At 35.3% G+C, this 288,358-nt stretch overlaps 24 protein-coding genes and 2 long non-coding RNA genes across 40 annotated transcripts in view; 14 read left to right on the top strand and 12 right to left on the bottom strand.

Moving 5' to 3' along the window:
- LOC142543360 (zinc finger CCCH domain-containing protein 58-like) overlaps window positions 1-342 on the bottom strand; it is a 4,676-nt gene extending 4,334 nt beyond the window's left edge. The window contains exon 1 of the mRNA XM_075650579.1: window positions 28-342. Coding sequence (XP_075506694.1) covers window positions 28-85 — 58 coding nt within the window. The 5' untranslated portion in view covers window positions 86-342. The remainder of the gene's footprint in view (window positions 1-27) is intronic.
- Window positions 343-21,824: 21,482 nt separating this feature from the next.
- On the top strand, window positions 21,825-35,303 carry LOC142543359 (cysteine-tryptophan domain-containing zinc finger protein 3-like). Its single transcript, XM_075650578.1, has 11 exons — window positions 21,825-22,314; window positions 22,975-23,047; window positions 23,135-23,268; window positions 23,352-23,750; window positions 23,973-25,294; window positions 25,771-26,207; window positions 26,295-27,835; window positions 28,068-28,225; window positions 33,379-33,539; window positions 33,770-33,924; window positions 34,681-35,303. The coding sequence occupies exons 1-11, from the start codon at window positions 22,198-22,200 to the stop codon at window positions 34,897-34,899; spliced, it is 4,716 nt and encodes a 1,571-aa protein (XP_075506693.1). The 5' UTR covers window positions 21,825-22,197; the 3' UTR covers window positions 34,900-35,303.
- A 1,854-nt stretch (window positions 35,304-37,157) lies between these two features.
- On the top strand, window positions 37,158-39,145 carry LOC142541678 (protein LATERAL BRANCHING OXIDOREDUCTASE 1-like). Its single transcript, XM_075648152.1, has 4 exons — window positions 37,158-37,476; window positions 37,563-37,810; window positions 38,105-38,432; window positions 38,707-39,145. Exons 1-4 carry the CDS (start codon window positions 37,216-37,218, stop codon window positions 38,950-38,952), a joined length of 1,083 nt encoding a protein of 360 aa, XP_075504267.1. The 5' UTR covers window positions 37,158-37,215; the 3' UTR covers window positions 38,953-39,145.
- A 26,222-nt stretch (window positions 39,146-65,367) lies between these two features.
- Window positions 65,368-72,397, bottom strand: LOC142543358 (cullin-1). Its single transcript, XM_075650577.1, has 20 exons — window positions 72,165-72,397; window positions 71,293-71,487; window positions 71,095-71,194; window positions 70,189-70,374; window positions 69,848-69,895; window positions 69,563-69,766; window positions 69,295-69,372; window positions 69,058-69,147; window positions 68,888-68,968; window positions 68,706-68,768; window positions 67,772-67,807; window positions 67,612-67,698; window positions 67,366-67,515; window positions 67,223-67,278; window positions 67,014-67,134; window positions 66,761-66,922; window positions 66,529-66,672; window positions 66,215-66,433; window positions 65,864-66,031; window positions 65,368-65,774 (listed from the first exon to the last, which is right to left on the bottom strand). The coding sequence occupies exons 2-20, from the start codon at window positions 71,430-71,432 to the stop codon at window positions 65,673-65,675; spliced, it is 2,235 nt and encodes a 744-aa protein (XP_075506692.1). The 5' UTR covers window positions 71,433-71,487; window positions 72,165-72,397; the 3' UTR covers window positions 65,368-65,672.
- Window positions 72,398-75,332: 2,935 nt separating this feature from the next.
- On the bottom strand, window positions 75,333-75,740 carry LOC142542036 (nuclear transcription factor Y subunit B-5-like). The gene has a single exon (XM_075648485.1). The coding sequence runs from the start codon at window positions 75,738-75,740 to the stop codon at window positions 75,333-75,335; it is 408 nt and encodes a 135-aa protein (XP_075504600.1).
- A 12,442-nt stretch (window positions 75,741-88,182) lies between these two features.
- Window positions 88,183-91,509, bottom strand: LOC142543357 (mitochondrial thiamine diphosphate carrier 2-like). Of its 2 annotated transcripts, none has more exons than XM_075650575.1 (8): window positions 91,269-91,509; window positions 90,602-90,737; window positions 90,185-90,301; window positions 89,776-89,887; window positions 89,507-89,634; window positions 89,233-89,385; window positions 88,627-88,770; window positions 88,183-88,536 (listed from the first exon to the last, which is right to left on the bottom strand). In XM_075650575.1, exons 2-8 carry the CDS (start codon window positions 90,716-90,718, stop codon window positions 88,318-88,320), a joined length of 990 nt encoding a protein of 329 aa, XP_075506690.1. In that variant the 5' UTR covers window positions 90,719-90,737; window positions 91,269-91,509; the 3' UTR covers window positions 88,183-88,317. The 2 variants fall into 2 exon arrangements, with proteins under 2 accessions (XP_075506690.1, XP_075506691.1); XM_075650576.1 differs by having other exon boundaries at window positions 88,183-88,529.
- Window positions 91,510-95,943: 4,434 nt separating this feature from the next.
- LOC142542035 (uncharacterized) lies at window positions 95,944-98,216 on the top strand. Its single transcript, XM_075648483.1, has 2 exons — window positions 95,944-96,090; window positions 97,773-98,216. Exons 1-2 carry the CDS (start codon window positions 95,944-95,946, stop codon window positions 98,214-98,216), a joined length of 591 nt encoding a protein of 196 aa, XP_075504598.1.
- Window positions 98,217-100,088: 1,872 nt separating this feature from the next.
- On the top strand, window positions 100,089-101,365 carry LOC142543356 (protein SRC2-like). Its single transcript, XM_075650574.1, has one exon. It carries the CDS (start codon window positions 100,277-100,279, stop codon window positions 101,228-101,230), a length of 954 nt encoding a protein of 317 aa, XP_075506689.1. The 5' UTR covers window positions 100,089-100,276; the 3' UTR covers window positions 101,231-101,365.
- A 4,660-nt stretch (window positions 101,366-106,025) lies between these two features.
- Window positions 106,026-106,872, top strand: LOC142543355 (uncharacterized). The gene has a single exon (XM_075650573.1). The coding sequence runs from the start codon at window positions 106,096-106,098 to the stop codon at window positions 106,660-106,662; it is 567 nt and encodes a 188-aa protein (XP_075506688.1). The 5' UTR covers window positions 106,026-106,095; the 3' UTR covers window positions 106,663-106,872.
- A 5,583-nt stretch (window positions 106,873-112,455) lies between these two features.
- Window positions 112,456-113,175, top strand: LOC142541677 (flowering-promoting factor 1-like protein 3). The gene has a single exon (XM_075648151.1). It carries the CDS (start codon window positions 112,569-112,571, stop codon window positions 112,878-112,880), a length of 312 nt encoding a protein of 103 aa, XP_075504266.1. The 5' UTR covers window positions 112,456-112,568; the 3' UTR covers window positions 112,881-113,175.
- Window positions 113,176-116,236: 3,061 nt separating this feature from the next.
- On the bottom strand, window positions 116,237-118,431 carry LOC142541676 (vesicle-associated membrane protein 724-like). Of its 2 annotated transcripts, XM_075648150.1 has the most exons (6): window positions 118,309-118,431; window positions 117,867-118,058; window positions 117,113-117,254; window positions 116,921-117,041; window positions 116,737-116,799; window positions 116,237-116,638 (listed from the first exon to the last, which is right to left on the bottom strand). In XM_075648150.1, exons 2-6 carry the CDS (start codon window positions 118,054-118,056, stop codon window positions 116,489-116,491), a joined length of 666 nt encoding a protein of 221 aa, XP_075504265.1. In that variant the 5' UTR covers window positions 118,057-118,058; window positions 118,309-118,431; the 3' UTR covers window positions 116,237-116,488. The 2 variants fall into 2 exon arrangements, with proteins under 2 accessions (XP_075504265.1, XP_075504264.1); XM_075648149.1 differs by lacking the exon at window positions 118,309-118,431 and having other exon boundaries at window positions 117,867-118,230.
- Window positions 118,432-119,486: 1,055 nt separating this feature from the next.
- On the bottom strand, window positions 119,487-123,408 carry LOC142543354 (putative protein phosphatase 2C 40). Of its 3 annotated transcripts, XM_075650571.1 has the most exons (5): window positions 123,318-123,402; window positions 123,038-123,098; window positions 120,779-121,800; window positions 120,384-120,648; window positions 119,487-119,811 (listed from the first exon to the last, which is right to left on the bottom strand). In XM_075650571.1, exons 3-5 carry the CDS (start codon window positions 121,790-121,792, stop codon window positions 119,684-119,686), a joined length of 1,407 nt encoding a protein of 468 aa, XP_075506686.1. In that variant the 5' UTR covers window positions 121,793-121,800; window positions 123,038-123,098; window positions 123,318-123,402; the 3' UTR covers window positions 119,487-119,683. The 3 variants fall into 3 exon arrangements, with proteins under 3 accessions (XP_075506686.1, XP_075506684.1, XP_075506685.1); XM_075650569.1 differs by having other exon boundaries at window positions 123,097-123,408; XM_075650570.1 differs by having other exon boundaries at window positions 123,038-123,407.
- Window positions 123,409-151,269: 27,861 nt separating this feature from the next.
- LOC142541675 (heat shock factor-binding protein-like) lies at window positions 151,270-153,366 on the bottom strand. The gene is made up of 5 exons (XM_075648146.1): window positions 153,256-153,366; window positions 152,439-152,492; window positions 152,159-152,182; window positions 152,030-152,072; window positions 151,270-151,657 (listed from the first exon to the last, which is right to left on the bottom strand). Exons 1-5 carry the CDS (start codon window positions 153,256-153,258, stop codon window positions 151,521-151,523), a joined length of 261 nt encoding a protein of 86 aa, XP_075504261.1. The 5' UTR covers window positions 153,259-153,366; the 3' UTR covers window positions 151,270-151,520.
- An 11,409-nt stretch (window positions 153,367-164,775) lies between these two features.
- Window positions 164,776-166,630, top strand: LOC142543352 (xyloglucan 6-xylosyltransferase 1-like). Its single transcript, XM_075650568.1, has one exon. It carries the CDS (start codon window positions 165,061-165,063, stop codon window positions 166,423-166,425), a length of 1,365 nt encoding a protein of 454 aa, XP_075506683.1. The 5' UTR covers window positions 164,776-165,060; the 3' UTR covers window positions 166,426-166,630.
- Window positions 166,631-167,756: 1,126 nt separating this feature from the next.
- Window positions 167,757-174,498, top strand: LOC142543351 (putative histone-arginine methyltransferase 1.3). The gene is made up of 15 exons (XM_075650567.1): window positions 167,757-168,107; window positions 168,448-168,510; window positions 168,810-168,912; window positions 169,871-170,011; window positions 170,238-170,341; window positions 170,443-170,541; window positions 170,627-170,696; window positions 170,900-170,996; window positions 171,750-171,804; window positions 172,040-172,123; window positions 172,411-172,488; window positions 173,137-173,240; window positions 173,322-173,494; window positions 173,600-173,751; window positions 174,130-174,498. The coding sequence occupies exons 1-15, from the start codon at window positions 167,934-167,936 to the stop codon at window positions 174,178-174,180; spliced, it is 1,548 nt and encodes a 515-aa protein (XP_075506682.1). The 5' UTR covers window positions 167,757-167,933; the 3' UTR covers window positions 174,181-174,498.
- A 154-nt stretch (window positions 174,499-174,652) lies between these two features.
- On the bottom strand, window positions 174,653-178,588 carry LOC142543350 (uncharacterized). Its single transcript, XM_075650566.1, has one exon. It carries the CDS (start codon window positions 178,384-178,386, stop codon window positions 174,844-174,846), a length of 3,543 nt encoding a protein of 1,180 aa, XP_075506681.1. The 5' UTR covers window positions 178,387-178,588; the 3' UTR covers window positions 174,653-174,843.
- A 2,308-nt stretch (window positions 178,589-180,896) lies between these two features.
- On the top strand, window positions 180,897-183,895 carry LOC142543349 (GTP-binding protein At2g22870-like). Its single transcript, XM_075650565.1, has 4 exons — window positions 180,897-181,385; window positions 181,473-181,542; window positions 183,246-183,408; window positions 183,502-183,895. The coding sequence occupies exons 1-4, from the start codon at window positions 180,923-180,925 to the stop codon at window positions 183,712-183,714; spliced, it is 909 nt and encodes a 302-aa protein (XP_075506680.1). The 5' UTR covers window positions 180,897-180,922; the 3' UTR covers window positions 183,715-183,895.
- A 391-nt stretch (window positions 183,896-184,286) lies between these two features.
- On the bottom strand, window positions 184,287-185,826 carry LOC142541674 (uncharacterized). Its single transcript, XM_075648145.1, has 5 exons — window positions 185,487-185,826; window positions 185,303-185,409; window positions 185,056-185,203; window positions 184,768-184,962; window positions 184,287-184,676 (listed from the first exon to the last, which is right to left on the bottom strand). Exons 1-5 carry the CDS (start codon window positions 185,715-185,717, stop codon window positions 184,446-184,448), a joined length of 912 nt encoding a protein of 303 aa, XP_075504260.1. The 5' UTR covers window positions 185,718-185,826; the 3' UTR covers window positions 184,287-184,445.
- Window positions 185,827-193,164: 7,338 nt separating this feature from the next.
- LOC142543347 (uncharacterized) lies at window positions 193,165-198,202 on the bottom strand. Of its 4 annotated transcripts, none has more exons than XM_075650562.1 (5): window positions 197,801-198,202; window positions 197,231-197,535; window positions 197,086-197,132; window positions 193,896-196,876; window positions 193,165-193,562 (listed from the first exon to the last, which is right to left on the bottom strand). In XM_075650562.1, the coding sequence occupies exons 3-4, from the start codon at window positions 197,108-197,110 to the stop codon at window positions 194,145-194,147; spliced, it is 2,757 nt and encodes a 918-aa protein (XP_075506677.1). In that variant the 5' UTR covers window positions 197,111-197,132; window positions 197,231-197,535; window positions 197,801-198,202; the 3' UTR covers window positions 193,165-193,562; window positions 193,896-194,144. The 4 variants fall into 4 exon arrangements, with proteins under 4 accessions (XP_075506677.1, XP_075506676.1, XP_075506679.1 ...); XM_075650561.1 differs by having other exon boundaries at window positions 193,165-193,557; XM_075650564.1 differs by having other exon boundaries at window positions 193,165-193,519.
- A 6,555-nt stretch (window positions 198,203-204,757) lies between these two features.
- LOC142542034 (uncharacterized) lies at window positions 204,758-215,716 on the top strand. Its single transcript, XM_075648482.1, has 11 exons — window positions 204,758-204,948; window positions 205,170-205,221; window positions 205,872-205,943; window positions 210,983-211,259; window positions 211,339-211,859; window positions 212,673-212,800; window positions 212,886-213,044; window positions 213,117-213,237; window positions 213,316-213,710; window positions 214,866-214,980; window positions 215,497-215,716. Exons 1-4 carry the CDS (start codon window positions 204,758-204,760, stop codon window positions 211,253-211,255), a joined length of 588 nt encoding a protein of 195 aa, XP_075504597.1. The 3' UTR covers window positions 211,256-211,259; window positions 211,339-211,859; window positions 212,673-212,800; window positions 212,886-213,044; window positions 213,117-213,237; window positions 213,316-213,710; window positions 214,866-214,980; window positions 215,497-215,716.
- A 1,169-nt stretch (window positions 215,717-216,885) lies between these two features.
- Window positions 216,886-224,396, top strand: LOC142543346 (ubiquitin-like-specific protease ESD4). Its single transcript, XM_075650559.1, has 9 exons — window positions 216,886-217,988; window positions 218,104-218,183; window positions 218,263-218,356; window positions 218,457-218,555; window positions 219,427-219,519; window positions 219,635-219,754; window positions 221,631-221,734; window positions 222,697-222,769; window positions 223,893-224,396. Exons 1-9 carry the CDS (start codon window positions 217,143-217,145, stop codon window positions 223,953-223,955), a joined length of 1,572 nt encoding a protein of 523 aa, XP_075506674.1. The 5' UTR covers window positions 216,886-217,142; the 3' UTR covers window positions 223,956-224,396.
- Window positions 224,397-224,522: 126 nt separating this feature from the next.
- LOC142543345 (kinesin-like protein KIN-13A) lies at window positions 224,523-244,160 on the bottom strand. Of its 7 annotated transcripts, none has more exons than XM_075650553.1 (15): window positions 243,983-244,150; window positions 243,862-243,906; window positions 243,645-243,766; window positions 243,190-243,430; window positions 242,611-242,832; window positions 242,320-242,511; window positions 242,100-242,204; window positions 241,885-241,962; window positions 241,459-241,540; window positions 227,828-227,990; window positions 227,220-227,549; window positions 226,121-226,339; window positions 225,418-226,015; window positions 225,263-225,328; window positions 224,523-225,086 (listed from the first exon to the last, which is right to left on the bottom strand). In XM_075650553.1, the coding sequence occupies exons 4-15, from the start codon at window positions 243,397-243,399 to the stop codon at window positions 224,904-224,906; spliced, it is 2,448 nt and encodes an 815-aa protein (XP_075506668.1). In that variant the 5' UTR covers window positions 243,400-243,430; window positions 243,645-243,766; window positions 243,862-243,906; window positions 243,983-244,150; the 3' UTR covers window positions 224,523-224,903. The 7 variants fall into 7 exon arrangements, with proteins under 7 accessions (XP_075506668.1, XP_075506669.1, XP_075506670.1 ...); XM_075650554.1 differs by having other exon boundaries at window positions 243,700-243,766; XM_075650555.1 differs by having other exon boundaries at window positions 243,190-243,444; window positions 243,710-243,766; window positions 244,039-244,138.
- Window positions 244,161-249,803: 5,643 nt separating this feature from the next.
- Window positions 249,804-250,311, top strand: LOC142542033 (uncharacterized protein At2g29880-like). The gene is made up of 2 exons (XM_075648481.1): window positions 249,804-250,109; window positions 250,222-250,311. Exons 1-2 carry the CDS (start codon window positions 249,804-249,806, stop codon window positions 250,309-250,311), a joined length of 396 nt encoding a protein of 131 aa, XP_075504596.1.
- A 10,689-nt stretch (window positions 250,312-261,000) lies between these two features.
- LOC142541673 (uncharacterized) lies at window positions 261,001-281,147 on the top strand. Of its 2 annotated transcripts, XR_012819444.1 has the most exons (4): window positions 261,001-261,407; window positions 261,552-261,676; window positions 261,816-261,894; window positions 262,270-262,406. It is a non-coding gene; the product is annotated as an uncharacterized LOC142541673 (long non-coding RNA). The 2 variants fall into 2 exon arrangements; XR_012819445.1 differs by lacking the exons at window positions 261,816-261,894; window positions 262,270-262,406 and adding an exon at window positions 281,109-281,147 and having other exon boundaries at window positions 261,007-261,407.
- LOC142541671 (uncharacterized) lies at window positions 262,487-263,458 on the top strand. Its single transcript, XR_012819443.1, has 3 exons — window positions 262,487-262,648; window positions 262,721-262,841; window positions 262,921-263,458. It is a non-coding gene; the product is annotated as an uncharacterized LOC142541671 (long non-coding RNA).
- Window positions 281,148-287,267: 6,120 nt separating the features above from the next.
- LOC142542032 (uncharacterized) overlaps window positions 287,268-288,358 on the bottom strand; it is a 3,618-nt gene continuing 2,527 nt past the window's right edge. The window contains exons 3-4 of the mRNA XM_075648480.1: window positions 287,534-287,843; window positions 287,268-287,472 (exon numbers count right to left, since the gene is read on the bottom strand). Coding sequence (XP_075504595.1) covers window positions 287,268-287,472; window positions 287,534-287,843 — 515 coding nt within the window. The remainder of the gene's footprint in view (window positions 287,473-287,533; window positions 287,844-288,358) is intronic.

Genomic DNA, 288,358 nt, shown 5'->3' with positions numbered 1-288,358 from the left:
GCAAACTGAAACTCGAATGCAACAGACCTTCAAGCCCGGTTTCGCCGCCCGGTCCTACCCATTCCTCCACGGGTACCCCCTCCATGGCTTGGATCACACTGTACCTCGCAATATATATGCACTCGCAGACACACCTGGCTCTATGATATTTACACTACACTGTACTATTAACACATAAATATATTACACAAAACCTGTGTAAAAACAAAAAGATATTTGCAGAGATACTGTATGTGCATAGGTACAAAACACAGAGTTGTGTGTGTGAGAGAGAGGAGGGGAGTTCTTGATGGAGATAGCTTGGCAGTTTGAGAGAGAGGTTTGTTTATTACCAACACTCGTCAATCTCTTTGTATTCATTCACACTCAATTGCGCGTGTCAGTGTTTGATATTTGTGTTATTGTGATGGTCTCTGTGGCGAATTTCTTGTCTAGATGGTGCATACAAAATTATTATTTTTTATTGTTATTATCGGGTAAAGTTGATTTGTGTCTCACAAGATACTTATTCTTTCATATTTAATTTGGAATATAAATGTTACTTTGCGATTTTGATTTTTATCGGAGCAAATATCTTGTAAATATATATATAAATATTTATGAGACAAAAAAAAATTAGTATAAAAATATTATTTTTTATATATTGGTCAAATTTAATATTATTTTACAAATTTGATATGTGTGATTGTCTCGTAAGAATTTTCGTATTTCTATCATACAAATCGTTAAATTTTAGTTTTAATTTGGCATTATAATTATTTTTTGATAATTTTAATCTTTTATTCGACTCAGCGTTGATTTGATGTTGATACAACGTGAACATATGTAATATAACATCAATATTATACATACTATATAAAAAAAACAAAAACAAATATATAAAATTAAAATTAAAATTAAAATTAAAATTAAAATTTTGTTGATCTAAGAAGTAATAATATCAATATACATATAATGTAATTTTTTCATTTTAGAAATTAGAAAGTGGGCGGGTGAATATATTTTTAATTTTACATAAAAATATATATAAAGTTTTGCAGCGTGTGATTAGGCTAGCCCTTACGTAAATTGATTATTTTAATGAGTATGTCTTTTGAAAGATGATTTTATGAATTTTTATTCATGAGACGTGTCAACTATATTTATATTTATAACAAAAAGTAATACTTTTAATATAAAAAAAATATTTTTTATAACGACATAAATATAATATCCTTTCATAAAATTAACATGTGAGACCGTGTCACAAAAATTTTTGTGTATTTTAATAAATCATTTAAAGAGATTTTTAAAAATGATTATTTTAAATAAATGACTATAAATTTATGTGTTAGCTCTTGGTGCTGTCCCTAATGTAAACTGGTCTTAAAATATAAAACTAACGTATCTACTTATTTGAATTTTTTAAATGATATAATTAAATTTTAATTTTTGTTTACAAGTTTATCACTATAACTCTTATGAATTCGTCTTAAAATTATTTTTTAGATGTGATATATGTATATAATAAAATTCTTTAAATGACAGAAAATAAAAATATGAAAGGATAGTGCAAAAATAATTTTTTTTAATGTGTTATATGTAGGAGTGGGAAAAAATATCGAAATACCGAAAAATCGTACCGAAAAAAATACCAAAATTACCGAAAAATCGATATACCGAAAATTTCGGTTGAAATTTTCGGCATCGGTATCGGTACGGAATTATTATTTTTTTTGATATTTCGGTATATACCGAAAATAATTTTTTTTTTATTATTTTTTTAAAAATTTAAGTTCGATATACCGACATTTTTCCGGTATACCGACAAAATTTTCGGTGTCGTTACGATATCCGGTATGAACTTTTTCATATCGAAAATTCGGTATATCGAATGTACGGTATATCGAATTTCCGGTATCGGTATCCATATGGAAAAATTCCATACCGATATTTACTTTACGGTATGAAGTACCGTAGTTTGGTACGGTATACCGTACGGTACCCACCTCTAGTTATATGCATATAATAAAATTCTTTTAATGATAGAAAATAAAAATATGAAAGGATAGTGCAAAAATAATTTTTTTAATTTTTAATTTTCATGTAATTTTTAAAAAAAAATAAAAGACGAAATTTATTACGAGGTATATGTTAGAAGACTAGGCGATTAGTGAATATATGATGCGTAATATTAAAGTTTTGAACTCTGTTTTATTCCATTTTTTGTTTCGATCATTCATTTCAAGGATTTAAATTTTGAATTTCAATTATTGAATTTTTAATTTTATATTTGTTTGTAGGTAAATGAATTTTTATCAAAATAAATAAATATATAGTTGATAAAAATAATGTTTAAGGAGTATGTCCGACCACAGTCCCAAAACCGACGGTCTTGGTTCCAGTTCGTGTCAGTTTTGGGTATGGTTTAAACTAAGGCAAAAACTTGTGTGAGACGGTCTCACGATCTCGTATTTTGTGAGAGAGATCTCTTATTTGGATTATCCATAAAAAAAGTATTACTTTTTATGCTAAGAGTATTACTTTTTATTGTGAATATTGGTAGGGTTAACCCGTCTCACATATAAAGATTCGTGATAGCCCACATAGGTAAAATTTAATTTTCCTCTACTATGCATAGTCCGAGTAGGTAAAATTTAATTTTTCTCTCCCTAACTCTTCTCCTCTACTGCATAGCCCACATAGGTAAAATTTAATTTTCCTTTTCCCCAACTCTTCTTCTCTACTAAGCATAGCCTAGATAATAAAAGTTCAACCACCTCACCCCATGACTACCCTGCTAGACGATGCCTTAGCAGGAAAATAAAAATTTCACCTCCTCATCTATGACTCCTCTGCTAGGCGATGCTTTAGATTAAAAATAAAACTTCCGCTTCCTCGTCCTCTGACTCCTCTGCTTGGCGATGTCTTAGCAGGAAAATAATAAATTTCAATCTCCCCACTTCTTCTCCTCTACTAAGCATAGCCCAAGTAGGTAAAATTTAACTCATATTATCCTCATAATATAACAATATCCACGAGCTTAATATAAGAACTTGGCTTTATTAAATTTCAACCGATTACATAGAACAAATTAAAAAATGAAATACATCAACGATAAAGTCAAGAGTAATATTTCCTAAGACAGTGAGCATTCCAGGGTCTCTTTAAAGCCTTGCCTTGAGCATTCTCCAAGTATAAGCTCCAGAATTAAGCTTCTCGATTGCTCTGAAAAGAACCTCTCACTTTGGGTCCAATTTTCATCTCTGCTCTTCTTGTACCTTCCTTAGGACCAAGTCGCGCACTTCCTCCCTTCCTAATCATGCTAACCTCCACACGCGCTATTTTTCTCTCCTCCTTCACTACCCCTTCATAACACTGACAAGCGACTTTTTGGTTCTCACACAAGACTCCAACTCCTTTTCCTATGGGAAACTTAAGCTTCTGATGATAGGTGAAAGATATGGCTCTAAAATCTTTTAGGGCTGGCTGTCCCAAGATTCCATTATATGATGATGGAGTGTCTACAACCGTTAAGGTTATTATCTTGGTTACCCATCAAGAATCACTCCCCACGGATAAGGGAAGAACAATTTGACTCAACGGCTGAATGGCCTGTCCCGCGAACCCATATAGAGGGGTAGAGACCGACTCAAACTCAAATCCTTCCATTTTCATCTGAACCAACGTTCTCTTGAACAAAATATTTATAGAGCTTTCTTTATCAATAGAGATCATTGTCACATCATAATTGATAATGGTGGCTGTCACCACCAAATCATCATTATGTGGAGCCACAATGCCTCGAAGGTCTTCCGGCCCAAAACTGATGATGGGATCTTGTGGTACATCTGCATCCCTAGATATCTCAAAGTTCTCCAACATTCTTCCGTGTACTTACTGAGCTCGACCGGAGTCTCCATCGGTAGCACCTTCCGAGATCATATGAATCATTCCTCTCGTCGGAGAGTTGTTCTCGTTCATTCTCTTCCTTGGATCGGCAGGCTCTCGAGGGACATCTTGACCCTGCCACTCCTTTCTCGGCTCTACTACCATATGTTTTATCCAGGGAGGGCCTTGACCTCACCCAAGGGACGGACGAGACCTTGGTCGACTCCCGATGAGGATCTCTCTTGTCTATCGGGCGGAGGCAATCTAACATCATTTTCAACCCTTTGCGATTTTTCCCACCTCCCTGCTGTCTCCCTCACCTATATCACCTAATCTCAATTATTATTCAAAGAAACGTGGGATGAGAATTGTCCTTTACCTCTAGTTTTATCCTCTTCTCTCTCATATGTACCTCTCTTCCTACCTCCTCCATCCACTCCCTCAACCCTACTTCTCCCGGGTCGTTGCTCCATCCTCTTAAGCCGTTGTGCTTCCTACAGATTCACGTACATTTGTGCCCGAGCTAAAAGATCATCATAGCTCAACTGAGGTTTCTTGAATAGTGATTTGAATAATTCTCCTCCTCTCAATCCTTGGTTAAATACACTGATCATAATGTCAGGTGTAGCCGCTGGTATCTCCAGCCCTGCATTGTTGAAACGCTGGATAAACTCTCACAAAGTTTCTGTTTCATGTTGCTTCATCACGAACATGCTTAGGTAATTTTTCTGATACCTCTTGCCGGTAGAAAACCGGTGCAAGAAAATCGTGGAAAAATCCTCGAAAGACCGTATGAAGTTGGGCTGCAGTGCATTAAACCATTGATGAGCTGATCTCACCAATGTGCCCATGAACACTCTGCACATAACTCCATCTGAGTACTGATGTAACAAAGCTGCATTCTCAAATCTTCCCAAGTATTCTTATGGGTCAGTACGCACATTATACTCTCCTATGCTCGATTCTTGAAAACGTGGGGGAAACCCTTCTTTCAAAATGTCGATGGAAAAAAGGACTCTCTCTCTTGGATGCTGGAGCCCTGTTTCCCAATTGTTGTCTCAACATTCTTATCTCCTTCCACATCTCCTCCATCTCGGGATTCTCCCTACTTAGGAGGGGTTGCGTCTCTTCAACTCTGCTCTGATGACCATCAGCATTCTCCTCTCTCTCCTGGTGAAGACCTTCTCTTCGGCAAACATAGATTTCTGGTTCCTCTTCATGGTCTCGTCCACAGTCTTGGTAATGAATTGACCTAATTGTTCCAAGGTCAAGCTCCCCACATTCTCATTGGGACGAATTTGTTCAGCTCTCATCTCAGAATGAGGTTGTTCAAGTCTCGTCTCCTCGAGACGAGGTTGTTCGCGTTTCGTCTAAGGAGGTGACAATGTTGAGTTAGTTTTTCTGCTCCCTCTCCGACCTACCATCTCTACGTCGCAGCTGAAACTTCACGCAGACAGCGCCAAGTGATACTCACTGAAAAATCAGGGTTCGATTTCAGCAGGTGATAAAAGTCTGAATGAAGACCTCAAATTTACTCTAGGCCTAAAATCACGAAGAGACCGTTAGAAGAGGGCCGTGAGGGTGTCTCGGCGTAGCCTCTCCGACGCTTAAGTCAGAGACTGAGAATATAATGAGAGAGCAGCTAAGGGTACTGTTGAAAGTTAATATAGTTAATGAAGTTAACTCTCAAATCCGATATTTATAGGAAAATACATGGGTTCCATCATGGGCCTTCTACCTTAGCTAGAGATGGGCCGAGAGTCCAAAATCCGATTTGAGCCTGATCTTGATGGGCCCATTCGGTTCGGTCGACCCTACCCCTGCGGGCACTGCCTGCAGGGGTCGATCCAACGGCTCGGATTTTTTCGAGCCAATTTTTTTTTTTTTTTTACAGGGAGGTGGGCCCGGATCACTCATGTGGAGTGATCCGGGCCGTTCATTGCCCGTGCAGGTAGATTGAAACAAACCCACCTCCTATTCCAATGCGTGCGCAAGCTTTTCCATATGTAAACCAGTTAGTTTTTAGATTATTAATATTATGTCAATTTTTAAAAAGATTCATATGATTTAATCGTATTAAAATAAATAAAGAAGTACTTTTAATATATCATAAACTAACCCATTAACCACTATAACAAATTTAAATACCTTTACTCAAATTACATTAATCCCCAAAAAAATTGAAAATTTATATAGATAGTATGTATAGATTTTTTATATCTTATATATCAAAAAGTTGTGTGAGACGGTCTCACGGGTTATATTTTGCGAGACAGATCGCTTATTTGCATCATCCATGAAAAATATTATTTTTTATGCTAATGATATTACTTTTTATTGTTAATATCGGTAGGGTTGGCATGTCTCACAGATAAAAATTCGTGAGATCGTCTCACAAAAAACTTACTCATCTAATATTATATTATATATACTAGCGGTGAGATGTTATTACACTACTATTATGTTTGTTGGTGGTGAGCCTCGCGTGCCCCCACGCTATTTATTAAACTTTTTTTTCTAATATTATAAATCATAATTTTTTTTAATATCTATTTGTTAGTCAATTTTGAAAAATAGATTTTTTACCGCACCGGCTCTAGGGGAGGTAGCCCGGGTTGCTACCTAGGGGATCCCCATCGGAGGGGCCTCTATTATATATATATATATATATATATTTTTTTCTGTTAAAATTTTGAAATTGTGGTCTATTTTTGTACTTTTTCTCCTATTTTTCAGTGAATATTTTTTTCCCTTAAAAAAATATCTCTTCCTTCGTTATCGCGTCTTTTTTTATTGAATGTTCTTTTTTTTTTGTATGTTTTTTTAATTGATTTGGTTTTTGTCTCAAGATCCTATAATCTTATAATTTGTTTATTTGGCTAGTGGACTGTTTTTTACTCAATTCATGATTCATAGTTATTCATTGCATTTGTTAGTATTTAAATTATAATTTGTATTTATTTTGTGACAAAAATCAATTATTTATGCATTTTTAAATGTTAATGTGTATTATACATACATTCATTTATTAATTATGAGATTAAGTCTAGAGAGTTAATGCATTGATTTTTAGTTTATATATGTCATTTATATGATTTCATAAGTTACTTACATATTGGATATTTATAATAATTTTGTGCATTAATTATAAGCTCGTATTTAATATTATATAAGACCTTATCTTAAAATATAGCCTAGGACCTCCGATTTCCTTGAGACGACCATCATCTTTTACACAACATGACCCATGAAAATACTATTTTTTATGTCAAAAATATTATTTTTAATTTTAAATATAGATCAGATCAACTTATCACACGAATTCACATGGGACCTACTCATTAAAAATATTCTTAAAGACATTTTGCCGCGTTTGAAATTTTGATCAAAAAAATAAGAGTTGGTATCTTGTGAAACAGTCTCACGTATCTATATTTGTGATGCGGGTCGACTCGACCTATACTAAACATAAAAAAATGATTTTTTAAATAAAAAATAACATTTTTTATGAGTTGAGTCAAGTTGGAGATCTGTCTCACGAAATTAAGTTGTGTCAAAAAATACCTACTCAAAAATTAAAGTATATAAAAAGTAAAAATTGTTTTTTTTATTAAAAAAAACACTATATTCATTATCAACCATGTACGACATCATTTTGAACAAATACACTGGGATACATGGGAATGGAATTAATTAAAAATATCTATTGATATAATAAACCCAACAATTTTTCCCCTTTTATATATAATATAATAACAATTGACTTAAGTTTCATAATCTATTATAGAGAATGTGTGGCGTCCACAACATTTATGCACTTTTTAAACGGCAAACCTTGGTTTTGAGTGGGTGCACATTCATGCCTAATTGCCTATGCATTCTTGTCTCTTCCTTTTTTTTTACTTTATTATGCATTTCATGCTAAATCGCATCTCTTACTAATAAAAACCCTTTAAGTGGTCATCAATATCACTACATTCGAGTCATAAAAAAAATTTATTTTTTTTTAAAAAAATTTATTTTTTTTTAAAAAAATTTATTTTTTTTTAAAAAAATTTATTTTTTTTTAAAAAAATATCGTTTTTGGTTTTTCCTCGTGACAAGTTCAAATATTCTTTCGGAAATCGTGATATCGGGCAAAAAAAATAATAATTGATTTATAATCCTTACGGAAATTAAATCTAAACAAAATAATCGGAAAAAAATCGTCTCCATGTGTTCATCTTCTCTTTAATTTGTCCTTATTTTGTTAATTGAGAAAAAAATACACATGTTTTGGGGAAAAAAGATACATTTTTAACACAATTTTGAGTAGGTCTTTTGTGAGACTGTCTCACGGATCTTTATCTGTGAGACGGGTCATCCCTATCGATATTTACAATAAAAAGTAATATTTTTTCATAGATGACCCAAATAACACAAAATATGATTCGTGAGATCGTCTCATACAAATTTTTACATTTTTTAAATATAATATATGTGCGTGTTGTTTTAAAAAAATAGGGTGGCGACCTAATGGCGTTAAATGCATCCAAATGGAAAAGTATGACCCATAATACGATCGCATCTTCGTATTTTCTCCAAAAGCATGCATGTGTCGACGTCTTATAAATTTTGTGATCATTGCCAAGTATCCTCGGGTCCCATAGTCAATTTTAACATGAGTGTTTAAACGGATCGAACCGATTTGTAATTTTTTCAAATCTGACTCGAAAAATATTTGATTTGTATTTGATTTTATCGAATTCTAGTTGAACTTGAACATGTTCGAATTTTTTTCGAACCGAACTCGAGCTAAAATTATCTTGTTCGATAGTTCATGAGCTTTATTATTTTATTAATATAATAATACATTAAATAATAGATTTTGAGCCTTTCGAATACTTATTTTTTGAGTAATAATTCAAATAGTTCGCGAATATATTCGAATAATCAAATCAAACTTGAGCTTTAATTCGAATTCAATTTGAACAAAAAGTTTTAAAATTTTCGAACTTTGATTCGAACTCGAATAGAACTAATTCGGATTGAATTCGAACCTTCAAATTTTTCGTCATATTCGGTTCAATTTGGTTTATTTACACCCCCTATTTTCATCTATTATTATTATTATTATTATTATTGTTATTATAGTACTATGTCTAAAATACAAATTTGGGCATTATTATTATAAAATAAAGTAATTACATGCATATATGTGGGTAGGTGTGAGTGTGAAAATGAGAAGCAAGCTTTAGTTATAAATATTTAAACTCAAATGTCAATAATTCTTTTAAATATATAAACTGAATCACACCCTTTGACTTAGAAGCAAAACTTAAGTTTGATATATTTGACTATTCCTAACAACCTATTATTTTGTCTACATTTATGTAGAATCACAACTAATCGTGGATATATCATCTAACTCAAAGCTTGAGACGATATCACATATTAATTTTGTGAAACATATATTCTATTCGTGTCATCCGTGAAAAATTATCATTTTTCTGATAAAAATATTAATTTTTTATTGTAAATATGAGCAATGTTGACACATCTCATGAATAAAGATCCGTGAGACCGTCTAATGAGAGACCTATTCATTATCATATTTATTCATCGCTCGATGTGTTTTATCGGTTAATTCAATAAAATTGAAATGCAATGTGATTATCCTAACAAACTCGATTAATATAGTAATATAGATGCTCCCTTTGCATATGAGGTAAGATTATTCAAATAAATATACATATAATTTGTCACGTCCCGGGACGGGGGTTGGTTGACACCAGCGTTGCTATCAAATTTACATTCGAAAACAACAAGCCTCAGAAGTACAAAATTCAGAAACCAGGCTTTTATTCATAATATTCATTGTCTGATACAACTCAAAGAGCAAATGTTTTACAGCGGAAATGTAAAACAATACATAACAATATCTTAACAGAGGCAGCGGAAATAACATAAACTAGAATCAGAACTGAGAAATGGCAATCTTCTTCACCAGCCTCAAAACTGAATCTGCTCTTATTCTTCTAATATTTCTTCCTCGTTCTTATCTGAGATGAGTTTGGTGGGTGAGTGATATGGTTGTCACTCAAAAACGGGGGCGGGAATAACTCCCAGTTTTCAAAACCATTTTTAAACAGAAACAGTAATCCGAATGATATACAGAAATTCTTATTTCAGAACAGAAATCAGTATTCAGAAATCAGAAATCAATATTCCGTAATCAGTAATCAGAAATTATCAAGTAAGCACTGAGCAGTTTGTGAATTTCATGGCTAAACTGATATCAGTCCCCTATATGTTCTCTCCTCTAAGGGGTGAGGCCAGTAATCAGTAATCAGTAATGTTCAGAATATATATTCCTACAATTAATTCACTAAGTTTCAGTGCTTCAAAAATCATATATCAGAAATCGAACATACAGAAACTTTGATTTAAAACATAAATCATCAAACTGGATTCAAGATATTTATACATAAGCCCACTTACAGTAATTTGCTATAAGGTTTCGGTAGAAGTCTGGAATCTGCTTGTTTTTGCTACTGGTTTCTACTGCTCGAAAATAACACTCTCTTAGCTCGAAAATTCAAGTGATAATCTCAATATTTGTGTAACACCAATTCAGAGGTTTGAGGGTGTTATTTATAGGAAAAATTCTGACTGTTAGCCTCCCAATTAATGGTCATAATCTGTCATTAACAGCTTTTATTCTATGTTAAATGCTTCAGTTACAAGTCATGACCTGAATCAGTAACTGTCTGCTGGAATCTTGTTCTTCTACTGCTGGATTTTATCTGTTGTCTGCTGCTGGATTCTAATCTGCTGGAAAAATACCAGCTTCTGAATTATTAGCTTCTGCTGGAAATTTTGCATTGCTGCTGAAATGCTACCAGCTTCTGAAATATTAACTTTTGCTGGAATATTGCATTGCTGCTGAAATGCTGGAAATTCGGGTTCTCACATCCCTTCCTCCTTATGAGAAGTTTCGTCCTCGAAACTTGACTATACATGATCCTCAAAGAGATAAGGGTATTGTGCTATCATCTTTTCTTCCAACTTCCAAGTAGCTTCTTTTTCGGTGTGGTTGGACCATTGTACTTTGACATATGGAATAGTTCGTCGCCTCAGTACTTGGTCTTTGTTATCCACAATTCGAATCGGAATTTCTTCATACTTCAGTTCTTCATTTAGATTTCCCTCAACCAGAAGTGGTCCGACTTCCATAATATGACTTGGATCGGAAATATATATTCTCAGCTGCGAAACGTAGAATGCATTGTGAATTCTTGACATATCGGGTGGAAGTGCTAATCTATACGCAAGTGTTCCCACTTTCTCAAGAATTTCAAAGGGTCCGACGTATCTAAGATTCGATTTCCCAGCCTTATTGAATCGGATTACACCTTTCATGGGTGACACTTTCACATACGCTTTTTCACCAACTTCGAATTCCACGGGTCTTCTTTTCAGGTCAGCCCAGCTTTTCTGTCGATCTTGTGCAGTTTCTAGTCGCTCTTTGATCGTAGCAACTTTATCCACTGTTTTTTTGATCAGTTCGGGTCCAACTATGGCTTTTTCCCCTACCTCATCCCAATACAGTGGTGATCGATACTTTCGTCCATACAGAGCTTCGTATGGTGCCATTTCAATACTGCTGTGGTAACTATTATTGTAAGCAAACTCAATTAAGGGCAGATGTTCGCTCCAATTACCACTGAAATCTAGAGCACATGCTCTCAGCATATCTTCTAGAGTTTGTATTGTCCTCTCAGTTTGACCATCAGTCTGAGGGTGATACGCCGTACTAAGAGTAACTTTTGTTCTCATAGCTTGTTGAAAGCTCTTCCAAAATCGAGATGTAAACCTAGGACCTCTGTCGGATAGTATGCTAGCTGGGACTCCATGTAGTCGTACGATCTCATTCATGTACAATGTGGCTAGCTTGTCCAGATTATAGTTCATGCGGACAAGTAAGAAATGCAGCGGATTTCGTGAGTCTATCTACGATTACCCAGATGCCATCATGACCTTGTCTCGACTTGGGTAAACCAACTACAAAATCCATATAAATATGTTCCCATTTCTATTCCGGGATTTCTAATGGTTGAAGAAGTCCACCAGGTCTCTGGTGTTCTGCTTTGACTTGTTGGCACACGTGACACTTAGAAACAAACATTGTCACGTCCTTCTTCATTCCACTCCACCAGAAATTTTTCTTCAAATCTCTGTACATCTTGGTACTGCCAGGATGGACTGAAAATTTCGACTTATGTGCTTCAAACATTACTTCTTATCGAAGGTTGTCGATGTCTGGTACGCACAATCGTCCCTTCATCCACAAGATTCTCTTTTTATCCGTCTCGAAATCTAATGTTTTCCCTTCTTTAACTTGCTCTTTTAGTTTTACCAAAACGGAATCTTTATCTTGACTTATTTTGATTGTCTATCGAAGACATGATTGTGCTGAAAGTGATGTCAGGATCACTTTACTCGTATTCTTTCGACTTAAAGCATCTGCTACCTTGTTGGCTTTGCCTGGGTGGTAGCTTACCGTCAAGTCGTAATCCTTCATGAGTTCAATCCATCATCTTTGTCTCATATTTAGTTCTTTTTGAGTGAACAAATACTTGAGGCTTTGATGATCGGTGAATATCTCACATCTAGCACCATATAAATAGTGTCTCAAAATCTTCAGTGCAAATACCACTGCTGCAAGCTCGAGGTCATGTGTTGGGTAATTCTGTTCATACGGCTTCAACTGCCTCGACGTGTAAGCAATCACCCTTCCCTCTTGCATGAGTACACATCCTAAACCTCCTTGAGACGCGTCACTGTAGATGGTGAAGTCTTTGCCTTCCATAGGTAATACCAACACTGGCGTGGAGGTAAGCTTCTTCTTCAAAGTCTCGAAGCTTTTCTCACAATCTTCACTCCATTGAAATTTAGAGTTCTTCTGTGTGAGTTTGGTGAGAGGTATTGCTATTGAAGAGAATCCTTCAACAAATTTTCGGTAATAGCCTGCTAATCCCAAGAAACTTCGAATTTTTGTCACAGTCTTTGGTCTAGGCCAATCTGAGATTGCTTCAACTTTCTTAGGGTCCACAGATACTCCTGCTGCTGATTTTATGTGTCCCAAAAATGCGACGCTCTCTAGCCAGAATTCGCATTTCTTGAACTTGACGTACAGTTCTTTTTCTCTCAGCTTCTGGAGGGTGAGACGAAGATGTTCTTTGTGGTCTTCCTCACTTGACGAATATACTAGAATATCGTCGATGAATACCACAACAAACTTGTCAAGAAATGGTTTGAACACCCTGTTCATAAGGTCCATAAATAATGCTGGAGCGTTGGTTAACCCGAATGACATTACCATGAACTCATAGTATCCATATCTTGTTCTGAAAGGTGTCTTCGGAATATCGTCTGTCTTGACCTTCAGTTGGTGGTAGCCTGACCTTAAGTCGAGCTTGGAAAAGACTGAAGCTCCTTTGAGTTGGTCAAACATGTCATCTATCCTTGGAAACAGATTCTTGTTTTTTATTGTGATCTTATTCAGCTCTCTGTAATCAATACACATTCTCATGTTTTCGTCCTTCTTCTTTACAAATAGGACAGGAGCTCCCCACGGATATGCTCTTGGTCGGATTTGCTTCTTATCCAACAATTCTTGAAGTTGCTCTTTGAGTTCTTTCAACTCTGCCGGAGCCATTCGGTATGGTGATTTTGAGATTGGTGTAGAATTTGATACTAATTTAATCTCAAATTCCACTTCGCGGTCGGGAATTTCGCCAGGGAGTTCTTCAGGAAAGACATCCGAGAACTCTTGTACTACTGAAATCTCTTCTAGTGTAAGTGAGGTTTCTTTCTTTACCTCGCTTAGCATAGCTAGGTAAACTTCTTCTCCACTTTTCATGGCTTTCCAAGTCTGGCAAGCAGAAAGAAGAGTCTTTCGTTCTTTTGTCTTACCATGAAATAACAGTTTCTCTTGGTGTGGAGTTTGAATGGTTACCGTCTTTCCATGACAGTCTACTAAAGCATGATTCTTGGTTAACCAATCCATTTCGAGAATTACATCGAATTCCACCATGTTTAGTTGAATCAGGTTTGCCGTGAAATACTGATCTTCTATGAGAACACTAATATCCCGATATAGAGTGCGAGTTTCTAAAATTCGATTTGCAGGAGTTGCTACTCTATATGGTTCTTCTAAGTTATCAGGCTTAGCTCCTAACTTCTTGACAAATCTCTTAGACATGAATGAATGTGTAGCACCACAATCAATATAAGCAGGTATATTATTGATTAGAATGGTACCTGTTACGATATCATTCGAGTTGTCAGCCTCTTCTTGAGTGATAGCATAGACTCGAGCATTTGGCTTGTTCTCCTTAGGCTTGTTTGGAGTTGTTCCGCCTGCTGGACCATCCCTTGGATCTGGAGAAGGACATTGAGCAATGTGGTGGCCCATCTTTTCACAACGGAAACAAGCTCCAGAATTCTTACGGTATTCATCAGTGTGAGTTAATCCACAATTTTGGCATTTGACTCCTTCTTTGTTTGATGGAGAAGAAGTGGTTCCTTTAGCTGGACCACTGGTGAATTGATTGCTTGAAAACCTAGGCCTCTTGAATTGTTGGCCCGGTTTGTATTGGCTTGACTGAGGACGTTTGAGTTTGTTCTCACCTTCACGCCTCTTGATGTCATTCTCAGCCCTGATGGCGGCTCCCATCAATTCATCAAAACTATTGGGCTCGATAACGGCAAGGGCAGATTGAATGCGGCTGTTCAATCCCTTCTTGAAGCGATGCATCTTCAAGGCCTCGTTTCCCATGATGGTTGGGGAGTAGGTTCCCAATGAGTGGAACTTAGATGAATACTCCACCACTGTCATGTTTGGTTCTTGAACCAAGCTTTCAAATTCTGACAGCTTCTGCACTCGAACTGCTGTTGGGAAGTACTGCTTCATAAATGCTTCTTGGAACCTTTGCCAAGTGATAGGTCCCGTCCTTAACATAGCTGGTGAGACTCCTTCCCACCATTTGACTGTTTTATCCACAAGAAAAGGTGCAATCACATCTACCTTGATCTCTTGTGGAACCTCAAGTAGTCGAAGGTGATTCTCAACCTCTTTCATCCAATTTTGTCCGACCTCAGGATCGGAGATTCCATCGAAGTTTTGGACTCTTGCTCTTCGTAGAGCCTCATAGTGCTGCTTAGTCTCATTCTGAGCTGGAGGTGGTGGCGGTGGCTGATTAGCATTAGGGTTGACAAACCCTTGTAGTGTGGTTGCCACAATCGTGGCTATAGCCATCAAATCCGCCTGACTGAGGCCAACGGATGGTGGTGGTTGTGGTGGTTGTTGTGCATCTTCATCATTGCGGTTATTGTTGCGGTTATTGTAACGAGGGTTACGGTTGTTTCTCACAGGCCGTCCGTCCATTTCCTACAATTATGAAAGTTCTAAGGTTGATGGCAGAATAGAGACTAAACAGAGGAATCAAAATGATTGTGTAATTGCTCCAAAAATTAAATATGAAACCAATGGATAAAAATAAATTTTTATTGATTTCCCAAGAAAGTGCAATTACAACTAACCATCGAAAATGCTAATAGAAATATAATTGGAACAAGTGTTATTACAAAGAACTACTACTGATAGTCTAATCTATTACTTCTCCTAATCCCAAATCCATAGGATCCTCTTCGATTTCTTCATCTTCTTCGGGATCCTCTTTAGGTGTGTCTTCCTGGTTGGCTATTACTGCTTCTAGATGTTTAATATGACTATGCAAAACTGCATTCTGGTCGCTAAGAACTTCAAAAGTGTCATGCAGCTCTTGAATCTGAGCATCAGTCTGTTCACTATACTGATTATGCTGGTGTACGAGTTGGTGATTTTGATCCTTGAGCACTTGGATCTTCTCAACCAAGTTATCACGTAACTCGATTAACTCTGCAACAGTCTCTTGGGAGGTTTCGAACTCTTCTTGAGCTCTCCTATTCTTCTCTTCTCCCTCATGCAGATAATGAGCATAACGTTGAACATCACCTCTTAAGTGTTCTGCTCGACTCTCTAATTCATCTTTGTCCAGCTCTAGACAGTAGTTATGTTCTTTTAGTTTTTTTAGCTTCTTATCTAAGCTCTTAATGTAGCTACTCTGGTCAGCCATATCCTACATCCAAATCATGAGAGCGAAGGTTCAAATATGATCTCAAGAGTACATGTCGAACTATAGACAATTACTGGAATGAACAGAATCAGTACAACCTATAACATTCAATGGAAGAAAATAGCTCAAAATTTTTCGGTCTCAGAATCTCGTGAAAAAATTACTAAAAATCCTTCACATCAATGAAGTGTACCAAATTTGGTGCAAAAATACTGAGCTTTTGAAATAAAAATTCCTCAAAGTTTCAAAAATCTGAAAAATTTTATGGAAATGATGATATCACTATCTAAACGAAGGATGTTTGGGTTTGTCGGCGGTGCAAGAACGAATGTTTGGTTCTAGGTTAGGTTCTCCTCGTCAAGAGCTTTCCAACCGTATCTTTTAATAGTAAAAATTCTTCCTGGATCAAAAGTTATGGCCGTTTGAAGTTTGCGCGAAAAACACCTCAACTTCTATGCCATTTTGCAAGGCCAACTGCATGCGCTTGCTGGAATTCACTTCCTACTGAAATTCAGATGCTACTGCAGTCAAGTCTGCTGCTTTCCAGCATTGTTAGAACAAGTCTGCTGCATTCCGACCTACTGATTTCCATCTGCTGGTTCTGATTCTAGACTACTGGTTTTGATGCTACTGTTTTTCTGTTATCTGCTGGTTCCGATCTACTGATTTTGGTCTACTGATTTTTTTTTGTTTTTCTGCTTATTTCAGTAGTCTATTACAGTAGCTTATTTTCAGTAGTCTATTACAGTAGTTTATTTTCAGTAGTCTTTTTCTCAGTAACTTTCAGGACTTATTTTCAGAAGTTAATCAGAACTTATTATTTCTAGTTCCTCCTCCCCAGATTATGAAACCCGGTTTGCTCTGATACCACTTCAATGTCACGCCCCGGGACGGGGGTTGGTTGACACCGGCGTTGTTATCAAATTTACATTCGAAAACAAGCCTCAGAAGTACAAAATTCAGAAATCAGTCTTTTATTCATAATATTCATTGTCTGATACAACTCAAAGAGCAAATGTTTTACAGCGGAAATGTAAAACCATACATAACAGTATCTTAACAGAGGCAGCGGAAATAAAATAAACTAGAATCAGAACTGAGAAATGACAATTTTTTTCACCAGCCCCCAAAACTGAATCTGCTCTTCTTCTTCTAATATTTCTTCATCGTTCTTATCTGAGATGAGTTTGGTGGGTGAGTGATATGGTTGTCACTCAGTAAGCGGGGGCGAGAATAACTCCCAGTTTCAAAACCATTTTTAAACAGAAACAGTAATCCGAATGATATACATAAATTCTTATTTTCAGAACAGAAATCAGTATTCAGAAATCAGTAATCAGAAATCAGTATTCGGTAATCAGTAATAAGAAATTATCAAGTAAGCACTGAGCACGTTTGTGAATTTCATGGCTAAACTGATATCAGTCCACTATATGTTCTCTCCTCTAAAGGGTGATGCCAGTAATCAGTAATCAGTAATGTTCAGAATATATATTCCTACAATTAATTCACTAAGTTTCAGTGCTTCAAAAATCATATATCAGAAATCGAACATACAAAAACTTTGCTTTAAAACATAAATCATCAAACTGGATTCAAGATATTTATACATAAGCCCACTTACAGTAATTTGCTATAAGGTTTCGGTAGAAGTCTGGAACCTGCTTGTTCTTGCTACTGGTTTCTACTGCTCGAAAATAAGCACTCTCTTAGCTCGAAAATTCAAGTGATAATCTCAAAATTTGTGTAACACCAATTCAGAGGTTTGAGGGTGTTATTTATAGGAAACTTTCTGACTGTTAGCCTCCCAATTAATGGCCATAATCTGTCATTAACAGCCTTTATTCCATGTTAAATGCTTCAGTTACAAGTCATGAGCTGAATCAGTAACTGTCTGCTGGAATCTTGTTCTTCTACTGCTGTATTTTATATGTTGTCTGCTGCTGGATTCTAATCTGCTGGAAAAATATCAGCTTCTGAATTATTAGCTTCTGCTGGAAATTTTGCATTTCTGCTGAAATGCTACCAGCTTCTGAACTTCTGCTTGAATATTGCATTGCTGTTGAAATGCTGGAAATTCGGGTTCTCACATAATTAGCATCATTGTGTATTTTCTGACGGTAAATGATATAAATTTTATTGAAATTCTTAAAAAAATATGAGAAATATCGGATATTGATATGCATTTCGCATAATTTTGGAAAAAGGGTGGTGGATTTTTAAAAAATATGTGTGAAATCGGAAAATAGGTCTTCAAAAAATCAAAAAAGAAATTGGAAAATACGAAGTCATGAACTCCAATTTGGAGATGCCGAATCCAATTCAAACGTGTGAAAATTCGAAGCCCACGACACCTAATTTTTGTTCACTGGCACATGGCCCAAATGTTTAATACTCAGTTGTTTCATTCATTTAAGAATCATCATCATCATCATCATCATCATCACAATATTATTATTATTATCATCATCATCATCATCATCATCATCATCATCATCATCATCATCATCATCATGAAAATATATAGTTAACGAATATATATTTGAAAAATATGTAAATATTAATATATGTTTGCAAAGTATATAAGTATTACCATAAAAATATATTGAGTTATCAACTCATTTGAAAACATGTGCCGTGTTTTGGTAGGAAATATGTTACATAATCTAAAAAAAATATTTTTTGATTTTGTGGAATATTATATATGACAAATATCATATAAAAATCTAGAGTATATGGATTTATAGTTAAATTTACCTGATGACTTACTTAATAAATATAAGACAAAAACTTGTGTGAGACGGTTTTACGGGTCGTATTTTGTGAGACGGATCTCTTATTTGGGATCATCCATGAAAAATTATTACTTTTTATGCTAATAGTATTACTTTTTATTGTGAATATCGGTAGGATTGAGCCTCTCACAAATAAAGATTCTTGACACCGTCTCACAAGAGACCTATTAGCTTTAAATATAAATAGAAAATAAACTTGTTCCATAATTTAGTTTGAAGATGATTAGTATCTGAAATAAATAATTAGTATACAATGCTAATATATCATGTAACAACACTACCAATGACAATATAGAAAATAATGAATACAAACACTTAAAATGATGTTAGAAGTACTTCAGAATGGGCTAACGGAGCAGGTCGACCCGCAAACCATCCTACCATTTTGACATGTACGAAAATTGTCAGTTTTTCTATTTTATATGACAAGACGAACATAGTCCATTTTTGTGAAACCTCTTGTTTTATTGAAAGCCTATGTCATCTATTGGCCTAGTCAATTGAGACACTACAACTTCATTAATTGATTTGTCTTTGGTATTAACCTACGTACATCTACAACTCAGAAGCATCATGTCAAAGTCATAAGCCAACATGCAAGAATATATGCCCCGGGGCTATGCTATGCTGCACTCACCCGGTGCAGTTCGAACCGTCGATTGTCGTGGACCCCACTCGATCACCCATACATGCGATTGGGTATGGCATGGCCTATTTCGGCTCGGTACAATGACAAATCGCTAGGAAAATAATAAAAGCATGAAAGTTTAGATCCGCTCTGTGTCTTGGAATTTATTCTGATCACGTAGAGTCGTGATTGGTTTGACCTCCAACATTTAACATCTATTTAGTATAAATTGTGTTCTCATCCAGATTTGTCTGGAAGACTGTCATCTCCCTTTATTAGTTAGAAGAAGATTGGGCAACTGAGTTGTTTTAAAGAGCATACAAATATGTCAAGGAAAACAGAAAACCATAAGCACCTACAGAAGACTGAAAGTAACACATTCCCACCTTTCCAGATTCGCAACTCAAAAGCCAAGTGTGTCGACATGAATGCAGATTTACGATGCCATTCCGGGAAACCAAGTATACATGGAAAGGGTTCAAGTTCAAGATATAGGAAACCCGCTACAAATTGTCTAAAACACAGTAGGCAACCTTCAACTGGACTGTATCCACTTTTGCAAAAATTAACATCAATTACAGAAGAACTTAGCGTAGGGAAACAAAAAAGCAGGAGCGATGTCAAAATTTAAATGTCCATCACTCCCACCCAATAAACAAGCCACTGATATACACAATCCTCCGGCCATCATAAGGCCCTCAAATTTCAGCATAAACCGTTCCCGGAAACATTTAGCAATAATATTCTATTTCATCTATTATATGAATGAATCACAGCAAAATCACGATGCCCAATCAACCACACACCTCAAATTTTAGTAAGAAATGCAGATACGAGTTGAAAATTATATAAAATGTTAAAACCAAGAACAGCGTAGCTAAGAACCCCGGAGAAGGAAACAGCTGCCGAAAGCAAAGCAGATAGCATCAAAATGCGAGCTTCTCTAATAAACGGAGAAGAATCTACAATAATTTAGGATCAAAGTCAGAAAACCCTAGCCCTAAAATTGGGGATGAGATGCACCCGAGTGTTGCCACGTCGTCATACTCTTGACCAATCAAACTCTAGAAAAATATTTTCCTTATCCAAGGACCAAGCTTGTTTATTATTTTACCCACGTGTTTCACACGATCCAACCGCATCGCAAGTTATTTAATATCTAACTTTGCTTAACTATATGTTTTTTAAAAAAAACAATATCTTACGTTGTATTTCAAATACACTTGATAAAATCATTTTTTTTTTTAAAATTTGATCGCATCTATTTTTTTTTTAAAAAATTTGATCGCATCTAATTTGACTTAAAAGTGTAAATGAATTAAGCCGGCTCACAAGTTTTTTAAGTTGTCTCGAAAAATATAGACGAGCAACAACTCGTAAAATGCTTCAATATTTTAAATTAAGCTCCGATTCGAGCTGAATTAAAATCTGAAATTTCAAAAGCTCACCTCACAATCTATTTTATTTGCATACTAGTATATGTGGCACACTATGCGTGTCATATTAAAACATGAATTCGTTTGATATTTTGTGTATAAAATATATATTATTTTATTAGGATATGAAACTTATAGGTTAATGATTAGATAAGATTTATTGAAATAGTTTGAATTTTCAGATAAATTACAGATAAATTGGATAAAAAATCGGAAAAAGATAGAGATATATAATAATAATTATTAAACTCACACCAACAAAGTTAGCTAACAAACACTATGAACAATAAAACTACGGCAAAAACTTGTGTGAGACGGTCTTACATGTCATATTTTGTGAGACAGATCTCTTATTTGGGTCATCCATGAAAAATTGTTACTTTTTATTGTGAATATCGATAGGGTTGATTCGTCTCACAAATAAAGATTTGTGAGACCGTCTCACAAAAGACCTACTCTAAAACTGCAAATAAACTTTTATGTCGCATTGACCTACTAAAATAAAATAAAAAAATAGAGAATATAGAGAATGAGTTGAAAAAGATGTTGAATCAATATTGATAAAACTCCGACATCACCCATATTGACTACAAAATCAATGAAAATGGAATCAATTAACAATATAAAATTTATTGCCTAAACCAAATGCAACATAAAATACTATAGGAGCAAAATATTATAGAATCACAAATTAATTTTTATTTTTATTTGTAATATCCGTGTAATAATAATAATATTAATAATAATAAAAATAATAGTATCAATAACCTAAATTTGAAAATCTCAAATTTGTAAGTGATTAGGTATGGGCGATTAATTAAAATATTTTATCTAAAGCAATTAATAACGAGAATAAATTTAAAAAATGAAGGAAAAAAAGGAAACGTCTTCTCTCTCAAACTCAAATAGGTATCAGATATATACATATATTTCAACAAATCCCAAAAAAAAAAAAAAGGCATTGCACTCAGATTTCATACGATCGTCGCTTGCCCGGAGAGGAAAATTTAATCTGTGTTATTGCATTAACGTGTCGTATAATTGACAGTTTTTTATTCGCGTAAAATTCTGATATACACGGTTGTTTTATATATTTTAGAATTTAGATGATCAAGTAGGGTTTGGATTGGGATTCCGAATTTTGTGAATTAGGGGGATCAAGGGCGTGTCTGTTGGCGGGCTTTTGGAGTATTTTATTTGGCTGAAGCTTGATTTTTTAATCGAAGAGTGATACATTGGATTTCAGAATTGGGGATGAATTAGGGTCTTAAGCTTTTGGTGTGGGGATTGCGATTAGTTTTTCTGATATGGGGAGTTGGGCAAGTGGGCCTGGAATGATCCAAGCGCCAGAGCTTGAAGAAGGAGAGGCTTGCTACTACAAGGACGATAGAAGAACGGACCCTGACATTACTCTCTCTTACATTGTAAGAGTTCATTTTCTGCTGTTGACAATCAATACTGTTATTAAGATAGAAAAAGGAGTTATCTTTTTGTGAATTGGTGCATATGGATGATGACTAATCCTAGAATGACTGCTATTCTTTTTTAATTAAATGGGCTAGGGGTTGTCTCTGAAATGCTTAATTGAAGTTTAACTAGTGGGATTGAATAGTTGAATCACTTAACCTCCGAGGCTTGAAAATTTCTTTTATCTTTTTAGTTTTCTGAGTGGATTGAATGTGCTTCTGTTATTATGAAGTGTGAAGTTCTGAGGTCGTTTGAAGAAATCTAATGATAGCCTATTTTTACGAGGTGGAAGTTGAAAATCATGATTCTCATGATCTGTTGGCACTACGAAATATATATGATCATTTGAAATAAACCGTTGTTTTATCTAAGTTTTGACAGTGTCAACTAACCAATTTGCAGCAGCTTATCTCCTAGGTTTTCATTTCAATACAAACTCATTTTCCATTCGGTGTCTGCTAATACGTGTTTTGATGGTGATGATGAGCTACTTTATAGCTTTGTAGTACTGCCTTTTCTATCTTGGATTGATGCATATTCTTATGATCTTGATACCTTGCTCTCGTAATCATGCCCATTGACGACAATACTTACTGTTTGAAACTCTATTATTTTAGGGAGACAGGGTTCAAAGTTTACTTGGCCATTTTCAGAAAGATTTTGAGGGAGGGGTTTCGGCGGAAAATTTGGGTAGGTGTCATTTCTATGAGATTTTGTTTCCTTTGTTTCATATCGGAAAATATTGACCACACATCTGAACTTTTGTTGCATTCGTAGGGGCAAAATATGGTGGATATGGTTCATTTTTGCCCATGCACCAGCGTTCTCCTTTAGTACTGTCGCAACCAAAATCCCCCCGCAAGGTTCAAAATTCCCGCGGGCCTAGATTTCCTGATAATTGCCTTCAAGAGGTATGCAAAAAAATGGCAAATATTTCTTGTTTTTCTGGTTAGTATGTATTTACTCAGCTTTGTGGTTTGTGTAAACCTCTCAGGGTTTTTCCCCTAATTCTACCCAGCTAAGTGATGCGCCTGCCACTCTAAGGAATGTCTTTTCTTCTTCCCCCGGTATTTTTCCGTCCCAAAACTTTAAAGTTTCCACTAAGGATTCGTCAATCAAAGAAAACACATTTGATTCTTCTCATAAAGATGCTGAGGCTTTTACTGGAAAAGCTGAACTTCCTCCAAGTAAGTCAGACAATCCAACAGAGCAGAGAACACTGAAGGTTCGTCTTAAATTGGGTTCAGAGATGGTGGCACAATATAATGCTGAAATACACAGTCTCGGGCTTACATCTCCATCTTCGTCCACTGAATATTGTCCTGAGGAGAGTGCCGGAATAAAGCTTGAATATGGTGAGACTCCTTATGTATCTCCTGCAAATATTCTTCAGGTACTATTCATTTTCCTGACTGCAGTGACTGCAATTATTAATGCGACCTTTTTTTTATTTATATCGATTCTTGTTCTTCTACTTTGGCTATTTAGAGATTATTTAACAGGTATCATCATATACCTAAGGTTTTCTCTGATGGTTATCAAATGATTTCTAGTAATCTCATTCTAGTTGATATATTGTGTCATTCAGCATTAATTTCTGAATCTTTTCGAACAGATAATGACTTCGTTCCTAGTTTCTGGTGGTTCTCTTCTTTCACCTCTCTGTGAAGATTTTCTGAGCTTAGGCAGAGATGCAGAATCTTCTGCAAGAAGGGAGTACAAGATTAACTCTGGGAGTTCTGCCATCTCCCTTGGATTTGAGAACAAAGATATTATAAAGGGGAAAAGAGCAAAATCTTCTGATAACTTTGAAAATTTTGAGAAGTCTGAAAACGAGTGTATACCAGATCTGAATGATTCAAAGAAGAAGACTTCAGGAAATGAGACCCTGGGATGCAGACTTCAGCCTCTCAATGGCTTGAACTCAAGACCTTTATCTGATGCAGTCTGCAGCACTAATGAGCCTCTGAAAGAAGCTGTTAGGCCACCTGACGTTGTTAGGGGCTCTGAGATGGATGTCCCACCTGATAATGTTAGGGCCTTTGAGAAGGATGTCCCACTGAAGAAGAGGAAAGGAAGTAAAGATAGGTTGAATGGAAGATCAGTGTCAAGTGATTTAGTCGAGAATGCTTCATTAGGCTGTACAGCAACCCAAAGTTATAGTAAGTATGATCAGAAAGAATCCAGATGTAGTGATGGACTCAAGTTTGGTGAAGATCTAACAAGAGTTTCTCAGAATGATATTTCAGTTAATTATGGGCAGGATAGCAGGAACAGAGTGAAATCTTACTCTGATGTTTCTGATGGTGAAAGTGTTAAAGTAGCCATGAATAAGTTCAGCTTGAAAGTTGGTATGAAAGTTAAATCTGGTGAACACGATAATTTAGGGTTATCTCTTGATGTAAATAAGTTATCTGTTGATAAAAATCCAAAAGCCACTCAAAATAGTGTGAAGTTGGCATCAAAATCTGCTGATATTTTGAGGGATGGTGGTTGTGCAGCACCGAAAGTCAAGAACAGTGGAAAGAAAACGAATTTGGTGAATCCCAAGCAGAAAGATGTGCTAGATACCAGTATTGAACATATGGATAACCCTAAATGTTTACTGGAAAGGCCTTCTGGTGACAGGTCAAAGAACTCTAATCCTGATGCTGCGAAGGAAGAGACTGGGTGTACTGATAAATTTAAGGGGAAATCATGTAATAAAACATACGCAGACAAGAGTTCTTCTGAAACTCATGTGATTGAGCCTTCTGCTGAAGCCATACCTTTTAAGGAAGGAATGATCACTGGGACAGAGGGGACAGTGGTGGATCCTGTATTAATACAGGAAGATTGGGTTGGCTGTGATCGTTGTGAGAAATGGCGTCTTCTACCATATGGTACAAAGTCTAATCAACTGCCGGAGAAGTGGATTTGCAGCATGCTTAACTGGCTGTAAGCTTTGTTCTTGATTTGATAGCTCTTGATTGGATTTTATGTGTTTGCATTTTATTTTGTGTAGACAGATCATTTGCTTCAAAAGGAAAACATAATGTTCTTTAGATTGGACTCTGGTGCGCTAGCTCATATCTTATATAATTAAATGTATGCAACAGTTCATCATCTGGAAAAGCTACACATAAAATATTGTCAATAGAAAAGATTTAAGTAAACCAATTCAAATTTTAGACAGCGGTCAACTCCATTAAATAGTCAAACAGGATGTGAATTTTTGGGAGGAGGTATTATGTTTCTATCGCCACTTGTGTCCAGTGCTGTAGGTGCCTTGGATGAACTCTCTCCTTGTCAATGTTCAGCACATGCATATGACCGAAGTCTTTTTCTCATCACGTATCTGTTCCAACGTACTTTATTTTCTAAAATCAACTGTAATGAACCCTAACCTTGAGATAATTTGTATTAATCCTCAGTCCAGGAATGAACAGTTGTGACGTTGGTGAAGACGTTACTACAAATGCCGTCCGTGCTTCATTATCAGTTCCTATCCCCGAAAACCACTATAATGCTCAAGCACATGCTGACACATCCATGCCTGTAGTGGCTTCAGTTGGTGCTCATCATTTTACTCCCAACCACCAGAACTTTACTTCTGATAAAGTGGCTTATCAAGCTAAGAGGCGAAGTTTGAAAGAAAGTTCAAACACTGTTAGCATGAGCTATCTGGCCCCGCCTAATAGTGTTCAAAAGAAGTTCCAAGGCCATTCCATGAATAGCACGAAGTTGAAGGAGGTGAACCAGCCTTTTGCAGGACCAGAGGCAACTAAAGAATGCGAAGTACAACATCCAAAAATGTCAGCAATTGGCATAGGCAAATTGAACAAAAGAAAAGATGAGAATATGGGTGAAGGTATGTCATTTGTCCAAGCTGTCAAATTTTGTTTCTGTCTTAATTATGAATTTGTTTATTTGATTTTCGAATATTTATTTCTTGCAGATTTTGTAAACCTGAGAAAAAAAATCAAGAAAGAATCTTTTCAACATATTCAAGGGACGGTGAAAATGATTAAAAGTAAGGATGCTCTAAATGTGGACAAGTTCCAGGTTTCCACTAGAAACCTGGATTGGCTTGACCACAATTTGAATTCTGATTTACCCCATAAGGAATCTGTAAAGGAGGAGAAGAAATTAAGTTTACGAAAAGATTCAAGCTTTAGAGAAAAAGGTAGTCTTCATATTCATGTGAAGAAACAGAAAGACCAGATACAGGATTTACCAGATGGTCAGTTTTTTAACATAAATGCAAGTAGTAGAAAAGAAGTATCTATAAAGAAGAAAAAATTCATGGATTGTGACAACAGAGAGTATCGAGAAGTGGCACAGCAATCGATAAAAAAGGAGGAGAAGGATATTGATTTTCAGAGAGAACAAAAATCCAGAGTGTCTCAGATTGATGATGAGTTCAAAAGAAGCAAGGGTGGTGACTCATCAAAAAGAAAGGTTTCTAACGCTAGAGTTATTTTGTCAAGAGGTAATGAAAAATCAACTAACAGTGTTAAGGAAAAAGAACAGTCAAAGAATATTAAAGTGAAGTTACCACAGTCAAAGAATCTTAAGTTGAAGTTACCACTGACCAAGGAGGATATAGATGAGCTGAGAAAGGATTTGGGGTGTGTTTCGATGGCTGCCACTTCAAGCTGCTCCAAGATTTCTGACTCCCGTAAAAATGGAGTTGGTTTTATGGACCAGGTCAAAGGCTCACCGGAGGAGTCAGTTTCCTCATCTCCTGTGAGGACGCCCTATCTGAATCAGGCCTTACCAGTTACATCGGAGAGTGCAGGTAAAGTTGGTTCTAGAGTAAATGAATTTTCTGCAATGGGGAGTGGGAAGAAATCTTTGGGCGTGAATAGAAATTCTGACTTGGGGATAAAGCGGAAAGGGAAAACCACTGGCGTCCGTAACGTTGAATCCTTCAAAAACACCGCTGGTTTTCGAGAAAGTATTGCCGTGGAAATACCTTGTGGTGAACATATATCAAGTGGCAACCAACCTCGTGAATTTTTAGAGACTCCTTTGGTTGATAACAAAAGCGGTATCTTGGAACAATGTGGCCAATGTCCCCCCAGATTACTTGTTAATTGCATTCATAGAAAGGAGGAAATGAGCATGGACTTATCCAAAGCATTTTCACCTCAACAGAGCTCTGGAAAGAGGAAGAGAACACATGGTGAGAGGTTGGCAGAGAAGGTTTCTGATCCATCTACTGGTTCAGAAATTTTGGATTTAAAGGAAAAACTGAAAGAAGAGATAGATGTTGATGACAACTATCATGTGCAGTCTGAAGTGTTGAGTAATGTGAAACATTCATTCTCAGATGAGTCTAGCATAAAATCTGTTCATCACGGAAAATCTGCTGCTCTAGAAACAAGCTTTGTGAATGAAAATGTCTTCATTCTTCCTCTCTCTACTGCCTTAAAAGAAGCTCAAGATGCTTTGAAAAAAGCTGAACAACTTAAATCTCATGCCGATCTGATCAAGGTCTTTTTAGATTGCATCTTAATCTGAGGTTATTTGTTTATGGTCTTTCCAGATTGCTTGTTAATCTGTTTGCGTCTCCTTCTAAAAAAATTATTTTATTGGAATTGTCAATTATTTGATTCGTATAATGTACAATATCCTCGTGCTTTGCCATGCTTGTTTTTTGAGTTGTATGCTAATTCAGGATCTTCCTTGTTCACGTTTTTACTTTTTCTCTCAATAACTTTTGCAGAACTCTGGTTTTGGCTCTGAAAGTAACTATGAATACTTAAAAGCTGCTCTTAAGTTTCTTCATGGCGCTTCACTTTTAGAGGCCTGCAATGGTGAAAGCATAAAAGATTGGAAGACTAATCTTATGCAAGTCTATGGTACTGCTGCCAAACTTTGCGAGTAAGTATATGGTTAATCGTTAGTTACTTCCGCAATTTGATATTATTTGATCAAATTTTATTTTATTTTATTTTTTTAATTGCCCGTCGAACTTGTCAAATGTAAGGGGGGGACCGATTCTTTAAGTTTTGCCCTGAGAAGGAGATTATGAGACTAGGGGAGTTAATTATTAGCTATCTGATGATACTTTGAAGTTGAAGTACATATTAAACTATTTTATGAGTATAACAAGCTTGATGTGGAAGAAGATCGTCGTTGCATGTTTTAAGCATTGATTTTAGAATCGTTCAATATCTTTCATTGTCTCGAAGCTTCTTTCTTAAGGGCTATTTTCTAGCTTCATGTCGAATTATTAAAAGTTAGGAGAGATATATTAAGATTAGAATCCTAGATTTAGTTCTGATTTGATTTGATTCTGATTTATTTCCTAGTTTTAGGATATTTCTTGATTTCTTTCCTTGTCTCCGTTCCTTGTATTTATACTCTGTTTGACATTAATAAAATTTAAGAATTCAGTTTATCAAATTCTTCATGGTATCAGAGCGACCATGGTAAAACACGGTCTCACCACAGGAATCTCTTCGGAGGAAAAATCCGATATCCTTGAGTCGAATCCCAACCCTTCCAATAACTCTCTCCTTATCACTCCTCACCGCCTTACAAGTCTGAACTACTTGCAATGGTCCCAATCCGTAAGAATGTTCATCTGTGGACGCGGCAAAAAAGAGTACCTCACCGGAGAAATTGAAGCCCCAGCAAAGACTAATGCCGGCTATAAGAAGTGGAAGACGGAGAATCACTTAATCATGTCATGGCTCATCAATTCCATGAGTTTGGAAGTAGGTGAGAATTTCCTTCTCTACGAGACTGCTAAAGATGTTTGGGAGGCAGTCCATGAGACGTATTCAAGTTCCGATAACACCTCGGAAATGTCGGCTATTGAATCAGCCCTTCACGATCTCCTGCAGGGAGAACTCAGTGTCACCCAGTACTATAATGCCCTCACCAAACAATGGCAGCAACTTGATGTTTTTGAAACCCACGCTTGGAAGTGTCCGGAAGATGGTCAGCGCTATCGCAAGATTGTGGAGCAGAAGCACACCTTCAAGTTTCTACTTGGTCTCAACAAAGAACTAGATGATGTTCGAGGCAGAGTAATGAGTGCCAAGCCATTCTTGGGTCTTCGAGAAGCTTTTGCTGAGATTCGCCGCGAAGAAAGCCGCAAAAAGGTCATGATGGGCCCACCTTCTACCTCGGTTGATGGTTCTGCCCTCCTCGGGTCTTCACTCGGTGCTACTGGAGCAACTCAACAAGAGAGGCGTAAGTCACGGCCAACATGTGAGCACTGTTCCAAACCAGGGCACACGAAGAACACTTACTGGGTTCTCCATGGCAAACCTTCTGGTTGGAAATCCTCCCGTCCTGCGACGGCCAAGACCAACCGCAGCCTCTCAGTTAACCCTCAGGCGACCAGGCCAACGACAGTCCGTTCTCTCCGCAACAGATTGAAGCACTGCAACAAATCATGTCTGCAACCTTAGCGCAACATGCTACTGGATCTAAATCCACCAGCCTTCACGCTACCAAAGGTATAGACGTTCTTGCTTTAATTTCCGCTCAGCAGTTCTCGTGCTCTTGGATTGTCGACTCGGGTGCCTCCGACAATATGACCGGCAACCGGAATCTCTTTACAACATACCAACCCAATACCGACTCTCTCCATGTTCGGATTGCGGATGGTACCAAGACCCGGATTGCTGGTTTCGGATCCGTACAGATTTCCTCCGACCTTACTCTTAAATCTGTGCTGCATGTTCCTTCTTTGTATTGCAATTTATTGTCCATTAGTAAATTGACAACCGATGAACAGTGCTCGGCTAATTTTTCCAATAATGTGTGTTTTTTCCAGGAGTTGGGATCGATGAAGACGATTGGCAGTGCTAGGATGTGCTCAGGCCTCTATCTCCTCAATACAAGTCTATCCAGCCTCGAATCTCGCTCCCATTCCTGTTCAAATGCTAGTTTTGGTTTTCATAGAGTTTGGAAGTGATGTTATGCGCTTACACTTTCAGTTAGGTCATCCAAGTTTCTTTTATCTTGAAAAATTGTATCCGAATTTATTCGTTAATAAAAGGTCGAGGTTTTTTCATTGTGATATCTGTCAACTTGCAAAACACACTCGGGTCTCATATAATCCTATTCCATACAAACCTTCTCAACCATTTTCACTCATCCACAGTGACATTTGGGGTGCATCTCGGATACCCAATATAAATGGAGCCCGGTGGTTCGTCACCTTCATCGACGATCATACCCACCTTACATGGGTCTTTCTTATGAAGGACAAATCTGATCTCGCCCAAATATTTCCAGCCTTTAACACTATGATCCAAACACAATTCAATACCCGTATTCGGGTTCTCAAGTCTGATAATGCCCGTGACTACTTCAACACCACCTTAGGATCCTATTTCACCTAGCAGGGCATTGTCCAAATCAGCTCTTGCGTCGACACACCGCAAAAAAACGGGATTGCCGAAAGAAAAAACCGTCACCTTTTAGAGGTCGCATGTTCCCTTCTATTCTCCATGAATGTGCCGAAATACCTGTGGGGAGAGGCTGTTTTGACCGCTGCCTATCTTATAAATCGGCTCCCGTCCCGGGTCTTGCTGTATGTCACCCCTTTTCAAACCCTATCGTCCAGTTTCTCACATATTAATACATTATCGTCTCATCTCCCACCAAAAATATTTGGTTGCACCGCTTTCGTTCACATCTACCCTCATTTCCGTAGTAAGCTTGATCCTCGGGCTACCAAGTGTGTATTCATCGGGTACTCCTCTAACAAAAAAGGATACAAATGTTACTGCCCCGTCTCTCGAAAAACATTCACAATTATGGATGTTAACTTTTTCGAAGATACTCCATATTATCCCAAAACTGTCCTTCAGGGGGAGAAACAACCTACAATCGAAGTCCCGTTTAAGTCAACTACACCTACTGTCCCATCGAACCCAAACCCACCAGCTACACCAGCTACCGAAACCTATGTTAGTCCACCCACCTCGCCAAACCTCCAAGTCTATACGTGAGGTCAGTGGCGACGAGGTCAGGGGGAGTGTGAAGCTCGAGCACATCCTACACTTGCCGCTGAAGATACCACTACACCGATCCCAATTCCGGAGACAACTACACTAAGCACTCCTGCTTCAGTCCCTCAGAATCAGAATCTGGAAGACTTGCCTATAGCTCTACGGAAAGGTACTCGTACATGCACTAACCATCCGATTGATAGGTGGGTCTCCTACGGACGTCTCTCCCAGTCCTACAGAGCATATGTCACGAAGCTGGATAATATCTACATTCCGAATACCATCCAGGAAGCACTTCTGCATCCGGGCTGGGCTGAAGCAGTGAAATCCGAACTCACGTCTCTAGAAAGGAATGGTACGTGGTCGATTACCGAATTGCCACCTGGTAAAAGAGCCGTGAGTTGTAAATGGATTTTTACAGTGAAGTTTAACGCTGATGGGAGTGTTGAGAGATTGAAAGCTCGATTAGTGGCTCGTGGGTTGACTCAGTCATATGGGATCGATTATGAAGAGACATTTGCGCCGGTAGCGAAACTCAATACTGTCCGGTTCCTCCTCTCCTTAGCAGCGAATCTCGATTGGAAATTGCAGCAATTGGACATTAAGAATGCATTTCTTATTGGGGACCTAGAGGAAGAAGTGTATATGGAAGTCCCCGTCGGTTTAGTGGTTCCGAATGAACCAGGGAATCAAGTGTGCAGATTGCATAAGTCCATCTACGGTCTTAAACAATCGCCTAGAGTGTGGTTTGGAAAGTTTTCCACGGTGGTTAAAGACCAGGGGTTTGTCCAGTGCCAAACGGATCATACGCTCTTTGTTAAACATTCTCAAGATAATAGAATTGCCATCCTTATTGTGTATGTGGATGACATTATATTAACTGGAGATGATGAAGAGGAAATCAGTAGTATCAAGGCTACGTTGGCTCGGACGTTTGAGGTGAAGGATTTGGGACCTCTCCGCTACTTTCTAGGTATGGAAATTACCCGTTCAAAGAAGGGCATATCCGTTTCTCAGCGGAAACATGTACTCGATCTACTTAGAGACACTGGGATGCTCGGTTGTAAACCTGCAAGCACATCAATGGTATCGACTCGAGAGGCCGAAGGTGTACCCGAAGGAGATCCCGTCGAGAAACAACGGTATCAACGGTTGGTGGGACGATTGATCTACCTGTCGCACACACGACCGGACATTGGTTTCGCGGTTAGCTACGTAAGTCAGTTCATGCATAATCCGAAGCAATGCAACATGGATGCAGTCTACCGCATACTTCGGTATTTGAAGAAGTCTCCCGGAAAGGGGATTTTATTTCAGAAACATGATGATCGTAACATCATTATGTTTTCAGATGCTGATTGGGCAGGAAGTCCTATTGACCGAAGATCTACTACGGGTTTCTGTTCCTTCGTATAGGGAAATTTGGTGACTTGGAGGAGCAAGAAGCAACCCGTTGTGTCAAGAAGCAGTGCTAAAGCTGAGTTTCGCGCGTTGTCCTTAGCCACGTGTGAAGGGATATGGATTAGAAGAATGATGGCCGAATTGAAAATGCCGTACCATGAGTCTGTGATCCTCAAGTGCGATAATCAAGCTGCGATTAGCATTGCTAAAGACCCTATTCATCATGACCGTACTAAGCATGTCGAAATTGATCGTCACTTTATTGCCGAGAAGATTAAGAGTACTGAAGTATTACTGCGGTATACTCCAACTCGTGAACAACTTGCGGATATCTTGACCAAAGCTTTGATTGGTCCTAACTTTGATGAAATATGTAACAAGTTGGGAATGTATGACATTTACGTCCCAACTTGAGGGGGAGTGTCGAATTATTAAAAGTTAGGAGAGATATACGTAATATTTAGTTTACTTTTATTAAGATTAGAATCCTAGATTTAGTTCTGATTTGATTTGATTCTGATTTATTTACTAGTTTTAGGATATTTCCTGATTTCTTTCCTTGTCTCCGTTCCTTGTATTTATACTCTGTTTGACATTAATAAAATTTAAGAATTCAGTTTATCAAATTTCACTTCACAATAAACTTCATTCAATTTTCAGAACCTGTGCCTATGAATACGATAAAAGCTGTGAACTGGCTGCTGCTGCTTTGGCCTATAAATGTGTCGAAGTGGCTTATCTGAAGATAGTATGCTGCAAAAGCAGTGGTACACACCGAATTTGGCGCGATTTGCAATCAAGTCTGCAGATGCTTCCTCAAGGTATTGTGTTTCCAATTTCAAACGTAAATTTTTCATTATATTGGCACCAAGTTGTGTGTTCACATTCAGGAAACAAATCTTGTACGATAAAGCAATACTCGTACTCGCTGTTTTGATCTTAAGACCAATGAAATAGAATTACTTAATAACTAATTTTTCCCACTCTGTTCTGATTGATTTTTTTTTTTTGGGTGTTTTAATTGATTCCATATGACACTTGTGGACAGCAGGTGAATCTCCATCATCTTCAGTATCTGACATTGATAACTTCAACAATTTAGTGGTGGCTGAGCGGGCCGCTTCATCTAAGGGCAATGATTCTCATGCATTGAATCATGTTATGGTTCCCCGCAACCGCTCGAACCTTGCTCGGCTGCTTGACTTTGTAAGCCGATCGACCCTGGTTATGCTATTTGCATCTATTTTTTGTAGCAATTGTTTTCATTTGAATATGGCGACCGGTGATGATGTAGAACTATATTGGGGTACTTGGCTCAGTGGCTGAACTTTTTCATCACTAGATATATGGCTTCCTGAAGTCAATTAAATAGTTCACTCCACAGCACTGCTATGGTCGGAATATGCTAGTTTACCACCCTTCACATAATTGTTATATTATTATGTTTTGCATATCTTAAATAAACTAATAAATGTTGCTAATTTTGCTGGTGTAGCAGCAGGAGATACCCATACATTTCATTCGACTCTATATGGTATTGGTCATCTGGAAATTGGCAAACATTGCTTGCCATTTCTTGGGGTACTAGCAAACGTTTGCACGCAATTGTGTGCATATAAGTGAATTTAAATATAAATATTTATTTATATATTAAAAAATTTTGTGTGGAATATTATGAGAGGTTAAAATAACTTTTAAAGTTAATATTTGAAGTTTTATTTTATTCCATTGCATTTGTTGCATTAAAAAAATAACGATATTATGGAAATAGGTATTTTAGGAAAAAAATTTGGTGTATCATGAGACACCAAAGAGTGCTCTTGCTTTATATATAGCATAGATATTGTAAAATATTAGGGTCACGGATTGGTCATGGGGCTGATGTTGATAGTGTGCGTCATTCTCTGTCATCTTTCATTCAGTACATCTGGGCTGTAAAATTTAAATCTGGGTTCTTTGCAGACGAAAGATGTAAATTCTGCTATGGAAGCTGCCAAAAAGTCGCTAGATATGTATAAAGCGGCTTATGTTAAGTTTGAGGAGTCACAGAATAAAGAGGCCATTGCTTCTGTCAAGAGAGTCATTGACTTCAGCTTCCATGATGTCAAGGAGCTTATAAATTCTGTGTGGCTTGCATTTGATGCCATAAACCGCCAAGCTCCCTGTCGCACCAGAGAATAATAACTTTTAATGCCATCAACCTCCAAGCTCCCAGGTCACGCCAGAGAATGTTCAACTGTACAGACGTGCTTTATACCAGTGTAAATCCCGAGCAAGCGCCCTGATTTGAAAGAAAGCTCTTGTGAGCTTATTTCAGAGTCCAGTTTTGATATTTGAGGTTAACAGAATACATTGTATCTAGGAAGAGATTATCATAGAGAAGTTGGGCATATAACCGATCCATTCTAATGGAAGCTTTAACATTTTGTTCATGTATGCTGTCATCGTTTTCTTCTGTATATAGAAATCGACGTTTTACAAGAGTTAAGTCCCTTATAATTGTAAATCGAATTTTGATCTTCAATCTTGTTTTTACCATGTATGGAAATAGAGAACCGAATATCAAAGGCTCTCTGCATCTTACATTGTTGACTGTGAATGCTCTTTATTTTATACTCATAATTCTTTACAGTGGCAAATATAGTATGTAATCTGCAAAAATAATTTTATGTTTTTAAATTTTTATACTCCTGAGATAATCAAACAAATTTAAATAATTATTTGATATTTTAATTTAAAAATACTATAAATGTTTTAACTTCTTACTAAAATATAAATAAAAATAAATCTTTCGATGCACTCAGGGTCAAATTTTAATAAATTAAGTAATGTAAATTATATAAATTAAATTTGAAACTGGAAAATGATTTTCGGTTTCGGTTTTGATTTTGGTTTGATTGAGAAGATAGCTTTGGTTTTTCTTTTGGTTAAAAATTTATAATTTTCTTGTAATTGTTTTGTAGAAATAGAAAATTCTTCTTTGCTATGGACTTTTGCCATTTGTTTTTTTGGTAGAAAATACATTAAAAATTAAATGATTTTTAAATGAAAGAACCATTATTCATCGATCACCAAGGATGATGACAGAATCACTTGATTTGGTCTGTCGAAGTGGAAACATATATACTTGCAAGTGGAAAATTAGTGGCTCCATTCTAATTAGTACACACCACAAACAAACAAAGAATGTGTACTTTTAATATTATAAATAACACAGAACTCAACCAATACTCACCATTCAATATGTTATTTTTCAAATTATGCACCAACCTTAAGTGGCTTGTCATGGTGCATCAATAGAATTTCGAACTTTGTATATTTAATCATGTAATAACAAAAAACCAGACAATTAAGTGATTGATGTTAACATACAAAAATGTCGAAATCATCAGATATTTTATTTATTTTTAATATATTATGTATATTCTTGTTACATCATATATGGAATTCATTTTTCTGGATTTTTTTCCTTTTCATATTTTGATTCTGATAACATATAGAATGATAGATATTTATAATCTCCAGCAGGGTGACTCTTGTTTCAGAAATTTAAAGTCAAGTTCGAATATACGTCTGTGATCACTTGTTTAATCGAGATATCGAGTCGAGTATGAATTAATTAATTCCATGGTGATACCTTATGGATGAGCTCATTATCCTTGGCCCATCCTTAGCCCAAATGGAAGACGGACTCATCACGGGCCCATGTATTCTCCTATAAATATCAGGTTCAGGTGTATAACTCAGGCATTCAATAGATTATTTTTCAGCAGCATCCTTAGCTGCCCTCTTATATCCACAGTCTCTGACTTGAGCGTCGGAGGGGCTACGTAGGGACACCTTCCCGGTCCCCTTCTAACGGTCTTATTAATGATTTCAGGCTCAGGACTATTCAAAAATTGTGTCTAGACTAGTGACACTTGCAGGAATCGGATCCTAAATTTTTCATGAGTATTTGTGTAAGAAGAATCCTACTCGTTCCCAAATGACTGATTCGAGTTGCATACAAGTCCATATAGATTTGTTATGTCAACTAAGCAAGATGGCTTGAAATAAATTAGATATGCAAAGTCCTAACAAAATCGATGGTTAACGTTTGTCTTAGCTAATCAAATTGCTAAGAATATGATTGTCGGAATTATTGTTTGAAATTGTTCGCAACAAATTACATGCATGACTAAAATAATTAAAGTGCTCCAATTTGGACAAAAGGTGTCAATATATTATTACATGTTAGAATAATTCATATTTCATCACAAAAAAAGACAAATTTTTTTGAAAAACTAACACTGATTTCGTCATAAAATATTGGTTGTGGAAACCACAATGACCATCACAACTAGATTCTGTGTATCAATAGATTCTCGCAGCTTTAATACTTCCATCTATAAATAGACGTGTTGTCCAAAGTTCAGCAAACCTGCAAACTAGTAGAAGTTTAATAAACTCGATCTGTAATAAATATATCTTCGATCTTTATAATTCTTTGTATCATCAATGGCTCCAATGCAAATTTCTGATATCAAAGTAGGTCACATTGATGATGTTCAAGAGTTGAAAAAGGCAAAATCTCCTCATATTCCTGAAAGATTTATCCGGGATTCGACCGAAAGGCCGAAACTAGATAAAACCAGTCCTCCTTCGTGCAACAACATTCCTGTAATTGATTTCTCAAAGCTTTGTGGTGGAAACAAAGATGACTTCTGCAGTGAAATTTTTAAGATCAAGATTTCTTGTGAGGAGTGGGGTTTTTTCCAGGTATTGATCAATGGTTATGTCCATTTTTTTGCTACTTTTAATCATGTTATGTTGAAAAATATTTCATTTTTTGGGTTTTATGGCAGGTGATAAACCATGAAATTGATTTAGAATTGCTGGAAAAAATAGAAAAGGTGGCAATGGAATTCTTCATGATGCCTTTGGAAGAGAAGAAGAAGTATCCAATGAATCCGGGGTCTGTTCAAGGATATGGACAGGCTTTTGTTTTCTCAGAAAACCAGAAACTAGACTGGTGTAATATGTTTGCTCTTGGATTGGAGCCTCACTACCTACGAAACCCAAAATTATGGCCCACCAAACCATCTGATTTCAGGTATGAACAAGTAAAGTATTTTTTATTTATTTTTTTAAAAAACCCACTTTTGGAAATGTTTTCATAACTATTTCTCTCATTCATTTTGAACAATTACACAAACAATATGATTCGACAGAAACCTTAGTTAAAACCAACTTTTCATCTAGTTTGATTTTAATTAATTAAAGACCCGTGTAAACATATCTGTCACGTTCGACGTAGTTTCGAAAACACGTGACAAGCATTTCTTTGTATCTCTAAATAAATGAATAGACCGAAACACTCTGTTCTCAAACTTCAAGATTTTGACAGTGAAACTGTGGAGGTATACTCGAGAGAAATTAGAAAACTTTGTAAGAACTTGCTCAAGTACATAGCCGTTAGTCTCGAATGCAATGAAGACGTGTTCGAGGAGATGTTCGGCGTGGCTGTGCAAGCAGTGAGGATGAATTACTATCCAGCATGCCCCAGACCAGATCTTGTATTAGGACTAAGCCCACACTCTGATGGAAGTGCACTCACAGTTTTACAACAGGGAAAGGGCAGCTCAGTTGGCCTACAAATATTAAAAGACAATACATGGATCCCAGTTCAGCCTGTTCCAAATGCTTTGGTCATCAATATTGGTGACACTATTGAGGTATCAAGCATCTCACTTCTTGTTCAATACTATGTTTTTCAAGGACAGGCATAAAATTTTTCCAACCCCACCATAGACTACTTAGATTGGGAAAGTCGGTCATAATTTTAATCATTTTTCGCCCGCCAGATATTGATGATATGAAACCGGAAATTATCGACATGATTACATATATTGTTGGCATGACTAATGTCACATCAGTATTCCACCAAAAAACATGAATTAAATTACAAAAGAAACGGAGTTTATCTTTGATTTTGGATTCGAAAAACAGGTGCTAACGAATGGGAAATACAAAAGCGTGGAACATCGAGCTATCACTCACATGGAAAATGATAGACTCTCAATTGTTACATTCTATGCTCCTAGCTATGAAATAGAACTTGGGCCGATGCAAGAACTGATAGATGACACCAATCTTTGCAAGTACAGAAGGTACAACCATGGAGAGTACAGCAAACACTACGTCACCAACAAGCTTCAAGGCAAAAAAACATTGGAATTTGCCAAGATTAATTAGGCACGTGCTAAGTGTCATTTAATTACTTTATTTGTAGCCTAATTCTACCCCTAACTAGATGTTTGGTGATGTATCACGTCATATTATGACTTTCCTAGGACTTGTAAATATGATTTGTGTGAATTTAATGTTGTTGCTTAAGATTTGGTTGTTGGGCCCACGTGTGTTAATAAAATAAAATAATATTTGATGATGTCAAATTTATAATAATAATAACAACATGAATGACAATAATACAATTACATATGATCGATCTACATAATTGTTTTGTCTTATGGCATGTTGAAACTGTGCATTTGCCCTCGGTGGGCTCTAATTGTTTTCTCGGGTGAAATTCGAGATAAAATTTGAAAATTTGATACTAATATATGATATTGGAGTACAAAATATTATAGATATGACCCGAATATATGATTTTTGTGTATTCGAACATGTATAACAAGTGTTTGTATTAAAGAAACATATTTTATTAGATGATAATCGATACAAAATATTTAAAATATGATACTATATATGATATTCGAGTATAAAATATTTCAGATATGTTACTAATATATGATTTTGAGTATCCAAACATGTATAAAAAATATTGATATTAATGAACCGTGTCTTTTTCCGAATGAAAATCGTTACAAAACATAAAAAATATGATACTGATATATGATATTTTAGTATCAACTCTTTCAGATATGATACTAATACATGATATTTGAGAATGCAAACAAATGTAACAACTGTTGATATTAATATAGTTGTTCCAATTTTATAATCAAAATTTATATTTTGTGTCAGATCTAAAACATTTAGTACTCTAATTCAAAATAAAAACATTGAGTACTCAAATATATATATTATTTTCGGATTCTCAATGTTTTATATCGAATTTCATGCGAAAAATACATGTGGGCCTATGAAGTGTATAAACATTTTTTTGTGTGAATCAGATACTGTAAAATTTTTTAGTCTGACTGAGATTGAACAAAAATATAATTATACTGGTGTGGATTTAAAAGCAAGTCTCCCACAATAAAACCTAGCGCATAAAAAAAAAGATCAAAAACAAGTGAAACACCGTACCACAAAAAATCGAATCTCCAAAATAACCAAACCAAACGGAGTTTTCCAAACCAATTGCTCACTCATCGTTTAAGCAAAAACTTGTGTGAGACGGTCTCACGAGTCATATTTTTTTAGACAGATATCTTATTTGGGTCATCCATGAAAAAGTATTACTTTTTATGCTAAGAGTATTATTTTTTATTATGAATATCGGTATGATTGACCCGTCTCACGTATAAACATTCGTGAGACCGTTTCACAAGAGACCTCCTCCATGATTTATTATATTCGAACCGTGTAAATTAAGTATCCTATAAAATAAAGCAATAATGTTCTGATGGACAATATACGATACAGATTTACTCACAAGATTTTATATTAAATAATTAAAAAAAGGTCATCTTTCTCCTTATTTGAGTGATATTTGGCAATCAAGGGCTGAGGTGCAAGATCCCAACAGAAAATGCCACTTTTTACTGTTTGGTCTAAGAGATTCATTCCAGTTAATAATATAGTAATGATAATTATTGATTGGGATCCCTACTTTTTCTCAGTGGTGGGAGAGAATGTGAATCCACGATCATGTTTTGTCTGCAGCAACTTGCTATATAATTGTATCGTAAATTTGGTAGGGATATCATATTAAAGATTTGTTTAAATTTGATCTTCCAGAATCATATTACTTCAAATATATTCATTTGATCAACATGTTATCAATTTCATACTTCAGATAATGTACAAACTCAAAATTGGATCAAACTGTAGAGTTTGCTTTTCTAATTTTTGAAGTTGCTCTTGAATTTATTCATGATATTTTATGAATGAATGAATGCCAAGTAGTGCGCCACGCGGCATTAAGATATATATATATATATATATTATATAATAATGAAGGAGCACAAATGTGCAATAATTAGGGGCAGATGTCAGATTCCATTGTGGTTCTGTTTGGACTACGAACCACAACTGGAACTATATTTGGAAAATAGAATCCAGAAATCCAAAGCTGGTTTTCAGTTCCATGACTAAAATTGAACCTGATACCCTTATAAGGATCCGGATCATCATTAACCCGACTTATTACTTAGATAGCCCAGATCAGAGCCAATATGCCAGGCACTTTACCCAAGACCCGGGCATTTCTCCTCTTCCCAGGTGATCACCAGATAGCCCGAGCCCTTAGACTAGCACCCGAATATCTTACCATCCGGACCACCTCGAGAATTGCACCACACTCGAGTATGATTGATACAGGCCGTCTAATCTGTCAGAACCACTTGGGGTTGGAGTGTCCTAGAAATCATCAGAAGCTATAGTATGGGCAACCGACTTGCCATACTTAGTAGGTGACACTGGAATCGAGGTACCTACCTCATTTTCTACTATAAATAGCATGTATACTTCTCATTTAATGATTCTGAATTTTCGAACATTCAAGCACTCACATATATTCTCTCATATATTTGCTTGTGTTCATCTTCAACCTGCTGACTTAAGCATCGGAGTGGCTACGCCGAACACTCCTCCGGCGCACATTCACGACTTACTTTCTTGTTTGCAGGTGTTATTCCAAGCAATTACTTTCACTCAAATTCCTAAACACTAAAAATTACTGATTCGATCCTTTGGAGCTCCTTGCCCGGCTCATCCATTTCAGCGTGATCACATCATTGGCGTCGTCTGTGGGAAACTTGAGATTAAGGCGTTGATATGGCTCGAACAAGAAGAACTAACCAGGACAATTTCCGGGCTGCTGGAGATGGTGCACAGACTTCTGGACAAGGTGGTGTTCATACCACCGGACCCAATCTTATTACCATGTCCCCGGTGGAATTGGCCAGAATTGTATCCGAGGCAGTAAAGCAAGCCATGGCCAGGAAAGAAGCTTCTCATCAAGTTACCCCACCTAGAGGGAAACAGGAGAATGAGCAGAAGCGGCAGCAGGAGTTGAGGGAGGAGGAGGAGATGAGAAGAGAGGACGAAGAGTCTAGCACCGGGTCCAAATCTCCAACTGTTGCGGAAGAGTTGTTGGAACTAAGACAAAAAATGAAGGTCTTGAAAGGGCAGTTGGAAAGCCGGAGTACTTCCCGGGCAATCGCCAAAGGATGCCCATTTGCTAATATTATTGTCCAGAAGCCTCTTCCCGGGAACTTCAAATCTGCCAAAGTAAAGGATTACGATGGCAATGCAGATCCCGAGGAACACCTGGCCAGGTTTGAGAATATGGCCATGTTACACTGATCGAATCAAGTGTAAGGTGTTCTTAACAACGTTGGTCGATTTTGCTCAGAGATGGTTCGAGGGATTGGCTCCTCAAAGTATCCATTCCTTCAAAGACTTTCAGAAGGTGTTTTCACACTTATTTCAGCAGTAGCAAGAAATACAAGAAGACTGCTTTTAGTCTTTTTGAACTCAAACAGAGCCCGGAGGAGAGTCTAAGGGCTTACATCAGAAGATTTAATAGAGTGGCTCTGGATGTTCCTACTTGTGCCACTGAAACAAAGACTACTTACTGCATTCACCCAAGGTTTGAGGGAGGGTGAATTTTTCAAGTCGTTAACTAAGAAAGTGCCCAGGGATTTCGAGGATTTACTATCCCGGGCAGAAAAATACATCAATATGGAGGAAGCTCAAAAGTAGAAGAGGGAAACTGTAAGGAAGGAGAGAGGGGACCGGATGTCTAAGCCCGAGGAAAAAGGCCAAAGGAGGGGTAATCCATGGCACTTTTCTCACCATGTGCCTCTAAAGATTGCCCGGGAGAGGGAGGTCCAGGAGTGCAGTAGAGATCTGGCCCCTGATTATCAATTATCCCGACCTGAGAACAGAGGATTTTGCACTCTCCACAAAATATGTTATCACAACACTGAAGACTGCAAAACATTGAAGGGAGACTATGCCTTACCTTCCGTCCCCGGACAGAGTCAAGCCAACAAGAGACCGAGATTGCCGTCGTGGACATCTCGACAGCCAGGGTCCAGTTCCCGGGGAGGAGATGTGAGAAGTAATCCGAGGAGTGAGCCCGGGAGAAGGAGAGAGTCCGAGCCCGAGGGAAAGAAGAATTCATCCCCGGTTATGGGGTTAATCAAAATGATTTCTGGAGGATCCACTGATGGTGACTCTAATCGGGCGAGGAAATCCAGGAGTAGGAGGGATTGCATGGAGGTGGAGGGGATGAGAAGGAATGAAGCGGTGATTAGTTTTGGCCCGGAGGATTTGAAGGGAGTAAATCTGCCCCACAATGATGCCCTTGTCATCCAAGCCCGGGTGGCCAACTATGATGTCATGAGGGTCTTTATTGACTCGGGCAGTTCTGTGAATGTAATCTTCAAAGTGGCCCTGGTGCAGATGGACTTGCAGGGTTATCATTTGAAAGCTGTGGAGACTGCCCTTTTTGGCTTTGCTGGCCATGTGGTTTACCCGGAAGGGGAGATTGTCTTGCCACTAACTTTGGGCTCCCAGGATCTTAAAAAGACGGTGATGACCTCTTTCACTGTAGTGGACTCCCCATCATCATATAACATCATTCTGGGGAGACTACCATAAATGAGCTGAGGGCTGTGGCATCCACCTACCACCAAAAGATAAAATTTCCTGTGGCAGCCCGGGTAGGAGAAGTCCGGGAGGATGAGCCTTCTTCTCGGAAATGCTATGTGGAAGCAGCCTGGGCCGATCAAAGCAAAACCAGGAGGGAGGGAAAGAAAGCTAGGGTTGATGAAGTAAGAGGAGGAGTAGTGGAGAAGGGGGAAGTACATTTTGTGGCTGAAGAAGAGCAGGAGGTCGTAGAAGTTGGACCAGGCCAGCAAATCCGGGTGGCCAGGGACCTCAGTGCATCCACCCGGGTTAGCTTGATTAACTATTTAAAAACTAATATTCATGCTTTTGCCTGGTCCCAGCAGGAGTTGGCAGGGATCTCACCCCTGATATCGGAGCATCATTTGAACGTTCTCCCGGGATCTCACCAGGTGAAGCAGAAGAAAAGACACTTTGGTCCGAAAAAGGACAAAGTTATTGATGAACAAGTGAGAGATCTGCTGAAGGCAGGCCACATTCGGGAAATTCAATTTCCTACATGGCTCTCGAATGTGTTGTTGGCACCTAAGTCCACCGGAAAGTGGAGGATGTGCGTGGACTTCCGTGATCTCAACAAAGCTTGTCCCAAAGACCATTATCCCCTGCCCAGCATTGACCAACTGGTGGATTCCACCTCAGGCTTCGAGCTGCTGAGTTTCATGGATGCTTACCAAGGGTATCATCAAATCCCCTTGGCCAAGAATGATCAAGACAAAGCCAGCTTCATCACCTCGGGAGGTACATTTTGTTATGTTGTAATGCCTTTCGGGTTGAAGAATGCAGGGGACACCTACCAGCGTCTCATGAACAAAGTCTTTGAGAAGCAATTGGGCCGGAATGTGGAAGTATATGTGGATGATATTTTGGGCAAGTCTAAAGAGGTTGCAGGATTTCATTGCTGATTTGGAGTAAACTTTTGCCACTCTGATGCATTACGAGATCAAGCTTAACCCTGCCAAGTGTATTTTTGGCGTAAAGAGTGGCAAGTTCTTGGGGTTCATAGTGACAGACCGGGGGATTGAGGTGAATCAGGAGAAATTCAAATCTGTGTTATGCATGTCATCTCCCCGATCTGTCAAAGAAGTTCAGAAGCTGACCGAGAGGATTGCTTCCCTTTCTCGATTTATATCCCGATCAGCACACAGGAGTTATCCTTTATTTCAGGTCCTAAGGAAGGCACAACAATTCGGGTGGGATGAGAAGTGTGAACAGGCTTTCCAGGACTTGAAGATCCATCTTGTAAAGCTTCCTGTATTGGTGAAGCCAGAGCCCGGGGAGAAACTATTCGTTTATCTATCTTTTACAGAGTATGCTGTCAGCTCAGTTCTGATAAAAGAAGAAGACACTGATCAAAAGCTTGTCTATTATGTCACCCATGCTCTGAGAGGCCCCGAGCTTCGATACAGTGAAGTGGAAAAGATTGATTTGGCCTTGATCATGACCGCCCGGAAGCTGCGACCTTACTTTCTGTCGCATCAAATTATTGTTCTCACCAATAGTCCTCTTGGGAGGATTATGACTCACTCAGAAGTGTCCGGGCAGATGATCAAGTGGACAGTGGAATTGGGCGAGTATGACATTGAATATAAGCCCCGGGTTGCAATCAAAGCACAAGCCTTGTCAGATTTTTTATCTGAAATGGTTCAGCCCGATGAAGAGAAATTATGGAGAGTTTTTGTGGATGTGGCATCTAGCCTTGCTGGGTGTGGAGTAGGGATTGTGATAGTATCTCCTCCGGGAGAAAATATTAAATTGGCACTAAGGATTGATTCCTGGGTAACCAATAATGAGGCCGAGTATGAAGTTGTCCTTGCTGGTATCCGAGCAGTCCGGGAGGTTGGAGCATCCCGGATTATTCTGTACTCTGATTCACAGCTGATTACTCAGCAGATAAAGGGTGTTTATGAAGCTAAGGATGACAGGATGCTCAAATATTTACAGCTCATTCAAACCCAAGCGGAGATCTTTGTGGATTGGAGCATTGAACAAATACCCCGGGAGGAGAATAGAGAGGCAGATCCTCTCACGAAAATGGTTGCTTCTTTGTCAGAAGTCAGCACCCGTGAAGTGTTGCATGTTTCCCGGTTGGTCCTTTCCGCCGAGGAGGAAATATTACCAGTGCCCAAGGACTCCTGGATGACACCATTGATCAAATTCATTATAAATAATGAACTGCCCGAGGACAAAGCCCGATCTCAAAAGATTAAGTGACAAGCTCCCAGGTTTGTTCTCTTAAATAATGTATTGTACATGAGATCATTCTAGGGACCTCTATTAAAATGCTTATCTGAGGAAGATGTGGATTATGTCCTCCGGGAGATCCATGAAGGATGCTGTGCAGAGCATCTCATAGGAATATCTTTGGCCCGAAAGACAATGCTTGCTGGGTTCTGTGGCCAACTCTTAGCCAAGATTCGGCCAGAATAGTCCAGGCTTGTGAAGGGTGTCAACACCAATCCAATTTTCAACATAGCCAGGCCACTCTTATGAAGCCTATTTGGGCATCTTGTCCCTTTGATCAGTGGAGCATGGATATTGTGGGTCCCTTCCCAATTGTCCGGGCTCAGAAAAAATTCTTACTGGTGGCTGTAGATTATTTCTCTAAATTGGTAGAAGCTGAGCCATTGGCCAATATCACTGAGCAGGAAGTATTGAAGTTTCTGTGGAAGAATATAGTATGCCGGTTTGGGGTACCCAGAAGACTGATCTCAGATAATGGAAGACAGTTTCAGGGTAAAGAAGTTACATCCTGATGTCGAGAAATGAAGATCACTCAGTCTTTCACCTCTGTTGTCTATCCCCAAGCTAATAGCCAAACAGAAGTTGTGAATAAAATTATTGTACAAGCACTGAAAACCAGGCTACAAGGCAAAGGAAATGGCTAGGTGGAAGAATTACCCAGTGTTATATGGGCGTACAGAACAACTCCCTGAGCACCAACTTAAGAAACTCCCTTCAACTTGGTATACGGTTCTGAAGCAGTCCTCCCAGTTGAAATAGGGCAAACCTCTTCTCGGGTAGATTCTCACCCGGACAACAATGATCAAAGCCGGGCCATAGAATTGGACTTAATAGAAGAAAAAAGAGACCGAACATTCATTCGAATGGAAGCATATCGGAACCGGGTTATGAAGTCATATAACAGGAAGGTCCGGATCCGAGACTTCCAAGTAGGGGAGCTAGTCATGAAGAAAGTCAAACCTGCCGGGATATTGGGAAACTAGAAGCTCGGTGGGAAGGACCTTACAAAATAACCCGGAGGGTCAGCTCGGGATCTTTTTATCTAGAAGATGCCCAAGGACGTTCTCTCAAAAGGCCCTGAAATGTATTTAATTTAAAAAAATATTACGCTTGACATATGTAATTATTTTGTGGAAGAGATAATGAAAGATCTATTTTATCAAAGAGTTATGAATGTTTCTTATATCTTAGCCCGGGAGGTACTAAGCCCCGGTTATTTAAAGAAAGCCCAGAGCACTATACCTTGGCTCGGGGCACAACACCTCGACCATTCCCAAGTCCCGGGACATGCTCCCCGGCCCAAGGCTCCGTACCTTGGTTCTTAAAAAGCCCAGGACACTACACCCTGGCTCGGGGCACCACACCTCGACCATTCCCAAGTCTCGAGACATGCTCCCCGGCCCAAGGCTCCGTACCTTGATTCTTAAAAAGCCTAGGGCACTACACCCTGGCTCGGGGCACCACACCTCGACCATTCCCAAGTCCCGGGAAATGATCCCCGGCCCAAAGCTCCGTACCTTGATTCTTAAAAAGCCCAGGGCACTACACCCTGGCTCGGAGCACCACGCCTCGACCATTCCCAAGTCCTAGGACATGCTCCCCGGCCCAAGGCTCCATACCTTGGTTCTTAAAAAGCCCAGGGCACTATACCCTGGCTCGGGGCACCACACCTCGACCATTCTCAAGTCCCAGGACATGCTCCCCGGCCCAAGGCTCCGTACCTTGGTTCTTAAAAAGCCCAGGGCACTACATCCTGGCTCGGGGCACCACACCTCGACCAATCCAGATCCCGAGATATGCTCTTTTACCCATTTTCTACACTTGGGTTATATAAGGGTTTTATACCTGGTTCTATGGTTTTTACATCTCGATCATTTGCTCAATATTGGATTTTTTTAGGCATTACGGGGATCAAGAACCCAGGTATTTATTTGAAGTTACCGGTTAAATTTCAACATTTAGAAATTTTTATGATCGTTTACATACAAGCAGTGTTGTTAGCCGAGTTATTAAATAAAAGGTACAACAGTGGAAAGAAATACAATTTCATTAAAAAGCCCAAAGGCAGGAATTACAAGAAAAAGGTAAAAGAAAGTACCAGTCCTAATCTATATTTACATGCTCGGACTCTGGCTGTTCTTCTGGAGCCTCCTTCTTCTCCTCTTCCCCATCCTTGGGAAGGGATGTTATAGCACGTCCAAAGTCCGAGAAATCTTCTTTATCCTCGGGTAAAAGCCCGGCCTCTTCAAACTGCTCTCGGCACTTTTCAAAACCGGTCTGGAAGAGAGGATAGTCCTGGTATTCAACGGCCTTCTTGAATTCGGAAGATTGAAAGAAGGAGGCATGCCACTTGTCCTTATTGTATTCAGCCAGAGCCAGGGTGCTCTCGGCTTTCTCTGCCCGGAATTGCTGCACCTCCGCCTGCTCGGATAGAGAACGGTTTCTTGACTCCGAAATAGATAGGGCACCTCGCAAATTTTCCTCCTGAATGGAGCATTCAATGAGGTCATCTCTGGCTTTATCCAGGGCAGAGCGCAATCCGGCCATTTCCTCCTCGTGAGTGGCTCGAGCCCGGGACAGTTCCTCTTGAAGTTTTTCTTGAGTATCTTGGAATTGCCGAGCTCGGTTACCAAAAATGGTGGCAGCTGCAGCAACATCCTCGAAGGCCGAGATCATCAGTTGAGCAGCATGTTCAAAAGTAAGTCATTAAAAGATAAACAATAAACAGAGCAAGAAAGATTTAACGAAAAAACTTACCGCCAAGAGCTTGTTCGAGCCATCGAAAAGTTTGGCAGAAGCCCGGGAGTTCTTCAAACAAGCCTCCTCGTCAGGAGTCAGAAGCTGTTTGAAGATCTTAAGTCCCGTTGCCGAGGACCCCTCCTTAAAAATGTTGACCCGGGGAGGCTACTCGGTGAGTAGGGGCTGTTGGTTGGATTGTTGACCGGGTGGGTGGTTGACTGAGCTGCCTGAGAAGAACTTTGGCCCCCCTCCCGGTTATCCTCGACCAGGATCAGCTCCGGGCTTGTGACAGCCTTTCGCTTCTTTTGGGTGAGAGGGACATGGTCTTCAGAATCCTCCTGGTATTCATCCCGGGTCGCCTCTTCCTCCTGTTGAGCCTCGACCCAAGTCACTTCTGCTTGTTGGACCGCCTCCTCGGCCTGTTTCTTCTTCTCAGCCGCAGCCATCTGGGCTGCCAGCTTTTTCTCCTTGGCCGCCTTCTCCTCCGCCCATTTCTTCGCAAAAGCCTCTTGCATTTTGTCTACGTAAAGAAATAACAGATGAGTATGAGATTACCACTGCAAGCAGAATAAATACAAGACAAGGAATAAGAAGTTACCGGGTTGAGAGCCCAAGCCAGCTACTTCATCGATCACCCGATCTACCGGATCTTCAGCCTGGGCACTCAACCGATAGGTAACCAGGTTCTCTTGGGCAATGAGGGTGGAGGAGGAGTACTTTTGACCCTCCACCAAAGTTTGACTTTGGGTGTAAAACTCCTCAAATTTATAAGCCCGGGGAAGGGCAGGTTGTTTGGGAAGAGAAGTGATGAAGTCGGTTTGACAGGAAAGAGGGGCTAGGAGTTGAATGAAAAAATATCTTCCTTTCCATCCCTTCTGGGAAGAAGGGATGTCATCAAGAAACCGGGCATTAAGCCGGGCAGAAAGGGAAAAAGCACAGTCGCCTAATCTACAAACAAAATAGTTGTGAAGGATGAGGGAGTTAATCACAAGATTGTGCATTTTAAAAAGAACATAAACCGAAGCCATTATTTGGAAAGAATTAGGGTGGAATTGGTTGATAGGCACACCAAAGAGCTTGGCGACCTCGATGTAAAAAGAAGGGATAGGGAACCGGAGACCATTTCTAACCTGGTCCCGGAAGAAGGTTGTATAGCCAGGGGGAGGTTATTCAGCCCTATCAGAGGGGCCGGGTATGAGGATAGAGTAGGTGAAAGGAATAGCACCCAAAGTTCGAAGTTTCTCGTCTGCCCCCGAGCGCAAACTGCTGCTCATTAAGGTAAACCAAGGAACCCCCGGGGCCTCGGTAGAAGGAGGTCAGAAGCCCGGGCTTTGCCCTTACCCTTGTTGTTGGAAACTTAATTTTGGTGGTTTGACAAAATTAGAGATCAATCTGTTAAACTAACTGATCAACGAACACACGATTTGATAAACTGGAGTTATCAGCCGAACTGAATCTACCTTGTCAACTGACTGATCAGTTGGATACTGATCAGTTGATATACTCAGTTGTGTAGCTACTTATCAGCTGATCATTCAGCTGAACACGTCATCAGTTGAAAAGGACATTCAACCGACAATAGTACAAAGCAGACTGTAACTTGTGGTGGGACGCCGCATTTCAAAGAATACAGTGTATGAATATCAGAAGAATGTTGACGTGGCAATCAACGGATACAAAAGATTCAAATTGTATTTATTATTACCGTTGGAAGAAAGCCTATAAATAAGAAAGAATAGCAGATGAGACATAGAGCTGAAATATACGATTCATCCATTCTCTTAAACTTGCTGTTATTCTGCTAAATTTGTTACTCTCATTTGAGATTCAGAAAGCTCACATTTATTAGAAATATTCATAGCATTTGAGGCTACCTTTCGAGCTTATTAGCACAAACCTCTGTATTACTTATATCAGTCGTGCTAAAATCCAGTTGAAGAACTGTGAAAATTGTTGTTAACTAAGAGTTTCAGTCTTGGCAGTGTTAAGTCCAAACTGAAGTGGGTCTGTACAAATTTTGTATTGATCAAAGTCTTTTAGTGCATATCTCATCCTTGTGATAGAAGGGGTGACGTAGGAGTTATTCAAATCTCCGAACATCCATAAATCTTTGCATTATTATTTCAGTCATTTATTCTATCTTTCAGTCAGTTTATTTCTGCAACTATACCTAGTTAAACTGATTGTCATCGACTGACAAGATTCCTAAGTATCAGTTTATCACAAAACTGATACTTCATTCGAAGAAGGTTATAAAAATCGCGAGTGTTTATTCAACCCTCCCTTCTAAACACGTTTCTACCTATTAACCGATTCTATCAAGTGGTATCAGAGCGCAGTTGAATCTTGTCTTGGAATATTCTCACTTACCACTGTTCGATATGTCTTCATTCAACAAAATACCTATGTTTTTCAGAGAAGACTTTGATGATTGGAAAATAAGAATGCAAGCTCATTTAACTGCACAAGATGATGACATGTGGTATGTCATTACTGATGGTCCAATGAAGATATTAAAAACAAACACTACAGCTGCCATCACTGACGGGGCACCCCAACGAATAGAAAAGCCCAGAGATGAGTGGACAACTGAAGACAAAAGAAAAGCAAACTTGGATAATGTGGCCAAGGACATCTTATACAAAACGCTAGACAAAGTCACGTTCAGCAAAATCAAAATGTTCAAAACAGCCAAAGAAATATGGGAAAAACTTATTCAGCTATGTGAAGGAAATGAACAAACCAAGGAGAGCAAGATGTCTGTTGTTGTTCAAAAATTTGATAATATCAAGTTGAAAGCAGGAGAGTCTATGCATGAGTATGATGAAAGAGTCAGCTGCATCATCAACGAATTGAATGCACTTGGAAAAGTGTACTCAAATAAAGAAGTGGCACTAAAGGTAGTAAGAGGTCTTTCCAAAGAGTGGTATGTCAAGACCATGGCTATGCGTGAATCAAAAGATCTCAACAAAGTTGAACTATATGATCTATTTGTCGATCTAAAGGCATATGAATTTGAGCTACAAACCAGATAAGGGGAACCTTCTACACCAGCTGCCACAACGGCGTTAACTGCTGTCAGACAAGAACCAACTGGTTCAGCTGACAGATCCGCTGATCAACTTAGCAATGATGTCATGTCATTGTTTGTCAGAAAATTCGGAAGGTTCATGAGGAAGAATCAAGGAAGCTTCCAAAAGCAATACCAGAAGAACCAACCCAAAGAAGAATCATATGTTTGCTACAACTGTGGCAAATCAGGTCATTACATAGCAGACTGTACTAAGTCTAAAACAGACAGTCGAGGATCAATTGAAAAAGCAAAGAAGTCATATGAGCATAGGAGAAGGACTAAGGATGACAAGAGATCATCCAAAAGAAGCATGAAGTGCTCCTGACTGAAGAAAGCAAATCAAAGTGGGCTGAAACTGATAGTGATGAATCAGAATCAGAAAGCCCAAGCAGCTCAAGTGATGATGAAGAGGAAATCAAATGTTTGATGGCAGATGATGCTGAACTGGATTCAGCAAGTGAACATGTATTTGATTTTAGCTCAACTAACTTCACTCGTGAGGAACTCATCACCACGTTGCATGACATGGTAAATGAGTATCACAAACTGGCTCGATCATTTGAAAAGGTCAAAGCTGATCAAAATGATCCCAGTGATAACAAAGCTGAAACTGATAAGTCAGTTGAACTGTTAAATTTAAAAGGGGAGATTGCCAAGCAAAACACTGAACTGATCGAAAACCAAGCTTTGATATGTCAGTTGAAAACTGAGATTTCAAAAAATTCTGAACTGATTCAAACTTGGAATAAATCTTCAGTTACATTAACTGAAATGCAGAATGCTCAAAAATCAGTTGCTGATAAAACTGGTTTAGGTTTTAACAGTCATGTTGAAAACTCTGCAAGTGATACTCAGCCAAGGTTGAACAATAGCAAAGGAAAGTATATTACCTTTGTAAAGTCAGCCATGGGAAATTAGCATTCAGAACCAAGTAAACCAACTGTTCAATCGACTGAGAATAAGAACAAAGGCAAACGATATGGTATTGGATATAGCTCAGAGAGTTCAACTGATACAAGAAACTGGTCTACTAAACGATTCAATAACAAATATCAGTACTCAAGGAATGGCTATTACAACTACTACAACAGTAAGCCAGTTCAAAAACGGTATAAAAAAATAGTCAGTTGAAAAAGGAAATAACTCATACTGTCTCATCCCCACACCACACACATACTGCTAAAAAGTCAAGAAAAACCATTTGGAACACAGAAACCGGGAAGTCAGTTAGACTGATCCAAGTCTGGGTTCCTAAAGGACTAATCAGTTTAAGACCCAAATGAATATGGGTACCAAAGTTATATACTGTGTGTGATTGCAGGTAACAGGTACAACAAGATAATCAACCTGGTATCTAGACAGCGGTTGTTCACGACATATGACATGAGATGCTAACTTGCTATCTCAACTGATCAAGTATAATGGTCCAAACATCAGTTTTGGAGACAACTCCAAAGGTAAAACTGTGGGTAAGGGTAAGCTTATCCATGGTAACTTTACAATTAAAGATGTTTTGCTAGTAGAGAATTTGAAGTATAACTTGATAAGCATTAGTCAATTATGCGACCAAAATTTCTCAGTTCAGTTTGACAAACACACGTGCTCAGTTAGAAACTCAACTGATGAGATCATTCTAACTGGAAATCGATGTGGTAATACTTACAAAGTCAGTTGGACTGAACAACCTTATGCACCAGTCTGCTTCATTTCTTCCAAATCTTCCAAACACTGGTTATGGCATAAGAGATTGAACCACTTAAACTTTAAATCTATTACATATCTGAGTAATCATGATCTTGTAACTGGTTTGCCCAAAATGGATTTCTCTAAAGATAAAATTTGTTCAGCATGTCAGTTTGGTAAACAAGTAAGATCTTCTTTTAAAAACAAGGGTTGTAAATCTTTGTCCCGATGCTTAGAACTGTTACATATGGATCTATTTGATCATATACCATTCATGAGCTTAGGGGGAATGAAATACACCTTGGTGGTTGTAGATGACTTTTCAAGATTTACTTGGGTTATATTTTTCAAATCCAAATACCAAACTGCTGCACAACTGATCAAGCTCTTTAAAAGATTACTAAATGAAAAATCAGTTGGAATTGATGGTCTGATAGAGGAATTGAATTCATCAATCAAATTCTTTCAAATTTTTTAGAAAGCACTGGAATTAAGCATGAGCTCTCAGCAGCTAAAACTCCTCAGCAAAATGGTGTAGCTGAGAGAAGAAATCGGACCCTTAAAGAAGCTGCTAGAACAATGCTTGCTAATTCTGGTATTTCTCAAAGGTTTTGGGCTGAAGCAGTAAATACTGCATGTTATACTCAGAACAGATCAATGATTAATAAAAATCATGTGAAAACACCATATGAGATCTGGCATGGAAGAAAAAGTGTGGTATCTTATTTCAAGATATTTGGCTGCAGATGTTTTGTACTCGATAATGGTAAAAATCATTTAAAAGTTTTGATGCTAAATCTACATAGGGAATATTTCTTAGATATTCTTCAGTTAGCAAAGCATATAGAGTCTTCAATAAAAATTTGTTAAATGTTGAAGAATCTATCCATGTTGTTTTTGATGAAACTACACTAACTAATAAGCCAACTGATCCAGTTGAACTAGTTGATAGATTTACAGATATCAGTTTGGAGGATGAAAATGAATAAGAAAATCATATCAATCGAAACATCCTTCAAACACCTGAACCAGAAGTGTTAGATCAACCAATGGAATAGGAAGCTGCTCCTAATAATCAGTTGGTGGAGCAAACAGAAAATATTCAGCTACCAACTGATACAGCTCCAACTGAAAGTCTGAAACTGAAAACATTCAGTTACGAATAGAAGCAGTTGCTGATACAGAAGCAGCAAACACTGAAATCAGATGGAAGAAATCACATCCACCAGAATTGGTAATAGGTGATCCATCTGACCCAGTAAGAACAAGAAATCAAATGCTTAACTTATTTATTCATTCTGCTTTTGTCTCACAATTGGAACTAAAGAAAATTGACGAGGCCCTTGCTGATCCTAACTGGATAAACGCTATGCAAGAGGACCTAAATCAGTTTACACATAACAAAGTCTGGAACCTAGTTCCAAGACCAATTTCAAAAACTATTATAGGTACAAAATGGGTGTACAGGAACAAACTGAAAGAAGATGGTTCAGTTGTGCGCAAAAAAGCAAGGCTAGTAGCACAAGGATACATGCAAGAAGAAGGAATTAATTACGATGAAACATATGCACCAGTTGCAAGACTGGAAGCTATCAGAATATTTCTTGCTTATGCATCGTTCAAAAACTTTAAAGTCTACCAGATGGATGTAAAGAGTGCATTCCTGAATGGTCAGTTGCAAAAAGAAGTTTATATTGAACAACCTCCAGGTTTTATCACTCACTCTTTTCCTAATCATGTCTATTATTTGAACAAAGCTTTATATAGTCTTAAACAAGCTCCAAGGGCTTGGTATGAGACACTTTCAAAGTTCTTAACTGATCATGATTTTACCGTTGGATCAGTTGATAAGACATTGTTCAAATTTTCTAAGAATGATCATATTTTACTTGTTCAAATTTATGTTGATGACATCATATTTGAGTCAACTAACCCCAAATTATGCGAGAAATTTGCTAAGATGATGCAGGACACATTTGAAATGAGCATGATGGGTGAACTGACATTTTTCCTTGGACTGCAAGTAAAGGAACTGGAGATTGGTATTTTCATCAGTCAAACTAAATACACAAAAGAATTGCTCAAGAAATTTGGAATGGAATCATATTCAGCTGCAAGTACTCCCATGAGTTCATCAGTAAAACTGGACACTGATCAAGGGAGAATATCAGTAGAGGCAACAATCTACATAGGTTTAATAGGTTCATTATTGTACCTAACTGCCAGTCGTCCTGATATTGTATTTGCTGTATGTATGTGTGCTAGATTTCAATCAAACCCTAAGCAATCGCATTTTTCAGCTGCCAAACGTATTTTAAAGTATCTTAAAGGCACGCCAAATGTTGGGTTATGGTACTCTAAAGACTCATCTTTCAATTTAGTTGGATATTCAGATACAGATTATGCAGGATGTAAGCTAGATCTTAAAAGTACCAGTGGATCATGTCAGTTTCTAGGAGACAGACTGATCTCCTGGTTCAGCAAGAAGCAAACATCAATGGCCACTTCCACAACTAAAGTAGAATACCTTGCTGCTGGAAGCTGCTGTGGCCAACTGCTCTGGATCCAGCAACAACTGAAAGATTATGGAGTTATTGCCAAAAAATAACCCATATTTTGTGACAATACTAGCACGATTGCTATCACTTACAATCCAGTTCTTCACTCAAGGACCAAGCACATAGATGTCAGTCATCACTTCATCAGAGATCATGCCTTGAAGAAATCCATCAGACTGGATTATGTTTCAACTGAACAACAAGCAGCTGACATCTTCACCAAACCATTACCCAAGACTAAGTTTTCTTACTTTCGCAATATACTTGGTTTAACTGATTTAACTTGATTATATATCATGGCTTTTACTAGTTTTTTTTCGTAACTGAGTATGTTGTCATATGTTAATCGCTCAGTCAGTTATTTTCCGGTTATTATCATTTCAGTTGTAGTATTCTCAGTTGAATGATATTCATTTAACACCAGTTTGTATGATGAAAAGTAAAAGGCAACGATAAAATCAAATATTTCATTTATTATAATTGGAGCGTACATTTTTGATTTCCTTCTTAACAGCAGACAGCCACGAGGTCAACCAACCAGTTAAAACCCATGTGGTAGTCTTCAGGAAACTTTCTGAAATCGCAATGCGCTTCAGAGTCCACTTTTCCTTCTTCAGTATCAGCAGGTAGACACCTTCATCCGTGAAGATGTCCACCTCATCAGCAACGCGCAAACGTCGCCGATATTTCTTCATTTGTGCCACCCGTTCGGGGGTAGCAACTGCTCCTTCCTGCTGGAGGAGCTGAAGATCTTGAAGCTTCGGCCAAAATCAGAGAACTTTGTGGAAGACTTCATCTTCCATAGCAAGCTTTCTGGTCTCCAGTGGTGCATCCATAAACTCGTCAGCCATATCTGGAACCTTTGAACTGCTTGCACCTGCCATTTTGTTTCTTGAAATATTTAGTTGCCAATTTGTTAAGACTAACCATGTTACTTCTATTTATAACACAAGCTCAAAGCAACTGAAGAGACGTAATCAGTACATTCGACGTTTTATCTTCTGAAGCATAAGATTTATCTTATTACGTCATTATATTTTTCGTTTAAACTTTCATAATTTAAAACATACATTTATTAAGGGGGGATATCGATTTTAAGAGGTTAACCGAGAAGACAGTGGTTAGTGAATTTTCATCTGAAATGAATCAATTTCACAACTGATCGTTCAGTTGATAATTTAGCTAATCTTCTCATATAAGTTAACTAATTAATCGTGTTTTATTCCAAATCAAGTGACGTGACTGTCAGTTTTTGCATTAAATAATGAACAGTGTTTTAAAACGTGGACCCACTTGAACCATTTAAAATTGTACACACGTTTGCAGCACACGTACACACTATTTTTCAAATTTTCGTGGACTGAAACGTGTCCAGAATTTGTACAGTTACTTACATATGTATCTTTGCCCGCTTCAATTCAGTTACGTGAACTTTACTCTTCATAGCAAATTCTCATTCAGAGTTTTTATCTTGCAAAATTTCAGATTTTCCTACTCTCAGCAATGGCAAATCAAATTTCCGCACATATTCTAAATGCTATGGCTATCGACTTTGAATCTATTCTATCAGTAAATGATGCCGATGTCAAGAAAGTCTTTCCGAAGCTAGAAGCAGCCGGCTTAAAGATATTTCTGGGACAATCCTCTCAGGAAATTTATCCACAAGAGCTTCATGATTTCTACTCAACTGGTTATGTTACTGTTGATGGAAACGTCACTGATACTATTTCAACTGCCTACTGATGGGCTAATCCATTTCTCTGAGGTAAAAACTTCTGATATTGAAGAAATGCAGTCTCTTCTATCAGCTGATGGTCAGAAAATCAAAGTTTCCGATCAAAAGAAAGAGCTCAAGCCAGAAATTCAACTACTGGCAGATATTTCAGCAAAGGGGATACTAGCTAAAGCTGGTTCATTTGCTGCTCTTACTCTTGAAAAATTTCAAGTCATGACGGTGATCATGGCTGAGAAAAGGGTAAACTGGAGAAATATAATTTTCACCATTCTAAAAAATATGCTTCAGTCAACAAAACAGTCACGGGAATATGCCGTGCAAATCAGTTTTCTACTAAAAATGAAGGAGCTAGTGGGTGATACTGCTGAGAAATCATCCAAGTTCAAAGTGTTCAATGATAAGAATGTACTGGCACCAAAGGCCAAATTGAACTTGTCACCTGAACAGTTCATTAAGGTGAAAAAGAAAATTGGGATGGGAGGAGCTCCCAAATCGGTCAAGAAAGCAAGAAAGGAGGATCAAAAGAAGACAATCAAGTGCAAACTAATTGTCAGCGAAACTGATTCTGAGAGAACTCCCTCTCCCAAAATAATGAAGAAGCCTCGAACCTTAAAGACCAAGCCTGCTGCTGCAGTTGGAACCATCCCAACTGATCGACTGATGTAGTCAGGAGCTGAACAGCCCATTCAGGCTGTCCCACTGAAGGCCATTCCAACTGAACCCTCAACTGAGGATCAGTTGCCTCTCTCTACCATCTTGCCGAAGAAGAAACTCACTGAATCTGGTGACAAAAAGAAGCTTGCTGGATTTAAGGCTCCACCAATCGCTATCACTGGTTACACTCCTTTACCTCCTCCCAGACCAAAGGGAATAGTAATCAGAGAACAAATTGATGCAACAACGTCAGGGTTGAGCATTCCTCACATTCTAACTGATCCCAAAGGGAAAGGGAAGATGCAAGAACAACCCATACCAACCAATGCGGTTCAGACGGATATTGATCTCATCTGGCAAGAGATCAACGATTTTGCAGCAGAGAAACTCAAGACCTACAATGAGTAGATCAAATTCATAACTAAAGTTTTTGCTAAACAGCTTCAGTCGAGACTAAACTGAAGAAGTTTATTCAGCTAGAGGCTACAGTTCTGAGAGTAGTCAAAGCTTCAACAGTCATTCAGGGTCTAGAACACAAAACATATTTGTTTGATCAGCTGAGAGCCAAGAAGCTTCAGCAGATTGTTGCTGAGTTGCGTCAAAATTTTGATCCTTCAAGTCCGACTGCTGTCAATGACTCAGCGGTATACAATCAACTAAACTCGGATCTTATCTGCTTGCAGATGCAAATCAAGGATTGGGAAATGGGTTAAAAACTAATCATTCCAGCGAGTGAACAAGACTTATCATCTGATGAAGAGCCAGCTGGAAAGTCAGTTCAAGAACCACCCATAGACTCAGCTCTTGCAGCTTCTCCCAAAGCAACTGAACCTTTCTCATCAGCTGCTCCACCATCCTCATCTTCACTTCCTCAATCTTCAAATGCTGATCAACCGCCATATACTGAAGCTGAATTGTCTCTAGCAAACCTAGATGAGGTCATCAAATCAGGTCACCTCAGATATTCAGCTAGACACTTCAAGATTAGTTGAAGATATACTTACAACTGAAGGACCAGCTGGGGAGCTCAATTTTGATCAACTGGAACTGCCACTTCTGTCAGAAGTTGTGACTGAACAGGACAATTTTGAACCAAACTGTACAGACAGAACCAATTGTTAAACCAGCTGAAGAATCAGTTGTTGATCCAACTGGAGCAGCAGTTGTAGAACAAACTGAGAACCTTCTTCTACCTCTGCTCTTCCATCTGTTTCATCTCCTTCCCAGGACCATTTAACTGCAGATATTTCAGAGATAGCTGTGTTTATAACAGAACCAACTGACGATGCGATGATTGTATTTAATCAAGAACAAAGGAAACAGATCCCAGAAATTTATGGAGCCATGTCTCCTAGAATTTCAGACACTGATGCCTTGTTTGAAGAACTCCAAACCGTTCAGTCAAACCTACTCAGTATGATGAATGATATCTTTGCAATAAAATCTACTCAGCTTGCACATACATTAAAGCTTGATTCAAATTATGAATTTACAACCGACAGACTGAATCAGCTTAACATGAGTGTATCTGCTCTTTATATTCAAATTGAGGAAATCAAGAAAGACAGATTGTCAACTGAATCGTACTTCCAGACTCAAACCCTAGTTGGCAGGCGATTTGACTTTCTTGAAGAAAAGGTCACTAAAAGAATTGACCTGCTGCAGGACATTATGATAAATGTAGTATCAGATATTGCAGCAGATGTCCGCATACTCACAAGAAAAGTGGATGTACTTGACAAAAAGGGGGAAATTATTAAAGAAACAGAAGAAGACAAAGGAAAGAAAAAGAATGTGTGAAGATCAACTCACTTCAGTTGAATGGTTGAAGACTTGAAGATTTTGTATTCTTTATTCTTTGTACGAATCTGTACATAAGATTAGACACTTATTTCATTCTTTGTACGAATCTGTACATTGGAAAAGTTATTTTATCTACAATGAAATTAAATACTATTTCGAGATCAGTTGATCAGTTCATACTTTACAAAGTTTTTTCAATCACCAAAAAAGGGGAAATTGTTGTTAACTTAATTTCGGTGGTTTGACAAAATTAGATATCAATATGTTAAACTAACTGATCAACGAACACACGATTTGATAAACTGGAGTTATCAGCCGAACTGAATCTACCTTGTCAACTGACTGATCAGTTGGATACTGATCAGTTGATATACTCAGTTGTGTAGCTACTTATCAGTTGATCATTCAGCTGAACACGTCATCAGTTGAAAAGGACATTCAACCGACAATAGTACAAAGCAGCTTGTAACTTGTGGTGGGACGTCGCATTTCAGAGAACAGTGTATGAGTATCAGAAGAATTTTGACGTGGCAATCAACGGATACAAAAGATTCAAATTGTATTTATTATTACAGTTGGAAGAAAGCCTATAAATAAGAAAGAAGAGCAGATGAGACATAGAGCTGAAATATACGATTCATCCATTCTCTTAAGCTTGCTGTTATTCTGCTAAATTTCTTACTCTCATTTGAGATTCAAAAAGCTCACACTTATTAAAAATATTCGTAGCATTTGAGGCTACCTTTCGAGTTTATTAGCACAAACCTCTATATTACTTATATCAGTCGTGCTAAAATCCAGTTGAAGAACTGTGAAAATTGTTGTTAACTAAGAGTTTCAGTCTTGGCAGTGTTAAGTCCAAACTGAAGTGGGTCTGTACAAATTTTGTATTGATCAAAGTCTTTTAGTGCATATCCTATCCTTGTGATAGAAGGGGTGACGTAAGAGTTATTCAAATCTCCAAACATCCATAAATCTTTGCATTATTATTTCAGTCATTTATTCTATCTTTCAGTCAGTTTATTTCCACAACTATACCTAGTTAAACTGATTGTCATCGACTGACAAGATTCCTAAGTATCAGTTTATCACAAAACTGATACTTCATTCGAAGAAGGTTATAAAAATCGTGAGTGTTTATTCAACCCCCTTCTAAACACGTTTCTATCTATTAATCGATCCTATCACTTGTCTTTTTTCAGGACTCGGGAAGTGCCCGAAGAAGAAGGTTTGGAAGAGGAAAGCTTGGTTTGGTGGGCCGCTGGTTTTTTGGAGGTTTGGGTAGGGAGGCGACGGCGAGGGAAAGATGGGGAGGAATCAGAGCGCATCGCGGTTGACTCATCACCAGGAGAGCCTCGCGCATTCGCTCCAGAGGTCGAAGAAGTGGAATTAGACATAGTTCGAGGGAGAAAACTTACGAGTTGATTGGAGGAAAAGTTGATTTGAAGTTGCAGACGGTGGGAGATCACCGGAGGTAAGTGATTTTACACGGAGAAGCTTCGTAGAAAAATTTTGCAAAGTCTTCGCCGATGGTTTGAATTTGCAAGTAACTTTTTGAAAATAGGTGAACTACTATCTATAAGGGGGAGGGAGTTAATCTCCATCGTTGATCTAAACTTATCGGAGGGTCGAGATGAATCTTGGAAGTTGTGCGGGCAGATGAAAGGACGTGTACGGTTATCGAGGCATCAGACTTATCTACTCCTCGGAATACGAAACGATTTTTCGGCGGTATAAATGCTAAAGCATGTGTTATAATGACACCCTTTTGACTGCCCGAGAATACTAAACGACAAAATATTCGAAGCCCGGGAGACATGAGGGCCCCGGCATATTATCTTAAGCCCGGGTGGTATCAGACCCCGATAACTCATCCCACCTATGGGATATTTGAAGCCCCCGATGTTCTTACACGCTATTAATTATTTTTCTGTGAAAGAACAAGTATGATTGATCAAGACAGCGAGTAAGACTCTAGCCCGACTATTTTAGGGATGGGTGGTGATTCCCCCATAAAGATTCGGGTCATCATTAACTAGGCTTATTATTTTGATAGCCCATATCAAAGCCAATATGCCAGGCACTTTACCCAAGACCCGGGCATTTCTCCTCTTCCCGGGTGATCACCAGATAGCCCGGGCCCTTAGACCAGTACCCGGGTACCTTACCACCAGGGCCACCTCGAGAATTGTACCACACTTGAGTATGATTGATACAGGTCGTCTAATCTGTCAGAACCACTTGGGCTTGAAGTGTCCTAGAAGTCATCAAAAGCTATAGTATGGACAATCGACTTGTCATACTTAGTAGGTGGCACTGGAATCGAGGTACCTACCTCATTTTCTACTATAAATAGCATGTATACTTCTCATTTAATGATTCTGAATCTTTGAACTTTCAAGCACTCACATATATTCTCTCATATATTTGCTTGTGTTCATCTTCAACCTGCTGACTTAAGCATCGGAGTGGTTACGCCGGACACTCCTCCAGCGCCCATTCACGAGTTACTTTCTTGTTTGCAGGTGTTATTCCAAGCCATTACATTCACTCAAATTCCTAAACACTAAAAATTACTGCTTCGATCCGTTGAAGCTCTTTACCCGGCTCATCCATTTCAGCGTGATCACATCAGAAACGAACCGAACCGAACCGACGACTTCTATCAGTTGCGTTTCCTAAAGGCTCCATCACAATCAAAATTGAAAATAGATTCATGGAGAACACAAAGTAATGTTATGTTTCTAAAATCTTGAAATACATGGAGAAAATGTACTTTTACATACATCAAACTGCTTAGTTTATGATTTCATATATTTATTTAATAAAGAAATTAAATGTTGACAATATTTTGTGCCACAATTGTTCAAAAGTTATATACAATTAGTTTTAGTACCTCACAGTTTGCACCAATAATTTTGTTATTGTTACTTTAGAGCCAAAACTGTTGATCTATGGAGACATTGTGCTCATGCAAACTAGTTAGTGGACACTTTAACCAAGAAAAGGACACGTTTTTGCAAACCAAGGTAATTTCTGGAATGGTCATTACTAATTAGTTCCCACTACATGGCTTTAAGAATATATAGTTTCAATTACAATATGGTTCAATTCTTTTACTTCAAACAGTATTAGCTAGCTTCGTTTTTTTTTTTTTTTTTGAGAATTATCTCTTTCATATAATCAATTTTCAGACCATCTTGTCGTTGGTCTCACTTGCGGTAATTTGAGATAATAAAACCCGAAAATAAAGAATAAACTAGACACCGAGATTTACGTGGAAAACCCCTAAAAATTATTAGAGTAAAAACCACTGGCAAGATGAAAAGAATTCCACTATAATATTTTGTGGTGTACAACTCACTCACTATATTTCCAAAGAGAACACACTCTCTCTCAAACACCTCACAAATATTATAGAACTAAGCACTCAAATGCTATAAGATGAGAGAAAACTCGAAGAATGGATGATTTCAGAATGAATAGAAGAGCTCTATTTATAGAACACTTTGTCCGTGTGAAAATGCGTATTTTCTCCTCTATTTATAGCTCTATTTATATAACAATGAAGGAGCACAAATGTGCAATAATCAGGGGCAGATGTCAGATTCTCTTTTGGTTTTGTTTGGACTACGAACCACAACCGGAACTATATTTGGAAAACGGAATCCAAAAATCCAAAGCTGGTTTTCAGTTCCATAACTAAATCGAACCGAATCGAATCGAACCGAACCGAATCTACGACTTCTATCAGTTGTGTTTCCTAAAGGCTCCGTCACAATCAAAATTGATATTAGATTCATGGAGAACACAAAGTAATGTTATGTTTCTAAAATCTTGAAATACATGGAGAAAATTTACTTTTACATACATCAAACTGCTTAGTTTATGATTTTATATCGTTATTTAATAAAGAAATTAAATGTTGACAATATTCTGTGCCACAATTGTTCAAAAGTTACTAAACAATTAGTTTTAGTACCTCACAGTTGTACCAATAATTTTGTTATTGTTACTTTAGAACCATAACTGTTCATCTATGGAGACATTTTGCTCATGCAAACTGGTTAGTGGACACTTTAACCAAGAAAAGGACACGTTTTTGCAAACCAAGGTAATCTCTGGAATGGTCATTACTAATTAGTTCCCACTACATGGCTTTAATAATATATAGTTTCAATTACAATATGGTTCAATTCTTTTACTTCAAACTGTGTTAGCTGGCTTCGTTTTTGTTTTGTTTTTTTTTTTTTTTTTTTTGTTGAGAATTATCTCCTTCACATAACCAATTTTAAGACCATCTTGCCTCAATCACCAAGTTATCTAATATCTTCAATAAATAAATACGCCATTTATAATTGTATTTAAATATACGATGGAGATCCAATAAAATAATATACCAGAAGATGCCAAATTGGATAGAAACTTCGTTTTCTCAAAAAACAACTGTTTCCTACATCATGACAGTCTCGAAGACATTTTTGGTTACCGTCGACCTTGTTTGTCTATGCTATGTCTGGAGTTGCAATCTACATCGGCTGGACATCACAGGAAGCAGTCGTAGATCTAATGATAATCAACGATTTTAGACAGTACAACACATGTTTTCTAAGGGGCAATTTCCTTTCACTAGGTCATTCTATCAGAAGAAAACAAAAGACAAAATGTGCTCTTGACCCATTGAGTTGACAACCCACTAAGGAGTCGTGCTATTGAAGGAAAATGTTGTTTGCCATCTTCCATTACTATTGTTCTTCTGGGGAATTCACTAGAAACAGATGGCGCAAAATCGAGAAGTTCAAGCAATTCGATACAACTATGGGCGCCACTCGGGATATATGAGATGATTAACAAACCCGGGATATATGAGATGATTAACAAACCTTTGAAAGGAATTTATCTTTCAAGTTCCAGTGAGTCAATAGATATATGAGCACCACTAAACCATGACTCGGTTAAGGCGCATCATAAGAGGGACCCATGAATCAAATTTAACACTTCATTAGCTTACAAATCTCAAATACCTTCAAGATTACAAGAATCTTGAAGAGTTGAACCCAAGAAAAGGAAGGTAGTAAAACACCTTTTTTTAGGAAGTATAACCAGAAATGGAACGGGATATCAAATATTTTAGCTTAAAATTCGATTAAGAAGATGTAAGCTTGAGGAAGATTGAGCATTTAACACAGAAGTCATAAAACATCAACAATAATATTATATAGCACAAACCATCAATAGATGCTGTGTCCTAAGACAACACGAAAGCAGGAAGGAGCACTCAACTGCAAACTTGAGACTAATTTTACTAAACCATTACATTTACTCACGAAAAAAGCCAGTATGTATTCGCACAAGTGACATATACACTCAGAACTATCAATAACACATCTTTATCAATAAGGAACATTTCGAGGAGAAAGTCCTCACCTGATCTAGGGTAAAATGAAGAAGAATTCACAAGCCCCTGCATTCAATAAATCATCGCAAAAGTTGCCAGAATATTTGGCCTATTTCATAGTTCGAGCTTGACAGGCCTGAGGCATTCACGATTTTTGCATCCTCTTGCAGCAATAGAAATAAATATTTGAATACCAGCCGGCTAGAATCATGCCAAGTACTTGAACAAGTTAGGATTATCCTTGTCTCTTTCCAGATAGTCACGAGTGATTAAATCTTCAATTCTCTTCTTGATTGCTTTGACGTCAGGCTGCAGAGTGCAAAGTTAAAGATCTATATGTTATCTTATGTATAATAAATATCAAACAAAATAGAAAACATTCAAACAGTCAATGATACCTTGAACATACGGCCCAATTGCTCAACACACTCCATTACCAACTGTTGATATCCTAAGACTTTCCGACTCTTCATGATTCTCACGATTGAGGCATCAATTGCATACCGTCTGTCTTTGTCAACATCTTCAACTACCTTCTTCTTCTCATCCACTGGAGGGAGAGGTATCTGAGTTCACATGCAAGTTAGCAACAGATTCATGTACAAATAATACTTTGATTGATCTAACATCTTATTCTAACCCCTCCACGCCCCCACACCTTTTACAGTTGATAATTACTTTTTCCAGCCTTTTCTTCTCATTTGGTCAGTAATCTCTTTCCTAAACAGGAGTGAGTATAGGAAGCGTACCTTGATTCTTCTCATTTTGTCCGTGAATTTTGAGTTAAACTCAAAAAGGTCAGTGGGAGAAATAGTTTTGGTGTTTGGCTCCTTGTTCAGAATCTTATACTTAGCACATGAAAGTGAATGAAGGAGCCTAACAACATCATCATCTGATAGGTTTAACTGAGTCATGATTTCCTGATAACTCAATTTATCCGAAGCATTAAACAACAGCAAGGCAGCAGCCTGGAAAAAGGAATTGCAGGTCTAGTCACTATCATTATCAGTTACAGAAACAATGACTCGTGCATAAACAAGGTATGGCTGTGTTGCCAAGTTACCTGGTATGTCGTCACAATAAGCTCTATCGTTTTTGGTTCAAATTTGCCATTTATGTTACAAGTACCCAAAGAATATATCCACGTAAGTTTTCTATGCTTTGTTTTTGTCTGGTAGAACTCCCTAAACACTTCAACGCACTTGACCTAGCACAAAAGTCAATTTGATGATTAAAAGAAGTCAGCAACAAGACAAGTTTCAAGACAAACACGAAATCATTCAACACTATCTTACCATCTCAGCCGGAAGGTTAAGATCAAAGGACTTGTAACTTGGCCAAAAACCAGTCGTTAGGACTGTCACTGTTAGGTCTATCCCTGGACTGGCATTTGAATTGTTGCTAAGATATTCCTCAAAGCTGGCCTGATTTTCCCTAGCTAGGGTCAAATCCGTGACCTAGTTTAGTTCCAAAGGAGGGAAACTTATGCAATGTCCTGATAAATGAATTCTGATTCATAATATAAGACTAATTAATGTGCCAGCTCACCATCCCCTCCATTTTTGAGGTAAATTGCCCACCACATTGTTGTTTCAATTTTGTCAGGATACTTCTTTCATGCTCGTCATTAGCACTTTTATCAAATAACAGCCGCCGAGCAAGCTTTTTCCTGTTTGCAGCAGCATACGAAAAATAAAAGGTAAATCATTATAAAGCACAGTAAATACAACAAGCAACCGCCAAGCTGGGGAACTCACCGATAGAATTCAGCAAATAAATCCTTATCGCTGATATAAGCAAGTAATTTTACCACCTGCAGAATATTTAGAGCCTCGATCACAGCTTTCAACATACTTCAATAAAACAGTTAAACTTAAAGCATGATATAAATGATACGCACCTTCTCCAATGTATCTTCAATAGCTTCATCGCTCAATTTTTCACTCCCTCCCTTTTTAAGGATGTTGTCACAGAATGTGGCAAGGAGTTCTGCACTGGAACTTCCAGTAACACCCTTATTGCAGAAAACCTCGAAGGCCTCTTTAAGAGCCTAGAATGGATGGTCAAAAATGGGAAAAACAAATAACTGTCTGGGGCCCTTCAAAAGCATGATAAAATTAGTCACGAATCAGCTATAAATTCTAACCTTGTGGAAAAGAGTGTGATTCAGAAAACAGTCATTCACATATGCCATGAATTTATCGTGGAGCTCGATTACTTTTCTGACAAAAACCTGAGTTCCAAACATAGGTTACTTTCATTATTTCATCCAGGATGAAAAACCACGAGAATTCAGAAATATTTACCTGTTCCTGTAATCCAACGACATCTTTCTTTTCTGCCTGTACCAAAAGGTTAGACAAAATTTCACCTATCAACATAGTATTTGAAAGTATACAATGGCTTCTTCAACTATTATTGAAACATAGTATTTGAAAGTAAACCAACAGCATAGTTTAGGAGATACATGAATGAGTAACCAATCAGAAGGAACACCAAAAAATTCCACATGGTTTCCCGGTGTAAGAATACATGGATCATTCTAAACCAAATAATAGATGTTAGACATGTCCTCCAAGACTTTTCACGCATTTGTTCTCTAATGAAACTCATAACCTAATAAGCCTGAATATTCTACTGTCAGTTTTGAAATAAATGAGAATAAGAAACAGATCGAAAATTTTGTCATGAAGATTTGACACAAGAACTTGAGAAAAAACATGCTTCTATATTACTCAGCGAGAAATCATCCCACTTTGAACTATTCCTTAAGAATAAACACAGCTTTGTTATTTTCCATTTCTTTTGCAACAGATGCTGCTTCTCTTCCTGAACACTAGATCAAACCCATAATTATGCAGGCAATTACCAATATTGCTCAGAAATTAAAGACGATACCACTAAATGTATGACAATATGATTCTTACAGCCACTGGAGGACAGACACTATTACAATTCACTCCCAAGTCTGGAGCCATGATATTGAATAACATCACTTTTATATAACTCTCCACTTCCCATAATGTTAGTAGACACATAAAACAATAAATGAATGAGAACGATCCATTTGTTCAAGTAATTTTTCATATCCATCAAATATATTTTATTATGCCACAGTACAGAAGATTAAAAACTTCAAGCCTTTAGCAACACATAAACACCGTTCCGTAATAAAAAATTTACATTCTATAAATTATTTAAATAAAACAAGCACTCAGTTAAAAGGCCCAAAGAACAAACCTTCTTGTTGCTTGCAGCATCTTCTGCTTGTTTAACCAAAGCTGTGCCTTCAGCAGTAACATGCTGAGGTTGGGAAATATTATTCGTTAAACTAAAAATAACTCGGTAAATATATGGGTAGCATGGAATTACAGATTAAAATACTTTCCACGAGCAAAACTCAATATTTACTCACTCCTCACCTGCTTAAATATATTAGCAACAGGGTCTAAGCCTCGAGGTATTTTTGAGAAGAGTCTATACATCCTAGACAAATCCACCACCTAATGGATTAAAATGCTAGGATTAGCATAAAAGAATGGCAAAAAAATTATAACATTCAAAATAGTAAGGACAGTCATATTGCAAGTACCTTGTCATCCCTCAGTAACGCATGACAACCTGAGTGCTCCTTCTCCAGCAGTTGGGTGGCATACACAGACAATAGCTCATGTTGTACTTTCTACCAAGAGAATTAGGTTCAAATGTGTCAGAAAAGATCTTACTAAAATGAATCAGAAACACCACAAACATACCACCATGATTGGAATGAAACACATCATTCATACACCCACTTCGAAAAACTGATTAGCTAAGAGCAAGAACAAACCTCAAGCAACTTTGTCTCACTACTCGAATGAAGGTAATGAGAAACTCTATCCTTCTCTCGTTTCAGACACTCCTCCGCCTACATTTCAAACAACTATTAGCAACTAAATTTAAAAGCAATTTGGTTCGGGACACCTCGTTTCCCAATAATGTTAACGTTTTTCTTAGCAAATCCCAATTAGTTTGAGAACATTTTGATAATGAATGCAACGCGTTTATTCATTGAAGTCAAAAGGACTAGAGAATTCTGAATCAAAAGGAAATTTTACTTTCAACATATAGTCTGGACATGAATCATCTAAGATCCAATTGGAAGCCTTCCGAGAATAGTAAGCTGCAGTGGAATTCAGCATTGCTGCTTCAAAATCATTTTCATATTGATCCATCTGTCCCATTCCAATTTCTACAAAAATATCTAATACATTCTTTAATAAAGCACGATCAATTTGCTCTCCTTCCCGTTCTTGATCAATCTGGCAAAAAGAATAGCATATAAACCTCAAAATAACATGTAAATAGATAGTAATAACGTATTCAACAACACACAAACATACCAGAGATATAACAGCATCTCTTACTTTCCCATTTACCTCTTGGTACACCTGAAACCATAAGACCAGTTCCAGATAATCAAAAACTAAGAGAAAATGGTAAAACAAAAGGATGAAACAAAGCCCTGGGGAAATGAAAGAAAACTAGAACGTAGAAAAATCAGCTCAAAGTTTTTTTTCACTTAAAGCAAAAGAGTCATATAACAAAGGATGAAACAAAGCTGGGGGAAATGAATAGAAAACTAGAACATGTGAAAAAATCAGCTCAAAGTTTTTTCAAGAGTCACATTTACAGATAAGAAAATCAAGAGATGATAAAACAAGATATTGAAGCCAAAAGTTACCAGGTCACGGAAGCATGTCAGGCCCACTTCTTTAAGAGCCGGGAGTGACCTTCTTGCTATGAAGTACCGGTCAAGGTAGTAAAAGAATCGTGAAAGCCATCGCACCATAATTTTATGATTTAACCACCTATTCACAAGTTCCCTCAACATGAATTCGTCGTGCTTCTCTCTCAAAGAAGGCAATACCTAGATAGGCAAAAAAAAAGCCAATGCTAAAGGAAGGACACGGTCAAATAAATGCAAAATATATTCTAGAAGGATTTATCAAACCATGGTATCATGGATCATGGTTAATAGCGCTTGAAGTTCATTTTCAAGGTAAATGCCCTCAAAGCTTAAATTTTAGCACGTGTCAGAATAAAGAAAATCGACCTCGTACTCCCAGACGTGTTTCCGGTATGCTATACCACTAGCCAAAATGTCTATTTAGGTTAAATTCTAAAATGTGTCACGTAATGCCGAAGCAAACCTAAGTTTTCAGTGACTGCAGACGCAGCCCACGGGCTGAACAAAGACCACAAACCAATTCCTTGCTTCGCTCTTCCTGTGGAGCTAAAAAGTAAGATACAATAGGAGAAGGGAAAGTATTTTCCTTACTCTCACTATCAGCCAAGACACAATGTTTGGGACAATTCCACCCAGAAGGTCTGATCTGGATAGAGGCCTATAAGAGGTACTAACATTTAATTCCCTAGAACAATTCGTTTCCACTGTCTACATTAATTGAAATTGGAGATCATTCTGCAAATGCATAGATTCAAGCTTAATTCACAGAGGGAAAAGAAACCATCTGGAATGACTCAAGTAAATCACAATATTTCATAATCAGTACCCAAAACATGAATTAACACTTCCATCTAAATGCTTGTAATATAGTTCCTCATCACGATCTGAATTCATCCTTACCGTTGATGTGATATACTCTTCAAAAGACTCCCTGTACTTGTCATACAATTGCTGAGAATAGTCATGCGGAGGCTTCTGAGTACACATGTTATAAATTGTCCTGTTCAAGGTAATTAAAAAAGAATATTATGAACACTTGACAAGTTAGTAATAGCCTAAAAAATTAGAGTTTAATTATAGTAAGTATTGAAGTACAACGTGTAGAGCATCATGTAGTCCTCTGAGCTGAATTGCGGCTCGGGTAACCCTTCAAGAATATTTTTCAATTTAGTAATCCCTTTTTGCATAAAGTCCCATCCTTGTTCTAAATCAATGGTATTCCGCTGGTTCATAGTCATCTTCGACAATAACTCAAGATTAACACTAAGCCGACAAGTAGTTCTAGTCCAAAGCCTGCTAGGACATAAATGAAAAAAAAATCAACAGAAAGACACCAATCTGTGATCATAAAAATTCAGTACTTGGAAGAAGAATAAACAGAAACTTGCAAATGGTAAAACACGATGAAAATCGATCCTTATTTAAATGATTGAATCTGATCAGATAATAATAAAACAGCAACTAATTTCAGCAAAAATGCCTTTAATACAAAACCTAGGCATAATAACTGCACTTAGGAACAAATAAACCAAACAATCAGAGAACGGCTTGGCATTGCACTAAAATCGTGAAACAGAGAGTAGAATCATTGCTGCAAAACATGAAGAGACAAAACTAACAACATTATTTGTTAAAGTATCTCCAGAACCTCAACATGAAATCAACTCTACTTCCGATCACAATATATTACCATACTGGGATAATCATATAGTCAAACTGCGCTCAACAATGAGACTAATAATTTATTTATTTATTTTAAAAAAAGAATTTCGCAAGAAAGTGTGATAAAATAGAAATTTGACATAGGCTAAGAATATCATCGTCAACCACCCAACACAACCCTACCTCAACCAACAAATAATAATTTGAACAAATAAAACCCTAACAATCAGCAGAAACAAATAACCTCGTAAAATTCCATATAATCCCAATCCAACAATCAATTTCAAACAAAAGTGTTGATAAATTACCTCGAAATCACGATCAGCTACGAAACAAAAACCGGAAATTCGTCGCCGACGGAGCACACCGACAGCGAATTCAGGCGCAGCAGAAAGACTAGCACACTCAATAATCACACACAGCGCAACAATATCGCTGGTGTATGCATGCGCCTACCGGAGGAGAGAAATTTGGGTGAATTGTGAATCTTTTTTTCTTTCTTTTAATTTTTATTCACCCTTTTTTCCCTCTATTATCTGGGCGCCCTCCCTTTCATAAACATTATAATATTATTATTCAATTATTATTTTTCAATCTTATTAATTAAATAATAATATACTTGAGCTTCTTTGATCGGTTTTCTGTTCGTATTTTCTAAAATATTTGTATAAAACATATCTTTAGACTTTGATTATTTGTTCTATTTTCGGTAATTGTTTTGAATTAATTGGTCCAATTTGATTACATATGTTTTGCTAAGTATTTGATCCAGCTATTTTAAATTTTATATTATATTATATTATAATTTTCTCCAATATTTTTTTTAGTTTCTGGATTTTTTAAATGATAATAAAGTAATATGCTAGTTTGAATTTACAAGATTTTCTAATACTTTTAATTTAAATCATCAGCTCGAAACACAAATACGAGTTTATTCTTGCTACATGAATTATGTAGAAATACATCGATGTCAAATAAATAATATTTGAAGGAGTCAACGGCTTTTGACAAAAAAAATGTCAAACAAAAAAATCTAAGTTAGTGGATGAAAACCAAATATTTACAAATTACATGACTTAAACTCAAAACATATCAAATTACATCACTAGAATCACAATTTTATGTGATTTTCTCCCCCTCTCTTTATGTCTTACTGAGTAAAACTTGGTTTTTTTTTACCCTGAAAAACTGTGATCCCAAGTTTACTCATTTCATTAATACCCAAATAAACCTGTGCATTTAAAAATATTATAGAAATCACACCAAATAAATAAAATAAGTATGTGATAATTTATACGTAAATTGGAAGACGGTATTTATTTACATTTATTTTAATTTTATCAAGTATTGCTTAGTTTATAAATTCTAAAAATAAAGTCAAAACTTGTGTGAGACGGTCTTACGGGTCGTATTTTGTGAGACGGATCTTTTATTTGGGTCATCCATGAAAAATATTACTTTTTATGCTAAGAGTATTACTTTTTATTGTGAATATCAGTATGGTTGACCCGTTTCGCAGATAAGATTCGTGAGATCGTCTCACATACTCAAAATAAATGGAAAAAAAATTTATAAACTGTCACAATATATATGGGGTCGTGTCGTTGTCGAATTTATTGCGTAGAGATTTTATAATTGATTATATTCAATTTTGGGGATTCCGTTTTTAATTCTTCGTTCCCTGTGGAGGATATTTTGTTGAAGTGGGCCGCTGAGATGCTGCCACATTAAACTTCGAATACAGAAAATATGGGCCTGTAACGCCACAAGATATCTCATAATCCTACGCTAACGTAGAGATTTGATATGTTACATGTTCTGTACATTCATGTGAATATTGATGAAGTGACATCATTTATTGGATTTACAATTTTGATATGTTTCATTACGTTCAACATGTAAGTGTCACCTCATCGAAACTAACATAAGTGTATATTGTAAGTGTACAACATATTAAAATTGTATGATAATAATTGTCATAATTCAAATCGCTCCATAGAACAAGTGAATAATCCAAATATCATGTTTCGTTCTCTCGGAACACTTGTAAATTCCAAAAAATTCTCTTTTTGATAATCTTATTACCTTGCAATTCTTGAATTGGATCATTGACATGATATTCATATCAATTCTAAGATTGAAAGCTTGTTGGTTTTCATTTAAAGTTATTATATAAACCAACTCAAATATTCTCAATCGTATAACAATTGAAGGACTAAATCCCGACCGCTTTATCTATTAGAGACAACAACTACTCCCAACGATAAGTATCAATAAAAATGTACCGAAATGCTCGTATTTGACGGTGACAATAAATTCGTAAATAAAATTAAAAGGACAATAATTTATTGAAACCTTTCAATGTCATTTGCGATTTTGTAAAAGCTAGACTCTTTTTTTAAAAAATAAAAAATTACAAAAGATAAATTATAATTTATTAAAAAATGTGTTAATTTTTTAATTTAAAAAATTTGGATAGAACGAGTAGCTAGTGTCTGGAATGTTGTAATTTGTGAACCAAAGTCAACAAATAGACCATCCACTTTCAATTTCTCCCACACCTTTATCATTAATAATAATAATCAACTTTTGAAATATTGCAAAAATAATGGTGCACTTTGGTATATATAAATTAAGCACAAAAATTAATTTCATTTCTCATTTTTGTAAATTTTATATATATATATATAGACACACACTATCAAAATTCAAAGAGAAATATATGTATGAAAATGATAAACTTTATGTTTCATCTAAATTGTGTGTATTTGTAATTAAATTGATCTAATCAGTCAGAAGTTGCTAGTTAATGCAATAAAGTTGGTTTTTCGTACAAATAGTACCATTTTTTTACCAAAGTATTGACAGTGACGTCGGAAATTGTTAACATATCTAACTGAAATTGAGAAATCCAGAGAAAATCAAATTAAATGTGTGAAAAATACCAATGTATAATTGCAACAAGACCTATATACTGACATTCGATACAATGAAATTATAAATAAATCGACAAAAAATGCCAAGATAATTAAAAGGGCAGAATCCGCTCATCTCCAGCCTGATTGATTAATTTGTTGATTTACTGCATGTTTATGTGTAACAAACAAAGGAGTACGGTCTATCCTGAGACGATCTCACGAATCTTTATCTGTGAGACGGGTCAACCTATCGATATTCATAATAAAAAGTCATGCTCTTAGTATAAAAAGTAATATTTTTTCTTAATGACCCAAATAAGATATCTGTCTCACAAAATACGTGAGACCGTTTCACACAAGTTTTTCCCCAAAATAAAGATTTAAGAACCAAATCAGCGACCAACTTAATTTATATGAGAAGACAATATTAATAAAAATACTTTTTATAGGGGGAACAAAAAACTTTAAATGATAACCTTACACAAAATCAATAAAACCCCACAAATTAAAATTAATTTCACCTTCAAGAAAAGTATCTTTAATTTTTCAACTTGATCCCTACGAGGGTTTATTGCTCGTATACAAGAAAAAATTCTCCTCCATTTGATCTTCACTACCGCTAGCCTTGCTTTGATTAACTTTATCCCCTTCAATCTCTCTATATCTATTCAAATACCTCTTCAAAGGTCCTGCATAATCATCAAAACCTAGCGTCTCCAGAGCGCAGCAGACATCGTCGCCGTTCACCGTCTTTCGCCTCTCCGTTCGGCACTTTTCCGAGGCTTCACTCGTGACAAATCCAATGAACTCAGACACGCACTCTTGCATAGTTTCTTTAGCTTCTTTCGAGATCTTCGCATTCGGCGGGAGGATATTTTTCATGATTCTACCGACGTTGGCTATTGGAAGCAGTCGTTCTGGCTCTTTGAGGTCATTTGAAGGGCTTGCTTCGGAATTATCTACCATTCTCAGAGAGAAAAGGGGATTTGGTTCGGAGAAGTTTAGGTTGTTTTTTGAGGATGATGACATGAATATAGGCGTTGGTCAAACTATTGTTTATATTAATAATTTATGTTAATAATTCACACACACACACGCGTGTGTATATATATATATATATATATATATATAGATGTTGGTGTGTATGTATATGCCTGTGTGTGTACTTTGTCTGTGAAGACAAAAATGTCGTATCTCATCTATATATTGTAAAGTTGTCGTTTTAACGTTGATGCTATCAGGGCCTGTATGAATTAGTCAAAACTGCCCAAAATCTCTTTCACGAATCTGTCACTAAAAGGTTCGGTCGTTTTGTTAATAATGTTAATAATACAAGTATATTTTGTTTGACAATAAAATGAGTATGATCGTATGTCATCGTAAATTTATGTTTATCAGAATTAAGTATTATGTGAAATGTTACAACATTTCAGACACAATGTTATAGAATATATAAGTTTGTAACATAAATTGACTTTAAGTAAATAACATGAGACATAATAAAAATTGCACAAGTATAAATACTTGCGCAGTGCCTCAAACAAAAATAATCACTATAAAACCAACGAGTTTACACAAAAACTAACACTAGTGATTTTAATCAAAAACTAATTTTCTCAACACTTTGAGAAAATCAAATGCTTCCTAAAACAAAAAAAAAAAAAAAACCACATTAAAACAGTATATAAGGAAGCAAAACACGGTGTCAAAACTGGAGCAACAAAAACAAATCTTCAGCCAACTCCTTCACAGATTGTTGTCTGCAGATGTCTCAAACAATCACGGCAACATGTGGATTCAGCACTTCTTCGATCAGCAGCAACCTTGTAGATTGTTTTCTTTAAAATTTATGGCGTGCAAAGGTACAAGAGTATGTATGTGCTTCTGCATAAATCACCTTCTTTATTTATAGTCTTAAAGTTTATTAACAAAGAAACCTACATAGTATGGAAAGTAAGAGTTTTATTAGAAACAAACTCTATTTAAACAAAGATACGACCTCACAAAAAATCTTAACATAATTATCTCATTATCTAGAAAGACAAAACCATAATTAAATATTCAAGATCATATCAACAAGGAAAAATTAATATTGAGAAATAAATTTAATACGAAAATTATGTTTCTCTTCAATAATGATAGTATATATAATTCATTTCACTTCAAGAAAATGGATTATCTATTTACGAATATCATACTTCGGTCTCTTGTTAATGAAGAAAAACATGTTATTTATTAATTATTGCTTGGTTTTATGATTTCGATTCAACTAAAATTTGGTTTTGTAAATGGCAAATAATTAGATTAAAGTATCGTTTGGTGCAAATATATTAATTGATTAGAAATCTTCGTTTATATTGACTCAAGTTCTGTATAAGATTAGAGTTATAAATCATTGTGTTGTTTATATTTGATTATCATCTATTTATTATACATCATTTGTCATCCAATTCTTTCAACCAAACCGTATCTAGGACAAGATGATAAATATTCAATCTTGTACATTTTTTTGAATTAACCAAGCATTGCTAAGATCACTTCAAAAGCGGGCTGGGCGGACCATAAACACAATCAAATTGTAGTATAATTGAGAAAATCACATTAATATATATTATATTTACATTATTGTCTAATTTAAATTTAAAAATTTGAATTTTTGGTTATGTAAGTTTGTCTATTTTCTATTTAGTCATTTGAGTTCGTCAAATTTCAGTTCTAGTCTGTCATGTTCCTGTTTTTTACAATTTTAGTCATATTTCTCGATGTGACGCTGATACGACACCAATGTGACGTTATCATTATTTTCAATAAAAATGACTTAAAACTGTCAAAAATAAGAATGTACATGATTAAGAATGAAATTTCGTTACACGGATCAAAACCAAAATTGCAATGAATCTCGTTTGTATATTTGGCAAGAAACTTGTGAAGTAACTAAGTACAAATTCAAATTGCTATTTCGCAACAATAATCTTTTAATTAAGCACTGAAAAATGCAATCAATGGGAAGATCAACCTTTTAATTAAAATCCACATATAATATTATATAATAAATAATAAATTTTCTTGGTTAGGCATAAGATGCTATTTATCATTAAGGTGCGTCCGACAATGGAAGCTGACAGGGCAATAAGACATACTCCTCCAATACATAGTATACGTACTACATGCATATTAATGGATCGATCTTCGGGGATTCTCCAATGAGTTTTGTTGAATATTCTTAGATCGATGTGGGACATTAAAATCTTCAAGAATAGATTGTTACGATGGATCATGTTTTTAAACCTAACTCAATCCCAAAAACTAGCTCAAATGAAGGATTGTACAAGTCCATATATTCAACTCTCGGATATTTTATTTAGTCGGTGTGAGACAATTAACAGTTAAATTTTATTGTTACTCGTAACTTCTAGTTAATCCATCCACACGGAAAAAAATGTACGTGTCCATATGGACCGTGGTTTTATATATATATATCGGTAGAAGTCTGCCAAACCCCCTTGACCGTCATTAATTTAGCTTAAAAAATTATAACTTATGAGCTTAATTAAATAGCTAATTGCGATGATCATAATTTATGAACGTAATTAAATAGCTCGTTGTGGTTTTCTGAAACGATTCCACCATTTAACTAATTGGGTTTGGTGAGGTAGCTAGTCATCTTCAATAACTTAGCAAGTGGGCTCTGACAATTTATGTATAATAAATGTGATAAAATTGTCTCACTGTATCAGTTTTGTGAAATATATTTCCGACCCGATTCATGAAAAAGTATTAATTTTTATGCTATAATTAAATTTTTCACTTTAAATATATATTGAGTTGATCTGTCTCATATAAATAGATTGAGTTAATCTGTCTCATATTGATTTTGAAAATTTATTGATTATCATCATGATCGGTAACTTTGGTACGTGTATTTTTCAAATATATTTGTTATGTTCTAAATGTGGTTAAGTTAAACAATGATACTTAACTACGTATATATATTTTAAAAATGGATATATATGGTAATGCAATAAAAAGATCGCTTTAAAATTATAATTTTTTTAATTAACACTTGTTAATTGTAGTGGGTCGAGGAAGTAGAGAATTTGTTCACTCGAATCAAAAGACTTTTGTATCAAAAAAATAAATAAATAACAAAAAACTTTAGTGTTTTAATATTCATGTTGTCCAATATTCAATTGCTCTTAATTGTTAAGACATATCAATTAAAAGATTTAAATTTTATCATTAGCACAAATTATAATTCTGGTAAAATATTAGAAAAATTGTTCAAATTTTACTTTAATATCAAATTTAAGTCACATGTTCGATTAATTCTCGATCTAATACATATGGATTCTAATACTAAGATTTAAGTATAGTCATCTTCGTTCTTCCAAATCAAGACTGTTAAGATCAAACGTTTATCACTAAGCCAAATGATATACGTGTTCACTAATATACAACTTTATTTTCTTATACTTATGTCAACGCAGAGTGTACATACTTGAATGTTAATAGGTCAGGTTGTTATGTCCATGAGTCAATGGAGGTGCATGCTTATATGCTGATATTGTTTCTTATCCCTTAAAAATCAGTATTATCATTTCTATACCATCGGTCATGTCCCCAACAGAGATAAAATTACACGTTAAGATCTGACGTCACTATTTTATAGCCGACGTAGCCAACCAGATCAAACGACACAACGTCAGCAGATTGACGTACGAGAACTTATAGGATGTCACATATCTCGATATTACTCTCACTCATGCACGTTTAACTTAATATTCCTCCAAGAAGTATAGAAATATATTTATTGAGAGATTGAACTCATGACTTTGCTCTGATACTGATTGTTTGGAACACTGAGCCAAAAACTATAGCTGTTAGACAATGGTCGACTTTATTTCTTTATACATGTAACAATACAAAGTGCACCTACTTGAGTGCTAATAGGTCGTGTTGTTAGGCCCATGAGTCAGATGAGGTGCTTGTCTATCTGGTGATGTTGTCTCATACTGGCCTTTAGAGATCGATCTTACTATTTTTCTACCGTCGGTCATGTCCCCAACATAGATAATATTATTCCTTAAGATATAGCATCACTCTTTTGCGGCGCATTTAGTCAACCAGATCAAGAGGCGCAACCTCAGAGTCTTAAACGAAAACTTCTTAGAAGATCATTCATATCAGTAGTAACCCAATAAAGATTTTTTTGTAATAAGTATCAATATAAAAATACACGAATTTATAAAACTTGACAAATGGTTAAGATTCAGAATCTTATAATCAGTGTCCATATTATAAATCATAAACAAACATACTTAAACATTAGAGGAGCAATAAAAAAAAATTATAAAGTTCACCCAGCCAATGATGCAATAATGAATGCATTTTTTTCGTAATTACATAAATAAGATTCGAATCTGAATGAATATTCTTCCCAATGAAGCCTAAAATCCCATTATACTATGAAATAAAAGATGTTGTTTGCATGCACGTTTATGTCGTTTTATGAAACTTAATTGCATGTTCCAAGACACTCGGACAAACCAACGTTATTTCTCGACAAATTTTTATAACTTATTTAAATAATATATTATATAAAATTTCAATAAATAATTTAAAAAAAATTACATTGTTTTTGGTTCTATCTCGGTTCATGTACATACCCATGTGGGAATATTTGTGACGTTCAACCAAACCAAATCAAAATAGAAAAAATTCATGTAAGATAATCTTACGAGTCGTATTTTGTGAGACATATCTTTTACTTGAGTTATCCATGAAAAAATATTACTTTTTATGCTAAAAGTATTACTTTTTTATTGTGAATATCGATATTGTTGACTCGTCTCACAGATAAAGATTCGTGAGACCGTCTCACAAGATACCTACTCAATCAAAATTCAAGACAATGGATTTTGTTTCTTAATGAGTATTTTTTTATTAATAAAAAGATGCAAGTGAATAATTACAAATGTCGTGTCATAATAAAAGACATTAGTTCCATATATATAATTTTTGACCCTTAATTCCGGCCTATTTTTAGGTATTCCAAGGTTGTTCTTTTGTCTGATTCCTTGCCAACTACTAATTTATTAGTAACCAAAAAATCGACCGTCCGAAATTATAGTTTAATTTTTTAGAAAAAGAAATTATAGTTTAAAATATCAATGCAATATTAGTTTGTTTTACATTTGAAGTCCTTTGTCTCGCAATAGTCATTTGACAAAAATTTGTGTGAGACGATCTCACGGGTCGTATTTTGTTACTCTTATTTTGGTCATTTATGAAAAAATATTACTTTTTATGTTAAGAGTATTACTTTTTATTGTGAATATCGGTAGGGTTGACCCGTCTCACAGATAAAGATTCGTGAGACCGTCTCATAAAAGACCTACTCTATTCATTGATGCAATGTTGAATATAGCTGACATGATATTGCACTACAAAAAAAATAAAAATTAGCGACGGCGTTTTACAAAACCGTCGCCGATCTAGATCGGCTACGGTTTATGCTTAACCGTCGCCGTATATTGCGACGGGTTGTATTATACCGTCGCACATGGCGACAGGTACAACCTCGTCGCCTAATATGGCGGCGACGGACTTAAATATATACGTCGCCAAAGACGACGGTTAAAAAACCCGTCGCACAACGTTGCGACGGTTTAGTGAAACCATCGCAATATTAGCGACAGTTGTCCAAAAAACTGTCGTTACAATAGCGACGGTTGACGATTTACCGTTGCTAAAAAAAACGAGAGTTTTTAGTACACCGCCGCTTATTTTGATTAGCGACGGGTTAATTAAAAACCGTCGCAACCGTCGCATAAAATTGCGACGGTTTATCAAACAGCTGCAATATTAACGACAGTTTATATTAAACCGTCGCTACAGTAGCGACGGTTTACGATAAACCGTCGTGAAAGAAGCGACGGTTTTTAGTAAACCGTCGCTTATTTTGAATAGCGACGGTGTTATTAAAAACAGTCGCATAAAATTGCGACGGTTTATTAAACTGTCGCAATATTAGCGACAGTTTATTAAAAACTGTCGCTAAAATAGCGACGGTAAACTATAAATCGTTGCTAAAAAAGCGACGGTTTTTAGTAAACCCTCGCTTATTTCAATTAGCGACAAGAAAACCGTCGCTATATAGTGACGGTTGAAGGAAAATCGTCGCCATTATAACGACGGATTGTGTAAAACCGTCGCTAATCCATCTGTTTTTTTTAAGTGTTGTATAATGTTGATATTAATTTCCGTGAAATAGGATTTAAATGGAATAGAAATCGAGTTATTACACTAATACCAGATTTTGACTGATTAAAACCAAAATTTTATATAATACAATTTACATGCCTATTTTTACTTTTTTTTTAATAAAAAAGACGCGTGCACATAAAATATCATTTTAAGTATATTTTATTTTTATACACTTTAACTATTATTATTTCATTATATGATAAACTATATTTAATTACTCTAAAGAAATATGATAAACATTGTAAGCGCGGATTGGGGTATTTTTGCATATCTTTTTTAAAAAAATTATTTTTGAAATTAATTTTAAAAATTAAATTATTTTAAAAAACCCAATAAAGATGGCGTGGACACTTTAAACTAAATAATCAATTATAAATATTTCATTCACTTAAATATTCGAGGTACTACCAAATAATAATAGTACGTAAAATAATTAGAATCCATATTCTAACTAATCAATTTGTTTTCTCCCATCGTTGTTTCATATGACACATCACGAGATTCTTGAATTTGAATCTGAATCTGAATCTTGGCATGTGGAACTAGGATTTGACCAATCCATTTACGTTGTAAAGAGATATCACGACGTATTGTATTGTATTATATTATATTATATTATATTACATAAATCTTGTAATACACACAAAAATAATGAGAAAAATGTCAATTTTAGTCTTAATATGTACTAAGACATAATATTTTTAATTTTTTTATTCAATTATAGTCATGTATCATTGTTAATTTTTTTTATAATCACGGGTTCAACAAATCTTTCGTCACATATAAATGAATTTGTCACTGAAATTATAAAAATTAATAATGATATTAATCATTTCTTTACGTAATTTTAGCTAAAATGATCAAAAAAAAAAAATGCAAGACGAATATATGGTATAATGATAATTAACAAGAGTATGAATTTGGCGTAACGAAAGATAGAATTTATTGTGTGACAGAATCTTTTCTAGATGACTAATCACTAATTGTGGTTGATTTGGTCTCGATGTGCATAGACATTGCCCTATTTATGTTAGACAAAAACTTGTATGAGATGGTCTCACGAGTCGTATTTTGTGAGACATATCTCTTATTTGGGTCATCAATGAAAAAATATTACTTTTTTTGCTAAGAGTATTAATTTTTATTGTAAATATTGGTAGGATTGACCTCTCTCACAGATAAAGATTTGTAAGACCGTCTCACAAGAGACCTATGAAAAAAATACTTATAATGACCTAATACTTGGTGTTTTTTCTTACTTTTTGGCATAAGTTTAATGATTATGGTATGTCGACGCTAGGTGGATGCATTGCGTGTTTGTGTAGTTTGTTTGATAATTAGTTTGATATATATTTAAATATGGATAATATCGTAATTGTAAAAAAGTAATTAAGGTTCATGCCATAATTTGAAATTATTATATTTAAATGAGAGTTGTATTGTAATTGCAAAAATTAACGAGAGATTAAACTGTAATTTGAAATGATAAAAAAAAAAATTCATGAAACCATCTTTTGTTTCTATTATAAATATTATTAATAATATATTAAAAGATAACTCATTTCTTGACATGTTGTAAGGCCCTGTAATTAATTATCCGGTAATTTTGGCATAATTAGAATAATTATTGACTTGTAAATTAAAATAATTAATTATGCCAAATAAGTTCAAAAAGTGTGTTAAAAATATGTATTTTAGAATATCGGAGAATTTAACGATATAAAATACATATAGAGTTTAAATAACACACTGAGAACAAAATAATTACAGACCGAGATAAATGGGCTTGGGTTACTATTTTAGTAACCAAATACACAATATATAAAAATACATATACATACACACAGCTTACCAAATAAGAGAAGGAAAGATAGAAGAAAGAAGCTTTCCCCAACTCCATTCTCGTCACTTGTGTAGCGGCTGCGGGAAAATCGCGATAACTCCTCCGTCCGGCGTCCAAATCTCGATTGGTCTGAAGGGGTGTCTTCCTAACATCCTAAGCTTCGATTCAAGTCAGAAATCGCGAATTTGAGCAAGGATTCGGGTAGATCGAAGCTGCTGTTCCGGTGCTCTGTTTCTGCGCGAATTCTTCTAGTTTTGGGTGAGAGTTTTTGGGTTGCTGCGATTTTTGTAGTTTGAATTTGTAGAAATGACCTAAATAGAACTTGTAGCTCTGTTTGTTAGTTTTCTATAGCCGCTAGAATCATCGAATTTGTATAAGAAACAGATTTGATATGATTTTTCTACCAAAACGTGTCAAAATGAAACTTTGTGTTGGAGCTGTGTACAACACCTACTGTAATTCGGGTTTATGGCATGTTTGCACTCGGATTCTGGGTTTTTTGTTAAAAAGAAAGTTGTAGAGCTATGTGTTTTCTTCGTAATGATATAAGATTCGTTAAATTCCATTAAGAATTGAGCAAGTTATGCTTGTTTTTCTAGAACTGCTCAGTGTGTGAGATTCTGTCCGCGAATTCGTAAGTAGTAGTGTGTTCTTGGAAATTCTAAGAATAATCTACTGAGATTCTGAAGATGGTTTCAACTGGAGAAACTTAGATAATTGAGTTATATTTCATTTCCAATTGGCGGATATTGATTTGAGTTAATATTGAGCGAGATATGAATTTTATGCTCTTTTGTGCCAAATCGGACATTGGTGTGGAATGTATTTTTCATGATCGGCTTATTGTGGTTTTGTTTAGGCCGAGAGTCTTGAAGAGAAGTTGATATTGGAGTTTCAAGTTGGTATAGGTATGTTACAGCTCGGTAACATACGACGGTAAAACATAAATTATGTTTAATTGCCATTATGTGTTACATTGATCGGGTGTATGACTTGTTGGCTGTTGGAAATTGTTAAATGCCTTCGTTGTGATCTATGTTTATTATTGTGACATATTATTGGCATTTAGCATCGGACATACTGTTATGACATTCATGTTGAGCCCTATCGTTCTTGTTAGCCCATTGTTGATATCCGTTGTTATCTGGCACTGTTGTTTATCTCTGGATCATTGTGTGGCTAATAGGCCTATACACATGAGACCGTAGATGTGATTGAACAATCCCGTGGTTAGTGCAGCCTTTTGAGGTGAGCGATGGGATTGTGTCATCTAGTTCGTTTTGTTGTGCCATCCTGTTATATCGTATCAGCTGTATGGAGGCCGAGTCAGGGGTGTTATTCAGCACAGCTTGGCATACCTCGCATACTTGGCAGGGCGGTTTAGCTGCATGACGATGTAGCTCCCCTGTGTTGTTGCTCGAGCATTATTCCAGTTGTTATCGTACCGTTTGTTGGCTCCTGTTATCCCGGTTGTTCGTTGAACCTTTCATGCATTGCATATTACATTTTATTATATGATTATGCATGATTTATGTTTATTGTAGTTATTGTTGAACTGTTTCATACCAGAATCCTAACCTCAGTTGTTTACTGGGGGGCTGCTGTGGTTGCTATTGGGCACCATGGTAGATCTCCCGAGTAATTTTGCAGCATCAGGCCGAGGTTCCGCTAGTGGAGCTCGGGATTGAGGTTGGATTGCTTGGTTCTGTTCAGTGGAGTCTCCCAGTTGGTCTATATGTATGTCTTGAGTTTGTTCAGTCTTGTATTGTAGTTTATTTGCCGGGGAGATGCCCCGTGTATCTGTATTGATATTTGGTTGTTCTGGTTATGCTCTGAGGCGACTCTGTGATTTTAATGATCTGGCGAGTATTTGGTAAGTTTTAAATTCTGTTTAGTCCTGGCCAGTGCGGCTATAGGTTGTTGACTTTGGTTTTGTTTTATTGACTCTAGTTGGAGTATATTTTGATATAAAATGCTGCTTGAGTTTTCGGGATGTCCTACTTACGGGGAGGTCATGCCGAAATTTTTCTAGGCCCTGAGGTCCGTTTTAAAGTATTTTAAACCTTTTTCCGCTGCAGTTTTAAATCAAACCATTATTGTTTGATCATTAATTGTCGTTAGAGTAAATGGACCTCACACATGCAATGCATATATTTACATTAAAAGTAAAAAGCAAGAGTATAATTTTTATGTATACTAAGTTTTGTATAAAATATAATTTAATTGGGAATGTTTTCCTTCAAATGTTATATATATTTTATATATAAAAACAAGGGTATTATAGGAATGGATGTTTGGGAAATATGTTTTAGATATGGTATTGTAAGTATCGTGAATATCGATAATTAATCCATATAACCTACCTAGTCATCTTAGCATGCATATAAAATCAAGAGAAAATTATTTTTGGTAATATATGTTTAATTTTTTGCGATTTTGGTAGTTTGAGTCTTGGTCATATATATTTTTTATTTTATTTTTGCAATTTAAGTTTTTTTTAATTATTGAGAATATTGATTGACAGCAAACACTCAAACGCCGAAATGATGTCACAACATCGTCATATCAGAAAAATGATTAAAATTACCAATAATACAAGTATAACATACTAAGACTGAAATTTGACAATATAAATGATCAAAATCGTAAAGAGACAAACATACAATATCAAAAATACAATTTTATCTAAAATCGAAATATTTAATATTGGTTTGTTCAATGGTAATAAATATCTCAACAGCTAAATCATTTATCAAGTAATACCCACCAACTTATCTTCTTAACACATCTAAAGTCAGATTTAATCATTTAAATGTTTAACAAAGTTAGTAATGATAGCACAATTAAGGTCAATAAACCCAAACTACCATCACCCTCTAGCTTCTAATGTGTAGAAAACAATAAATAATAAGTATGGTAAAGCCAAAACCATGAAATACATATCAACCACAAACAAAACATGTCATTTGGAAAATAATACCAAAAATACTTGGAAATAAGAGGGTTCGAGCTTTTTACCAGTATCCTAAATATCTACAGTTCCAGCTGTGTTGCAAATCATGAAGTTCATAACATACTTAGAATTTGTTGCGACTGGACCAATAGTTGAAATCAAGGTTCCTGGTTTTTTTACCAGGAAAAATAAGTTTCATGCCGTCCGGAAGACGAGACGAGATGAGACGAGACGCCAAAATGCTTAGGCAGAACTCAGACATGATTTTACATAGAATTTATGCCAGAATAAGTTGTCCACCATCTCATCCAAAGCAGTCCTAGCAACAGCTTAGAATCTACTCCCACACTGATTGACTTGATCTTGCCTCGAGTTTTCCTCAACTTTGAGAACAATGTCTTCGATCACCAAATAATCTAATAAAGAACAAGTGAACCATAGATTAAAGCTACATGACTAGTGTTCACAAAACTCCTCGTCTTTCTAGTCTAGATCGAGGAGTGGATTGTTGCGACTCCTCAAAGAATCGCTTGCGAACTTATCTTCCAACAGCCAGAGCTTTTGGAAGCTCTAGCAGATGGTTATCTAAGCGCATAAAAGAGGTGGAAAGGTAAGGATTCAAGTTCACACAATGATCCCGATTTCGGTTTTTGAAGCGAGCATATCTTGTGGCATGTCCTACTGAGTCTACACACGGTTGTGTAGCTTCCCAGATTGAGAAGCTCTTAGTTGTGGTTGCATTAACTTCAGCCAATCTCCATTTTCACCCGAAGCAAATCAGGAATTCGTCTCGGGACATCTGAGTTGGCAATATGAACCCTCCTTATATTAAGTTTTGGGAATTAAAATCATATATACAAGTGCTTCTGTTTAATACTTTTTGCATAGTGAACACATATTAATAAGATATGTGCTGCCATGACAGGCAACTTGAACTCTTGCAGTTAATACGGCACTGGGAACTATAACGAAATTCGGGAGATGAGAAATCACGAGAAAAAACCTTAGGTTGCTCCTGAAATGTTGCGCATCATCAGATGTTACCTCGAAGAAACAGATTCTTGGTTCCTTTCTGTTGCCCGGACTACTGAGATGAGCTTTTGTGCAGAGCTTGCTGGCTTAGTACTTACCAACCTCGAATTTATGTCCTTTATACCTTCTATGAAAAGAAATTTTTTTCTGCAGACGTATTCCATGATTATTATTATTTGATATTATGTTTCATGTTTGTTACTTGACAGATTCATTTTCTTTCTTTCTTTCTTTCTTTCTTTTTTCTTTTTGTGTGGAGAAAAACCAGATTCATTTTCTACGAACAAGGAAATTGAAACTATTGCCAGTTGATATAAAAAGTTATATTTTCCAATTCAATTGCATCAAAAGAATTATAAATATCACGTAATTACATCCATCTAATTCCAACCAAAACTTCAACCCACAACTATACCTACAAACAATCTTAAGTCATAAATGGGATAATTTCATGTATCAATGGATTCTAACCAGTGTGATATAAATTCATAAGCAACGAATGTTACAGCGCCAGCAGGTGCCGCTTTGACAACAGATGGGACAATGCCCTTATAAAGACCGGCCCAACCCTCTGCAAGAAAAATCTGACGAAGGGCATCGCTCATATTTTTGTAAGCTTGATGCTCTACTCTAGCTCCATATCTAGGATGTCTTTGCAGACCTACAATCTAAAAGTGAATTTCAAAACTACCTTATGGCATATATCAACTGTGGAAGGTGATATTTGCTTGTATATACCAAAGAGGCTGATAAATTACCTGAAATCTCTTCTTCACAACATCAAGTGGATGACAGACAGCTTTAGCACATGTTCCAGCAGCCAATCCACATAGGAAAAGCTGGAAGCTCGACAGGGCATCCTCCGATTGGCTGGCATAGGAAGATCTGTACCGGTTCCAAGCCTATAGAGAATGTGGAACAAAAATCGTATCAATTTGAGAGCGTATCTTGGAAATGGAACTGGTGACATGGATGCCTCATTCAATGAAATCAAAAGTACAAGAAGACAGAGACAAATAATGAGCCTCGATATGAGTACATCAGATACTACCACCATAACTTGAGAGCTCTAATTTCTTTAACATATCAAAATAACAATCTACAGATAACGAGTTTCATTTGATAAATATACTCGTTACTCACAGTTATGATCTGACCATATTATCTAATGACCACATATTTTAGGCAAAAATGCAGATATTAAAAACCTGTAATATCTCACTATAATCAACCATGCCCATTCAAGAGGAATGATTCAAAACGGGAACTATCACTACAGTTTGTCTCTTTTTTATCTGAATACGTCTGAGAGAGGGTGGGCTGGAACCAAAATCATTATATGGAAGATGGAAATAGAAGTTCACCATTGTCCAACGTTTGAACGTATCATATGTTCCAAACTGCATCCCCGCGTAAGGAATTATCTCAACCAGTGTAGGCGTCAATCCAGTGTACAGCCCTCGAATGCCACGGGTTTCAATTGTATTAACAAATGCAGACCGCATATTAGGATAAACCTGCAAATAGGCAAAGCCGAACTACTAGAAATTCCATATCCATGTCATTTAAACAATAAATACTGGCATTCAAGTTAGTGCTTTAGAATTTGGATGTCAAAATGTCCATGCGGCCATGTACCTTCGGCTCACCCTGTGACGCTAATATGGTTCTTAGAAGATCAAACGGATATGACCCAATGGTGGCGGCACAGCCTGCTAATGACCCGCTAATGTAAGAAAGATATGGGCTTGAATTAATATGGTCTTCTGCAAAAGAAATCAAGAACGGAATATAATGTAAAACTAAATTGTAGCAAGCTAAATGGAATGCAGGACAACTGTGTCAATAAAGAGAGCAGGTTTAATCACAACAAGTTCTCAGATGTAGCAAGCTGAATTGTAGCTAACCTTCTTTAGAGGAACCAGATACAAATGTCTTCAATTTGTGCAAAACAGTAAATTGAATAGCTGTATATGGCATGACCATAAGAAGGGCTGGAACATTGCCCCTCCAAAACCCCTGCCACAAAATAATGAAGTGTGAATAAAATAAAAGATGACGCAAAAACACAAAAGTGATATGAAATTAATGCACCTGTTACATCGCAATATCTCCATACAAATATAAATAACACTTTTTTACCATAGAAAAAGCATCAAACACCTTCAAAGGAAAAAAAGGCCTTCATGGAGAGAAATAATTGAACGACAGACTTCAATCCAGAAAGATGATATATCTTCCGCACATTAATCCAAACACTATCTAATTTGCAAGTGAGGTATATTGAATATCTCCATATTAACAAGTAAGCTGTACCGGGTATCCTTCCTCCCTAAATATGTCCTTGGTTGCTTGCAGCATACTATAATATTTTGATGTACCATATGCATCTCCTCGAAGCAAAGCCCATTGTGTAGTTGGTTCTAATTGAACCTGTATTTGAAAGCTTCATGAGAAAATTCAGCCACTTAAAATTCACGCAAGCATAAGCCATATAATAATTGGATGCTTTAAGAAGAATTCATCCATGACAGTTGAAAGTTGAAACAACCATTGCATCTCTAGTAGCAATCTGATCATCAACATAATTCCAACCCAATATAAAATAAGAATCAAACTCATATTAATACATACAGTAAGATCATATTCAATAACAATTCCATTCATTCAGATCTCAGCTTCTTTAACCAAAACAAGGTTTTTTAAAAAACATTTAAAGTTGAAAAACTTAACCTGAAACCTGATTTTGATTACGTCAAGTGGCGACGTGAAAGTTCTAGAAATGGCACCGGAAATTGCACCAGAAGTAGCATCGATCAAAGCCCTTTTTAGCTGGTCAGGCTCTTCCATTCCACTCCTTGATTAAAAACTGCAAGGAAAAACATTTATATAACTGACCCCTTATTTTTAAATATCCACTGCACTCCAAGTAGTCACCCAAAAGTAAGAACTGACACTGTTCTATGTACCAAAGAAAAGTAACAAAAAGAGGTATAATACGCACAAGTTGTCAAATTGTTATAAAAAACTAAATGGGGTATAAGTAAACAATAAAAAGAGGCATCGGCGAAAATTCAAGAAATACAGGTGGTGTTGAATGAATGCGAATATTTCCAACTTAATATTCAAATAAAAGCTAGAAAACATAGCAGGAATGAACCAATAAACAAACTTCCCCGCATAATGTCAAAGGAGAACACCTTAGAAAAGAAAATGTATTTAGATGTAAAAAAAAACATATAATAAGTGCCAGCAGTCTAAAGATTATATTTTTCAATTAATATAACAAGAATCGTTGAACAAATGCGAATATTTTGAATGTAGAACATACATACACAGCCCACAAACATCGGGACTTGCAGAAAGATTGAATTTTTCGAATTAACATCAAAGAAAGTACCTGAACAGAAGGGATCAATGATAAGAGGGAAACTAAGGAGCCTTCATCGAAAAAATTACAGATAATCAGACCCTTATGCCAAAATATGAGTATGCAAATGAATTAGTATCTATAGGTTTGAGTATACGCAGGAGGAGAAGTTTGGCGCTTCGCCTTTGATACAAGGAGAGAGGCACATGGCAGAGAGTTTTCTTGGCGGACGGTTTAGAATGGAAAAGGGAAAAGTCGATTTCTTTTTATGACCAAAGGGAAATTCGATTTTGAAAATTACAAAAAACTTAATTTTTTTCCATTTATAGGATTTTTTCATCAAAACGAATACACTTATTTGGATCCATTTGGAGAAAGAAAATATATTCCAAAATTTGTTTTAAAAGATTTTTTTATTTGTTTAAATTATCGGTATTGTTAGTCGAGTAGGTCTCTTGTGAGACGGTCTCACGAATCTTTATCTGTGAGACGGTCAACTTTACCGATATTCACAATAAAAAATAATAATCTTAGCATAAAAAATAATATTCTTTCATGGACGACCCAAATTAGATATCTGTCTCACAAAATACGACCCGTGAGACCGTCTCACACAAGTTTTTGCCTTATCATTACATCTCAAAGATTCATTAAAAATATCAATCATACAAAAAACTTTTCAATTTTATATTTATTTAATAAGTGTTTATATAAATGATTTGTTTTCTTTTCAATAGTTGATTAATTACAAGAATACAAATAAAATAGAGGTATATTAGGAAAAAAAATGAAAGATTCGTGGTTAAATATGGATACGTGACTATATTTAGGACACAAAATGTAGCATATATAAATGAGACGGGAAGAATATATTACTTCTATTTCTGAAATACATGTTTTATTCTAGTTTTTTGATTATTTGTTTCTTTATTAGATGAAATCATTGGATCTATGTGACACGATCTCATGTATTTTTTTCGTGAGACGGGTCAATTTGATTCACAGTAAAAGTGAAAAGTAATATTTTTACCATAAAAACAAAATATTTTTTCATGGATCAGATTGAGTCGAAGATTCATTTAACAAAATTGACTCGTCAAACTCTCTCATGTGAGTTATGAAATCGCATATTCTACTCTATGATATATTTCCCACCACGCTAATACATGTGACTAAAATAATAATAATTTTAAACTGGTACAAATTAATTTTTTTGTCAAGGGACTGAGAGATATGTACATGTGAACATGAGAACATTTAATTAATATCTAATCGAAAGTTGGACAACTTCAACCACACAATTTGTTAGGTGGACGTGCATTTGAAGTCTTTCTACTACCACAGAATTTGCCTATGCCACTATCAAACACCTATTTGAAGAGAATCAAGAAAAAATATTCTATGTCCGAGTGTAAGACCAACATGGGAAATCTTTCTTCTTTGCCTGTGAACCTCAATCACCGAAGAGACCATGGGAATTATATGAACTTGGTTATAATCAAATTCATATAATTGAACTTGGTTATAATCATGTTCATTTTTTTTTAATTTGCTACGAGTATACAGATAAAATAATGGTCATAATGGAATAAAACCGTAAAATATTATATGGCAACATGGATGCCATGAGGTTGATAGTGGAATAAAACCTCAATCACCGAAGAGACCATGGAAACAGTAACATATTACATGTTGTGAACAAAAACATGCATCCATACTGTTGGTGAGAGTTTCGCAAAGCAAGGAAAGACTCCTGGACGTAGCAAATTGGTGGATTATACGGGTGGAATAAACAACTGACTTGTTAAGTAAGTCAATGGAAGTTACTGTTAGAGTAGGTGTCCAGCGAGTCAACTTGTGACTTGAGTTTATTGACTCTTATGAAAAATAATATTTATTTTAATAATATTTTACGATTATATTCAATTATGATCATTATTTTATATGTATACTCATGTAAGCTGGATAGATAAAGCTCTTGAATATACAATAGGTATCATGAGATCTGTCTCACAACGTAATATCATGAAACTCATTAGGAAGTGCACTGTATATTCTAAAGAGGTTTTTAGTCGAATCAGCCACCTAAAATAAGGATAAATATTGCTTGAGTTTGAGACTATCATATGTAATGTAAACATCATATTTCATTGATAATGACATGGATATGTCGGTTCATACAAATGAGTGATCATTTGACTGAACAACCCTCTCTCGGACTTTCTAAAAGATTAACACTTATCGAGCGGAAAAGTTTGCGGTTATAGTTGAATATCATTGGTCATTTGACCCGGGACGACTTGGAGGCTCTGCTACTAGCATTGCACTTTGACTTATTTACCGATTTCATTAAGGGTCATCAACTGGCGAAGTGGAGTGTAGTTTCAAAGTCAATGCATTGCAGTCAAGGATTCACCGTTATGCCAATGAATGAAAATATTTTATGTGATCTGATGAGTTAATAGTGCAAGAAGTCTTCGGCCAGAGCAAGACACATCCTTCAGGGAAAGGTGTTTTCCTAGTTGCTATCATGTCACTGTTATTAATCAAATATACATCACATCGTTTTTTGAATTCATTTGCAATTCTTGATATACTAATGGTAGTAGATTCGATTGGGAAATATGAGTTGATGGAACTGTACTGTATGCAAAGGTAAATGATTTAAATGTTTTAAATCATATGGTCCAAGGAACGTCATGAACGTCAAACAAAATTTTTTAACTTCCGTTGGTGCAAGAAAACGATACTTCAACAGTAGTATCAGAGACAATTTTTTCTCTATCGTATGATTTGTTATTTAAATCGTGTTGAATAATTTATTTCTAATCGCATAAGAAAATGGTACTTCATACGGCGACTACCCAAAAACCTTTTAAATAGTTTTTTTTTAAGATCTGTGCAGGGCAGCGCTTCCTGTGCAGAAGGGCATCTGCCCGAAATATTAGGGTAGCGGAAAGGCAAACGAGCAAGGTTCTCTAGAGTGTCTCGGGTAGTCCTGCCCTTTTCGGGCTCGAATTATTTGGGCTAGGAGTGATTTTTGAATTTTTCAAAATTTTGGATCAAATTTATATTTTATGAAAATTTAATCAAATTCGTCCTTGAAAAGAAATTTTGTTAAAATTATGGAATTTTTTTTATAAAATAAATATTTAGAATTGAATTTTAATTATTTATTATAAAATATATTTTACAATAAATTTAATTATTATGAATTAATTGAAGTTACAAAAATATGTTGATTTAACTTATTAATTTATTATGACGGTTAGCAATAAATTTACAAAATACATTATTTGTTGATAATATGTGATTTTATGAATTAATATAATATTTGATATTATATGGTCAAAGGATGATCGAGAGCCTTGACCAATTTGTTATATGTACGTTATGATATTTTACATGTTTTGTTTTAATTATTTGATAAATATTTAAAGTGCATATGGTTTATTACTTGTCCTCACCCTCTATTTGTACCTCAATGTGCCATATAAATTTAATGTAAATATTAAATTTAGTGGGAGATCAAGATTTGAGGATGGTAGGCCAATATTCTCAAGAGTTTTGAAAATCGAAAATATGTAAAATATTGGAAGCTTATTTAATATTGCATCACTGCATTTACATATGTTTTGGACATGGATCCATATATAGCTCATATAGATCAATTAACTCTCGATTATCGATAATCATTTATTATTATAATGCATGTCTTATGTTATGAATAATCAGTATATGTGTTATTATTAATATAATAACAAGAAGATATATGAATTCGCTAAACATACAAAGAAACATGACAAGAGATTTTAAAATTAATGATGAGACAAATTATTAATATGAAATCCCTCGTTTTGGATAAGATCCAAAATTTAAATCAATCTCAATAAAAAGAAAATTAGAAAAAAGTTTAATATTTCATTGTCTTTCATCAACGATGGTTGTATGATGACCGTTATTCGTGGACAGTGTTTGGCTCATATTATCGGAGAGGCCTGGACGCCAAAAAGCAGTGACTTCGACTGATATATTTGATGTGATACTACGTGAAACTCCCATGACTTCGACTCATATTATTGAAGGATCTCATGGCTACATCTATTAAGATTCAACATTGATGAGTTGGGCTCGACACGTGAAGAGAAAAGAGATCATATTGTTGGGCACTCATCAAACGTAAGGCAAAAATATGTAATGGTGGCAAGGGGTTGCAATTGGATTACAACTTTTGGAAATTATGGTCGACTGATATTATTCAGGATTATAATTTAGAAATTGGGCCTTTCATACTCATTAAGAATATTTGATTTCACGTTTTTATCAAATGATGGTGAAAATCTCAAAATAGTGGGATGAAATTTATAAAAACAATAATCCATATTTTATGTCTTACAAAATATTTTAAATTGTAGTAATGTTTATTCTGTTTCCATTTCAGTATATTTACGAGGTCGTCAGTGAAATCTTCAATCTGTAACACTTGATCACAATAAGCTAATCGGACCAACCTACCTAGATTGGCTAAGGAATTTAAAAATTATTTTAAATTATGTGAAAATAGCATACGTGCTCACAAAAAGCGTGTCTGAAAACGGTTGCTGCCAATGCCTTTGCTGAGAAATTGTCTAAGCTTGAGAAATGATGTGACCATTATTTGCAAGCTAAGAGCTATATATTAACTTCTATGTCAAACGAGTTACAAATGAGGTTTGAGAAAATAGTGGGCTTGGACCTTGTTATTCCAAATGAAGTGTCCATGGACATTCTGCTTCTATCAGTACCGTCGTCGTTTGATGGGTTTGTGGTGAACTTCTATATGAATAAGCCAGAAGACAGCCTTGAAGAGCTGGTCAGTATGCTTATTAGCTATGAAACCACCATTAAAAGGGAAAAAAAACATGTTTTCCTAGTGTGTTCTTCATCTGGGAGGAAGAAAGGCCCAAAAGAGAAGGAAAATAGACGTTCCGTTCATTCCAAGAAAAACAAAACAAGAAAGAAGATGTTTGACATGTCAGAGATTAACTCTCTTGAAAACGAGTCCTATCTTGAGTTCTCTGAACATCTAGAAATAAACTTGTGCCTATTTATTACTTAGTTTACCTAGCCAAGCCATTTTTCAATTGTTTTAATAAGTCAGTTTGACTTCTTTTTGTACGTATTTTTGTTAGCCAACTGACATTGACATCGAGAATATCAAGTTCAGTTTCTAACCAGACTGAATTATTTTGAAGTTAAGAAATTTGTTGTGAGTGTTTACTCAACTTTTCTTCTAAATACTTCCACCGATCCTATCAAAATACATTGATATTAAGTTGTATTTTGAGAGATATTACATCAAAATGACATATTAACATGGAGAAAATCTCAACACGAGAATCCTACAGATATGATTAAAAAGGCACTATCTCAAACTAATCTTAAGCATTGCTTGGACTTAGTTAGTGTAGTGGAGTCAGAGTAGCTCGAATGGAGGATTGGAGAACAGCCTATCTTTGTAAGACAAGATGGAGATTGTTAGTGAGTGTCTCCCAAAGCAAGGAAAGAATCCTGGACATAGCAAATTGGTGGGGTTACATGAGTAGAAGAAACAACTGACTTGATAAATAAGTCGATGGAAGTTACATCTGGTCGGTGGACCAAGGAACATGATGCCATGTGGATAAAGAGGGAAATAACCTGCTACTGGATACACAAGTGAGAGTATCAAGGCATTAAGATAGAGAGGAAAAGCTCACAATTTTCATCACAGTTAGAATAAAAAATCACTAGAGAAAGAGTGAGAAGAAACAGAGTGAGAGATATGAGAAATACAAGAAAAAATTGCAGTTGAGAGTTTCTAGAGTATATCGATTATGTGTAAATAATTATTTCTTATAATCTCTGGATCAATATAGGCAAAGATGTTCTTCTCCTAAAAGAAAAAGTAGTTGTTCTCCCATGGATGTAGGTCTTACGACTAAACCCCATAATCTTTTTGTCTATGAGTTCTTGATTGTTTCTGATTAAGTCTGAATTCATATTCGCAAATACATATGACTGCATATTGATCGTTGCATGGTCTTTGATCCATCTAATTAATGAGAAAATATTGCTTAATTTTTTTAACACATATACATGTTAGCTTGTCTTCTTCTCTAAAAAATATAAGTTGCGCAAATAATTACACTCGGATAACATTTGTGGCATGAGAAATGACGGAACATTATCGAAAAATTACTTTTGTAAAACTTATTTATACAAATCTAGAGTGAAATATTAATGCTAAATCGACCACTAAAAGAAGAAAAAGAAAAGAAGAAGAAATGAAAATTAAGAAAGAATTTGTTGATGATAATGGGCCGAAAATTTTAACTTAGGTGGGTAAATTTCAACCGGACATCATTTAACAAGCCTACTAAACGTTACCTCAATACGATAACAATCTACCTTAAAGTCGAAAGTGAATCAATTATTTATGCGAATAAATATATTAAAAGTGGTCTGACCATAATTTGCAAGCTAAGAACTATATATTGGCTTTAATGTCAAAAGTTTGAGGAAGCCGTAAATGTTGCTGACATTTATGGTCACTTACAAGAGTTGTATGGTGAACGAACACGTCCATTCAGGCATGTTACTGTCAAGAAGCTTATGACATCATGTCTGCAAGAAGGGGCCTCATTCCATAAGCTGGGTGTGAGGATGCTCATCGAGAAGCTAGTGGGCTTGGACCTTGTTTTTCCAAGCGAATTGTCCACGGATATTCTACTGCTGTCACTTATGCCATCGTTTTATGGGTTTGTGGTCAAGTTCAATATGAACAAGCTGGAGACTACCTTTGAAGAGTTGGTCAATATTCTTACTTCATATGAAGCCATCATCAAGAAGGAAAAACATGTTTTCCTAGTGGACTCCTCGTGTGGAACAAAGAAAGGCCCACAAAGGAAAGGAAAGAAAAGCTCTACTCCTTCCAAGAAACACAAAGCAAAGATGTGAGTTATGTTTGAAAGAAAAGATGACCAAAGCATATTTCTTTGGAAAAGCAGAGCGTACACATGATCTATTGGATTTGATCCATACAGATGTGTGTGGCCCGCTAAGTATTATCATGAGATATGAGCAATCTTACTTTATTATCCTTTGCTGACGACTTCTCGAGATATGTGTATGTTTATTTAATGAAATACAAGTTTGATCCCTTTAAAAAATTCAAAGAATTTAGAGTTGAAATTTATAAATAGTTAGGAAAGAGCATTAAAACACTTTGATCTGATTAATGTGAATAATAATTTATTATTGAATGAGATTCTCTCATAGTGGACCCCACTATCACACCACATTTGAATAGTGTGTTAGAACGTCATAATCGAACAATGATGACATAATTCGATCTATGATAAGATTTATTGAATTTCGTCATCCCTTTGGACATTTGCACTTGAAACTGTAGAAATATTCTTGAACCATATCCATACAAAAGTAGTGACAGAACTCTATATGAGATGTATATGGGAAAACTACCCAAATATTCTCTTTTAAGTTTTAAGAACAATCTAAATTTAGCTCTAGTCCTATGAGTATGCTTAAATTTTTATATTTTATCATATTATCAAATCTCATGTTATATTTAAAATAATAAATATCATAACTAAATCAAAAACTGAAAAACAAAATAATGCAATACATAATATTCGTATATTATATTACACACATAATATCTTTCGACCTTCCAAAAACAAACATCCGGTGACAAAATTTATTTTGTCATGCGATTGTCAATGTATTAAAATATATTTTAGGTGTATAAATGATTTATTTATTTGAGTTTGTAATTTTATCAATATTTAATTTTAATATTATTATATATAAATAAAATAATATTATTTCAGTATGTATTTTTTAATGTTTTTAAAAATTATTATATTTGATCATATAATTTATTTATTTACGTATATTTATATTATATAATAATTATAATATTTTAACATAAAGAGTTTATACTTATTTTTCGTAATATAAATTTAAATAAATATTATTTTAAATAAATAAATTAATAGAATATTGAAAATATAATTTTGTTATTAATTGAATTTAATAATATTAAATGAAATAAAAATAATTAAAAAATGACTTCTAATAAATTTAAATTAAAAGTAAAATTTATTTGTTTCTAATCACACGATATACATATTAAACCATTTATAATAATTTAACGAAGATTAGTATACTAACTTAAGTTAATAATACGGTAAATTGCTCTGCAATTCGTATATACAAACATAAATTGTATATCGGTTTTTGTGTTATTTATTTTAAATCAATATTTTTATAATCGAATTTGTGATCGAATCGATCTAGTTAAAATAGTGGTTCAACTAATATTATATTATGTAAAATAATAATATAATATATCAAATAATGTATTTTAAATTTTAAATATCTTAAATGTGTATATAAATAATAAAAAAATTTAAAATATAAACAACATACGTAAAATCAAAATATCAATTATAATTATACATATATAATTATAATTATATATATATAATTTTTTTACTAATAGTAGAGTTATCTGACTTATTTTTTTGTAATTATATATATATACTTATTTGTTATATATAATTTAACTATAAGTAAAAATTTTGAACCGGAATTTGTGAGACGGTCTAACGAATCTTTATCTGTGAAACGAGTCAACTTTACCGATATTCACAATAAAAAATAATATATTTAGCATAAAAAATAATACTTTTTCATGGATGATCCAAATAAAATACTCGTCTCACAAAATACGACTTGTGAGATCAACTCACACAAATTTTTATCCGGAAATTACATGGGCTTGGAGAATTTTCGAAGTTCAAAAACTGGAATGAAAAAGCGCGTGGCCTCAAGTGCTCACCAACCCATGATAAAACCCGGAGAGACTTTGCGTGTCGGCCTCGTTCATCTTATTGGAATCTTCGATACACCTTTCTCTACGTTTAATTAGAGATACTATTTCTGCAGAAGAATAGATCTTTTGGTTCTTTTTTCTTGGATTTTAGTTTTAAAAAATGGAGTCTAGAACTCTGGAAATCGAGCTTCAGTATGCTAAGGACCTCAACAAGGTCAACCTTATCACCAAGATGGATGTTTACGTTGTTGTTTCTATCTCCGGTGGTGATAAGAACTCTACGCAGAAGACCAAATCGTCTGTGGATCACGACGGCGACAATAATCCCACGTGGAATTTCCCGATGAAGTTCACTGTGGACGAGGCGGCTCTGCAGCAAAACCGCCTCACGCTTGATTTCATGCTAGTATGCGAGAGGGCTTTGGGTGACAAAGACATCGGTGAAGTCAACGTTCCCATTAAAGAACTCTTAGATTCTCCGTCGAAGGGCGAGGGGAAGCGGTTCTTGAGCTACCAGGTGAGGAAACCCAGCGGAAAGCCCAAAGGTCAGCTCACTTTTGCATATAAGTTCAGCGATAAAACTGCCGCAGCACTGCCGTACGCGGCGGAGCACGTGCTGGCGCATCCTCCGGAGAAGGTTGACGGGGAGCCCGTGACGGCTTACCCAGCTGGATCTAGTGCGCTGTACCCACCTCCGCCTTCGGGAGTGTACCCACTGCCGGTGGCCACCTACTCAGCAGGGTCGTCGTCGGAAGCTGGGGGACACTATCCACCACCAGCGGGATACCCTCAAGCCAACGGTGCTCCGCCGCCCGGAGTCTATCCTCCGCCCCCTCCATCTGGATATGGGTACCCACCACCGCCATCGCCACACCAAGGGTACGCTTACCCACCACAGCCGGGGTACACATATCCACCACAGCCGGGGTACGCTTATCCACCGCAGCCGAGCTATGGATACCCACCGCAGCCGGTGCAGCAACAGCCAAAGAAGAACAAGTTTGGGCTTGGATTAGGGGCTGGACTACTGGGTGGCGCAGTTGGTGGATTATTGGTCGGAGATATGATTTCCGATGCGGCGGATTTTGATTGCGGTGGTGGATTTGATTTTTGATTGAATTAAATTAAAATTTCGATTTCTTTTCTTTTTCTTTTTTTTTTTTTATTTTGTTTCGTCTTGTCTTATGGTAATGCAGACAGAATCAATGTATTATTGTAATTTTCGTTGATCCAGTAAGATTTTTAATAATTGTTTAACTAAATTATTTAAATTTTATGAGGAAATTTTTTGATATTAAAGACTTTATAAAAAAAATAGATGTCTTGTTAGACGATCTCACGAATTTTATATGTGAGACGGATCAATTTTACCGATATTCACGATAAAAAATAATGCTCTTAGCATAAAAAATAATATTTTTTCATGAATGACCTAAATAAGATATATATCTCATAAAATACGATCGTTTCACACAAATTTTTGTCATAAAAAATTATACATCTCGAACGAGAATGTTATTCATTTGGTATTGACGTGTTTTAATTGAAAATTAAAGTGTCGAACGACTTTGTTGGCTCAAATTTAAGCCATGTGAATGGGTCTAACATAATAAAATATACGAATTGACTAATTATTAAATAATAAAATAAATAATATTAAGATTAGAAATGTCGTTAGCACGATGTATTGAAGACATGAGTATCACTCAATTTAAATATCAGGCCAGAGAGGTATGTTAATTGTATCAAAATAGTGCGGAACTGACAATACATACGACACACTTCTGACTGATTTGGCTATTTTACTTATTGGATTTGGACCAAACCCAAAACATAAATATTATAAAATTATATCTTGATTTTCTAATGAAATAGTTTTCATCTCATTTGGATCAAAATCAAAATTAATAAGATACAAACCATAACGATTGATGCATGTTGCATGTCATTTTCCGCACTTTACTCACCTATTTGGCTCAAGTTCAACATTTCATTCCACAATTTCATTTCCATATCCATAATCAAACTCTAAACCCCTCACCATTTCTTCAATCATTCCGCTTCCCAACATCAGCAATATCATATCAACATATATTTGTTTGCATTTCATATTACTCGTGTTACATATACAACATATATTCATAATTCATTTTACTGTTTTTCATGCCCATAATCGATGTCCTCAAAATATTCATACTTTGAAGACAAAAACTTGTGTGAGACGGTCTCACGGGTCGTATTTTGTGAGACAGATCTCTTATTTAGGTCATCTATGAAAAATATTACTTTTTATGCTAAGAGTATTACTTTTATGCTAAGAGTATTACTTTTTATTTTGAATATCGATAGGGTTGACCCGTCTCACAGATAAAAATTCGTGAGACCGTCTCACAAGAGACCTACTATACTTTGAAATACTTAAATTCCATGTAAATAACATATATAGTATCATAATCATAAACTGTTATGAATGTAAATGCAGTTTATAATATAAGGCGATAGGGACGACCGAACATTACACAGATAGCCTCATCTAGACCATCAAAACAACCATTAGAAGGCCATCAACAAGGGAGAAAAATGCAGTTCCTCATCAACAGGATGATGCACAATAAACTACTGCACCAGATGTAGATGGTGCACCATCATCTAATGTACCTCACAAAATGTCCATGGATCGGGAATGTCCAACAAAATGATCAACTAATTTAGTAAGTTCAAGGGCAAGCGCATGTGCTAGTGCTAGTGCAAGTGCAATTGCAATTGTCAATGCAGGAACTCAAGTCAATGTCAATGCATGACTATAGATTATAGACTATTGTTAGGATCAAATTAGAGTTTAGAGGGGAGTGGGTGAATAAACTCTTTTAAAAAATTTATTCCGACTTGAGTTGCTATAGCACGTTTTTGAAATGTTAAAAAATAAACCGAACACAGAGAAATTAAATCGAGCTTGCTTTTATAACCAAGAGAAAGAAGCTCAAAATAATTCTTTTAAAAACCGTTTAAACATTTTGTAAAATATATGTCAGTTTAAATAATAAAAATGGTTTGATTGAAACATTTTATCAAACATTTTGTATGTAATATTTTTGTATTTGAAATAAACATAAAATGTTTAGACAATGCATCTCGAAACAAAAATATAATTAAATGCAATAAAGTAAAAAGACAAAAATTTGTTTATAGATGTTCGGAAATTAACAACTTCTACGTCACTCTTTCTTTCACTTATGAAGGATCCACTAGAAGACTTTAATTTATAACAACCCTTGTCAAACCCATTTCAACTAGGACTTATCATTTGCCTAATTGAAACTCCTAGCACACTCTCGATTTTAGGCCGCAACCTCACAATCTGTATAATGCTTAACGTCTCTTATGTCGAGACTACAAAAACGATCTTTTACGTCTTTGTGTGAAGACTATCACTCAACTATTAATTGAATCTCAAATCTTATTTATATGTATGAATGATTGTGTGTGTGATGATTTAATCTATTACAGTGTATGCTTCTCAAATTTATTCTCACAAATAGGAGAAAATTTCTCAATAAGCTAATATATATATTTAGACTTTTTTCTTGGGCTTTCTTTCTTTCTAGCTTATTTTTGTTGTATAATTTGTTCATTCTTTTAATCTCCATCAAAATCTTATAATTTGATCTTTAAAGTATTGTATTTGTGGCTTCCAAGAAAGATATATACGTTAGACATAATAATATGAACGCTTGGAAATGTTTTGTATTATTTCTGATACTGAAACGATTATATTTAACTTGCTGACCACTTTTTAATATCGGGCTGGCAGCGCACTTCCTGAGCGGCTCGGTCGGATTTTGGTGGCTGGAATTGTGGAGCGGTCTGGTCGGATTTTGAGCGGCTGGAGTTTGAGCAGGTAGATCTTGATCCAAGTTTAGTTGGTCTCTTCTATTGGTTGTATATCTTGATTTGTTGATTTTTTGGCAAAGTCGTGAACATTAAAATTTTAGCCATTTCTATTAGATTTTCACATAATCAAGAATCACTCAATTACGAGTTTGTGTGAGAGATATATGCTCAAAATATTATAACTCCTCATGTCTAATCGGCAGCTTTATCTATGTTACAGAACCATCAATTTCATCGCGTTTTATCAGATTCTTAAGTTCCAATTTAAACTTTGACTTTGGAATATGATTTTCGATCATTGTCGCAAATTTCTAATGCATGTTTAATTGTTCCATTACGTTAATCGAGCTGAGAGATATGGCCAAAATGCCAGAAATGCTTTAAGTCCACTCTTTGTTGTATCTGTGTCTTCTAGCTCAATCTTGCAGCTTCCAATTAACATAGATAACGTCCGAACTAACCCGACCGATCTGAAATATGACTTGTAAATAATTGAGTTGGTCTTTACAACTTTTTACCCTTATTGTCATTTGGATCATGGACTTGCTTGACAATATGACTTCTAGAGTATTACGTTTTATTTCTAACTGTTTTGCCCTCTAGTCATTTAGATCACCGAGTTATAAGATATCATCGAAATATGACAGCTCGCCAGACTTTCGACTTGACTAAATTTGAGTTTTAACTTTCAACTTGAGCTAGCAACTCACATTTGAGCAAAATATGTTAGAAACACGATAACAAGCTTTGTTATCATTAACATCAAGATCGCTAGTATTTCTAAACCCAACTATCTCTCCATTTTTTATGATGACAAAACTTGGATAAAAATGATTTCACTTAATATATTTCTCATTAAAATACATTTAAAACATAGATATATAAAGTTGAGTAAACAAGTTTCACTAATAATAAACAATATTAACTCAAAATTTCAAGCAACACAAAATGAAGATATATTTTCCAATTCAAATATTCATTAGACATTTAAGAGATTCTTTTATTAAACACCGATCATAATCATAAATATAAGAGAATTGCTAAACATGCTAGCACAATTTAGAACATCACGTTGAGCAACAAACTCGAGTACTTCTTGCAAATTAATATGAAAATTTTAGAATGAATATACTGAATTTTCTTGCTAATGTATGACTCAAATTTGAATATATTCTCCTATTCGATTGATGAGTGCAACACTATCGAGCTTCTTAACAGAAACTCCGACTTTGTCCTTGTGTTGTTTTCTGCCACAACAATACGTGGTTTGACTTCAGCAATAAACTATTTTTCCTCTAGCACGACCAAGCTGCAAATTTTATACCACTGTCATCCTCAACGAGTTTAGTTTGCAACACAAAAGCAGTTCATAATTTGATCAATCGAGCAAGGAATTATATCAGTTTTCCCGAAGTTGCTGCAAGATGCGAAAACTTCTTAACTATGCATATATATGTTTAAAAAATATATATGAAAATTCTAATTTTAAATATAAAAATCAGTTTAAATATAAAAATCAGTTTAAATTTTATTTCAAGAACAAATCAATCGGATATCACTTGTTGATATCAGATTAGAGTTTGAAGAGGACAAATAAAATCTTTTAAAAAAATTCTTGAAACTTGAGTTATGATAGTTCGTTATTAAAATGTAAAAAATGAACCGAGCTCTGAGAAATTAAATTGAGTTTGGTTTTATAGTAAAGGGAAAGAACTCAAAATAATCATTCTAAAAATCGATTAAATATTTCGTTAACTATATAAAATATATGTAAGTTGAAATAATACAAGCACTTTGATTGAAGCTTTTTAACAAAAACTTTGTATGTGATATTTTGACATTTGAAAGAACATATAAAAAATATCAACAATGTATCACAAAACAACAACAATAATTCATGTAATAAAGTTAAGATGCACATATTTAGAATTAAGAAAATATGGTCGGGAAATAGGCCCAATTTGATTTTGATCCAAGGCCCACTAGCCCATTTGTCAGATTATGGCTCACTTCAATCCGAGCCCTAGTCCCTTCCTAAAACCCTCCACCAAATTCAATGCCAGCACCAGTCACAAGAAGCAGAGCACGATGAGGCCACTGGACGAGAAGGAAACCACCCAAGTCTTCAACAAACTCCACAAATTCGTCGGCGGAAACCTCAAAAACATCGTTTTAGACAATCAATCGCACGAAGGACCGGACTCAATCCCCGGCCGCTACTGCTTCCGCCTCCAAAAAGCCCGCGTGTACTACGTTTCCGAATCTCTGGTCAGGCGTGCCACCAATATCAAGCGTGAAAAGTTGATCTCCCTTGGAACCCAGATCGGTAAATTCACCAAAGCGGGGAAATTTCATCTCACGGTCCAAAGCTTGAATCTTTTGGCTGCGAATGCAAAGCACAAGGTTTGGTTGAAACCCACTTCTGAGATGAGTTTTCTCTATGGGAACAGTGTGTTGAAAGGCGGGGTGGGGAGGATTACGGAGAATATTCAGGTGAACGATGGGGTGGTGGTGTTCTCCATGGCGGATGTGCCGTTGGGATTTGGTGATGCGGCGAAGAGCACGGTGGATTGCCGGAAGATGGATCCTAATGGGATTGTGGTGCATAGGCATGCCGATATTGGGGAGTATTTGAGGATGGAGGATGATCTTTAGGTAGCAGATTGTTATGGGAGGAGGGATCAATTTTTTATTTTATCAATATCATGTAATTTTATTTGGTTGTTTAATGTGATGGGGCATATTATTTGCTTCATGATAATCCAGCATTAAAATTTTGTTTGATATGTTTATGTACTGTTGATCTTTAGAATGACAGTTTCTTGGCACAGTGTTGTATAATTGTAATGGCTGAGGGTTCTGTTCTTTTTCTTGTCGGCTACCTGCGGAGTTATTTTGGTTGAAATTTAATTCTGCCCAGTTATTTTGAGACATGTATAGGTCCTAATGGTTAAGCTCAAGGGAGACTTGAATACCTGGTAAAATCTAGATTAGTGGATGAATACAAGGTAGGTAATCCATTTTTCTGGCGAATTTGTTGTAGTTTCCCCCTTTGGGATCATTTCTGTGCCTGCGTAGAAATTCAACGGAAGTCCTAACTTCTGTCACTTTATTAGCAACTTAGGTTCCTTGTTTGTTCGATCCACGATCAATCTCGGCTGCTTATATTAGCGAGGCAGCCGATTTGTATATTAATTTTCTTCGTAAGCTCGATGCTGAACTTTATTATGCTAATCTTCTCAGCTCACTGTGAAACGAGGTTCGACGAATGCATAACCACTGTACGAATTCTCGATGTTCTCGAATTCTCGATGTTCTTGCATAACCACTGTACGCATCAGCTCTGGGACTAAAGACTGTTGCGCTGCAGTAAGATTAGCTTGGTTCTTTTGTTAAGAGTTCGAAAGGAAATTTTTTTAATACATGAAACGACATGTTCTATGCGGGGAAATTCTATGCTCCGGGGGTGTGTGCTTCATCATAACTGGTCATTTGGCATGGAACTCACACATTTTGTAGTGTCTCAGCACCAAATGAATTATGAATGCTCGTATGTTATCCTTCAGCTCTGTCAAATGAAAAAAGGACAGACCACATTTTGTGGTGTGATGAATGCTGGTATGCTATCCTTCACCCGACCTCTGTCGAATGAAAAAAGAACAGGAGTATCTAGGAGGAATCGTGCTCTGGTAAGTTCCGTGGGAGCGTACTACAGAACCACACGCAAGATTTGCTACCGAGTCAAATGTTGGGAAATAAAATTAATTTCTTTTAATAAATGACCAACAAGACAGATATTCCATCTTTTCAAAATTCTTGGTTATCAAGAAATAACATTAAGAAACCCAACATATGGAATAAAGTTCTTCAATTGGCATTTTGTTTGCAATCATTAGCCAAAGTATGCTGCAGAAAATGACAAAACCAGGATGCTAAATACTTACCAAACACAAGGAACATAATTTTGCCGTAAAACACACGTCGTAGTTATAATTTGGTCACAATTGATGCATTCATCTCGTCATCATATACCTTACCAAGATTTCAAGAAATTAAATTTTCCTTTTTTATTTTTGAAAATGGAATAGATCCTTCGATCCAAAGTTCATGGCTCTTTATTCCCAAATTCTATGTATTCTCCCCAATTCCATCGTTCTTATATAATATAGAATGTAGAGATAATCTTTTAAATCAATTTCTTTATGCTTCCTTTATGACCAACCAAAAAAATTGAACTACCCTCATTGTTTAAGTTTCCAATTTTACTAGTAAAACCATTGTTAAAAGTCTCACTTTTTGCATGCCAATAAGGTTTAATATGATTTTATAAATGTAATAGCTTAGCGTGTGAGTAACAAGTTCCAATTCAAAGTATTTTATGTAGGATCGAACATTTATCGTTTTACCAAAATATACGACGATGGTAATTGTACAACCCAAATTTTTTAATCGCGTTGCAGCCCAAATGTCATGGTTCAATCGCTTTACCAGTAGGAGCAATTATTGCACCCAAAAATATCTCTCCCAATAATCTCAATTCATGTAGTTAATGAGAATCGAACATGTTATCGTGCCTCTGATACCAATTGTAAAATCGAGCGTTGTCGCTTTACCAAAAATTATAACTTGTGATAATGGTGCAACTAAAATATTTTAAACTACATAGCAGCCCAAGAGTCATGGTTCGATCACTCTACTAATAGAGACAATTATTGGACCCAACATTTTTATATGCTAGGAACATAATTTGGAGTGTAAAATACAATATAGATAAATTGTTTTTTCGTTTTACCAAAACCTATAACTATTAATAACAGCACAAATTCGAGCTTTAAATCGTATATATATTAGATCAACTGATCAAGCACCACGTATCGATATTTTCATGACAATTATTGTTCACAACCACCTCATAAAACAATTATAATCAGGTTATATTTCAAATTATCTCGATATTTTAAAGATTATTGTTTTCAGGGACGCACTCTTAATAAATAAATCCATTATTAGAGAATAAATTCGCTTCACATGGCGAGGGTCCGTCACGAAATCATCCTAAAGATGCAATATTTCTATTAAATTAAGGCTATCTTAAAACTACCTCAATCTCCTCACCGAGAATGATTGTGGGAACCAATATTTCCATTAATATAAAAGAGATTTGGGAATAACATACGTATACCATAATATATCACACCACTATTACAATATTTATTTAGGGTTTCCAAGAATTTAGCTAAAATGACAGATGTTATTAACTAACTAATTAAATATTCTTTAGAGTAAATCACATAACAAAAAATAGACAAAAATTTGTGTAAAGCGATCTCACATATCATATTTCGTGAGACAGGTCATCCATGAAAAAATATTACTTTTAATTGTGAATATCGGTAGGTTTGACCCGTCTCACAGATAAAGATTCGTGAAACCGTCTCACAAGAGACCTATTCTAAAAAATAAACATTCATTCTCGTTTAAAAAAATAATTTCATTAAAGTTAATTTGATGATCTGGACTTTTACCTATAATATACGAATTATGAAAATGCAAACTTCTTGTGGTATGATAAAGTAAGATTAAGCATCTACTACTTTGTCAAACGCTAGCTATATTTACTCAGTCAGGGATAATGGATGGTGTAACTGTTCAAATTTTTGATGTCAGATAACAATTCAAGTATCATGTTTCAATTATTCTTCACTTTTCGTACCGGATAAATTATTGCTTCCCAATAATAATCTAAACAAAATATTCAGCTTAATTCATTTAATATGTTCCACTTCATAAAACCATGGGTTTTCACCTAAAATTACTTAATACAAAATTTCCATATAACACTACCAATTTTAATATTATACCATAAAACTATGTTGCATAATTTATTTGGATTATTTAAATTCAATTGATTAAAAAGTATTGAGCATTTTATATATGAAACTTATGATTCAATTAAATATATATTTAACCAACTAGGAATTCATTAATGACCTCTTAATTTTATTAATCAAACGTTTATAATTATAAATAATGGCTAACTAATCAAGGAATTATAGAAAAAGAAAATGGGGAAGAAAATTATATTTTTTTTTTGGTCCGAAACTAATGAGATAGGAAGATTTAATGTACAAAATATTCAACCAATTTAAAACTTTATCATACATGAGCTGATAAATAGCTTTGGAGTTTGTGATTCCCACATAAGCAAGAACCAAATAAAATAGAATAGGTCTTTTGTAAGATGATCTCACGAATCTTAACTGTGAGACGGGTCAACCCTACCGATATTCACAATAAAAAGTAATACTCTTAGAAAAAAATAATATTTTTTCATGGATGACCCAAATAAGAGATCTGTCTCACAAAATACGATCCGTGAGACCGTCTCACACAAGTTTTTGTCAATAAAATATCGACAATAATTCATTATTAATATATATATATATATATATATATATATATATATATATATATCCCCTGTATCTCTAATTGAATTTAGAGGCTATATTGGATAACATATTTTGGTATATATATATAATATCACCTCTAAATCCAATCAGAGATACAGGATTTAGGGCAAAAATTTGTGTGAAACGGTCTCACGAATCGTATTTTGTGAGACAGATCTCTTATTTGTGTCATCCACAAAAAAGTATTACTTTTTATGCTAAGAGTATTATTTTTTATTATGAACATCGGTAGGGTTGACCCGTCTCACAGATAAAGATTAATGAGATCGTCTCACAAGAGACCTACTCAAAGATTAGTAATAACTAGTTTTTACAATCTTTTTAATTAAAATGAAGGGATTTCATTTGGTTGTGACCAAAAACGGAAATATTTGCCCCAAGTAGAAAGGATATATATATATATATATATAACTTGGGACAGGAATGTTTGACTTTACGCTTCTACAAAGATCTAGGTAAAGCCATGATTTTATCAATGTGCCAAACCATTTCGTGGTACATAATAGATACAAAAAATATACATTAATTAATCAAATATAAACTGATCTTAAATTTTAATAAAGTAGATGATTTAGTATATAATTTTCTTAAAATAGATAAAATTTAATATAAATTGAATTGAGGTTTATTTAATTTAATCCCTATATGTATTGAGCCATCGACTATTGAATGGACTTTTCAACACGTTTGTAATATGCTTTCAATAATTTTCTTTGAATCCCCATTCCTTCCTCGAATGGGCTACTATGATATTTCCCTCTCTTCCTCAGTCGTCAACTAAAAATTAAATATAAAAACAATTAAATTAAATGTGTGGAAATAAATATATCTTATTTTCTCTCTTATCCTATCCATAAAGCATGGGTCGAGAAAGTCGTAAATTTCTTTCTCACGAGTTTGATTTTGACAACTTACACCTTTTGTCACACTCATGCCACGCATGGATCTTATATACTTTCAAATTTTAAATTTTTTATAAATTTAAATTTACAGCTACATAACTATATTACTTTTTTAAATATAATATAGTTATTATATTATTATCATTTGAAATTTTAATGGATTGAACATATAAAGCTTAGAAGAAAAAAAAATATTTCAAGGAAATATTTGTCCAAACTCATGATCTTTATATATATAGATACGCACAGATAGATTCATTTAGAAAGTCTATAAAAATTATTACATATTACTGCATGCATGTAAGAATATTAGAGAAGGTTCTAAGGAACCCATTAAGACAAAAATCTAGTATTTTTAATTATGTAGCCTTTATTCACTAGGGTTTTGGGACGTAAAATAACTATTTAAATAAGTTTATTATCCCATGAAAGTCTCTTTCCGAAATTCTTGTGCTTGAATCAATTAAAAAGTAACTTTTATTTTTTTAAAAATACAACAGGAACCTAGTTCCCAATTATTTTTTAATCAGAAAATTCTAAAGGAATGCTTTTTAATTCCAAGTTTTGCTTGAATCTTGCTTGCACAACACATATAATGTAATCACTACATGTACGTTCATATTGTTTACAAGTTCTTGAAAGTATTTGTTGGGTACAATAATTGTCCTTGCTTGGTAGAGCGATTGAACCGTAGTGCTTGAGCTGTTGTGCGGTTTTAAAGATTTGGGTTGCACCATTACCACTAGCTATAACTTTTGGTAAAGCGGTAAGCACTCGATCCTACTGTATTATTATTGCCACATAATTTCAATATTTTCAATTTTTGTATAACTATATTTACTATGTTTTTACATTCCAAAAATTGCAAATTAATTGATTTCTCACATAAGTATTATTTTTAAAATTTTCAAGCCTTAACTAATATTGATAAAAATGACTTATCAAGAATAAAAATTCAATTTCTAGATAGCATATGGGTATTATTTAAAAAGAAAAAAGAACAAAAAGTAAATTCCAGAGCATCCACTATATAATAAACCTTTGCATGATACAGAAACTTATCAGCTTAATTTGAGGTTACCACACAGTACTACCACTCACCTTGTTCCACATAGTATTTGTCATCACAATCCACAGTCTTCCATCCCATACTTCTCTCTTGAAATCCATAGCACAATATCAGGAAGATATGTCTGGTGTTTGGGTGTTCAAAAACGGCGTTGTTCGGCTCGTTGAGAACGCCGGAGAATGCAATACCAAGAAAGTTTTGGTCCATCTTCCCTCAAATGATGTGATCACTTCATATAGTGTTCTGGAGAGGAAATTATTGTCCCTCGGATGGGAGAGGTATTACGATGATCCCGATTTGTTGCAGTTCCATAAGAGATCCACAGTTCATCTGATCTCTCTTCCAAAAGACTTCAACAAGTTCAAGTCCATGCATATGTATGACATTGTTGTCAAGAATCGCAACGAATTTGAAGTTAGGGATACCCAATAATAGTGCTTGGTTAGGTTTCTAACGAGTATTTCGGGTTGTTCTATCGATTGAAGTTAGTGCAAGGGTGTGAGTGATGCTGGAGTTTATTAGGTTTTTGTTAATGTTAAGGTTTGTGTGTGCATGGGAATGTTGTCATAGATAGAGATTAATGTTTTCTATGGATATGTTACTTGTGAAATTGGGGTTGTGATGCTTGGTTTTAGGGTAAGGTTGCCATTGTTACATCAATGTTAAGTTCACTCTCATGATTATAATATCTGAAATGCAATTAATTAATTTTGGTCTACATTAATTTGATTTTTATTGCCTCTTTTCACCTAGCTAATTTGATGTTACAATATTGAAGAACTTTGATAATTTTCCATAAGATAAAATTTAAATAAATTATTTTAATCACAATTCGACGGTTTGTTTTAATTTTAATTTCTTCAATTATCTCACGGAATATTTTCATGAATCTAATTAAGAGGAAAAATAATTTAGATAGTTCTATTGACTTATTGGAAATTGCAAGAACACATTTAATTACTAATAATTTTGTAAAATTATTTTCTATTGCGATGGATATGGTAAACAAACAAGTAATGGGTATTTTGGGTTGGATTCTAACTTTAAAACCTCCCTTTTTGACGATAATGCTTCAAAAGTTTAGTTGATTTCCCACCCCAAATAAGAAATATACTTGTACCAAATATTCACTTTGCCATAACCCTAATCAATCAAAATATACAAGTAGAAAGCAAAATCTTTTTGATCAAGCTACAATATTCTCAATTTTCATTTTTTTTTTAAATTTTTGGGGTGGCTCCATGTCATTTAAAGAATCTCCCTTTTTAGGTTTTAAACCTATTTTTTACTAATTAGATTATCGAAATCCAATTTAGATCAATTTATAGGACGAAATTGATATTCATATTAAGTTAGGTGTACTTACTGTTTTATAGGAAGAATAAAACTTTTTTGAGAATGGATTACTTCAAAATATACTTGATTGTGAAATTGGAAATATGAGTGATAAATCTTGTTAGGATCAAGCGATTACCATTAGGTAAAAAAATATAGTTGTTAGTCAAGACACAACTTTGTTTTCTTATACTTGTGGCAACGCATAGTGCACCTACTTAGGTGTTAATGTCAAACTGTTAGGCTCATGAGTCTGGAGAGGCGTGTGTCTATCTGATGGTGCTGTCTCATATCCTTTAAAGATCAGTCTTATCATTTTCCTACTGTCGGTCTTTGTTGGAAACTGAATTTCGGAAGTTTGACAAACTGAGCGTTTAATAGATTGAACTAACTGATCAAGAAGACTAATAGAAATTGATCTAAAATACGCAAACTATTGGTTGTCCATAATTGAAGATTAGTACGCAGATTTTCAAAGGCAACTGGACTAGCACACTGAACTACGCTTACAATCAGTTACTACAATAAGTTGTGAGCTTATCAGCTACATCCTATAAGTTGATATTTCAGCAGTACACGTTATCAGTTAAGGAAAAGGACGTTCAACCGACAACTATACAAAAGCTGACTGCAACAAGTATTGGGATCATCACATTTCAGAAAAGCTGCAGTATACGACTGTCAGAAGAATGTTGACGTGGCAAACAACAGATAGAAGGTTTCAAATCGTATTCAATATTACCGTTGGAGGCAAAGCCTATAAATAACAGAGAAGAGCAGCTGAGAAACTATCTGAATCAACCTGATCGATATACTATTCTATCAACTGAGCTGTTACTCTGCTGAAATCTTTGCAAATTTCAAACTTCACGCTTATTGTATACATTCATAGCATTCAAGGCTATACTTCGAGCTTACAAGTACAAACTGTTATTATTATAATATTTGATCTTGAAGAGATCAGTTGTGCTAAATTATTTCAGTCCAATTGAATACTGTAAACTGGTTCGTAATTAAGAGTTTCAGTTTGACATTGTTAAGTCCAAAACTGAAGTGGGTCTGTACAACTCTTTTATCGATCAAAGTGTTTTAGTGAATATCTTATCTTTGTGATAGAAGGGGTGACATACGAGTGTTTGAAATCTCCGAACATCCATAAAATCTTGTGTCTTCTTATTTCAGTTTTATTGTATCTATCAGTCAGTTTATTTCCGCACTTCTATTGTTAACTGATTGATATCGACTTACAAGATTGCCGAGTATCAGTATATTACTAAACTGACTCATAAAAAGAGAAAAATGTTGTGAAAATTGTTAGTGTTTATTCAACCCCCTTCTAAACATTCTTTCACCTTTACCCGATCCTATCAGTCATATCCATAACTGAGATAATATTATCCGTTAAGATCTGACGTCACTTTTTTACGACACATCTGGCCAACCAAATCAAGCAGAGCAACGTCAGTAGCTTGACATACGAGAACTTCTCAGGAGGTCACTCATCTCAATACTACTCTCACTCATACACACTTAATCCAACAAACCTAATTGTAATTTTTTTTTTATCTAAATAAACTATCTGAACACAATATTTGATGTTTTGTTTAGATAGTTATTATGTACTCCATTCTTGTCTTGCAGTGTCCATCACGTATAAAATGGGACTTCGAATTTTAATTTTGGATTAATATTAAAATATTAAAAACAAAAATAAAGATAAAGAAAGATAAAAGAGGTATTCAGTAAGGAGAACAATGTTTATATGAAAATTATGAGTGACGTCGGGCATTGCTAGCGTTGTCTCGGACATTGCTAACGTGTCCGATATCACTTCAATATTCTGATGGACAATGATCAAAATTGAGAAAAATGTTCAAGTGAGTGGACTAAAACTATGAATTGACCGAAAAATGACCAAAAATAAAAATAAGTAAGTTACATAACAAAAAATGTTGGTTTCCCATTTAGTAATTTAAAAATTTTGGAGAATAAATGAGATATAACATTTATAGGTTAACTTCAAATTCACAAGCTAAAATATGCTTTTATAATATTTTATTAATATAAATGAAGTATTTTTTACTTCCGTATTCTAAAATTTTCGTACAATATAATTAAATTAAATTATCTAATCTTCTCATATTTCATAATATAAAATAATATCGAGAGTATATAGAATAGAGAATATAGTATAATTTGTTCATTTTTCATTTTACTTCTAAAACTTCCCATTTATAGTTTTAGTTCAATATGTTGGTTCTTGCTTCACATTTAATCTTTTTCCGTTGGAGTCGATTTTTTGTCAGCAATTATGATGCCACATTATCAATTTTCGGTTATACGTCGCCATTTTGGTGAAAAAACTAAAATAAAAAACAATGACTCACTTGCTGTACTAAAACTGTAACATGAAAATAATTTGTACAAAAAATGTAAAATTCGACAAGTACAAGACTAAACTTGTAATTTCCTAATAGTACAGATATCCACGATAAAAACTAAACTCAAATCATTACAAGGAAATCATCTCTAAATGATGCAATATGATGATTCTCACGTCTCTAAACAATGTAGTTTCTATCAAATAACAAAAGAAACAACGAAGATTTTACACTGAAAAACCAACATATTTGACACATAAATGACTCATCTGTGTATTCAGAACCAAGTTTACATATATTGTTCAAATGGAAACAAGATCCATTCTAATTTGAGCAGTTAAAACCGCGACAAATAGAAAGCCAGATTATGAGTGCTAAGAGGATAAGGATTCCAAGGACAATTAACTTAATTTTCATATTCTGATACCACATCTTTCGTTTGATCTGTTCCCCCCTTTTCTTGAATTCTTTAGCCTGAAATCATGAAACATGGTGTTAAAAAGTGTATTTGAATCTGATTTCAAGATTTCAGAGCAAAGAAAAGTACGCATCATGCAGCATTAACATCTTACATTGTCACGTAAATCTTCAGCCTTGTTGCTAAGATCATCTATTGCTCCTCCTCTTTGAATTGTCTGTAAAAGTACATGATATGATCATACACATTTATGTCACCACTCGAGATCGAGAGATCAAAGAAAAAGTTGAAATGCAATCAAAAGCAACAAACAAGTGCAAATTGAGTATTATATATACCTTGTCTATATTCTCCCTCATAATATTTTGGACTTGGGTAACTTGAGCCTGTACTTTTGAAAGTTTATCGATCTCTTCGGTGTGCTCAGTTACATATTTCATTTGCTCTTTCATAAGCGGCCTGCATTTTACATGCTTTCAGTTTCTTGCATTTCATGCAGTGCTAACTAATGATTTATATTTGGTTTTTACCCGAATTCTTTGCTGAGGCTTTTGGCAACTGCAGTATCTGCTTTACCAGCACTATATTTTCTCAAGAAATCAGATCTTATACGTTCCAGAAGAGCAATTGAAATCGGTTGTCGAACAGATTCATTGGCAACTACGCAATAAGCTGTAAAAATTTTTAAACACAGCGTCAAGTTGATTGATGCAGAATTATACAAAAACAGGTCTACTTGACACAAAATGTTCTTTAAACATGACCCCATGAGTGCTGATATTATCTCGATAATTACGACAATTTTAGCTACTAATGCACATTTCTTATTCTTCTGCGATGAAAATATCAAGTGAGGACCAGAAGAACTCAACCATATCAAGGGACCATGAACTTTTGAAGTTGCTAGCAGATAATATCGGCATATATGATTTTCATTCTAAATATAATTAAATTCTTACTTATGAAGTCGTCCTCGAGTTAAATGTTTATTAAAATTTTCATCCTGTAGGAGACCTAAAACTAGCCCAAAAATTAGAGAACCAAATTCAAGTATAGCTATAAACAGTCTTGAGAACTCTTTTCATTATGAAAAAGATTGGCAGATTGCTTCAACTGCTGGTCCGTGTAAAGAACTGATCAGGAAGTTAAAGACTCCAACTTTTCATCATCTAACCAAGATCCAGGAAAACCCATTTCAAAATCAACTCCGATTTCCCAACAAAATCAATCATGAAGATCAACAAACAAAAACATGGAGCCATAAAAATGAGAAGAAACAATTACCATAGCCATCTGCAACTAGGTAGTTAAACGTATGTTGATCATACTGGTAAATGAATTTGTTGCTTGATGAAGGCAACTTCTGCAAGCACTGCTCCGCCACCGCTGCAAAGTTCCCGGTGATCTCGGAGTACTCAGCCAATATCACCGTGCCGCGTGCCACGAAGCTGTATACAAACGATTCTTGACCCATGGCTGCTAAAAAAAATTTAGTCACGCACAGAACCTACCACCAAGTAAATAAAGATCGAGCTTCTCTGTTTAACGTTCAAGGATTTATGTTACTTGCTGTTTCTTGAAAATATTACAAATAATAAACCTCTATTCTCGGTTACATCTTACATGTTTCGTTTCTTTTTAATATAAAAAACAAGAACCCAGTATTTGAAACCAAAAATTCAAGTCAACGAGTTTGAAAAGTATAAAGTTCTAGCGAGACGCGTACTTTTAAGAAGGGTTTAATTTCCGCATGGATGAGCTGCGAGTTCTTTTGCTTTGCAACTAAGGTTTCTAGTTTTCTTATTAATATTTTCAACTTTAATAGATGGGAAGTGTTGGAGACCGTCTTACGGCGTTGTTTGAAAATGAATGGGTCATAAAATCAAAATCGTCCTTAATTAAAATGCCACGTGTTCGTGTAATATTCTTGCAAGAGTTTGTGGACCAAATCTGATTTCGAGAGGTTGTGTACTTGTGACTCAACCTAAGACCAGCATACATTTGCTTGAATGGTATATGGAAAGTATTTGTGCCTTTCTCGCTTGTGTGAATGCATGCACTAATACATGAGATTTTTGTTTATTTCTATTGAATGAATTCATTGTAAATATGTAAAATCCTTGGAGGTTCAAGAACTTGGGATGTGTATTGGAGATTCAAGTGAAATAGTTTATACTGTACAAACTCGAGCTCGATTCTCTCAAATTCTTTAGCATGTGTAAGGTGTCTCTTGCCGCAGTTTGTCTGCTTTCGTAGATAGTTCCAAGTATGTTGATTGTGGATAATTGATGTATGACCCGTTTATTTTCATGCGCAAAAAGTTAATGCAGTAAGCATCGATGCAGAAACCTTGATCAAGAAACTGATGAGGTCTGGAAAATTAAAGCGTGCAAAAATTGTGCTCAGATAAGCCTACAAGTAGAAGCTTAGAGAACATAGTGAGAATGAGGATGAAGAAATTACAGCAGAGAATAGTGTTTATGGCAACAGAAAACTTCTAGCTAGTGTCATCTCTCCAAGTTTGTCCCTTCAGTCTCTTATTAGTGTGATTCAAAAAAGAAAAAAGAAACAACTGATTACCAGTATGCGAAATTGGATATCGACAACTTCCCAGCATAATAAGTTCATATTCATATTAAGAGTTTCACATGATGAGGTTCTGGAAGTAACTAAAGAGCCACACATTTGTTTAGCAGAGATTTTTACTGAAAGTGATTAGTTTATGTGGAACAGACCCATCTTTTGGGTATTATCCTGTTTTTATAAGGAAGAGTTTCCAGCAATCAATTGACTTCATCACCAAGCCTCATAACAAGAAACAAATTAAACGACCGCAGCGGAATGTTCTATACTTAATTTGAAGATGGCACACAAGATACTATAATCTGTGAATAGAGATATTAGTAACAGATAAAAAGATCGAATCTTTCGCTAAATATAACACGACATAACATATAATATGGTTTTAAGACAGTAAGCCAAAAACTTAATCTGTCTGAAGGAATTTAATGCTAACAGGCTGCAAAAACAATGCGGGTATTTAATATTTATACCCTTCAAGAATTGAGATTATTGTTTTAAAAAATATTTGACTCGGCTACTCATAGACATGTTGATGCCTTTGAAGTTCGTTTGTCCATGCCTAGAACGATTACAATAACTGTAACATCGTCGTGATATTTCCGCCTTCTGCCAGCAGGAATACTCATCAGCTCTTCCATACTAAAACCTGAAAATATGCATGAAACAAGATTGAATAAATATGCTGACCAGCCGCAAAAACTTGTATAAACTAATAATTCAAACTTATATTTTGTTATGTTCAAGTAGATTGTCTCTAATGGTGTGACGTATATTACTTATTTCCTCTTTAAATAATTCACTTAACAACAAATCATTGATGAGACAGAATGCAAGTGGACAATATGAAAAGTTAAACTACTACTACTATGATGAGTTATTTAATCTGGTCCACTCCGAAATTGTCCAAATGCAGCCAAAGATACCAACCGAAGAGCAGTAAATTATATAAAATTATCAAATTGTTAAATAAGCAATATTAACAGCACAAAAGAGAATCAGATTTTTCTTTTTAAGTCAAACTTAATATGATGCACAATGTAATAACTACGCAGCGTCTAAGATTTCAAACTTACAGATGATCTGGCATACTTCTTCTGATATTAAGTATTGTTCAAAGAAATCATCAAACATGATCATAATCTATAAAACGTAGGAAAACGACCTTCTACTGTTGCATTTCAGGACAGAAAATTAAAGACAAGAGAATTGGTGGTGTACCAGCTGACTCTGCTGCTCTTGCAGCAAGCTGTTCGACGAGAAATTTAGCTGGATCACCTGAAGGGTTCCTGAATATATATGAATTTACAAGCTTTACGACTTCATTGTTGCTGAAGAAGTCGAACAAGCCGTCACTCCCTAGTACGACAAAATGATCAGACTTTGAAACCTCATGTACCACTAGTGATGGTTCTGTGGATACATACGGGGGACTTATGAGATTACGGACACGAAGAATACCCATCAAAGCATCATTCATGTCTTTCTGCATAACAGAAGCGACATGATTAGATTTCGTATAAAGTGCAAAAGAATGCTTGTCACATATAAACACCAAATATGAACAAATGTTCTGATTTCAGACCCTGCAAGAAAACTTCAAAACATTCTTGTACCTTCTTCAAGTAACCAACTCCAAAGGCCCTTGTAACCTTTAGCTTCCCCTTGACTTTACCGGCCACAATTGTTGAAGGGTCATCAAGATGATCATTCATAAGTCTGGTTCTTTCCACCACATTGTCGACGGTATGGCTATCAGTGAGCTGGATGGTTTGCAGCCTTGCTGTTCTGTTCATGTCACCTCCTTCGTCATATGAAGCCAACACGGCTCGACTATCACCCACGTTAAGTAGGTACAAATCCTTTCCATGTAGTAGCACTAGTAAAACACAAGATCCTATAGATACTAAATCGGGACGGTCTTCCATTTCTTGTTCGACCATGTGTAGGAATTCGTTCTCTGCCTGACTAAGTGCAAGGTGAAGGCTGTTAAGAACACTCTGCTTAAACGAAGAATCAGAAGACTCATGCACGATATCCCAGTCTAGTAAGCTCAGATGAAACACAACCGTTTCGTACAAAGTTCCAGCCAGGAAATCAGCCGCATCCCGTCCATTGAACCCATCATAGATAGCACAGAAAAGCCAGCCGTTCTCTTCGGAACAAACAGCTTGAACTCTATCTTCACCAGCGGCGCCTCCAGCCACTTGTACTTCCTCTGCATTGAGGAAACTCGATGAAAATGGATCATTATCGAGTGTCTCATTTGGTGAAGATGGACTTATACTCATATTCGATATGCTACTCTGCAGAGAAGATGATAAAAACTCCATTTTTCCCAGGGACGGCGAAGAAGGGATTCTGCGGAATGAATTAGGAGAGTCCATAGTTGGCAAAATTTCTGTCCCGATTATCCCATTACACATATTCGTATTAGCTAACGTAGCATTGCCACTCAATGCCGCACCGGAGAGACAAGAGAAGGAGCTGTTTGCTCTTCGGAGCTTCCCTGGAGATGGAATATCGATACCATGTGGGATACCCCAAGAATTATCATTCTTGGTGTCACATTGATAGCCAAAACTAACTTTGATCTCTCCAGCTGGATCCTTTATGATTTCCCTTTGCATCTTTGTAGCTTAGAAAAACAAGAAGAGTTTGGTCACTAACTAATCCTTTAGTATTTGTGTTGATTCCCAGATAATACCTCACGCCAAGACGTTCAAGAAATGAAATACGACACCTCTGGGACAACTATTAATTGCATTGGAGGTGATGGATTTGAAATCCATGGATTTCGATTATGATTTTATTGTTAACAACGAAACAATATATCAAATCTTGATTCTATATTGAGTGATCGGGTTAGACAAAATAGAATGTATTTCAAATGACACTTTTATTTAATTTAAAATAAATCCTGATTAACATGAAACACTATATAAACATGCAAAGAGTGAATTTGAAATTCATGATATTGCTTATCTAAAACAACAAAAGTACAATTGAATACTTTGAAATCCATACATTTGAAATCCATCAATCCAAATGGAACCTTAAATATTCAAGTGATGGATTTTCTTAGCCAACATACTGCCATTCACAATTTCTACAGCTCAAGTTGACAGGATTATAAGACAAATAAATAAGCTTTTCTTAGACATGATATAGGAAGAGTCAGAGACAAGGACATTTACACTCGATGACAATGCTTATCCAAATGCTCTATCCTGTGAGACGATTAAATTTTCTGCAAGACTACTAGCAGATAAAATTTAATGCACCAATTAGAATTGTATACCAGAGATCATGGGCACCATACTGCCAGCAGCACACCCTATCTACAAGAAAATAAATTTGGGCAGAGTCTCCTTTCTTTTTTCGTAAAAACATTCTTCTTTTTTAATAAACATATAAAATTAACGGAGTGATCTTTAGTGATTACTGTATATTTTCCCAGAGCAGTAACACTAAATTACATATTCTGAGGTTTTGCCAATGCATCGAGTAAACAAGATCCTACCTTTTTTCAAGAATTTCTTCACAAGTTCAAAAGAGGAGAAAGATCTAAATTGTAAGAAATACCAAAAAGTAAAACCATAGCATGGTCAATTATAGCAATACATGGTACCCAACACACCGATCGCATTTTAAGGTTCATAACTGGTTTTTCCAATCACGTATATCAGCACAAAATATCTCATTACAAAGATTACACCATTCAACAGTTCAAAACAAGAACTTTTTCAATACTGAACCGAAATCATTAAAAGATCATCTTTATTCGTGTACTGCTCCAAACCACAAAAAGAACAGAAACATGGCCAGAAACACCAAGAAAGATTGAAAATGGAACAACCCAACCTAATACTCACCTTCCTGACAACAACCAAGATCCCTTAAAACCTCGAATATGTATCATGCACAAATACACACCTGGGGGGACAAAAACACAGAAAATGATAAGGGCAGGAATAATATGACAAGTGTGGGCAGCACACGCGCATACACACACAGATGCAAAACAAGCGTTGAAAGAAGAATCTTGAAACAGGAAAAGGAGAAGACGATGAGAAAAGACTTTGCTAATTATAGAGGAATTGAATTTAATGGGAACGAAGGGGGCCAAACTTGTCTTGAGATTCACCAATTTACCAGTTAAAATTTATTAAAATAATATATATACATATATATATTCAAGTGCTCTTATGCAGAGGGAAGGGTCCTGATTGTTGGCTCTCTCTCTGTGCGTAGAGTTTTCTTGTATGGAATCTGACTATACTTTTCTTTTACGTAGATGAGAAATATCTTCCGCTCTTTTCTCTGTTTTTTTTTTGTGCAATTTTTCTCACTTTACTTTTTTTGAAGAATAGGTGAGCCAGGAACATGGCTCTACCGGGATTAAAATTTTAAACTCTAAAATTTTTTAATATTTTAAATTGATCTATCCGGACTAATATCGTATTAATTCAAAATTATACAAAATTTACATATAATTTTTTTTAAAAAAAATTGGACCACCCGGGCTTTAACTGTGGATCCGTCCGTGGGGTCAACCTTGCCGATACTCACAATAAAAAGTAATACTCTTAGCATAAAAAATAATATGTTTTCATGGATGATCCAAATAAGAGATCTGTCTCACAAAATACGACCGGTGAGACCGTCTCATACAAATTTTTGTCTTGTTTGAAATGTCCACATTTTTTCTCTTTGTTTTATTTTATAAATACTTCCCTCCCTTAAGTATATTTTATCATTTTATATTATAATTATAATATATCATATGTTATTGGCCTTTCATGTAAACTATTATATATATTTTAATCATATTAAATTAGTATATATTAAGTTAAAAGACATGGAGACAGAGGACACAAGTTTGCAAATTTTGTCGTTGTATTACAGCTTGCATCATTATATTTTAAATTTCGGGGTGGGGGAAGGTTGCATCATCATTTGCATGCTATAAATTTTGGTTTTTAGTTTTTCAATGCATTTTTTTATTTGATGTGGGGTTTATGATTTTGATTTTGATGTATATTAGTTTAATTAGTATTTTGTTTAATGATGCGACTTTGATTAATGTATATTAGTTTAATTAGTATTTTGTTTAATGATGTCATTTTGATAGTTGCATAGGTTGTTCATAAGTAATATATTTCGATGAGTCCGAATATCGTATTCATATGGAAGTTAAGTTAATTACAAATTCACTGTAATGTTCTTTTGTTTTGTCTTTTTTATTTTAATTGATAATTTTTAATTGTTCAAATTTTAGTTCAAATAATTGAGATTAGAGAATTCACTCTTTGTATTTTAATAAAGTTAATATTAATTATTGAAATCCAATTAATAAAATAGTTTCAATATATTAAATAATCATATTTATATTATGTTATATATTATTATCTTATAAGTATTTAATATATACCAAAACTCATAAATGTTGTCAAGTATTTATTGTGTTATATATATATTTGTAAACACTAAATCAAGATTCTCACATTAAATGGTTGATAAAAACTATACAAACATTTAAATAGTATCAAAAAATTAATATTATGATATTTTCATATATAATAAATCAAGGGATCCACTTTAAATGATTGGTAATGTCAAACTAACATTTAAATGGTTTTAAGAATTTAGTGTAACATATAGCAACAATAAATCAAAATTCCTACTTATAAATAGGGAACAATAATGCTTAAAGAATTAAATATAACATAAACAATAAATAATGATTAAATAATATAAAACATATATTATTACATTTTAATAACCTTATTATCATACCAAGAGTTTCATATTTTAATCTCAACTTTGGAAAGCTAAATACTCATTATTCAAAGTATAAAACTTTGAATATGAAATTAACATGCTAATTATATTTAAATGAATAAATAAAAGAAAAACAAAGAGAAAAATATTATGAACTCAAAGGTTTGTTCATAGAATGAGAGATATCTCAATACATTACAATACACCCTATTTATAGCCAAATTTGGGGAGACAACCACAAATAAAATATTTTTTTTACACATAAATCTTTATTAGTGTTCCAAGAAAATATGTCATCATACACATCACTTTTGAAAATCTTCACATCCGATTTTGCTTTTTCACATAAAACAAAACATATAAATAATTGAGTTGTTTAAATTTTAGTATTTTTTTGTTACCATTTGACAAAATAATTTGAGAGATATGGTCAAAATGCAAGCATGGTAAAACTGTCACTCCTTTTTTAACTTTATTTTTTGCTTAATTTGATCTCAATTGTGAGAAGATTTTTATCTCATGCTTGCTACCAATATTTTAGATATTAAAATCAACTTTCTACATGTCCAAGAATCATCTTAATCTCATTTGCAAACCTAAGGTTATTCTTGTTTTATCGAACCTGTAAAAATAATAAAAAGTTATAATTACACAACAACTTATATTTTATACAATTTATTATAAAACTTATAATATTTAAACAATTAATAAAACAAAAAATATAAATTTATATTATAAAACATTTCATTAATGTACAATTTTTATGTTTATCACACCCCCAACCAGCTTATTGCTAGTCTCTAGCAATTTAATCGTTAATAGCAATACAAACATATTGATTAATTTAAATAGAAAAGTAATCAAAATTATTCAAGTGTTTTGATGGATCGTTTCGGGCACCTTTGAAGGTGCTTCAAACACAATATTCTCACTTAGCTGCAATAGATCGTGTTCTAAGAATGTAAACACCGATGAATTAGATCGAGTTTGGTTTTAAATCAAAGGAAAATACTCGAAATAATCCTTTGTTAAGAAAGCTAATCAGTTTAAATATTTTAACTTGTGTAAACTGATTAACTGATATAACTGGTATCAGTTCTTGCATTTATCAGTTCAGTTATGGTAAGAACTGAACTGATAACAGCTCGAACTGATCAAATCAGTTTGAAAACAAATGTTAAACAGTTAAGTACACAATATATTTTTATGAATGTTCAGAGACTTCAACTGCTCCTACGTCACCCTTTCTACCATCTCGGGTAGGTTTCACTAGGAAGCTTTGATTTATACAATATCTTGTACAAACCCACTCAGCTTAGGACTTACCCTACTGCCTAACTGAACTCCTAACATAGACTGAAGACATCACCTTCTAGCCAACACTTTTTAATGTCTATATGTCAAAGACTACATACACAAGTTTTACGTATTTGTGCAAGACTCACTCAGCTATTCAATAAGCTCAACTCTCTGTATATGTGAGTGATTGTGTGTGTGTGTGTCAGAACTGAACTATAAATACAACACGAAAGTGTTCTCAAACACTGAGAATTTTGCTTCTAGGCTAAGCAATTGACATGTCTTTTTTCTCTTCTTTTCTGATCTTCACACACTTGTGTATTGATGATCTTGGTCTGGTATTTATAGAAGCAATGAGACTGTACACCAAGACTCATCAAATATGAATGTTGCAGTTTGAATTTGTTCCTCGATATTGTCTTGTACTTTCCGATTGCCATTCTGGAACGTTTTGGCTTTAAGTACTACTGCAACGTCTATTATTGCCCTTCCTAGAACAGTTAGCTCTGATACCAATTGATGGATCGAAGGTGCCCGAACCGATCTATCATGTTTAAATTAAAGTTGAAAACTGTCAAAGTTATATCAAGATCATCATAAATATAATTTATGAAATAATCTGAGATGATCAATTCAAAGTTTATTTTCAGGTAATTAAATGTACATGGCCTTCAAATTTTTTAAGTAAAATCTCAACTTCATATCTCACAGATTAATAAATGTTACAATTCATGGGAGCGATTTTTCTCATGGAGTTGGAATACATATAAATGCTCAAGAAAATGGTTTATAGAATGCAGACATACAAACGAGCTAAATTAATCAAAATATAGGAAATCCATTGATTAAAAATCTAGTTATTCTTATTATATATATATTTTTTCCTGATCTTCTTTTGAGAATTTTTTTCTTTCATAACATCATAGAAGCAGACTAAGTTTATGCTTCTTCATCACATATTTATTTATTTTGTATAATATATTTCTCTCTTTTTATTTTTTTTCTTTCTTTTTTTCTTTTTTATGAGAGATAAATTGGTCGTAGCATGTAACTTTAAAAATACATAGATCTTCAACATCTCTTTTTTTTCTTTTTTTTTCAGGAAATATCAGATATTTTTTTCAAAATAAGAACTCAAGATCTAAACAATAGATAGCCTCTCTCATGATCTATAAATGCTCGAAAGTTATTTTTTCAATCCTCTCCACTCACTCACAAAATATGTATGCGTTTAAAATTTTAGGCACTCTTATCAGGTATATCTTGGACCATATACTTTTATAATTGATCTTTATCACAATGGTTAATCACTCAAAAAGATTTCATAAATCATATTTTTATAGTGATCAGAATATTAAAATTGACATTTTTCAATTAAAAATTTAAATATCCTTAGATAGATTAATACATTTTCTAATTTAAACCTTTCAAACATGTAATGTATGATATTTTTGCAAAAATTACTAAGATACAAACAATAAACATGGTTATTGTAAGGTTGAGAAATTTATCATGTTAATCTGAAATGATTTAGTTATTAATTGATGTGATTATAGACGGAATGAATCAGACCGAGAAAGACTAGAAAAGACGCGAAATATGTGCGAGGGAGATGCCATCCGCGCACATGCGCGATCTGGTGCGCACACATGCGCGGGTTTGGCAGAAGAACCCGCGCATATGCACGGCGTGAGGGCGCGCATATGTCGCGCATATGCGCGAGGTGTCCAGTAGCCAAGGAGCTATAACAGAACATTGCGCGCACATGCGCGACGTGAGCCGGGCACATGCGCGAGGTAGGCAGAGAGTTGGGCGCACATGCGCGGGGTGAAGTCACGCATATGCGCAAGTGGTAGAATGCCGAGATAGTAGGTCTCGCACATATGCGCGAGTATAGGACGCGCATATGCGCGAGCTGATAAATATTCGGACAAAACTCTCGGTGCATATGCGCGGGACTTGGGCGCGCATATGCGCGAGTCATGGAGAATGAAAAATCGACACTTGGTTCATCAATGCAACGTGTATGTATATACATAATATATATATATACACATATATATATATATATAAATCCTTCCTTCCTCAGCAACAAAGAGAAGGGAAACGAGGAAAGAAGAAGAAGCTTCAAGTCCCGTACGTAGAAGTGTGAGTTACGTGAAATCCAACCGTATGATTTTCAATCCGAGTACAGTGCCGAGTTCCTAGCGACGACAGCTACAGCAGGACGTAAGTTTTATTGAATTCAGATATCGTTTGAAATTATGATATTGGGGGAATTATGATTTGACTGATATATTGTGTTCTGGGTATACTAATAAGTATATAATTGAAGTCAGATTGAAGAACAGACTGTGTATGTATTTGTTATGATTTTCGGAGTTGATTTGATTGAGATTCGATATCAGAACTGTATTGTTATTAATCATGAGTGGTACCGATATTGATTATGAGTCTGGTATTATATCTGTGATGTTGAGATTGACTGGGATATCGAGACTTAATTGTTATACCGTCGAAACCTCAGTAAATTGTTATTGATCAGATTCAGTAGTGATTTCGATTATATCGTGATATCGTCGATATGGATTAGATTGTATCTTGATTCGATATTGATCAGATTATGTTTGATTTGAGTATTGATCAGAATAGATTTTGAATTGAGTTGCATATTGAGATTGTGCCTATGCGATATTGTATTTCAGATTGATATGGACAGATTTGACTTCGAGACTTCGATTTCGTCGGACCGCGAAGACAAAGGTATAAATTTATGTTGATGTGGATTGTACAACTCGAGTCCGATTGACTTGAGTTTCCCAAAATCACATACTTTACTTTATTGCATCGATATTTGCAATTGTATGAAGTTGATACATTTGATTTATTGATTTATGTACTGAGTCATTAAGCGGATACGCCTAATTGTGAATGAGTAATCTTGTGACAGTAGCGCCGGATAGTGATGGAATCGTCACCGGCACATTGCACATTGTCACAGGATAGGATATTGGTGAAAATGCCAAAGTCTGTGACGGTTAGGTCAAGACACCGGACTTTTGGCTATATCGGAGTTGATAGAATTGGAGTTTCTTCTATTACTGGTGTTCGATATGGAAAGAGCCAAAGTCCGTGAATAAGAACATACTACCACCCCGATCGGGAGTGTAGGTGGGTGTATGTTCTTATTCCGATCGGGATCCCTAGATTAGGACTGAATCGAGTCTGAGAATCACGGAGAGTGATTCATTGCTTGATATGAAATTATGTTCCTGATGATGATATATGTTTAGAATATAATTTATTCTTGATATTGATTCATGTTTAGAATTATAATACATGTGATGAATATTTGATTCATGTTCGGATTTTGATACATGTTATAAATGTTTATTTCATGCTTTTATATTGTTTATATGAAAGGCATGTATACATGATTTACTGGGAATGTAATTCTCATCGGAGTTATCCGACTGTTGTCTTGTTTGTATGTGTGCATGACAACAGGTGGGACATGATCAGGGTCAAGACAAGAAGAGATAGAGATCATGATTAGAGTGGAGACTACGGACTTGGATTAAAGATAGGGTTGAACACTTGATAATTAGTTGTTAAACCTTAGTTTTTATTGAATGTAGATTATACAGGACTTGTACTTTATTTATACGAATCTGTATATTAGTTAGATTCCATTACGTTCCGCAATTAAAGAAATTTTTTTTATGACCCAAATTACTTGAATTAATAAATTTATCCTAATGATGATTAAGAATTGAATTAGCGTCCGGGTCCCCACAACAGGTGGTATCAGAGCATTAGGTTATAGAACAGTAGGTTCTAGAACTGTAGGTTTTTGAGACTGAGATAGAAGCTAGTGAGCGGGGTAGAATGTGTTTTCTTTCCTTGCATGTGATTGCTAGCATGTGATTTATTATAATGTTGAATTACATTGTATATGTTAATATTGCAGTATGTTTTACTATTTTGGAAGATACATGTTACCTGAATATCTGAGTTGATTTGGTAATGTGTATTATTTGAAAATGGATCAGAACCAATTCTTGATCAGAGGTAAGCTGATCAGAAAGGGGCTGAGATGGATTTATCTCATGTGATTGCTAACTCTTGTGATTATCAGATATACCTCCGAGAAGAATTCGATAATTGGGCAGTACTTCGAGTAATCAGATGGATGTGTCAGAAACTCCGATGGAAACAGTGATGACGAGGTTTCAGTCGTTTCAACCGCCGATTCTAAAGGGCACTGAGACACCAGTCGATTGTGAGAATTGGTTAGAGGATATAGAAATGCTGTTTGAATTTCTGGGTTTCACAGATGATTGTAGAGTTAAACTGATTGGGCACCAGTTACGGGAAATCGCAAAGAGTTGGTGGCTGGTAACCAAAGAGCTTTAGAACAGCGTGGTCCAGTGATTACGTGGAAAGTTTTTAAAGTTGAATTCTATCAAAGATTCTTCCCCGTATCATATAGACAGGATAAAAGTGCAGAGTTCGTAAATCTGAGACAGGGTCAGTTGAATGTTGATGAGTATTTGGCCCAGTTTTTCACCTTGCTACGCTTTGCCCCCACGTGGCTAGGAACGATGTAGTTGTATTTGATCAGTTCATCCAGGGATTGAATCCAGAGATACGTACATTGGTGAATGTGAAGCAACCGAATAATTTTGCTGACACTCTGAACAGAGTTAGAAGAGTAGAAACAGTTCTGATGAGACAAAAAGAAGCTTCGTACGTTATTTCAACCCCGAAACCACTTCAACTACCTCCCAGAATCGAGATTGGTGGCAGCAGTAGTGAAAAGAAAGAACAGTTGAAAGCTCGAAAGAAGCAGTTCAAGAAGTTAGGGAGCGGTTTATCTAGCTCCAGTAGTTCTAGCTCAAGTTATACAGGAGTTTATTGTAGCACTAGTGGAGGAAGACATTCCACAGAGCAATGCCGAGGTGTGTCTGGAAATTGCCACATCTGTCGTCAGCCAGGACATTTTGCTAGAGTATGTCCACTGAGAGATTTCCGAAGATCTCAGGGAGCAGAATCATCTGGTTATGGTGACCGAGGAACAGACCCAGGATGCACTTGATGATATAATGACAGGTAATTGTTCTTTTGCGATTAGTTTGCATATGTATTGATAAATACTAAGGCATGCCCTACGATTATTTTTGAATGAATTGTATTGATAGATGCTTGATCTGTTGGGTCTGTATGTACTGTAGTATTGATTTCTTTATCTTTTGGGGGAAAGATTGACATCATTGAATTCTGTAAATATCGTATACTGCAGTGAAGTGAGAATGAGATTGAGTTATACTGTGTTGTACTTGTGTTGTCTGATTTTGACTGCATTATTGATATTGATGTGTTGACAAGTACAGAACTATTATAGATTATTACCAGGAGATGGTAAGATTCGGACCTGAAATGGTCGAAGAATGAATAATATACGGTAAGGATTTTCGATTTAAAATTCCTTTGATATATGTATTATTTATGACTCGATGATTATCGAAAGGAATGGAGTTATTCCTTATGCATTCAGTTGATTACTGAAATTGGGCATACCATGAGCTGAATTGCTAGTAGCAGGAGAATGTTAAAGTCTTTCCTGATAAGATTCCGGGTTTGCCTTATATCATAGAGAGTGAATTCCGCCTTGAATTGATACCAGGTATTGGTTTTATTTTAGAACTCCTTACAGAATGATACTGATTGAATTGAAGAGAATTGAAATATCAGTTAGAAGATTTACTGTCTGAGAGTTACATCTAAGTGAGTGTTTTTCTGTGAGATATTTCAGTTCAGTTATGGGTTGATGAATCCTGTATTCAGAGGTATTCTGACGATTTTATGCTCGTTGTATATATGATATTTTGATTACTCGCAGCATATGACTGAGTGAATCGCATATTTTGTATTGAATTCTCTGAGAACTGAGATTGTGGTATACATAAATTGTTCAGATATGAGTTTTGACTGAAACAGATTGTATTTGTGGGATGTAATATCCGATTATAGTATACCGATTGATCTTGACACAGTTGAGGCCGTGATCAGTGACTGAGGACGACACCGATGGCAGAAAAGTTAGAAATTCATATTTGTCTGCGGTTAGCAAATTATGATATGTGACTGTTGTTGTGAAATTGCTTGAGAATTGTTATTGTTATAAAACAGTATTAAAGACAGATTATATTTTTTGGGGGACATTACATCCGAAGATGATATAGCAATTGATCTAAACAAAGTCGAAGATGTGATACAGATTATTGGGAACCGTTGAGAGTATATACAGTTCAAGCCGAATCAGAGCTAAACTCGTGAATTAAAGCAGTTCAGAAGTTTGATCAGAATGTTCAGAACTCGGTTTCGATAATCAGAACAGGGTATTGATCAGAATATCAGGTAGGTGATACTGTATTGTATGTGAATAACCGACTTGTTTGTGCCGAATATTTCGAATCTGAAACGACAGGTATGATCAGAAATGTGCCATCTTTAATTCAACATTTATTCTGATGATAGAAAAATGTAGACTGACTTGAACTGACTGATGTTAGGGAAACAGATGAAATCAGTTGTAGCAGAATTTGTACTGAAATTTCTAAATTGCAACAGGGGAAACCAGGAGGTTGGTTATATAGATTATCGATACTTGAATAGAAATGAGAGTACATTTCTATGGATTGTGTGACGACACTACTGAAATCTGGATAAGATTGTGCTATGATGTAATTATGATTGACAGATTGCTTGAATCTGCTTATATGATGTTGTACAGGATGACGTACAGATACGATCAGACGACTGAGATTTATGTCAGAAAAAGGGGTCAGATTGTACTGAATGCCAAAGTTGATTATATCAGAATGTGATTTTCGTTTGATTTTGTACTTTTGGCAGAGTATACAATAAACTCTTTCACTTATCGTCTATATATCGACAGATAGTTGGAGCAACTATCCTGGAACTGGAGGATATCCAGGAACTGTAGTGCTGGATGTTAGCACTGGTTGACATGATGTATTGTCACTTGTAAATTATTGTATAACGATAGTTATCAAATGAGTATGGAGATAAGCATCATTCGAGGCATTGTACAGTGAAAACTGCAGATTGTCTTCGTATGGGGATTATATCTCGGTGATACCTGAGATTGGATTTGATAGGATCACAGATATGAAAAAGAAATTGAAACTGATTCAGAAGAGAATAAAGACAGCTCAGAATAAATAGACTGAATATGTCAACGTCGGATGATGACTGTTGATATTTAAGGTTGAAGATTGAATATAACCCTGATTAAAATTACCAGATTTATAGGAGATGATAGTATTGATTTGTTATAAGTTGTTAATTGGTATATACGGATGTTGTATAGCCAGTATTGTAAGATTGATTCTATCATCAGTTATTCGAGTGGTATTATGAGATTATACTTCTTGAAGCATTATTCCAGATTGAAATCAGAATTAGCAGAAGAAAGATGATTCAGGATAAAACTATTCCGTTGTTGGAAGTTCAAAGGAATGGGTAGGGTAGGGAAGAAGCTATTTTCTGAGTGGAATCTGAAATGAGATAAAGATTCTGGAAGTAGTTCATTAAAGTGAGTTTTCTGATTAACTTCCGGTATACATTTCTTCCGGGTTGATATGATTACCTGTGATATGATCTGATTGCCTATGATTTCGAGGACGAAATCGAATCTTAGGGGGGGAGAAATGTAAGGCCCGAGAAATTTATCCTGTTAATCTGAAATGATTTAGTGATTAATTGATGTGATTATAGACGGAAGGAATCAGACCAGGAAAGACGAGAAAAGACACGAAATATGTGCGAGGGAGATGCCATCCGCGCACATGCGCGATCTGGTGCGCACACATGCGCGGGTTTGGCAGAAGACCCCGCGCATATGCACGGCGTGAGGGCGCGCATATGCGCGAGGTGTCCAGTAGCCAAGGAGCTATAACAGAACATTGCGCGACGTGAGCCGCGCACATGCGCGAGGTAGGCAGAGAGTTGGGCGCACATGCGCGGGGTGAAGTCACGCATATGCGCAAGTGGTAGAATGCCGAGATAGTAGGTCTCGCACATATGCGCGAGTATAGGACTCGACACTTGGTTCATCAATGCAACGTGTATGTATATACATATATATATGATATTGGGGGAATTATGATTTGACTGATATATTGTGTTCTGGGTATACTAATAAGTATATAATTGAAGTCAGATTGAAGAACAGACTGTGTATGTATTTGTTATGATTTTTGGAGTTGATTTGATTGAGATTCGATATCAGAACTGTATTGTTATTGATTATGAGTGGTACCGATATTGATTATGAGTCTTGTATTATATCTGTGATGTTGAGATTGACGGGGATATCGAGACTGTATTGTTATACCGTCGAAACCTCAGTAAATTGTTATTGATCAGATTCAGTAGTGATTTCGATTATATCGTGATATCGTCGATATGGATTAGATTGTATCTTGATTCGATATTGATCAGATTATGTTTGATTTGAGTATTGATCAGAATAGATTTTGAATTGAGTTGCATATTGAGATTGTGCCTATGCGATATTGTATTTCAGATTGATATGGATAGATTTGACTTCGAGACTTCGATTTCGTCGGACCGCGAAGACAAAGGTATAAATTTATGTTGATGTGGATTGTACAACTCGAGTCCGATTGACTTGAGTTTCCCAAAATCACATACTTTACTTTATTGCATCGATATTTGCAATTGTATGAAGTTGATACATTTGATTTATTGATTTATGTACTGAGTCATTAAGCGGATACGCCTAATTGTGAATGAGTAATCTTGTGACAGTAGCGCCGGATAGTGATGGAATCGTCACCGGCACATTGCACATTGTCACAGGATAGGATATTGGTGAAAATGCCAAAGTCTGTGACGGTTAGGTCAAGACACCGGACGTTTGGCTATATCGGAGTGGATAGAATTGGAGTTTCTTCTATTACTGGTGTTCGATATGGAAAGAGCCAAAGTCCGTGAATAAGAACATACTACCACCCCGATCGGGAGTGTAGGTGGATGTATGTTCTTATTCTGATCGGGATCCCTAGATTAGGACTGAGTCGAGTCTGAGTCTGAGAATCACGGAGAGTGATTCATTGCTTGATATGGAATTATGTTCCTGATGATGGTATAAGTTTAGAATATAATTTATTCTTGATATTGATTCATGTTTAGAATTATAATACATGTGATGAATATTTGATTCATGTTCGGATTTTGATACATGTTATGAATGTTTATTTCATGCTTTTATATTGTTTATATGAAAGGCATGTATACATGATTTATACTGGGAATGTAATTCTCACCGGAGTTATCCGGCTGTTGTCTTGTTTGTATGTGTGCATGACAACAGGTGGGACAGGATCAGGGTCAAGACAAGAAGAGAGAGAGATCATGATTAGAGTGGAGACTACGGACTTGGATTAAAGATAGGGTTGAACACTTGATAATTAGTTGTTAAACCTTAGTTTTTATTGAATGTAGATTATACAGGACTTGTACTTTATTTATACGAATCTGTATATTAGTTAGATTCCATTACGTTCCGCAATTAAAGAAATTTTTTTTTATGCCCAAATTACTTGAATTAATAAATTGATCCTAATGATGATTAAGAATTGAATTAGCGTCCGGGTCTCCACAATTATATTTTAAAATAATATTTTTTTAATATATTGTTTAAATTTTTTTAAAGTTTGTTTTATTTAAAAAAAAGTATGTTTTCCTTCCAATTAAAATATAACATTGTCCCTAATGTCAAAATAACTATTAATAAAGAGTACATAATGTAAGAAATATCACCTGGAATTTTATTGAAGATAATAAATTGAAACAAACACAAATCAATCCACGATTTTTGAATCAATGATCTAATTTTCTTTTCTTACTGCTTGATTGCGACCAATTGATCTTTGTTATCATCGGATCAGGCTTATGAACAAAAGCTTCCAAATCATCAATTAATTGGTCGGAAATCGAAGCAGAGATGAGCATCCGTCGTGAATTTTCTGAAATGAAATTAAGTTATACAGTTTTATCAAGAATTGTCAACAAACTGTCATAATAATTATTGATATTCAACAAGCCTACAGGTTTATTATAGATATTAAGTTGTACCCAAGAAATAGTGTGAAAAATTTCTTATAATGTACCAAAACCACCTGATAGTGCGATAAAAACATCAGGATTTTCAATCATTTTAGTTTTAATTTATCCACAATTGTAACATATGAAATATTTCCTTCAGCTAAAGTTGTAGGAATAATACACAAAATCTAACTATCTCCAAAATGAGCAAATGTTGAAACAGATCTCATTAACCTAATATTACATCCTCCATATACCAAGTGAATTTTTCTGTCATCCATTATATTTTCAAGATTATTAACTTCTTCTACAAACGCTTCATTTTTTCTAAGACTCGACCCACAAAATATACAAATATGTTTCAATGTTTGTGCAGAGAATCCAACCATGTTTTTACTTTTTTTTATCTGCAAAAATAGAGAGAAAGATGAGAGATTTTATAGGGGTAATATGTTATCATGACAAAACTATGGGTCACAGCTGTAAGCAGAATAAACAGTAAAAACAATAATGAAACACATACATATTGACAATAGTGTGATTGTGGCTCGCAATTTTCCTCTGGTTTTTACGTCCAGAAACGACTTCAACGCCTTCTATGAGTTGAAGATATGCTTTCAATCCAATTTTCTTATAAATTAGCAAACACAAGGTCTTTTTGGTCTGATTCCTAAGACTATTATGATGGCGCTCATCTTGCAATTGTTTCCATAAACAGAGAAGTTCAATATGCACGTGTCCACTAGAATGCATCTCAAGAGTCAATAAGATGTTATCTAAAGACTTTGTACTCAGCTCATTTTTAATAAAACCAATTTTATCTTCTGTGTTATTGGAAACACATCACAAAGATCTGCATCGTTTGTCACAAATCCATCTTGCACAATTATGACAAACCCCTAACCTTTTGGTCCTTAGTTTTTTCGCATAAATGTTTTTTCCCAATCCAGGCACATACCGAATGAGCAGTGACTGTGGAACATTTCCTCCTAATCGGACCTTAGCTTCTATTACAAGACGAATATGTTCTGGAATTCCATTTTGTATTAGCAATCTCAATCTTTCACACCTACCTGCATAAATTTTTCTTTGAACATTTTTAGAATCAGAGAGAAAATATTTACAATTTTTTGAGAGAATTTCATCCATTTTGAAAAAAAAATTTTAATTTTTGTATCAGGAATTGTGGGAAACTGATTTAACCGACTATGAGAGCCACGAAATACCCTTATCCGCCATTTAACCGAGAAAATAAAAAGATTAAGGAAAACTCAAATAAAAACAAACAAAATTAAATGCAACACAAAAAATCAAGGATCGAAAAGGGAAATAAAATCTTTTTTAATTGAAACGACCTCGAATTTTTGAATTTTTTTTACTAATAAACTCAAAAATTGATAAACATAATAACTTAACATAATCATAAATCATAATAAATTAACAACTAAAATCTCAAGAGCGTAAAATAAATCTCTAAATCGTGAACTATCCAAACATCCTAAATCGACCTTTAAAAAGATCAACTAAGAATAACATAAAGCGCAAAAATATCTCTAATAAAATCATTAATATAAATATTTTAAATCTTTCTATCTAACAAGCTAGTGCGGAAAACAAGGGTCCCTCGGGAGTGTACTGCCGCACTCGATCCACTCAATTGTCAGCGCCTCCCATAATATCATCAAATCATGCATCATACAAATCTAGTGAGTCTAATGACTCAGCACGTTCTAAACATGAGTAGCAAATAATACATATACAATCACATGCATTGAAAATCATATTTTTACTTAAAATAATCTTTTGAACATAAATAAACCGTTTAAAATAAGTTTAAGCTTAAATAAATTGTATATCATAAAATCATTTTAATTGTAAAGCTTTCAATCCTTTATCATTTTGGGTGAAGTTTGATCCTCGAAAGTGACTAGCTTTTATCTTTTGATCGACTGATCAGTCTTCAGCTCCACATGACCCATGGGGGCGGGCACTTGGCTCCGCCGTGAAAATACGATCGTCGGGGTCCCTCTAGGGCCTTTTCCCGTAACCGGGGTCCCTCTAGGGCCTTGTCCCTCACGATATCCCCACAAAATTGTAAGTTCACCGTTCCTTCTTAAAACGGATCTCTCACATATCATATATCATTTGTCACAGTCAATTCACATCCCTCAAAATATTTTTTTCCTTTTCTTTTAAAAGCATAAAATATCATAGATTTCCAAACATAGCATTTTAACATTAAAATTGACAGCTTTACCATAAATCATAAAATATCATATTTTCATCAAAATAATCATTTTAAATCATTTAACATGCATTATGATCCTTCGGGACGCTGTCAAGCTTTTACGTATTACCCAAGTGTAAAATGACCATTTTGTCCCTAGACGTAAAAATTCTCGATTTTGGCTTTTTCTTACTTTTATTGACTCAAGCCTATACAAAATTATCATATAAGCTTAAATTTGACTTCTAATATTTTTTTCTTAGACGTAAACTCGAGCCTTTTGATTTAATAACTTAATGACTAAACCATGAAGCGTTTTAATCCCGCATAAATTCCAATCATAATATTTTCTTACCTAATTTTAAACATAGACTTTTTATTACCTAAAATACCCTTGTGAGCCATGAACCACCCCTGTGGACCCATGGTTCAAGACTTTGTCCTTTAACTCTCGTTTTTGACCCATTATCAAGACCACCGAGCCATCTCTCGATTCCACCGAGCCACAGTCAAGCCACCCCAATCCAAACCCTATCCAACCCACCTAGGCACCCTATTGACCAACCCTGACCCTTATAACCATGTCCTATCTTGCGCAAATCACCCTGGACTGAAGACACAAAGCTGCGGGAGTTGCCTTCCCTCACTAGGACTCATATTCGAACTAGGACTCCTCTTGCTCGAGCCACCACCAAGCACACCTGACCCTTACCAACCCTGGACCATGCCTAGACACAACCAATCCCAGCCCAAGCCCCTGAACCCACGCACGAAGCCCTGCAATTTAGAACAAGCTGCACAATTTGCTTCCTAGTCTTTCTAGGATTCTATTCGAACTAGGACCCTTCTACTCCGGTAACCACCGATCAAACCCTCTCCTAACAGTCCCTGGAAAGCCTCAGAACCATCCTGTCCCAGCCCCGAGCCCCTAATCCACGCTGTGAGCCTTGCCATCAGAACAAGGGCCGTGCGCACCACCTACGGCTGTTGCTGCCATCTTTGCGTGGAGGTTTCTACCCAGGCCACCACCGAGCCCAGCCCTTCCTAACACTCGTTGGACCATCCTAAGGCATCGTCTTGACCATCTAGCCCAGCCCCATACCGAGCCGTGATCCCCCTTGCCCGAGGCTTCCCTGAATGCGCATGGGGAAAAGTCCCAACTCTTGTGGACTCTTCCCTAGCGTTTCCCTCGAGTCCTAGCCATGCTAGGACTCTTCCTAAGACCTAACCATGACCAGAATGAACCCTCCACAAGACCTAGTCGAGCCCCAACACCCCATGCATCCTTGCCGAGCCTTCAATCACACTAGTGCACAAGGAAAAATTCTCAAAACCCCAGGACTCACCTCCTTAGCCTTCCCCTCGATTTCCAGCATTTATTTCCTTCAAATTTGTTCGTGTTTTATTCAAAAATCATCCCTAGTTGGCAACGTGTCTGTTGGATTCATAACGTTTTTTCATATAAGCGTAAAATCATCGTATTTTTGAAAATATTCGTTCTACCATAAAAATAATCGATCACCAATATTTTTCATGCATAAACAATTAAAACATGCATAATATGATTTGAATGATGCGTAAAAAAGTTTAGAAAACGTGCATTTGCGTTTATAATGCTCGAATATTCAATCGTTGGCGAGGGTGCGAAGTTGGACGATCGGACGACGAAGAACCCTATCTTTGCTTCCCAACCTTTTTTCAAAAATTAGTGTGTGCAAGTGTGTGTTTTTCGGCTGCTATAAGGTGAATTATGGGGTGGAAGAAGCCCTAGGCACTTATTTATGATTTTAATCAACATGTTAAAGGGCTTGAGTTTTGGGCTTACAAGCTTAGGAGAAATTGGGCCTACTTTAAATAATTAAATTGGGCTCAATAACACTTATTTAATTAAAACATAAAATTTTATAAAATTTATTTTTCAAAAATAATAATTTTGATTTTTTAAAAACTCATTGTTTGCCCAAAACCGGCTTCCCGATAAAAACTGAGCTCGACTCGTAAAATAATTCGAACTCTACCATTTTTAGAAAAATTAAATCAATTTTAATCATATTAGGAAGCCTTGAAAATATTTAATGAAAAAAATATTCTTGTCTTGGTCGTCCTCGGTCTCCTTTCCCCTGCTATTATCGAATATTCGGGTAAAATCCTTCAATTTCATGAAATCATATCATACAATCATTTAATCATGCAAACATATCTTTAATTATTTAATAAATATCATGCAAGCATTTAAAATCAATTAAATAAAACAATTATGCAATTAAAATAATTTGCATGCATGTGGTTTACGTAGGTTTGATTTTTCGGAAGTTACATTGAAAGATTTCATTTTTAAAAATGGTTTAACCTTTTGTCCATTTACTTTAAAAACATCATCATTTTTAGGACTTTCAATGTCCACAGCTCCATAAGAATACACATATTTTACAACATATGGCCTTGTCCATCTTGATTGTAATTTTCTTGGAAATATGTAAAGTCGAGAATTATAAAGCAAAACTTTTTATCAATCTCAAATGATTTTCTAATAATTGTTCTATGATGAAATGATTTGATTTTTGCTTTATAAATCCTTGAATTCTCATACGCGTCATTTCTGAGTTCATCAAGTTCATTAAGTTGCAATTTGCGCAATTTTTTGGCATCATCCATGCTTGAATTAAAAGTTTTGATCGCCGAATATGCTTTATGTTTCAATTCCACATGCAAATGACAATATTTTCCGCAAACCAACCTATAGGGAGACATATTCAATGATGTTTTAAAAGATGTTCGATATGCTCAAAGTGTATCATTAAGTCGCAGAGACCAATCATTTCTAACTGGGTTAACAGATTTTTCCAAAATTTACTTTATCTCCCTACTAGCTAATTCAACTTGTTCATTTGTTTGATAATGATAAAGAGTACTTTGTGAGTAATACCATATTTTTTCATTAATAAAGCAAATTGTTTATTAACAAAGTGAGTTCGCCCATCACTTATCATGGCTCGAGGAATTTCAAATCTACTAAAAATATTTTATTTCAAAAATTTGATGACAATTTTATGATCATTTGTTCGACATGGAATTGCCTCTATCCATTTGGAAACATAATCAGTTGCAACTAAAATATACAAGTACCTAAACGACAATGGAAAAGGTCTCATAAAATCGATTTTCCAACAGTCAAAGATTTCAATTTCAATGATAGGATTCAAAGGCATCATGTTTCTTTTTAAAACCGCACCCAATTTTTGAAAATTTTCACAAATCTTGCAGATTTCGTGGGTGTCTTTAAATAAAGTGGGCCAGTAAAATCTACACTGTAAGATTTTTGCAGTCATTTTTTTTGAAGAAAAATGTCATCCACGTGCTTCTTAATGACAAAATTTAATGACACTACTTACCCCGTTGTCAGGTATGCAACGTTGAAAAATTTTATCTGGACAATACTTGAATAGATACGGATCATCCCAATAAAAGTTTTTTTACCTCGTTCAAAAATTTTCTTTTATCTTGAGAACTCCATTGCGATGACATTTTTCTTGTCACAGTAAAATTTACTATGTTAGTAAACCAAGGTGTGGTACTAACTGAAAATAGATATTCATCAGGAAAATTATCATCAGTTGGTATCATGTCACAACATGATCATGTTACTAGTCTCGATAAATGATCAGCTACTACATTCTCGGTTCTTTTTTATCTTTGATTACAATGTCAACTTCTTGGAGCAACAAAATCCATCGTATCAGTCGTGACTTTGCATCCTGTTTGATCAATAAATATCTAATAACGGAATTATCAATTAACACAATAGTCGTTGATCCAAATAAGAACGAAATTTATCTAATGCAAATATTATAGCAAGTAGTTCTTTTTCAGTTGTGGAGTAATTCATTTGAACATTGTTTAAAGTTCTACTTGCATAATATATCACATAAGGCTTACTGTTTCTTCTTTGACCCAATAAAACACCGACTGCATAGTCACTCGCGTCGCACTCAATTTCAAATGGTAAAGACCAATCAGAAGGTTGCATGATAGGAGCTGATGTTAAATGTCGAATTATTTTATCAAAAGCATTTTGACATTCTTGATTCTTTTCAAATGCAGTGTCTTTTGTTAAGATGTTACAAATGTGTTTAGAGATTAAATTAAAGTCCTTTATAAATCTCCTATAAAATCCAGCATGTCCCAAAAATGAGCGAATTTCTTTAATGGTTTTTGAACGGGGTAAATTGGCAATGACATCAACTTTTTCTTTATCAACTTCAATTCCATGAGATGACACAACATATCCCAAAACAATCCCAGAAGTGATCATGTAATGACATTTTTCGAAATTTAAAATAAGACATTTTTCCTCTCATCTTTTTAAAACTTTTTCCAAATTTTCAAGACATGTCGCTAAAAATGCTTAGCATACATATTTGAAATTTACTGGGGCATTGTATAAACCAAATAGTATCCTTTTGAATGCAAATGTTCCAAAAGGACATGTGAATGTAGTTTTATCTTGATCTTCGAGTGCAATGAAAATTTGATAATAGCCTAAACATCCATCAAGAAAACAGTAATATGGATGACATGCTACTATTTCTAAAATTTGATCCAAAAAAGGTAATGGAAAATGATCTTTTCTAGTGACGTCATTTAATTTTCTGTAATCAATACACATCTGTCAACTATATGGAATTCGACTTGTTAACAATTCACTTTTTCATTTTTTATTATTGTGATGCCATATTTTTTTGGAATTGCTTGTGTTGGGTTTACCCACTTACTATTCGAAATAGGGTAGATAAATTCCAACATCAAGTAGTTTGCGAATTTCAGTTTTCACAACATCTTTCATGTGTGAATTTAATCTCTTTTGTGGTTGTTGAGATGTTTTAGCATTTTCTTCTAAGTGTATTTTGTGAGTGAAAATTAGTGGATTAATGACCTTGAGATCTTTTAGTGTCCAACTAATTGCATTTTTATGTCTTTTAAGCATATTAACTAATTTGCATTCTTGATCACTTGCTAGTTTGGAAGAAATTACTACCGGATATGTTTCATCTTCTACAATGAAGGCATACTTTAATTCTTCTGGCAAGGGTTTTAAATCCAATATGGGTGGTTCATCTTTGTTCTCATATTTTGTCTCAAATTATTTCTCTGATCCTAGTAATGAGTGATACCTGATAAAATCATCAAGATTAATTTCAATATTTTTTTTAACATTATCAATTGAACAAATATCGAATTGGTCACGAGTACTTCCTTCTTGAATGTTTTCTTCCACAAGAGTTTCAATAAGATTTTCATCTTCACTTTCATCTCCTTTGTCATGTAGTTGCTTATAAAGATTAAAAAATTAAGCTCCAAGGTCATGTTACCAAATGACAATTTCATTATTTCATTCCTGCAATTTATTAGAGCATTAGAAGTTGCTAAAAATGGACGACCCAAAATTACAGGAATTGCATTGCAAGCTTCGATAGGTTGTATATCTAAAACTATGAAAACGACAGGATATACAAAGTTATTAACTTGCACCAACACGTCTTCTACCATACCTCTTGGCACTTTAACAAATCTATCGGCAAGTAAAAGTGTTACCGAAGTAGGTTTTAACTCGCCTAGATTGGGTTCTTGATAAACTGAATATGGGAAGTAAATTCACACTAGCTCCAAGATCAAGCAAGGCTTTTTTAATCTTTCTTTCTCCAATAATACATGAAATAGTAGGACAACCGGGGTTTTTGTATTTCAAAGTATTATTATTTTGATTGATTGCACTTACTTGTTCGGCTACAAATGCTTTCTTTTTCACATTCATTTTCTTTTTACAGTGCACAAGTCTTTCAAAAATTTGACATATGATTGTACCTGCTTTATTGTATCTAATAAAGGAATATTAACTTTTACTTGTTTAAAAATATCATATATATCAGAATTCAAATTTGATTTTTTTAAAAAAATTTCAATATATGATGGAATGGTGGTGACACTGTCTGTTGAAACTCCTCTTCGCAAGTTATGGGTTCCACTTCCTTACCCTTTGGAGTTGATTTATCATCATCTTTATAAGGTTCAAGAATGGATTTTTTCACAACCTTACTGCTGCGAAGGGTAATAACATATTTTACATGATCCATCGTTTAAGTTCTAGAAGTTCCAGTTTGTGAATGATGATCCTTGGGATTAGGTTGTAGTTGTGAAGTAAATTTATCTTTTTCATGAACATTAAGTGCATATGCAAATTTAGTAAGAGTATCTTTCAAATATGTCATGGTTTGAGCAGTTTGAGTATTGATAGACTATTGCTTTACAATGAAATTCAATATTTCTTCCAAATTCCTTTTAAGTGAAGGAACATAAAGTACATAATTTTGAAAATTTTGTTGATTTTGGAAATGTGGTTGTGAAAATTGTGCAGCATTATCATTCATCCAACTAAAATTTGGATGATTTCGCCAACCTGGATTGTAACTTTGAGAAAATTGTTCAAACTTCGGTCTTTTGAAATTTTAAAAGAGGGCAAAGTGGGAAAATCTTTTGTAGAATAATCACTTATTTCACAGATGTGACACGTAATTTCTTGAACATATTTTAATTGACCATTCTTTTTCAATTCGAATGCCTCAACTTTTCTTGTCAAAAAGGTAAATCTGGCTCGTAGATCATGTTCATACTTGAGGGTGTACATACCTCCACAGATGTGGGAGATTGAATCTTGTTTTATGATTCGATTGTACCTGTAGTGTCCCAATTTTGATCATTTTCAGCTAATGAATCGAGATACTCAATTGCCTCGTTTGGATCTTTATCTTCAAATGTTCCATTACACATAAATTCAATCATTTTCCTATGTTCAGGTGTTAAGTCTTCATAAAATTGAGAAACAACTCTCCAAGTTTCAAAACCATGATGTGAACAAATATTAAGCAATTCTTTATATATATATCTCAACACTGATAAAAAGTTTCTCCTTGTTTTTGAGTGAAAGTGGTGATTTGCCTTTTGAAAGAATTTGTTCTATGAGATGGAAAAAACTTTTTTAAAAAATTGTTGTTGCAATTTATGCCTAGCTCGAATGGATCCCGATCTAAGATTTTGTAGTCAAATTTTAGCTTTATCTTTTAAAGAAAAATGAAAAAGGTTAAGTCGAATGATGCTCATGCTATAATTTAGATCATTATATATGTTGCACACTTCTTCAAACTCTCGTAAATACATGTATGAATTTTCAGAATCTAAGCCATGAAAGTTGGGTAAAAGTAGGATAATATCAGGCTTAAAATTGAAATGAAATGCATCAGAGGGAAAAACTAGACATGAAAGTGCACTAGTACGTGTAAGATTCATGTGATCTCTAACTGTTCTTCATCAATCAAGATCATATTGAGATTGAATTTCATCTTCATTTTCTTGGATGGTATCTTCCGCCATGTTTTGTGAAAATAAAGGGTTATTTCGAATGAGTCGACCACTAAGTGTACGTGACTAAATGCTCATGAAAATACAAAAGAAAAAGACGAAAAACACACAAAAGCAATAAAAATTCAAAGAAATAAAAATAAATTATAAACAAAAATAAATAGACTTAAAATTAAATTATACTTTCCGGCAATTGCGCAAAAAACTTGATGCGACTTTGATTGTTTCACTCCTAAGAGCAGGTTGTCCACAAGTAGTATAATTCGGTGAGTCCGATTATCATATTCACATGGAAGCTAAGGTAATTACAAGTCCACTACAATGTCCTTTTGTTTTGTTTTTTTCTTTTAATTGTTTGATTCTTTAATTGGTAATTTTCAATTGTTTAATTTTAATTTAAATAGATGAGATTAGAGGATCCACTCTTGGTATTTTAATAAAGTTAATATTAATGAACATTATTGAAATCCACTTAATAAAATGGTTCCAATATATTAAATAATCATATTTATATTATGTTATATATTATTATCTTATAAGTATATAATATATACCAAAACTCATAAATGTTGTCAAGTATTTTTTGTGCTACATATATATTTGTAAACATTAAATCAAGGTTCCCACTTTAAATGGTTGGTAAAAACTAAACAAACATTTAAATGGTACTAAAAAATTAATATCATGATATATTCATATATAATAAATCAAGAGATCCACTTTAAATGGTTGGTAATGTCAAACCAACATTTAAAAGATTTCAATAATTTAGTGTAACATATAATAACAATAAATCAAAACTCATACTTATAACTAGAGTATATAATGCTTAAAGAAATAAATATAACATAAACAATAAATAATGATTAAATAATATAAAAAATAGATTATTATCTTTTAATAACCTTATAATCATACCAAAAGTTTCCTCTTTTAATCTCAACTTTGGAAAGTTACATATTCATTATTCAAAGTGTAAAACTTTAAATATGAAGTTAACATGTCAATTATAATTAAATGAAGAAATAAAGGAAAAACAAATAGAGAAATATTAGAAACTCAAAGGTTTGTTCATAGAATAAGGGATATCTCAATACATTATAATGCACTCTATTTATAGCCAAATTAGGCTTGAAAACCATAAATAAAATATTATTTTGTACATGTAAGTCTTCATTGGTGTTCCAAGAAATTATGTCATCATACACATCACTTTTGAAAATCTTCTCATCCGATTTTGCTTTTCCACATAAAACAAAACATGTAGAAAATTGAGTTGTTTGAACTATGGTATTTTTTGTTACCATTTGACGAATTAATTTGCGAAATATGGTCAAAATACTCTAGCACGGTGAAACTGTCACTCTTTTGGTAACTTTATTTATTGCTTGATTTGATCCCAATTGTGAGAAGATTTTTATCTCATGCTTGCCACCAATATTGTAGATATTAAAATCAACTTTCTACAGGTCCAAGAATCAGCTTAATCTCATTTTCAAAGTCAATGTTATTCTTGTTTTATCGAACCTGTAAAAATAGTAAAAACTTATAATTACACAACAACTTACATTTTATACCATTTATTATAAAATATATAATATTTAAATATTTAATAAAACAAAAACTATAATTTATATTATAAAACATTTAATTAATGTAAAAAAATTTATGTTTATCATTTAACATAATGATAGAGATTGTATGTATTAGATATAAATGTTGTCTCGGATGTTGTAACATCTTGTGACAACATGCGACGAACTAATATAACACACAAATAAATAACTTAATTAAAAATAACACAAAGATAATTATGAACAAGTGAACAATAAAAGAAATCATGTTTACAAATAGTGAAGAAACGAAAAATTATCTTTCTTAAGAAGTCAATGAAATAAATTGTGAAAGAAAAATTAGTCATGGTTCCAAGATATAATTTATTCCTTGAAATAATCTTTTCCTTAAATATAATTTACTTATTGATAAGATTGTGTGAAATATTGAATTAAGAGTTTTGTCTTTCTATATATAATATTTATGATAAGGATTTTATGACATTATATCATTATTTAAAAAGAGTTTATTTATAATCAAACTCTTGGTTTTCATAGCTTTTAAGATTTTTTTTGAAGATAAACCCTAGGAGAGAAGGAATTTATGAATAAGAGAACCAAGCTAAGGAAAAAGACTTTTGACTTTTGGCGTTTTGACTGAAGCTTGGACGATTGGTGGCTGCTTACTTTTGCACTCGTACACGTCGTGGTTTTCAGAGAAAAATAATTCACAAGGACGTTGTTTTGAAGAGCGTTGTTTCACGTGTTGTCGTGATTGTTGGAGACATCTACAGACAACATGCGTGAAAGTGTTGGCTGAAGATCACGTTTTATTGCTCTATTTTTTGACATCGTTTTTTACTTTCTTGATTACATTTTAGTTCTGTTATGTGATTTAGAAAGCAGTTTGTTGAGATTTTCGTTAAAATCACTAGTGTTGGTTTTCTAGTTATTATTTTGCCCTGAGGCATCACATAAGTATTTATACTTATGCATAATTAATCCTGAGTTATTTTGATTTAAGTTATTTATTTTTGTGTTATTTTATTCTGCTGCGTGTTGTCACTAGGTGTTATAACATTTGAGACATTATTTAAATATGATATACACAACCTTTTATATCTTTTACACACTTTACGTTAAACATAATATACCCTAGCTCATACCAACAAATTGTATTCCAAAATATCAATAACAAAAATAACCAAAACACAGGAATGCAAATTTATGTGGCCAATTCAGATCAACGAAACAATTTTTCAATCAACACTTTAATGAAACATCGATGCTTCGTCTTTACGAGTTCTTCAGAAATTCTCTCTTTGTTATCTGTATCTCGATCGTCTCGCTTTTTTTTGTGTAACAATTATTCTTTAATATATATATATATATATATATATATATATATATATATAGACTTGTATTAATATTAATATGATTTCTTGAATAGATTCCTACAAGATATGAAAAGTAGTTTCATTAAGAAACAAATTATTTTAAATATTAAATATCAAAACTATAGTTTAAGAACTTTAATATTCTAGAAAGATAAAACTACAAAATCTTATCAAAAAATAATAATTTTAAGGAATTGTGTCTCGTAATGCAAGTCACGTTTTCTTTCAATCTCCCATTTTTTTATTTTTTATTTTTGACAAAATAAGCATAAACAAGTCAATACATGTTGACACAACTCCAAGCAACTTTATTTAACTCTCTTTGAATTTGACAGCATTCTTACAAAATAAGGAAAGAAGTCTTTCATTAGTAAACAAATTCTTTTAAATACTAAACATCAAATCTAAAGTTTAAGAAACATAATATTCTAGAAAGAAAAATTTTTTATACAAAAATCTTATCAAAAAAATAATAATTTTAACGAATTATGTCTTACGATACAAATCACGTTTCCTTTATCTCATTGTTTTTATCCGGCTCAAATTAACAAACTAGCAACAATGACAGTCATTACATGCTCTAAATTGGGTGAGATAAAAAAACAAAAACTTTTATATTTTGTTTATTTTGGTCATGTATTTTATGAAAATATTTCAAGAAAGAAGACTGCCTTTTTTCATTTTATTAACTACATAAAATAATTGAGATATTATTCAGAATCTTTCACTCATTTTAAAATAAATAAAAGTCTACATATCATTTGTGTAATCTATATTATGATGAATAATTGTCTCCCAATCAAAAGATTTCAAAATCATATAAAGAGAAATTTAAAATTTAATATAACGATAAAAACTGATTATAATAATTATATTAAATGGTATGAACTTCATCCGAGGAACTATGTATTTCTCAATGTCCAAAATTCATATCATCCAACATTTCGAAAAGCAGTTGACTATTCGATCATAATATGTTACATTCACATAATGAATAATGAGACGGGTTCACGAATCTTTATCTGTGAGACGAGTTAATCCTACCGATATTCACAATAAAAAGTAATACTCTTATAATAAAAAGTAATACTTTTTCATAGATGACCCAAATGAGAGATCTGTCTCACAAAATACGACCCGTGAGACCGTCTCACGCAAGTTTTTGTCTGCATTATTAAACCTGATCTAAATTATAACTATTTCTATTTAAATCCCTTTATTACAAAATTTATATTTAAATAAAACCATATTTTAATCTAATTTTTGCCGCATAGCCCAAGCAACATTGATGGTGAAGAAAAGAGACTCGTACACTTGGTTATTGACTTGCTCAAGGCTCTCCTTCCCAGTGAGATATTTGTATCTCAATTCAGCTTTTGGAGTTTTGAAAAGCTAAAACTACGAATAGGGGACACATTCAAGAAAATGGAACCCCCAAACCAAAATCTTTTGTCGAATGGGTCCACGCACTTCAAATGTGGACAATAAATTAAGCAAAATTTCAACTATACTGTACAAGGGTTTGTAATTATATGCTTAGTTAAGATAAGAGGAATGAAGCTCAAGTAACTTGCCGTCCTTGGACCATTCATTTGTTCCAAAGAGAAGGAAAATTACACTTGTTGAATATGACATCTTTGGATAATTTGGTTTCATGAGATTCTACGAAAACGGCCTTATCCATTTGAGTAATCCATCATATTCAATGGTATCTGTTATAAATCTGGTATTGACTTCAAAGAAAATCATGAAAGAATGTTTGGTACTTTTTACTTGCCAAGATTTTTCTCGTTAAGTTTGTGTCCTAGGATCGATATCCTCCTGCAAACGACACAAATCGAGAGGGGAAAAAATTCTCCAAGAAGTTCTAGCAGTAAAAATGTATTGTTTTATCTATTTCCAAACAAGGAAAAATCCAACATAAAGGAAGAATTTCGCGTTTATTAAGTAAAATAAATTTGTGTATTTTGGCTAGCAAAATAACCCCGAATTAAAACCATGGGTTTCTCAAGACAGGGATAAGGAAATATTGGGTGCGTGAGTGTGATATATATTAAATAAAGAATAAATAACTTGTTCTCGATAGATAGTCTGTTTATACCATCAATGTAACAAATTATGGGTAGTAAAATTTAAACAAAAGTTTCCTTATCACCAGCTCAAGTAGTTTTTTTATGCCATAAACAGATGACAACCAACACGGAGCATGGATTTAGGCAAGTTGCAACTTCTGGGAAAACTGAACCAGATGTAGAAATAAAACTAGAACAGCAGAATGAAGGAGTTCTAAAATGAGCGATGAGCTTGTAGCATGAATAAGAAAAACGGCCATGCGAGTTTCCTTGGAAACACACACTTCGCAACAAATTTTTAAGACCTCATAGAGTGACTAAAGCCCACCCATTGCATGTATTTTTGAGATATGAATATTGAAATAGAGAATGGAAATATAACAGTTCCCATGATTCCATAAACAAGCATAAACAAACATCCAACAACCCTTGTAAAATATAGTCGCATTTGACTATCATTCATCAGCAGACTTGGGTTCTTCTTTAGCCTTCAGTGGAGCTGAAGGAGAGGGAGAACCTTCTTGACCCATCTCGGTTCTAAGATCATTGATGCTCAGCTCCAACTCATCAATTCGGTTACCCATCTCATCAAGTACACAGAGTTAAGGAAACGAATCTTAATATATGTATATATGAATTATACAATAATGTTTAAATAGATCATTGTGGCGATTTACTCTTTTGGGAACATGAATTTGGTCCAAATTTGTTTCTTAAAGCATTGCACGTCAATGGAAAACAAAACAAAAGAAGTTATAGTCCCTGTAAATGGCTTCGACTATGATGAAATCAAAAATGGAACTCCATATGAAGGAAATATATAGAAACGATTTAGACACTATGTTGAAACAAAACAATAGCCATAATCAGTGGCAGGCATCCTTCCGTTTCATGCATAAAAAAAAATAGTGCATCCATATCCATGTATAAAAGAATGCATTTAATAGATTGTATTGAAGGATATTTTTAGAAATGATGGATTCCGACATTGTCTGAAACCTAGTTTGCTGCAAAGAAATAAAAACCTTATGTTAGTAAGGACACTAACTGTAAGCTATAGCGGATAACATTAGAGGAAATATTAGTAACTCACCATTTGCTGTAGGAGATTTTGCACCTAAATAATAATACAGACATGTTAGAACTACCAATACTGGCTATTTATAATGTCAAATAAAGTTTGAAACCCAAACCCACCTCCATCATAAAGAAAAGGAAGTTTTAAATTATGACAGAAAGTTGAAACAAAACTGAGACGAGAGGCGAAACCATGACCATAAATTTAAACCAGGTAACTATAAAATTATTTCCTTAATATAAGAAGATACAGAATACTACGGCACAGATGGATGAGTTGATAGGAAAGAACTTACAAATGCAGTCATGTCAGTAGTACTTTGTTTACTATTCTCCGGATCATGTCCATCCTGCAAAGCAGAAAAAGCGTGATCAACTACATAAATATTGCACAGAAACACCAGAAATACGCATGCAAAACAACTCATACAAGCATACACATCCAATGACAATCAATAAAACAAGAAAGCATCAACTCAAAAACAATTGCAGACCACAAAGAATCATATTTCACCATGATTAAGTCATCATTACAACTGTATAATCATCCTTCATAATCTGTAAATACCATGACAAAATGAGCTAACTGAAACAATTTCACAGCACCATAGCTCAATAAGACAAGAAAAGAAAGGTAAGCCTTCATAATATGTATATGTGTGTGTATATATATAAATTCAATCGCACAACCCATCAAAAAAAGAATAAAACAGCTATTTATAAAAAGATACAAAATCATATGAATGCGGTAATTTTTTTACATATCTAGACACTCACTACTTAATAATGAATACAGTATAAACATTTCCATCTAAAATTACACAAATACATTGGATTATTTTTGAGTCATTGTATTACAAGACAAACGAAATTACTTGTTTTGGCATTCACAAATCTAAGGAAAAACCAAAACCATACGATGCCCACAAAAATTGGAACCACAATAATCAAAATCGCATAAGCTGATACTCGGAAAACATCGAGAGAAAACGAAGATGGAACGCACAATCCCTAAAAACGGAACAGAATCACCCAGATTGGATTAAACCAGCTTCAAGAAGTCAATAATTTAAAAGAAGTTGTAGGATAAATCGATTTTACGAAGCAATTTACCATTTTTTACGCGTATTTGCTGAAGAATTGGCTAGAGAGACACTTGATGAGAACTTTTGGTGTGAGCTTTTTGAATACTTTTGAGTTCGAATTTTGAAATGTGAACCACTCTAGTAGAGAGATTCAGTTACTGACGAATTGGTCTGGGCCGGATTTTGTAATACATGGGCGTAGGCCCATATGCGATGAATTCTATTGGACCTACGTCCATCTGATGAAATCACTGAAATAAATAAAAACATCGGACCAAGGACCCGATCAACTTAATTGTTTTTACAATTATAATATTACAATCAGTAATATTTTTATAAATTAATATTCGTTAAATTAATAATTTCTTTAAAATAATATTTCTTTTTGGATCTCGATTTGATCCATTATACTAAATTAATAATTTTTATAAATTAATAAGATAATAATTTTTAAAGAACTCTTGAATAATCATATCAATATTATAAATTAGAGTAGATCTCTTGTGAGACGGTCTCACGAATCTTTTCCTGTGAGACGGGTCAACCCTGCCAATATTCATAATAAAAATTAATATTTTTAGTCATGGATGACCTAAATAAGAGATTTGTCTCACAAAATACGATCCGTCAGACTGTCTCATGCAATTTTTTGCATATAAATTAATAGTTATCTAAAATTACAAACATAACCATAAAGTTTTAGTAAAATATGATTCTATTATTATTTATATTTTATTAAATTCAGTTTTTTTTATACGGTTGGTTTTATTTGATTATTTAATATAATGAACAACATTTAATTATTAAAAATAATAAATATCGGCTTAATTTTCAATTCAAGAAAATTTAATCAAGATACTGACATGGTAGAAATTTTTTTATTAAATGACAATATTGGGGGGAGAATAATTGGTCACGTATTACCCTGATTATGCTAATTATAACACTGTAGAATTTTGTTGATAGACTTCGTCTCTGAATCCTTCGACGATTACTAATGATGAAATAATATATAGTGATCAACTTCGATTACAGAACCAACGAAGTAAAATACTATTTTAAATTTCATATGTTAAAAAAAGTCATAATATTTATTTGTATTTATTTGATGAAGTAATAAATTATAAAATAATATTTTTAATTTTAAATGCAGACGTAATAGGGTGACCCGGTTAGAAAACGTTTCCTTCATATTTTTAACAATTTTCAATTAAAACTCGATATTTCATTTTTGTTCTCCCATGCCTCGTCTGTCTATCTCCCCCATTCACTGGATCTAAGGCTACCGAATGCGGTTCAATTTCCCGACCACCCTCGTCGGCGACGACTACTTTTCTGTCTAGTTTCACTCCTCTGACACCCAGCCTTGGTTTATCATAACCGGAACCCTAACTTAGAACTGAAGCATGTTAAATTCGTGATTTATAATAGGCAAATTTCGGAGTCAATTTTCTACCCTTCCTTGGTTATTTTTGTTAGAGTAGATGTCATGTAAGCTAATTGTTGGCTAGGAAATTTATTGATTCGGTTGTAATAAAAAATTTTTATTTTAATATAATCGTTATTTCATGGTTTGTTATCTCTTTATCTGTATACTCATGTGATCAACATAGATAAAGATCTTGATTATACTTTAATACAAATGAATTGTAATTCGATGTTGAAACTCATTTGTAAACACTGTATAATCTAAATTCGTTCATAGTCGATTCAGTCGCCTAAAATATGGATAAAGGTTGCTTGAGCTCGAGACTAACATATATGATATTGTGTACCGCATTTCTTGGTAAGGACATAGAGATGTCCAAACATGCAGTCTGCAGATGAGTTGTCATATGATGATTATACCGGACTACCCTCCCTAGGACTTTCCAATTGGTTATTATTTATCGAGATGATAACTCCATGGTTGTGATTTGTACAACATTAGTCCTTACGACCATGGGAAAACACTGAGGCTCTATATGTTAGGAATATGCTTTGACTCATTTACCAACTCCAGGAGGGTCATCAGGTGGCGAGATTGGGTACAGTTGCAACACATGTAGAAGTTAGTGCATTGTAGTCGGGAATTAACCGCTCGCCTACGGGTATGGATATCCTGTGTGAACTGATGAAATAATAGTGCATGTAATCTCTGGCCAGAGTATGAGATGTACGTTAGAGAAGGAGTTCTCCAATTGTACATGTTATGCCACTATTTGTTCTCAAATATGTGTCATAGAGTTATCGAATACTTATGAAACTTTCGATGAACCAATTGTTGCAGATTCGATCAGGATATATGAGATGAAGAGACCGTACTGTATGTTAATCATAACCGACTAGTTTTTGCATGCACTATCAGTGATACCTAGGAAATCATGGGGCGATACTACTAGACGCTCTTACCATGATTCGATGGGTTTAATAAGAAATATTATATATGACATTCTCATGATCAATTGTTAATACATAGAATGAGGCAAATTAGGGTAAGCCCGAATAAAAGACTATGTCCTGAATCACAAAAAGTTGTGAACTCACAGCAAGCTATATCCCTGAACCATTGAGGGTCACACAAGTACTAGATTATTTTGTCCCCGTCAAGATAATAAATTCAAAGAGTTGAATTTATATAAAACATTGAGATAATAAATTCAAGGAGTTGAATTTATAGAAAACATTGAGAAATAAATTTCAGGAGTTGAATTTATGAATATTAAATTTTGGAGGTGATAAATTCAAGCAGTTAAATTTATAATTTAAATATTAAATTCAAATATTGAATTTATAAATGATTTAAATTAAATGTAATAAGTATATGTATAATTGGCTTGTAGGAGAATAAGACCAACATACATACTTCTTCTTTTACACACACCTTGATTCCATATAAAAATATAAATAGTTAGGATTTATTAAAAAAATATAGAATCCCCTCGTGGGGAGAAGTCCTTCCCGTATCAGGTACTAATCTATTTTTAGCGTCTAATTAGATCGGGAACTTATTCAAAGTCAGAACATAAGATGGTTCCTTTTTCTTTCTGATAATTAATTGAAGCCATAGGGCCCTATCCCTTTATTCATTCAACCAAACTCGTTCCGTTCAAGAATTCAACAAGGTTTTGTACCGATCCGATAGGAATGAAATATCCTCAGAACTCTCCATTGATATGACATGCTTTTTTTTTTCCATTCATTCCCTTTCAGGATTCTGGTCATGGACCTGATTCAAAGATTGAAAAAATGAGATTTGAAGAACGTACATGAGATTTACAACAAGAACTACTTTCGCTTATACCGACGTAGTTGGAGCCAAGTGATAACTTACTAAGGTAAAAGTTTTAAACATCCTATGTATGTTTATTCGATTCAAACCATACGAGTGCTCAAATAAAAAATTTTGAATGTCAAAATAAAAATTTTCAAAACTTCCGCTACGTTTGGACATGAGAGAACGCGATTCACAACAATTTCCGCCTCCATTTTTTCCTCAGCACCATCCTTCATTGGTAAGTTGCAATTTCTACGCTTTATTGTAGCTCGTGCGCACACATTCAGTGTGTGTTTTACATGCTATTATGTTTCGATCACTGTGCGGAAATTGTTAAATGTTTAGTGTTTGATGCGTACTCTGTTCCACTTATTCTGTTTATCTTATCTCTCATCTACCCGTTATTCATCTTGCCGCTTAGTTTTCTTACATCCCATTACGATGGTGTGTGTCGCACTTCCATCAATTTTTGTTTTGTCACTCCATGCATTTTTTGAATTAATTTATGTTCAGATGGAACGAGTTTGTTTAGTGAACTTTTTGTTGTGATATAATAGTTCTAAGGAAGAAGTGACTCGAGACTATGAAAGAATAACGCTCCAGAAGGTAGTTTTTATTTTGATTGCCTTTTTTCATTCAGTTTGTAGTGTGTCTTTGTTAGCATACAATATGAAATATTATATGCTGTTTTACTCTGTTCGTGTCAATGTAAATAGATTATTTTTATTGTTTTACATGTGGAGTGCATATTTGTAAATTTATTCCATGACAAATGTACAAGAATTGATGTTTTCAATTAGTTATAAGGTTGTTCATTTAAGTTCATTCTTGTTGGTTGTGGGGTGTGGATGTTAGGTGGGGACATAGAGCATTTCTATGCTGCACTGATGACATCGTCGATGTATCAAAAATACAATTCTTGTTCATATAATGAAAAATGAAAATTTCGAAGATCAAAATTTTCCTTGTCAGTTTTGGTTAGTTTTATGAACTTCACCAAAACAGACAGTTTCACTATCCTTTTTCAATTAGTAGTTAGCTAACTTTCATTTCTTCTGTCTTATGGAACCGACTTGTAAACTCCTTTATAAGCATTCAGTTTGATCTCCATCGAACTACAGTCGCCAAATTCAACTTCTTAAACTTTGACTATCTCAATGGTGACAAAGGATCTGATACTTGTGTGACCCTCAATGATTCAGAGATACATCTAGCCGTGAGTTCACATCCATGTGATTCAGAATAAAATTTATTCTTATTCAGGTTTATCCTAATTAGACACATTTTTTTCATCAACACCTCGAACACAAATGTCAGAATTCATTTCTGATTGCACTCGTCGGATCATGGTAAGAACGTCTAGTAACATCGCCTCATGATTTCTTAAGTATCATTGACACTGCATGGAAGAACACTAAGTTATGGTTAGCGTACAGTACAGTCCATTCAACTCATGTATCACAATCAAATCTGCAACCATTGGTATATCGATAGTTGCATATGAATTCGATAACGATGTGATGTATTTTGTGTAAAAATAGTGACATGGTATGTTCAATTGAGGAAACACATTTCCAAAATACACACGTCTTACTCTATCAAGGTATGCTTTGCACTATTAACTCATCAGACCATATAAGATACCTTCACCCATAGGCAAACGATGAATCCCTAACTACAATGCATTTGTTATTACATATTTCGAAACTACACTTAACCTCGCCAACTGATAACACTCAATGGAGTTGGTAAATGGTTCAAATTGCATGCTAGTATATAGAGTTTTTACATTGTCCCTGGTCAAAGGACTGATGGTATACTACCATAACCGTGGATTATTCCACTTGATAAGTGAGAACCACTTTGGACAGTCCGATAGAGGGTTGTTCAGTGCATCATCATATGATCATTCATATGTATGAATACACATCTTCATACCCGAACCAATGAAACATGATGTTTTTCATCACATATGCTAGTCTCAAACTCAAGCGACTTTTATCTTTATTTTAGGTTTTTTATTCGACTAGAAACCTGCTTAGAATATATGATACACTTCTTAATAAGTTTCATGATCTTATATTGAGAGACAGACATCATGATAACTATTATACATCCACATATAAAGTTAAATGTCATAATTGGATAAAACCGTAAAATATTATTAAAATAAAGATAGTTTTTATATTAGAGTCGTTAAAACTCAAAACTAAAAATTGACTCGTTGGACACGACATACTCTCACAGATACAAGTAACCAGTCGATACATTACATCATGCAGCTGGGGATTTTGAGACTTTTGAGGAAGAGTCGAATCTTGCTGTCCTGGATGCCAACTAGGATTCAATCTTATATCTTGGGATTTGTGATTCGACACGGAATTTTGTGTTTTTTCTTGTAACTCAACAAGTTGAAGCTTGCTTTGTAAATGAGAATTTTGAGCCACAGGAAAAGGATGAGCTGCATGAGTCACAAGGTCAGCACTTCGAGCCAATGGATAATGTTAGGGTTCATTATAGTCTATTGATGGTTTTCTCTCGGTCTTTTCATGGCCAGTGTACTAAATTAATGATTTCAAAGATAATAATTTTTTTAAAGACTCTTGTATAAAAGTATGATAATTAAATTAATAATTCTTTGAAATTACAAACATAACTTGTGAGAACCGAAAATCTTGCAATAATATAATTAAAATTTGGAAGGAAATTTTATTAGCATAAGATTCTTTTTATTGTATTAGAATAAGATGGTCATGTTGAAATCTTTATTGCCAAGCAAATTTCGAATTTTGGGGTAGGAAATATTACAAATTAGTATATCATACAAGATGCAAGGAAACAAGATAAAGAAAATCTCGGATATTCATATAAATCAAGGATTTATATCTCATGAATTAGGAAGAGAAATCATCAGCAATGGCAAGGATATTTGGAGTCAATATTAGGAGATTTGACATGAATTTTTGGTATGATTTTTAGTGCCAAATTTAGCTCCACCATCCTCCCCTATAAATAGTGCATCAACCCCACTCATTCAACACACATAATTTCGAACTCGAAAATTCAGCAACTCTCCCTGGCCAAAATACTGCACAAAAATCGTCCCGAAAATCGTCAAAGAAATCGAGCCGGAGCGCTACCCGGACGAGGAGCGCGAAGTGATCCAAACCAAGCCGTTCACTCCACGTTTTTTTAAGTACATCCAAACACTGTAAGTGGCCTGTTTTAAATTTTGTTTTATGCACATGAAAATTTCGGTTTTGTGGTTTAAAAATACGGTCGAGTACCGTCGTTTTGTCTATACGTTTTTACGAAAGTTATTACGTTTATGTTTGACACTGTGAGGATTCCCTGAAAATGGGTGGAATTCCAACATATGGCCCTTAACAGTGGGATAGAACTGTTTTAGGGCCTCGCCCCCTTAGAGGATCAAAACTTAGGGACTGACATCAGTAAACCGTTAAAGGTGAAAAATCGCAGTGTTATTATGTTATGGAATTTACGTTACGTTTATGAAAAGCATGATGTACGTTTATGATATGTTTTGAAAATATTATTAAATTGGTTATGCTGTGTTCAAAGTCCCCCATTTACTGAGTATTCCCAAATACTCACCCCTCTTACAACCCTCCCCAGATAAGCCAGAAGAACAGATTGAAGAGGAAGAATCCGAGCAGTTTTGGGGATGGTGAATGCTCAAGGAAATCGATTATGTTTACGTTATTATTAATTAGATTTACGTTTCCGCATTAAAACTCTGTCGTCTTATTTATTTTGGGAATTGTAAAGACAATGATTATTTAATTTGAGATTATGATATATAAACTGGTTCGGTTTATACTGTGCTACAAGAGGCTTATTGTTGCGATTGTGTGATTGTTAAACAACGTCGGTGTCATTCCTGAGTTTCGGGGCGTGACATAACTTTATTTTCAAAACACGATAACATAATCATTTTAAGCATGTATATTCATCTCTTTATTCATGATATACTGATTCGTTCCTAATTGTTACTCTTGTGAGGGGACGGTGCTATATATCGGTTATTATAATTCACCATATCAGGACTTTATTTTATCTTATCATGTTTCGGAAATTTCTTACTACTTTTAATTCGAATCCTAACATTGCATTTTCAGGATTTCATAGCATTGCAAAAGAATCATGAGGAATGAAACATATCTGAATTAAAGAACATGAATCGCGTAGTATACGATCAAATTTTCAAAACACGACAACATAATCATTTTAAGCATGTATATTAGCCTACTTACAATTATTGAAACAACAAATAAACGTGGAAAATTCTTGTTGGAATGCTCAAACACAGGGATGCTTCTTGCTGCCGAAACGTGGCTCGAATAAGGTGCTGCTTATGCTGGAAAAAAGGTGCTGCTTGGCTCGAGTCTTGGACAACTTTTTGATCAACTTTGCGAAATTCTTTTTGCTTGAAATTGGGCAAAACAAGGCTAAAAAATTCTGTTGCTCTTCTTGCTCGAAAATGTTATTTTTTGAGTGATATGTTGGTGTGATTTTTCCTCTCAATTCTTTGACGACTAGTTCAATTCAACACCCATATTAAATAAATTGAATCATTCCTTTTAAGTTTGATTTATACATGATAACCTTGTTACATCAAGGGAGCCACCAATTATTTTTCATTTGGCATGCGTGGCTAATTGACTAAGGTTCAACATCTAATTATCAAGTGCCAAAACCCTATATACATCAAAGTCTGAAGTCTCCACTCTATCACGATCTCTCCTCATCTCCTGGACCCTGATCCTATCCCACCTGTTATCATGTACACATACAAACAAGACAAAAGTCGGATAATTCCGGTGATAATATAATCCCAGTATAAATCAACGAAACATGCAATCATATGATAAACATAAAAGCATTGATAGATAACAGCAATATATATCAAAAGCTGAAACATAATCAATATCAAACTGTCGACAATGCTCGTGACTCCACGACTCAGACTAGACTCAATCCTAGTCTAGGGATCCCGGTTTCCAGATGTGGGTATTCCTATATCGACCAACAGTAATAGAAAAGACTCCAGTTCTATCCACGTCGATATAACCAAACATCCAGTGTCCTGACCTAACCGTCATGGACTGTGGTCCTATCACCAATACATTATCTTGTGACATCGTGCAATGTGCTCGTGGCTATCCCGCCACTATCAGGTACTTCTGTCACAAGATTACTCGTCTAATGCATGCTCCTATAATTCCATAGAACAAGCATTTAATCAAATCAATAATCACAATAATAGAACATAATAATAAGTATATGATTTAGGGAAACTCAAGTACATCCTACTTGAGTCGATGTCCCAGTACCACATTGACTTATATCTTTCGTTTATTGCAGTTTTGATGACGTTCCTGTCCGGAATTCAAACTCTGTCAGTCCCACAATCTGGCCACGGCAATATCAATAATATCATATCAATATACTGCTCAAATCGATCCCAATCTGATCAATATTTCAAAATCAACGGCATAATCGCATAATCCCGATATCCCGGTCAATACAACATTACCAGATAATAATTCCCTCAACCAATAATCAATACTGATAAACTTTGATATCATATCTCAGTCAATTAACTTCAGAAAATCATAACAATTCCATAATCAGTCCGTTTCTTAATCTGACTTCGATTCTATGATGTCTAACATGTCAAGAACATCATATATGAATTCCATTCAATTCTGACAACATCATAATTTCAAAGCATGTCAAACGTAGTAAAACTTACGTCCAGTTGTAGCCTGCGTTGATAGGAACATAGTACTGAAGTCGGATTTAAAATCGGACGGACGGATTTCTCACAAAAGACGTAAGGATTTTTCACTCTTTTCCAGAAACCTTTTCTCGATTCCCTTGTTGCTGAATTGCGAAGGAACCGAATGGCTATATATATATATATATATATATATATATATATATATATATATATATATTGCATGTAATTGATACGTGTCTCCCTCAAAATTCATCCAAAGCCTCTCACGCATATGCGCGAGACTTAATCCTCAGCGCGTACATGCACAGCACCTCGCGCATATGCGCGCCCCTAGCCATTGTTCAATTTACCCAACTCTCGGGTACCCTCGCGCATATGCGCGAATCTAAGTCGCGCATGTGCGCCCAACTCTCTGGACCTCTCGCGCATGTGCGCGTATTGAGGTCGCGCATGTGCGCCCAATGCTCGGTCTCTCATTATGGCTTCCACACAGCTCGCGCATATGCGTGCCTACTCTTCGCGCATATGCGCGAGACCTTCGGTCCTCGCACCAACAATTCCCACATAAAATCTTCTTTTGTGTCTCGGTTAGCCCCTCTCATAATCGTCTCGATTAAAATCAATAATCGTAATTTAACACGATATTAAATCTCGGGCATTACAGGGTTTGTATTGGCATGTGCTATATTACACAATTTTCTTTGAAAAAAGTGTCAATTTGATGAATTTCAAATTGAACTAGATAATGAAGCTCAATTTGTCTTCATCAGGACAAGTTTATGAAGGTGACGACTTTGATCAGTTATTCAATACTCAAAAACAACAACGAGCAAATGCTAAAACATGGATGAATATCAAAGCCAATGGAATGTAGAACGATGTTGATCAAATTGTCAGTAATGATTAGATTTTTTTTATAAAAGACTACTCATTATTTTGAGTGTTCTTTTAATAAAATTTTATTATGAGCTTATAAAAATATTATTCATTAATATGTTGAATTGACATAAAGAATTGAAATTTTGATTTCAATAAATTGGATAGTTCATTTGTCGTTTTTCACAAATTAAATTGATTTAACTTTTAAGTAAGTAAAATTCATTTACATTCATAAATAAAAAAAATAATTTAAAATTGAAGAGGTTATCTATGTCCAATAATTATTTTTAAAAAATTAATAAAAAATAAATCACAATTATAAACTACAAAATTCACATAATTCTATGAAAAAAAAAAGTCTATAAGAGTCTATGAAATTTGTTTTACAATTCTATGAGATTCCACAAAAGTCAATAAAAATCTATCAACTCCACAAAAGTCCATCATTTAAAAAAAATCATTAAAAATCTTTGAAAATATAGAATGAATACACCCCCATTTTTTATTTGTTTTCAACTATTTAATATTGTATGTGAATATATTGATACGAATATATATATCTTTTTATAGTAATTTTTTTGGGAGGAACTTTTTAAATATGATAAAAAAAAACACACACACAACACACACACATATATATAATTATTAAATATGGATAAAATTCATAGACCAATAGCTTGAAAAAAAGACTAAGTAATCAATGTATCTATTAATTAACTTTATTTTGAATAGATCTTTTTTATTAGCTACTAATGAATTGTTAAATTAATATGATCTATTACAAACAATTTGATATATCTAACAGTTAACTGTATTCAAAAGTATGTGTCTGTTGTGAGACGGTCTCACAAATCTTTGTCTATAAGACGAGTCAACCCTATCGATTTTCACAATAAAAAATAATACTCTTAGCATAAAAAATAATATTTTTTCATGGATAACCCAAATAAGAGATATATCTTACAAAATATGATCCGTGAGACCGCCTCATACAAGTTTATGTCTTTTTGAATAAATTTTGTTTTGGTTAGCTATCAATGTATTGTCAAATTAATATATGAATTATTGCAAATTTGATATGTGAAATCTACAAATTTAACTAAAATAATTATTTTACCCTCAAACTAAATTATTTTTTCCCAACTTTGTCTTCATAAAGTGTAAATAGTAGGTTGTCTGTGAGAATGTTTCGTAGATTTTTATCAGTGAAACACGTCAATTATGTCCATTTACAATAATATGTAATACTTTTGACATAAAAAATAATAATTTTTGATGAAAGTTTTAAATAAGAGATTCGTCTCACAAATTAATACGTAGGTTCATTTTACAAAAGTTTTTGTGAAATGTAAAATTGGTTGGTACTAGTATACTGTATGTTTAGTGATTTCTTTTAAAAAAAATATCGAATTGATATTTTGTGCACAAATTAAAATCCAAATAACCATAAAATTACGAAATGGGTCATATTTTGACATGAAATAATATATAATTTATTTCAAAACATTTTTTTAATTTATAATCAAACATAGCCATATTTTTGCTATTCGTTATATAATTGTTTGTGCTAAAATAAATTAATTTATATTAATTATTTTGATTTTGAAGGGCGAATCTCAAAACTATGTTTATTCGAGGGGGCCGACGGCAGTTTACCACATTTCCTGTCCGAATCCCATGTTCGCCACCACCTCTGTCCGTGTCCGCCTCTTTCTTTGTTTCTTTCCAACATCGGCGCTTAAAATTCTTCCTTTCCCTTCAAAAAGTGCATATCAAATTTGAAATTTTCATTCTCAGTGCTGCCATTTCGTGCAACAATCTTTGAAAAAACATTACCAGATTGAGGAAAATCATCTTTAAAAGTTCTGTTAATCCATCGAAAGAATTGGAATTTTGAGTGGGTTCGAGTTTTAGCTCAAAGGAATTGAACAGCCATGTTAAATCGGCTAATCAGCCAGCGCCGGGCGCGCCAGTTCCGGCGACTTTTGCGCAATGGCAAGCTCACGCTTTTATGCCTCGTTCTTACCGTCGTAGTCTTGCGTGGGAATCTTGGCGCCGGAAGATTCGGCACGCCGGAGAAAGATCTTGACGAGATTCGAGAAACCTTCTCATACATACGCAAGCACGCCGAGCCTCGCCGCGCTTTGGTAGAGCCTTCAAAGGGGCAGCGGAAACCCAGTGATGGTACGGAAAATGGCATCAAGAATTATGCTGAATTTGATATGAAGAAGATTTTGAAAGACGAGGATGATGGGGTTGAGGAATTCAAGCGTGATTCGACGCAACCTTATAGTTTGGGTCCAAAGATTGAGAACTGGGATCAAATGAGAGACGAATGGCTGAAGAAGCATCCAAATGTCCCTAATTTCATTGCAGAAAAGAAGCCCAGGGTATTGCTGGTGACTGGGTCGTCGCCCAAGCCGTGCGAGAATCCGGTGGGGGATCATTACTTGTTGAAATCGATCAAGAATAAGATTGATTACTCTAGGCTTCATGGGATTGAGGTCTTTTACAATATGGCCTTGCTTGATGCAGAAATGGCGGGATTTTGGGCGAAACTGCCGTTGATCCGAAAGCTTTTGTTGTCCCATCCAGAGGTGGAGTTCTTGTGGTGGATGGACAGTGATGCAATGTTCACAGATATGGCCTTTGAGGTGCCGTGGGAGAGGTATAAGGATCATAACTTGGTGATGCACGGTTGGAACGAAATGGTGTATGATCAAAAAAACTGGATTGGTTTGAACACAGGGAGTTTCTTGTTGAGGAATTGTCAGTGGTCTTTAGATATTCTTGATACATTGGCACCAATGGGGCCGAAAGGGAAGGTTAGGGAAGAAGCAGGGAAGCTTTTAACTCGGGAGCTAAAGGATAGACCGGTTTTTGAGGCGGATGATCAGTCTGCAATGGTGTATATATTGGCAACACAGAAGGATAAGTGGAGTGATAAGGTTTATCTTGAGAACACTTACTATCTGCATGGTTATTGGGGCATTTTGGTGGATAAGTACGAGGAAATGATTAAGAAATATCATCCGGGTCTCGGTGATGACCGTTGGCCGCTTGTTACTCACTTCGTGGGTTGCAAGCCTTGTGCAAAGTTCGGGGATTATCCGGTTGAAAGATGCTTGAAACAGATGGATCGTGCATTCAACTTTGGAGATGACCAAATCCTTCAAATATATGGTTTCTCTCATAAATCACTAGCCAGTCGGTGGGTGAAGAGAACACGGAATGAAACTGGCAATCCTCTTGAAGTAAGAGCTCATCTGGGGTTGCTTCACTTGCATCCTAAGCTGTGAAAATGTCATTTTCTTGAATAGGCATGGAGATCCGATGAAAGGGACTGACTTGCCCTTTTCATATCAAGATTTTTGTTTCTAGGAATACATGTAAAAATTTCGAATTTTTATTGTTTTAGTGTAATTCGTTTGTATGGATTGTTCTGCTGCACGGATTATATTTTGAGCTGGTTAATCCAATCCGAACTCATCCCTTTTCTGTTTATTTGATTCTTTCGCTGAATTTCATGATCTTCGCAAATTGATGTTTGTTCTGCAATGCCACACAGCTGGTGGACCTGTAGTTTCATCAGTTATGATGGCCTACAACAAGTATAGGATTCTTGGTTTTGGCCGAGTAGCTCGTTTATGCCTCAATCGGCATCGAATTCTTCTCCATTTTTTCCACTCAAAGCACGCGATTTAGGCATGTCGGGATCGTGCCATGTTTTTTTTTAAATGAAGTTACTTCCATTAATGTGCAAAAAGTGTTACAATACAAATACACCAAACATCCCCAAGAGATAAAAGAAGTTTGAAACACATCAATACAAAACTAAATACAACACGAAATCAACAAATTTATGTCAGTACATGAAACATATCAGTCGAAGTCAGAATACTCCTGAAGACGTGAATCTGAATCTTCCTAGTTACTGTAACAACATTAGGCTTCTCATTTTCAAACATAAGCTTGTTCCTTGCATATAGTATATTGTAGCTGTAAGCACTGTACAACACATCTTAACTAGTGTGGATTTGCTCCTATAAATGCTTCGAAACGCCCTGAGTACTGCTGCCTGTTGTACCATGTTTCTCTTCATTCTCAGCCATTCTCTGATCGCATTCTATATGGTACTGGAGGTAGAACACCCGAAAAACAAGTGCTGGACTGATTTACTCCCATCATTACATAGTATACAAGATTTACCTGTCACATGAACAAATCTGTCCTGAATAAGGAGTTTCTCATTTACTAGTTACCACAACGTAAATCGGTGCTATGGGAAAATGCATGGTTTCCTCAAGAGAGGTTGCCATGACCATCTTCCCTTTTTTGTTGACAAAGAAATCATATGCCACTAGATCATATCCTAAATTATCGTCTCGCTTTTTAAATTGATTTGCATCCATATCTATTATTTGAGAGTAGTTTGTTATATTGAATCTTGCATCGAAATTACTTTTTGTATATATACTATATTTTTCAGAGTTTACAAAGTTATTAACATTACATCACAAGAAAAGAACAATTCTTTAACCAAACATCAGGTCAAGTGATTTGTACCTTTTCCGGGCACCAAAATAGACAAAGTGTCGAAAAAGGAAAACAAAAGACAAAGTGTCCACTACATGTCCAATTGAAAACTGACACGTCGTTATATTCACCATCACTGTCGCACCAAATCAGCATTAACGCATTATTCATCTGCACTGCTAAAACCTCTCTTCTCCCCATTAAAAACCCTAACTTGTTATGTGTAAACTGTTCTTTTATTGACAATACTTAGTGTTAGATTCAATATTTCATGGAGAATAATAGGCTGGGTGAGCAAGATTTTTTGGTAGCTTCGATTTCACAGCTATCCATTTCGAGCAATTCTTCGCCGCCGGTGGTTGCCCGGTTTCGCCCCGACTGGCTCCAATTTGACCTGGACTCCGATTCAAATAACTCCGTCCGATTCGAGCTACGAAACTGCAGGGTGAGGTTTTTTTTTTTTAAAAAAAAATTTCTTGTTGCATTTCGTTAACTTCACGTATTCAAGTTCGAGCTTTTTGTACCAATAGTGTTTGGTTGGAGGTTTAGCTTGGTTTCATATATTGAATCACATTTGAAAATCTTTGTATCCGTGCTAAAGAAGTTTGTAGTGCTAGGTTAATGAAATTTGTGCTACTGGAATTTAAGTATCAGGGAAGGATCGTTTTACATGAATCAGTTGATTATTATTTCGAACTGCTTTCACAAAAGTTCGTTTTTTTAATATGTTTAGCATGTCATGTAGTGATGGTTTATTATAATGTTTGTTTCCTTCTACTTTCCAGCTTTTCAAGCTCGGACCATCTCAATCAGTATGTGTATCTGAGGCTTCTGAAGTAAATAAGGAGGTATTATACAATTTAACTTACTCATGCAACAATTTCATGTTCGCAAGGTTGTTTGTGCCACCCTTTTGGTTATTTCAGTTTGCACCACTACTACTTTGATTGCAATCATGATTGTTATATGTGTATGGAGTTCTCTATGATCTTCTGTATCTTATAAGTAATATGCTTTTTTTTGTGGTAATGGTGAAGATAAAAAATAAGGATTTTGTTTTCTTTTAAATTTTTTTGTAGAAAAAGAAGGATTTGTTTTTATGAATGGCGTGTAGTTAATAAGATGTAATGGTTATTCTGTGAATCAGAAGAAGTACTCAAGGGGCATCACCATACAGTTTATAAATGAGGAGGAAAGTTTGGCTTTCCATTGTGCATTTGAGCAATGGAAGAAAGACGCGACTGTTCAAGGTTAGTTTTTTGCATGTTGCAGGTGTCTCGTGAAAGATGTAATTGTGTGATTGTCATTTGTTGATTTGGTTTTAAATGATGGTGGTTGTAGAGTCCATCATCTTGTGTATGTAGACTATGATGTCATTTATTTGAGACTTACGCAATTCAAGTGTGATGTTACTAATTTCTAACTTTTATGCTGGACTTGCCATTTTCTTTGCTACCTCTAAACATTTCCTTTTGTTTCAGTCAATGTTTACCCTTTATTTGGCATCATTAAGTTCTGACAACACCACTACAATGACTTTTTAAATGACAATTTGTCTATAAATGTGATTGCATTACGTGTCTGAAATCTTGTTAAGAATCTGTCTCTTGGTAACACTATAGCTTTTTGATTCCCCGTTGATATGGGTTTAAATTCATGCACATTTGGCTTTTATCCATTGCCTTGGTGTGAACCAAAAAATCGCGATTGCGTTATTCTAGACATGTACGCATGCAGATTTTTTTAATTATTCTTCTAAATATGCTCCATTATAATTGTTGTGATCTGATTTAAATTCAAACTTAAATCTAGATACACGCTGTAAATGTTATAAATCTGGACTCCAAAATATGGAGTATAGGCACTGGTCTGTAGTTTACAACCGTGGAACACTTTTTCTATGCAGTAGCAATAATAATTCATCATGCAAGTTTGCACATGCATTCTCATCAACAATGTCTGCAGTGGTTAAGTACTTGCAATTCTGAATTAGATTAAAAACTCTGATGTCAAAGTTTTGAGTGAGGATTCACTGTACTAATACTATAAAGTTAAAATATCCTTATAAAACTTTCATGTCATGCAGTCCAATCTTCTGTCATTCTGGCAGAATTTGATTTAGTTAAAGGATAATCCGACAGAAGTAAATAATACTGAGGGCAGAGGCGCATGGAAACTCATATGCAGTTCTTTTTCTTTTTTTTGCAGGATCATCTTTGCCAAATGGAACAATGTCATCTAAAAGTAAATTTGATGACAAAATAGAGGCGTCCTCTGCCAAAATGTACTTTCATTACTATGGACAGCTTCTACACCAGCAAAATATGATGCAAGATTATGTGAGGACAGGTTACATATCTTAGACATAAATTTATATTTCTTTGAAATTGATTTTGAACCCGGGCACTCACATCGGAGCTTTTCCTTTTACCTGCATTTTCATTGGCATGTGCTATTATTTTTCATTTAGAAAGATTTTAATTCAAGAGCCTTACGATTCCATGGCTTCTCTGGTTGCTGAACTAAAATCTCAAGTCTCATTAGATTGCTGATTTATTAGAAATTTGTGTTCCAGGAACTTATTATGCAGCAGTCATGGAGAATCGTGCGAATTTTGTTGATCGTGTGGTAGTTGATGTTGGTGCTGGTAGTGGCATCTTGTCATTGTTTGCTGCTCAGGTGCTGAATTACACATGATTCTTCGCACTCCCTCGTTGAATAAACTGATTACTTTACCATCATTGATTATCGGTGGCTGATTTAGATATTCCTTTTCGCAGGCCGGTGCCAAACATGTGTATGCTATTGAAGCATCAGACATGGCAGAATATGCTCGTAAACTTGTAGCTGGGAATGCATTACTCATCCAAAAAATAACGGTGATATTTTTAACCATACTTTAATATTATTTTCAGATAAGTTGTTTGCACTGTTATCAATATAATGTCTCTGTTTATTATGTAGGTTGTAAAAGGTAAAGTTGAAGAGGTTGAATTACCTGAGAAGGCGGATATTTTAATTTCCGAGCCAATGGGTATGTTTGCTTATCTTTCTTTTGTCATCTGGCAGATATAACATTTTGATATTTTGGAAAGTCAATCTTGCTAAACCAAATGAAGAGAACTTTAGTATGCATGGATCCTTTTAAATTCATGGAAATGCTCTTCTGTCTTTCGATAGTTTGCAGTTCAAAGAAGACCTGAAGACATATAATGGCCACTAATTTTCCTGCTGCAGGCACTTTGCTAATAAATGAAAGAATGCTTGAGTCATACATAATCGCGAGAGATAGATTCCTTGTTCCAAATGGGAAAATGTTTCCAAGTTTAGGAAGGTATCTGTTATCCAAAATAATCTCCTTTCTGTGCTCAATTCTACATTTCTTCGAAGTGGGAAAAATTCTCCAACTTTTAACTTGGACAATGAATTGGAAGTTGATAACTCCATCCTTTTCTTATTTTTCTCGGTTTCATTGTCGCTGTATTTCGTCTGAAGTATGTACTTGTTTTTTACTTGTTTTGTTTATATCATACATCATGAACAGTTTCGTTTCTTAAGATAATAGGAATGTGTTTATGCCTCTGCTTCTCTTTTATAACCATTCTATAATTTCTAGGAGCTTTGAATTATAATAATGCTTCAATGATTTTGTTTGTCATGACAGAGTTATATGTAGCAAATTGAGCTGGTTTTTAAGGTATTCATTGTATGACATTCTTTGAAGGGCAATGATGTTCCTATTTCCATGTACTGGTATGAAAGATATTTTTAGTGTTTATACTCTGCCAAATTGTATTGATATTTCTATTCCGAGTTGTCTATATGACTAGAAAGCACCTCAAACTATCTGTAGCCAATCAAGTAACCTAATGGTAGAGACGTAGAGTTGTTGGTTTTCCAAGATTTAGGTCTTGTTATTGAGTCATACTGGGGGGGTGTGTGAATTTTTCTTGATAAAAGATGCATGACTGTGCATGTGCCTGTTTTTTCTATTTGCTGCTGTAGGGTAGGTTATTTTTCACATCAGTAAGAGCTTTACTTTGCGGTTTTCTTCTGGATATATATTTGTACTTGCTTGTTCTTGTAGGATACACATGGCACCATTCAGTGATGAGTATTTGTACACGGAAATTGCGAACAAGGTTGGCTACTACTATTGCAGCAGGTGTTGCTAATGTCCTACTGGGAAAACCAGGGACTGGTTAGCCATTGTTCATCAATTAATATTTTAGGTTCAACGAGGGAGAAATGTCCATTCATTTCATGGAATTTTAATTGTATAACCAAGTCAAGAATGTTATGGCGCTGTCGTAACATCTTCGCTTGACAATGAATGCTTTTCTATTGCGTTTAATTTTGTCTTTCATTTCCACCTAGGCTTTATTTTGGCAGCAACAAAATTATTATGGTGTAAATTTGACACCTTTACATGGTGCTGCATTTCAAGGATACTTCTCACAGGTTGGCTTCAATTCTTTCAATATGTTTTGTTTATTATATGTTCACAATAAGTTGCAAATCACTTTAAGACTATGTATTAAGTTTTCAATCCAAGATGCTTTTCATATAATGTGTCTTTTATAATTTCAAAATAAATATAAGACAATTTAATTCTGGAGTGATAATTTTCTGGTGAGTCCCATTGTCGTGATCACATCTGGAACTTAAATGTGTGGATCAAATTTTGTTGAGACATTGTACTGCAAATATTCTTGGGCATGTCATAATCTACTTCGTATTCTTTGCAGCCAGTGGTAGATGCTTTTGATCCAAGATTATTGGTGGCTCTTGCAGTTTCCCACGAGATAAATTTCATGTCCTCCAAGGTAATGTTAACTTCAACCACGTATCTATTTTGTATGCGTGCAACTTCAAATTTCATTTATGGTTGATACCTGAATTTCAGAAATATTTTACTGAACTATCTCCTAGTCATTTTGTTGACTGTTTTGTTAGTACATTCACTCTAATTTGATCGGGGACTAAGATGGTTGGACACTTTTTTTCATCCAATGCTCCACTAAATAGATGGAAAATCATTTTGTGGTTAGTAGAACCTCTTGGAAATGTGAAGCAAACTCATTCATTTTGCTAAGGGGATTGTTGGTATTGTGCTATACCAGAATTGTGATGATAGTGGTTTGATGAACATTTCTCTGAGAAAACAGTTCCAAAAGATTTGGTTTATTTTTAACCATCAATCACAGCATAATTTACAAATGAACTATGGCAAATAATTTTTTGGTTTTCGAAAAATGGAGTCACTGGTGGACTCAACGTTTGTATATCTAATGGTCTCTTTACTTGTGATTCATCTCCAGAACTTTTACCACAAAAAAATTGCTGTGAAGGTCTCAGTTTTTTTAGTTCCTTGAAGAGTATGCGACCTTCAGAATTGCAGCATATTATCGGTTATCTTTTTTAAAGTTGTAAATATTGAATCGCATGCTAAAAAATTATTAAAATAATGACAGGAGGAAGAATTATATGAAATTGACATCCCATTGAGGTTTATAGCTTCCGTAGGAACCAGAATCCACGGGTTGGCTTGTTGGTTTGACGTGTTGTTTGATGGAAGGTAATTTTTATGACTTGTGTTTGCATTTTCTCTGTTTTGCCTTTGCACCCTGCTGACCGCATCAAATTGTTACAAAAATAGCACTGTACAAAGGTGGCTTACCACTGCTCCTGGTGCACCTACGACACACTGGTACCAGCTACGATGTGTATTGTCCCAGCCAATTTATGTGATGCCTGGCCAAGAGATAACAGGTCAACTACGAATGGTTGCTCATAAAGCACAGAGTTATACCCTTCACCTAACATTATCAGGTTGGTTTACGCAGTTCTTTTTGTAGTCATGCACGAATCTTTTTAAATGTGTTTGGTTCCTTCTATCTCGAACTTGATCAACACTATCATTTTCCAATAATATAGCTAAAATGTGGGGCCCTGGTGTTGAACAAGGAGGAATACTACAGACGTCATCTGGTAAATTTGACCTCAAAGAGCCCTATTACCGGATGTCTCAACCTCAGGCATATCCAGTGGCCCAAGAACAACCTCCTCAGCATCTACTACAAACACAGGTTTTGAGCATGCAGCTGTGTCACGTTTACCATATTCTCATCGAATGAAAGCAATAAATTTGAGTGTTTATGAAATTTGTTCCGTATTTCCCTCTTCCCACCGGAACACATCTTTGTTACACTTATTCGAGCTTTTAACCTACCTGGTAGTAATACTGAGTTTCTTCCCAAGAAACGACTTTTAGGTAGTTTGAAATTTCTTCCCAAACTTTCTGGCCATTTTTCAATCTTGTTACATTTACAGCTCAGCGTAAAATCCAGTCTCAACTTCATTTATTTTATATTCTTAAGCCCACGCACTTACATAATCATAAGCAGAAGCATCCTTCGATTGATGGTAATGCAGACTTTAAGTAATATACATGTTGCATTTTGCAGGATTTACAAACACTGTCCCAGGATGAAGAAGGTTCAGATTTATTGCAGTAATCTTTGTGATTCAGAGTCAGAGCTTCCATCACCACTTCAGTGACAAATATACCAATTGTTTCCTGATGCTCCCCTTTTTATTACTTTGATTTTCATTTCTTTGCTTTGAGACCATGAAGAGCATGTTTCTTTCTCTAATCTTATTACTTGTCTAAGCTTGTGCGACTGCACTGATTATTCTAGGTGGCTTTCCGCCCCATCATAATTCATGGTTTTATTCAATTCAGATCAACTTTTTGGATCATGGCAAAAGCGACTTCCGGAATTCGTGTAATAATTTACCTATTCATTCATGATTAAGATGAGTATTTTTAGAAATATGGTAGTTTATTTTTTTCAATACATCGAACCCCAAGAGAGTTCCCAGTTTATTTTGAGACCTCTATGACACAAGAAAAATAATGATTGGCACCTCTACGAAAAGAAAGATCTTACAAATAAAATGAACGTTGGATTCTGGAACATTAGCGAAGAAAATAAAGTTATATTTCATTCACGCGGCTTCATTACATGCAAGTTAAGCCATATAAAATTTGAAGTATACAAGTAGTATCGGTTGAGCGTTACCTATGATCAAATGCAAAAGCATATGCTTAACAACAAAAAGAGAGAACTAAAATAGAGAAACAAAAAAAAAATGTGACATGGGTTTATTGACAGCACCTAGCTTGAGTTCTTGTTGGTATGAGGGAAAAAGCTCCCAAGCATCGCTTTGGCAATCGGAAGGAGAACTATAGTAGCGATTTGTAGCTGATCTGAACTGCTTGTCCTGATACAAACCTGCCAACTTGGCTTTTTGTTCCATCCAGCCCGAATCCGAACGTGCAATCTGGAATTCTTACCAGAAGAAAACTGAGATTGCAGGTTGCATGACCACATAACATCACCTCTCCATTTCCTCAAAGACAGACCTAATGAGCTGTGATTCTTGACAATAGTGTAATAATCTTTTCCCTTTGAACACCTTTCAGTGCTTCCCCTGAATGCTGCATTGGTTTGAGTTTGACAAGAAGCTGCATTTCCAGTGTGAGATGGTAGTTCTCCAACTGTGATTTGATCCTCAAGAAAAGTGATGGGTACTCCAGTGGTCTGAACATTGAGTCCTGCCATGGTTGATCTTTTGTGTTTGTGCTTTGCCAAGACAGATGAACGTAACTGGATCTTAAACTCTTCTGTATCCTTGGTAAGTTGAACCAAAACTACTGCTGGAAATTCACCATCATAACCAAGATTATGATCCCATCCATGGGAGTCGAACGCCTGCTCACTGAGAAACTGAGATGAGGGTTCAAAACAACAGTCCCTAAAAGAGGGCCTATTTCCATCGAAGGAAGGTGGGAGAGCCACGTCTGTTAAAGGAACTGCTACAGTTTTTAAGCTTCCCGTTTGGTTGTCTGCAGAAGTGTCGTCTTCTAGTTCAAACGGGGAACAAATTTTGAAACCAAATAGATTCCCACTGTTCAAAGGATTCTGAATCCCGACCATGGAATTCACTTCTGATAAAATTTTCATTGAATAAAACAAAAGCAGAAGACGTGATCTCCAACTTTCTCTTATATACATCGGTTTTTCTCCATACTCGTTTTCTTCAGCAAAAGTGCTGTTTTCAACCAGAGCCACTGGAACCATCAAACCAGGATTCACTGCCAGAAACTCCCCACGAGCATGACCAATCATCTGTTGCACATCATATGATCGATGAGAAACAAATACCTCATAATTTAGTGGATGTCCATTGGATCCATCTGGAGGTATTGAACTTGAATGCGTAAAAGAAATTACAGCTTTCTGCCATATTGATGATCCAAGATAAGTCGTAACTAACTTCAGTAAAGGTAAATCATCAAAGTTACTGGTTTGCATGTCTAGGCGATCAATATATAGGACAACATCGGGTGGGGATTTCTGCATTATTTTTTTTATTGACGACAGAACTTTTCGGTTGTGAGATTGATCTACCAGAGAAGGTCTAAGACCAGGGGTATCAAAAATCTTAACTTTGACTTTATCGATCATACCTACGATTTCCTTCACATCAGTTGTGGCTGGCTCAAATGCGTCAATTACAGCCTTCCTTTCTCCGAAAATGGAATTTATTGTAGCACTCTTGCCAACTCCAGTTTTCCCAATAACCAGGATGCTCACAGAAAAATACATATCATTTTTAGATTGTACCTCGAGTTCCTTAGCTGCCTTTTTGTCTGAATCAAAATGGAATTCCTGAGAAGAGGATCTCGACTCAGCAACAGCAAGCTGGTATAAAACTTTTGCAGCTATGGAATTTTCAGGAAACATGCCCAATCTGCGGATAAGCTGCAAGTATTTTACTCTTATTTGCTGAATTACCTCCAGCTTGTGCTTCTGAGCTTCACTTAAAGTTTCCTCTATTTCACTGTTCATTCTGGGAGGAGCACAGCCATTTCTGGCTTCGACAGATGTAAATTGATTCATGTCACCATCTGACACAACACCTATGTCGTCCATAAAGCATCCAGCAAGGTCAGCAGAATCAATTATTTGTCTCACATCGCTAATTTTGTCATCTGAATTCACCCCCACAACCAAGCCTGTGGCCATCCGACCATCGATCTCTTGCAAAATCTCCCCAGCAGAGAAAGGAGTAAAAACTCGTTCTTCCATGTCACCGAGCATTACATTAACATCAGCTGGGGAGGTTGGATTTTCTCCCTCACCATATAACTGTTCACTATTTTCTTCTTTATGTGTGGCTTCCTGGTTCACATGCTTGTCGTTTATGAAAGCTTCAGGCAAATCTGAATATCGGGGACACCCCTCACTTAGCCCCCCTTTGTTTATCTGAACATCTCGATCAAGAATTACACTCTCAGTTTGGTCAATCTTTTGCCTGCATTCTTGTTCCTGATTCTCACCTTGAAAATCATCATCAGAGACCGAACTATCCACATACACTTCAACCATGCCACCGCTGCTGTCTAATTCAGGAATTTCGAGTTTCATTAATTTACCTATTTCACAAGGGCGTCTAGGTTCTGTAGCTGTAACATCACAAGGAAAATTTTCAGGCAGCATTGTGTTTTCAGCAAGGTCAGCTGGCAGTCCATGGTTATCCAACCCCACAAATTTTCTCTCATCCACCCCATCAATTTCTTTAAATTCCCGGTCAAGTGGCATCAAATTTCCATTCCACTCTGATTCAAATGGAGCCTTATGATCATCATGGGAAACCAAAGAACCAGCAGTAACTTCATAAGTGTCCTCAAGACCTTTATTTTGTATCATATCAGCTGACACGAGACCATCAATAGTTTGCTCTTCTTGTTTTGAGCTCAGACAATCGCTACCAACTACCAACTCCTCAACAAATTCGATACCAACCACGCTCTCAGCCAGTGATTCATGAACTTCCTTTTCCTCAACCTCTAAGATACTGACTTTTCGGTAACTATCAAGCCTCTGATGACTAATAATGCTCGGGACTCGAGCTACACCCGAGAATCCATCATCGTCCATAATTTCACTGGCCTGAGAATCATCATCACTGTCCCTTGATACCTGGGCGATGGGTATAATAGTGTTTGGCATCAATGAAATTTCAATATCCACGACTGAAGATGATTCATTTTCTGAAACATCCTCATTAGCTGCAACCACAACAGGTCTAAAATCACCATATCCCAAAACATATTCCCCATCTTCAAATATTTCTTCATCCGAGTCACTTGGAAATGAACTTGAACCGTCGTACTCGCCAACTTTCCTAAATCCCTTAAAATTCCAGTCGTTTGGGTTTCTGACTAGAGCTCTTCCAAATACATTTCCATTAATGCTTCCACTCTCTTCAACAATTTCTCTCCATGGTCTTTTCACAGAAGGCCTAAACGAAGCATCTTCATAGCTTCTACTACCTAGTTGAACCCTTTCACTATTTGGGTTCTTCAAGGAAGGCCTCGAAAATCCATATTCCTCAACATAGTGAGTATCCTCAAGAATTCCCTCATCTTCACCACGAGCAAAACCCTCAGATTCAGGCTCACTACCACTGTAATAACTACTGGTAGTACTGTTTCTACGACTTTTTGACGAAGCTGAATATTCAAAGTCGGATTCATCGACAGTGAGAGGAGCTCTAATACCTGAGGATGCTGAATCATAAAAAACTGCCGACTTTGGGGCCACTCCCACTCGTGTACTGGAAATGGAGACACCATTAAACCTTGAACCCATGAAAGAGTAGAACTTCAGAGCGCCTGACTGTTTGTGTATATATATTATATATATATCCAAAGTTTGTGGTTTATCACACGTAAAGTGAGAAATTTTGTTTCTGGGAATAAAGATGGGATCTTGGGGTGGTTTTTGGTTTTGTCTAGGTCTTGAATTTGTTTTGCTTTGTTGTTTTGTTTGAATGTTTGTGGCTTTCTTCGGTTTGGATGCATCGGGCAATGCAGTGGTGAGAAAAAGTACATGTGGAGAGCCCATTGTTGTCCTCGTAAATTAAGGTGGTCATAAATAAATTATAGCAACTTAAAACTCCCCACACATTTTTGTTTTCAAATTTTTTCGAAATTATAAAACATAAAATTTACGTGAAACGGTCTTACGGATCGTATTTTGTGAGACAGATCTCTTATTTAGATCATCCATGAAAAAATATTACTTTTTATTGTGAATATCGGTAGGATTGACCCGTCTCACAGATAAAGATTCGTGGGATCATCTCACTAGAGACTTACTCATTATAAAATATATTCGTCTCATTTGAAATTTTTATATTTAAAAAATGAAAATTATCTAACAAATATACAACAAATTATTTAATGAATGTTACTCGTGGATCTAAAATTAAGTAAAGGAAAATGTCTTGTTTGGGTAAAGATACGTGTATGTGAGACTAAGCATCGGCATTTAATTACTTGTATATGAATATACACATTAATAAATGCAAAGGTTCCTATTTGACAATGCACATTTAATATTTTCAACAAATGTCCCATTAATATCTAATATTTTAGCTTAAAAGTAAAATTAGGCAAAATATTCAATTTCAATTATATTATTTGGAGTGTGTCCTTGTTCAAAACATATATTATGTTAAGAAATAAATATCACTAACAAGTTTCATGTTATAAAAGTAACTATGACACATGTGCTTAGGGATGATCAAATTTTTTTATTAACCGTCCGAATCGAATTGTACTGCACCGTTTTTCATAATATTTTATAAAAACTGCGATTAAAAATACTAATCATAAACCGCACCGCATACGCGGTTCGATTTTTTTTTAATCAAGAACCGCACCGCCTAAACCGTTTGCCATAATATCGAACCTAAAATTATAATAATTTGTAAACATATTCAAATAAAGATGTCATCATTCATAATATTCAACTCTCTTCAAAATTATTATTCTTACAAATAAAACTTATCATTTTATTAATTATTTTTCATATTAGTTTTTTATTAAAATATTTATTTCTTTTGCAATAATATTTTGTTTGAAGTTTAAAAATAAAAAAAATGATAAAATATTGTAAATGTCATTTTTGTTGTGAATGTGTTGTGTTGTTAAATTATTAACTTATTTTTGAATCTTGATTATTGTTTTTTCTATTTTGATCTTTATATACTTTGAACTATATTTTATATTTGAAAATAATATATTATTGTTGTTTTCAAATAAATTAGAATATGTTCTAATATTTTTCATTAAATAAACCGTAAACCGACCGCAACCGTTCAAAATTGTAAGGCTAATTTTTCATGTAAAACCGCGATTAATTTTTCAAAATACTAACCGACCGCATATGGCAATTCGGTTTGAATTTTTTTAAAAAAACCGCAAAATCGCACCGTGATCACCCATACAGTGATGTGCTATGTATAAAAAAAATTTAATTTATTATTTCAAGTCGTCTTAATTTGAATTTTAGTCATTTAATTTGTCAAAAAGATATTTTTTTTTTAATTTTTAATCATTTTTTTCGTTTGAAGTCATTAAACCCACGTAGTATAACTTGTTTAATATAAATGTTCTCATACGTAGGAGAATAAAACTAATCATATAAACATTCAAATATATCTAAATAAAAATAAATGAAAAGAATAAAAAAAGCACGTGATATTTAAAAATGAGAGAAAAAACTTTTTTTCTTTTATTTTTGCTTATGGAGTTTTAATATGTATTATATAAGTTTTAATTTCGCCACGTAAGAGTGTTAATGTCAAATAAACAAAATTCGAAAGATTTAGTAGCTTCGGACGAAAAAATAATCAAAACAAAAAAATATAGACAAAAACTTGTGTGAGACGGTCTAACGGGTCGTATTTTGTGAGACGGATATCTTATTTGAGTCATCTATGAAAAATATTACTTTTTATGTTAATACTATTATTTTTTACCGTGAATATCGATAGGGTTGACCCATCTCACAGATAAAGATTCGTGACATCGTCTCATAAGAGACCTACTCAAAAATGTAATTTGGTGGATCGAAACCAAATTTAATAAATTATAAGGGTAAAATCCATAACCAACCAATTTAAATATAAAAATTACAATTTTCGTCTATTCAAATTGAAAGTCTCGTAGAACACGGAGAATCTTAAATTGTATTTATTCTTACTAAATTATTTGGGCCGGGATCTGAAAACACTAAAATGGGCCATTTATTTTAATTTGATTCACCTGAGCCCAATATTAGCCCATTGTCTTCAAAGTCACGAAGCATCCTCCTTTCCTTTGTATCCAACAGCCAACTCATGCTGAAGCTAAGGCCTCCAAGGTTCCACACCCATTTCTCCTTGCTCTTCGATCTCCCATCTTCTCACCTCCATCGAAAGTTTTCCTTTTCTCGCTCGTTTAGCAGCTCCACATCACGAGCACCAAACCCCAGTCATGCCGCCGCGAAGGCCTCTAGTCGGGCGGAGCCCTCCGAATCATCCCGGTTCGTGCAGAAAGTACTGTTCGTGCCGCCGGGAATGAGACCGGATGAAGTTACCGACGACATGGTCCTACCTGGGTCGAATATTGTGATTGGACCCTATGCTGGCGATGCTAAGGTTAAGGAGGTGGATTTTGTTAAGAGCAGCAACCGGGCCAAGGATTGTCCCAAAGATGACCGACCCGAATTCGCCATGTTGGGTCGATCGAATGTTGGCAAGTCATCACTTATCAACTTTTTGGTTCGGAAAAAAGATGTTGCTCTCACTTCTAAAAAGCCAGGTTTTATTTATATCCTCCGTTTTAAGTTAGAACTGAATTTGCGTTTTGCCGTTAAGTTGATTTAAAAAATATATATATTTTTTGCAGGAAAGACTCAGTTGATTAATCATTTCTTGATTAATAAAAGTTGGTACATTGTGGATTTACCCGGTTATGGGTAAGCTTTTGTAGTTAATTTGTATCTACTTTTATAACGAATTTGTGCATATTGATTTTTCTTGAATTTTAAATTTTCTGGGCTAGTTGTGTATACTTTGATTCTGTGCTTCAACATTTGGACTTACGAGTAGCTTTTGGCTTTTTTGGTCTTGGAAGTTTGCAGCCATTTTTCTGTTATGTGATTTGGGTATTGATCTAGTTTGGTCAAGTTAGTTTTGATAAGAGTTACTTGTTTCATTATTTATATGGTATCTGATTGAGCAAAAGATCCTCTGATGTATTTCAAAATGGCTGAAATTTATAGAGGTGCCAAAGTCGAATATGTTTTTTTCTTCTTTGTCATATAGCACAACTGAGAATTTCAATTATTTTTGTGGAGAGGTATGCTAAAAGAAGGAAAAAGATAATTATATATTTTTATTATGTTCAAAATAACATCTTCGAATTCCAAAATGTAAATCGGGATGATTTTATAATTTTATTCATAGTCGAAGGAAAAAAACTTGTGCTATAAACAAATTTATGGGGTGGGGTGGGTTCAGCCATCAACTTAAGTTCATTTAGTCTTCATCAAGATTTTAGTCCTTTTTGAAGTAATGGAGGGGAGTGTATAAATGATTTAAACATGGTATAGGACTCAAAGAATGTTCCTTGTGCAACCAATTAAGTTCTAATGATTGCAGGAGTGATGAGCATGCTGGTTCTACGTTAGCCATTTGCTTACTGCAACCATCCTATTTTGTCCAGGCTTTATACCCACAACCGAAAGTTACTCCATAGACATTATTTGTCTAGACCACTGTTCTAGGCGGTGGTCGACCTTCTAGAAAAAGTGCTAGTCGGCCAGCCTAGGCGGAAAGGATGCCTAGGCAGTTCTAGATGATCCTAGGCGGTTAAGGATTTATTTTAAAATTAAAAATTCAATATAGGCCTTGAGGGAAAGTCTAACAAGAAATGTGATTTATCGACTTGCCCTACCACGTCAAACTTCATCTCCGTCTACGATCTAGAGCGAAGAAACTCCACGATGATGATTTTGTATATGAATAAGAGGCGGATCACAACGGACGATATTGAGTTAATTTAAATAATGATTTAATATCTTAAAATAAAAAACTTTATCTTATTTTTTCATTAGACATGCGCTTCCCACCTATATCAAACAATGATTTAATATCCTAAAATAAAAATATTTTAAAGATATTAATTTATAATGTTACTAAATATTATAAAAATCAATTGTAAAAAACCGTCTAGGCGCTGGGTGGTAGGTAACCGTTCGCCTACTGCCTACTGTTTTTTAGAATACTGGTTTAGACTTGAGATATTCAGTAAAATTTCCGAAGTTAATACAGGTATCATGCGACTGTGATCATCAAATGTGAGATTATGAACTCTCTCGATTTATTTTAGGGGAGCTGTTGGTTTCCCATGATTTGGTTTGAAGTTCAAGTAGCTCCTTGTTTGTGTGTTAGAGGGCCAAAAAAATTGTAAAATGAAAAACCCACATGGCAAATCTCTTACCTGGTTTCCTTCCTTGATAATTTTCTTAAAATGTGATGCTTTAGCATGGAAGTGTATTGTGATTCAGTTTGCACCTTCTATGTTGACAAATTTTTCTGGTGCCGTATTTATGAAAATGTGTGAGTGACTATTTTCCAGATTTGACTTCTTTCTCACGCTGTTTACATTTATCTACAGTTTTGCTAATGCGCCTGATTCTGCGAGAATGGATTGGTCCTCATTCACAAAAGGCTACTTTCTGAATCGAGAAACTTTGGTATCTGTCCTACTTCTAGTTGATGCAAGTGTTCCACCCCAGAAAATCGACCTTGATTGTGCAAATTGGCTTGGCCGAAACAACGTATATTAGTTTTTGTTCTTGCATCTTGTGTAGTTTAGAAAAACCAACTGCTCTTTTATCTCACATTTTTCGTTCATATTTGTTTATTTTTAGATCCCGATGACTTTTGTTTTCACCAAGTGTGACAAAATAAAAGGTGGTAAAGGGAGAAGGCCCGATGAGAACATAAGAGATTTTCAAGAACTGATTAGAGAAAATTATCGACTACATCCTCCATGGATAATGACTAGCAGCATAACAGGATTGGGCAGAGACGAACTTCTTTTGCACATGTCTCAGCTTAGGAACTATTGGGATAACGAGTAGTTCGGATAGATGACAATTTAGAGCAATATTAAAATCGAAGTTGATTTTGTAGCATGGGTTTAGTGTAGTGCACATCTGCTGTATCCAGTATTGCTGCATCTACTGTATATGTTCTCAGCATCGATGTATTCAGATTACTGATACTGATTTAAACTGTTTTTCGTTGTGAGAAGTGGAGTAATAGTTGTGTGTTCTAACATGTCATTGATGATTGCTGCCGCCCTTCTTCTGCGGAAGATGGTGCCGGCTGAATTTTGTGCTAGTGGAAACCACTCACACACTGCCACACCATTTCCTGCAGCTGTTTTGGCCGGAATTCAAGCACACCAGTGAGCTAAGAATAAGATTCCACGATCAAAGTTGTTTCAGTTGAATTATTAAATTCTCTTCAATTATTATGTGAATTATGTATAATTATACAACAAAAACTTAGGATTAAGTCAACTCGAGAGGGAAGAATAAAGGGAATTCGCCATATTTTGGTGCACTACAGTATTATCACCTGTCGGCGCGGTTGGCCCTGGAAGGTGACAGTACAATGTTTCAGGATATATAATGTACTAACACATCCATCAAGTCAAATAAAACACTGCCGATCAAATTTCATTAGCAACACAAGAATATTAAACAAAATAATGGTTTCATGAAGCATATTAATTTCCCACAATGAGTTAAAAGTACGTCAATTACATGAATCACCCCCAAATGTTTATCAATCAAGCTAGTTCCAGTTAAGATGAAACATGTTTAACCAAAGCTTGTGCATGAATAGGTGGCAGATTAGACTGGCAAAAGCTTTGCCATTTCTCCTGCTTCTCTTCTTCATTCTCTGTAAATGCTTCAAACAATGAAGTTACAATACTTCTAGCTGCCTCCCTTGCTTCTGGGAGCTTATCATTTAGCAAATTTGCTGCGGTTTGAATCAACGCAACCAGGCCATATTCTTTCATACTTTCGAGATCCTGTGAAGCATTTGCACAGGTAAGATACAAAGATTGCACATAATGTTACATAATATGATATATACTTGGTACCAGTTTCTTGTTTTTGTACCATCTTAGAGACACAACTGGAGATGGAAATTGCGGCTTTTGCTCGGACTTTGAGGTTCGAGTGCCCCACATATGTGTCGAGCTTATGGAGAAGAGAAAGAGGGGGAATGAACTCCACCAATGTCTTTAGTCCCTTGTCTGCTTCCTCACATACAAATTTCTTATCTTGAGAGGCTTTCAGAAGTAGCTGCAGCAACTGTTTAAAAACAAGGAAATTTCTTTAGAATTGTAATTGCCATTAACATAACACTGAGCATCAAGAAAAACAGAACCAATCTATTAAACGTACCAAGTTGTTGAAGGAATCAGGAGTGGTGGATTCAAGTAACTTTTCACCAAAAGCCTTGAACATATCAGAAGAAGCCATGATTGAGGTCTTGCACAACGCACTTCTTGGATTCTTTATTGCTTTTACCATTACTAAAACCACATTTTCCCTGCATACCACATATCGATTCGAAGAAGATCCTATCACACCGACAAAAAAAATTTTAAATTGTAAAAAAAAAATTCAGAAAAAATAGCTTAAAACTTACAAAATTGGCAGCAATAGGGTGGAGTGAAAGAGTGCCAACCGCCTAACATCATTCAGTGACTCACAAACCTTCAACCAGTCTTTTGACTCGAACCCTCCAAGTAGACTCTGAAAATCCACTTCCATATAATTAACCAAGAACAAGCAAAACAGGAAAAGTGGGAATTTTACTATGTATAAAAAACCTGGATCTTCACTTCTGGGTCTTGAAACGCTTGAAGATTATCAGAAGGAATATAATCCACGGAAACTTCGGTAGAAGTCGGCAGCGATGAAGGGTGTTGGTTTTCGTTATTCACGCCAAATTCAGGATGCTGCTGCTTCTTCTCCTTGTGAATCTGCTCTGAGACTTTCGCTTGTTTTTTGGGTCTTTCTTGTGTGATTGGAAGCTTATTATCAAGAGATCTTAGCGCCATTTTCTTGAAAGCTTTTATTTAACACACACTTGGAAGAAAGAACGAGAGAATCTGCGAGCAAGAGTAAATTTGAGGATTGCTTTATGATAGTGTTAAGTCAAGAAAAAGGGAATCGAAAAGATTATGCAACGGTCATTTTGAGATTTGAAATATTGAGGATGAATAGGCAGAAACGAACTTTTTCACAACGGTCATTTGTCAGAAGTTGATTCTCTATTTTTCCCTTTAATATTTGAAAAAATTAATTTACAGGTGGCGTAGTTTTTCTTTCTTTCTTGGGTTTTTTTTAAAAGTAATTTAAATTTAAATTTTTTTTCAAAAATAATTTTAGAAAAAAAAAACATTACAGTTCTACGGCAATCCGCGCTTACCAAGCGCGGACGGTGCTCACGTGGAGTACCGTCCGCGCTTGGTAAGCGCGGACGCTGCTCCACGTAGGAGCGTCCGCGCGGACGCTAATATTTTTTTTAAAATTTTTTTCTATTTTTATTGTCCGCTCATTTCGTTTACGTACACATTCGCTGCCTCAAAATTATTTTTACGTGAAAGCTGAGACTCTAAAAAGCTGAGACTCTGAAAAATCACGTGAAGACCAATAATTCAAATATGAATCTTTACATTTTTTCTCCTATATAATTGATGAAAAATTGAACCAATGAGTTATCAACTTTCTCCTAAATTTTCTCTCAATTTTCATTGACAAAATGTCTAACATCGACGTACTCTTATATTTTGATGGTCATGTAGTTAGTGATAATGGATCGATTGAATATAGCATTCCATTTGTTAGACCGATACGAGTATTACGATCTATTAATTTGATGGATTTAGTTGAAGTTGTGCATAAAATGTTAGCAATCGATCAAGCGAATTTTTCTCTGAAGATGTCAACAAAGTATTCATTCATGGAGAGAGCGTCTTGGCATGAAATTCAAGTCAATCTCGTTGATGACGATGCTTTACAGTTTATAATGCAATGTGACAATATGCATGTTTTGCATCTGTACGTTTGAAGCAAATTCAATTGAGCATAATGTTGGATTTGATGAGCCTGAATCCTATGTTCCACATGCATCCGATTCAGGTTTTTATAACCAACCCGGTACGTCTACATATGGTGGTTTCCAAGAGCAAGAATCTTATGTTCCACAGGTTACTGAAGGACTCGGTAATATGAGTTTCGATGATGTAAGTGGGCCTTGGGACCAATATATAAATGTCTCGTCGGAACAAAATAATGCTCCATGTTGGCCGAATCCAACATTAGATACGAGTGCTCGTTGTCCGGATCAGGACAATAATGATGATATTTGGAGGACTGATACTGAACCCGATATGTCATACAGCGAGTCTGAAGAAGAAGAAGTGAATGTCGATGATGAAGTGAATACTTTTACAAATCTTGATGAGAGGACATCATCTCGACAACCACCACGTGAGTCCGTGACACATTACAGAGGCAAACCGTACCATTTCTGTCAAACATTTCTGAAATGCCATCATTTTTCAATATTTTTTTTGGGGAAGAGCCTCTTGATTATGTCGATGTTCCTTGTGGAGTGCAATCAATCTATTACAATCCGGATAGAGGTGAATTATGCGTTAATATGTTATTTAAAGATAAGAATGATCTTATTGCATCTGTCAAGGATTATTCAGTCAGAGTTGTCAGGCGTGAGTACCGTGTCGTTGAAAGTACACGCAGTTTGTGGAAGTTAGGTTGTAAAAATAATTCTTCTACAGCCATTTGTCGATGGGGACTTCGCGCTTCTTTGAAGGCCAAGACTGGTTATTGAAAAATAATAAAATATGGCGGGCCTCACACATGTATATCTACCTCTGTTGATATAGACCATAAGAATTTGAATAGTGATATGGTGGCACATACGTTATTGGGAGTTGTTCGTTGTGATCCTTCGTACGAGATTAAGTATATCATCGAAAATGTGAAAGATAAATATGGATATCAAATCTCGTACACGAAGGCATGACGAAGTTTGAAACGTGCTATGGAAATTGCTTATGGTACATGGGAGAGCTCCGTTCAATTACTTCCAAAATACATGTATGCTCTTTCCAAATATAATCCGGGAACAGTTGTAGAGTGGAAGCATCTCAGAGACAACAATGAAATGAGTAAGACACTGAACTATGTTTTCTGGGCATTCAGGCCGTGTGTTGATGGGTTTCGACATTGTCGAAAAATAATTAGTGTTGATGGTACACACTTGTATACCAAATACAAGCACAAAATGCTGATCGGTGTCACTCTGGATGCGAACAATCAGGTTCTACCGCTAGCATTTGCTATTGTGGATGAAGAAACAACAAATTCTTGGAAATTGTTCTCGGAGAACCTAGGAAGACATGTTGTTTGTGGTGAAAGTGGCGTGTGTCTTATTTCTGATAGACATAAGGGAATCGTGCGCGCAACTGCAGAGCTACCATATTTTCAACCTCCACACGGTGTGCATCGTTTTTGTTTGAGACACGTGTGTTCAAACTTTAACACTAAATTCAAAGACGTGCATCTGAAAGATTTATGCTGGGCGGCAGACACACAAAATAAAATTTGTAAGTTTGAATCAATAAATGAGACAATCAAGCATAAAAACATTTTGGCGCACCGATATTTGGCTGGAATTGAGAAAGAAAAATGGAGTTTGGCTCATGACGGTGGTTGGAGTCGTGGGGTGATGATAACCAATATGTCGGAGTGTTTAAATAGTGTGTTGAAGGGTGCTCGTAGACTTCCTATATCTGCCATAGTACACTTGACACTTCTGAGGTGCGTACAATATTTTATTTCACGTGTGAGTACAGGTGGTCGTATGGTTCAGGAAAATCAGCTGTGGTCAGATTATGCATGTCGGAAGTATGAAAAGTGGGCGAAAAAATCTACTGAACATCGTGTTGCCAAATATGATGTTCGTGAGCAAACTGCTTCGGTTGCAACTGTAGGAAGACCAAGTCGTGGCCAACATATGCAGGTGGTCAAGTTATCAACGATGGATTGTTCATGTGGTAAATGGACGATTTTTGGCATACCTCCCTTTCCCTTTCCTTTATATTTCCTCTTCCCCTTATCCTTATCTCCTTATCTCAAAACCATTACTCTCCAAATCTCTCTCATTTATCTTTCCTCTTCCCCTTTTCCTTATCTCATTTTCAAAACAAATTCTCAAATCATCATCTCATTCTCAAACCATGGCTCCCAAGAAAGTGAAAGGAAATCCCGGCTCTTCTTCTTCGTTTGATAGAAATCGATTTGTTAGTGATGCGGCGCAGGCTCGGTATGAACATGCCAAAATTAATAGAAACCCGATTACCGAGTGGGGATTTCGTAGACAAAAGGAGGATCGATACGTTGAGCCTCTTGTTGGGTTGGAGAGACGCAGATGGGAAAAATTTGGATCTCAACTGAAAGCGGCAGTGGTATCGGTGGTATGAGAATTTTATGCAAATGCGGGTGAGAGGACGGATGCTAAGGCCTTTTTCCGAGGTAAACTTGTGTCATTTGATTCGGGTATAATCAATGCTTTTTTAGAAACGCCCGAGGTCGATGATTCCGCCTTCCAAGCTTTGGTTGCTAACCCTGATTATACTGTGATAATCGACACCCTGTGTCATCTTGGGGCGATCTGGAAACCAGTTGGTGGGTCACCGAGTTGTTTTGATGAAAAATATCTGACGGCCGATAATGCTCTTTGGTATTTGTTTTTGGCAAGGAGAATGATGTCCGTCTCACACAAAAGTGAAGTACAAAAGGAGCGGGCCATGGTGCTATATTCTTTATCTCAGAGTTACCCAATCAATGTGGGAAAACTTATCAATTCTCAGATTTTGATGAGCGTTCATAATAGACACATCGGGCTTTTCTTTCCCAATATCATATCAGAGTTGTGTGCGATGGCTGGGGTTGTGTTCCGTGATGATGAAGAGTGGTTGCAACCAATGAAACCCATTTGTGGACAGGACTTGCAGCGAAAATACGCTAAACGACAGCTAGACTTCATGACGGATGAGGGAGATACAGGTGGATCGAGCACCGCCGCCCCGCGTCGCCCACAACCCCACAGACGGACCCTAAATGACAAAGTAGATTAGACTCTTGCCTTCATGGCTCATCAAGAACAAGTTAACTTGAACAACAATGAATATTTCGCATATATCGAGTCCATACTGCAGACAACGATGGGCCACATGGGTGTTTACCCAGGGACAATCCCTCCAGCTCCGCCGTTCATTCCTCCGTTCAATTTTCAGTATGACTATCAGCCGCAAGGGAATGCATCGGGAGTGCCACCACCAGATAATGACGAGGATGACTCGTGATCAACTATTCATGATGCTAGCTGAATGAGGTATGTGATCTCATGATTTTATTGTTTTAATACTTCACATTGGAGACATTGCATGTACTAAAGTTTGTGGTTCTTTAATTTTAATTTACTTATCGCAGATGAGCAGGCTAAAAAGAAGAACAACAAATTTGAGGACATGGACGTCAATTATGTCTTTTCATCTTATCTTCCGATTGTGTATATTTTTATGTTGAGATGCCGATATTTTTAATTTCAGCTTTGTCTATTTGTGTTTTTTGTCCTGCACTTTTATTCATCTTATCTTTCGCTTATTAACACTATACTGTAGAAATAATAAAATTTAGACGATGCAACAATGCAAAATATACAACAATAGAAATTTTATAGTTACAATTAATTAGAAGAATCATCGTCATAATTAAATGATACAAATGGCTACCTGTTCCACAATCAGGTGGATTGCATCTTCTTGTCCCACTACGCAATCCTACATTTTCAGGAATATCCTCATTTGAGTAACCTGGATAAGTGATAGGGGAGATAACATTCCTCTGTGGTCGAGTGTCATGCACAATATGCTGAGGTCCAACGTTAAGCAAATTCGTGAAACTTTGTGTGTTCGACCAATAAGAAGTCTGAAAATCCGTCTGACCAAACGAACGAAAGTCACCAAACCCTGAATCACTGAAAAAACCAGGTTGAGTATTAGAGGTTCCTGCAATATTCATTTCAACTGACGCAATAATCGTAGAGTCTCCTGCAAACCCACTTGGTTGCCTAACCATGTCACTTCTCAATCCTAATGATGATTGATGCGAAAACGGATAAGGCGTACTAAAATTTTGTTGAACATTAATTTCTCCAACAAAAGTATTGTACGGATGTTGTTGAAAACCAACGACAGTAACTGCAGGTGATATGGTACGCACAGTTATTCGATTGTACCATTGGAAGTAGTCTTCGTCAGTTTGCATCGATCGCCCGTGTCGCACCCCTTTAAAAACATATCTCAGCCTATTATTCCACAACTCAATTGAATTCCTATGATAATCTCTCCAATCGGTGTTTCGATGTCCTATTCTCGTGATATTATGCATATCGTCATTGTCGACGGCAGACCCTGGAATTGATTGACGTCTTCGAAATTGTCGCATTACCCGATTAGGACGATGCATCTCCACGATGTCAAAGTATATAAGGGGACAAACACATCTCCATATTCTGTTGTCGTATGAATCAATAATCGTCTTCACATCTATGTCATTTTTCTGGTATACGCTCCAATTAAATTGAAAAAAAATAAATACCGTTTAATATTCATTTAATCAATCAAAACAAAATAGTCTTCGTATAATCACTATTACATATTAACATTCTATAATACCTCATTATTATTCATACGATCTAGAGAATCCCTTATAATTCTTACAGAATGTGTTGGCGAATGTGTGTAACTAAATCCATATTTCCACCTACAATTATAAAAAAAATTACATATCAAAAAAGTATACAAGATATATACGATATTACCACCATAATTTTTAAATATTACCGTGCATCATATGAAGAAACTGGAATGAAACCATCCGGATCAACGGGAGGTAATGTTAACCCATCTCGATTGGAGTTAACACATTTAATCCTGCTCCATGCCCATAACTGCTTATAATTATAAAAAACAATTAACATTTACCAAAATATTGTGTTAAATAATCACATCACATTAATGATACCTGCAGGATATATAAAGGTTCAGCCATTGTAGTATTCTCTATACGTGACGCGTTACACAACTCACGGTATAGAAATGCTAAAACTGCACTACCCCAACTATAAGACTTCATGTTATCAACATCTCGTAGCAGTTGCAAAAATATTAGTCTACATGACCCTCCTTGATAGTCAGGGAACATTATTCCTCTAATAATCATTAACGCAACACAACGACTAAATTTCACAACATCTACTTCTAAAGTTTCATCATTAACAAGGTTAGATATACAATGATCATGTAGTGCAGTCATAGACAGATGACCACCTTTCAAATATTTTGATGCTGGGAAAAATCCCAACATATCCAAACATATGTGTTGTCATTCCTCAACTTTATGTGATACATCTACTCCAGTTAATTCTTCACCATCAATTGTTAGACCCCATATGATTGAAACATCTTGTAATGTCACTGATGCTTCACCACATGTAAAATGAAACGTGTGTGTCTCGCGTCGCCAACGTTCAACAAGTGCAGTAATCAAATGATTATCAAGAACTTGTGATCCACATTCTAAAACTCCATAAAAACCCATATGATTTAAATATGCTAGTACACGCCTGTGTAAGTAATTATCAGTATATAACTTCCAAATCAAATTGTCTGACCTCTTCACTTTGACAATATCATCAACGGTTAACGAAGACACTCTTGATGACATATGTATCGCTTGTAAATAGAGGACACTAGGATCTTCTGGATTTCGATTATATGTCATTCTGAATTATGCTGTAGATCTTCTCAATTTCGTGTAAAAAAAAATTTCTGCGAGGAATTCAAAAACTGAGAAATGGGAGAATGAGAGGGCAAAGATAAGAGGAGGAAAGAAGAAGAGGAGGAAAAAAAAAAGGAATCAAACATAGATAAGGATTGGACGAATGGAATAGTGACACGTGGGAGGTGGAGCAGCGTCCGCGCTTGGCTTACCAAGCGCGGACGGTGCTCTACCGTAGAACTGCAATGTTTTTTTTTCTTAAATTATTTTTGAAAAAAAATTTTAAATTTAAACTACTTTTAAAAAAAACCCTTCTTTCTTTAAAACAAAATTTGACAAGTAATTTACATAAAATTGATGTTAAAAGATGTCCGAAAGAGTAAATATTTCAGAACTAGGAGAGCCATGATTCATTTCCTTTTCCTATTATATATGTTACATAGAAAAATTAGAAAATAGAATAGTTTTTTTATAAAAAAAAATAAATGAAAGTTGTTAATTTTTTAAATAGAAATGATATGAAATAAAATCAAATATAAATAAAAAATGCGTATATATAATTGTAAAAAGAGAATAGTAACTAAAAAAAGTAACTTTAAAAATAGAGGATCATCATGAAAACTTGTATGTCAGATAATATTAATGAATGATAGATCAACTTTTCATTGTTTTAAAATTGAAATTTAGTTCGGTGATACACTAATGTTTGAGAGACATACAAAAGATATTCATGGTTACAAGACGAACAAGAATCGCATTTCAAATGCGACCCACTTGATCCTTCCACAATTATTTTCAATAATATTAAACAAACAACGTTGCATACACGCATTTGATCATCTGCGGATGCAACTTTCGTGTTTAATATTAGGAAATCATGTACAAAATTGATCAAAGAAAAAGTTCCCGGGAGCGTCTCTCGAGCATACCAGGTTCTGTCATATAACTTTGGCTGCATATCCTACACCGATTTTGGTCGAATATTGGCCTTCAGAACATCAGAGCAAAGAAAACATGGTGAGGCACCTGGACTACCACAGAACAGATTAACAAAGGTTACTAATCAATCCTTGAAATCAGAAGTGAAAATGAAAATCATGATAGAAAACAGAAGTAGAAGCTAAAAAAGATGCATGATTCATTTGTTTGATGTTCATGGATACATTTCAATGTGAAAGAAATCTTCAAGAATGTAATTGAACTAGCAGTAGCAGCATATATAAGTTCGAGCTTGAATGATGAAGGTTATGAAATAAACAACTAATTTCATTTCAAGAAAACGAGCAGTCGAATGGCTTCCTTTTTTGAGAATTGAAAATATGAAGTTTCAGCAGTAGTAAGTAATTCCAAATTGAAAATCCTACCTGAAAAGCCACGTGTTCCTTGGTCATCCATGTTGATGGGGGCATATATTTTTGAATTTGTGATCTCTGGTTCTAACTGGAATAAGAAATGCCTCCTTGCATGCCAACTTAAACAATTCTATTTATTGATGGTATAGAGAAACATTTACGAGCTAGTCGTCAATCTTTCATTGATAAGTTGTATTGGCGATGGCAACAAATGACCCAGAACAAATTCAATTTCCGAACAAATATCAAGTGCAATTAGTGTTACAAGGTTCTGAAAGCATGCTGAGACTTGGCTGTTTCTCGCAACACAGCACCCACAATCGCCGCCTGTTCAAGACATTCAGCTTTATGCAAAGCGTCCAAAAGAATCACACATGTTTTGGTATAAATTTTACAACCCTTCAACCTAGTTTCTTCAAATAGCTGATATGCTTCTGTCGCCCTATTCGATACACTTAAACCTTCTATCATTGTATTATAGCAGGCAGAATCAGGTATGCCTCCATTTGCTTTGAACCTTTCAAAGAGTTTATCAGCTTCCATGATATTCCCAGCCTTGGCAAGCCCGGATATCATGGTGAGATAGGTGATTATATTGGGTTTCAACCCTTGCTTCTGCATTTCCTGCCAAAAGACAAAAGCCTTGTTGAATTTTCGAACCCTACAGAGACCATTTATAAGGATGCTATAGGTTACAATATTAGGTGTCGCATTCAAGTCTTTCATTGAGTTCCAGCAAACAAGAGCTTCATCTATTTCCTCTGCCTTAACAAGAGCATCAAGTAAGCAATTCCACGTTTGCACATTTGGCATTAAATCTCTTTGCATCATTTCTTCTATTATGAGATATGCTTCGTCAATTCTACCCACCTTTCCAAACCCATCTACAAGACTGCTGTACACCACTACATTTAACTCAACACCAATTGATTTTGCTTCTTCAAAGAGCATGTAGGCTTCATCTAGCCGGTCAATCTTAGCAAGCCCATCAATGACAGAACCATAAGTAACTACAGTTGGTTGGTGGCCTTTAGCTTTCATTTCTTCCAAAAGTTGGTAACCTTTATTCACCTTTCCTGATTTGCAAAATCCGTTGATAATAGTGTTGTAAGCGAGTGTATCTAGCACACATCCCTTTTCCTTCATTGAGTAAAATAGTTCATACGTCTCACGAGCAAAGCCCGCCTTTATGAGACCATGAATTAGTATTGAATAGCTCCGCGCATCAGGTGTAAACTGAGCTTTAATCTCCTCAAATAGAGCCCTTCCCTTTTCAGTTTCACCAGCTTTGAAAACACAATCCATGTAGTTATTAAGGAGTGTAAGATCCGGAGAAACCCCTCTCCGAACCATTTCCTTGTAAATTTTGTGTCCATCTTCTTTTCTTCCAGACCTAAAAAAGTTTCGGATTAGGGACGTGTATACAATTGCATCTGGCATCTGATCAGAATCTAGCATCTGCTCATACAATCTATAGGCATCATCTATTCTGCCAGACTTTCCCAAGCCATCTATCAATGAACAAAATGTGACTTTGTTCGGGGTACAAAATTTATGATCCATGCTTTCAAATATCGAGCAAGCCTCATCGAGTTTATTAGCCTTACACAACCTGTCAATCATAATGTTAACAGTCATTATATTTGGAACCAAGCCTGTTGCCTTCATCTCATTTTGAATTTCTAAAGCTGCGTCAACTTTTCCGGCCTTGCAAAGCATGTCTACAAGAATATTATAGGTAGAGAGATTGGGCATGGCATCTTTCTTCATGTCATCAAAAATTTCCAAGGCCTTGTCTACTTTTCCCTTCTTCCCAAGGCAAGTAAGAAGACTGTTGTATGCAATCACACATGGAATGGACCCCTTCAGTCTCTGCCTCTCCAGCAAACCAAATGCTTTATCAAACCTCCCAGCAGACCCATAACCCATGATCATGGTGTTATAAGCATATGCACAAGGAACTTTCCTGTTCAGTTCCATCTGCTCAAACAACTCAACTGCTTCATCCAATCTATTAGCCTTGCAGAGGACTCCTATCATGCTGGTATACGATACTTCATCGGGCGTGAGACCATGGAATTTAATCTCATGAAAGAACTTCCATGCCATATCAACCTTACCAACCTTGCCAAAGCAGTCTATACACACATTGTAGAGAACGATGTCTGCATCAAAGGAATTGCTCTTCATCTCATCTAGTAAGGAAAGAGCAACATCAACTCGGCAATCCCGAGCAAATACACGAACCAAAGTTGTAAACAAATGCACATTAACTTCATATCCTAATTCCTGCATCTGATGAAAGAGCGCAAGCATGAGATCTGGGTAGTCAGGCTTATGGCCTGCAGCCAAAGCACCTATAACAGTTGTATAAGCAGAAAATGCTGGGCGGAATTTAAATTTCCTCATAGATTGGATAATATTGCATGCCTCTTTCAATTTCTGCTCCTTCACACAGCTGGAAACTAACTCCACACATGTTTCATACGATGGACCAAATCCAGCAAGACTCATCTCCTCCAAAACATGTTCAAACCTATCAAATTTCTTACATCTAGCCATTACCATGAGAAGTGAATAATAAGCTTCGGGAAAATTCACTTGATTGGTCATTCTCTCGACCCACCGAAAATAATTAACAGCTAACTCAACATCCTTCATTCTCCTCAACACTCCAATCACCACATCCACTTGAGGCTTATCATCAAAAGACGATAAAGCTTTCTCTAGGGCCGGTCCCCAAGATCCACTTTCTAGAATTCCACACACCTTCTCAACCACTTGTCTAACAGCTTCGTGTTTTCTAATGTTTTGACCTTCTGCAGCATTCAGAGAAAAACTATACTTCTGCTCGTTGGCAGATCTTTCACTTTCCTTATCAACAAGAGAAACAGAGCTTTTTCCATCATAAGAGGATCCATCACTTGAAAATGAAAATCTATTACAAACGTCACAGAGGAAGAAACATCTCATGTAAAGCTGATTTTTTATCCCTGCGCCAACACATATATACAGTGAAAAACAATTGAAGGCTATATGAGATTCAACAAAGTCAGTCGATGACTCCAATAATTTCATAACAATATTAAACATTGAACTACCTTACAATACTCGATTGAAAAAGGAAAAAAGAGCCCCAAAAAAATACATGTTGATTGCCACACAAAAGGAACGGAAAAGGTAAGATTTTGCAAAAATTTACCTCTATTAATTGAAAGGGCCCTCATTCTTCTGTACTTGAGCTATAACCTGCAGATTCCTTTCACAATTAATCAAAAAAAAAAAGATCTCAAAAAAAAAAAACCCACACCCTAAGAAATGACCAGAAGACAGGCATCTATTCATACCTTTCTTGAAGGAACAAACACGGGGATTAAGGACTGCGAATGAGAAGCAAAAGATGAAGCTCGGAGCCCCTTTACTAGTAAGAGAAAACGCTAGCGCCTACTCCCTCTAATGCCTCTATTCCTACTGCTCCTGATACGCTATTTCTAATAATAATAAAAAATAAATAAACCATCCTTCGTTGGTAGTGTTTGTGCTGGACGGCCACTGGTGGGCAGGATGGTTGGTTACAGAACGCTGGGAAAGTGTTCGACGAATCGCCGTAAAGAAGTGGAGTAAAAATGATGATATATATACTTAGTGATCGCTGCAAGTGCAAACACACAACTTTCAATTAATGCTAGTTTTAATATGTTCGTTAAAATATTAACTATGTCCATTTCTTTTGCTTAGATTTACTAAGTATATTTCTCTTGGACACTTTATCAAGCATGTGGAGAGCAGCATCAACTAATATTTGACGATTGAGCCATAAAGAAATAGTTTTTGTTAACTAATACAAAGCAAAGGTGGAATAGAAAATTCCAATATCGACTAATGTCTGTAGGATATTGTCAGACAAAATTACGTACCACTGCTTCTTCCAAATGCTTGTAATTTTGAGTGGATTTCTCCCAAATTCTTCTGGTATTTGGCTTCACAAATCTACAACGCGGGATTCATCATAACTTCAATTCCAGGAATTAAGCTTTGGTCCAATTTGTGTTGTGCCCGATTATTTTGTTTGGCTGCTAATTGGTATCAAACGATGGATGTGTTCATCGACAAAATTATCGTTTTTCCTCGATTCTTCTCTTCGTTCATCCAAAATTTTGAGAAAATGGCTCTCTATATGTTCGAAAATTGCATCTGATCTTCTGGAGAAAATTTTCACTTGGTGGAATTCAAAATTTCCGATTTCTCATAATCTCTCTTCCAATCGTACTCTGTAAGCTCACTTCCATTTTTAAGTTCTTCGCAGTTTAAAAGCTTATATTTTGTGTTCTATTTATATGTTTTTCACAGCTTAAATGCTCACATACAAAGAGATTATGGAATGAAAATTGACTATTACAAAAGCTTCATGAGACTGAAAAAAGGCCGTATGGTAATTCTGATCGTATTGTCATGCAGTTAAAAAACAAATCTCAGAAGTTTTGTTGAATGTGAGATCGATCAAATGACTAATAAATTTAAGCGAATTTTCATTCATTTGTTTTTATGTTTGTCTAGTTGGTTTGCTAGTGGTTGTCGGTCGTTACTGTTTTGGGTGGGTATCACATTAAGAATAAGTATAAAAGGAGTCTTTTAGTTGTCATCGTCAAGGATGCTAATGATGACATGTTCACATTGGCATATGTAATTGAAGATACAGAGAATGATTGTGATTGAAAATGATTTTGTGATTGTTTAAAAGTTATTCTAGCTTCACATGCATCTTGTTATTCCATAGTTTTTACTTTTTTCTCTGATAGACATCCATGTTTGATTAAAACCATTCAATTTTGTCAAATATGTTAGTTTGGTATTTTTCAAACACAATTTTTCACTTGTAATTTGTTGAATATTATTTTCTTTAATGATTTAAATTTTTATTGCGTATGTTGGTGCTGGAAAGGTATCCACTCCATAATAAGAAACAATGTACTTCAATCTTGAAAAAAGTTGCTTACACCACATCTAGGTGTGAGTTTTCTGAATATATTAATAGTATAATTGTGTCCATGTCACATGCGGAAAAGTTTATTGTGAATTTTTCGTAGAAAGTTGAGCAAATGTTTTGTTCTAGAGTAAGCGACGAGGTGTCATTAACATTAATATAGCTGAAAGTTGGAACAACTGGGTAAATTATTCTCGCTTATGACTATGGTTGATAACATATGCATCCGAATTATGATAATGATGCATCAAATACGAGAATCACATTGAATTTGGTTCAAGAGTAAGTCCTAGAAAAGAAAAAAAAATGTTTCAATCGCACGTAGTAAATCTCGTACCTGGAAAGTGCATAGGTCACGTGGATCGAGATTTTAGGTAGTGTATGGAGATAAAACTTTTGATGTTGATTTAAATATATCTAGTTGTTCATGTCGTGGTAAGAAAATTTATGGGCTTCCATGCAAGCGTCAAGCGTGCTTGTGTATATATAGCATCCAAGTCCTTGTCAGTGTATCAGTTTTGTGACATTTTTTTAAGATGGAAAAATATCAGTAAGGCTGAATGAGGTGTCATCAATCATATTCCAACATTTGACATGTACGAAGGTTATGTTGATGAAGGAAATACAATTTATGCTCCTACAATTCATATTCAATCAATGTATTGTAGAGAGACTGAGAGGATCTCTTCTCAAGTTAAACATCGTGCGACAAAATATTAGGGGTGTAATATCATGAAAGGGCATAAATGAAGGACTTGCGAAGAAACCTTCAACTAATTGGTTGTCATCCCACATAAATTTTGTTTTATTGTTATTAGGGTGATCAAATTTTTTTTATTGACAGTCCGAAAACCCGAACCAAATTGCATCGCACTGTTTCTCCTAATATTTTTATAAAAACCATGATTAAAATAGTAATTATAAAATGCACCGCATAAATGGTTCAGTTTTTTTTGTCAAGAACCACGTCAAACTGTCCCGTCTAACCGCTTGCCATAATATTTGACATATGATTATAATAATTTGTGAACATCATATTCAACTTAAGAAGTCATCATTTAATATATCTTAAATCCCTTCAAAATTATTACCCATACAAAGAAAATTCATCTTCTTCTTAACTTCTTCATATTAGTTTCGTATTAGAGTATTTATTTCTTTTACTGCAAATAATTTGTTTGAAGTTTGAAAGTAAAAAAAAATGACAGAATAGGGTAAGTGTCATTTTTGTTGGGAGTGTCTTTTGTTATTCAATTAATAACTTAGTTTTGAATATTGATTATTGTTTTATCTAGTTTTATCTCTGTATGATTTGAGTTATATTTTATGTTTCCAAAACATATATTTTATATTTGTAAAACATTATAATGTTGTTGTTTCCGAATAAATTTGAATATATATTCTAGCATTTTTCATTAAAAACCCGCAAAAAACTCCAACCGCCAGAAACTGCTCAAAACCTTAAAACTAATTATACATGCCAAGATTTTTTTAAAAATACTAACCGACCGCAAATGACAATTAGGTTCGATTTTTTTTTTTAAAAAAAGAATAGCAAAACTGCACAATGATCATTCATAATTGTTATATAGTTCACATATTATTAATATTGTGTTTATGTATTTTTTTAGAAATCGAGCAAAATGTGAACTATTTGGTTATTTTTTTTGGAAGGCCTAAGAGGTTGTTGAAGCTAGAGAATGAAGCAAGTGTCGGTGGGTTTATAATAAGGCGTACATGATTTGGTTGCATTATGTATTTATATTTCTACCGATTTTTTTTATAATGTCTTTTGTATCACTGTGTCATTGTGCAATGTGTGAGACTCTTTTTTTTTTTTTTTTTTTGTATGTATTTTGGTACATCGATTTAGAAGACTTTGGTTTGTTTTGTGGTTCATCGATTTAGAAGACTTTGGATGGTATTATGGTTCATTGACTGATGTTTTATGAATTGTGTGTGTGAATTGGTGCTTTCTTTTGACAAGAACTCATGTCGAATTTTTTCTAGGAAGCAAGTATCAAATATAAGAAATTATGTATTAGGTCATACCGATAGCAACACTTAATGTTTTATAAGCTATTGAGAAACTGATAAAGGTATCGAGTAACGGTGTAAAATTACTTGATTGATCTTCAGCACGAAATTGATCATGGACCTATTCACTATTGAAGATAATTCTGGCCATGAGTTTGTGACAGTTAATGGACTAAATCGGAGAGAAATCGTGTGTGGGTGTGGGTGTCGGCGGGTGGGTCAGTGCTAGTTTATCATAATCAAAATATGAAGTCATGTTTTGAAGGACTACAGAAATTAAAATTTTGTTGCGGTAAAGTAAAAATTAGATGCGGAAAGTAAGATATAGTTGTTAAGTTAATTAAACTATATGTATTATTTAGAACAACAGAAAGAGCCACGTTATTGTCTAAATAAACATATAATTTATATATATATATATATATATATATATATATATATATATATATATATATATTCACTTATAAAAGTGGGGATTTAATAATTGTAGTATAATGATATAGTATTCATTGTATAATATTAAAACAACAAATCAAGATAATCACTTTTATAGTACCAAGTATTTGATAATAAATATTCAAAATTATACCTATAAATAAAAATTAATTAGCAAAATCATAATAAATAAAATACAAAAATACAAAATTGCAAACAATCGTATTTGACCAAGAATGCAATCTTTTCACCTTGACATCAATGGATTTAGCTTGCCATAAATGTTCTTGAATTTAATATAACACTCGTGAATGATAAAAAAAAAATATTATAACTTATAAATTTTATTGTCACGCTCAAAGTTTATTTGTTTGCAGTGTAATCTCCTCGTCTTTCAAGCTAATACAAGGCCTCTATTTATAGGCAAATATGGAGAGACAAGAAAAATAAAAATATTAATTTGTACATATAATTGGTGTAATTGGTCTTCGTGAATGACCCAAGCATTTATTGCATCTTGCATCCCCTCTTTAACAATACTGTCGACCGATTTGAGTCTTCCACATAAAACAAAAGTTGTAGATAATTGTGTTGACTAGTTTATGTTAAAATTTCGTGACATTTTACCAAGTAGTTTGAGAGTTATGGTAAATACGTTCAAGCATGGTAAAACAGTAATTCTATTGATATCACTTTTATTTGTTGCTCCATTAATCCTCAATTGTGTGAAGAATTTTAGTCATGGTTGTCATCAATATTGTAGACATTGAAATCAACTTTCTATAGGTTCAAAAATCATATGCTTCTTATTTTTCAAGCAAAAGTTATTCTTGTTTTACCGAACCTGTAAAAATATAAAAAATATTAATATTATACAATACATATATTTAAATACAAATTATTATAAAACTTATAAAATATAGATATTTAATACAATTTAAACTATAAAATATTTTAGAAAACATTTAATAAATATATATATTTTTATATTTATCATACCACCGGTTATATCTTTTGTTAAATCGACAAGCACTCGGTTCTACAATTGGTATCAGAGCGAGGTCATTAGTTCAAGTCTCTCAAGAAGCATATTTATAGTAATTGGATGAGTGACTTCCTGAGAAGTTCTAGTGCGTCAAGTTACTGACGTTGTGCCACTTGACCTGGTTGGTTAGATGTGTAGCAATGACATCAGATCTTAACTCATAATATTGTCTCTGATGGGGACAAGAGCCTGCTGTAGGGAAATTGTAAGACTGATCTCCGAGATATATGAAACATAACCAGTAGACAGACACGTACCTACTGAACTCATGAGCCCAACAACTCGATCCATTAGCACCAAGTAGATGCACTCTGCACTGCCACGAGTACAAGAGACAAGGTCACGAATTTGGTTCTTATTGATCGCAATGAGTGAAATTATTGGAATGTAGATTGACAAGTGCAATAATTGTCTCTGTTAGGTAGAACAATCGAAACGTGATGCTTGAGCTTCTGTACGATTTAAAAAATTTGAACTGCATCGTTACCACCAGCTATACCTTTTGTTATAGCGGCAAGCGATCAGTCCTACATACACCTTCGTATTTTAGCAACTAAGATGATCCATAATTTCTTCAAGCAAGAATCTAAAAGCAGCATCTACAAAAGCATATTAAAATAAAGTGTCCAAATATGGGAAAATGAGCAACAGAAATGCATCATCTCCTCTAAAGCCAAAACAAAAACTCGACATAGCTATTTGAAATCTTCTGATGATAGAATCAACTCTACGTGTGCCGATGCGTAGTTTCGGCTTCTTCAAGCAAAGGGCAAATGGTGTAGCCTCGATTATCTTCAAGTGTCTTGCACCGAGTTTTGGAACTAATTCTTCTCACTTTTCTGAATATGGTGGGGAACAACGTGAGAATGCTTCTTCGCCGGTGGATCGCTACCATCACCTCTAACATTATTATTTTTACCATTTCTGGAAAACAAATAATAAAATATTCATCAACAATTCCAGCAAAATTGTTCTCAAATAAAGTTAATATAAACGACGAAAATTACAAAACTGCAGCAAAAACCCTAAAATTGGAGATTTTTTTCCACGACCATGAGAACTAATTCGAAATTTCTCAAATACAAACACACGAGAGAACCAAAAACATGAGGATCGCGAAATGATATCAACTACACATGTGAAGCAGTGAATAAAGTATACTATCATGCACTAAACAGTGAAATTTAGAGCTCAAACATTGAAAAACGGGTAAAATATTCGCAAACCAAAAAATTTATACCATAAATCACAAGTAATTTACGCTACAATGAAGCAAAATCATGAAAATGAAGAAAAAATACCTCAAAAAAAATTGATCCATGTATGTGTTGGTTCTAAAATCTCGAACCATCACGCGTAATATTCTTTCAATAAAGTTCAAGGAGAACTTACATGCTTACCATTAGGTCTATCTATTGGGTCCTTGGATGTTTTCGTTGAAGTGGAGAGTTGAAATTCTCCTTCGTCAATGTCGATTGTCGCAAATGGAGGGAAAATAAAAAATGGGTGATTCAAGAATTTTAAAGGGAGTGAGATAAAAATTTGTGTGAGGCGGGGTCTTATGGGCCGTATTTTGTGAGACAGATTTTTTATTTGAGTCATGAGTATTACTTTTTATACTAAGGCATAGTTTGGTACATATGATAGGATAAACATGTGATATATAATATAATGATAAGTTAAGAATAAATAAGATGTATGATATTATATTTAATGTTTGGTATGATTTTAATAAGAGTGATTAAATTTATATATTAGATTGTAATGCCAAAATTAACCTTATCATAATAAATTTTATAATTTCAATGTTGTTGCTTGAGTTCATATTTTTAAAAATAAATAAAAATATTTATTTGATTTTAATTTCTACCTACTAGCATAAATTTATAAAAATCATTTATAAATTGAGGACAATTAAGTCATTTGTAGTGTATTTTATCATTAAATTAAAATTATCACGCCTAATAGAAGGGACATTTTATCCTTTTAAAAAATTATTTATCAAGGGCCCGTGATATTATTATGGGCTTTTTAAAAAGGTACCAAACATGAGATAAGGAGGATTATTTATTAATCATACCCTTATCCCATGTATCAAACTATGCCTAAGAGTATTACTTTTTATCATGAATATCGATAGAGTTGATCCGTTTCAAGGATAAAGATTCGTGAGACGTTCTTGTCACAAGAGACTTACTCGGAAGTAAAATGAGCTAAAATTAACGATTAACCCAAATGTAATTCTTATATACTTATATGAAAGTGGCAATAAGTTGTATTTGGCCAGTTTCCTCCCGGTTGCCGGTCCAGAGCCATAACACGTGTTGTTTTTTTCTTGCACCGATAATCGATAGTGTGTGCTGTCATTCCGAGATGCATCTCCGTACCACGCGTCGTGTGAGCTTCCTGCTTCCTCCCCGATTCCTTCCCGCTTTCATATTCTTCTCTGTTGGTTGTCTTTCTTGCTCGGTTTTCCCTAACTCTCCATCTTTTTGTGCTCCTTCCTCTTTCAAGTCTTCGCTTTTCGACCGATCCTCACGCCAACAGGCAGACAACGCCAACCGGTGAGTTATCTCTTCCCTTCTCTTTTTTGGCCTTGGTTATTTTACATTCTGTTGCGCTGCTTAAGTTGTTAGCGCTGTTTTTTTTTTGCCTTCTTTCACCATCGTGTGAGCATCCTCCTTCCTCCTCGATTTCTTACTGTTTTCCTTTTTCCTTCTGTTTGTTGCATTTGCTGTTCGGTTTTATCCAACTCTCCAGATTTTTGTGCTCTTTCCTCCTTTAGGGCTTCGTTTTCCGCCCGATCTTCACGACCAACGGGCAAAAAACGACAATCGGTGAGTTATCTATTTCCTCCTCTTTGGCCTTGATTATTTTATGTTGTCTTGCTCTGATGATGTTGTTCTCCCTTTTTTTTGCCTTCTTCCAGCTATATTGATCCCTTTGGTTCACTTCCGCTTACTTTATGCTCCTCCTCATGTTTTCCTTTCTTTCTGTAGCTATTTCAGACTACTTGGTACGTGTTAGTCGGTGACCCGTAATGCCTCATTTTGGCTTCGTTTCCACAGCTTCGCCCGCGCAAGCCCCTCCTTTACTATAGATCAGCTGTGTTGTCTTCTCGATTCTGTTCGTCTTCGTTATTTTTTCCTTTCCCTCTCTGTCTAAACTAAAATGATCGTTACTTGTTCGCTTTATCTTGGTGTATTTTACCTTGTGCCTTTTTAGTGGGTCTTTGTTTTCCCCTTGCTGTTAGTTTCTCCATGCTGCGGCCTTTGGTTTTTAATGTATCTACTAAAGAAAACAATTTGGTACATCTTCACCTGGGCACTTGAAGGTTGCTTTGAAATTCTTTTCAGATGCTTTGCTTGCTACTTCCTATTAAGGACGTTTTCCTTTTTTTGGGTTGTTCATCCCCGTATTGCCCTTTAAAGCATACCGTTCTTCTGCTCCTAAATAGATTTACGTTGTCTTCGCTGTATATATATAGGCAAACTGTTCCTACTACGAAACCTCCGCATCTTACTCTTATGGCAAGCTCGTCGTCTCGTGCTGTATACAGGTTTGCTATTTATTTGCAGTTTTATTAGTTTACCCTTTACTTCTCTTGGCTTATTGCCACACCAGTGGTTTTCCTCTCCCATCTTGATTAGTGTTGACATATTTTCCCTACTAGCTTTTGTGGTGTCAAACTATAGGTTATAGATCATTGTTGTGTGTTACTTTTTTTACAAAATTGTGCCGTATTTGCCTTTACTTAAGATTTCCATAAACCAGCGAATCGAGCAATATTAGGATCAAAAATTTTGAATTACTTGTTGTTATAAAATAACAATGATGCTGCGTCATAAAGAAGATAATTCAACAGAAAGTAATAAGCCTAAAACCTCTCGTAAAAGAAAATATTCTTGTTTAGAAGACCGTAGGCTGCAAAAAAATATACGTCGATGACAAAAAAATAAATCATGTGTTTCACAGATATTTGATGGAAAAAACCCTAGGGTAGATCCATTGACGTATATAGTGAGAACTCCAGATGCACTACCTAATATAGTAGATTGTAAGTTTTGCGGTGCAACACGCGTATATGCTGAGCCACCTACATTTTGTTGTGCGCTAGGAGATATAAATCTTTCACCTTCATAAATGCCTTCTGAATTAGTGCAGCTCTATGTTGGTAACGCCGATGATGCTAAAGAGTTCAACACATGTATTCGTAGCTACAATAACATGTTTGTTTTCACATCAATGGGAGTACATTGTGATACATTTTATGCTAAAAGAAATGCTGGTATTTATACATTCCGTGTACAAGGTCAACTTTACCATTTTATTGACCAATTAATACCATCGTCCAACGAAGCCCCCCAAAAATCTGCAACTATATTTTTTTGACACTGAACATGAACTATCTAATCGTTTATCTATCAACTCAAAATTTAAGGAATCTCTTGTACAGAAATTAATTAATATCTTATCAAAAAACCCATATGGGAATTTTTTCCGTGGTCTAAATAGTGTCGAAAACTTAGACGAATATAAAATTGCTTTGCAAGCTGATCCTGTTACTGATCAACGAGTTTTTAATAGGCCTGATGTCTCTCAGGTTGCTGGCATATGGTTAGAATGTAGCTATGAAAATCAAAAAACAAGCCAATATATACAAGTATATCCAAAAAACAGCTGCCCCAAGATAATTAAGGAATATTTCGGTTGTTATGATCCCTTACAATACCCCCTTATATTTCCAAATGGGGAATCTGGTTGGCATCGAAACATTAAAATATTAGATCAAAAACATAAAAAAATGCAGCCTAGACCAACCTGTGACGGTGAAAACATCAACTGTATACAAAACTCTGCAAGTGCAGATTTTTTTATAATCGCTGAAACTCAAGGTAATTTTTACTTAAAAGGAAAGTTTTATTATACAATAATTATGATTTTTTACCATTAGAAATCTGTTTTTTTTTATGTGGCTTCGGAAAAAATGAGCACCCAAAGGTCTACGGTCTCATGTCGTGAATACTACTGTCACAAATTACAAATAAGGAAAAACGATAGATCTTTCTTACTACATATTGGTAGGCTTTTGCAACAATATATAGTAGACATGTATATTAAAATTAAAACATCAAGATTAGAATTTTTTAGGACTCCGAGCATGCAAAACCGCTTGCGAAATGAGGCCTACAATGGGCTATTAGATAGCATTACACAGGGATGTGAGATAGGCTATGATGTTGGGAAACATGTAATATTACCTACGTCATTCATTGGAGGTCTTAGAGATATGCGTAAAAGATACATGGATGCTATTGCTTTAGTACAACGTTATGGGAAACCGGACATCTTTCTAACAATAACCTCGAATCCAAATTGGGCTGAAATAAAGTCTCTTTGCCTCCCATCCGATGAAATTCAAAATAAAACTGATTTGATCTCTAGGATTTTTCATGCAAAACTTCAAGTTTTACGAGATGAACTATTCAAGAAGGATATTTTTGGGCACATTATCGCCTATACTAGCGTGATAGAATTCCAAAAAAGATGCTTACCCATGCCCATTTCCTGCTTATTTTAAATCAAGCCTCAAAAATGTTTCATCCTGAGGCATTCGACAGAATTGTTTGCGCAGAATTACCAGATGCACATGCTGAACTATATTTGTTTTCACTCGTGGTGAAACATATGATTCATGGTCCATGTGGTTTACTCAATCCAGCATGTCCTTGCATGAAAAAGTTTTTTTGTAAATATAACTATCCTAAAGACTACTCAGAGTTCACTAAATATGGAACAACTTCATACCCAATATATCGCCGGCGCGATGACAGACATGTTATTAATGTAAGGGGTTCACAACTTGATAACCGTTGGGTTGTTCCTTACAATCCAAATTTGCTTGCTAAATTTAATTGCCATATCAATGTCGAAATATGTTCAACCATTCAAGCTGTAAAATATATCTGCAAATATATATACAAGGGCCATGACAAGATTTTATATACATTACTTGGAGATGAACAAGATCACGTTGTTGACGAGGCAAAAAATTTCAAGGCTGCAAGATGGATTTCGCCTCCTAAAGCAATCTGGCGCATTTTCGGCTTTGATCTTAATCATGTACATCCAGCTGTAATATGCTTACCAGTTCATTTAGAGAATGAACATGTTGTGACATTTGCTGTCAATCAAGCGTTGTACAACATTGTCAACAACCCAACATTTAAAAAAACTATGTTAACACAATTTTTCTATATGAACAAATACAATAACTACGCTCAAAGTCAGAATTGTTTATATGTAATTTTTTACTTGGCACAATGATTGTAAAGAATGGGAACCACGTAAGAAAAAAGAGGTCATAGGCCGAATTTTTAGCTGTCGGCCTTCGGATTGTGAAAAATTTTATTTAAAATTGTTGTTAATGCATGTCAGAAAACCATCTTCTTTTAAAGATTTAAGAACGATAAACGAGGTTACTTTCACAACATTCAGAGAGGCAGCTCTAACCTTAGGATTAATAGAAGTGATAATACTGCTGAAATGTGTATTGAGGAAGCTGTTTGTTATCTAATGCCTCATGCTTTGCGGCAATTATTTGCTACTGTCCTCGTTTTTTGTTGCCCAAAAAATCTCATTCATCTTTAGGCAAAATTTCAAGATTTCCTGTCAGAAGACTTTGCTCGGAATAAAGATTTTACCCCAAAAATGCTTAATCATAAGGTTTAGGCATAGTTGATAACTACCTTTGATCCATGGGTAAAAAATTAGAAGACTTCTTTCATACAAACCAAAACATGAGCTTAGATTTTACCGATAGGGAGGTAAAAGACTTACAAACTGAGCGTGATATTTATGTACCAGCTGAAGATCTATTAGCTGTTGAACAATTAAATGTAGAACAAAAAAATGCTTATAATCAAATCTTATATCATGTTTGTAATAACTTGTCAAATGCTTTCTTTATTGACGGCCCTGGAGATACTGGAAAAACTTTTTTATATAGAGCACTTCTTGCTACAATTCGATCAAATGGTGACATAGCAATTGCGACTGCAACTTCAGGAGTTGCAGCATCTTTGCTCCCAGGAGGTCGTACTTTACATTCGAGATTTAAAATCCCTTTAGAAGAAATTAATATCAAATCATGTAGCATTAGCAAGCAAAGCACATTAGCGACTTTATTAAAGCTAGCAAAAACTCATTATTTGGGATGAGGCGTGATGTCATTGAAAAGTTCAATGAAATGTTACAAGACATAATGGATTCAAATTTACTTTTTGGTGGTAAAATTGTTGTCTTTGGTGGAGACTTCCGCCAAACATTACCCAGTCATTTTAAAAAGTACGAATGAAAACATCATTGATTCTTCGATTGTCATGTCACCTTTGTGGCCACATTTAAACAAAAAACTCCAAAAAAATCGGTGATGGAGTTGAAATTACTAATGAAAACAATGAAATCCAAATCCCATCTCACATTAACATGCCATTTGCAGATGACAATACTTCCTTAAACACGTTAATAGAGATGGTCTTCCCAAACATAAACGATCCAGATCTAGATTTCTCTTCATTTGTAAAACGCGCCATACTGACAACAAGAAACGAATTTGTCCACGAAATAAATGACGTTCTTATTAACAAATTCCCTGGCGAAGAAACAACGTACTATAGTTGCGATGAAGACACAAATGATTGTGTTATACCTGATCAGGAAGCTTTATTCTACTGTTTAACTCCTCAAGGTCTTCCCCCGCATAAATTAACTTTGGAAATAAATTCACCAATTATTTTGTTAAGAAATATTAATCCAACTGAAGGGCTCTGTAATGGGACACCTTTACTTTGTAAAGGGTTTAATAAAAATGTTATTTACGCCGAAATTTCAGTAGGCACACATGCAGGAAAACCTGTGTTCATTCCTCGGATAAGTTTAGAATCTCCACATGACGATTTTTCATCTATTCCATTTAAAAGAAAACAATTTTCAATCCGTTTATGTTATGCAATGACAATTAACAAAGCACAAGGACAGACTTTAGATTTTGTTGGCATCTATTTAAAAGAACCAGTTTTTTCACATGGCCAACTTTATGTCGCATTATCAAGAGCTAAGAATATAGATCAAATAAAGGTGCTTATTAGACCATCGACATCATTAGCTCAAAGTACTAACTACACAAAAAATATAGTATACCGTGAGGTTTTGGACGCTGCACATCCTTATTGAGAGATAAATTCTTATTTTGCTTATCTGGTTAATGTGAAAATATTGAACCTGAAAGTATATTAAATACTGATATATGCACATTGTAAGTTTTGTTAAAATAAAATTATTAGTTCTACTAAAACAAAATAAATGCTCCTAGCTACACGCTTTATTTTCAGATTTATTTCTTTACACAAATATATAGTTTACGCAACTGGTTTGTCAAAGTCTTACTTGCTGAAAAAACTCCAATTTGCTTTTTGATGAAATGGGGAAGACAACAAAAACTTGTTTTTGTTGATAAAGAGGTAAAATACATTTTCTATTTTCAATAGTCATATAGTCTGGAATTGTTTTTTTTACTTTACCCATTTATTTGTATAGAATGGAAGCATGCAAGGCATAATTTACGACCAAGATGTTGAGCAATTGGACAAATTATTACAGTTGTACAAGACATACTATATTGGGAATGCCAAAATCAAAGAAATAACTAGCAATGCATCAATTTTTGTATCAGCAAAATACCAAATGTTGCTTAATAGAAATACTTACATTAGGCTTGCAAGCGAGGAAGAGCAACTACCTATTAACCATGCTTACCAACTGGCGCCTTTTGCACAATGCCCTGCATTAGCTGACGTTTCTACAAAATAAACAAGCTAAGCTCTTCCTCCGGTTCTTTTTCCTAGAATACAATTATTTCATATACAGATTTATTTACACATTTTATTTTTCAGATTTGTTATGCAGTGTGATACATGTTTTTCCACCACAGTTTGTTGAAAAAACAAAAAGGAATTTACAGGAATTTGTTATCTTCAACGAAGTGTAAGATCATTTCATAATTTTTTCCCAATATTGATTGCTTTTCTTCATTTTTCAACTAATTGTATGCCCCAGAACATAACAATTTTTTTTACCTTGCTAGGCGCAAATCATTAATTCTAACCTTATGGAAAGAATTTCTCCAAACCGAAGCACCTTTTTTAACGCAAAAAAATGTTCACACTTTTCCTGTTATCTTAGGAATAGGAATGCGGCTCTCTGTACATTTTACGGTATATATTCAGCTCTATTTAATGTCATTTCATAGTTAGAAAAATCAATTTCCTCTAGCTTATACATATTGTTTGATTTATTTTTGTGTTTTTTACTTGGCAAAGGCTAATGAGGTTGATAAAAAATTATTTCACTGTAGGGTTATCAATCGATACAGTACCCAATAGCATCATTCTGTTTGACCCTCCAATACAACGAAGTAACCTCCTAAAACGATGCTAATTCATACTCTTTCTATTAGTTATGTGGTCACATATTCTTAGAATAATCTTTGCTGAAGCAAAATAAATCTTCCCGCTCAAACGCCTCTGCTTCAATTTCTAAACTATACTAAATAATGCTATTTTTGGTTTACAACATATGTTTACATACAAGAATTAATTTTCGGCATTATACATTCCAAAAAAAAATTTGTAAATTACGAGTTTTTAGCTCTAGACGTATCTGCTGTAATCTTGAAATTAAATTTTATAGTTAAATGTTGGTCTTTGATTGGCACATGTTACATTTCTTGAATACACTAACGTAGCTGCAAAAAACTTGAATAAAATTTTTTTTGGCTTTCCGGTTAAATTTTATCGTGGGAAAAAATAGTTGCACCATCTCTTCTTTGTCAAGCGCATGTATGCAGTCAAAAAAAATTGTGTTTTTTATACTCTTGATCTTTTGTTTGATCACTGCGTGTCACGTGTAGCATCTCTCAAATTAGGATAACAAATATCTTGTACATCTCAAACCTATTTTCTCGCTATATTGTATGCTTCCGACCTATAAACTTCTTAAAGATATTTGTTATTTTGTATTATAAACGGGTTCCATATTAAAGCAAAGCATCAACGTACCATTGCATTGTTTTAGATGACCTTATATATATTTGCTAGAGAGCCAACTATCTGGATATCTTCAGTTGTTTTACTCATATTCTCATGTTTTTATGCAAACTCCTTTTTAATTTTTGACCTATTTCCCATCTTTCTAAAAATAAATAGCTAACATACTCCTTTTTTTTAAGGATGTAAACCAATCAGGAATATATAGAGGCTGTTGTGTCCCAAAAATTGTATGACAAAGCAGGAAATTGACCAACCGTTCAGCTCCCAGATTCAAAAAATCAGCCAGATTCTGACCCTGAACGAAGTAGTACGTTCAAATTTACTCGTATTTTGCCTTACCTAGATTTAGAATAAACAAGCATCTTAAAATGCTAACAAATTCTGATTTACAGGTAAAATCATTTTGGATAAAGGCTAAAATAAGAATAAAGAATCCCGAAGACTGTATATTTTCTAGCTTGCCCAGGATGTTCGAAGTCATGCGGAGCTGCATGCAAATATGAGTTCACATGTTTTTATTGCAACCATGATTTTCCAAGCCCAAAACCGCTGTAAGTGATAAAAATTCTTTGAAAAGCTACGCTCATTAAAAACATGACATCTTAACTATGATATACATATAGTTTACGGTTCCAAGCAGAACTTTTTGACGGGACTGGAAATTTTACTGCTTACATTGAGAACAAAGAAGCAAGCATGTTGTTATGTGCGTCAGGAGAGGACATGATTGAGGCAGAAGAACATGTATGTTTATTTTTTGATTTTTTTTTTAATCACAAATTTCATACAGCTTTTGAATATTAGTTATCTTGTTATTCACAGCAAACACCTTTTATTCCTGAAACATTCAACGAGAAATCGAAAGAGTTACAGTTCCTTTTCCAACTAAGAACATTGTGGAGCAAAACAAGAGGCAAGACTTTTCTTCGAAACACAGTGATAGCATGCCTACCCGCAACTGATTCATCGTCAACATCGCATAGCTATGAACACAAAAGATCGGCCTCAAAAGTTCCTTGATTGACACAAGGTGATGGGGCTGCAGCTGAATCCCAAGAAAGCAGCTCCGCAATGCAGGAAACACACTTTGAAACAGATCTTAGAGCACAACAACCCAATCCACCAGGCAAGAGAAAATTGGAACCTGAAGAGGTATTACATGAGAGTAAAAAATATACGAAACAAGACTGAAGGGCAAATATGTATACAAAAGCCGAGTATGTGTTTTAATACCTGTGTTTTTTTAAACTGAAGTTACTGCTTTTTGTTTGTTATCCAAACACTATTATTCTGTTTGAAAACTAACCTATTAATTGTTGGTTGAAGTTCTGGCTACTTTCCAATTATGCATATACACAACTTTTCTTAAAAGTTAGTTTTTTACCACCCTGCTTTAATTGCTAAAACAAATTGTTTATTTCCAGTAATTTTAAACATTTTTCTTTGTTCTAATATATAATCTTCTATGTGGCATTTACACACAGCATTATTAGTTTTAAAAGAAATATACTAGTGATTTAAAAATAAAAAACGTCTTCTTTGTATCTTATGTGTTCGATTTAATATACTTACTATATATTGAATTACATATTAATTTATAAGGAGAACCTTTTCTCCTAAGCATCTTCAAATCTATGTAGGCATACATTCTTAACACTACACAAATAAATACATTCTTAACACTACACAAATAAATATAATGTATAGTAAAAAAAACATACAATATCCAGTAAATATGTTCATGCAATAATAAATTATATCTAAGGCCTTTCTACTTATGTATACGATATCGTTTTTTTATTGCTAACTTACAACTAACAACTGTTATGTTATTACTCTAAACTAAGCAAAATAAGGAAATTTGGTAATATTCATTCTAACACAGCTTGCTCAGGGAAATATGCATACTTATAAATACAAAATCTGGACTGAATAACGAAAAACAAGGTATATCTTTAAATAAGACAAATAATACAAGGGAAAAAACCTAAAAGAGGCTTTAGACTATAATATAATAACCAAGTCTTATATTACAAAAAAATCATTTCTGTCCTTACAATTGTCAATATTTTAAAACATCTATGTTGCTTACAATGAGGCGGGCAAAAATAATCAAACCAAATGTCATAACCCATCTATAACTCACCTTTCTCCACATGATATATATGAATTTATCTACCAACAACTAGCTTGCAAGTACTTACCTTAACATTCCAATACTTTCATTTCTGTAGCAAAGCATACGTCCTCTAAATCAACTCCAATGGAAAACACCTCATGCTGTGATTTTATCGACTGCACTCAATGTTACTACAATTCTTTATTTCAGAAAGAAGTTGAAGAACTAATAATAAGATTTTACTCAAATCCAGTATGGGACATCATCTTATGAAGAGCGCTGAATATGGAATCAAAGCTTTCTCTTCTACTAGACTACGCAGCCGATATTGAAAAAGAGCTAGATGTCAACGTTATTCGTCAACCACAGTATGTATCTACAAAATTTGCATTAACTTTATTTTTTCCACTTAGTAATCTTTCCCTCTTATAATTCATAAATAGATTTATGTAATGTTATTTGCATAACATTTTCTCGTACTTAATTTATCTGTTCTCAATAATTTTAAGCTCTAACTTACCAAATTATTAATGACCTAACTAATAACTGATGTATTTAGAGGATTTCTATGCTTAACCAATAAATCATATATATGACATTTGCATTACAGATAGGCTGAGGAAAAACCAATATATAAGATAGCTTATTAAACCGTATTATTGCTTACATTCACCTACGCCTTATATTTGGCCTCCGTATTTTTTTAAAAAAACAACTTTGATAAAATATACATATTTTAGCTAATTGTTTTGTTTTAATAAGATAAAATGATATGGTGAGATTTTATACATTTTTTATTTATAATACGTTAGATTTATATATTTCAATACCAGTAAATATACTAAAATTTAACACATCTTATTATGGTCGTTTATTTTTTTCAGGTTCGGCTCCGCAAGTTGAAACAAGGAATGAGATAATCTTGTGATAGTGTGAACATAAATAAAAGTTTTGTGCTTCTTAGGTATGTATTGTTTGATAACATCAGACATAAAATATGTAATTTATCAATCTGTTACTACAATTAGACTTTATTAGTATTTTCATACCATAGTTTAGCCAACCTCTAGCTTCTTTCTTAGTTTTATCAAAAATTTCAATATTCACAAAACCGAGAATGCTTTAATTTTGATTTATATATACATTTAAAAAAATTTAAATTTCTATAATTTTTTTCTCACAAATCATTATCTAAACAACTTAAAAAAAATTTCACTTTTTCAAAAAATATATATATATATATGTAAAGTATACTTATTACTAACCTCTTAATTTTTTTTGTAAAATTAAAAAAATTGTAGGCACACAGATATATATAAAACATTCATTCCTCATTATATTTAATATGCTAACTTATATCTGTCATATTTAATCACCTACAACCTAAATGAACCCAAGTAGCAATAGATATGATTTTTGATATTTCTTTTTTTAAACATATTTTATACCTTATTTTCTACAAAATATCAATAGGCAAACAATGTAATTCATTAGTGTCTCTGAAAAAAACAACATTCTAATACAAATTTAGATTGCGTATATGTATAAACCATGCCGCTTAAAAAAAATTAAAAAAAAACTGTTAACAACTTCAAACGTATATGACATATATATTTTTCCCCCTTAACCAATACTTAAACAAAAAAATTCACTCATGCTTTACTCACGCTTTCACCACAAAACTTCTAGTTGTCTCTCTAATATAGATAAAATTAAAATACATTATTTTTTAGCCAAAAGATTGTATAGCTTTTGATCTCTTGCTTATAAAATAACCAAAAAACCTAAAAAATTTGATCATTATTATTCATCTTCTCCCTTTAAAAAAAACGTTTAAATATTAACACACATACTTAGCTGCTAAATCTGTGTTCATTCCTATTATTTAGTTATGTCCAAACTGATTATTCTCATTATTTTTATAAAAAGCTTAAACAAAACCTTCAAACTTGATAACAAGTATTCACAACTGTTATCAAATTAAAGAATACAATTTTATACATTTTCAAAAACACAAACACACATTTATTTATATATATATATATATATATATACACACACATATGTTCCTACATCTAATTTGTCAGTTTACACTTATATATAATTCGTATATATAACATATTGTAATGCACTAAAATAAAAACTCATACATTTAAATATATACAAATATAAACATTTATTTGTTGGCTTTAAAATACGAATAAAATTTAGCATTTAATTAATAATAATAATAAAAAAAAACATTTACGTTTATACGAACAAACTTGCCGGATTCACAATTGACAGGCAAATTCTCTTGAGCAAAATCATACGTCCAAATCGTGGGGAGCTAGTTTCAAATCTCTGTGTTGATATTGGAATACTTTCAGAACCCTAGAATTGCGTTTTTCTACAACGCTCGGAAATATTGCCGGTTTAATTTAATCGAAAGCAAGCCCTATTGTATGAGAATTTTTCACACATTGTTTTGAATGAGTCGACGTTTTTCTCTCTGAGTGTTCTTTTTTGTTGGTTTGTTTATTCTTTGATTATGGGGGCTTATACTAGCAATCGAAAGCGCGGCCAGGATTTTAACAAATCACTTTCGTCAAATTCCCCATTATACGATCAATCACGCGCTCACATTGCAAAAAAGCTCAGGCTTTCGGTTTCTACTAGTAAAAATATCCAGGAAAATGATCCGCCCGCATCACTGAATTCTGTTGTTTCGAGAATTGCTTCGTACCCTGATCCAAAATCAAGGGGCTCCAGAGAAGTTCATGCGCCAGTTAGGAGATCAAGAAGACGGACGTTTTTTGGGGCAAAGAAACTTTGGATTGGTGCTAGTTCCAAGAAAAGTACTGCTGAAAAAATTGGTAGTTTTTTTGTAGCTGAATTTAAGGCGAAATTTAGTTCGACAAGGTTCTTTAATGGACAAAATGTCGTGTTTGTGCCGAGAGAGAAGGAAAAGGAGGTGATTCGAATTAAGGATGATGAGGAGGAGGACAACCTAATAGATGTATCAGATGATTCCGGCGTTGAGGAGGTGGATGTTGTGGATGATTTGAACGGCAAGTGGAAGGAGCATAGGACTCCGGAGCAATCACCTAACTATGAGATTAAATCGGTGGAGAAAGAACCGAAGTCTTTGGATTCTTCTATAGCAAGTGATGTAAGCAAAGTGAACGCCAAGATAGATGTTGCGGAGAAAAGGGACTTAATTCTGTTGGATCAAGAACCAGATTCTTCGGAGTTTCCTGTTCATAAAAAGTTATATGATGAATCGAAGCAGAGAGATTGCAAGCTGCAAAGCTTAAGTTTTTTAATTGTGTTTTATGAAATGTGTGTTTCAAGGTTTTCTTTTTTGAGGTCTCACAAGAAAGAAAAGCAATTTAAGGTGACATTTCAGATTGATTTGCAGTGGAAATGTCTTGTTTGTGTAATTCGTTGTTTAGTCTTGTATCTCATAGTGTGATGGTATTTTCTGACAGTGGAATTGAATTCAATTGCAGGACGTGCCCAGTGAATGTTTTATTCCTCTTACCAAGGAGGAAGAGGATGACATCGATCGTGCATTGTCCAATTTCTCTAGGTACTTAATCTTCAATTGAACTAGATCTTGATGTTTCACTTTTTTTTTAATACATTTTGAGTCTGTTTAAATTTTACAGGAGAAAGGTTTTGGTGAGTCATAAAAATTCTAATATCGATATTACTGGAGAAATATTGCGGTGTTTGAGTCCAGAGGCATGGCTTAATGATGAGGTGACCTTGTTTCTTATTTTCAAGGAAAGAAATTGGAACGATTCCAGTTAGCGCAAGGAAGCTAGTTTTGGAAGTGTATGACTTGCTTCTTACTTTGCAGGTCATTAATGTCTATCTTGAATTGTTGAAGGAAAGGGAAAGCAAGGACCCACAAAAGTTCTTGAAATGCCATTTTTTTAACACTTTCTTTTATAAGAAGGTCTTCTCACTGGTTTTACTCTCTTACTTTAATGACCACATATTATAGAATTTTATGCTCAAAAAGTCGTGTGCCATTTTGGTTAAAGTGGACCACGTCGATTTCGTGCACACTGCATTTACTTCCTTCACTTTTTATAAATACACTCATGCACCCTTAAAATTAGTAAGTGCTATTTCATGGTGTTGCTTAATATGCTTGGGATCGTTATGTGACAATTCCTCTTCTCCGAATAAACTTAGCGACTTATTAACGAAGCTGACATATTCTGAAAACATATTGTTAAACAATATTGTCTTTAGTTACTGCGGATACTTATTGTGGAGGTGCCAAAATATGAATATCATGATAATACGATAAAACCAGGAAAATGGACGCCTTAGTGCATCAGAATAGAAAATATGTGAATGAAAAAGTAAAATTGGTTGATCACATAAGACTCAGAAGCCATTGAATGGGTTGAGAGGCGTGCAGTGATTAGTTATATTCCAATATATTGCATTTATTCGATCAAGATGTATGCAATTCATTTAGAAATTTGACATCTTTATTCTGCAATAGTCTGGACCTGTTAGTGAGGTTCTGGTCTTTTTATTCGTGTGGCAGTGCGGTGAATCTGTATCTTGTGCAAATGGAAAGTGATCATTCCTTATATCAATTATTCCCAATAAAAATCAGTTTGTTGAATGGCGAATTATCAACTCATAAATATATCTTACAATATTAGTTACTTTCTTTAAACCTGACTGTGACAGATCGCTTTATCGAAGAACCCTAAATTGAAAATCCACTAATTATTAGACTTTCATAGCCTCTGCAACAGTTTCATTTTTCCATCGAGAACAGTATTATTTACGCACTTTTTTTTCAGCTGATTAGTGGCAGAGGTGGCTACAATTTTCAATCAGTTCGAAGATGGACTACACACAAAAAGCTAGGATATAACCTTTTAGAATGTGATAAAGTAATTTTTTTTTGCATATGCATCATTACAAATTTTATTGTTGTCTATCAGATCAACTCCATTTTTTCTAACTTTTATTTACTCAATTATCTTATATGGTTCTCGTTTTTATTAGATTTTTGTGCCTATCCACCAAGAAATCCATTGGTGTTTAGCAGTTATTAATAAAAAGGATGAAAAGTTTCAGTATCTTGATTCGCTCAGAGGAGTTGATTCTCAAGTTCTTAATGTACTGGTATGATTGCTATTTTTTAAGGCATCTTAACGTTCTGAATGTACTGGTATGATTGCTGTCTTCTAAAGCATCTTAAGATTTGTTTTTTGTTCTCAAGCTATGTTTTAATATAGTACCATATATTTTTATTTGGATTTTCTCTATGTTGTTCTTTGAATTTGAGTAAGTTAGAGAAATGCAAGGCACGTGTGTTTGGATAAATTCCTCGAAGTAGGGGACAAAGGAGGGACAGAAGATGCAGTAGCAACAGGGAAGACACAGAGGAGGAAGGATATAAGGAATGTGAAGAAGAAGCCGGAGAAGAGATGATAGGAGCATTATAGGAAAGAGGAATTTCTGGAAGATATAAATTAGATAAGGGATCAGTGGTGGAAGGAGATAGAGCAGGAGACTTTTTACACAGGGAAATGAGTGCTCATCAAAATTGACCTGGCATGAAATATAGACATGACCATCGGAACTTGGGTATTTGTAGCCTTTGTGAGTGCTACTGTAACCAGGATAAGTGCACAGTTTGGTGCGAAAATCAAATTGTGTGAATTGTAGGGTCGGAGATAGGGAAAACAAAGGCAACCAAGCACTCTAAGAAACAAGTAATCAAGAGCTAGTGAAAAAGTCGAGTTAAGAGGAATTTCCCCTTCAGTGCTTGAAGATGGTAAATGATTTATAAGAAAGACAACTGTAGATTAGCATCTTCCTAAAACTTGAGAGGCATATGAGCATGAGCTAAGACTGAAAGACTCATATCAACTATATGTCGATACTCATGTTCGACGACACCGTTTTGTTTTGAGGTGTGTGGGCAAGAGACTCAATGTGTGATGCCATGCTCTTGGAACCCAAAAAGAAAAACTAAGCTACAATACTTCCAACCCCAATAAGTTTGAATGGCTTTGATTTTAGTCTTACATTGGAGTTCAACGTTAGCTTTAAAAGTGACAAAAGCTTGAAGCAACTAATATTTGACTTTTAAGAAGAAAATCCAAGTTTGACGAATGCATCAACAGGCTACCGTAAATATTTAGACCCATTGGTCGAGACTGTACTAGGAGGCTCCCAAACGTTCGAAAAGATTAATTGAAGAGGCGATGAGTAACAGGTGTCTAACTCGCAAGAAGAACAAAAACTAAATGTTTCATTTCTGGAATAAGGAAGTTTACAACTGATTAACACTTTCATCACAGTAGAATTCATAAAATGCCCTGATTGACAGTTCCATTGATGTAATGTGGAAGAAACCACTTGGGATGGCTGAGATGGACTCTCTTGATCGGAAGGAAATGACGCAGTGAAACAGGTGTTAGAAGAGGAAGGAGATCCCACCAGATTGCCAAGTCGAAACTTATATAAGCAATTATGTCAAAGACCTTTGAGAAGAGGGACCTGCATCTTGAGATCCTTCACATGACAAAATGAAGGATGAAATTCAAAGAAAGCACCATTGTTCCGAGCAAATTTACTAACACTGACCAAGTTTTTAGTAATGTTCGGAACACGTAGAAGGTTGTATAAATGAAAGGAACGAGATGAGGAGGAAATAAATTATGGGGAAACCTAAAGCGCTAGGGTACCCTGGAACCTCAAGGCGAAGCGCACGTTCATTGCTTAATTAAATTTTGAACTGTTGCAATCTTGGAGTTACATTTAAGTAATGAAACTTGTGCATACTATCAGACTGTGGAATGATTTGTTTCGTTTTGTTTTGATGAGGTGTATACACCCTCATTCTTCTCCCTTTTTTATATACACAGGTACTGCCTTTATTCTATGTTCGTGTATTAGCCTATTGGGTACTCAAATACCTATTATCAACTTGAACTTTTTGGAGATGTAATTTGTTTGTAGTTCTCTGTGGAATGACTTCATATAAATGCAGGCTAGGTACTATGTTGATGAGGTGAAGGAGAAGTGCGGGAAGGACTTAAATGTTAGTTCATGGGAGCGAGAATATGTCACGGATCTTCCAAAGCAGGAAAATGGGTAAGTGGAACTTTTCAGTATTCGCTTGTCTATTGAAAGTGTAAGATATCTCAATACCATAAAAATACTTTTGTAGCAAAAACGCGAATTGAACATGCTGTGTCGTTGTGCACTGATGATTCGTTTGGTGGCTGGTTGCATAACATGTCCTTATTTTTAGCATCATCTTGTGGAACTAAGTCGTTGAAAGACTCTGCATTCTGATATGTGAACCACTCAGACAGATTTGGTAGTTAAGGATTCTGGATTTGATCATACCTTCTGGCCTACTCATTGAAGGGTGGAAAATCCTTGTATCTGGCTTCAACAGAATAGAGAAAATATTTTTAATTTTTATCTTGAAAATAATATCGCGGTTCTTGAATTCAAAGCTTGTCTAGTTTAGTTCAAGTTCCTGCTTTTAGATGTTAAGAAGTTGTGGGTTGGTGAGATCTCATCATTTTTTTCTGTTTAATTTCCTTTTTTGACTGTCCTCCTTCCAACTTTTCTGTAGTCTTCCCTCTTTACAACGGCGTTAAAATATCATGCTTCCCCCTTTCTCTTCAGTCGTGTTAGGAGACAAGATAATTTTTATTAGATTAGCTGGCACCCTTTTCGTTGCATTATGATTTTAATAAACCTTTGTATTTGGACAGAAATTAATTGTACAGATTAAATGATGACAAAAACAATTATTTTACTTGGGCATGAGTCGTAATTACTAATTAGTGTTCTAGCAATCATGCTTCAATTTAGGTTTATATCCAAACTGAATAGTACTAATTCTAGGTTATATTATCTTTGGTTTATTTTCTCCATCGATCTTTATCAAGATCCATTATGTTGTGAAGATTCAAACCAGTTTGTGGTTGCATAGTATCTTTAGTATCCTACTGGAAAGACAAAAGATGATTTCCCTTTAGCATTAGTAAAATCATGTGAAAGTAAGCTGACTTTCTTTGTGTTGCTGCTGTTTGGAGTAGGTTTGACTGTGGAGTTTTCATGATCAAATATGCTGATTTCTTTAGCAGGGATATAGGACTTTGTTTCAACCAGGTAATCCTTGCGCTGGGTGCTTGTTTATATGTTTGCTCATCTCCCCCTCTATCCTTGCTGCACACTAAAACTCGTCCGTTTTGGATCCGTAGTTGTAAAAGGCGAGCCACCAGGCGAGACCGTTGCGCCTGAGTGCCGGGAACCTTTTCTTAGGCGCACTAAGAGTCATATATTTTCCCTCTTTTAAAAAAATATATTTGAGGCTTTATTTCCTAAAATATTCGAAAAATGCTTGTATAGATACATAGCAGCTATAAACTAGGATCTAAATTGTCAATCGGCCTTAAACTAATTCTAAATTGATTGACCGGACAAATTAGTGGAGAAACACTTTCTACGGTAAGAAAGAAAATAAAAGTAAAGAAAAAAAATCTTCTATAATAGCAGATTACTTTACTACACAACATACTTGAACAAAATCTCGAAAATCTAACTCAAGAAAATAGAACCAACGCATAAATCTGTCAATAATTCAATATTTCCTTACTAGATACTAAATGTACATATTTTGCCACAAAATAGCAGTATGATAATATATTTTTCTAAAACATTAATAATAACATTTTTTACAGAAAAATATATTTTTGTGATATATATTTTTTCTCAGCTTAATTATTTCAATAATAGTGTTTTGTGTCTCGTCTTGCGTTCAAACTCCAGGACTTTTTTGTGCCTTAGTGCGCCTTTAAGGATCTAAACTGTGTTTAGAATGAAAAAAAAATGTGTCTTGACTTGCCAAAGCAAGCTTTTAATTTCACATTGATTTCAAATGAGTTGCAAATATGATGTAATTATCTTATACGTGAATACATATTTTGCTGTTGCTTTGGCAGTAATTCAACAGTTACTCCATTAGTGTGAGCAACTTTTTGCTCTCAACTGTTGCTCCATTAGTGTGAGCAATTTACTGGCACCCATTGATTGTTGGTTCAGTAATATGTTTATACACAGCATACGAAGATTATAAATACTCCGTGAGCCCTGCTTAATGTGTGAAGACTTTCTTATGCAACGCATGAGATTTACCTGCAAATGAGTATTAGATAATATTGATTGATATTTGGAACGGAACTTGGTTTGCTTGTCATGAGCAATTTCTGACTGAATTTTCTGTGTTCTGCAGCAACACATGCCATATTTTAGGCGAAGGATAGCAAAGGAAATTTTGAAGCTGAGAGCTGAATGATGAGTAAAAAACTGTACTGATTGTTTAGGTCAGAGTAATTGATAACGTATCTGCGCCTGTGGATGATTTTGTATTTTTACCAAATATAGAAAATCAGGCCTATAGAAGCACATTGACATACATATCATGCAACAGCCAATCCATAAATATCTGATAATTACAAGATTAAGTCTGTTGAAACTTCGGTGAAATCGAAAAAATCAGGAGATTTGGACTGCATTTTATTTCAAATACATCTCTGTGATAAATTTCCTGAGTGCCTTTGGCTTTTGTGTTGGTGGAAAAGTTACACGTGAAGAATGATTTTGGATTTTCGTTTGTTATTTTGTAATTCATTAGTAATGTAATCATATGCACTTTGTGATCTTTGTATTACTTTGTTCGGTGAGGAGTTGTTTCTCGGTTATAATTCGTAAAAACATTTTATTTAGAGCAATCATTCCCTTGTCCAAATGCCTCTGATCAAAATTTTCTGGCCTTGCCACAATTGAAGGTTCTTTTAGATAAGTAAAAAGAGAAGGCAAATGCAAAGTTTACATCTAAACTAAATGGTACTACAAAGCATCATGACAATTTCAGTACACATCTTGAACACATGCATGGTTTGAGCCAAAACAACTCCAAACCAAGCATCAAGCATACAAGAACAAGCCTTCTGTTTCATGGTAGCAGTACGGTAATTCATATTACACATGAAATGAATTAACGAAAGATCGGTTGATCCTTGGTATACAGACAATTCTTCAACCTTTCTTATATTCTCCTTTGCATTCTGCTCTATAAATGAAATAAATTCACCAGGTCATTTTGTTTACATATTTGACAGTTAGAAGTGAGCTGTACTTTGGTAAAAAAAAAAAAAAAAAGCCAAGGATCAAAGACCAGGTCATTTTGTTTACATATTTTCTTATACCTTGACGTTGGTATTGGCTAGTGAAAATATTTGCCTTACCGCAACACTCTCTTTCTACTAAGTATTTCCTGCTCTTTCAATCGATGCTGGAACCTTGCTAGGCGAGCTTGAAGGCTGACAAGACTAGCTGCTTTGCGTGAGAGCACAAAATTCAACTGAGTTACATAATTGTCAACATGGCTTCCTGGTTGGTCCACTTCTGCCAATAGTTTCATTTCCTGGAAATCAAATCAAAACGAGTTAATTCTCACCATTCATCTTCAATGTTCTCGAATGAGATTATTTACTTGACGTTAAATGAGTTTTCCAGCCATAACGCAATAGCCCAATCCGACTGTTCATTCAAATGAAATTCATTTTCCAGGAAAAAAAATTTTAACAATTGTTTGCTTACTTCACGAACGATCTCCATTGTATCTTCAATCTCTTTTCTGTGAGCTGAAATGAGGGCCTCTTCCTCCTACACACGACAAAATATTAAATGCATGGTCTATGTTCTAATAAGACTTACGACACAAAAGAATCAGAATAACTGAGTACACACTGAACCTCAAGTATCTCGTTGATGCTTTCGTGAGAAGGTGGCTCAGATTCATTCTGTTTATCGACGGTGCTGGTTACATTAGAACTGTTTATATATTGCCGCTGCTTATAGCTGCTAGTTGGCACATCAGAATTGTCGCCCTCTTTTCTCGGTCCATGTCCTGGCCTTTCATCCCTGTAAGGTTTTTGCCGTGGTGGAGACACTTTCTGCACCTTATCTTCTATATCATCAGAATTCTGTGAGTAGAAAACTGAGTGGGCCCTTTGACTCGTAGAACCCTTGAAAGTGTTTTTAACATCAGGACGTTCGGTTTTCAAACTACCAGCAGTATCCCCACTTTCCTCATGGCCATTAAAGGTAAATTTGGAAGAAAAACTAGATGGTAGTTTCTCATCATCAGCAGAAAAATTGTAAGGTAAACTTTCCTTCTCTAAAACCCGTCCACTTGTACCCACTGCTCTAGATTCTTGACGTTGCTCATAAATATCCTCTGTCTCAGCAGAAAGAGACAAAGTTGGTGCTGATGAAGATTCTTTGACACTAGGTGGCAATGAACTAGCCTGATCCTTCCTGGGATTCCCACCTTTTGATAGACTTTTGACCCTGTCAAACCATAGCTTACTTCAGTTTAAGCTGCGTAAAATTTATACGCAAGGAGTGAAATAGAGTACACACGAGAAATCAATTAAAGAAATAAAATAAACAGACCTATCAGCATATCTCAAAGTATTGAGAGTATGCTCGCACGAACCAGCATTTGGAGAAATGCAAGAGATCATAACAGTCCTTGAATTTCCGACAAAGGAGTCACGAAGGACCTCAGTTAGTTTGCTACCACGGAATGGTATGTGAATCTGGTCATTGTCAAGAGCACGAATACACTCCTTAAGGGCCAGAAGACTCTTGTTGATTTCTGCTCCTTCAATCCTGGATACAAACAATAATATGCCCAAATATAATCCCCAACCATTCATAAACAAAACAATTATGAGGATAACTTAAAGCACGTGTTAAACAGATCACTTTATAAAGATCTAATAAGGCTTGGTCACAAAATTATTATTGCAAAAAAGACCTAACAAGTGACCTTTACTAGATTCCGAATATCAGTTACCAAAATGTCCCATTTGACAACAAAAGAAAAACAAAAAACTCATTTGAGAGAAACTTCAGTACTTGATTAAATAAATGCTTCCATTTAGAGGTGTCAAAGACATCATTCAATCAACTCTAGAGTCATTATTAAGGTGGACAGTCGCTAAAAAATTAAAAAGGAAAAAAAAAGAAGAAACAAACCCCAGGTAAGAATAATGCAAGACCAGCAGAAAATAAAAAATGGCCATTCCATTCTATAGGTCTGTTCTCCAGAAAGGCACCAAATTTAACAGTTGAACACCAAACACATACAAAGTCTTGTTTCTGGAATCAGAAAAACCACATTCTAGAGCACCCTCTAACCAAACCCGAACCAAAAAGAATATGAAATAATCATGTAATATATTCATCACAAACTTCAAGATCAGTAAAGACAAAATTAAACAGGTTCTACACAATAAATAATCAAAGATCATAAAGGTGTTTCTTATTTCAGATAGCGAAATCAATCAGAAAGAGGTAAATACCAGAAAAATAGGTAACACCTTGAAAATATACAAGACAAAAATATGAACTTTCCATGTGTACTGAAAAGTTTGTTTGTGGAAGAAGCAACAGAGGACATATTAAAATCTTTAATTTTTCTAATTCAAAAAAAATGGTTAAACACAAACAACTACCAATTTCTACTGAATTTCTTCAGAAATAATACCGAGTTTGCCGGTCATTATCTGTAGTGTCGGCCCCTCTCTCACTACCAGCAAGATCAATGAAAGAAATCTTGCCAACAACCTTCGCATTCCTGGCATCATTTCCATCAATATTTCGTTTAGATTCCTTCACCTCATTGTGCTTCTTCACAGCCAGTTGCAATATTGCATGAGATCTGGAAGACTCTTCATTAGCACCAGTAGAACCTGTGCTTCTCGCTGCATTTCCCTTCTCAATGTATTCTTTCACAATCTGTACATCCAGGACTTCAAACTCCTGCAGTCCAACAATGCAAACTTGTTGTCTTCCATCCTCTCTCATACAGAGTTTCCTACATAAGAAAAAGTCAGAAACATTAGCCTAGATAACAAAAGTTTTTTTAAAAAAGAAAAAGGAAAACAGAATTTAATGGTCACCCCTCACAAATCTGGAGGTTACAATTCAGAATTTAAGGAAGTAAAAAATCATAGCTTGTCATTTTATTACAGCATAATAAATACTGCATTTACACATTTAGTTGCTTTAATTTAATAATGTAATTATCTGCATCATATAGAAACGAGTAAGATTTCCAATACAAAATAAAGGAGACCAAGTTAGAATACTAACTTCCTATCACTAAGAAGATCAAAAAGTTTTCCACCATATATCTCAAAATAGCTAAGCCACAACTTGAATCTTTGAGTACGATAAATTGGCTGATGCAGGTATCTAACAAGGTCTTCCGCAGCTCTAAGAGGTAGCGGCTGCATGGTGTATGTCTTACCACTTCCTGGAGAAAGAGAAGACGTAAATTCAGTAATCCTACAGAATCCATAGGATCTTAAACCATTAGTTGAAAACAAGAATAAATAGACAGATAAAATTTCAGAACTTCAGTTCACACCACACTAAACTGCAGCAGCACACAAGGACGGACACAGGAATTTTGTTTAGGGGGCACAGTTCATATAAAATCACAAAAGCATCATTTATATCAACTAAAGGACGAGCATAAATGTTTGTTGTGTTCCTTTCAAGAGCTAACGGAAGAGAGAGAGATTTTTAGAATAGGTCGATGATGCGATCCGGGTAAAATAGATTAGCCGGGTCGGATGCTCTACCGGATCTGTTATCGATATGATGTAGGGAATAAGAGTGAAATATATGGATCAAATGCTTTTCTCCTCGAACAGCTGGAAAGATCTTCAACAAAGAAAACCACGTGAATAGGCTCCGGAGGGGTGTCCGGCGTGGCCACTCCGATGCTTAAGTCAGTGAAGGACTCAAGCAATGAACCAATATAACCAGATAATGGTTCTGAGATTGGTGTAGAGGATGAGTAGTAAATGAGCAATAATTGTGTATTCAATATCTCAATAGAGAGTAAATGCAAAAAGAAAACCTGGTATTTATAGTAGGGGATGTAATGATAACCTCGTTCTTTGTCAACCACTTGGATTGGTGTCAGAGATAGGTCGGCCGCCCACACCCTACTTTGTCAGCATAATTAAATGCGGTACTTATATCGAAGTGGCCTGGGAAGAAAGCCTTCCGATAACTTGCATGAGAGCCCGGACATCCAATAGCCCGGGGAGAAGACGTCCGGGACGTTTGCTGGCCCGGGCTTCTGGTGAACCTTTTCCCTAGACCTTCCCTGTCCTGAGCTACTCCTTCAATGTCCCGGGTCCCCCGGGATCCGGGTTCAAATCTTTCCATTGCCTCGGGTCATCCATGACCCAGGAATATACCACACCCTGACCCGAGCATTATCCATTACCCGGGTCATCCCGAGACATCATCACTCCCTCCTTAAATAGTCGGGCTAAAGTCATACTCGCTGTCCCGGCTGGTCCTGTGTGCCCGGTCAGGGAAGATAATTTGTCGTTTAGTATCCTTGAGTCACTAGGGCTGACGTCATAACATTAGGGCGACGTAAGCCCTGCAATTAAAACCTGTCAGACACTTTTCGTATTCCGAGAAAAGAACATCATTGTGACGCCTCGAATTTCGAGCCCGTCTTTTCGAATATCCCGCGCAATTTCCCATGTAAATCTTGTCCGTTTATATGTTTTGCGATCGACGGCTCAGATCATTCCCCCTTCCTCTATCTATATTTTCACCCTCAAATCATTTTCACTTTTTACTTCTTTCGTTCTGATTTCCCTCTCCGGCGAAGCATTCTCCCATCTCCGGCGATCTCCTCATTTCACCAGTCACCCGTTCTTACTCAGTAAGTTCCTCTTCCTTTTTTATTCTCTTCTTTTTCAGCATGTCGAACTCCACTTCTTCTACTTCTGGTCAAAACGTCAGGGGTCTGTCGGAGGATAACTCCCCGACCCCTTTTGAAACTTCTGCCCACATTCCTATAGCCATACCCATTCCTGTTTTCCGACCTATTTCAAAAAAACAAAAAACCACTACTTCCCGACCTGCCAATTCCCGGGGCAAAGAGGACAAGGTAGCAGGGCCTTGGGGTTTTCCACAGTGATCTCTACGCTTCGTCTCGGGACTTCCGAGGATATTAGGTCTATAGGGTCCATTCCTTCCAATTACAAAATCGTGATACCTGGGCCCAGTGACCACCCAGACACCCCACCCCTGGGCTTCTAAACTTTCTTCGTGGAACAGCTCAAGAGTGGGCTCCGGTTCCTGATTCACCATTTCTTCGAAGGGGTTGCCCGGTTCTTTGGGCTCCCGATTAACCATCTCCATCTTAACGCCTTCAGGATCATGGCAGCCACCTTCATTTTGTTTCGTATGAAAAATCTACAATTAATTCTCATATCTTCCACTTTTTTTATTCATGTCGTTTTAATGAAGGGGTCTTTTCTTTCATGGCCCGTATGAAATACCATTTTTGACAGACATCCCTTCCTCTTTGAAGGGGTGGAAAAACAAATTTTTCTTTTTACAACTCCCAAATCTCCCGACATGTGCCACGGGTTTTCTATCCTCACTTTCCGAGCAAACTGAACTCCCCTGAGACTACAAACTCCATCCCCCTTTCACCCAGGCTTTGGCTGCTATAGAGGGCCAATCCTTCCTGTCCTCAGTGTTGATTGGGGGGATAATCTGGTGTACTATGGGATCGGGCCTCGGCCTGAAAACCCCGTGGACCAGATGATCGATGAATTTAGCCAGGCTGGGTCACAGGCCGGTAAATTACTTTTCCCTTGGTCATTTTAAACTCGCGTTTTATTTTTCTAACTCCCCTCTTTGATGCAACAAAGGAAGAAATGATCAAGGTCAGCCTTCTTGAAGTAGCTGCCAAAAAAAAGGCTGAACAAAGGCAAGCCCAGGCAGAGAAGAGGGCCTGGGAGGCTCAAGAGCAAGAAGAGCGACGGGTCAGGGCAGAGGCCGAAGCCCGGGAAGAGACTGCCCCCACCAAAGACGAGACAGCTCCTCCGGTCAGTGAAGAGGATCCGGCCCCTCTGAATCATCGAAAAAGGAAAGCTGCGATGGAACCAGTCTTTGAGACAATGACCATGGAGGAGGAACTTGAGACAATAGTCCGATCACACCCTCCTCCCGGTTCATCTACCGGCCTTACTCAACAAGGCGAAGTGCCCCTGGTCTTGCCCAACATATTTGGCGATGACATAAGCACGGATTTAACCAAGGTGGCGCGAGGTCTCTTTCGTCCTGAAGAGGTCGAACACCTCAAAGGCCTCCACCCCAATCAAAAACTGTACGAGGGGGTTGCCCGGTCCTTCTCGGTAAGCTCTTCACTTTCTTTTTTTTTTTTTACCAATATGACATTTCCTTTGGTTGCAGGGCCTGCAGATGCTCATATCTGCTTATGAACAGGTAGCTGGGGCAGCCAAGAAGGCGAATCAACAGGTCTCCTCTACCCGGGAGATGCATAACAAGCTTCAAGAAGAATTGGACCGAATGACGGGGATCCATGAGCATGTTTTGGCCAGGGAAAGAGCCGGTTGGAAGCAGCAAATGGACCTGATTCAAGCAGAATTGGTCAGAGGCTCGGTCAGAATCGGAGTTGACCCGAAAAGCCCTTGCTGACCACTCGGCCACTGCTAAGCCAGAGGTGCAGGCGGCCAAGGAAGAAACAGAATCCTCCCGGACCCGAGTTGAAGAGCACAGGCTGCTCTGGATCTCTTGAAGACCTCCTAGGAAGAAAAAATAGCTCAATTCTTGAAGTCCCGGGAGTTCAAGAAGATGGTGGCTGATAAAGCTTTTGTCTACTTTGACCTGGGCTTCAATAAATGCTTGGAGCAGTTTCAAGAAACAGGCCTCGTTCCCCCCGAACAAAAAGACTTACCAGATTTGATGAAGGCTCCTGCCTCTCTCCCGGAAGACGAGAAGGAGGAGGAAAATAAACTAGACCCCAAGATAGATTAGGATTTTAATTTCTTCCCAGGCTTCCGGGCACCTTGTAAATTCTCATTGTTTAATGAAATATGTTTTTCCTTCATCATTTTCTCGCATTTCATAAGTAGTTAAAAATATTCCCGTGTAAAAATGGCTCACATTTTTTCGAATATTTTCACAATTTATAACTTACTAAAAATCTTTTTAACATGTAATAAGATTACAAGTTCCTGAGCTTATGCGGTGACTGGGGTATGGGTCCTCTGGCCAAGGTACGGGTCCCTAGACTTTGGCAGATAACCGGGGTACGGGTCCCCGGGCCAGGGTACGGGTCCCTGGACTTGGCAGATAACCGGGGTACGGGTCCCTGGGCCAGGGAACGGGTCCCTGTACTTGGCAAATAACCGGGGTACGGGTCCCCGGGCCAGGGAACGGGTCCCTGGACTTGGCAGATAACCGGGGTACGGTCCGCGGGCAAGGGTACGGGTCCCTGAACTTTGCAGATAACCGGGGTAGGGGTCCCTAGACTTTGCAGATAACCGGGGTACGGGTCCCTGGACTTGGCATATAACCAGGGTACGGGTCCCTGGACTTAATAGATTGTTGTCTGAATAATTCCTTTATTTGATGTACAAATAACATACACAAGGACCGGACTTTAAGTAAAATATTTCTTCAAATGAAATGTATTCCATGGTCTCTTAAGGGCGTGTCCCTAAGAATCTTCTAAATAATAAGCTGCCCCCGAACTAACTCTCAGAATCACTTTGAAAGGTCCCTCCCATCGTGCTTTTAACTTCCCCACATCACCTGCTGGCTTCAACTTTTTCATAAATAGGTCTCCGACCTGGAAATCTCGTGCTCGAACATGTTTTTTATAAGATTTTATAATCCGGCTTCGATAAGCTTCCATTCGAATGGCTGCCCGATCTCTTTTTTCTTCAATCAAGTCAAGCTCAATGGCCCGGGTCTGATCATTGTTATTCGGATAAGATTCCACCCGGGCAGAAGATTGTCCGATCTCCACAAGTAAGACTGCTTCTGAACTGTAGATTAAACTGTAAAAAGTTTCCCGGGTAGCTGTTCGGGGTGTAGTATGATACGCCCACAATATACTCGACAATTCTTCCACCCAATCTTTACCTTTTCCATGAAGTCGGGCCTTTAATGCTTGCACAATGATCCTATTAGTCACTTATGTTTGGCCATTGGCTTGTGGGTAGGCCACCGAGATGAAAGACTGAGTTATCTTCATTCTTGGCACCAGTCTTTACCCTGGAACTGCCTCTCATTGTCTGAAATCAATCTTCTTGGGATACCAAATTTGCAAACAATATTTTTCCAGAGAAATCTCATCACCTCTTCCTCAGTAATTTTAGCCAAAGGTTTAGCCTCCACCCATTTAGAAAAATAATCCACAGCCACAAGGAGGAATTTTTTTTGTGCCCGGGCTACAGGAAATGGACCAACGATATCCAACCCCCATTGATCAAAGGAACATGATGTTGAGAGGGGTTGCATGCCGGTAGTTGGATTATGTTGAAAGTTAGAATGATACTGGCAACCTTTACATGCCTGGACAAGTTGACCAGCATCTTGATTCATTCGGGCCACCAAAATCCGGCTAATATTGCTTTCCGAGCCAGGGTGGTTCAACCGAGATGTTCGCCACAGCACCCCTCATGTATTTCTCGGAGAACGTATTCTACTTCATTTTCCGTTAAACACTTGAGCAAAGGGCCCTGATATGATTTCCTGTACAAAATATCATTCAAAAGGACAAACCTGGGTGCTTGATTTTTTATTTTTAAAGCTTAAGCCCGGTCTTCCAGGAGCTTGGTATGAACTATATACTCGATTAAAGGAGTCATCCATGAATCCTTTTGCGTCAATGGCACGTTTTCATCAATAGAGAGAACTAGCGGGGTAAAACACAGGACTTCCCGGGTGGTTATGTCTGACATAGAAGCGGCTAATTTGGCTAAGGTATCAGCTTCCCCATTCTCTTCCCTGGGAATTTGTTCGATGCTCCAATCAGCTAGAGATGCTGCCCGGGCTGTGATAAGCCCCAGATATTTGAGCATTTTTTCATTTTTGGCCTCGTATGTTCCTTTTATCTGCTGGGCGACCAATTGAGAGTCGGAGTAAATAATGACCCGGGAAGCTCCGACTTCCCGGGCGGATTGTAGTCCTGCCAGAACGGCTTCATATTCAGCTTCATTATTGGTGACCCCGGAGTCGATTCTTAGAGCCAATTCAATCTTCTCTCCTGATGGAGCAATCAAAACTACTCCGACTCCACATCTTGACAAATTCGATGCACCATCAACAAAAACACTCCATATTTCTTCTTCTCTTGGTTGAATCATCTCTATCAAGAAGTCTGTAAATGCCTGGGCTTTTATAGCAACTCGAGGTTTATATTCAATATCATATTCCCCGAGCTATATTGTCCACTTATCCATCTTGCCCGATACTTCAGCATGTGTCATGATTCTTCCAAGCGGGGAGTGAGAACCACGATAGGATGTGAGAGAAAATAAGGTCTTAGCTTCCGGGCAGTCACCACCAGGGGCAGGACTATTTTCTCTACTTCACTGTAATTCAACTCTGCTCCTCTGAGGGCATGGCTGACATAATACACTGGCTTTTGGTCGGTCCCTTCCTCTCGGATAAGTACAGAGCTAACAACATATTCTGTGGTGGACAAATAAACCCATAGCTTTTCCCCGGGCTCAGGTTTTACCAGGACGGGTAGCTCGGACAAATGCTTTTTTAAATCTTGAAAAGCCTGCTCACACTTTTCATCCCATCCAAACTTTTGTGCCTTCCTCGGGACTTGAAAAAATGGGTAGCTTCTATGGGCAGACCAGGAAATGAATCGAGGCAGGGCGGCGATTCTCCCAGTTAACTTCTGCACTTCCCGAACTGATTGGGGGGAAGGCATGTCAAGTATTGCTTCAATCTTCTCTGGGTTCACTTCAATTCCCCGATCTGTTACCAGAATACCCAAGAATTTCCACTTTTGACCCCGAACACACATTTGGCCGGGTTGAGCTTTATCCCATATTGCTTCAGGGTGGCAAATGTCTCGGCCAGATCAGCAACAAAACAAGAGACTTCCCGGGTCTTGATCAGAATGTCATCCACATAGACTTCCACATTCCTGCCTATCTGCTTCTGAAAAACATGATTCATCAGACGCTGGTATGTGGCTCCGGCATTCTTCAATCCAAAGGGCAAAATCACATAGCAGAAAGTGCCTCCAGAAGTGATAAAACTAGCATTATCTTTGATATGAATCTAGCCAGCCACTATGTGTTCCAAGAACCAATCCCGAGAGGACGATTGAAGAAAATGCATAATCACATAGCAGAAAATGCCTCCAGAAGTGATAAAACTAGCATTATCTTTGATATGAATCTAGCCAGCCACTATGGGTTCCAAGAACCAATCCCGAGAGGCCGATTGAAGATGTTGAATGTTGCCCTTCATTCAACCAATGAAAGCTTGGAAATAAGGCTCGAGGGGTTCGGGTTGCATCACCATCAAGTAGATGATGAATTGGAAGCTTGCGCCTTAGCGCGTTGCGGGAAGTTTGAGCCGTCAGAAGACTATTTTATTAACCTAGTTTCCTTAGTTTAATTAATTCTTAGTTAAGTATTGATTTGTTATCTTTAAATATGCAATTTTCTATATTTAGGTTTTCGTTACGTATATTTAAGAGAATACCATGTAAACAAAAAAAAAACTTTGATTCATTATTGATTTGATATCAAATTGTGAGATTTTCTCTCAAACACACTTCGGTGTTTTCAAAATCGAACTTTCAAAGGTGGATTCTTTTGTTCGTTCGTCTATCGATTTTCGCAAGTATTGCCAAAGACGGGTCCTTTGGAGGTTCTTATGAGATTGGTCGCCTATCGCTGATTTCTTGTTGCTAGACCACGTGATCTAGAGGCGAGGATCGTACAAATCCATCATTCGTTTCAATCACATCGGGGCCACACATAGATTCCTTCGCCGAGTGTTCTTCGCACCCGTTCAATTTTCGGATTTACAATTCACGTGAGTACGATTCACGAAAAATACTGTTTACGAGTACTGTTCACCAGAAATACTGTTCACGACTACTGTTCGCGAAATACTGTTCACGAGTACTGTACACGAAAAATACTGTACACGAGTTACTGTTCACCCGAAATACCATTCACTATTTTTCAATGTTCAAGAGTACTGTTCGTGAAACACTGTTCACGATCTTTCACTGTTCACGAGTACTGTACACGAAAAATACTGTTCACGAGTTACTGTTCACGATTTTTCACTGTTCATGAGCACTGTTCGCGAAAATACTGTTCACGGATTTTACTATTCATCGAATTTACTGTTCATGAATTTTCGAAAATCCTGCACTTCTTCTGAATTGTTCTTGGTGGATCTAGTTTAGTCGTATTGAGTGTTGTGCTGTGGAGGGTGAGTTAGATGATGTGCAAGTTGTTTCTTTTGCTCCACTGTCTACGAATGTAATATGTATTGGTGAATCAATTTATTATGAGTTGAGAGAAAAAGAAAATGAGATGAGCGAAAAAGAGAGTGATAAAAAAGGCGGGATGGCCATCGATGAACAAAAAGAATTGCGTGAAAAAGAGGTCAAACAAACAAAAAAAGAAATTATATGTATGGCCCAAAAGAGTGAGGATGAGCGACTCTTTATTTTGAATAAACCACTTCATGTACATATGTGCAAAGTTGGTTTATTTTAATGAAGTAGCCGGTTCGATCCCGAGCATTGTTAAACTCTACTTGCAGGATTGTGGAAAAGGCATGAAATGTATTGATCTCCCTAGCTATCAAGAAAGACAAGATTTGAGGACAAATCTTTTTGAAGAAGGGGAGTATCATATGAATCTAGCCAGCCACTATGTGTTCCAAGAACCAATCCCGAGAGGACGATTGAAGATGTTAAATGTTGCCATTCATTCAACCAATGAAAGCTTGGAAATAAGAGAATACCATGTAAACAAAAAAAAAACTTTGGTTCATTATTGATTTGATATCAAATTGTGAGATTTTCTCTCAAATACACTTCGGTGTTTTCAAAATCGAACTTTCAAAAGGTGGATTCTTTTGTTCGTTCGTCTATCGATTTTCGCAAGTATTGCCAAAGACGGGTCCTTTGGAGGTTCTTACGGGATTGGTCGCCTATCGCTGATTTCTTGTTGATCTCACAATTTGATATCAAATCAATAATGAACCAAAGTTTTTTTTTTTGTTTACATGGTATTCTCTTAAATATAAGGTAACGAAAACCTAAATATAGAAAATTGCATATTTAAAGATAACAAATCAATACTTAATTTAGAATTAATTAAACTAAGGAAACTAGGTTAAGAAAATAGTCTTCTGGCGGCTCAAACTTCCCGCAACGTGCTAAAGCGCAAGCTTCCAATTCATCCTCTACTTGATGATGATGCGACCCGAACTCCTCGAGCCTTATTTCCAAGCTTTCATTGGTTGAATGAAGGGCAACATTCAACATCTTCAATCGTCCTCTCGGGATTGGTTCTTGGAACACATAGTGGCTGGCTAGATTCATATTGTACTCCCCTTCTTCAAAAAGATTTGTCCTCAAATCTTGTCTTTTTTGATAGCTAGGGAGATCAATACATTTCATGCCTTTTCCACAATCCTGCAACTAGAGTTTAACAATGCTCGGGATCGAACCGGCTACTTCATTGAAATAAAATAAACCAACTTTGCACAGATGTACATGAAGTGGTATATTCAAAATAAAGAGTCGCTCATCCTCACTTTTTTGGGCCATACATATAATTTTTTTTTTTGTTTGTTTGGCCTCTTTTTCTCACAACTCTTTTTGTTCATCGATGGTCATCCCGACTTTTTTATCACTCTCTTTTTCGTCCATCTCATTTTCTTTTTTTTTTCAATATCAGATCTATCAACGACTAAACTAGATCCACCAAGAACAATTCAGAAGAAGTGCAGGAATTTCGAAAATTCATGAACAGTAAATTCGATGAATAGTAAAATTCGTGAACAGTATTTTCGGGTGAACAGCAACTCATGTACAGTATTTTTCGTGTACAGTACTCGTGAACAGTGAAAAATCGTGAACAGTATTTCGCAAACAGTACTCGTGAACAGTGAAAATCGTGAACAGTTTTTCGGGTGAACATTACTCGTGAACAGTATTTTTCGTGAATCGTACTCGCGTGAATAGTAAATCCGAAAATTGAACGGGTGCGAATAACACTCACTCGAATCAAGCAAAACTGGCTCTGATACCAAATGATGCGATTCCTGAGGGTCAATAATTTTTTTATATTGACGTCGGCGAAGGAATCTGTGTGTGGCCCCGATGTGATTGAAACGAATGATGGATTTGTGTGATCCTCGCCTCTAGATCACGTGGTCTAGCAACAAGAAATCAGCGATAGGCAACCAATCCCGTAAGAACCTCCAAAGGACCCGTCTTTGGCAATACTTGCGAAAATCGATAGACGAACGAACAAAAGAATCCACCTTTGAAAGTTCGATTTTGAAAACACCGAAGTGTATTTGAGAGAAAATCTCACAATTTGATATCAAATCAATAATTAATCAAAGTTTTTTTTTTGTTTACATGGTGTTCTCTTAAACATAGGTAACGAAAACCTAAATATAGAAAATTGTATATTTAAAGATAACAGATCAATATTTAATTTAATATTAATTAAACTAAGGAAACTAGGTTAAGAAAATAGTCTTCTGGCGGCTCAAACTTCCCGCAACGCGCTAAGGCGCAAGCTTCCAATTCATCCTCTACTTGATGGTGATGCAACCCGAACCCCTCGAGCCTTATTTCCAAGCTTTCAACATTTTCAATCGTCATCTCGGAATTGATTCTTGGAACACATAGTGGCTGGCTAGATTCATATCAATCTTGATTTTCCCGGGCTAAGGGGATTTGATGGTACCCCTGATAATCATCCATAAAGCTCAATAATTCGAACCCGGATGTTGAGTCCACCAATTGATCAATCCGAGGAAGTGGATAACAATCTTTGGGACAAGCTTTATTTAGATCTTGGAAGTCTACGCACATTCTCCATTTCCTGGTAACTTTAGGAACAAGGACCACATTCGAGAGCCAAGTGGGAAATTGTACCTCCCGAATGTGGCCGGCCCACAACAATTCTTCCACCTGTTCATCAATGACTATGTCCTTCTCGGGACCAAAATGCCTTTTTTTCTGCTTCACAGGCCGGGATCCCGGGATAATATTCAGTTTATGCTCAGCCACGAGGGAGGAGATCCCGACTAATTCCTGTTGAGACCAAGCGAAAACATTGATGTTAGCTTTTAAACAATTTAAGATACTTACCTGGGTGGGAACATTAAGGTCTCGGGCCACCCGGATATGTTTCCCCAGCTCAACTTCCACCGCTTCTTGTTCTTCCTCCGCAACAAAATGCACCTCCTTTTCCCCGGCCACTTCCTCGGCTCGACTCACTCTCTTCCCCTTGTCTTCCTTCCTTGCCCTCTTTTGATCCACCCGGACAGTTTCCCCATAACACCTCCGGGAGGAAGGCTGATCTCCCCTGACTTCCTCGACTCGTCCTCGTACCGGAAATTTGATTTTCTGATGGTAAGTGGAGGCCACAGCTCTCATCTCGTTCATAGCTGGCCTCCCAAGGATAATGTTGTATGAAGATGGGGCATCCACCACTGTAAAAACCGTCATGACTATCTTTCGCACATCTCCAGTTCCCAGGGTTAATGTCAATGTTACTTTCCCGTCTGGATATACAGCGTGACCCGCGAAGCTAAGGCAGTCTCAACCGCCTCCAACTGGTACTCATGTAAATCCATTTGAATCAAGGCCTCTTTGAAGATGACATTGACAGAGCTGTCATTGTCAACGAAAAATCTTAATACATCATAATTGGCCACTCGGGCTTGAATAACCAGAGCATCATTATGGGGTAGACTGACTTCCCTTGAGGTCTTCTGGGCCAAAACTTATGACCGGCTCATTACTCCCCTTCCCATCAATTTCCAGACTCTCTTCTACTTCTTGTTTTCCGGGCCCGATTGGAATCGCCATCTATGGACCCTCCCAAAATCATTTTTATTACTCCTCAAATCGGGGAAAAGTCTTTCTTTTCTATTTGCTTATGCTTCTTTTCCCGGGAACTTCCCTCTTCTCTTCCGCTCCCACTTGAGACAGCTGCTGATCTCCCAGAAGTATTAGGTCCGGGGCGCCAGGCTAACCAGGGTGGTTGCCTTGGCTCACTATGTGTGTTAGATCTTGGCGCAGAACGCTGATTGGATTCTCTTTTTAAAGTTCGACACTCACTAGTGTCATGGGAACATTCTTTGTGGAGGGTGCAATACCCTTTCTTCTCTGGTCTCGACAATGGTGCCTTTGAACCCGGGCGCTGGGTCAAGTCTGAGCTACATTCTTGAACTTCCCGGTCCCGGGCGATTCTCAAGGGAATATGAGAAAAATGCTCTCTCCTCGGGCCTGACAACCCGATCTCCCCGGGCTCTTTTCAAAGCCTCTCTTTTTGGTTCTGGGCTTCTTCCATATTGATATATTTTTCCGTCCGGGATAAGAGATCTTCAAAATCTCCGGTCAACTTCTTTGTTAGAGATCGAAAGAAATCTCCTTCCCACAACCCCTGCATGAACGCAGTGGTTTTTTTCTCGGGGGCGCAGGCAGGGACATCCAAAGCTACTCGATTGAATCTTTTGATGTATGCTCTTAAAGTTTCATCATGTCCATGCTTCACTTCAAACAGACTAAAAGCAGTCTTCTTATATTTCTTGCTGCTGCTAAACTGGTGCAAAAATATTTTTTGAAAATCTTCAAAAGATTGGATAATTTGAGGCGCCAATCCTTCGAACCACCTCTGCGCGGAGTCCACCAAAGTAGTCAGGAACACTATGCATTTAATTTGATCCCCGTAACAATGTAGCATGGCCATGTTTTCGAATCTGGCAAGATGCTCTTCAGGGTCAGAACTCCCATCATAGTCCTTAAACCTGGCTGATTTGAAGTGCCCGGGAAGTGGTTCCCGGACGATGATGTCAGAGAATGGGCAACCCTTAATAACAACTTGAATAGAGCCGACTTGTCCCTCTAACACTTTCACCTACCTTTCCTGTCCTGAGCTACTCCTTCAATGTCTCGGGTCCCCCGGTATCCGGGCTCAAATCTTTCCATTGCCTCAGGTCATCCATGACCCAGGAATAGACCATATCCCTGACCCGGACATTATCCATGACCCGGGTCATCCCAGGGCATCAGTTGAGAAGGAATATTAGGGAAAAAGGTTTTGTAGCTTTATACAGTCGTTGTTTGGTGATGGTCATGTTCTTTGTAAAATAACTATTTTATTAATTAATAAGGGTATATTAGTAACTTCACAAGAAAAAAATGAGGGTGGGCCGCCCATGATCCCCCTCGTCCCTGTACGAGTCCGCCCCAGGCAAAACAACACCAACTAATACAGTCTAGAACCCAAGTGGTTCCATCCAAAGAACCTCAGGCATTCTCGTATAAAGTTGTTGAAGCAGCAAGAAACTTCTTGGTGTATTTTTTTTATATGAATAAAAAGTTCCATCACCAAATATCCATAGAGGTACTTTGATTCAATAGTAAATAAGCCTTGTGCACCTTTCTTCATATGGATTTGACAATTAAAAATGAATTGGATCAAGATACAAGGAAGTGTAAGACTGTGTTGATGCAAATGAATAGCAAAATTATTCAGCACGGAACCTCATAAAGGTTTTTGACAAACAGAATCTAGTACGTTTACACTATGGAGATGCACCTGAACTTTACATGCAGGCCACATAATACAAGGCCATCAGCAGTAGGAGACTCAATAAAAAGAGAAAGAGAAAGAGAAACCCACCTGTCTGACCGTATGCAAAACATGTTGCTTTGGTACGTTGAAAAATGGTAGGTATGATTGGCTCCACAGTGTTACGGTATACCTAATTAGACAAATCATAAGACCAAACGTGAGAACGTCCAAACAGAAATACGAACATCCCCACTCATTTCCAAACTTGTACATACGAATCCCACCCAGAGAAGAAAAAGTAAGGAATTTTTTTTTTCAGCATAAACCCTCGATCAAATCCACCCAACCCAAAGAAATGAGAAAGAGAAACTAAACAAAGTACATTCCAGCATATTTCTTTTTTTTATCATTATTACCTAGTGTGGAGGGGAGACTCGAACTCGAACTCGAACTCGAATCGTTATAAGGGGGAGAGGGTGAGACACCAATTGGGCTAGGAGCCCGGTCTCGCATATTTCTTAATGAAGGTATTACCTCATCATTCGTTACATACTCATCCAGAACCGCATCAAAATAGAACTCATGTTTCTCCACATAAGCTGTCAGGTCCACCTTCATTATGATTCTAAATTGTTAGCCCTGAATACCAAAAAGACTAATGGAAAATTATTTACTCAGTTCTATATTGATTTCTACACCACATTATCAAATGAAAAATACTGTTTCATGACGCTAAAACTGTTTCATACCTTTAATTTTGGTTCATGAACTGATAAATAAACATCATCAGACACAGTGACAACATCATCCTCTTTCCGAGCAATTTCCTTCCTATTTAAAGGTCTCTTACGCACCTGAATTCAGAGGAAAGATGTGCTTATATTTCTCACTCAACACACTCAAAGTAGCAATAAGAACTGCATTGATAGGTAATCCAGTTTCAAACACTTCCGTAAGTATGCAACATACCACAACTTTAATCTTGGCCACATTGTTTTCCCTTGAATTGTTCTCCTTCTCATTTGCCAACGATTCTGCAGCAGCTTCTACATCTGTCTGCACTCTTTGTTGTCTGCTGGCTATCTCTTCATGGTCAGTTTCAAAAGTTGTAGTAACAGTAGGCATGAAAGGTGATGGCTCGAACGGCTCCAAGATAACATGCTGAAAACAAATTAAATGAACTTACATCAGGACTGGACTTTACTTAGTCGCTACAAGGAAAAATTTTGTTTAACCAAGTCAATATTTAAGCATGCTTACATCAGATAATAGCTCTGTATCATCCATAGAATGTAGATCCAAAAGCCCAGCTCCGAAATCACCCCTAAACTCAGGGGAATAATATCCGTCTGACAAAGCAAATGCACCTGAACTATGGGTACTCGGAACATAAGGATCAGAAACAGATTCACCATTAAAATTGAGATTCCTCATCAGTTTGAAGAGCCTCTGCTTCTCTTCCGCGGACTGTGGTCCATAACCCTTCGCACACAACCACAAAATCCTCTATCAATCAGAAGATTAAGATGCAAGAACTAAAAGATTATTCACTCATACACTCCCCTCACCACCACAACCGGCAAAAAAAAAAAAGAAGAAACAGAAGAAGAAAGCATGTACGCAGTAACAGAAATGCTCAGAAAAACAGGATGGTCTTCCTTAGTTTTTGTCACTTATGATAAAAGTTCTAATTTTCACAATACATTTTCCTAAGTGAAAGAGAATAACAATGCACCTGAAAATGTTGTCCCAAAAACAACTTAAATGAAACGCGCTAAAGAAAGAGGAGAACAAATCATAAAAGAAGTGGGCGTACATACAAGGAAATACTATTATTACCTGCATTAAAAGGTTCGGCAGCACGCGATGATCAACCGCATTGGATGCAATAGGAGAGGCCAGATGCTGCAATCCAGCAGACTGGAGCCATCGCGCCATTACAGCGGCGTCGCCCGCATCACCACCGGACATACTAGGTCCAGTATTGTCATACAAGACGGTGGCCGCCGCCGCACCGCTCGGCTGCACCTGGCCGCCGACGTGGCGCATCGATCTCTTAAGGGGAGCCAATTTTCAAGATCTGTTAAACAAAAACTTCCAAGAATCAACAGTTGATGGTTTCAGCAAACAACAACAATAATGATGATGACAAGTATCGTTCACGTTAAAAATAACAATACCTTAAAATTCAAAACGGGACGATTTTAATAAAATACTTAGATGGGAAATTCGAAACAAAATCAAAACTTCAAACGCGATCCCCACACGCACCCGCAATGCAATATAATTAACACCTAGATGGGAAATCCGAAACAAAATCAAAACATCAAACGCGATCCCATGCAATACCTAAAAAAACAGCTCGGTTCCCCAGAAAATGTCTACAATGCCGATTGCATCACCAAAAATGAAAACCCTGATAAGATCAACCCAAAGACAACACATTTCAATCGAAAAAACAAATAATCAAAAGCGGGCCAAGATTAAATACATAAACAAACATATCCACACCCATATACGGGAATCAACACCGATTCATCAAGAAACGGTACAGATCTGCAAATTCAAAAATATAGAATCAATAATAAAGAATTGAGTTGGCGAGATCTTCACAAAAATATTAAGAGATTACTTTGAGAATAGTGAACAGAAAGCATCAAGCGATCATGAAAAAGAACCTGAATATACATACACACACATACAGAAGCTTTGGTATTTTTACTTAGCTTTAGAGTTTGTAAGAAGAAATTGTATATATAAACGGCTAATTTGAAAATCGTATGCATGAACATTTTTGCCCTTTCAACCAACCTATTAATTTAACACACGGATCTAAGTACATAAAATAGGTGGATTCAATCTATAATTATAATTAAAAATAAGAAAAAAATTGTGTAAGACAATGAGTAGTATTGTGTGAGACGAATCTCTTGTTTGCATCATTCATGAAAAAATATTACTTTTTATTCCAAGAGTATTACTTTTTATTGTGAATATCTGTGAGATTGACCCGTCTAACAGATCAGATTCGTGAGACCGTCTCACAAAATATTTACTTTTAAAAATAATTTTTTTTTATGATCCATTCAAATCGGAATCTTACTACAAATTGTTCCGTTAAACCGTCTTCTAACAATCAATTGAAGTTTGTCTGATACGATCTTGCTGTGCTGATTTGGTAAAAAAAGTAGAAATTATCCGAAACCACCACAAATTTAGAGAGTTATTAAGTTACCCCACCTAAACATAAATTCCAGTGTTCTTTTAAAACTCTTGATTTAATATAGTTTCTATTTGTTTACCACATAATTATGTACATCCATAAAATATACAATTAGATTTTTTGTGAGACGGTCTCACAAATCTTTATCTGTAAGACGGGTCAACCATTCCGATATTCACAATAAAAAATAATACTCTTAGCATAAAAAATAATATTTTTTCATGAATGACCCAAATAAGATATATGTCTCACAAAATACGACTCGTGAGATCGTCTCACGCAAATTTTTGCATATACATTAAGGTAGATCCAAATAATTATTAAATAGGGTGGAGTCGGATAGGTCATAGGAAGTAAAGGAGATGATTTTTTGTATTTAATAACATCTATAGATATTTTTTAAAAAATATAATATACAAACATAGAACAACCCGGTTCATTTTTAGATGTGAACTTTTTACGTTATTCGATGCAAGACTTCACGTTAAAAATTAAGATATTGTCAATTGTATTTCATTATGTTATGTCATGGATGTAAATGAATCAAATTGAGTCGAATAATAGTTAAAATATAATGTTCGAACTAGGCTCGAATTAACAGCTAGATTCAAAGCTCGAAAGTTTTAAATTTTTTTGCTCGAGTTCCGCTATAAATATTTGAATATATTTGTGAGCTATTCGAACTATTGTTCGGACAGTAATGTTCGACAAAGAAGGTTCAAAAGTTCGAAATGTATATATATTTAATATATAATTATATTATTAAAATATTAAGGCTCCGGACAGTAATGTTCGACAAAGAAGGTTCAAAAGTTCGAAATGTATATATATTTAATATATAATTATATTATTAAAATATTAAGGCTCGCGAACTATCGAATAAAATAATTTTGGCTCGAGTTCAGCTCGAAAAAAATTTAGAATTTGGCTCAAGTTCCATAGATTCGTATACAAATCAAATATTTATCGAGTTAATTCGAAAAATTCGCGAATCAACTTGATTCATTTACAGTACTGCACTAGATCAAAGTTCATAACAATGTCCACATCGAATTTACTCATTGATTCAACTAGGCGTTTGTTCACTCCTTTTTCTCATGGGTAGCCAAAGTGGACACAATTAAGTTGATGAAGATTAGATGCATTGTGGTTAGCGGCCAAAAAACACAAAGTAATTGCAAGGGAAAAAAATGACAGGAAATAAAAAAAACAAAGTGAGGTGGCAAAATTAATTAATCTAATATTTTTTGTAGACAAATTTTCTTTTTTAATTATTAAATATGTTAGAAAATATTAACCAAATTAGTCCTCGATCGATTAAATTACGATTATACCCTTGATGGCAGCTGACTTGCTGAATTTGATGGTACAAAAGCAATTTATGGTTTCTGACACCTTTGCCTCCCAATTTCAATCCAACCATGTCAAACCCTACTTGTCATTTAAATAAATAAATAATACATGTATATATATATATATATATATATATATATAACTTTAATATAATGTTCAATGATAGATATGTATTATAAAATTACTATTATATCATAAAATTTTATTGTAACGTCCCAGATTCGAGGACTCTGCTCACTGTATCAAGACGAGTCTTTCCAGCGTGCTTATGTTCTCTCACTCACACGCACCCCGGGAAACTTCCCAGGAGGTCACTCATCCCAAAATTACCCCAAGTCAAACACGCTTAACTTTGGAGTTCTTGTGTGATGAGCTACCGAAAAGAAGATGCACATTCGTGATATGAATAGTACCAATCAAATCTTTTAAGCCTTCTTCAACTGTACAGTCCATTACATTGAACAGTCTCGGAATCCCTCTCATTCTCATGTGTGATCGGTTCATTCATGTTCCCTCCACCTAGAAACCTGCCAGGTGCCGCTCATTGTCGTGCAACCTCATGGCACCGACGATCACCCCCCGCCCTCTTCGGCCCCGGGCCTCACATGTATATATAATAGATAATGAAATTTGAAAAATAAAATTTTTATAGGGAAATTTTTTTTGATTTAAAAACTGTTGTTCGAATTTGATCGTATATGCATCATTATTCTAAAATACATTCAGCTCACACAATTCTTAACAAACAATCGTAGTAACATTTCGAGCATAATATAAATCATACGTATCAGATAAATATGTGTAAGGCCACATACATGATCAAGAAAATTTTTTATAGAATTCGACTTCAAGTTTCACATAATCAATTCAACATCTGACGTTAACTCAATAAAATTAAATGTTGGATTTAATATTGCAGTCCCAACTTATTATGGCGTCAAGTGAGATTTGGGTCCCTACCACATAAAATAAATCCCATTGTTTTCACACTTTATTATTGGAGAAATTTACATAAACGTGGATTGTTAATTACACTCTTCTAATCATCGTAAGTGCATGTGTTTAAATTAATGTTCTTGGAAATCCCTTTTTCTATTTAAAAAAAAATTAATGATTAGTAAGACATTTTTATTATAGAAAAAATAGCGTATTGCGCCATATACAAATTTAAAAGAGTAAGTTTCTTGTGAGACGGTCTCACGAATCTTTATATGTGAGACGAGTCAACCATACCGGATATTCACAATAAAAAATAATACTCTTAGAATAAAAATTAATAATTTTTCATGGATGACCCAAATAAGAGATCTGTCTCACAAAATAAAACCCGTGAGACTGTCTCACGTAAGTTTTTATCAATTTAAAATATGCAAATGCATGCTATTTCAATTGCTTATAGTTCAATAATTTCATGAAATTTCAAGATCTTGTCATATTTCTGAACAAGGAAATTGTAATAAATGATGTTGATCTTGACAATGATGAATTATCTTCCATTAATAATAATCCTAAGGTTTGCTCAAACGGCAGCGTAGTCGAAATCAAGCAATTGTGATGGAATAAAGATACCAAATTGGGAATCAAAGGTAATATGTATATACTTTTTAGAATGTTAGAAATAATAATATTGATAAAAACAGAAACACGCATATGTTTGGGGTAATAAGACTAAAAAAATTGTTTATATTTATTTTAATTTTTTTTAAAAAATATTAACTTTTAATATCTATAGTAAAAAAAAAAATTTTAAAATGATGGAGAATAAATAAAGTATGCATATGAGATGAAACTTTGCTAAAATATTTAGGGTAAAAAGTTCTTAATATGTATATAAAAAAAATTACTTAACAGATGGAAAATAATAATAAAAATTTTGAGCAATGGAAAATAATAAACATAAACATCACAAAAGGGAAAAAAAAGGAATCTAATATTTATTAGGCTTTTTAAAATTATTTTCCCTGGAATATGACTTTTAATATAATTATTTATCTATTTATTATTTTGGGGAGGCAGAAAAATATAAATATACTATTTTACACTTTTCAAATAATAAGGAATAATATATTTACGCACAATAATTAATTCAAGGGGGGGAAAAAGCTTGTAAAATATTTCACGTGTATTCAATTCATTCACCCACTCTTGATGCAGCCTAACATATCATGCCTTGCACTGCACTTTTTTTTTTTTACGACTTTTTTGCTTTAGCTTGAAAAATGGACATTGAATATATATATAAGTTCATCATTATGTTTGGATTAATATATTTAAATTAATTGAAAAGATTAATTTATATATACATATTTAAATTAATCCAGCAAACAACCAGTGATTAAAATTATATATTTCAAATGCACTTTAAGATACAAATTTTTTTTTTAACAATATAAAGATTTGTTCTTTGAATTTGTTTCAAGATCCTGAAATTTGTATTAAAAAAATTCTCATTTCCTAAATTTCAATGAAAATAATCATACAATAGAGAATTTGCATACTTTACAATTTACTTGCCTATGCTATACATTTATGGGCTGTATTCAATCTAAACTTTTAATGACTTTTATGGAATTTTAAAATCTAGAGGTATTCAATTTAAACTTTTATATACTCTATATATGTTTAGTGGTATTCAACATGGATTTTGGTAGAGTTTTAAAAAGTCATGTTGTATTCAAACTAGACTTTTTAAAACTCTTCATAAGTCAAGAGGTATCCAAAAAATTCATAGATTTTCAAGGATTCTTATTTTATTATTCATGTACAAACCTTGAAGCATTATGTACAATTACAGAAAATCTAAAATATTCTTCCACCTATACCAAAGATTTTGATGGACTTTCTTTTTTGTAAAATACGCTATCTCTCTTCTGTCTCAAGCCATCGCTAGGGTTCTTCACTCTCTCAAAAAAATTTCTTATATTCAAAGGTATGATTGATCATTCTTGAATTTATTATATTGCCAATATTTATGTGTAAAAATAGATGAATTGTTGTTTTTTTCTTGAATCATTATGATGATTGTATTTCATAAATTTTCGTTCATCTCATAAAAACGATGAATGATCCGACATGTGATGAATTGTGTTTTTTTTTTTGAATCATTATGATTATTGTATACCAAAGGAGTGTCGATTTGAAATTCATCACATCGACATGATTATTTGACGTAAATGAACCTTTAGTAGTTGTTCGGTAACACAATTCAAAGCATCATGTTTGATGGTTGGACCGTTCAAGCTTTAAGATTAGACCTACCAATTCCAACTAAATTTTTTTCAACGAAAATTGGCTTTACCATATTACACGAGAATTGGCTTTACCATATTACCTACCAATTCCATATTCCTCACGCTCGCATAAACATTGTATTGATTTATTCAAGGAAAAAAATATTTTTTTTATTTCATAATCAGTGTACTGGATTCTCAAGCCATATCCAATGGCAGATGAAGCATCCAAGGGGCGAGAACCTCGCCGAGGTCCTAATAGCAGTGGAAAAAAAATGATTATGATTATTGAACAAGCCATCTCATCACATCGACACTCCTTTGAATGGTGTTACCACATATTATACCGTGTTTCTTTGTTTGCTTCAATGAGTGTGGGAAGATAACGCCATTTTTCAGCTGTTAGGAATAGAAGAGTTAAGAGCATATTAATTTTTCCTTCTCGGCTGTGAACCCTTTTATTTTCTTGCAAGTATTCATTTTTATTTCAATATATATACTATGAAGGTATGATGCATTTTTACACGTGTAGGCTGATGCATATTTAATGTTCTAACATGTTTGATAAAAAATTTAAGAACTCCATGCTTATATTTTAATATACTTATTGAGATATTTAACTTGTACCTTTTCTTAAGAAATTATAAATGGGCGATTCACAAACAAAATATAATTTGTGGACGACTGAGGAGATCAATGAATTATTAAAACTCATGGTCGATGCTGCCACGAGAGGATGGCGTGATAAGAATGAGATGCTGAACAAAAGAACAGTGGAAATAAATATACTTCCTACTCTTAACGGAAAACTGGGGTGTGAAAAGACTTTCGCACAATATCAAAGTCGTTTGAAATGGTTCAAACAACAATACAATAATTATTCTAAGCTTACGCGTCATAGTTCTGGGTTTGGATGGGATCCTGAGACAAAGAAATTCACGGCTAATGATGAAGTATGTAATGAATATTTTAAGGTGAGAATCTCAAATTAGAATAATAAAATTTACATTTTTCAATTAAAATTAGAATTATTTTTAACACTTGTTGCTTTTTGTTCTTTGACAGTCTCATCCTAAACATGAACATTATCGGACAAGCACTTTTGAAGATTATGAAGATTTGAGAATTGCAGTTGGGAATGGAACAACCACATGAAAGTGTTCAATTGGATTAGGAGATGACACTGATGTGAGAACATTTGAGACTGAACAAAATAAAAGTACTAGCTTAATAGATGATTACATGTTTGATTACGATAGTGGTGAATTCATTCAAAGTGAAAGGCAAGAATCTTCATATCAGCCTCCACTTCATGATGACTTTACTTCTCCATTACCTTCTCAACCAATGAGTTCAGAGGTTCCACCTAGGGGTGGGTATCGGTATGAAATTTTTTTCTATCGATACTGATACCGAAAATTCGGTATACCGCACATTCGGTATGAAAAAAGTTCATACCGATACCGTACCGACACCGAAAATTTTGTCGGTATACCGAAAAAAATGTCGGTATACCGAAATGTTTTCGGTATACCGACATTTTTTCGGTATGCCGAACTTAAATTTAAAAAAATAATAATAAAAAACTATTTTCGGTATTTCGGTATATACCGAAATACCGAAAAAAAAAATATTCTGTACCGATATCGATACCGAAAATTTCGGTACGGTATGAAATTTTCGATATACCGATTTTTTCGGTATTTTTTCGGTACGATTTTTCGGTATTTCGGTATTTTTTCCCACCCCTAGTTCCACCAGCCACTAGATAACGAGATAGGATAGAGTTTGAAACAAAATCGAGCACATCAAAGAATCTTGACCAAGATATTATGCATAAGCTCTCTTACAACCTTGAGAATGTAGCTTCTAAGATTGAATCAATTGGTGATGTAGATGATAATTGTTGGGATGCTATTAAGGAAGTCCCAAACTTGGAGAATAGTACTCGGTACAAGGTGCTTGACTTACTTAATACTAGATCAAAGAAGATGGCTTTCCTGAAAATGATAATCGAAGAGCGCTTGGAATGGATAGACTATAAGTTAAATGAATGCTTGATTTTTGGTGGCATAAATGAGTGATAAACATTGTGTTAAAATGTTTACTAATATTTTTTTGAATTGCTTTTTAATTATTGAACTGATAGCGAATTTGAACTTTTGGATTATTTCTATTCTATAATTACTCCGTTTTTTTATGGAACATATCATGTTTTGGTCAGAGATATGATGTTTTTTCATGGATTCATAGTTTTTTTATTTTCATTACTTGTTTTATGTCAAGTGGTTAATTTAAATGTCAAATATCAATGTGCACAACGTAGATGAACAAATGGAAGAAAAAGAGCTGGGAGAAGAATTACATGAAACTTTTGAGTATTTGTTGATCCAAATATTTGAGATCCTATATGTGCTAAATGAGCACATAATTAACATTCATAGAGAACGTGTCCATCCTCCCTTAACTAGACAATCAACAACTACAAGTGGATACGATTATATTCATAGAATATTAAAAGAGGATCCAACAAATTTTCGAGAAATTTACAGAATGTAACCCGATATTTTTTTTAAAGTTATGCACCATTCTTAGAGAAAGAACACCCTTACAAGACACAAGATACATTTGTGTTGAAGAAATGCTTGCCATGTTTTTACTTATTGTTGGTCAAAATACTCGATATTGCTTGATTCGTAAAACATTTGGTCGATCACACTACAATACTAGTCAAAACTTCAGCAAGATGTTGAGAGCATTAAACAGCATTGCTGTAGATATGATGGCTAAACCTGGATCAGCTGTACCAGAAAGAATAAGAGAGAGTACAAGATTCTACCCTTAATTTAAAGTAAGTAATAAAATTCTTATATTATTTTTTTTGTTTTTTTTATTGTTGTAATTATTGTTATTGCTATTCATGTTGTTGGTGCAGGATTGCATTGGAGCTATTGATGGAACTCATATTCCAGCGACAGTGTCTGAGCGTGACAATAACAGTTACCGTAATCGCCACGGAGTAATTTCTCAAAATGTTTTGGCAGCTTGTAACTTTGATTTAGAATTCATTTACGTACTCAGCGGATGGGAGAGATCTGCTCATGATTCACACGTGTTGGCTGATTCTTTATCAAGAAATAATGGACTTAAAGTGCCACAAGGTATATATTTGTTTCCTATATATTACATGACTATTTATATTTTTTGTAACTTTCAAAGATTATGTATATTATTCATTAGTTAATTAACTTTACAAATATGATTTGATAGGTAAATATTTTTTAGTGGATGATGGATATCCAAATCGACGTCAATTCTTGGCTCCTTTTCGAGGTGTACGTTATCATCTTCAAGAATTCACAGGTCAAGGTCGTCACCCTGAAGATGCTAAAGAGTTGTTCAATCTTCGTCATGCTTCTTTGAGGAATGTTATAGAGCGGACATTTGATATATTTAAATCACGGTTCAAATTATTCAAGATGGCCCCTCCATTTCCATATACGACCCAAACAGAGCTTGTATTGGCTTGTGCCGGATTACACAATTTTCTTCGAAAGGAGTGTCGATGTGATGAATTTCAAATTGAACCAGATAACGAAGCTCAATTGTCTTCATCGGCACAAGTTTATGGAGATGACAACTTTGATCAGTTATTTGATACTCAAGAACAACAACGAGCAAGAGCTAATGCATGGAGGGATATCATAGCCAATGGAATGTGGAGCGATGTTGATCAAATTGTCAATAATGATTAGATTTTTTTTATGTAAAAGTCTACTTATTATTTTGATTGTTCATTTTAATAAAATTTTATTATGAACTTATAAAAATATTGTTCATTAATATGTTGAATTGACATAAAGAATGAAATTTTGATTTCAATAAATTAGATAGTTCATATGTCGTTTTTCATAAATTAAATTTATTTAACCTTTAAGTAAGTAAAATTCATTTACATTTTCATAAATAAAAAAAATTAAAATTGAATATGTTATACATGTCCAATAATTATTTAAAAGAAATTAATAAAAAAATAAATCACAATTATAAAAGTTTACAAAAGTTTACAAAAGTCTACAAAAATCTTGAAAAAAAGTCTATAAGAGTCTATGAAATATGGTTTACAATTTCATGAGATTATATAAAAGTCAATCAAAATCCATCAACTCCACAAAAATCCATCTTTTAAAAAAAGTCATTAAAAGTCATTAAAAGTTTAAATTGAATACACCCCCCTTAGTTACTAGTAGACACGAAATGCACTAGTTGAAGTTTATTCGCGATTCGAATGATTTAAACATGTGTAATTGGTTCAAACTTTTTTAAGGAAGATCGGATAAAGATCGTCTCACAAAATTTTTTTTATTATAATGAAATTATTTTAAAGAAAATGATTTTAGATTTGAAAATTTGAAGTCGATGGTGATTAAATATTATTGATTTAAGAATCCATAGGGTCAAAACGGTAATCAGACAGCAGCTCCATGTTCATACAAACACACACTCTTTACGTCCGTACGACAAAGCGGAAAAACCCCAGAAAAGAAATCGAACACAAAATCGTTAAAATAAACAAATGGAACCAAATTTCAAATCTTCGGTTCCATGGAACAGATCAAGATCTCAGTCAAGCTCCAGAATCATCGTCTCCGCCAAAGATCGAGACTCTGTTGAAGAGAAGCAGTAGGACGAGGAGGAGAAACAGCGCGACGCCGAGAGGCGAGCCACTGACGCGGTGAATAGAGTTCGGCTCACCGGAGGAGAATATTCCGGCGACGAAGGATCCGCTGTCGGAGGATAGGAACTGGATGGTAAGGAGGAGCAGTATCGGCAGGAAGAGGAGACCTACTGGAGTCAGCAGCTCAGCAATGAAGCCTGTGACCGCCTCACCTTGGTCTCCAAACAAGGTTGGCACCACCATGACAACCACCACCACCACCGCCAAGATGGCTGCGTGGGGAGGACCGGCGCGGCGTTCCTCTAGCATTTTGGTTTGATGTGGGTGCGCTTGTTGCTTTCTCCGTCGGGTTGGGCTAGCTGGCCTGGTCGTGACTAGAATAGGGCAATTGGACGAAAACTTCATTTGAAATTATAATATAATATTATTTCGTAGGTAATTAAATATTTTTCAATTAATTTATGGGTAAACTGAGAAAAAATACTCAAATCCAAACTCAACTTTATTTTAATCCCTAACACATCAAAGCTTTGTTTCCACTCCCTATAAGCATTTAAAAGGACAAAAATACCCTTACATGTGATATATTAAACGATTGATTTTCTTGGACGGAAAATGACATCAGAGCTGAGCTAAAATTATTTCAAACATATAAATTTATTATTAATGAGTAATTAAATGTTTGAGGAGGAGAATTTTCTCAAATTACATGGATCCGAACAGAGGTTCGAGATTAATTATTTACAGGATATATTCCAAATTTTTGGAATATTCGAAGCATGAAGATCTAAAGAACTTTCAGAATCCTAAGGTAAACTTATGATTCAAAATAACATATTCCTAGAAATAGCACCGGATTCCTCTAAACTCTCTGGAGATTTTAGAGAAATTCAAAAGACAGTACAAAACTATGTCACTATGATATATTATGTACCACAAAAGTTGGAGAAGATATTTGAAAACCAGGAAAAAAATTTTAAAATATTAAAGGAGATTCAAATAAGAATTCAAAATGTATAACAAAATCCAAGTTCTTGTAAAAGAACTTGAGAAGGAAGGTTACCACCATTCTTTGGTAATGAACTTTTGTTACATCAACGAAGGATGATCAAAGTAATGCCTGAATTAAGTATAATTTGAACCCTTTATTTTATCACGATGATAGATAGCACTGCAAGTAAATGCCTGAATATTAGTTATTACATGGGAAAAAAACGAGCAAATTAAGCTACAAATTTCAGTAGTTGAAGAATTCCAACCACTCAATGTTGGTCACAAGTTGGTACAACATCAACATGCATCAATTATTATTATTATTTTTTTAAAAAAAAACAAACACCGACTGCAAGGTATGTGCTATGATTAAAAACAAAAAATTCAAAAAATGGAGGTGGAGCAGACTAAAACCACCTCATACCAGATTCCTCATGTCGGAATCCAAGAAATATAAAGAAAAACGAAAGCTATAGTTGTCTTGGGTGGAAGACAAAGGTTAATAGTTAGGTTGTTGTTTCTAATGTAACTGCTCGATTTGTTATTATCATTTACGGCGGGGACTTGGCAATCACTGCTATCGGGGTATCCAAATAATTTTTGACCTTTAAGAAATAACGTGCAAAGAACACTAGGTAATTAGGTAGATCTAACTAAGCAAGCCTAGAGGTGTAAACGAACCATTTAAAGTCGGCTCGAAAAATATTTTATTTATATTTGAGCCAGTCGAACGTTAGAGCGCAAATGATATTGTTCGATAGTTTGAAAAAACCGCCCGCGAACTTTATTATTTTATTAATATAATTATATAGTAAATAAATAAATTTCGAGATTTTCAAGTAATTATTTGCGAGCAATGCTTCGAATCTTTTTGAGCCGAACTTGAACTTAAGTTTTAATTCGGACCAAGTTCGAGTAGAAATTTTTAAAATTTTTGAGCTTCGAATCGAGCTCAACCTCGAATAGAACTAATTCGAGCCGAATTCGAATATTAAAATTTTCTACACATTCGGTTCAATTCAGTTTGTTTACACCCTAAGCGTACCTTGTGCAGCATATTAAACCGGTAAATTTTCATGGATGGGTTTATCTGAACATATACAGAAGTTTGAATATACATATCTATACTATGTACTAAGCTAGTGACAAGTACAAATCTTATAGAGATTTTATTCGTATTTGTGTTTATCTGGCATTTTTATTTCATATTTTTCTTATTTTATTCATTTTTATTATTCGTATTTGTGTTTATCTGGCATTTTTATTTCATATTTTTGCTTATTTTATTTATTTTTAGATTGGACCAAAATATTAAAAAGCATAAACATGGAGATAAGGTCATAGAATTCAATGTCATGTATGAAAGTCACTAGGGAAAATGGAAAGAGAAAACGCTGCAAAGAATCTCGATAATTAAAGAAAGAATTGATGAAGAGTTTTGCCTTATTTTCTAAAGTGATTTTACAATAATTCAAAACAACAAAATACTAAAAGAAAAGGATTTTGTAAGAATTTGACAAATTATAAGACATGTTACATGAGCTACAAATTGGAGAAAGATGAAGACAACTTCAGAAAACACTGTAGAACATCATATGCAACAAATAAACTTTTCTCTGAGAAGGAGGCTTAAGTTGAAAACTTGGAGGAATATTTCAATATTCTCAAGAACACACATCTAAATCGTTGAAATTTTATTTTTATTTTTCTCGATTACGTTTTTCTATTAATTTCAACATGGGTTTTTGATTTTGTTTTGAGTTTATGGATAGAGCTTCGTAGACTAAGACCGTGATAAGGCCAAGACAAGTTATTTTTAATGCTTTTAATTTGATTTGATTATTTATTTTGATTCATTGATTTATGTCGTTGAACACACGTGATTTAATGTGGCCAATTAAATTATATGATTTGTTGTTTAGTATAAAATTGGAATACGATAGATTAATATTTGTTCCACTAAATCAATCAACATATAAAAAATAACTAGGAATAGATATTATTTTTATATGTGACTTTAGGTTGAAAAACTGAAATTCCATAGCAACTTAGTGCAATTGAATCTAATTAAATTCAATTATGAATAGTTAGACTATTAGATTTAATTAAGTTTATTAACTCGATTAATTATTTAATAAATAATCCAGTGAATTTTGTTATGAAGTAAGTAATTAATTTATTGAATTTGAATTTGACACTTAGATTATAAATTAGCTTGATATCGTTGAGCGCATTATTCATTTTTAAGAATTTGAAGTTTCCCTCAAATCAATGTCTCGTCGTTAGTTTTATTTTTGTGCATTAGTTATGTGTGACCCAAATTCTAAAATATATAAACATTAACATAATAACGGAAGCGTAACTACAATTTATTTAAATACATGGTATTGCGTCAAACAACGCATACTCTAAACGGCCACATGACAACGACCACACGACATACTATTTTACAATACACTTTGGGACAATTGAACATATTAACCCTTTAATTTTCTCCGAGTGTGCAGGATCTGGTTCTCATATATTTGGAATTTACAGTAAATAGAAGAAAAAAGAGGTTAAGTCTATGAGTACTTAGTGAGGTAATATTCTTGATTTTCATTTATATATCAAATAAATTAATCTTGTACCAAGACTGTAATCAATATGTTATGATGTATTGCAATGAACAAAACAATGATGTAATGTCAAGAATATGCAATGACTGTTTTAGATTCTAAAATGATTGTGTATGCTAAAGATGTGACTCCCAGCATCATTCATTGTAGCTATTTTCTCCGCGTACTCAAGTAGAATCCGTACAATCCATCAGTTACGAGCCAAGGTGAATTCACAATGCCGGACCGAAGTCACGTTGTTCAGATGAATCATATACCTGAATTTGAAACTCATTATTCATTGGATTCACTTTCTGGGCCAAAGTCACGTTGTCAAGTGGACTAAAAATTTTGGTACAATGATCGGTGTCCTGGCTCCATTCAGTCATTGGTTTACAATCATGTATCATTAATTGAAAACAATCATGTATCATTAATTAACCAAGAATCAAGTACGCCAGAAAATCAAATTGGCAAATCAGTATGATCAATTGAGTTATAAATTACTCAATATGATGTAATATGTAGAACAATTAGTATTTGATGAAATTACGGGAAATTCCAAGCAAAATTCCAAATGGTGCATATGAAATAAAATTGGTAATAAGCATCACATTTCTATCTTACTCAATGATTTTCTTTTTCATTTTTTTGTTGCAATATTCCTATAATCATCAATTTTTTGACAACTTATGCGTTAGTAAGATTCTTATATAATTGATTTTACCTAAGTTCAAACATTTGTCAAACTTAGGTTTGGACACAACTTTAAAATTTACGAGAAAAAGCATAATAATTCGAAATCAGCTCCAAAAATTTTGAAATATTCACAGTAAGTGAATCTTCTTAAATTTTAAAAATTTGTATAGAATTTTTTTCAAAATTTTAAACTCATTTTGTCCATATTGTGTATTTACAAACTGGCCTTCAAGGGGTTTTGGCGGTTAATCATCCCAAAAATTTGTAGCAAATTATCTTGTTTTCATAAAAAAAAATTCATAGAAATTCACTATCCAATCATAAAATTCTGAAATTTGAAATTATAGCCTAGAACAAGTGCAGAAAATGTCAGAAATTAAAATTCCAATCAGGGGGAGGGGGAAAGTGTGGACTACACGCGTCACTATTAAGGCTGTGTGATAGGCTCATAATAGTTGGCATTTTTTTGTTGTCATATCTCTCATTGTTACCACTTCCAACGTGCTTAATTGACACATTTTTGTGTGATTTTATTGTAGGAGAAAGTTTTCTGTTCATGCGATAAATTGGGCTAAAAAAAGTGATTTTATATCACAATTAAAGTAGTCGATATGATCGTAGTGGAAGACTTGAACATAAAAATTCAGAAGTGGTTTTTGGATCAGGCGTGATCACGCCTTATAAATGCTCCTCGGCTGCTTAGTGAGAATTGAAGAATTTTCATAAAAAGAAAAAAGAAAAAGCCTACACTATTCACGTTAAAAGGGAAGTGGCTGCAGAATTTTCATTTTCAACTCACAATTCTCCAACCTCTTCTCCAAAAACTCACGTGAAAGAAGGATAAGAAAGGCGCAAGGATTTTCTCCACAACTCTAGGCTAAGTTTTATTTCTGATTTAAGGGTTGTTTTTACTGTTTAATTTATCACTGTGAGGTTTTCATTCTTAAATTCAATATTCTTTTTATTCCAAGTATTTGTTGATTTATGATTTAATTCTATGAATATTGTATATCGTTTAATCTGACAATTTAATTTGATATATGATTTTTTACTGCTAACCATGAATTCAGTGATGAATGATTGGTACACGAGTAGCATAGATTAGATGTGTTGTGCTATCATAATATATTTAATCTAAATAAATCAACGAAACTCGATCTATCAATTGCAGCTATCTCGGTTGTTAGATTTTAGGATTAACTGTTTTCACAAATCTAAAAGCTATCTTTAATTAATATGGAACGCTATCGTGCCCAGTTGGTTATTGCTAAGTTTTGACGGGATGCTGGGTTCGGTCAATTAATTTAGGAAAACACAAGAATTTTAGCGGCTATCCCTATAATTCTAAGGTTAATTGCTTGGAACAACTTGAATAAATTATTTGTATGCCGATGAACAGTGAAATAATTAAATAGTAGAACTCCCTTGAATGAGATCTTTCTCGTATTAAATTCTTCACTTTATGCTAGTTGATTAATTATCATTTAAATTTATTGTTTTTCCTTTCTTGGATAAATTTAGTTTAGTATTTTATTAAATTCATATTCCGAAATCCCCCCTTTATTTGCATTTTTATCGAAAGAAATCATCTCTCGTTCCCTGTGGATTCGACCCTACTCACCATTACACTCATTTTACTTAGAGAGTAGGAATTTAATTTTAGTGGCACAACGACGGTACACCACTGTGACCGAGTTTCAGACACCTTGCACGGTCGAAACTTTCAAGGTGGACTTAATTTATTAAGATATTGTGAGAACCTCATATTGTATTATCGTAAATCATATGTTGATTATCGATAATTTATGACATTGTAATGTTATTAAATGCATGAAATATATAAGTGACACATGTTATGATTTTTAGTATAATCATATGAGTATTAGTCTAAATGAAATGAAACTAATTTCATTAGAAAGATAATACATAGTACTAAAACTTTCATGTCTTGAGTTTTGTCCAAATCCATTTGGAAATAGGGGCAAAATCATTCTGAAATATGTCGGGTGCATTGAAGTTCCCACACTGACATATTTTGGGAGAACAAGCATAACTTTCGAGTCCGATATCCAAATTTAGTGAGGTTAGTGGCAAATGAAAGCCAAGACATAGATCTACAACTTTTATGTTGATCAATTTTACTAAATCAAAACCTATCATTCCGGACAGAACATGGTGCGCTATAGCGCTACTTCCTGTGCGCCCCAGCGCGACATTATCAAGGCTTGTGAACAGAACTCGGCGCGCTAGGTCGCCACTTCATTTCCGCCCCAGCGCGACATTAAAGAACATTTTGGATAGAGCCTGGTGTGCTAGGGCGCCTCTTCATGACCGCCCCAGCGCGGCACGATAAACTTGCTTCGGGCAGAACTCCGCGTGCTAGGCCGCCACTTCTTGTGCGCCCAAGGGCGAATACTTCAGGTGCAAATTGATAAGAATGATTAATTTCTTCATTTTCATTATGGTTCAGAGAGAGAAAGATCGGGAAATCGAGTTCTATTATCAGAATTTACTTTGAAACGTTATCAAAACACGAAACAAACTATATATTCAGAATCCTCGCGTCGAGAGCGTTCTTTTGAGGTAATTTTCTTCTCGATTCAGAATTTTTATTTCTTGAATCGCTGAAATAGCATGTATTTGAAGTTGATTTCAATATATGCGATAGAATTACCAGCAAGAAACTACTTTTCAAAGTCAGAATTGAATTATGTTATAATTTCAATTTGATATGAATTTTCAAAGTTTCAAAGGATTTTTGGAACTTTACTTGTTGATTTTAAATTAATTCATTGATTGAAATAAACTTTACTTTATCTTTTTATGTTCATAGAATGGAACCATGCAAGGTATAATATATGACCAAGATATTGAGCAGTTGAATATATTACTTCAGTTATACAAAACATACTACATCGGGAACGCTAAAATTAAAGAAATAACTAGCAACGCACTAGTTTTTGCATCTACGAAATATCAAATGTTGCTTAGTAGAAGTACATATATAAAGCTTGCAAATGAAGAAGAACAGCTACCTACTTATACCATGCTTACCAATTAACAACATTTGCACAATGCCCTGAGTTAGCAGATGTGTCAAGTAAACAAATAAGCTAAGTTCTTCTTCCACGTTTTTCCCTACAACATACAACTACCTTATATCTAAATTTATTCATGTGATTCATTTTTTCAGACTTATTATGCAGCGTGATTCATGTTTTCCCTCCACGGTTCATTGAGAAGACAAAAAGGAATTTACAAGAGTTTGTGGTTGTTAACGAAGAGTAAGCTACTTTGGACAAAAAATACAGAATATTGACTGTTTTGTCGGAGGTTGCTTAGAAAAAACAATGAATATTTATTGCTTTCTTTCATTTTGTTTAGTTAATTATCTAAAACAGAAAGTAATTGTTTTCTCAATTGGATAGGCGTAGACCATTAATTCTCACCCTATGGGAAGAATTCCTCCAAACTAAGGCACTTTTTTTGACACAAAATGTTCACACTCTTCCTGTGATTTTAGTGATGCGACTTTCTGTCAACACCTTTTACGGTACAACCATTTCTATCTGATTTCATTACGCAAAAAAGAAGATTGCCTTTTGCAAAATTATACATATTGTCTCATATATTTTAGAATTTTGTACCTAACAACATTTGCTTTAGCTCATATAAATGTATTATTATCGTAGGCTTATCCATTGGCACAGTACCAAACAGTACAATCCTATTTGATCCTCCAAATCAACAGACTGGACTACTAAAACGCTGGTAATTAATACCCTCATTACTGATCGTGTTATTTTATATATTTAAGTTTATCTTCATTCAGTTCTGGTAACTTTACTATATGAAATGCTTTTCGCTCTTTAGTTTCCCTGCGATATATTGTGTATGTACTCAGGAAAACAGGCGTGTTATCTTTTTACCATAATAAAGCAAGACATCGACATATCATTGCATTGTGTTAAATCAACTTATAGGTAACAAACCACAAAAAAATAGTTCTGCTAAACACACATTTATCTTGTTGCATTTGTTTATGCTTTCATCGTATTTATGTTTGCTTTCATATTTTTTCCTCATATTTACCCTCCTCCATATGTTCTCAGAAATAAATAACTAATATAAAATCCTTTTGTTTAGGCTGCAAGCCAATAAAAAATATATAGAAATTGTTGTTTTCCAAAAATTGTATGGTAAAGCAAACCAAGAGATAGCCCAACCATTTGACTCCCAGATACGCAAAATCAGTCAGATCCTAAGCCTTAACGAAGTAGTAAGTCTGCATTTATTTTCCCACTTATTTATTAACCTTTAAAGCCAATAAGTAGTTTGAAACATAGACTCACTTTAATTTTCAAGTAAAATCATTTTGGATCGAAGCTAGGATAACAATAAAAAACTCGGAGAATTGTGTATACTTTCTGGCTTGTCCGGTTTGCTTTAAAGCTTGTGGAGGTGCATACAAGTATGAGTTCACATGTTTTTATTGCAACCATGAATTCCCAAGTCCAGAACCACTGTAAGTAGCTTATATAATTTGTAAACCTAAACTTGCGAAAAACATGTCATCTTACCTATGACGTATGTATAGGTTACGATTTCAGGCAGAATTGTTTGATGGTACTGGGAATTTATATGCTTATGTTGAGCACAAAGAAGCAACCATGTTGTTATGTATGTCAAGAGAAGACTTAATCGAGGCTGAAGAAAAGGTATCTTTATCGACATTTAGTTCTTATTAATACATAACCTCCCATGCTTGCTCAATACTATTTATCTTATCGCCCACAGGAAATGCCATTTTGCCCTGATATTTTCAATCAAAAATTACAAGATTCGCAATTCCTTTTCCAACTAAGGACGTCGTGTAACAAAACAAGAGGGAAAAATTTTGTTCGGAACACAGTCATCGCATGTCTACCAGCGACATAATCATCATCAGCATCGCACAACTATGAAGATAAAGGTTCTTCTTCCAAAGCTGAAGGATTGTTAGAGGCAAACGTAGCTGTCTCTGAATCCCAAGAAAGCAGCTCTTCAATGCAAAAAGAGCACTTTGAAATAGATATTAAAGCACAACCATCCAGTTCAACGGGTAAAAGAAAATTAGAATGCAAAAAGGTTTTGTATGAAAGTAAAAAACATGTAAAACAAGACAGAATAACAGACGTTGATACAAAAGTCCAATATGTATTTTGAGACCTATACTTTTTCTACTTGTGCCTGTTATATTCTACTATACTTGTTAACCATATGCTAACATTTTGTCTCAAGACTAACATCATAACAGGCATTTAAAATTCCAATTAGGCTTTAAGACATGCATATATACATCTTCTCTTACATCTTAGATTTTTATGAGCGTTTTTCCTTTTCTAAAATATGCCGTATAATTTAAACTATTTCTTGCTTCTGTATTGCATCCATACAACACATTGTTGTTCTGATGATGTGGATAATGTAAACTTAAAAAAAAACAACCGTGTTTTTTGTATTTTATGTCTTTATTTTAGGGTACTTACTAAATATTAAATATTAAATAGAACGACAAACCTATTTTCCCCAAGAATTAAAAAATCTATATACAAAGCCATTCTTACAACTATAAAAACAAATATAACGATTTATTAAAACAATTAGCTATAAAATATCTCCTAAATAAATATATATTATGCTATAATACTATCATATATAAGGCTTTCCTATCTTATTTACATCATGTCATTATTTAATCCTCAACTTACAACTAAATATTGTTATATTATTTCTCTAAAATAAGAATAATAAAAAACATTAGTAATATCCATTCTACTAAGACAATTTAATCGAAGGGAGAAGACATATTTATAACTACAAATTATTGATTAAATATTGGACAATGGAATTTATATGTCATTACTATATAGAGGAAAGGCAAAAAAAATTATCCAAAGCAAAACTTTTACAACAATTATCGCACAACTGAACGATTTAAATGCACTAGTGTACACATCCTAGGTACACAAATCTGTATATGCACATTAACTAATCTATAAAACATTTTATTTGCTAATATTAAATGAAAAAAAAATTATCACGCTTATTTCTCAGTAGGTACAGCGCCATTGCGCAGCACTGGAGCGCACCCGCGCACATCAGGAGAAAAAATGATAGAAAATCGTGCGCTACTGCGGGATAAATTCTTGTAAACGTGCGCATCTCCTCGAAATAAAAACCAGAGACATGCGCGCTGCTGCGCGCTATACCCGTGCAATAGAACGCCCCGAAAAGCCACAAATCACAGAGACACACGCGCCACTACACCACATACCCACGTACCAGCACGTTTTTCTTTGGTATAAGACACAGAAACATGCACGCATCAGCACACTCAAAGTCCGCATGCACAATTCCTAACCCTTCACTCTTCCAGTAGCCACTGCGTCATAACGCGGTACAAGAGTGCACCTGCGCACTCTACAAATAAAAAAATTTCAGGAAGTTGTGCGCGCTTGCAGGATAAACGCTTGCAAACGCGCACATCCCTTCCAAAAAAACCCCGAGACATGCGCGTTGTTACGCGTTATACCCGTGCAGTAGCACATCACAAAAAATCACAAAATACAGAGATAGGCACGACACTGCGCACAGTATCCACGGTCTAGCGCCTCTTTTTTTACATGTCATACACAGAACTATAAGCGCATATGCACGCTCACTACCCCCATAATATTATAGATTTAGCCTCGCATTAACGCATTTAAAAAGCGCAACAGAACACATCCTCTTCTGAAAAAACACACTAAAAAAGCTTTTTCCCTCTCATTTTAACAAAAAATCACCCTTTTTCATATACCCTACTCTTCTCCCCTTCAGCAGCCGCCATTAAAATTCCATCTTTCCACTAACCCTACAGCTGAGCAAGACCCGTTCAACGAGCCCAAACGCCAACCGCTCAGCACATCCTTCAACATTCCTGAACGCAACACCGCCTATCGGAACTTCAGCTTTGTTGCCCGCCTCCTTCCAGTAACATTTTCTAAGGTAAACCCATCTTCTTTGAAATTTTATATACAAGATTTAAAGGTTTATGCAATATAATGTTTTATAAATTTTTAGGCCTGATTGTTGTTATTCCTTGAAATTATTTACTAAGAATTATGCCTCCAAAAAAAAAAATTCCAAGAGAAATGCTTCGTCCTCATCTCATAGCTATGATAAACACAAATTTTGGAATGCGGAAGCTCAAAGGATTTATGAAAGCACATTAACCCGACCATTTATTAAAGAAAGAGGAATAGACATGTACAGCCCTGATTATTGTTTAGTGGAAGAGATTGTAAAATGAGGATGGGTAGAACTGGCCAAATCACCAGTAGACGCTGTAATTTCGATCGTTCGTGAGTTTTACGCAAACTTACATGTGAAGCATGAAGGTCATAAAGTTTTGGTCCGAGGCAAAATGGTAGCATTTGACTCAACTACCATAAACATGGTTTACAATCTACCAATTCTCGACGATGATGAATATACTCAATACGTAGCTGGAAATCTAGATTATACTGCCATGATCAAAGACTTGTTTGTACATGGAGTAGAATGGAGAACAAATCAGGGAATCCCAGTCACATTAAAAAAATCTTAGATTCTTAGTGACCCAAATAGTTGGGCATCATTCATTATTGCGAAAATACTACCTTCAACGCATCAAACAGAAATTACAAGAGACAAAGTTGCTTTGGTACATGCTATCACAACAGGTAAATCAGTGGATTTAGGTAAAATCATTCATGGTTCAATAATACGTACAAGTAAAAGTCTCATCACTACTGGTCTCCCTTGTACGCATATTGTGACTGAGATGTGCCATCGTGCCGGTGTAACATGGGGTTCAGATGAGCAAATTTTAAAAGCAAAAGCACCAATCATTGTATATCGTGATAGGTTGTCCCATGGACTAGCAGAAAACATAAGACGTCAAGAAAAAGCAGCATACAATCAACGTGCCAAAGACCGCCAAGGACCACGACTACCGGCATTGAGCAGAGTAAGTCTAGGAGACCGAATAACAAAAATAGAACAAGACATCAGAGCACAACGTGAGGAACTAGCAGAGCACATGCAATCAACAATCACATTCATGACTTATATGGTTAATTTTACATTAGCCTTGCACAACGCATTCCACCAAACACTCCAGCGGATACACCCTTTCTTCCACAACCACTCTGGCCACCCCAGCATCCACTGCAGTACACCTCACCACGCCAATCTATAGATGATGATATCTATTATGCCGACAATGATGACTTAAATAACAGCTGCTAGTGCTCAATATATCAGGTATATACCGTCACTTCCTTTTGTTTCATGCAATTTACATATTTAAAATTTCAAACTTAGCAAAATATGTTAGTAAAAAAAAATCTAGGAAAAATACTTGAGGAATACTATCAAATTTCAAACAAATTTTTTATTAAATGACTCTAAATCTGTTACTAATTTTCCAAATCCCCATTCATGTATACAACTGCATACAAGATCAGAATGACTGATACATTCAATACCTTCTTAATTCCAATTTCATCACAACTTAAATATACATTATTATTTTCTGTTTTTTTAGCACTAGAGTTTACTCTATTAGCACTTAAAATAAGAAATTAATGTCTAGCTCTTCTAAAACACAACACGTGGTGCAAATATAATCAATAATATAATGACTAAGACATATATTATAAAAACAATGAATTATGCCCTTGCACTTGTCAACAATTTAAAACATCTAAGTTACTTGTGTTGAGGTGGCTACAAACAATCATACCATGTGTCATAAATCATCTATGACTCACCTCTCTCTATATGATATATATAAGTTTATCTATCCTCTACTATTTTACAATTATTTGCTTTAACATTTGAATACTTTTCTTTCAATATCTAAACATATTGTTTCTAAAACAAATCCAATGGAAAACAATCAGTACTGTGATTGTATCGGCTGCATTCAATGTTACTACAACTCTCTATTCCAAAAAGAAGTCGAAGAACTAATAAAAAGATTTTACTCAAATTCGGTATGGGCCATCATCTTACGAAGAGCACTTACCATGGAATCAAAGCTTTAACTTCTACTAGATTACGCAGCTGATATTGAAAAGGAGCTAGATATCAACATTATCCGGCAAATCCAGTATATATATTAAACAGATACTAGAACAGCTATCTTATAGTCTAGAAATCTTTAATTCAAAAACATTTATATCAACCTGTTAATAGTAATAAAAATTATTATACAGAACCTACATGTGTAGAAGTTTTCTTTATTTTATTTTTTACATTTGATCACCTTTTTTTCCTGTTGCAATACATAAATAACTTTTCTAATGTTTTTGGTATACCATTTGTTTCTACTTAATATATCTATTTTTAAATATTTCAGGCTATATCCGATTTAACATGTTATTAATGACCTAGCTAATGGCTAATGTATTTAGTTTGTTGGAAACTAGATTCTGGAGTTTGACAAAACATTAATCAATCGATTAACAAAATATGAATCAACTGATACGCGCAAGCAAATTCGGCAACTGAACTTATCAACTGAAATCAGCTGATACAATGATACAGAGTAAACTGATCAGTTGGAACTGATCAGTTAAAACATTCAGCCGAATGCCTCAAAGTCTCTCAACTGAAGATGTCTCGGGAAAGAACAAAGAAGACATAACAGATTACAAGAGCACCGCACAACAATCAAGACTACTTAAAACAACGCATTCCGGACAAAGCAATTAAGACGCCGAATTACAATAAATGAAGCAAACAATATCGAAGGAATAATCAAGTGGAAACCAACGGATACAAAGATTCAAATTTATCTCAAGATTACCGTTGGAAAAGAAGAGTATAAATATGGCAGAAGAAAAAGAAGAAGTAACGATACATCATTCAAAACTTGCTATTACTCTATCAAAATCTCAGCTCACTCTTACTTGATTTATTCGTAGCAATCAAGGCTACAAGTTGAGCAAACTAGCACTCTGTAATATTTGTTAATTCAATAGTGCTAAGATCAGTTACGCACAGAGATCATTTTGTAATACTAAGAGTTTCAGTTTAGGCAGTGGGTAAGTCCTAACTGAAGTGGGTCTGTACAAGTGTTGTATTGGATCAAAGTCTTTTAGTGGAAATCATATCCTTGTGATAGAAGGGGTGACGTAGGAGTAATTGAATTCTCCGAACATCCAGAAACAATCATTGTGTATTTTATTTCAGTTCTGTATTCTATCTGTCAGTCAGTTACCTTCCGCAACTACCTCAGTTTAACTGATTGATATTGACCAACAAGATTCCGAGAATCAGTTTGTCACCAAACTGAACTCAAAAATTCGATAAGACCAATATTAATTGAGAGTGTTTATTCAACCCCCCCTTCTAAACACTCTTGACACGTCAATCGATCCTATCAAGTGGTATCAGAGCGGTTGAATATTGTTCTTGAATACTTCTGATCTATAAATCTGCTAGCATGACTTCATTTAATAAAATTCCTATGTTCTCAAGAGAAGATTTCGATGACTGGAAAATCAGAATGCAGGCTCACTTAGCTGCACAAGATGATGACATGTGGTATGTCATAACAGACGGACCCATGAAGATTCTAAAAGCAAATACAGCAATTGCCATAACTGAAGGGGCACCACAGAGAATTCAAAAGCCCAGAGAAGAGTGGACAACTGAGGACAAAAGAAAAGCCAATCTTGACAATGTGGCCAAAGATACTCTATACAAAACACTGGACAAAGCAACATTCAACAAAATAAAGATGTGCAAAACAGCAAAAGAAATTTGGGAAAAGTTGATTCAGTTATATGAAGGAAATGACCAAACAAAAGAAAAGAAACTCTCTGTTGCTGTTCAGAAATTTGACAATATCAAAATGAAGGTTGGAGAATCAATGAATGAGTATGATGAAAGGGTGAGCAGTATTGTAAATGAATTAAATGCACTCGAAAAGGTGTATACTAACAAAGAGGTTGCACTAAAAGTGATGAGAGGTCTTCCAAAGGAATGGGATGTCAAAACTATGGCTATGAGAGAATCTAAAGACTTGAACCAGATCGAACTTCATGAACTATTTGCTGATTTAAAGGCTTATGAATTTGAATTGCAGAGCAGAGAAGGAGAACCATTTACTCCTACAGCTACAACTGCTCTAGCAGCTGTAAGAACTGAATCAACCAGTTCAGTCGAGAAATCTGCCGATCAGTTAAGCAATGATGCTATGTCATTATTCATCAAAAGGTTTGGGAGGTTCATGAGAAAGAACCAAGGAAACTTTCAGAAGCAATACCAGAGAAACAATTCCAAAGAAGAAATAAATGCTTGCTACAATTGTGGCAAAACAAGTCATTATATTGCTGACTGTCCTAAACCTAAAAAGGACAGTCAAGGATCAACTGACAGAAGAAAGAAATCATATGAGCATGAGAGAAGATCCAGAGATGATAAGAAAACCTACAAAAAGAAACATGAGGTTCTATTAGCTGAAGAGAACAAATCCAAATGGGCAGAAACTGATAGTGACGAATCAGAACCAGAAAGCTCATATAGCTCAAGTGATGAAGAGGAAGTCAAATGTCTAATGGCCAATGATACAGAAGCAGAATCTACAAGTCAACAGGTATTTGATTTTAGTTCAACTGATTTTACACGAGAATAGCTCATTTTAACATTGCATGAAATGGTAAATGAGTACCAGAAACTTGCATCATCATTTGAGGAAATAAAGTCAAAGCAAAATGATCCCATGGACAAAAAAACCAAAACTGATGAATCAGTTGATGGGTTGAGTCTAAAAAGGGAAATTGCTGAGTTAAAAGCAGAGAGAAAGAAAGATCAGTCACTGATCCAGAAATTGATCCTTGAAAATTCAAAACAGACTGAACTCATTCAATCTTGGAATAAGTCGTCTACTGCACTGAATGAGATGCAGAATTCACAAAAATTAGTTTCTGATAAAACTGGTTTAGGGTTCAGTAATCAAGGAGAAACGTTTTCAAATGATACTCAACCAAAGATGACAATGAACAAAGGGAAGTACATTCACTTTGTCAAATCAGCAGTGGTACAAGAACAAATTGAGCCCAGTAAACTGATTGAACAACCTACTGAGAAGTTGAACAAGGCTAGAAGATATGGGATTGGCTATGGCCAAAAGCTTTCAACTGATTCACAAAGCGGGTCATCAAAAAGATTTCACAAAAACTATTCGAATGGCTATGTCAATTACTATAACTGCAAGCCAGTTCAGAAGAGATACAGATTGAACAATCAGTTGAATAAGACTAAAACACATACTGTATCAACTGTACACTACTCACCAAGCACACAAAAGCCGAGAAAAACCATTTGGAATACAGCTACTGGAAAGTCAGTTAGACTAATCCAAGTATGGGTTCCAAAGGGACTAATAAGTTTTGGACCCAAATAGATATGGGTACCAAATCATATTATGTGTGTGCTTGCAGGTAACAGGTACAGATAAAAATTCAATATGGTATTTGGACAGAATTTGCTCACGACATATGACAGGAGATGCAAGTATGCTATCTCAACTGACCAAATATAGTGGTCCAAACATCAGTTTCGGAGATAATTCCAAAGGTAAAACCGTGGGTAAGGGTAAGCTTATCCATGGTAACTTTACTATTAAAGATGTTTTATTAGTAGAGAATCTGAAGTATAACTTGATTAGCATCAGTCAGTTATGAGACAATGGATTCTCGGTACAATTTGATAAAAACTCATGCTCAGTTAAAACATCAACTGATGAAATCATACTAACTGGCAAACGATGTGGAAACACATATAAAGTCAGTTGGAATGAACAGCCTCATGCACCAGTCTGCTTTATTGCTTCAAAATCATCTCAAAACTGGTTGTGGCATAAAAGGTTAAATCATTTAAACTTTAAATCCATTGCCTATCTGAGTAAACATGAACTTGTAACTGGTTTGCCCAAAATAAATTTTTCAAAAGAAAAACTTTGCTCAGCATGTCAGTATGGAAAACAAGTACGATTTTCTTTCAAAAACAAAGGCTGTAAGTCTTCATCCCGATGCTTAGAACTATTGCACATGGATCTCTTCGGTCCAATACCAGTCATGAGCTTAGGGGGAATGAAATACACCTTGGTGGTCGTAGATGATTTTTCAAGATTTACTTGTGTTATCTTTCTCAAATCCAAAGACCATACGGCTGCACAACTGATTAAACTTTTTAAAAGACTTTTAAATGAAAAATCAGTTGGGATTGATCGAATCAGATCTGATCGAGGAACTGAATTCATCAATCAAACACTTTCAAGCTTTCTAGAAAATGCTGGAATCAAGCATGAGCTCTCAGCAGCAAGAACTCCTTAGCAAAACGGTGTAGCTGAGAGAAGAAATCGAACCCTTAAAGAAGCTGCTAGAACAATGCTTGCTGATTCTGGTATTTCTCAAAGATTTTGGGCAGAGGCAGTAAACACTGCATGTTATACTCAGAACAGATCAATGATTAATAAGAATCATATGAGAACACCATATGAGATCTGGCATGGAAGAAAAAGTATAATAACTTATTTCAAAATATTCGGCTGTAGATGTTTTTTATTGATAATAGTAAAAATTACTTAAAAGCATTCGATGCCAAATCTGCAGAAGGAATATTCCTTGGATATTCATCAGTTAGTATAGCTTATAGAGTCTTTAATAAGAAAACTTTAAATGTTGAAGAATCTGCGCATGTTGATTTTGATGAAACTGCACTAACTGATAAGCCAACTGATCAAGTTGAGCTAGCTGATCGATTTTCAGATATCAGTTTGGAAGATGATGACAAAGATGAAAATCATAATAATCAAAACATCCTTCAAACACCAGAACCAGAGATATTGAATCAATTAAATGAGCAGGAAGTCAATGCTGACAATCAGTTATTAAAGGAAAATGATAATATTCAAATATCAGCTGACGAGGCATCAACTGAAGCTGAAAACTGCATTCAGTTACCAACTGAAGAAGTTGCAGATGCAACGAATGCTGAGTACAGATGGAGAAAATCACATCCACCAGAATTGGTAATAGGAAATCCATCTGATCCAGTAAGAACTCGCAATCAAATGTTAAATTTATTTATTCATTCAGCCTTTGTCTCACAAATGGAACCAAAGAAAACTGATGAAGCTCTTGCTGATCCTAACTGGGTAAATGCTATGCAAGAAGAGCTGAATCAGTTCACTCACAATAACGTCTGGAACTTAGTTCCAAGACCAACTTCAAAAACCATTATAGGTACAAAATGGGTGTACATGAATAAACTAAACGAGGACGGTTCAGTTATACGCAACAAAGCAAGACTAGTAGCACAAGGATATAGACAAGAAGAAGGAATTGACTACGATGAGACGTATGCTCCAGTTGCAAGATTGGAAGCAATCAGAATATTTATTGCTTATGCATCTCACAAAAACTTCAAAGTTTACCAGATGGATGTGAAGAGTGCATTCCTAAACGGTCAGTTACAAGAAGAAGTATATGTTGAACAACCTCCAGGTTTTGTAAATCACACACTTCCTGATCATGTATACTATTTGAACAAAGCATTATATGGTCTTAAACAAGCTCCCAGGGCTTGGTACGAAACTCTTTCAAAATTCCTAACTGATCACGACTTTACAGTCGGATCAGTTGATAAGACCTTGTTCAAATTTACTAAAAATAATCATATTCTATTAGTTCAAATTTATGTTGATTGATATAATATTTGGGTCAACTAACCCCAAATTGTGCGAAAAGTTTGCTAAGTTAATGCAGGAAAAGTTTGAAATGAGCATGATGGGTGAACTGACATTTTTTCTTGGACTGCAAGTGAAGCAACTGGAAACTGGTATATTCATTAGTCAAACAAAATATACAAAGGAGTTGCTAAAGAAATTTGGTATGGAATCATGCTCAGCTGCAACTACTCCCATGAGCTCATCAGTTAAACTAGATACTGACGAAGGGGGAATATCAGTAGAGGCGACATTATATAGAGGATTAATAGGTTCATTGTTGTACCTAACAGTCAGTCGACCTGATATTGTTTTTGCTGTCTGTATGTGTGCCAGATTTCAAGCAAATCCTAAGCAATCACATTTCTCAGCTGCTAAAAGAATTCTGAGATATCTTAAGGACACGCAAAATGTTGGGCTATGGTATTCCAAAGACTCCACCTTCAATTTAGTTGGATATTCAGACGCAGATTATGCAGGATGTAAGCTTGATCGCAAAAGTACAAGTGGATCTTGTCAGTTCTTAGGAGACAGACTGATCTCTTGGTTCAGCAAGAAGCAGACATCCATAGCTACCTCAACAACAGAAGCAGAATATCTTGCTGCTGGTAGCTGTTGTGCACAACTGATCTGGATTCAGCAACAACTGAAGGACTATGGAGTAACGTCAACTGAATCGCCCATATTTTGTGATAATACCAGCACAATTGCCATCACTTATAATCCAGTTCTTCACTCAAGTACCAAGCATATAGATGTCAGGCATCACTTCATTAGGGATCATGCGTTAAAGAAGGATATTCGACTAGAATATATTTCAACTGAACGGCAAGTAGCTGACATCTTCACAAAACCATTACCCGAGGCTAAGTTTTCTTACTTTCGAAATATTCTTGGTTTAATTGATTTATCTTAGAAATTATTAGTAATATTGCTTCACTAACAGAATTATATGCAGAAAATAAGAACACAACAAATTGAAAATAACACTTCATTAAGAATACCAACGTTCCCATTTTACAGAAGATATCATGGAATCAACTGAATCTAGCCACGCCCTAACCCAATCATTTAACTCATAAATTCGAACTCTAGCAAATGCCCTAGATTTCGAAATCTTATCAACAACATGCCACTCCTTCCATAGCATCGCCTCCAAAAGACATTTGTCTTCAACCAAATCCCTAACATGCCTTACATCAAAACGTTCAAGGTATTTCAGTGCTCTTGCCTCCTGAGCACGAGTAGGAATAGCACCACTGTCACTCACCCTCTTCAACTCATGAATCTTTTCCCATGTTAACATCACCTTCTGAAAAACATATATCTCCATCTTTCTCTTGATATCTTTTAAACGAGGGGTTGACTGCTCAGTAACATGAACATGAGTGCTGCTGCATGCATCAGAATCAGACATATTGAAATATTTTTGAACTGATATTGCATCACATTTTTATCACTATCATCTTATTTATAGGAAAATGACGTTGGAGAAACTGAAGAGTCTCAAGTTAATCAATGCGTCTTTCACATTTACCAAGGACTTTAAGTTATCAGTTGTTCATTGTCAACTGACACCAGTTTGAATTCTATTAATAGTTGTTTAAATAGTCCCAGTTCATGATCAACTTATGACAGTTAGTCTCTCATCAGTTCATTTTTTTACATATCACAGCTGATGAAATATATCATTTGCAGAAAAACAGAGTTAAAACCAGATAAATATTTCATTACTTATAAATGTTGGTCTGGATTACATCATCATACTTCTCCTCCACAACAATTATCCAAAATTTCAGCCAAACAGATAGAGAAGAAGGAGCAGTCATGAGAAAGCTGTGAGAATGAGCTATGCGCCTCAGGATCTTCAATTCCTTGCGGAGCATCAGCTGATACATGTGACCGTCCTTGAAGACGTCCATCCACACAGCAATATTCAAGTGCTTTCACACTTGATTCAGTTCTGCCACCAATTCAGGAGTGGTGGCCTCCCCAGAGTTGTATAAGAGCTCAAGCTCCTGCAATCGCTCCTAGTAATGCAGACTTTCATAGAAGACTTCGTCTTCTATCTCAGCCTTCCTGGCCTCCACAAAAAAGGGAGAAAGACTTGAGTCACCCGTATCAGACATTTTTTATCTTGAATATTTTGGATGATATGTCTAAAACTAATTGAGACATTTCTATTTATAGCAGAATATCAAGAAAGCTGAAGAGTCGTCAACGTTTCAGCAAAACCAATAACCTCTCTGACTCTTAAAATTATTTTGTAGCACTACTTTAATTATTATATGCACCAATTTAGGGGGAATGTCAGTTTTTAAGACGTTAACTGAGAAGAAAATCGTTTGTGAATTCTCAACTGACTTGAATCAGTTTCCCAACTGATCGTTCAGCTTGAAAATTTTACAAATCTTCTCACATAAGTTAACCAATTAAAAACTTATTATATTCCAAATCAAATGAGGTGACTAAATTTTTATGACGTGACATATTTTAAAATCGCTCATTATTATATACACACGATTACAGCACACGTGCACACATTTTTATTCAAAATTTTTCCCGGGCTGACACGTGTCCAGAATTTGAACAGTCACGAACAAAAACATTTTGCCCGCTTCACTTCAGTTCTATTCTTCACAATTACAATCAGTTTCTAAGAGTATACAAATTTCAGAACTTATTCTCTTCAATTTGCAGATCACTACACTTTCCGAAATGGCAAACCAGATCCCAGCCCATATCTTGAATGCAATGGTCATCGATTTTAACTCGGTTCTATCGATTCAAGAAGCAGACGTTAAGAATGTATTTCTAAAGCTTGAGTCGGCAGGTCTCAGGATGTTCTTGGGACAATCTTCTCAGAAGATATACCTCAAGGAGGTCAATGAATTCTATCGGAAGGGATTTATCACTGCTAATGACACTATCTCTATGACTATCAATGATCAGTTGCTACTCCTTTCTGAAGAAGGTTTCGGAGAAATATTCTCTTTGCCAACTGATGGTTATGTCAGCTTTTCTGAAGTAAAAACTCATGACATTGAAGAAATGCAGTCTCGACTATCTGCTGATGGACGGAAAATCAAGGTTTCCGATCCAAAGAAGGAACTGAAACCAGAAATTCAGTTGTTAGCTGATATCGTGGAAAAGGGAATATTAGCAAAAGCCGGTTCTTATGCTGCTCTTACACACTCGAAAAATTCCAGGTAATGACCATAATCATGGGTGAAAAGAAAGCAAATTGGAGATATATTCTTTTTAACATCTTGAAGAATATGCTCAAGTCATCCAAACAGTCATGTGGCTTCGCCATCCAAATCAGTTATCTGTTAAAACTGAAGGGTTTGGTAGCTGAAAATGCTGAAACATCATCAAAATTCAAGGTATTTACTGCCAAAAACACCTTGCCATCAAAAACCAAAATAGAGGTTGAGCCATCACCAGTCAAGAAGGTCAAAACAGCAAAAAGGAAACTGATTCTCAGATAATCAGATTCAGAGAAAACTCCTTCCCCTAAGCTTGTCAAGAGACCAAGGACTCAAAGAACCAAACCAATAACCACAGTGGAAGTCATTCCACCTGAGAAAATTATTCAATCAGCTGCTCAACAGCCCATTCAGGCTATCCCTTTGCAAGTAGTCTCACCTGATGATTCAGTTACCAAAGCAAAGACACCAGCTAAGGTAAGAGCTCCCTTGACTCTTGTAAATCGCCCTACCATCCTGCCTAGAGCCAGATCTAAAGGTGTAATATTAAGGGAACCAGTGCACTCCACACATTCTGGAATGGATCTTCCTCACATTCTCTCAACTGACAAAGGAAAAGGCAAGCTGGTTGAAGAACCCCGGCCATCCAATGTCATTCAAACACACATTGACCTAGTTTGGGAACAGGTCAATGCATTTGCCACATCACAATTAAAATCTTTTGATTGTTGGAAAAGTTTCAGAACAGAAATCTTTGCCAAAGAACTGAAGCATAGATCTCAACTGAAAAAGTTCATCAAGCTAGAAGCAATTGTGATGAAAGTAGTCAAAGCTGCTACAATTCCACAGGCATTAGAAAGACAGAAATATTTCTTTAATCAGATTCGCGTCAAAAAGCTAACAAGAATGGTAGCAAATCTGAAGTCCAACTACAATCCCACAAGTCCAACTGCATACAATGATAGAGCTGTGTTCACTCAACTGGACACAGATCTTAGTAGTCTGCAGAGTGAAATCAGATTTTGGGAAGAAGATCAGGAACTAGTTCTTCATGACAAACCCCCCAACTCAAATATTGAAAAAGGTTTATCCTCCTCTCCACAAAAAGAACCATCTCCACAACAGGAAACTGAAAAGCTAGTTCAGGGAATACCTCAATCCTCTCAGACAGAACATCAGGTATATTCTGAAGCAGAACTATCCTTGGCAAACATTGACGAAATCATTCAAGCTGTTACCTTGGAAGCTCAGCTAGAGGAAATACAATATGACTCAATTACCCATTCAGCTGAACAACCAGAGCAAGACATTAAGATATCATCTTAAGCACCAGCTGAGTCACTTATTGCTGAAAAATTTATATCTGCTCAAACTGAAGCACCAGTTCAGCCAGAAACTTCTGCTGAACAAGATATTCAAACTGATGAACAAGCAAAACCCTCAGAACAAGAAACTGCTGAACATGTAGAAGGTCACTTGCTCACTGAATCAAAGGAGCAATAACAAATTTCAGTTAATTCTCCACAGGAGGCCCCTATGTATGAACCATCCATCTCCATCATTCAGCCAGACAGTCCATTTCTTGATCAAAACCAACGTTCATCATCTCAAATTCAAGAAAACATTCCAGCTCAGCCTATGGCTGGAACAATGGAAACTAATCAAGCATTAGTTCTTTTTGGACAAACATCGAAGCATTCAGAAACGCCCAGCCAGCGACCTCCAATTCAATCCACAGAAATGGATGTTGTTCTTGAAGAAATCCAGAACATACAGTACAATATGCAGCAGATGCTCGCTGAAATCAAGAAAATTCAATTCGAACAACTGTCTCATACTGTCAAATTAGATTCTTCGACTGAATTTGACTCGGCGAAACTAAACGCTCTTCAAGCCAACATGGACTCTCTTAGCAGAACTGTGCATGAAATAAAGAAGAGGCTAGTTAACTCACTCTTTACAACTCAGGATGTAATCAGTCAGAGAGTTGAGCGACTGGAAACCTCTGTTTCAAATAAAATAGAATTGCTACAGACCTCCCTCACAACTGTTGCCTCAAGTATCTCATCAGATGTAAAACTTCTTTCCATTGACGTGCGAAAGTTATCAGACAAAATGGAGTTGTTTGACAAAAAGGGGGGAGAACATCAGCTGAAGAAGAATTAATCAGATTATTAGAATAAACTGATATAATATTCTCAGATTTTATGTTATCTACAAGGAATCCAGTTATTTTATGATTCAGTTGCGTAATCTATTATCTACAAAGAGCTCAGTTATTCGATCTTAAATCACTTGGTTTTGTCAAACACCATAAAGGGGGAAATTATTGAAAACTAGATTATGGAGTTTGACAAAACATGAATCAATCGATTAACAAAATATGAATCAACTGATACGCGCAAGAAAATTCGGCAACTGAACTTATCAACTGAAATCAGCTGATACAATGATACAGAGTAAACTGATCAGTTAAAACATTCAGCCGAATGCCTCAAAGTCTCTCAACTGAAGATGTCTCGGGAAAGAACAAAGAAGACATAACAGATTACAATAGCACCGCACAACAATCAAGACTACTTAAAACAACGCATTCCGGACAAACCAATTAAGACGCCGAATTACAATAAATGAAGCAAACAATATCGAAGGAATAATCAAGTGGAAACCAATGGATACAAAGATTCAAATTTATCTCAAGATTACCGTTGGAAAAGAAGAGTATAAATATGGCAGAAGAAAAAGAAGAAGTAACGATACATCATTCAAAACTTGCTATTACTCTGTCAAAATCTCAGCTCACTCTTACTTGATTTATTCGTAGCAATCAAAGCTACAAGTTGAGCAAACTAGCACTCTGTAATATTTGTTAATTCAATAGTGCTAAGATCAGTTACGCACAGAGATCATTTTGTAATACTAAGAGTTTCAGTTTAGGCAGTGGGTAAGTCCTAACTGAAGTGGGTCTGTACAAGTGTTGTATTGGATCAAAGTCTTTTAGTGGAAATCCTATCCTTGTGATAGAAGGGGTGACGTAGGAGTAATTGAATTCTCCGAACATCCAGAAACAATCCTTGTGTATTTTATTTCAGTTCTGTATTCTATCTGTCAGTCAGTTACCTTCCGCAACTACCTCAGTTTAACTGGTTGATATTGACCAACAAGATTCTGAGAATCAGTTTGTCACCAAACTGAACTCAAAAATTCGATAAGATCAATATTAATTGAGAGTGTTTATTCAACCCCCCATTCTAAACACTCTTGACACGTCAATCGATCCTATCACAGTTTGTTTCTAATTTTAGTCAATAAATGATATATATAATCTTTGAATCTCATATATGCTGAGTAAATATCACTATATGATATAGCTTTTGCAAATGTATTGTTACTTATGATCGCCTACGAACAATAGTTTGTCTTCATTAGTAGAAGAAAAAAATTTAATAAAGTCTCCACATTTTCACCAGCTGTTTATTTCTAATAAGCTAAAATAATATGATTAAATTTTCTAGCTTTTTTTTATTTATAATAAGTTAAATTTCTACAATTGAGCACCAGTTAATAAACTAGAATCTAGCTCACTTTACTACATGATTTGTTTTCTTCAGTTACACCCCACATGCAGAAACGAAGAATGAAGTGATCTTGCAATAATAGAAACATAACTAAGCTTTTTGTGTTTTCTAGGTATGTGCTACCTAAATACATTACATAGAATGTATGTAAATTAACATGCTACTGTGATGTTTAGACTTTATTAATATTTTGATAGCAAGATTCAGTAATGTATATCTTGTTTCTTAGCTTTACAAAAAATATCAATATTCACAAAAACTAAAAATATGATACTTTTGGTTTATAAATACATAAAAAAATCCTTTAAGTATCTACATACTTTTTCACACACTTCATTATCTAAACAACTTAAAAACTTCCATTTTTGAAAAATATAAATATCAAAATCAATTTTAAAAAATCGAATATATATGTATAATCTACTTATTGCTAACCCTATAAATATTTTTTAAGATTAAAAAATTTTGTACTCACACGGATGTATATAGAATACTCATTGCTTAATTTGCATTAATATATTGAGTCATATATATTATATCTGGACACGTACAACCTAACTTCACCTAAGATTAACAATAAATTTTGTCTGTAATATTTATATTGATAAACATATTTTATACCTTATTTTCTATAAACACCATTATTCAAACAATATAATTCATTAATTATTTCGAAAAAATAAACACTTAGATACAAAAGAAGATAGCATAGATGTATAAACCATGCCCATTGCTAAAATTTCAAAAATAATAACGCCCTCAAACGTATGTGAAATAGATATGTTTTATTCTTATTCAATAGCTAGACAAAAATATCACATATGCTTTAATCAGACCTTAACAATAACACTTTTGATAGAATATCTAAGATAAATAAAGTAGAATACATTACTCCTTAATCAAAACAATTTCTAGATTTTAATTCCTAACACACAAAAATCAAAAAATAAAAAACTTTTAACAATTATCAGCAACCTTTTCCCTAAAAAAAACAAGGAAAAAATTTAATATTACTCAGCATATTTAACTGATAATTCAATGTTCATTCTTATTACTTAGATGCATTCAGACCGGTCAATTTCATTACTTTTTAACAAGCTTAAATAAAACCTTTAAACATTACAACATACGTACACAACTTTAACCAAATTAAATAATATTCTTTTAAACATTTTTGAATATATATATTTCTACATTTAATATATCATTTTACACCGATTTATAATTCATATACATAAACTAAACTCATATGCTTTTTTGTATCTATTATACTATTGTTTTTGCTCCCCATATTTACCATCTATAACTTTTCTTACACAAATAAATCAAACTTGTTTATTTAGTATCTATTATACTATTGTTTTAGCTCATGTAAATGTATTATTATCGTAGGCTTATCCATTGGCACAGTACCAAACAGTACAATCCTATTTGATCCTCCAATACAATAGGCTGGACTACTAAAATGCTGGTAATTAATACCCTCATTACTGATCATGTTATTTTAAATATTTAAGTTTATCTTCATTCAGTTCTGGTAACTTTACTATATAAAATGTTTTTTGCTCTTTAGTTTCCCTGCGATATATTGTGTATGCACTCAGGAAAACAGGTGTGTTATCTTTTTACCATAATAAAGCAAGACATCAACATATCATTGCATTGTGTTAAATCAACTTATAGGTAACAACCACAAACAAATAGTTCTGCTAAACACACATTTCATTTCAATTTTAAGGACTTTTTTAATTTTCGCAATCTTGAAAAATAAATTCCGAAAGTAGATCGATACGTGAAGGTGTCTTTGAATTAAGTAAATAAATTGGTTGAATATTTTTTTTAAGGAATTGTTAGAATTTTTTGATACGTGAAGTTGTCTTTGAATAAAGTAAATAAATTGTTTGAATGTTTTTTTAAGGAATTGTTAGAATTTTTTAATAAAGAATGATTTCAAAATTGAGTAGGTCTCTTGTGAGACGGTCTCACGAATCTTTATCTGCGAGACGGGTCAACTCTACCGATATTCACAATAGAAAGTAATACTCTTAGCATAAAAAGTAATACTTTTTCATGGATGACCCATGAAAGAAACGTTTTTCGACAAATATGTGTAAATATATCAACAATATTGTAAATTATAAATTTGTGTTTTATCAGAATTAAATGTTGTGTCAAATGTTACAACATTCAAGACAACATGCAGCGGAATATTATATTTTGTAACACAAATTCACTTTAAATAAACAGATGAATGAGATTAAATTTGCACAAGTATTTGTGCCTCAGGGCAAAAATTAATCACTAGAAAACCAAAACGTTTACAAAAACCTATCACTAGTGATTTTCACAAAAATCAATTTCCTCAACACGTTGAGAAAATAAAAGCTTTCTAAAACAATCAAGAGTATTAAAACGTCAACAAGAAAGCACAAAAACGTGATGCCAAAAGAGAAGCCACGAAAACGATCTTCAGCCAACTTCGTTACGGATGTTGTCTGTAGATGTTTCCAACATTCAAGGCAACACGTGTATCAGCACTCTTCAACTGGCACGTCTCTTGAAGAATTATTTCTCTGAACTTCTACAAGGTGCACAAGTGCGTATTTGAATGTATGATCCGTGAGAGAAAGACCACACGCACGTCCTTCATCTCTTATTTAAGGATATAGAATTTATCTCCACAAGGAAACCTATTTCATAAGAAAAGTAAGAATTTAATTAGAAAACAAACTTCTTTTAAACATTAATACCATATCTTATTAAATCATAATCATAAATATCATATCTATAGCATATTTACATAATTATCTCATTATCTAGGAAAGGAAAAATCATATTAAATATCATACATAATCAACTCAACAAGGAAAGATAAGATTAGGGAAATTATTTTAAATCTAATAGATTATATCAATAAAATTCTGTAAAATATATTTCCCTTCAATATATCTCTTTTTTGCTTTTCTGGACAAAATGAGATCAAACTCATTTATCATTTGTGTTAGGTCTGGTCATCTCCCCCTGAGTTTGAGAATTTTTCTCCCCCTGAATAAAACAAAGTTAGCACGGGTGTTGTGAGTTTTGTTGGCAACACTTGAGACAACACATGCATCATTTCATTAACAGTTCATTTAAGCACATACATCAGGCGCAGAGAAAAGACGTAAATCCTACTTAAACTACTGACTGATAGATCAAAATATCACACCAAACAGCAAAAAAAAAAATCAACCCTCATCCAAACCACTTAATTCTCATTTTCCCCTTCATCAGAATCCTCTTGCTCTCCAGATTCAGAAGCCTCATCTTCGTCAATGACCTTGGTACCAGATGGACCAGCTTCGGTTTGATCAGTTTCACCATCTCCCCCTTTTTGTCCTGAAAAGACACCGACCTCCAAAAGTAGCATGTGATTGGCCACAAGATCCTCATAATATGCAATGTCTGCCTTAGCCTGAAAGATCTTGGTAAGGGCATGATCAATTTGGGCTTGAACTTCAGCTACGGTGAACTTAACAAATCCATCTGCCTGTGGGGTAGTAGAAGAGCCTTGGGGAATTCCAGAAACAGGAGGTGCTGTAGGAGGCTCATACCAGGGAAGATCAACTTTCCTGTTGCCTTTGAAAAGAGCAGGAACAATCTTCAGCAGCTCGCTAGTATCAGTTGATTTCTCAATGATATCTCGAATAAATCCTTGGGATTCAAGGATACTATAAATGAGAGATGGATAAGGCAACTTGGAGGATTTCATCCCTCCATTAGCATACTGTAGTACTGTCTTGAAGACTAGTCGCCCAAAATTCATAGTGCAATTTCCAATTGCAAATAACGTTAAGGCTTGGGACTTTGTAACTACCGTGGTATTTGTGGACAGGGTCCAGTTCCGGATAGCTACTTTGTGAAGTACTGAATATAGAGATGTAAGGTGGGCAGCCGAGACTTTCTCTGGATGTGCAGGAAATTGTTGAATCAGTCCACCAGTCAGAACGGAGATTACTTCATTGAGGTCTGGTTGAGGGCCTTCATCAAGTTCGGGTGTGTGGTAGTGGGCATTGATGATCTGTGGATTGAATTTGTACACTCTGTTCCGCACAAAGACTCTACCAAATTTGGCTGATCTCTCATCTCCTACTGCGGGTGTAATGTTGGCATAGAACTCAAGGACGGGCTTGCGGCAGAATGGTAGAACCATTGACACTGTAAAGAACATACCGCGAGATTTGAGGAACTCTATCAGATTGTATCTCGAGAAGGCTTCCAGATCAATATTTTGTTCTGCAATAAAGGCCCGGTTTGTGTAAAGGGACCATTGGGAGAACGCCCTCTCTGTATAAAACAGGATGTTGAACCTGTTTTCTAGATCATAATAGCTGCGGTCCGTGTTTTCTGAATTGTTCTCATCATCTGATACAACATCCATAGGGGCAGGTGCATCAACATGGCTCGTATCAGCAGAGGCACTAGATTCTTCGGACACAGTATCTTTTTCTGCAAGCTTGTCAGATGTACTGCTGGATTCTTGGGGAGCAATGGAACCGGATGGAACTGCAGCTTGTTGATTCTTTAAGTTGGCCATAAATTGGGCCAACGTGATTTCCTCGTCACGGGATGGTGAGGGCAATGGTGGAGGAACAGGCGGTGCGTCCTTATCAGATTCGATGGAGTCACTGGAGGAAGCACTACTGTCTGGAGACGGAGAGACTGTCTTCTTGCGGGCCACAAACTCATAGTCACCATTAGCAGAGTCATCACCAGAGGTGTTATCAGGGTCAGCAAGTGAAGGGCGGCTTGGCCCCTCACCCTTTCGGCGGAAACGCTTTGACGTGGTCAAATCAGGGTTGTACCCTGCCTGTCTTTTGGAGCGACGAACTGGCTGACGCGGAGGGCTGAATACTTGAATTATTGGTGGATTGTCAACATCAAGATCATTCCTTGGTTCGCTCGGTGCAATTACTTCCGGTGGTGTGGGTTGTTCCGCAACATGAACAATTTCCATGGAGGGCTCTACAGGAGACGTTGTTGCAGATGTTGATGAGGGAGGGGCAACATTTCCGCGGTGTCCCATCTCTCTTCGAATATCGTGGGGATCAAAGCCCTTTCCTGCCATTGGTTAACTTATCAGTAAGAAAGAGAAACATGTAGATTGCCGAGAAAGAACAATTTCGCTAAGGCAAAGATGCGAATGGAAATTTCAGAGAGCAGATTCTGCACAGAATTTTTTGAGGTTTTGCAAGGAGAAAGAAATGCCGAGGATGGGGATTATGAATAAAATAAGTGTGGATTAAAAGATAATCATGCACAAAGTACAACGGTAACAAAAAAATCTGTAACTCTCGTATTCTAACGGTAAAAAAATGAAAAGGTAAAATCTAGCCGTTAACCCTTTCATGCAGTTATTGAGATGATTTTTCGCACAATACTATTTCAAAAATTCCAGAAATAAACCCACATCGAATTTAACTCCACTAGACATCAACGATCATATGAATTCGATTTTTCGCAAAGTCTAAATTTTCATCGAATTGAACTTTGTTGAACTACTCATGTCCATGTGACACAACAATATTCACAATGATATGCATGGTCTATTTATGCCTACTAACAGAGTGTAACAGAAAATAGAAACATGGAAATAAATATGAGATATGTTCATAGATGAGGTGTTTTCGCAAATGTTGGCAACATCTTCGGATAACACTCACAATTCCAAAAAAATATTTTGATTTTACTTCACACTTGGTGACTTAACAACTTTAAGATTATAGAAGTGGTAGCTCCCACACTTAGAAGAACGGTCTTCTTTGGACTCTTCTAGGTAGTTTTTTTCATTTTCTTCTATTTTGATTTCTGTATTAAATTCAAAAGAGGTAGCTCCCACACTAAAAGCACATTCTTCATTGGAATCTTTTAGGTAGCTTTTTCCAATCTTTTCTTCTGATACAGAGCATGATTACAAATTTTATCAAATCTACTCAAATCACCTTTCACATGGGACAAACTCATGATGTACATGATTATCCTTCACTACTTAGTGACTAAATTAGAATATTTTTAAAGTCCAAGTGTGTTAAACAAGATAGAACAAGGAATTGTAAGTGTGACAGAAGATAAGGTAACATCATTTCAACACATCATATCACAGCATGTATGAGAATGCAGAATGTCTAATGCCTAAAAATTCACATGCATGTTAGGTGTTGTCCAAGATGTGGCAACATATAAGACAACATCTATGATGATTTAGACATAACACATGCTGATAGACTTCCTGAGGTTGGAAAATCTCTCAAAATCTAATGCTTTTGTGAATATGTCGGCCAGTTGGTTATTTGTATCCACAAACTCCATCCGAATCAATCATTTCTCTACTAGATGTCTAGATCTCGAATAAAATGGTGTCTTATGTCAATGTGCTTTGTTCGAGAGTGTTGTACTGGATTTTTTGAAATGTTAATAGCACTAGAATTATCACAGTACACAACTAAGGGTTCACTCTTAAGTCCATAGTCTTCTATCATTTGGTTCATCCACAAAAGTTGAGTGCAACCACTTTCTGCTGCCACATATTCAGATTCAGCAGTGAAAAGTGAAACACAATTCTGTTTTCTACTATGCCATGATATCAAGTTATTTCCAAGATAAAAGCAGCCTCCAGAAGTGCTTTTTCTATCATCCAAATCCCCAGCCCAATCAGCATCTGAAAACCCTACTAAATTCGAGTTGGTTTCATGAGTATACCATAATCCTAAGTCAATGGTTCCGGCTATGTATCGTAGGATACGTTTTACGGATTTTAAGTGAGAAATCTTAATATTAGATTGGTATATACTATATAGCATACAAACAAACACTAAACATTAAGTCTGGATGGCTAGCAGTCAAGTACAGGAGACTTCCTATGATGCTGCAGTATAAGGTGTTGTCAACATTTTCGACAGCATCATGTTTGGATAATTTTTCATTTGAGCCCGTAGGTGTCTTCATGTGCTTGGTGTTCTCATTAGCAAATTTCTTTATTAGATTTTTGGCATACTTACTTTGACACAAGAAGATGTCATCATGCATTTGTTTGATTTGGAGGCCAAGAAAAAAACTTAGCTCACCAACCATGCTCATTTCAAACGTAGATGACATGCACTCAACAAAATTATCAGCATGTTTTTTAGATGAGTAACCAAAGATTATATCATCAACATAGACTTAACAAATAAGAATTTCACCTTTGGATTTCTAAATAAAAAGGGTATTGTCTACCTCACCTCGTTTGAAGCCAATTTCAAGAAAATATTCTGTTAGTCTGTCATACCATGCACGTGGTGCTTGCTTCAAACCATAGAGAGCCTTTTTCAACTTGTACACATGATTCAAATTATGTGGATCTTTAAATCCTTTAGGCTGTCTGATATATACTTCCTCACACAAGATACCATTCAAAAATGCACTTTTAACATCCATTTGAAACTATTTGATTTTCATGTAGCATGCAATGGCTAGCAATAGTCGGACTGACTCAATGCGGGCAACAGGAGCAAAGGTCTCATCAAAATCAACCTACTCAACCTGTGTGTATCCTTGAGCAACCAACCTTGCTTTGTTTCGAATGATGTTCCCTGACTCATCAGTTTTATTTTTAAAAATCCACTTTGTTCCAATTATATTTCCGTGGTCAGGAGGTGGAACTAGATCCCAAACATCATTTCGAACGAATTCCTCAAGCTCATCGTGCATTGCATTGATCCAAAACTCATCTTTAAGGCTTCATTAACATTTTAGGTTCAAATTGAGATACAAAACATGAAAATCTGACCTGTGAATACATGGTACTCATGCACACTAGTCCAGCCATCTTTCGGTAATCGACTTTCTCTTTCTTTCGGGTTTGGACTTCACCTTGCACACTTCTAATTATTTGAGATGATGCATGATTTTTCTGGATCTTAGTTGGTATATTCTGTCCATCATCTTCTGCGTCATCATCACTGTTCGTTTCGTTCTCACGTTCAGTGACTTCAGTGTCCCGTGTTGTGCTAGGTGTTGCAACATCTGGGGCAACACCTGCATTATCTAGTACAATTGGATTTTCCAGAAGGTCTTCAATGTCATTTTCAGCAATTTTCTTCTTGAGATCTGCACAATCATCAAAAACAACATTAATGGATCCCATAATAGCCCTAGTTCTTAAATTAAACATGCGATAAGCTCGACTATTAGTGGCATATCCCAAAAACAAACACTTATCACTCTTTGAATCGAATTTTGCAAGTTGATCTCTGTCATTCAAAGTGTAACAAACACATCCAAAAATATGAAATATTTGAGATTAGGCTTCTTTCCCATGATTATTTCATAAGATGTCATGGTTGAGCCACTTCTCAAATACACCCTGTTTGAAATATGACAAGCTGTATTTAAGGCCTCTGCCCAAAAACGTTTGAAATGTTCTTCGAAGTTAGCATCACCCTTGCCATTTCTTGTAGTGTTCTGTTCTTGCGTTCGGCAATGCCATTTTGCTGTGGGGTTTTTGGTGTCGAAAACTCATGTGAAATTCCTTTCATGTCACAAAATGATGAGAATGAAGAATTCTCAAATTCCTTACCATGGTCAGTCCTGATCCTTCTCACTTTCAAACTATGGAGGTTTGT

Source organism: Primulina tabacum, chromosome 4, assembly GCF_025594145.1.
Source record: "Primulina tabacum isolate GXHZ01 chromosome 4, ASM2559414v2, whole genome shotgun sequence".
In the NCBI taxonomy this organism is placed as follows: Eukaryota; Viridiplantae; Streptophyta; class Magnoliopsida; order Lamiales; family Gesneriaceae; genus Primulina; species Primulina tabacum.
Note: the sequence above shows the minus strand (reverse complement) of the source record. Positions and strands in the feature narration are given on the sequence as shown.

Bases quoted from the DNA above. Each gene is read 5' to 3' on its own strand.
- LOC142543350 (XM_075650566.1), bottom strand. From the start codon at position 178,386: ATGGGTTCAAGGTTTAATGGTGTCTCCATTTCCAGTACACGAGTGGGA.
- LOC142543346 (XM_075650559.1), top strand. From the start codon at position 217,143: ATGGGGGCTTATACTAGCAATCGAAAGCGCGGCCAGGATTTTAACAAA. The intron at 217,989-218,103 runs GTGACATTTCAG...ATTCAATTGCAG, and splicing joins AGAAAGAAAAGCAATTTAAG to GACGTGCCCAGTGAATGTTT. The intron at 222,770-223,892 runs GTAATCCTTGCG...TGTGTTCTGCAG, and splicing joins TAGGACTTTGTTTCAACCAG to CAACACATGCCATATTTTAG.
- LOC142543358 (XM_075650577.1), bottom strand. From the start codon at position 71,432: ATGACTATGAACCAGCGGAATACCATTGATTTAGAACAAGGATGGGAC. The intron at 68,969-69,057 runs GTACTTGCAATA...TTAATCCATTAG, and splicing joins CGTTACTGAGGGATGACAAG to GTGGTGGATTTGTCTAGGAT. The intron at 65,775-65,863 runs GTATCATTGACT...TGCACTCTGCAG, and splicing joins AATTGGGCCGTATGTTCAAG to CCTGACGTCAAAGCAATCAA.
- LOC142541677 (XM_075648151.1), top strand. From the start codon at position 112,569: ATGTCTGGTGTTTGGGTGTTCAAAAACGGCGTTGTTCGGCTCGTTGAG.
- LOC142541676 (XM_075648150.1), bottom strand. From the start codon at position 118,056: ATGGGTCAAGAATCGTTTGTATACAGCTTCGTGGCACGCGGCACGGTG. The intron at 117,042-117,112 runs GTAAAAACCAAA...TGTAAAATGCAG, and splicing joins AGCCTCAGCAAAGAATTCGG to GCCGCTTATGAAAGAGCAAA. The intron at 116,800-116,920 runs GTATATATAATA...GTACTTTTACAG, and splicing joins TGAGGGAGAATATAGACAAG to ACAATTCAAAGAGGAGGAGC.
- LOC142543359 (XM_075650578.1), top strand. From the start codon at position 22,198: ATGGGGAGTTGGGCAAGTGGGCCTGGAATGATCCAAGCGCCAGAGCTT. The intron at 26,208-26,294 runs GTATGTCATTTG...TATTTCTTGCAG, and splicing joins AGATGAGAATATGGGTGAAG to ATTTTGTAAACCTGAGAAAA. The intron at 27,836-28,067 runs GTCTTTTTAGAT...TAACTTTTGCAG, and splicing joins CTCATGCCGATCTGATCAAG to AACTCTGGTTTTGGCTCTGA.
- LOC142541675 (XM_075648146.1), bottom strand. The intron at 152,073-152,158 runs GTGAGTTACTAA...ATTTCTTTGCAG, and splicing joins AAAATCTCCTACAGCAAATG to CAAACTAGGTTTCAGACAAT. The intron at 151,658-152,029 runs ATATCCTTCAAT...AACTCTGTGTAC, and splicing joins GGAATCCATCATTTCTAAAA to TTGATGAGATGGGTAACCGA.
- LOC142541674 (XM_075648145.1), bottom strand. From the start codon at position 185,717: ATGGCGCTAAGATCTCTTGATAATAAGCTTCCAATCACACAAGAAAGA. The intron at 185,410-185,486 runs GTTTTTTATACA...GTGGATTTTCAG, and splicing joins ACCCAGAAGTGAAGATCCAG to AGTCTACTTGGAGGGTTCGA. The intron at 185,204-185,302 runs GTAAGTTTTAAG...TGTGGTATGCAG, and splicing joins ACCCTATTGCTGCCAATTTT to GGAAAATGTGGTTTTAGTAA.
- LOC142543347 (XM_075650562.1), bottom strand. From the start codon at position 197,110: ATGAGGGCCCTTTCAATTAATAGAG. The intron at 196,877-197,085 runs GTAAATTTTTGC...GTGTTGGCGCAG, and splicing joins GGCCCTTTCAATTAATAGAG to GGATAAAAAATCAGCTTTAC.
- LOC142543345 (XM_075650556.1), bottom strand. From the start codon at position 243,399: ATGCGCCACGTCGGCGGCCAGGTGCAGCCGAGCGGTGCGGCGGCGGCC. The intron at 227,550-227,827 runs GTTAGTATTCTA...TTTCTTATGTAG, and splicing joins GATCTTCTTAGTGATAGGAA to GAAACTCTGTATGAGAGAGG. The intron at 225,087-225,262 runs GTAAGCAAACAA...TTTGATTTCCAG, and splicing joins CAATGGAGATCGTTCGTGAA to GAAATGAAACTATTGGCAGA.
- LOC142543354 (XM_075650569.1), bottom strand. From the start codon at position 123,169: ATGCGCGTGTGCTGCCCACACTTGTCATATTATTCCTGCCCTTATCAT. The intron at 120,649-120,778 runs GTACAAGAATGT...TCTGTTATGCAG, and splicing joins GAGTTGGTTACTTGAAGAAG to AAAGACATGAATGATGCTTT. The intron at 119,812-120,383 runs GTACACCACCAA...GCATATTTTCAG, and splicing joins AAGAGCAGCAGAGTCAGCTG to GTTTTAGTATGGAAGAGCTG.
- LOC142543355 (XM_075650573.1), top strand. From the start codon at position 106,096: ATGAGGCCACTGGACGAGAAGGAAACCACCCAAGTCTTCAACAAACTC.
- LOC142542035 (XM_075648483.1), top strand. From the start codon at position 95,944: ATGAGGTTTGAGAAAATAGTGGGCTTGGACCTTGTTATTCCAAATGAA. The intron at 96,091-97,772 runs GTCAGTATGCTT...TAATGTCAAAAG, and splicing joins AAGACAGCCTTGAAGAGCTG to TTTGAGGAAGCCGTAAATGT.
- LOC142543349 (XM_075650565.1), top strand. From the start codon at position 180,923: ATGCTGAAGCTAAGGCCTCCAAGGTTCCACACCCATTTCTCCTTGCTC. The intron at 181,386-181,472 runs GTTTTATTTATA...TATTTTTTGCAG, and splicing joins TCTCACTTCTAAAAAGCCAG to GAAAGACTCAGTTGATTAAT. The intron at 183,409-183,501 runs GTATATTAGTTT...GTTTATTTTTAG, and splicing joins ATTGGCTTGGCCGAAACAAC to ATCCCGATGACTTTTGTTTT.
- LOC142543351 (XM_075650567.1), top strand. From the start codon at position 167,934: ATGGAGAATAATAGGCTGGGTGAGCAAGATTTTTTGGTAGCTTCGATT. The intron at 170,342-170,442 runs GTGCTGAATTAC...TCCTTTTCGCAG, and splicing joins TGTCATTGTTTGCTGCTCAG to GCCGGTGCCAAACATGTGTA. The intron at 171,805-172,039 runs GTTGGCTACTAC...ATTTCCACCTAG, and splicing joins ACACGGAAATTGCGAACAAG to GCTTTATTTTGGCAGCAACA.
- LOC142543356 (XM_075650574.1), top strand. From the start codon at position 100,277: ATGGAGTCTAGAACTCTGGAAATCGAGCTTCAGTATGCTAAGGACCTC.
- LOC142542034 (XM_075648482.1), top strand. From the start codon at position 204,758: ATGCATCTCCGTACCACGCGTCGTGTGAGCTTCCTGCTTCCTCCCCGA. The intron at 204,949-205,169 runs GTGAGTTATCTC...TTCCTCCTTTAG, and splicing joins CAGGCAGACAACGCCAACCG to GGCTTCGTTTTCCGCCCGAT. The intron at 205,944-210,982 runs GTTTGCTATTTA...TTATTTGTATAG, and splicing joins TCGTCTCGTGCTGTATACAG to AATGGAAGCATGCAAGGCAT.
- LOC142543357 (XM_075650575.1), bottom strand. From the start codon at position 90,718: ATGGAAGAGCCTGACCAGCTAAAAAGGGCTTTGATCGATGCTACTTCT. The intron at 90,302-90,601 runs GTTAAGTTTTTC...TTTCAAATACAG, and splicing joins TAATCAAAATCAGGTTTCAG to GTTCAATTAGAACCAACTAC. The intron at 89,888-90,184 runs GTACAGCTTACT...ATTTTGTGGCAG, and splicing joins TTAGGGAGGAAGGATACCCG to GGGTTTTGGAGGGGCAATGT.
- LOC142541678 (XM_075648152.1), top strand. From the start codon at position 37,216: ATGGCTCCAATGCAAATTTCTGATATCAAAGTAGGTCACATTGATGAT. The intron at 37,811-38,104 runs GTATGAACAAGT...AGATTTTGACAG, and splicing joins ACCAAACCATCTGATTTCAG to TGAAACTGTGGAGGTATACT. The intron at 38,433-38,706 runs GTATCAAGCATC...TTCGAAAAACAG, and splicing joins ATATTGGTGACACTATTGAG to GTGCTAACGAATGGGAAATA.
- LOC142542033 (XM_075648481.1), top strand. From the start codon at position 249,804: ATGGGCGATTCACAAACAAAATATAATTTGTGGACGACTGAGGAGATC. The intron at 250,110-250,221 runs GTATGTAATGAA...GTTCTTTGACAG, and splicing joins AATTCACGGCTAATGATGAA to TCTCATCCTAAACATGAACA.
- LOC142543352 (XM_075650568.1), top strand. From the start codon at position 165,061: ATGTTAAATCGGCTAATCAGCCAGCGCCGGGCGCGCCAGTTCCGGCGA.
- LOC142542036 (XM_075648485.1), bottom strand. From the start codon at position 75,740: ATGGTAGATAATTCCGAAGCAAGCCCTTCAAATGACCTCAAAGAGCCA.